The 288,358-nt window shown below is 38.5% G+C and overlaps 4 protein-coding genes, 1 non-coding gene and 2 pseudogenes across 23 annotated transcripts; 3 read left to right on the top strand and 4 right to left on the bottom strand.

Moving 5' to 3' along the window:
* Positions 1–1,398: 1,398 nt before the first annotated feature.
* Hectd1 (HECT domain E3 ubiquitin protein ligase 1) lies at positions 1,399–86,132 on the top strand. Of its 6 annotated transcripts, none has more exons than XM_020169740.2 (43): positions 1,399–1,535; positions 2,914–3,075; positions 27,060–27,294; positions 29,085–29,312; positions 31,122–31,403; positions 31,507–31,777; positions 32,524–32,600; positions 32,686–32,784; positions 34,074–34,188; positions 35,523–35,697; positions 37,374–37,512; positions 37,706–37,876; positions 41,847–42,069; positions 43,155–43,418; positions 43,524–43,600; positions 47,409–47,543; positions 48,367–48,513; positions 49,641–49,735; positions 51,373–51,478; positions 54,040–54,174; positions 54,988–55,127; positions 55,687–56,010; positions 57,317–57,483; positions 57,566–57,742; positions 62,087–62,923; positions 63,676–63,897; positions 68,546–68,679; positions 69,774–69,896; positions 71,184–71,340; positions 72,022–72,244; positions 75,186–75,240; positions 75,465–75,647; positions 76,224–76,431; positions 76,511–76,596; positions 76,796–76,923; positions 79,332–79,533; positions 80,725–80,862; positions 81,164–81,771; positions 82,751–82,829; positions 82,946–83,039; positions 83,727–83,877; positions 84,934–85,078; positions 85,177–86,132. In XM_020169740.2, the coding sequence occupies exons 2-43, from the start codon at positions 2,936–2,938 to the stop codon at positions 85,312–85,314; spliced, it is 7,833 nt and encodes a 2,610-aa protein (XP_020025329.1). In that variant the 5' UTR covers positions 1,399–1,535; positions 2,914–2,935; the 3' UTR covers positions 85,315–86,132. The 6 variants fall into 6 exon arrangements, with proteins under 6 accessions (XP_020025329.1, XP_020025338.1, XP_020025345.1 ...); XM_020169749.2 differs by having other exon boundaries at positions 68,546–68,673; XM_020169756.2 differs by having other exon boundaries at positions 62,228–62,923.
* On the bottom strand, positions 46,331–46,462 carry LOC141422276 (small nucleolar RNA SNORA51). The gene has a single exon (XR_012446870.1). It is a non-coding gene; the product is annotated as a small nucleolar RNA SNORA51 (small nucleolar RNA).
* Ap4s1 (adaptor related protein complex 4 subunit sigma 1) lies at positions 81,770–132,693 on the bottom strand. Of its 10 annotated transcripts, none has more exons than XM_074068218.1 (7): positions 132,375–132,562; positions 131,922–132,159; positions 111,450–111,655; positions 108,115–108,201; positions 106,753–106,821; positions 100,895–100,967; positions 81,770–83,273 (listed from the first exon to the last, which is right to left on the bottom strand). In XM_074068218.1, exons 3-6 carry the CDS (start codon positions 111,585–111,587, stop codon positions 100,905–100,907), a joined length of 357 nt encoding a protein of 118 aa, XP_073924319.1. In that variant the 5' UTR covers positions 111,588–111,655; positions 131,922–132,159; positions 132,375–132,562; the 3' UTR covers positions 81,770–83,273; positions 100,895–100,904. The 10 variants fall into 10 exon arrangements, with proteins under 10 accessions (XP_073924319.1, XP_073924322.1, XP_020025423.2 ...); XM_020169834.2 differs by lacking the exons at positions 81,770–83,273; positions 132,375–132,562 and adding exons at positions 92,118–92,750; positions 132,571–132,693 and having other exon boundaries at positions 100,956–100,967; XM_020169826.2 differs by lacking the exon at positions 81,770–83,273 and adding an exon at positions 92,118–92,750 and having other exon boundaries at positions 100,956–100,967; positions 132,375–132,560.
* LOC141422081 (U6 spliceosomal RNA) lies at positions 119,926–120,022 on the top strand (annotated as a pseudogene).
* Positions 131,261–221,336, top strand: Strn3 (striatin 3). Of its 4 annotated transcripts, XM_020169786.2 has the most exons (18): positions 131,261–131,800; positions 163,779–163,882; positions 164,335–164,408; positions 169,104–169,185; positions 173,574–173,747; positions 183,311–183,440; positions 184,999–185,140; positions 189,961–190,071; positions 197,512–197,652; positions 201,721–201,854; positions 203,154–203,329; positions 203,516–203,563; positions 204,124–204,245; positions 208,188–208,355; positions 209,785–209,925; positions 212,070–212,177; positions 220,444–220,530; positions 220,612–221,336. In XM_020169786.2, the coding sequence occupies exons 1-18, from the start codon at positions 131,519–131,521 to the stop codon at positions 220,779–220,781; spliced, it is 2,394 nt and encodes a 797-aa protein (XP_020025375.1). In that variant the 5' UTR covers positions 131,261–131,518; the 3' UTR covers positions 220,782–221,336. The 4 variants fall into 4 exon arrangements, with proteins under 4 accessions (XP_020025375.1, XP_073924313.1, XP_020025386.1 ...); XM_074068212.1 differs by lacking the exon at positions 197,512–197,652 and having other exon boundaries at positions 131,262–131,800; XM_020169797.2 differs by lacking the exon at positions 189,961–190,071 and having other exon boundaries at positions 131,262–131,800.
* On the bottom strand, positions 137,489–137,648 carry LOC141421960 (small nucleolar RNA U3; annotated as a pseudogene).
* Positions 221,337–221,809: 473 nt separating the features above from the next.
* On the bottom strand, positions 221,810–238,142 carry Coch (cochlin). Of its 2 annotated transcripts, XM_074068214.1 has the most exons (12): positions 238,069–238,142; positions 237,711–237,765; positions 237,580–237,627; positions 235,558–235,714; positions 234,743–234,876; positions 234,198–234,260; positions 233,341–233,385; positions 233,112–233,259; positions 230,377–230,480; positions 229,351–229,577; positions 228,699–229,215; positions 221,810–226,004 (listed from the first exon to the last, which is right to left on the bottom strand). In XM_074068214.1, the coding sequence occupies exons 2-12, from the start codon at positions 237,742–237,744 to the stop codon at positions 225,829–225,831; spliced, it is 1,653 nt and encodes a 550-aa protein (XP_073924315.1). In that variant the 5' UTR covers positions 237,745–237,765; positions 238,069–238,142; the 3' UTR covers positions 221,810–225,828. The 2 variants fall into 2 exon arrangements, with proteins under 2 accessions (XP_073924315.1, XP_073924314.1); XM_074068213.1 differs by having other exon boundaries at positions 237,711–238,104.
* Between the last annotated feature and the right edge of the window lie 50,216 nt (positions 238,143–288,358).

Here is a 288,358-nt window from a genome sequence, read left to right on the forward strand (position 1 = left end):
GTTACTTAGTCTGACTTCTGCATCCTTCTCAAGGCCCTTCATACTATAGCCCAAACTTTTTCTCTCTCCTGTTGTTTGGGCTGGTTCTTTGCTGGGGGCACAGGTTCTTTTCTTCTGCTTTCCCCTCCTTTTCAGTGTCCACACTGTACCCACTCTTCAAGGTCCAGAAGAATGCATGCCAGTTCCTCCTTTCAAGATTTTCCTGATAGTTCCAACTCAACACTCATAGCTTCTAATATTTCTTCTAACTTCTAATACTTGGGACTACATACTACTGATTTGTTAATAGGCGTTCTAGGGTCCTGTGATAGCGGGACACGTGCCGAAAGCTACTTGGTGCAAATTCATAATTTCCAAAATACTGGTTTTTTTACAGCCTGCACCGCAGTTCCTCTGATTGTTTACGGGATCATGTCTCAAACACTACTCATTTTTTGTTCAAAGGTGACAGTAGGAGCAGTAGGAGCCTGGGGCATAGCTCTACTTACCTCGCAAACCAAGGGAATTGGTATCCGGATTTAAAGAAAAGCTATCTTCAGTTAATTACATGCTAAAACATCTCCCAGGATGTCGTACAGGCAGGCCTATTTATTTTTGTGAAACAAAAGGGTGAAGGCTGCAAGGCACAGACCCAGGCACGAGACCCGAGCGTCCACCCCGCTGCTGCTCGGGGTCGCTTTCCCCGAGCCTCAGTTTCCTCACCTGCGCAACGCAGCTGGCTTAGCGCAGCACCCATTTCCCGGGCTGCGGTGAGAGGCTCTTTCTGGAGAGACCTGCGGGGTGCGCGCTTCCCAGGGCCAAAGGGAAGCGCTTTCCCCACCCCACCCCGCGACGCCCTCGGGACAGCAGGGAGACCGGCGGGGCAGGGGTCGCGGCGGCGGCGGCGGCGGCGCCAGGTCGCGGGCGCGGGGCGGTGCAGCTCGCCCCGTGCCAGGCCCGGGCCCAGCCAGCCGAACGTGCGCGCACGGTGTGCGCGGTGCCGGGGGCGCGCTCCGGGTGACAGCGCGGCGAGAAGGACGCCGGGGCGGGCGGCCGAGCGAGCCCCAGGCCGCGGGCCCAAAGCGCCGGGCCGCCCGCTGGGGTCCGCCGTCTCCGCAGCGCCCCAGGTGGCCACCCGTGGGGTCGCCGCCGGGAGCGCGGACTCGCCCCGCCTCCGCCGGGCCGCGCTGCCCTCGGCTGCTTCCCCGCCCGGCGCTCGCTCGGCCCTCCTCCCTTCCCCCTCCTGGATCGCGATGGACGCGGCCTGTCCCCGCCGCCGCCGGCAGCACCGTGCGGGCCTCCGTCTGAACTGCAGGGCCTGAGGAGCCGCGTGCGGGGGGACGGGACCTGCGCCGCTCAGGGGAACCTCTCGCTTCCTTGTCACCAGGTCTCTGCGGAGGAAGGGGAGGAACGAGACAGGGCTTTTCCTGTGTCGCCTGCCCGGCTCGACCTGCGCGGCCTGCGGCTTCCTGGGAACTCGAGGGCCGCGGCCGGGCCTGGCTCTGCCCGCGGCCTGCTTGGAGCTGGACCGGAGCGGCTTGGGACGCCGAGCCCGGGTAAGAGCCGTACGGGAAGGGGCGGCGGGAGCGTTTCGGGCCGTCTGAAGGGTCGGGAACCCCAGGGGCCCGGGATCCGCGACGCCCAGCCATGGGCGGGGGAGCGAGACCTCGGCGCGGGTGAGGTCGGCCGGGTGCTGCCGACTCCCGGCCCGGCCCCTTTGTTCCCTTCCCGGGGCCTTGCCGGCCGCGGGTCCCGCGCCGGAGCCCACATCCCGCTACGCTTGCCCTTGAGAAGGGTCCGGCGCTGTTCCGCCGGGCCTCCGAGTTCCGGGCGCCGTGCTCGGGAGATCCGCCGCCTTGTCCGGCCCGACCCGGCTCGGCTCGACTCGGCTCGGCTCGGCCCTGCTCGGCGGCCTCCTCCCGAGCACGCAGGGCTGCTGCAGCTCCTGCATAGATAGCTTCCCCTCCTCCTGGGCACAGGTAGCTCCCTTGCCGGGGTCGCTGCCCGCGCCTCCCAGCCGGCCGTGCGGGGTGCGGGGTCCTCCCGAGGCCGCCGCCGTTGGGTGCCCACGGGGACCCGACGCCTGGTTCCCACACCTGCAGCTGGGGGGGACATGGGACCCAGAGCCGCCCTGCTCGGCGCTCACCGCGAGCTGTTGTGATGACTCGCCTCTTGGGGCTGCTTCTCATTTTTTCTCCCTTAACCAACTGCCCCATCCTATGGGGACGGAGAAAGGAGGTAGATCCATGGCCTGTATTCTGATTCTTAACCTGTTAGTCCATTGCATTTACTTTTAGCATTTCTTTTTAAAGTTTTAAGAACAGTTGCCCGGACTGCCAAAATTCCGAGCCCATTTTTTTAAATTCATAGACCGAATTGTATATCTGGTTATCTTAAATAGAAGTAAATAAATTTGAGAATAGAGTAGAATTTGTGCTCTTTGGAGGGGGATTGGATCAGAGTGCTTAACGTCTCCTTTAAAACACTGGATCTGACCATATCCGAAGACCAGTTTTGGGGTTAGAGAAGGGGAAAGAAGTTTGCTGGAAAAAAAAAAAGAAGCAGCAGCAGCTTTCTGTAGGTGTTGTTTGCCGTTTTGCACAGATGTTAGTGATAGCAGTAGTGGGACTCAGAGCTTGTTTGACTGTCTTTGACAACGACAGCTCTAGTTTCTGCTTAAGCAGCAACTTAATCAGCTTATGCTCTGTGCAAAACTGGTTTTTGTTTAGTATATCTGAACATGAAACCTGGTGAATAAGGGAAAATTAAACTGCATTAAGTACTCTATCCAAACATACTTAGGAGTTTTTTAATTCCTAAGGGAACATCATGAAAATTTGGTGCTAGCAGATGTCAAAGAAAAAAAAATTAAACTTAAGTTGATTAGTCCAGGGCATTTGAAGGACTGTTTTTTTCCTCTTTACTAAATTTAAGCAAAGCGGCCTTTAAAAAAAACATGGCAGATGTGGATCCTGATACGTTGCTGGAATGGCTACAGATGGGACAGGGAGATGAAAGGGACATGCAACTAATAGCCCTTGAACAGCTATGCATGCTGCTTTTGATGTCTGACAACGTGGATCGTTGTTTTGAAACGTAAGTACATTCCTTCTTCATCTTCCTTTAGGGTTGCTGTAGTAACATCTGTTTTCAACCATGTGCTGACTTCACTTTGTATAAAGACTTCTATAGAGAGTTTTAAAACATCCTTTTAAAATTTTCTGTAGTTTTGTTTTTACACTTTTCTGAGAAATAAAAATGGTAGGTGAAGTAGCACTAATGATAATTATGATTACACAAATGCATATTTGTTGAATGAGTGGGAATTAAGGAATACTATTAACCCATAGTTTGGTTGAATCACTTTTAAAATATGTCACAAATTGGGAAGAATACAAATATTTATCTTCTTTAAAGCTATTTCTGTGCCATAAAACTGGTTTAGAGAATTAGAGAAATGATAGTGAACATATGTTCTCAACTGTAAATTTTTCATTGGTGTTCAATGATATTGTACTTTTGTTAAAGCAAATCTCTGGTTTTCATTGGTTTCTTTTATATTGGGAAGGTAAAAATGGATGTTACACATATAGCATATCTTTTGGAATAGTAGAAACATTGAAGTTTGGAGAGTTTAAGCAATTTTATTCAGAGGTTACAATAGAGAATTTGTGCAAAAATATAAGAGCAGTCATCACTAGATCACTAGATAAGCTGTTAAAGCTGTTTTCTCTCTTATGTAAGTGATGTTAACCATTCTTCCAAGTGCTGAACTTGCTTGTTTTTTACAGTTTATTTTATATTTACAGTTCTGAATTCCTTTAATATGTAATCAGAAACTCTATTTTAAGGTAATTGGTAGAAAATGTTTGAGACATTGACCTAAAATTTGGGATTAGTATTTTATTTATTTATTTATTTATTTGCAGTACTGGGGCTTGAATTCAGGGCCTACACCTTGAGCTACTCTACCAGCCCTTTTTGTGATGCCTATTTTCGAGATAGGGTCTCACAAACTATTTGCCCAGGCTGGCCGTGAACCACTATCCTCCTGATCTCTGCTTCCTGCGTAGCTTGTTTAAAGGCGTAAGCCATCGGTGCCTGGCTTTTATTTTAATATTTTTGAGGTGGAAATAAAGGCTGTTTTACTCACTAAATTGGCAAAGTATTTTTAATTGTTTCTCTTTTTATTTTTAAATAATTGTTTAAATCTTGTTAAAACAGTAAATTTTGATAAAAGTCATTATAAACAAAGGTTCCAAATTACAGTTAGCTATCCATTTGTTGTACATAGGTGTTTAGTTTGTTTGTTTTTGGCAGTTCTGGAGTTTGAAATCAGAGCTTAGTGCTTGCTAGGCAGGTGCTCTTCTGCTTGAGCCACACCTCCATCCCCTTTTGTTCTTGTTATTTTGGAGATAGGGTCTCGCTTTTTGCCCAGGCTTACCTGGAACTTCGATCCTCCTGATCTCGGCCTCCATGTGTAGCTTAGAATTACAGGTATACAGCATCCACTGGTTGAGATGGGGGCTAGTGAACTGTTTGCCCAGGCTGGCTTTGAACCATGATCCTCCCAATCTAAGCCTCCCAAGTAATTAGGATTGTAGGTGTGAACCACCAGCACTGAGCTGCTATCAGCTGACTATTGGGGACATAATAATTTAACATCTCCATTGATGCCTGTTTTATAGCAAGATTTAAAGAGAAGTAGAGTTTTGAGTATTTTCTTAAGAGACTCGTCATTAACAGAGTTACTTTTGGCATTTTAAAAAGTCATACTTGGGACTGAGGATGTAGCTTTGTGGTAGAGTGCTTGCCTAGCATGCACGAGGTCCTGTATTTGATCCTCAGCATCACACATAAAAAAGTCATACTCAGCAGTCATATGAATATCTTCTATTGAGTACTCACATACAGTAGAGGTATTTGTAATGGCTTTTTTAAAAAGCTGTTAACCATATTAAAACAATTTAAAGGATTTTTTTTTTTCTTTTTGTGGACTGGGGCTTGAACTCAGGGCCTTCACCTTGAGCCACTCCAACAGTCCTATTTTTGTGAAGGGTTTTTTGAGATAGAGTCTGGTGGGAACTGTTTGCCCGGGCTGGCTTCGAACCACCATCCTCCTGAGTAGCTAGGATTACAGGTGTGAGCTACTGGCACCCGGCTAAAGGAAAACTTTTGAAAAAAAATTTTCTGATGTAAAAAAATCACTTATAAAAAATTCTCCCATGTAAATATAACTGTGTTACTTTTTCCACTTCACTTTCCAAGCCTTTATTCACATTTAGTGTAATGTAATTTTGAGAAAGATGAGATCAAAGTTAACTCAGATGTGAAAGTACAAAATTATTTCAAATTAGAATGGTTAGCACTGTTTCATGTAACATCAGTTACGTCCAAATAGATTTTGATTAAATTTTGTGACAGTTTTGATTTAAACTTTAGTTTGCATTCATCATTCAGCTAGATTTTCTTGTTATCACAAGAAAACCTTATCTTAGTTCTTTCTTTAAATTGGAGAAGCAGCATAGTGAGATGGGAAGAATTGACTGTGGCACCATAGACTTGGGTTCAGATTCTTAGTTAGCTTGTGTTACTTAGACTCTTGAGAGCTTTACTTTCTTTCTTGGTAAAATGGCAGTAATCTTAGGGGCATGGCTCAAGTGGTAGAGTGCCTAGCAAACGTTCAAACCCCAGTACTGGCCAAAAAAAAAAAGGTCATTAATCTTATTTCTATGGATTTCTTCTGAGGAATAAAAGAGAGAATGTATATGAAAAGTGTTTTGAGTAAAACGGGCTACCCACTGATAGGATTAATACCTGATTTTAAAATTTGACACTTGTATTTTTTTTGAAAGAATAATTAATTTTAGAGAGTCTTGGAAATCTTTTAAGTAGTCAACAAATAAGGCAGGTGAAAAGCAAGATGATGTGTATATGTATTTTGGACATTGGAGAAAATCTTCCACACTAATTTGATGTCATAAGGCTTATAGACCTCAGTTATGTCTAATAAAACAAAGGATTCCCATACATTAGGTACATTTTTGCCTGGTTAGCTTGTATTAATAAGTATGCAGGAAAGACAGATAGTATATTAGCCTTTGGAATGGGGTGTACCTCAGGTGGTAGGGCACCTACTTAGCAAGCACAAGATCCTGAATTTAAACCTCAGTACCACAAAACAAAAACCAAAAAACTGATAGACCTGGGTTCAGATGCCTGTCTTTACCACTAAATAGTTGTATGAGCCTTCCAAGCTTGTTTCCTCATCCTTGCAGGGTTTTTTGAATATTAAGTGGGATAATACATATGAAATACGTAGGAAAAGCTTTTCACATGATAGTTAAGTGATTTTTCCCCCTTAACTTAGTAGTATTCGTAGCTGTCCATTTTTTTTGCAGCTATTTTGACTTTGTTTTTTTCTCTTCTTTTTTTTTGGGAGTACTATGCTCTACCACTTTAGCCACCACTCTGCCAGTCCTTTTTTGTATTGGGTATTTTTGAAATAGGATCTTGTAAGCTAATTGTTCTAGGCTGGCTGCAAACCACGATCCTCCAGATCTCTGCCTCCTGAGTAGCTAACATTACAGATTGAGCCACCAGTGCCCAGCTATTGACCCTGTCTTTTTGAAGTTAAAGAATATAACTTTCTGTGATATTGCAGTGCTTCTTGTTAATGCCTGAACTTACTGAAGTAATGCTTCAGAAATTGCTTTCATTTGTGATGTATCATTGAGTTCTGAAATATCATGAGTTATTAGTAATAAGGACTTCTATATTCACATCAAAATAGGTGTTGATCATCGGTATTAGTGTTATATGTAAATAAAAACTGGGCACTTGTATAATTTGTATATATCAATGCTGTAAGTAAATAAGTCCTGGAATGAATCTTCAGGTAACACAATATTAAAAGTATGTCTTCTGAGAATTCAAGAACTCAGAATATCTAGAAAGTGGAATATTAGGGATAGTGCTTTTAGGTATTAGAAGTCTCTCTCTCTCTCTCTCTCATCTCTCTGGCACTATTGGTGTTTAAACTCAGGGCTTTGTTCTTACTGCTCTTCTGTTTGAGCTACACCTCCAGCTGAAGTCTCTATTTAAAAAAAAAATAATTTTACTTAATTTTGAGGACACAAAGGAAATAGGGTAAAAAGCCAGTCTTTTACCCTTTCCTGTCTTCTGGTCATTCAGTTCCCCTTGACAGAGGAACCTGCCATTCATTTTTAGTGTATCTTTTGAGAGAGATCCCAGGAAAGGCTGTCCTGAATCTGGATTCCAAAGCTGTTGAACATAGTGGTAAAAATCTGTGTGTACTAATACTAAAAGTTAAAAACATCTGTGACAGTATTTTAGCCTTTTAATTGTCTTCCTACTTTATGTCAGATGTTAGAGATACACTGACCAAAACAAACCCTGCCCTTATGCTGTCTAATGTCATGAAGGCAGATTTTATTTATTTATTTAGGTGGTACTGAGGTTCGAATCAGGGCCTCACACTTGCATGGCAGGTGCTCTATCATTTACTTGAGCCACTCCACTCAGCCCTTTTTTGTGTTGGGTATTTTTGAAATAGGATCTCATTTTTGTTGCCTAGGCTCACCTGGAACCAAGATCCTCCTGACCTCTGCTTCCCGAGAAGCTAGTATTATAGGCATGAGCTTGTGATACCCTGCCATTTATTTATTGAGACAGGGTCTAGCTGTATAGTCCAGGTTGGTCTTAAATTTGTGATCCTCCTTCTGGGATTACAGCATGCACCACGATTTTAAATAACTGTAGAAATAAAATTGTGGTCACAAGCTATGATCAATGTCACGAAGGAAAAGGAAAAGTCAAGGGTGCTGTGATAGCATGTAGCAGGGATAAGACTTGGGGTAGTCAGAGTGGTCCTTGAAAAGGTAGTTTTTCCTAGAGATCTGGAAGGATGAGTAAGGAGATAAGAAAGATGATTGAGGCACCCATCCTAAAAGAGTAAGAGCAAAGTCCTGAGTCTTGTGTACTATGTAAAGCTTTTGATTTTGGACTTGTTTATTTTTTTGGTGGGACTGGGATTTGAATTCAGGGTTTCTTGCTTACAAAGCAGGCACTCTATCGCTTGAGCCACACCTCCAGTCCATTTTGCTCTGGTTATTCTGGAGATGGGGGTCTTGTAATCTATTTTCCTGGGGTGACCTGGAGCCTTGATTCTTCTGATCTCAGCCTCTCAGGTAGCTAGGATTACATATGTGAGCCACCAGCACCCTGTCGTACAACTCTTTTGTTCTTTCTTTTTGGCAGTACTGGGATTTGAACTGAGGGCCTCACATTTGCTAGGCAGGTGCTGTACCACTTGAGCCACTCCACCAGTCCATTGCAAAACTCTTTAAAGTCTGCCTTAGTAGAAGATATTTGGGTTGTCATATTTGCTTCTGCAGTTAGTCTGTGGTTTTTTTTGTTTTGCTTTTTAAATTCTGCTGGTTTTGTTTTTGAGACTGAATCTTACTATGTAACCCTGGCTGATCTTGAACTCTCCATCCTTACTGGTATGTGCCACTATTCCTGCCATATTTGAAGTAGATGAAAAGAAGTCATCCTCTACAGATACATTTGTAAAACTATAATAGTTTTTTTTTCTTTTTTTTGTGGTACGGGGGTTCCAACCCTGGGCCTCACGCTTGCTAGGCAGGTGCTCTACCACTTGAGCCACTTCATCAGTCCACTATAATAGTTTTTAAAAATAATTACAGATATTCTTCTTTGATGCCACTCCAAAAATATAAGTAGTAGTTTCTGAAGATTTAGTTACAGTGTGGGTTATGATATCATATCAATGATCTTTTTGTGCTGTTGGCTTGGGGTCTAGAAGCATGGCTTAAGTGGTAGTGCGTCTGCCTAGCAAGTGTTGAGGGCCTGAGTTCAAACCCCAGTACTAAAAAGGGGCTGGTGGAGTGGCTTAAATGGTAAGAGTGCCTGCCTAGCAAGCCTAGCAAGTAGCAGGCCCTGAGTTCAAACCCCAGTACCACAAAAAAAAAAAAAAAAAAATCAAACCCCAGTACTGCAAAACAAACAAACAAAAACAAAACTGTTGGTTTGTTTTTTTATAAAAATGTTTTGTTGGGGGTTTTTTGTTTTTGTTTTTCTTTTCGTTGGGACTGGGGTTTGAACTCAGAGCTTCGTGTTTGCAAAGCAGGTACTTTTACTGCTTGAGCCACACCTCCAGTCCGATAAAAACATTTTGTAGGGCTGGTGGAGTGACTCATGGTAAGAATACCTGCCTATCAAGCCTGAGACCCTGAGTTCAAACCCCAATGCCATAGGAAAAAAAAAACAAAAAAACAAAAACATTTTGTAAGATCTTGCATTGGCTGTGAGGAAAATATTGTTCCACTGAGTCACACATATGTTGATGTAGGTCAGTCTACAGAGTCAAAAACCTTACACTTGTTAATATGACTGCTGATTTAATCAGAAAAGTCTTTATTGGGATGCTGTCAAGCTCTTGTTGGTAAATACATTTCCCAAAATTGTAATTTTTTGCTTGAAATCTTGAATGTTATCATTGGCAACAAAAAATGTCAGTTGTTTTACTTGAAGTGAAAAGCATTACTGCGTTAATTTTTGAGAAAATGTTTGCCAGATATCTAAGTCTGCATAATCATGGTTTGTTTGATGTTCTTTCAAGTAAAAATGGTGTTGCAAGAAAATAGCTAGTTAGCTCTTAAACTGTTGTACATTCTTTGGTAGAACCATCATTCTTTGGTAAGCAGAAGTGCTTTACACTTATTTTCTCATTTCCTTAAGTAGAATACTAAACAAATTTATATTCAAGGATTGAGATTTAGTAACAATTTTTTTTTTTTTGCTTCATCAAGGTTATTCTTTGGTGATCCTGCCTTTTATTTTCATGCTAGTTCTTGGCAGTGAAGAACACAATTACTAGTCGTACAGCTTAGTGCTATTGCCTTGATCTGTGCTAACACACAGCAGTTTTGTGCACCATTGCTTTTACATCATTAGGGCACATGTCAACACAGGGGGAAAAAAGTGATTCAGAGTCTGGCGACAGTGGTTCACTCTTGTAGTCTTAGCTACTCAGGAGGCAGAGATGGATCGAGGTTCGAGGCCAACCTGGACAAATAGTTTGTGAGACTCTATTTTGAAAACACACATCACAAAAAAGTGCTGGCAAAGTGTTTCAAGAAGAGAAAAGGCTTAACTGGCTCTGGTGGCTCACGCCTGTAATCCTAGCTACTTTTGAAGCAGAGATTGGGAGTATTGCAGTTCATAGCCAGTCTGGACAAATAGTTCGTGAAACACTATGTTGAAAATACCCAAAAAGGGACTGGTGAAGTGGCTCAAATGGTAGAGTGCCTGTCTAGCAAGTACTGGGTGGGCCCCAGGTTCAAGCCCCAGCCCTGCAAAAACAAGCAAGGAAATAAACAAAATAAAAAATGAAGAGGAGAAAGGACAGCTGTGTTAAATACTAGCGAGAGGCAAAGTAGAAGGAAGATTGAAAGATGTCCTTTGGATTTTAGTAACATTCTCAAGGTCACTGGTCTTTTTTTTTTTTTGGTGGTGGTAATGGGGTTTGAACTGAGGGCCTCACACTTGCTAGGTAGGTGCTCTACCACTTGAGCTACTCCACCAGCCCAAGGTTATTGATGTTAATGAGAGTCAAATAAGTTGGTAGTGAGGGGCAGATTCGAATGGGTTGAAAGTGAGTAGGACGTGAAGAAATGGAGATAAGACTTGTAGAAAACTTCAAAACAGCTGTATTGAAAAAGGAGGGTGGGACTTTTAAAGGTCAAAGAGCTAAGATAGAGAATGAATAATCCATAGTGTAAGGAAATTGAAAAAATGAAATTGACTTTTGTCTAGAGAGCAGCATTTCCTCCTTTTTTTCCCCTCTTGTGTTACTGGAGTTTGAACCCAGGGCTTTGTGCATGCTAGGCAAGTGTCTTTCTACTGAGGTACACTGCATAATGAGAATCACCCGGAGCTCTTGTTAAAACACGTATTCTGATTCAGTTAGCTTGATAATTCCTGATACACTCTTAGATAATACAAAAGCAGTTTGTTAACAAATCCTACGATAGCAAAGCTCCAATCTGTTGGTAGAGGGATTGATTTTGACAGAAAGGAAGTGTCCCTTCTTTGATGAGAGAAAGGGAACAGGTTAGTTTTGATGGTAAAAAGCTAAAGGAATTTCAGTCTGAAAACCTGTATTCTCTCCCTGAAGTAGGGTGAGGAAATGAGTATGACCATACAGTGCTAGTGGCTTCATAGCAGATATCCCTTCCTGTAAACTAATCATAACTAGACTTACAGTCTTAGCATACTAATTTGATTGTACTCCTCTCCTTTAAAAATATCTTCTGGGTTCTGTACTTAATGTGTCAAATTTAAATGCCTTCCAAAGTCACTCTACATTTTCACCCATACACATGAGCACTACTTTACTATCCTTTCAGTTCTTCACTGGACTATGACCTCATCTGTTTTTCCTCATTGCTAGCATGGTACCTGGTACACAAATAGCTAGGTGCAAATAATGAATGATTGAAGAAATTCTTTTTACTGAACCTGTTTTCACTTATGCCTGAAATTCCTGTACAGAGTGTTTTTGATGTCATGAGTGTGCAGGAAGAAGAGTGCTGGATTCTTTTCTGTAGCAATGCAGTAATGCTATCAATATATACTTTCCTTACCTGTTTGCTTTAACCTATCTGCCTTTCCATATTGATTCCGACTTGCTTCTACCCAGTGGCAGAGTAATAGGGAATGACATAACTTTCCCTCATTAGCCCTGCCAACTGATCCTTTTCTGGGTAAGGAATGTTCATTAGTAAATCAAATATATTTAATTTTTATAAACAGACAGCAACTGTGTTTTTTGCTTTTAAAGGGCAGCAGAGAGAAGTGCTGGAGTAAGAAATGTTCTCATGGGGTTCTCTTTCTTTTGGCCTTACTGGGATTTGAACCTCAGGGCTTTGTGCTTTTGAGGTAGATACTGCTTGAGCCATGTCTCTAGCCTTTGTCAGTGTTCTTAATCTGGAGCTCTAGGAAGCAGGCCCACAGGTGAGAAACACAATGGAGCTTGTCAAGACTACCAAAGTGTCTGTCACTTAAAAAATTTGAAAAACAAAACACTGTTCTAGTCTTAACAGAAACAATAAAATGAGAATTTATAGAGATAGGTTTTTCAATCCTGGTGTGTTTTTCTATACATATTACATTGTGTTTTAGAGGAATTGGTATGTATACTTTGCCTATATCATAGATCTTTGAGTTCCTCAAAGTCCAACACTGTCTTACTCATCTTTTGTCCTGTCCCCAACACCTAGCACAGTATTCGACACAAAATTCAATGGATATGTGTTGAATGAATTACAGTCAAGTTTGCAAGTATCTTTTAATTGAAGAAAAGTAAGTTTTACATACTGGAATTGGACTTGTTTCTCTTTGAGAAGGAAAATTCAACTTCTAAACTGGGAGTTATTTTTATTTCATCAGTGTAAAGAAAGCCAAGTCTGAGAGCAGAGGCAAAATGGAATATATAATTTATTATCTTCAAAAAAACAGATTCAGTCACTTTTTTTTTAAGTAGTACTGGGATTTGAACTCAGTACTTCACAGTTGGTAGGCAAGCTCTACCATTTGAACCATTCACCAGCCCTTTTTTGTGTTGGATATTTTCGAGATAGGACACTGACTGGCTTTGAACTGCTATTCTCCTGATTTCTTCCTCCTGTGTAATCACACATAGGATTACATGTGTGAGCCACTGGTGCCTGGCCTCATTCTTTTTTTTTTCAGCTAAAGTGTTTTCAGTTTTTTTTGTTTAATAAAGGAAGTGCCCAAGTATTAGTACAGAAAGTATTAACAGTGCAGGGAAATTCTTTCTCTTTGGAACCTCACGAAACTTTTGGTTCTTTTGTTTTTGTTCTTGTTTTAAGGTACTTATCTGTCCTTTGATTAAGTAAAGATTCTAAATATGTCATTGCAGATGGCATTTTGGAAAATAATGCCTAAATTTGTAGTCATCTGAAGTTAATCTCATTTATGTGTTTGACTAGACTGTGAGGAGTTCCATGTATACTGAGTAAACCTGAAGTTTCCTAATCAGATAACTTTGAGTCTATAAATTGGTATTAATAGTGTTGTATACAAATAATTTCTACCTATAATGTAAAAGGGAAATATTTAGTGTGCTTAAAAAATTTTGAATAACTGATACATAAAATTCTGTGCCACAGATGTATAACTGTAACATTTAGGGAGGGTTGTCATTATTCTAGGCATGATATTTAGATTTTTTTCTTACATTTGTTTAAATTACATATGGCAGAGTTTGTTTTTTATTAAAGTATTTTTTGTTTCTTTGTTTCTTTGTTTGTTTGTTTTTAATTTGAGACAGGGTTCCACTGTGTAGCCCAGGCTAGTCTTAAACTCCAGATCCTCTTGTTTCAGCCTCCAGAGTACTGGGATTACAGGCATATATCACCATGCTTGGTCAGTTTTTTTTTTTTTTTTTTTGATGGTACTAGGGCCTTGGGCTTGCTAGGTAAACACTAATACTTGAGGCACACCCCCAGTCTTTTTTTTTTTTTCTTGAGACAGAATCTTACTAGCCCAGGTTGGGCACAAACTTGCAACCCTACTATCCTAGCCTCCCAAGTGCTAGGAATGTGCTACAAAGCCTGGCTATTACATAGTTCTATAATTTGTATAACCAGGGGCTTAACTGAAGTCCAGAGCATTTTCATCATCTCTAAATATTCTTTAGTGCTGTTCCTTTGAAGTCAAACCATGCTGCCATGGCAGGGCCTACCAACAAATGATCTCTTCTCTGTTGTTATAGTTTTGACTTTTCATGTAAATAGAATCATACAGATAGTGTATAACCTTTTAAGTCTGTTTTTTTTTTCCACTTAGCATAATTGGATTTGAATTTTACCTGCATTGCTTGTGTGTTTAAATGGTTCTTTCCCTTTAGTTACCCATTTTGTGGATGTACTGTAGTTGATTAATTTACTCATCTGTTGAAGGATATTTGAATTTTTCCAGTTCGGGTGATTATGATCAAAGCTAACATGAACATTGGCATACAGATTTTTTTCTTTTTCTTTTTCTTTTTTTTCCTCGGTGCTGGTGTTTGAACTCAGGGCCCTCACCTTGAGCCACTCCACCAGCATTTTTTTTTGTGTGTGTGTGTGGTGGGTTTTTTCAAGATAGGGTCTCTGGAACTATTTGCCTGGGCTGGCTTCAAACTGAGATCCTCCTAATCTCTGCCTCCTGAGTGGCTCTAATTACAGGCATAAGCTACCAGTGCCCGGCTGGCATACAGATTTTTGTGTGAACGTGTGTGTTCGTTTGTTCTGAGATGCTCAGAGATAAATTTACAGGAGGTAGAACAAATACTTTCTTTTTCTTTTTTGTGGGGCTAGGGATCAAACGCAGTGCCTTGCCCATGGTAGGCAAATGCTCTACCACATCCCCAGCCTTCAGGATGTTCAAATTGAAAATTAATTTCAAAATTCTTAGGGAAATGCAAAGGCTCTATACTAGCCAAAACAACTTTGATAAAGAACAAAGTTGGCAACCTGAGCAGAGAGACCCTGTATAAAAAAAAAAATCAAAGGCAAAAGATGTAGCTCAGTGGTACAGTGCTTGCCTAGCATGTGTGCAAAGCCCTGGGTTTGATTCCCCAGCACTGCAAAAAGAAAGAAAAAAAAAATCTGAAAACTGGGTGTGGTGGTGTGCACCTGTGATCCCAGCACTGGGGAGGCTGAAGCAGGAAGATCTTGAGTTTGAGAGTAGCCTGAGCAGCTCTCTCAACAAGGGCTGAGGGTGTGGCTCAAGTGGTAGTATATCTACCTAGCAAGTACAAAGCCCGGGGTTCAAACTCCAGTACTTCCAGAAAAAGAGAAAAACCAACAAACCCTCATTCCCCTCAAAGTTGGAAGACTAGCACTAATGTATTTCAGTGCTTTTCATACAGGTAAGTGTAGTTACTTATCTAAGTCCAGCTGAGTAATCATAATAGTATTATATTGCTGAAAGACAGATAGATCAAAGGAAGAATAAGGTTTAGAAATAAACTCATACATATACATAAAACTTATTTTGGCAAATGTGTGATGGCAGTCCACCCCCTAACCCTGCCCCCTGCCTTCCAGGGCCTCACACATGCTAGGCAACCACTGTATCACTGAGATATAACCTCTACCCCAAGGATGGCTTTTTTCATGGTTCTGGGACAATTTGGTGTATACAAATTTTTTTTTTAATCCATATCTCATGCCATATACAAAAATTGTAGACATAAAAGTAAAACCTCAAACTGTAAAACTCTAAAAGAAAATGTAAGAGAATATTTTTGTGACCTTGGAATAGGCAAATATTCATTTTAAACACCAAAAGCACAATCCATAAGAGAATATATTAATATGCTTAAAGTTTTTGCTATCAATTCAGTTTCTGAAATAAATATAGGACTAGTCAGGCTATCTAATTTTTTTTTTTTTAATGCAGTACTGGGGATTGAGTTTAGGGCCTTAAGCCTGCTAGGCAGGTGCTTTACTACTTGAGCCATACTTTACCCTGCCTCTGCCCTCCCCCAGCCCTTTCTGCTATTTTTAAATAGTGTCTTGCTTTCTGCCCAGGCTGGCCTAGACCCTGATCTTCCTGTGTGTCCCACATAACTACAGTGACAGGCACCATCATGCCAGCTTTTATTGGTTGATGGGGGTCTTGGGAGCTTTTTGTCCCAGTTGTCCTCTCGAGTTGGGTAGGATTGTAGTCATGAGTTACCATGCCAACCTAGACTATCTAGTTCTTTTCCAGTGAGTTTTGCTAGAATGTCTTTTAAGGAACTTATTTATGGGCATAGATTGGGTCCTACAAGGACATACCCTATGTCCTTGTAGGGTCTATAATGGTAAATGTCCTTCTCATTCTGTTACTTGTCTCTTATGGTGCTGAGAATTGAATCCAGGGCCTGCTAGGCAAGGGCTGTACCACAGAGCTACATTATCTCTCTCCCCCTTTTCTGGGGGGAGTCCACCTAGGACTTTCCAGTTTTATTGTTTTTAATTTCAAGAACAAGCTTTTGGCTTCATTTATGTTCTCTTGTTTTCCACTTTGATGTTTTATTGATTTTCATTCTGTATTATTTCCTTCTGCTTTGGTTTTGGGTTTAATTTGCTTTTTTTTCTCCTGGTTTTATTAGGTGGAAGTTGAGGTTGCTGATGTATGAACTTAAGCATTTGATACCATAAATTTCTGTCTACATACTACTTTGTCTCTTAAAGATTTTGATGTTGTATATTCATTTTCATTTAGTTCATAATTTAAAATTTTCCTGACACTTTGATTTTTAAAAGTGTGTTGCTTATCTTACACTGTTGGTGGGAATGTAAACTAGTACAACCACTCTGGAAAAAAATTTGGAGGCTACTTAAAAAGCTAGACATTGATCTACCATTTGATCCAGCAATACCACTCTTGGGGATATACCCAACAGACTGTGACACAGGTTACTCCAGAGGCACCTGCACACCCATGTTTATTGCGGCACTATTCACAATAGCCAAGTTATGGAAACAGCCAAGATGCCCCACCACTGACGAATGGATTAAGAAAATGTGGTATCTATACACAATGGAATTTTATGCAGCCATGAAGAAGAATGAAATGTTATCGTTTGCTGGTAAATGGATGGAATTGGAGAACATCATTCTGAGTGAGGTTAGCCTGGCCCAAAAGACCAAAAATCGTATGTTCTCCCTCATATGTGGACATTAGATCAAGGGCAAACACAACAATGGCATTGGACTTTGAGCACATGATAAAAGCGAGAGCACACAAGGGAGGGGTGAGGATAGGTAAGACACCTAAAAAATTAGCTAACATTTGTTGCCCTTAACACAGAGAAACTAAAGCAGATACCTTAAAAGCAACTGAGGCCAATAGGAGAAGGGGACCAGGAACTAGAGAAAAGGTGAGATCAAAAAGAATTAACCTAGAAGGTAACACACACGCACAGGAAATTAATGTGAGTCAATGCCCTGTATAGCTATCCTTATCTCAACCAGCAAAAACCCTTGTTCCTTCCTATTATTGCTTATACTCTCTCTACAACAAAATTAGAAATAAGGGCAAAATAGTTTCTGCTGGGTATTGAGGGGGTGAGGGGGAGAGGGAGGGGGTGGAGTGGTTGGTAAGGGAGGGGGTGGGGGTAGGGGGGAGAAATGACCCAAGCCTTGTATGCACATATGAATAATAAAAGAAAAAAAATAAATAAATGTGTGTTGCTTAATTTTCAAATATTTGGGAACTTTCCATGTGCTTTTCTTTTACTCATGATAGTTTAATTCCATATAGTCAGAGAATATATTTATATTTCATTTAAAGTTTGTTAAGGTTCATTTTATGGCTTAGGATATATGAATGCTTTACATACACTTGAGAAGATTGTGTACTCACTGTTTTTGAGTGGAATTTTCTACAAGGGTCACCTTGTATCAATTTGATGGATAATGTTCAAGTTGGAATTCTTGTTGAATTCCTGTTCTGAGTTACTGAAAGAGGAGTTTTGAAGTCTCCCAAGTATTAGTGTAGGTTTGTCTATTTCTCTTTACTGTTCTCTGTATATTTTGAAACAGTTAGGTGTGTTTAGGATTGTTATGTCTTCTTGCTGGGATTGACCATATTATTATGTGATACCCATCTTTTTTTTTTTTTTGGTGGTGGTGGTGGGATTGACTCAGGTCCTCATGCATGCTAACGTACTTGCTTGACCATTGAACTACATTCCCACCTTGTAATGTCCTTCTTTTTATGCCTGGTAATTTTCCTTGCTTTGAAGTTTACTGTGTATAATATAAATATAAACACTCTTTGTTTTGATAGTGTTTGCCTGGCACCTGTTTGTCCATCCATTTATTTATTTTTATTTTTTGGTGGGACTGGGATTCGAGCCCACGGCTTCTTGCTTGTAAAGCAGGCACTGTTGCTGGGTGCTGGTGTCTCATGCCTGTAATCCTAGCTACTCAGAAGGCAGAGATCAGGAGGATGGTGGTTTGAAGCCAGTCTGGGCAAATAATTCACAAGACCCTATCTCGAAAATGTCATTAAAAGGGCTGGTGGACTGGCTCAAGGTGAAGGCCCTGAGCTTAGGCCCCAGTACCACAAAAAAAAAAAAAAAAAAAAAAGACTCCCCAGCAGGTGCTATGCCACTTGAGCCACACCTCCAGCCCTGATAACCCCTTTTTAGTTTGGTGAGTTTAGACCATTTACATTTAATGTAATTTTCGGTATGTACAGATGTATCTCTACCATTTTCTTATTTGTGGGTTTTTCCCTGTTTCTCTTTTTGTTCTGCCTACCCTTTCCTGCCTTTTTCATTACTTGTCTATTTTGTAGTCTTCTACTTTAATTTAACTATTGGTTTTTGGGCTATATTTCTTTGTATTATTTAGAGGTTGCTGTAGGGATTACATTTGACTTAGTTTATACCATATAGATCCCTTTACCATCTTCATTTTTTTTTTTTCTTTTTTCTTTTTTGGTGGTAACTGGAGTTTGAAGTCAGGGCCTCACATTTGCTGGGCTGATGCTGTACCACTTGAACCATACCCTCAATTTTCTTTCTTTTTTCTGGTGGTAGTGAACTCAGAGCTTTTCTGCACACTAGGCAGGTACTCTGTTGCTTGAGCCATGCTCTAACTCTTCTTGCCCTGGTTATTTTATTTATTTTTTGGGGGGTGGGATTGGGATTTGAACTCAGCACTTCATGCTTGCAACAGCAGGTGCTCTACCACTTGAGCCACACCTCCAGCCCATTTTGCTCTGGTTATTCTGGAGATGAGGTCTTATGAACTGTTTACGTGGGCTGTTCTTGAGCTTTGATCTTCCTGACCTCAGCCTCCCAAATAGCTCGAATTACAGGCATAGGATCTCACTTTTTGCCTTCCTGACCTGGACTTTGTTCCTCCTATTTATACTTCCTGCCATAGCTGGGATGACAGGCATGTGCTACCATGTCCAGCCTTTTTTTCTGTTGTTTTGGGGTCTTAAGAACTTTTTGCCTGAGCTGGCCATGAACCAAAACCCTCCTGATCTAACCTACCAAGTAGCTAGGAGTACAGATGTGAGCCACTGTGACTGGCTGTCCTTTTCTTTCTTTCTTTCTTTCTTTTTTTTAATTTTTTTTATTCATATGTGCATACAATGTTTGGGTCATTTCTCCCCCCCTTCCCCTGCCCCCTCCCTTCCCCACCCCCTCCCTCTCCCCACCACCCCCTCCCTCTCCCCACCACCCCCTCGCTACCAGGCAGAAACTATTTTGCCCTTATCTCTAATTTTGTTGAAGAGAGCAAAGCAATATAAGCAATAATAGGAAGGACCAAGGGTTTTTGCTAGTTGAGATAAGGATAGCTATACAGGGAGTTGACTCACATTGCTTTCCTGTGCGTGTGTGTTACCTTCTAGATTAATTCTTCTTGATCTAACCTTTTCTCTAGTTCCTGGTCCCCTTCTTCTATTGACCTCTGTCGCTTTAAAGTTTCTGCATTAGTTCCTTTGCATTGTGTCCTTTTCTTTCTTTATGCTTTAGTTGTCCTATGTTTTAAGATGTTTTTTGATAATACCATGATAACACTATTATAATTTTTGGTATCAACAAATAAAAGAAAAATTGCTTATTGTATTTACTCAGATCTCAATTCTTTCTCTCTCCTCACTTCCCCTCCCTTTCCCTCTCATTTCTTCCTCTTCCCTCCTTTCCCCTCCTGTGCTCGCCTCTCCTTTCTTTGGTGTTAGAGGTTGAACCCAGGGCCTTGTGAATTCTAGACAAATTCTCTATGACTAAGCTACACCCACAGGCCTTATGGATTTTATGATTTTATTTTATTTTTGAGATGGGGGTCTCAATATCTTTTTCCTGGGCTGGATTCAGACTCATGATCCCCCTGCCTATGCTTCCCAATTAGCTGGGATTATAGATGTATACCACCACATCTAGCCCCTTCTTTCTTTCCTTTCCTCTTTTCTTTCCCTTTTTATTTTTCATTGCAAAATGTTATACTTTCATTTGGTCCAAGGCTTGGGATAGGGCTTCTGGGTAATTAAAAAGCTGATGGAGTGGCTCAAGTAGTAGAACACCTGCCTAGCAAGTATGAGGCTCTCCAGTCTTTTTCTCGGGTTATTTATTTATTTATTTATTTATTTTTGTGGTATTAGAGTTTGAACTCAGAGCCTCATGCTTGCTAGGCATGTGCTCTACCACGTGAACTTTTCCACCAAACCCTGTTTTGTGTTGGGTATTTTCTCCATAGGTCTCGCAAACTATTAACCCTGGGCTGGCTTTGAACCATGAGCCTCTTGCTCTCTGCCTCCTGAGTAGTTAGAATTGTAGGTGTGAGCCACTGGTACCTAGCTCTTTGGTTATTTTGGAGATAGGGTCTCATTTTTTCCCCAGGCTGGCCTTGACCGTGATCCTCCTGTTTTATGCTTCCCATGATCCACTGGGATGACAGGCACACACCACCACACCCAGCTTTTTTCTTTGAGGTAGGGTCTCACAAACTTTTTTACCTAGGCTGGCCTGGAAGCATAATCCTCTTGATCTCAGCCTCCTACATAGCTTGGGATGCTGCCACACCCTGCCCAACTATTAGTTGAGATGTGGTCTTGAGCTGCAATCCTCCCCATCTCAGCCTCCCAGGTAGCTAGGATCACTGGCATGAGCCACCAACACCTGGCCTGAAGAACTTTCTTTAGCATTCTTTATAGGGGATGTCTGCTGGTAATGAATTCCCTTAGTTTCCCTTTATCTGGGAATGTCTTATTTTGATGTCATGTTGTAAAGATAGCTTTGCTAGATGTACAATTCTGGGGTGACAGTTCTCTGGCATTTTAAAGACATTGTTCCACTGTTTTCTAGCCTTTATGCTTTCTGATGAGAAATATTCACTCATTTGAACTTGTTTCTTGTATGTGTTTTTCCTGTCTGCTTTCAAGATTCTTTTCTTCACTGTAGTGTTTTGTAGTTTATGATGCATGGCTGTTGTTGAGTTTGTCTTATATGGGGTTTGATGAGCTTTTTGAATCTGTGTCTATGTCTTTTGCCAAATTTAGGGCATTTCTTCTTTGAATATATTTTGCATACCAATTTTTTTTTCTCCTTCTGAGACTCTTCCAGTGGCATATGTGAGACCTTTATTTTCCTTTTGGTCCCGATACTGTTTCTATCCCCACTCCCCCAATCTTTTTTCTCTGTGTTGGTGTGTGTGCGCTTCTGCATGTAAGTGTGTGTGTGTGTGTGTGTGTGTGTGTGTGTGTGAGAGAGAGAGAGAAAGAGAGAGAGAGAGACAGACAGAGAGACAGAGAGACAGAGAGGGACAGAGAGAGACAGAGGGAGAGAGAGAGAATATGAATTTCATTACAGAGCCCAGACTGGCCTCAAACTTGATCTTCCTGCCTCTGCCTCTGCCTCTGAAGTGCTGGGGTTGTAGGCATGTACCATCACACACCTGACTCTCTGTTCTTAAATTTGGATAATTGTTACTAGTCTGTCTTCAAGTTCACTGACTCATCTCTCATCTTTTTTCTTTTTCTTCTTTTTTTTGGTGGTAGTAGGTTTGAACTTGGGCCCACATGCTTGCTAAGCAGGAGTTCTTTCCATCCTTTTTTTTGTGATGGGCTTTTTTCTAGATAGGGTCTCTGGAACTATTTGCCTGGGGCTGACTTCAAATCCCAATCCTCCTGATCTCTGCCTCCTGAGTATCTACAATTACAGGTGTGAGCCACAAGCGCCAGCTCAGCTCTCAGCTTAATTCTGCTCTTGAGACCAGCCATTGAGGTTCCCCAGTGTCCTCTCCCCCAGATTGTATTTTTCATTTCTTTTTTTGTGGTGCTGTGAATTGAACCTAGGGCCTTGTGCATGTGAAGCAAGTGTTCTATCACTGAGCTACATCTCCATTTCTCACATTTTCTCAATTCTCAATTTTTTGTTTGATTATTTTTCATACTTTCTATTTTTTTGTTGAAAACTTATTTCATGAATGTTCACATTTAGTTCACAGAGCACAATTCACAGTCTTATCTGATAATTATATTTGATCATCTGAATTGTCTTTGGCTTACATCTGTTGACCATCACTGTCTCTCTCTTTGATGGTTGTTTTATTTTTCTTTTTGAGACAGAATCTCACTATGTAGCTCTTGCTAGTCTCAAACTTGAGAACCTCCTGCCTCAGTCCCTAGTGCTGGGATTATAGGTATGTACGACCATGCCTGGATTCCTACATTTCAAGTAATTTTACATTTTATCCTAGACATTTGTAATATTATATTATGAGACTCTGGCTTTTAGAAAAATCATCTGGAATGTTTTATTTTAGTACATAGAGAATCCAGATAGATTTAGACTGCTAGATCTCTCTGGTCCTTTGTGGGTAGTGGTACCAATGTCATTTCAGCCTTTGCTGTGCTGTTGCAGTCTGTTCAATGCATGTCACTCATGATTTAGTTTGGGACTTGGGTGGTAGTTCTGTTTTCAAAAACTGAGAATTGTTCTTTGTTAGCCCATCCTCCCTAAGTGCTGCTTGGACAGGAACTTGGGGCTTGTATTAGGGATTCCTTTTCTAGTTCTTTTCTTTTCAAATCCTGCCCTCTCCACCCCTGCCCCCTGCCTCCATTTAATTAGTTTTCTGATTAGAAAGCAGACTCTGTTGAGGTTTAGCCACATTGCCTCATCCTCCATTCTGTCTCCTCCCTTTGTTCTGTCATATAATTTCTGAGTCTTGGACTGCCCTCAAGGTGAAAGTAGTGAGAGAAAAGAGAGGAAAAAAAAATACTAAAACAGAATTGTCCTTATGCTCCTTGGACTACAGAATTCCCTTTGCTGAATTCCCCTGGGTTCTGAGGCCCATGCTATCATCATGGGGATGTGCCACTCTGGGTTTACTGAGCTGTGAGCCTATGTCCAGCCTTGGGACCAGGTTAGGAGGAGAAACACCTAGGAATTTCTCTCCATACTCTTTGGCTTATAGTAAAGCCCTTTTTCTTGGTTCTCCCAGTTTGTTATGCTTGCTATATAGTTTTGGGATTTGGCCAATCTGGGAGTGTGTTAGTTTTCTATCACTTTGACAAAATATCTGAGAAAAACAACTTACAAGGAGGAAAGGCTTCTTTTTTTTTTTTTTTTTTTTTTTGGTGGCATTGCAGTTTAAACTCAGGGCCTCATGCTTGCTAGGCAGGCAGTCTTGCAGCTTGAGGCACTCCACCAGCCCTTTTTTGTGGTGAAATTTTTTTTGTTTGTTTGTTTGAGGTAGCCTCTTTGCCCAGGCTGGCTTTGAACCATGATCCTCCTGATCTCTGCCTCCTGAGTGGCTAGGATAACAGGCTTGAGCCACTGTTACCCGACTGGAAAGACTTGTTTTGGTTCATAGTTTCAGAGGATTCAGTCCATGGTCTGTTAACTCAGGGCCTTTGGCAAGCAGAACATCATGGTGGCAGGGGTGCAGGGGTGGGGGGTGGGGGTGGGGGAGTGGGAGTGTGGGGGAATGGGGGGGTATGGTGGAGCAAAGCTGCTCTCATGTGGTCAGGAAGGAGAGAGAGAGAGAGAAAGAAAGAGAAAGATGGATGATAGAGATTGAGAGAGACTGACTGTATCCCAATATCCTCCTGAAGAGTCTACTCCCAGAGACCAACTTCCTTTCACAGGGCTGTACCTCCCAAAGACTCTACCACCTTTCAGCAATGTCAAGCCTTGAACACAAGAGCCCTTGGGAGACATTCCAAAGCTAATCCATAGCAAGGGATCAAAGTGAAGAGAAAAGATGAAAGGGAAAAAAGCAAAACAAAACAAAAACCCTTGGAACTCACTTCCATCATGGGTGGGTATTTAAGTTTGAACTTTCTTCCCAGTCCATCTGCTCTTGGCTGCTCTTTAGAGTCCTCAGTTAGTTTGTTTTTGTGGTTTATCCAAGGGCTTTGGTTGTAATAATCAGGTGTGATAGACTATAATAAACTTAGGCCATGTTCATTGGCCGCAGTTTAAATTTTATTTATTCATTTGCTTATTTATTTTACTTTATTTATTTATTTAGCAATCTGGGGTTTGAGCTCTGGGCCTTGACTTGCTAGGCAGGCGCTCTCTTGCTTGAGCCACACCTTCAGCCCTTTACTTACTTATTTAATTAATTTAGTTTTAGCTTTCATTTATGTCTTTTGTTAGCTTTGAACTTAAGTTTATTTTTGTGTGTGAATAACTACAGGGTCTATGACTTAAGATGGAGTTCCAGCTCAGTAAGTCTGTTGTTGATACATCGTAGCAATACAGTATGCTGCAGAACATGGGCTGTTGACTGTGGTTGCGTTTTAGACCGGGAGCTGTGGTGGCTTGCTGCTTCTGCCCTGATCATGTGACAGTATGGAACTGCATATCACTAGTCCATGAAAAGTTCAAAATTAAAAGTTATGGTTTCTGTTGAATATGTATTATTTTTACACCATTGTTAAGTCAAAATCATCTGTTGAACTTTTTTTGTGTTTTTTTTTAATGGTACTGGGAGTTGATCGCACGGCCTCATGCATGCTAGGCAGGCACTCTACCACTTGAGCCACACCCTTTTGCTTTTATGTTGTTTTTGAGACAGGGTCTCTATAACTTTGCTGTCAAACCGATGCTCCTGCCTCTACTTTGTGAGTTAACTGAAATTACAGGTGTGCACCACCATGCCCAGCCCATATGTTGAACTACTGTAAACTGAAGATCATTTGTGTATGTGTATATATTTTTTTCCTTTTGCTACTTGGACTTGAACTCAGGACTTTGTGCCTCCAGCCCATTTTGCTCTTGTTATTTTGGAGATAGGGTCTTGCTTTTTGCCAGACCAGCCTAGACCACAGACCTCCTATTTTATGCCTATTGTTAGCTGGAATGACAGGCATGTATCTCCATGTCCTGCTTTTTTTCCATTGAGATAGGGTCTGGCAAACTTTTTTGCCTGGGCTGGCCTGAAACTTTCCATCTCAGCCTCCCACGTTGTTTGGGACGACAGGTGTGTACCACTGTGCCCAGCAATTCGTTGAGATGGGTGGCCTCAAACTATGATCTTCCCAATCTCAGCCTCCCAAGTAGCTAGGATTACAAGTGTGAGTCACCAGCGCCCAACCTGTATGTTTATTTTTCTTTCTCTGTGTATTGAAAATTATGAGTTTCATTTAAGGTTGATAATCATAAATTTATAGTGAGATTAGCTTTCCTGAGTATTCAGATATTTTTCCTTAGTCAGTTCTTACTGACATAGATTCAGCTGGTGGAGTGGCGTAAGTGGGTAGAGTGCCTGCCTAGTAAACGTGAGGCCCTGAGTTCAAACCCCAGTCCCATGAGACATAGATAGATTCAGACCCAATGAAGATGAATGATTGTGGTTGTGACCAGGAAATAGGGCAAGAGATTTGAGAAGCTTGTTAATAGAAGGTAGTCAAGTGCTAACAGTAACCATGATGCTCAAGTTGAATTCAGAGACAAAGGTGAATTAACTGTCAACTCAGGGTCCTTTTGAAAATGATGGTAAGAAATTCTCTAACCAATAACTGAAGAGTCAGGTTTAATGCATTGTATGTTTTTATATTTTTGTTTGTTTTTGTGGTACTGGAGTTTGAACTCAGGGCCTACACCTTGAACTATTCCACCAGCCCTTTTTGTGATTTTTTTTTTTTTTTTTGAGATAGGGTCTCATGAACTATTAACCCAGGGCTGGCTTCCAACTGCGATCCTTCTGATTTCTGCCTTCTGAGTAGCTAGGAGTATAGGCATGAGCCACTGATGCCTGGTTGCATTCTCTCCTTAGCATGAAGCCAGCACTTGTTATTGCTTTGCTTCAAGTGCCAGTTGCCATTGACGATCATTTTTCTATTCACTTGGGAGAGAACACAAGTTTAAAAATTTAAAAAGGAATAATAATAATAATAATAAAAGAACAGTTGGAAATGCTTGATATTCATAATAGGTTTATTTTTAGGTTGCTAAAGGTTTGGGAGGTGCTCACTTGCACACTAAAAGTTTGAAGAAAAACAATTGCACAATTGTTGCAATAATCTTGACTGACAATAATGTATAACCTTTTGTTTTATCTGTAGCAATAGTGTAGTCTATGAAGAGAAGTTAGAATAATGTATTTAATGTCACCTAACTGAGATTTCTACTAAATGTAAGTTGTGATCTTTTATATTTTATGTATTGATAAAATACAGGGAGTCTCATTGCTACCTCAAGCTGGGAATAGTTTAAGAAACAGATTCTGTTTTTGATAAAACTCACTCAGGTGTATTCAAAGGAGGGTAGGGGAGCTATAGTTATTTAGATTGAGACGGGTCAGGTACTGAGCTAAGTGTTTAATGTTTATGGTTTAATTTAAGTTTCATAACGACCACGTAAGGTAGGTATTGTTTATGTATTATCGTTGCTGTAGAGATGAGGAAACAGGCTCAGGTGCTGGTCTCAGCATTACCCTGGTCTTTTCTTTATTTATTGGGCAGTACAGGGATTTCTTGGGAGGAGGGCTGCACTCTTTGGGTCTTGTGCTTGCTAGGCAGGCACACTACCACTTGAACCAGGCCCCTAATCCTACCCTGGTCTTTTAGACCCCAAACCAGTGCTTGTGAGTTGAACAATGTGCCTAGCCAGGAGACTCTTATCAGTAAGGAATAAAGTGATACAGTAAGCAGTGTGTGCATTGCTTTTCTGAGCTTTTAGAAGCATGAGTAACACTTCATTATTTGGGGAGATTAGGGAAGGTTTTAAGAACAGTAGCTGCTAAAGCTGAATTTTAAATAAGACTTTTTTTTGAATCCAGTTTCAAGTTAATGCTGCTACTTTAAACTGTTCCCACCTTGGTGTTTCAGCAATGAAATTTTCATGTGAGTATTGTAATGGAAGTATTGTAATGTAATTGAAAAATATTGCCTAGTAAACATTGAGATAGAGTACTGAATGTAATATATGCTATAGCTTTTTATTATCTCTTATTTTGTTAATATTTTGTTTAGTGATCCTAGGTGTAATGTAATTTCTTTTATTACAGATGTCCTCCTCGCACTTTCTTACCAGCCCTCTGCAAAATTTTTCTTGATGAAAGTGCTCCAGACAATGTGTTAGAGGTGACAGCCCGTGCCATAACATACTATCTGGATGTATCTGCAGAATGCACCCGAAGGATTGTTGGGGTAGATGGAGCTATAAAAGCACTTTGTAATCGTTTGGTTGTAGTTGAACTTAACAACAGGACTAGCAGAGACTTAGCTGAACAATGTGTAAAAGTAAGTATTACTTATTGGCCTATCTGAAAATCACTTAGAGGAAAAAAAATACTTAACAGTTCTTTCTGTCATCAGTCTTACTTTATTGAGGATGATGAACATTCATAACCCTGTGGCACCAAAGTAGGTCCCAAGGATTTGGAGGAAAAAATCTTAATGTGTGAATGAAAGTTTTTGGTCACTGATAAGCTCTTTTGTACTACTTCAGTGCTCTTCAGTTCTGGTAGTCATCAACCCTGAGTTATCCACAGATAAATTAACACATGGTCATCCATGTTCTTACCCAAAGTTACTTTGTATGAAAATAGTATGAGTCCTCCCCAATAACCAGCTACCAGTGCCCAGGCATAATCTGAGGCACTTTTAACTCATTTAATCATCATGACAGCTCTCTGTGAGGTAGGTGTCATTAATATCATATCTGTTTTATAGATGAAAAAATTCAAGTATATGAGAATAAGTAACTTGCTTGGAGGTTAATGTGAGTGGCATAGCTGAGACTTGAAGATTAGAACATCTGGTTCCAGGACCCATGGATTTAACCTTCTTACTTTTACTCTCTTTAGAGTAAGCTGTTTTATTCCTTATGAGACTTAACTGTAGATTTCATGCAACTCTAAAAGCATTAGTATTGTGTGTTCATTTTTATTTTTATTTTTTTGGCGGGACTGGAGTTTGAACTCGGCTTCATGCTTGCAAAGCAGGCGCTCTACCCAATTGAGCCACATTTCCAGTTCATTTTGGTCTGGTTATTTTGGAGATGCATGGTCTCATGAACTATTTCACGGGCTGGCCTCGAACCATGATCCTCCCGATTTCAGCCTCCCAAGTAGCTAGGATTATTAGTTCTGAGTCACCAGTGCCCAGTTGGTTAGTAATTTATTGGCAATACTTGGTGAACACATATAGATTGTTTTGTTTTGTTTTGTTTTTGAAGCAGAGTCTTGCTATGTTGTCCAGGTTGATTGAACTCTTGGGCTCAAGTGATCTTCCTGCTAATTGCTGGTACTACAGGCACGCACTTGGCCATGGTTCATTCATATTTTCTCTGTCTCCCCCCTCTCCCTCCCTCTCTCTCTCTCTCTCTCCCTTTTTTTTTGACAATACTTGAGTTTGAACTCAGAGCCTTGTACTTGCTTGGCAGGCACTCTAGTCTCAATTGGCTATGAATTCTAAGTCACAGTCAATCTCCTAGAAAGAATAGTAAGAGGTTTATACTTTCAGCCCACTAAAATCAGATTTGTGCTTTTTTTTTTTTTGTAATCTCCTGTAACTATGAGGAAAAGGTCATCAGTGATATTTGTGTTACCAAACTTTGTGTACTCTTTGCAGCCCTTACTTTACCGCATCCTGGTGGTATTTGATACTATTGACCATTTCATTCTTTCTGAAACCTTATCCTTTAGATTCTGTTCTGACTGTGTGCCTGTGCTCGCTCTCTCTCTCCCTCTCTCTGTCTTGCTGTCTCGCTCTCTGGCTCTATTTCCTCTTTCTTTAGTTCAGTTTTTTTATGCTGCTAGAATTTGAACTCAGTACCTTGTGCTCATTATGTGTTGCACTGGTATATTGAATGTATTTACTTAAATTAAAATCTTAATTTCATGTTTCACATTACTGATTTTATTTTACTTTTTTGCCTTTTTAAATAATTTATTTTTATTTTATCATTTTTACATTTCACATTACTGATTTTAATGTGGATACTAGTTGGAGGACATGTTATGTCTTCTGTGATTCTAAATAATTAAAATTATACTTGTATTCTTTGTTAATTTTGTTTTCTGTTGCAGGTATTAGAACTGATATGCACTCGTGAGTCAGGAGCAGTCTTTGAGGCTGGTGGTTTGAATTGTGTACTTACCTTCATTCGTGACAGTGGACATCTGGTTCACAAAGATACCTTGCATTCTGCAATGGCTGTGGTATCAAGACTCTGTGGCAAAATGGAACCTCAAGATTCTTCTTTAGAAATTTGTGTAGAGTCTCTGTCTAGTTTATTAAAACATGAAGATCATCAGGTAAGTAAATTGCTTTTGTATACTTTCTTTTTTGAACTCAGGGTTTCACACTTGCTAGGCAGGCACTCTACCACTTGAGCCACTCCACCAACCCTACTTTCAGTTTTAAAAAAATGATTTTTATTATGTTCCCTATTTAAAACTGCAATATGCTGTAATTTGAACTTTTTAGTTAATGAAACAGAGGTAAACCCATCGTTTCTTTTTTTTTTTCCTCCCATCTTTTCTTTATATCTCTTCATGCTAATCCTTTTTTGGCAATTAAAAAAATTTTTTTCTGTCTTTTTTTTTTTTTTTTTTTTTTGTGGTTACTGAGATTAATCTCAGTCATGGTTGGAAGGAGCCCTATCGCTTAAACCATGACCCCAGTCCTTTTTGCTCTAGTTATTTTGGAGATAGAGTCTCGCCTTTTTCCTCAGCTAGCCTGGACAGTGATTCCCCTACCTTTTCTGGGATGACAGGCATGAGCCACATGCTCAGCTAGCTATTGGTTGAGATGGGGTCTCTCAATCATTGCTCTGTATAGTCTGATCCTCCATATCTCAACCTCCCAAATAGCTAGGATTACAGGCATTATCTGGCACATTTTTTTTAAAGAAAAAATTTGCATTGTCTACTTTCACCAGTCTGTTCTGGTATTCTTCTAGTGGTATCAGTATTCCCTGATACCACCCAGCCACCCAGCCAGTGTGTGTACTCTGTAGTGTTTTCCACATGGTATGCCCAATCAGTATCATTACCACTCTCGTGATGGGCGGCACTTTTGGCCACCATTGTATAGTCTTCTATTTCAGACTTCCTTAACCTTGGGTGTTTGCTGGCAAGAATGACCAATTTTGCTTTGCCCTGGTCATCTTCAACATCTGCTTGTACCCCTGCATGTATTTTCAACTTTCATAGCAAGTTGGAGTCTAGAGTTGATTAACTCCAGAGACTTTTTCTTTCCCTTTCTTTGGTGAGACTGGAATTTGAACTAAGGGCTTTATGCTTACAAAGTGGTACTCTACTCCTTGAGCTATGCCTCCAGTCTCTAGACTTTTTGATCTTCTTTGTAGCCACCATCTTTCTGCCTTTAGGTGTGGGACAGCCCTCAACCAATAGCAGCCATCTGCAAAAATATTTTTTAATTATGAAATAGATATGTGTTTATTAAAATTTAACTTATGAACTTGATGTGCTTATTAAAATGTAAATATTGTAGAAATAATCATTTTTACAGCTGTACTTGCACTCTGTAATTTTGTTGACTCAGTGCAATTTTGTAGACTGAAAATAAGATAGCAGTGTTTATAATCATAAACTTTTGTTGAATTATCATACTTTAGAAAATAAAACTAGCCAGGTGGCGGTGGCTCACGCCTGTAATCCTAACTACTCAGGAGGCAGAGATCAGGAGGATCTCTTCAGAGCCATCCTGGGCAAATAGTTCTTGAGACCCTATTTTGAAAAACCCATCACAAAAAAAACCAGGGGGCTGGTGAGGTAGCTCAAGGTGTAGGCCCTAATCTTGGCAAAGTTGTATATAGAAATAGTATTTTTTGAGTTTTTACTGTCCATCTACATTTTTTATATGTGTATGTCAGTTAAGCTGACATAATGAGATACAGGTACCATTATTATTCTTGTTTATATGTGAGGGGACTGAGGCCTTTAGCATGTAAGTAATGGTTAGCAGAGTATGAAGCCACAGTTCAAATCTAAATGTACTTCCTTACTTTGCTGCAGCTGCCTTTCTTATAGTAACAGTACTGAAATGATTGGTATGAGCCCTTTTGAGGTGAAGTTTATCCATAATCTTTAAATCATTAGGTTTCTGATGGAGCTCTGCGATGTTTTGCATCACTGGCTGACCGATTTACCCGTCGTGGTGTTGACCCAGCTCCATTAGCCAAGCATGGATTAACTGAGGAGCTGTTATCTAGAATGGCTGCTGCTGGTGGTACTGTATCAGGACCCTCATCAGCATGCAAACCAGGTCGCAGCACCACAGGAGCTCCTTCCACAGCTGCAGATTCCAAGTTGAGTAACCAAGTGTCAACAATTGTAAGTCTGCTCTCAACACTTTGCAGAGGCTCTCCAGTAGTAACACACGTAAGAATGTTTTTGGAGTCTTTTTTAATCTTTCAGAAAAAAAATGATTTTTTTGTATAATGCAAATATATAAAAAAATTTTTCTCTTCCATTCTCTTTCTAGGATCTCCTGAGGTCAGAGCTTCCAGATTCAATTGAAAGTGCATTACAGGGTGATGAAAGATGTGTGCTTGATACCATGCGGTTGGTTGACCTTCTCTTGGTGCTATTATTTGAAGGACGAAAGGCTTTGCCTAAGTCTAGTGCTGGATCTACAGGGAGAATCCCAGGACTCCGGAGATTGGATAGTTCTGGGGAGCGTTCACACCGGCAGCTTATAGACTGTATTCGAAGTAAAGATACTGATGCACTTATAGATGCAATTGACACAGGAGGTCAGAATTTTTTTTTTAAGTATAAAAACTGTTGAAATATGGAATTACAGGCAATTTCTAGTTTGTAGTTTTTGGACAGTATTCTTAGCAATTGTGCTATGCTGAGGCCAACTCCTTCAATATTCTCTCCTTTCCATATGTATAGATGTATAATTATCAGCCTGATGCATGGTGAGACTTGAATAAATGCTTGTTGAATGAGTAACTTCTACAAAATTGGGCATTTATCTATTTTGTCACCTGAAGGAGATTCTGCGAATACTAAGGTGGATTGCAGATTAATTTAGGGCTGTTTCATCAAAATTGATGGAAACTGACAAGAGTAAATTATAATAATATATGGTATTTTTTTAGACTACAGCATGAGGTGATGAGCAAATAAAATTTGTGAAAGATACTTCTGGGTCGTCACACTTGTTCTTTGGATTATAGATGAGGATTAGCTTTTGCACAGTTTTGTTATGATGGAGTTAGTACCCTGTTGATCTGTGTCATACTTTAATTTTTCCTTCTTTACTTCATGTTTACTTTTAACCTGTAAAGGCCTTGTGAACCCTCAGAAGTTTAAAATTTTTACATGCTTTCTTTCAGCTAGTCTTAGGGTTGCTGATTATTTACTACTTTATAGTTGACTTCAATAATCTCTTAGTAGATTATTCGTAACAATCTTTAAATTGGTCATACTTCAGAAAAGTTCAGTATTTTATTAGCTTTAAAAATAAATTTTTTTTCTTTCATACTTTCAGCTTTTGAAGTAAATTTTATGGATGATGTGGGTCAGACTCTATTAAACTGGGCCTCTGCTTTTGGAACTCAGGAAATGGTAAGACAGTGTACAAGAACTAGTATTTTAAAATCAAAGATAAAATATGAGTAAAGCAACTTTATGATTCTTTATCATTTTACAGGTAGAATTTCTTTGTGAGAGAGGTGCTGATGTCAATAGGGGTCAAAGGTCATCATCATTACATTATGCTGCATGTTTTGGAAGGCCTCAAGTAGCAAAGGTAAAATCCAGGTTTTTTTGAAGGGGGCTTATGTTTTCACTGTTTCTTAACATAGTAAAACAACTATGATGTCCTCTACTTTGGAGATTTCTTTTTATAATTTGAGAAGGTGAGACTCAGAGAGGTCAAATGAAAGAGGTTGAATCAATGTTATGATCTAGGACTTTAGAATCTGTCTATTGTGAAATAATTTGGCACAGTGAAAGTTAGTTCACTTTGAAATCAGACATACCTGGATTAAGTTTCAGCTCATGCACAAAAAATGCTGTGTAATTTTTGGCAGGTTTTTAAGGTGTAACTTAAAGTTTGTGTATGAAATAGATACAGATTCCTGGCAAAATTATGTGAGAATTAGAAAAACTACATGTACAGCACTTACTGTAGAGTTAACACAAGTTAGATGCTCAAATGATAGCTGCTGTTGTCACCTTAACAATATGGTAACAGCTGCCTTTTTTGGTGGTAATGTAGTAGCTTTCTAACTTGAAAAAGGTGGGTTCTTTAAGCTCAAATTCTGTCAGTTAGAACTAGTTAGTTTTTAAAGAGAGTGACGCTTCTATGGGTGATTAAGTATTCACCTTGCTGGTGCTGGGGATGAAACCCAAGGCTTCATACATACTAAACAAGTACTCTGTGATTTAAAACTACAGCCCCAGCTCAAGAGTTTTTAGAGTTAGCCAGTTCATAAAGGTTTTAATTGAGTAGTCTCAGCTTGTGGTTATGAAAGGTTTAGGGTGATGTCAGTGGGACTTTTTTCCTTTTTTTTTTTTTTTTTGGCAGTACTGGATTTTGAACTCAGGGCCTGCACCTTGAGCCACTCCACCAGCCCTTTTATGTGATGTATTTCTTTTTGACATAGGGTCTCACAAACTATTTGTCTGGGCTGGCTTCAAACCTCCATCTTTCTGATCTCTGCCCTCCTGGCTAGATAATGACTTGATAACTTGATTACTTCTTGGTTAGAGAATTAACATGATAACTGACGTGACATAGATAATGGTGAAGTTGATTGCCAGGTCACAGACTGAATAATATTTCTGTGAAAGTAAAGAAATCAGGAGGAGAAATTTGTTGGAGAAGTGACAGGTTCAGATTGGAGCATAACTTGAGGGATAATAAATAACCAAGTGAGAGTAATCTATAGTTTTTCAAGATAAGAATAGCTGTTTTTAAGGTGATAATTACAAAGGCAAATGTTTGGGTTAGTGCCTTTATAATTAATTCCAAAAAGTTGAATGTCAAAGAAACAAGATATTGTTATATTCATGTTAAATGCTTTTCTTCTTAAGACTCTGTTACGGCATGGTGCAAATCCAGATCTAAGAGATGAAGATGGGAAAACTCCATTAGATAAAGCTCGAGAAAGGGGCCATAGTGAAGTAGTAGCTATTCTTCAATCTCCAGGTGAGTTGTACATTCTTTTTTTTTTTTTTTTTTAAGGTATTGTTATTCAGCTTTGTTGCCAAAGATGTAGCTTTTTGTAGACATGTTAACATTAAATAAATGAACTATTCTTATACAGTCAAATAATTATATACCTATATCCTTCCTTATGTTCATTAAACCTTTAAGAGCTTACTGTTCTGTGTTCTTAAGACTCACTGCATGATTCCAGAATGACTAAAATCTAAAATTCAAGGGACTTGGGAATATCAGGTAAAAAAAGAATTGGATATTATATAGATGAAGTAATTTGACCAAACTTTTAAGTTCTTACAGAGTCGATAAATGCAGACATAGCCTCTGTGAAATAATTTTTGGAATCACATGTGATACCAAAATTATTTCCTTGGATGGGCACTGTGGCTCACGCCTATCATCCCAGTTACTTGAGAGGCAGAGATTGAGAGGATTGTTGTTCAAGGCCAGCCTGGGCAAAAAGTTAATGAGACCCCATCACAGTCAATAAGGCAGGGTTGGTGGCATATACCTGTGATCCCAGCCATGCAGAAGGCTATAGATAAAAGGATTGCAGTCTGAGGCTGGCCCCATGCAAAAAATCAAGACCCTACCTGGAAAAAAAATGAATGAAGCAAAAAGATCTGATAGTGTGGCTCAAGTGGTGGAGTCCTTGCCTGGTAAGTGTAAAGCCTGATACAGAACCCTAATACAGAAAAAAAAATCTTGTTACTCATTTCATTGAGTGTATTAATAGTTACAATCTAATTTAAATATATTTATTATTAATTAGATATGATTATAGTTTTGTTTTTGTATTTTAACATTTTTTAGTGGTACTGGGATTTGATCTCAGGGCCTTGCACTTGCTAAACAAGTGCTCTGCCATTTGAGATAATCCCCCCATCCTTGAAGTGATATATATATATATATATATATATATTTTTTTTTTTTTTTTTTTTTTTTTTTTTTGGTGGAACTGGGTCTTGAATTCAGGGCCTACAACTTGAACCACACCACCAGCCCTTTTTTGTGTTGGGTTTTTTCGAGATAGGGTCTCACGAACCATTTGCCTGGGCTGGCTTGGAACTGCGATCCTTCTGATCTCTGCCTCCTGAGTAGCTAGGATTACAGGCATGAGCCACCGGTGCCTGGCTAAGGTGGGTATAGCTTAAGATTTTTTTTTCTTGGACTGGAGGCGTGACTCAAATGGTACAGCACTTGCCTTGGAAAACATGAACTCCTGAGTTCAAGCCACAATACCACTAAAAACAATTATATTTTTCTTGAAAGAAAATGTTTACAAAAAAATATTTCTTTGGATAATACTTTGTTTTCAGGTGATTGGATGTGTCCAGTTAATAAAGGAGATGATAAGAAGAAGAAAGATACAAACAAAGATGAAGAAGAATGTAATGAGCCCAAAGGAGATCCAGAAATGGCACCGATATACTTGAAAAGGTTATTGCCAGTGTTTGCACAAACATTTCAGCAAACTATGCTGCCTTCAATAAGGTAGTTATTCATAATATTTGTATCTGCTGGTTAAGTTATTCCAGTTATATGGTTTACTTATCTCTTTTCCAGAAGGATTTGAGGTTTATTTTAACATTTAAATGGTACTGTAAGAGTACAAATTAAGATGGAATAGGGAAAGTCATCTTTTCTTGTGATGATCTGTTTCAAAGAGAAAGTGTTTGAAAAATCCAGAGGATTAGATCCTTAACACACTTTTGTAGTTTTTAGAATATCAACTCACTGGAGAAGTCTTGTTACGTATAACAGATATACTTACTGAGCTCTAGAGATCTATTGATAGTTAGGGCCAGTGTGAGATGGTGACTAGAGGAATTGCAAATGAGACATGGCTTTTGCTTGCTGTGTCCTTACAGCCTTGTGAGGAAATGTGTAACTATCCAGAGTAGAGACGGCAGCTGAGGTGTATAAACAGCTCTTTGGGAATATAGATGATTTAACAAGCACTTGGTCTGAGCAAACTGGAGATTTTATGCAGAGGTTAGATTTAAGTTGTGGTTTAAGGCTACTTAACTGTTTTCCTAGGCGAACAGATTTGGAAGCATACATGGAGAATGGTGTGTGCTAGGACATGGAGACATGGATCAATTATCAGCAACTCCTGGTGGCCATTTCTGCCCATCTTTTGCCAATACTGTGGTCCAAGTTATCAGAGATTGTAGTTTGACTACTATAGTAGCCTTTTAGCTAGTCTTTCTGCTCTTCTTTTGGACCCCTCTATAATTCATATTAGACCAAATTATATTTTTAAGTTATAGTTATATTACATCACTCTCCTGTTTGAACCCTCCATAGTTTGATTGGCCATAAGTAAAACTCACCTCCTTAATTCTCAGGCTTTCAAGGTTTTACACAATCCCCAGCCAGCTCTCTGACCTCAATTAGTACTATCTGACCCCTGATCTATTGAACTTATAGTATACTAGCCTTCTTTCTGTTTTTGGAATACTTCAAGTACATCTCTCCCTTAAGACTTTTGTACTTGTTTCCATATGCTTAAAACTTTCTGTCCTCCAACTTTTGAATGGGTAGTTGCATCCAGTCATTTAGATTTCAGTTCAAATGTTACATCCACCAAAGTTTGTCTACCTAGTTTAAATTTACCTATAGGACACCTTTTATATCAGTTATGTTTTACTGTCTGCACAGTTTACACTCTGAAATTTTGCTTTTTTGTTTGTTTCCTCCCCTCTGAAATAAATATCATAAGTGGTGCTTTTGAGTATAGCTCTATTTCTATAAAACCAAGGAGGTGAAGAATAGGGTCTGAACATGTTTATACTGAATGAATGAGTGTTTTGTTAGCTATTGCAGGTGTTTTGATATCAGTAGAAAATATTTTATGTTTAGAAAGCTCAGTGAATAATGGTAAGAAGGTACCACCATGCTGGTCAAATGTAAAATTGAAAAGCACATTTAAGAAATTGTAACAATAACATCAGTTTTAAGTAGCCCAGCACGTTAACAGAAAATAAAACTATCTCAAAAATAAACATATATTGCTAGGACTGAGGATTAATTTTTTGTATTCTTTTATTAAGCATACTTTTTTTAGCACAGTGTTGGGTAATTTAGTTTTCATTAATGCATAGTTGGTTTTGGCTAGTTTTAGCTTCTTAACTTGCCTTCATAAAATTCTGTTTTTACTTCTCAAGGAAAGCAAGTCTTGCTCTAATCCGAAAAATGATTCATTTTTGCTCTGAAGCTCTGTTAAAAGAAGTTTGTGATTCTGATGTTGGTCACAATTTGCCTACAATACTAGTGGAAATCACTGCAGCTGTTCTTGATCAAGAGGTCAGTTTCCCATCCTTTCTGAACCTCCTGTAGCTTTAATTTCTTTAGATAGTAGTCAGTCAGATAGAAATTTTGTTCTAATTTCAGTAAGTAGATTGTACAGATTACTGTATTTGCCTGTCTAGCAACTAAACTTATTTTTAACATTTTCCCTTAATTTCCATGTTATCACATGCTCCTTTTTTCCCCCCAGGATGATGATGATGGCCACTTGCTTGCTTTGCAGATCATAAGGGATTTAGTAGATAAAGGTGGTGATATTTTTTTGGATCAGCTAGCCAGACTTGGTGTAATTAGCAAAGTGTCAACTTTGGCAGGTCCATCTTCTGATGATGAGAACGAAGAGGAGTCAAAACCAGAAAAAGTGAGTGGTCTTAATTGTAGTAGTGTCAGGAATAGGATTTTTTTTGAGGAATTATATTTTTAATTTATGATGGTTTTTGGCAAAACAATGCCAATCTTAAATAGCATCATATGTTTTTTAAATTGGTCCATTTTCTTTTTAAAATTTTTACTGATGTAATTTTAAATGTAAAGAAAAGTTGCAAAAATAGTTAAGTAGTATCAGAATCCCTCTTTCCACATTCACTAGTTATTAACATTTTGCCCTGTTTGCTTTATCATTTTCACAGGTGTGTATGTGTATGTGAGTGTGTGTGTGTGTGTGTGTGTGTGTGTGTGTGTACATTTTGAGAATATTACTTGAGGGTAAACTGGATATAGCATATCTCTTTTTATACCTAAATACTCCACCAAAAAAACACAGCACATTCTCATTTAGTCCCAGTTGGGCTTGAGATATACCTCAGTGGTATAATGCTTGCCTAATATGTATGAGGCCCTGGGTTTGATCCCCAGCACTGTGAGAAAAGAAAAAAAAAATCAGTTGTTTATATAAAAGTAGTATTTAATGCAAAGACTGCTCAAATTTTGCCATCGTCCTTAATGTCCTTTATAGTGTGTGGTTTTTTTTTTTTCAGTCCAGAATTCAGTCTGGAGCACATACTAACTACATTTAGTTATGTTCCTGAGAACTTTACAACAGTTTGTCAGCTTTTTTTTTTTTTTAATCTTTTATAGTCTTGTTGCTTTTGAAGGGGCAGACCAGTTTATTTGGACATTATTGATTTTTGATTGAATACTAGACATTATAATTTTATGGGTTTTCTTTTGTTTTTCTTTTGGTTGAGGGGGCAGAACTGGGGTTTGACCTGAGAGTCTCATGCTTGCAAGGCAAGTGGTCTACCCCTTAAGCCATGCCTGCCAACCTTAGACTGTCATCCTCCTACTTATGCTACCACAGCCAGCTAATTTGTTGAGATGGAGTCTCAATTAACTTACTGTTCAGGCTGTCCTCAAACTGTGATCCTTCTTAACTCTGCCTTCCAAGTTTCTGGGAGTATAGGTATTGCCTGGTATTTTTCTTTTCTTCTTTTTTTGTGTGGCGACTGGGGTTTTGAACTTGGCTTTGTGCTGGCAAAGCGGGGGCTCTACTGCTTGAGCGATGCCTCCAGTCCATTTTGCTGTAGTTATTTTGGAGATGTGTCTCTCATACTTTTTGCCTGGGATGGCTTGGAATCTTGATCCTCCTGATCTCAGCTTCCCACCTAAGGTTACAGGCATGAGCCACTGGCATCCAGCTCTTTTGGGTGGGTGGGTGGGTGGGTGGGTGGGTGGGTGTGTGTGTGTGTGTGTGTGTGTGTGTGTGTGTGTGTTACTGGAGTTTGAACTCAGGGCCTTGAGCTCAAAGTGGTAGGCAAGCACTCTACCACTTGAGCCACACCTCCAGCCCCAGCTAAAGAATGTTCAGTTGGCAGAGTAGCTCAATTGGTGGAGTATCTGCCTAGTTAAGTGAGGGGTCCTGAGTTCAACTCCCTATACCACCCCCCCCCCACCCAAGAAAAGAAGGAATGTTGAGGGCAAGCTGTTGCCTTTAGAAACAAATGAAATTCCTAATAGGCTTGTTTTAAAGCCTTACTTGAGTGGCTATAGAATAGCTTTCACTGTAAGGAAGTTTGCCCTATGATCCCTAATGCAGATTCCTTTGTGATTTTCACCAGCTACCCTGGTGAAACTTTTGATTTTAGCTGTTTAGAAAGCCCCCAGTATCCAGTCACCTTTACATGATCTCTGGGAATTGTTCACCCTGCAGCTTTCCAGTCATTCTTTACCCAGTCTTGTAGAGTTTCACTCTAGTACTCAATAGAAACCACTGCAGATCTTTTGCCTCTTAGCTCCCTAACTCTTCACTAAGCGTCTGTAGAGTCTATTGCTTTAACCACCTCAAATTCTGACCTCTATAACCCTAACCCGAAATTGTCTCCTTGTTTAAGGGCTCATTTTGTTTCCATTTTCTGAGGGTCACTTGAGGTCTTGTGTTGCCTGTTGTCCCATATTGGAACATACTTTATTCATATACTTTGTTAGTTTTTACATGTTCACTCTGGATATGAAAAGCTCTTGGTTCATTGTGCCTTAGAACAGAAATTCTTTTTTTTTTTTTCCCAGTACTGGGGATTGAATCCAGGGCTTCACCCCTGCTAGGCAAACACTGTATCATTTGAGTTACTTTCCTAGCCCTTTTGTTTGTTCTTGTTCTCTCTCTCTCTCTGCCTTGTTCTCTCCCTCCCTCCCTCCCCTTCTTGACTAACTGCCTGGACTGACCTTAAACCTCAATTCTTTCACCTTCTAAGTAGCTAGGATTACAGGTGTATACCACCACACATGACTGGAAATTCATTTGTTTAGAGAAATTCATAATGCTCATTTTTTGGTGAATACTCTCAATTTTTTTTTTTTTTCCACTGCTGGGGATTGAACTCAGGACCTTGCTTTCACATGCTAGGCAAGCACTGTATCACTGAGCTGTATTTCCAGCCCTTGCTTTTATGACACAGGGTCTTTCTGTGTAGCCCAGCAACTCATGATCCTCCCACTTCTGCCTCCTGAGTACTGGCGTTACAGGTATGCATGACTATGCACACCAATACTCTCAGTCTTTAAAAATGTTAATAAAACTTAGATCCTAGTCTGGGGTTTAAAATGTTCATAGGTTGATTTTGTTTATTTTTAATTGACACAATAATTATACACATGCAGTGTGATCATTTGATTTGTGTACACAATGTGTTATGGTAAATCAGGGTAATTAGCATTTTCATCATCTTAAGCATTTATCATTTCATTGTGTTGGGAATCCTTCAAACTCTTTAACTGGTTCAGTGAATTGTTGTAGACTATAGTCATCCTACTGTGCTGTAGAACATTAGAACTTGTTCTTCCTGACTAACTATTTTGATGCATGTTATTCAACTCCCCTTCTCCTTTCTAATTCTAAGCACCACTATGGTACTCTCTTTTTCCATGAGATAGCTACCTTTTTTTTTGGGGGGGGGGGCAGGGTTGGTGATACTAGGGTTTGAACTTAGGGCTTCACACTTGCAAAGCAGGTGCTTTACCACTTGAGCCACATCTCCAGTCCATTTTACTCTGGTTATGTGTAGATGGGGTCTTATGAACTGTTTACCTGGGCTGGCTTTGAACCAAAATCCTCCTGATCTCAGCCTCCCAAATAACTAGGATTAACAGACATAAGCCACTGGTGCCCAGTAGAGATAACTATTTTTGATACCACAGTGAGCAATGTGGTGTTTGTCTTTCTTCCCTGGCTTATTTCTCTTAATGTTCTGTGGCTCATGATGTGACAGGTGACAGGATTTCATAATACTACATTGTGTACATAGAGCAAATTTTATTTTTTTTGCAGTACTGGGGTTTGCACTCAGGGCCTCACACTTAGGCAAGTACTCTACCACTTGAGCCAGTTCATCAGCCCTTTTTTGTGTGGAGTATTTTTGAGGTAGAATCTTACCCACTTTTTGCGCAGTCTGGCCTCAAACCATGGTTACAGGGGTGAGCCACTGGCAGCTAGCAGTAATTTTTTTTTAAAAAGCTTCTTTGGCAATTCTGTTGCACTACATGATTTGAATACCATTGATTCTTTGTAGAAATCATAGCTAGGCTCAGAGATGTAATGGCTTACCAAGGTCTTAAGAGCATTAGCTAGATGTGTATAGAGCTCTAATCCATTGATCTTTACCACTATGTCTGAACACAACATAATTTAGGTCATTTATGTGATTTTTTTCTTAACAGTTTTAGAATTTACTTCTAATATTTAGCTATAGGTAATTAGTGGATCACAATGCATATTAAAGTATATATTGTGTTCAGGATGTTTAAATTCTAAGTTTGTTTCATAATCATGTTCTGTACTCATGAGTAATTGAAATAAAAATTATTTTCCACATTTCATTGAAAATTGTACACATTAGGAGGATGAACCTCAGGAAGATGCTAAAGAATTGCAACAAGGTAAACCCTATCATTGGAGAGACTGGTCAGTCATCAGGGGCAGGGACTGCTTATATATTTGGAGTGATGCAGCAGCCTTGGAATTATCTAACGGCAGTAATGGATGGTTCAGATTTATCTTGGATGGAAAGCTTGCCACCATGTATTCAAGTGGTAGTCCTGAAGGTGGATCGGATAGTTCAGGTAATATTTTCTTTCAATTAAAATACTTTCTTAGCTTTTACAGTTTGCTTATATTTTTGCTGCTGTTTTCATGGAAGTTACACATTTCATAAATATCTTTTTATTGTATGAGTCAAGGAATAGCACTGTAGCCACTTTTATCTCTCTAACGTTTTAGATAGAAGTGTTGCCTGTTTTCCACAGAATAGTAAATAGCATGGGTATGTTGCTGTCACAAGATACATCTTTTCTCAGAAGCTTTGCTTTTTTTTTTGCAAAAATTAGTCTGTAAAATTGCTTTTATGCCTGAACTTAAATAGATCAGACTAGTGACAAGCTACTAAGGAATAAAACTCTACTAATACTCATTTTATAGAATCTAGATTGTATAATGTAGTTTCTTTTTTTTTTTTTTTTTTAAACCCCGTTGTGGTACTGGGGATCAAATCCAGGCCTTACAAATGCTAGGCAAGCACTCTGCCATTGAGCTACATCCCCAGCCCCTATTAGGTAGATTCTGGTTTTTTTATTTGTGTGTGTGTGTGTGTGTGTGGTATTAGGGTTTGAACTCAGGGCCTCACACTTGCTATGCCGGTGCTCTACCACTTGAGCCACTCCTCCTGTTCTTTTTTGTGTTGGATGTTTTCTTTAAAAAAAATTTTTTTTTATTATCATATTATTGTTGTGCTGGGGGTGCATGGTGACATTTACCAAAGTTCTTAAATATATCATAATTTAATTCACCCCTTCCATCATTCTTCTTTATCTTCCTTTCCCCCATTGCTGGAATAGTTTCAGCAGGTCTCATTTTTCCATTGTCATACATGAGTAGGTAATATTCCACCACATTCACCCTCCTATGCCCTTTTCCTTATATCCGCCCCCTTTCTGCTGGTACCAACTGCCAGACTGTGTTGGGTATTTTGGAGTTAGGGTCTTGCAAACTGTTTGCCCAGGGTTGATTTCAAATGTCAGTCTTCCTGATTTCTGCCTTCTGAGTAGCTAGGATTACAGACATGAGTCAATGGCACCTGGCAATTTCTCTTTTTCAAATATGGAATACTTGAAAGAATTGTTGTTTTAAAACAAGTGTTTTGTCTTTATAGAAAGCAGAAGTGAGTTCTTAGAGAAGCTGCAAAGAGCTCGAGGGCAAGTGAAGCCATCTACTTCAAGTCAACCTCTACTCTCTGCACCGGGTCCCACTAAACTCACTGTAGGGAACTGGTCACTCACATGTTTGAAAGAAGGAGAAATTGCTATTCATAACTCTGATGGTCAGCAAGCTACAATATTGAAAGAAGATTTACCTGGTTTTGTTTTTGAATCTAATAGAGGAACCAAACATTCATTTACTGCAGAAACTTCTCTGGGTAAGTATGTGGCTATATAAGTTTAGCAGGTAAGAATAAATGAGTATGTTAAATTGTGTGCTGAAGTATATTCTGTGAAATGTTCTTTTGTTATCCATGCCCCAGGTTCAGAATTTGTGACTGGCTGGACTGGCAAACGAGGCAGAAAACTGAAATCCAAGTTGGAAAAAACAAAACAAAAGGTATATTTATGGGATGTGCTTTTTTCCCTCTTTTTTACACTGACTTGGTAAATTTCCAATGGTGGATTATAAGCATTGAAAAAATTGAGCGTATAACATAAGATTTCCAAATACGGCGTATTTTTTCCTTTGTTCATTATGTTTGTTGTGTGTATGTGTATGTCCTAAATACCAACATTAAAACCAAAGAAAAATAGAAATTAATAAGAAAAAGAATGAAATTTAAATTGTTTTAATTTTATCATTATTGTAAAGCCTTTAAACTCATACTGAGATTAATGGTAATTTTTTACTACAATGGGATTGAGAATGATCATTTTATTTTATAATCCAGATTTAATACTTTGCAGTAGTGCAATTTATAGTGCAATTTAACTGCTTGGTTCTGGATTCAAATCATTTTGATGCTTTGTTTAGTGGCCACCTTAGATTAAGTAACTCATTTAGAAATACTCAGTGACTGAGTGCTTGCCTAGCCATGCTCATGGCCCCGGGTTCCATCCGTACCACTCACTGCAAAGTAAGTGAATGTATGAACACATGAACCAGTACAGGGAGCAAATGCATTATTGGCTCTTGAAATTACATCATTGAGTTCATCATAATAATAGTTTTTTATTTTTGTTCATCATGTATCTACTGCTCTTTTAAATATGGCCTATATAAGTCCACTGTTATGTCAGTTGCTCTTGCATTTTTTCATATTTAAGCAAGAAGTTAAAGTCTCATAGTAGATTCAACATTTTCTAGTGATAGAAATGTTTATTTAACCTATAATGGTAATATGAAATTGTTTTTAAATATAGGATACTTGTAGGGATAAGATGAAGTGCTTGTAATTGATAATGGGTTTTATTTGCAGCCAGGTGTTTTGCTTTTGTTTTTTAATAAATGTATAAAGATGCTCATGTCTTCAGTTCTGTTGTGAGTGTGCTGTGATATCTAAAGGTATTTCTTGATGCTAGATTTTGAAAGAACTCAGCTTCAGTTTTTAAAACTGAATGTATGTTTTGTTCTATAGCTGTGTAAGTTGTTGGAGTGTGTAAGGCTAGAGAGATTCTTTCCAATTCAGAACATACTGAAAATATTTGAGAAATGTCTCATGCAGTTGAAGATAGCTGAAAGGAATTTGAGCTAAATATAGTTTTCATTATTCACAAAGTTTTGTCAGTTGTTATACATATAAAACTCATAACTTTCAAGATAACCTTATTCAGTGTATGTTGTTGAACTGTTAAATTGAAATGGCCAGTTGCACTGGCATGCCTGAACAAAACTGAAGTTCTTTTAGCACAAACATTGTTCCTGCACTGTATATCATAGTCTTTTTACCCTTAGAAAGTACACAGGCTTCAGCACTATGTTTGGAGGTATCTTTTTTTTTTTTTTTTTTTTTTTGCAGTATTGAGGTTTGAACTCAGGGCCTACACCTTGAGCCACCTCTTTTTTGTGATGGGTTTTTTTCGAGACGGGGTCTTGCTAACTTGCTAACCCAACTGTTTGAGGAATATCTTAAAATAGTGAAATTACCCAAAATAGTACAAAAATGTGTCACCTTTTTTGAACTGAGCTGGAAACGTGCATTTTGGACAACACAAATATTTCGTTGAGCTATGCATATCCACATGGGGCCATGAAAATGCTAGAAATACTGATTTTGAGGCTATAATTTTTATCAGACCATCATATTTGTAAATATGGAATCCTTGAATAATGATGAGCAACTGTAATTCCTTATAAAGCTGACTGCCACTCACCTATCTTAGGAGTTTCTTGGAATACCAAATACACATGAAGTATCTCTTAACTCATGCTTGAAACCAAACATGTTGCCAATTTCAGATTTTTCTAAATTTGCATGCTTATAATGAGATATCTTGTGGATGCTACTCAAGTCTAAACACAAAATTCATTTGTGGGTTGGACATGGATTCAATGGATGAGCATTTATGAGATCCCTGGGATCCATCCCCAGTACAGAAAAAAAAACAAAAAACAAAAGCCTCTATTTATATTTCATATACACCTTTTACATGTGGCCTGAAGGTAATTTTATGCAATATTTTAAATAAATAATTCTGTGCATGAAACAAAAGTTTCATGGTACACAATTTTCTGCTTGTGGCGTCATGTTGGTGCTTAAAAAGTTTCAGGTTTTGGGGCATTTTGTGTTTTAGGATCAGGGATACTTAACCTCTATGTTGTATAGACTAACCACATCTAGATTAATAAGACCTAAAATTTCATAATGCAAATGTAAAATCAATGAGAACGTTGTCTGAATCCTGTGTTTTTGTTTTCTTAAAAAAAAAGCACTTTTTTTGGCAGAGCTGAGGTTCAAACCCTGGGCCTTTTACACACTTAGGCAGCACTCTATCATCAAGTACATCCCCAGTCCTCAATTTACTTTGACTTAAAATTAGTAGTAAGTCAGTGATGGGTTGACTATCACTATACTGTTTATAGTATACTTTAGGTAAATTTTTTTTTATTTGTTTGTTTTGGTGGTACTTGGGCTTGTACTCAGGGCTTTCATGCTTGCAAAGTATGTGCTGTACAGCTGAGCTACACTTCCAGTCCTAAGTAAAAATAATTTCAGTGATTAGGGTTTTTGGCTCATTTTTGGCAGTACTGGATTTTGAACTCAGATTCTCACTCATGCTTCATCACTTGAGCCATGCCCCCAACCCTTTAGCTATTAGTTTGTTTGTTTGTTTTTTCTTCCCTACCCTGTATCTTCCTGTTTATAATATATACCAGGCACAGGGCCTTGGCTGAGGTGTATATGGGGTAAATTTACTTTTCCCCCTCTTTCTGTACAGTCAGTATAAGAACACAGCCTGTGGTAAGCACCAGGAGACCCCTTTAACTATTTGGTTTTTTGTTTGTTTATTTATTTTTGCGGTACTGGAGTTGGAACTCAAGGCCTATACCTTGAGCCACTCCACCAGCCCTTTTTCGTGAAGGGCTTTTTAAGAGATATGGTCTTGTGAACTATCTGTCTGGGCTGACATTGAACTGCGATACCCTGATCTCTGCCTCCTGAGTAGCTAGAATTATAGGTGTGAGCCACCAGCACTTGGCTAACTATTAGTTTTAACTTCAGCTTTATTAATTAATGCTGTTTCTCAGAAGTTGTCTGCTATCTTTAATTCTGAAGGACATAACAAAATAGAAGAAGAAGTTAATCTTTTGTAGATTTTATAAGTTTATTTTAAAGGAGATAAGTACTTATTTGGCATATAAGTATAAAGTTTAAATAACCAAAAACTAAAATTGTCATTTTAATAAATACTTAAAGTCTACTAGCATATCTTTTAAACCATTAGAACCTATAATATATATAAATAAGAGTAGGAACTTTTTTTGGAAGTTGTTATGGCACAAACACCTTTTTTTGTTTGTTTGTTGTGGTACTGGGAATTAAACCTAGGGCCTCGCACATGCTAGGCAGTCTCCCACTGAGCTATTTCCCTAGTTCCAAAAACCTTTCTTTTTTTCTGATGGGACTGTGGTTTGAACTCAGGGCTTCACGCTTACAAAGCAGGCACTCTACCACATGAGCCACACCTCCAGTCTGTTTTGCTCTGGTTATTTTGGAGATGGAGTCTCATAAACTTTTTGCCCAGATTGGCCATGAATCTCAATCCTACAGATCTCAGCCTCTGAAATAGGTAGAATTATAGTCATGAGCCACCGCACCTGTCAAAAATATTTCTTAATGGTGTGTACATGCACATATAAGGGAAGAATTGGCCTAATTGTTAATTGTAGTGAATATTAACATTTTCTTTGTCTGTTTTGATAGGTACGAACGATGGCTCGAGATTTGTATGATGACCACTTTAAAGCTGTTGAAAGCATGCCTCGTGGAGTAGTGGTAACACTCAGAAACATAGCAACTCAGTTAGAGTCATCTTGGGAACTTCATACAAATAGACAAGTATGTCAAGCGCTTTCTCACTCTCTTTCTCTCTCTTTGGAGATTGGGTCTTTAACTAAGTAGTCAGGCTAACTCGAAACTTAGAATTTTCTTCCTTGGCTTCCCTGGTGCTGGGCTTACAGATGGGTTCCACCGTGGCTGGCTGATGTTTTATTATGGTGACTTTTGACTGTTTGGTTTTGTGAGGCACACTGAATTTTAGTTTAGTTCCCTGGTGTTCTTTATGTTCTGGGTTTTGAGTAGAGGGTCAGCAAATTATGAATCACAAACCAAATGTGGTCTGCCACCAGCTTTTTATAGCTTTGTGAGACAAGAATAGTTTTTGTATTTTAAAATGATTGAGGAATCAGAAGAGTATTTCATGGCACATGAAAATCCTTGTCATAAAAAATTCATTGAACATGCACTTGCTTATTCATTTTTGGATTTTCTGTGACTGCTTTTGTGTTACAGCAGCAGGTTTCAGAAACTGTATGTCCTGTAAATCGTAAAGTATTTATAGTGGACCCTTTACAAAAAACTTTATTGGACTATGTTAGAGTTAATTTGCTTAAATAATTTAAACTTTCAATTTTGTTTAATATTTTCTTTTCTTTTTTGGTGGTACTGGAGTTTGAATTCAGAGCCTCACACTTACACTTCCCACTCTGCCAGCCTAAGCTGGTTCTGCATCTTTATCCTCCTGATCTCTGCCCACTGACTGGCTTGGATTAAGTATAAGTGTGAGGCACTGGTGCCTGGCTTTAAGTTATTTTCATGATAATCAGTGTTCTGATAAGCTATTTTAATGGCTGTGTTCTTTTTTTTTTTAATTGTCTTTTAGTGTATTGAAGGTGAGAACACTTGGCGAGATTTAATGAAGACAGCTTTAGAAAACCTAATTGTACTTTTGAAGGATGAAAATACAATTTCACCATATGAAATGTGCAGTAGTGGTTTAGTCCAAGCACTTCTTACTGTTTTAAACAATGTAAGTTTTAAAATACTAGAGAACAAAAGTATAATATAGTTTTAAAAGTTGTTCGTGGCTACCCTTTTGATAGAGTGATTTTTAATTTGTTTTGAAAATGAATATTTAAAAACTGACTAAATGGGTTTTTTTTGAGGTACTGTGGTTTAGACTCAGGGCCCACACTTTGAGCCACTCCACCAGACCTTTTTTGTGTTAGGTATTTTTGAGATAGGGTCTTGCGGAATTAATTGCCCGGGGCTGGCTTCGAACTGCGATCCTCCTGATCTCTGCCTCCTGAGTAGCAAGGATTACAGGCGTGAGCCACCAGTGCCTGGCTCTAACTAAATGTTAATATTTCTAATTTCTCTGTCCTTTAAGCAATTGAATCAAATAATTAATTAAATAACTTAATTTCGCTGTTCTATTTCCTCATAAGTTACATAAAATAGAATAAGTTTTAAGTACCTAAGTTATATACATGAAATTAATTTTTGAACAACGAAAGTTTAGGAAGTTCATGTGAATATTTGGCAAGTATAGCCTTATTTTTTAATTATAATTAATCTACCTTAAATATATCTTTTTTGTAGTAAAAAATGTTTTCCTTTATTTTAATGGAGAAATGTTTTTTCCTGTTTCAGTTGTTACTGTTTTAATTTGTTGATATAAATATTTGTATGTGGTGATTAACTTTACTGAGTCTTTTAATTTATTTTTCAAGAATTTTACTATTTGCATTTATTCCCATTTACAAAAGTCACAGTGCTGTGTGACATTGGATTACTCATTAATATCTATGAAATCTTGGTGTAGATCTATCAGTTTTTTTTTTTCTCATACTCAATGAAGTAAATAGTACTGTACAAATGGACAGTGTTCATTTTCATATAACATGAAATCATTTGCATACTTTGGGAAACACTGATGGAACAGCACACTTGCTTGAAGAAGGAAGAAAACCTGTTAGCTTTGCCTAGTAACTGCACAGTAACAAAGAATTTTGATTGAAAGATGAAGTGATTAATGATTTTACTTAAATTGTATTGATTATTTTCAATCTATTAATACTTATGTTTCATGAGTTTCTGATAAATTTCAGTAAGATCTATAAAAACTTGTTTTTTCTACTACTTGTTTTTCTTTAGAGCATGGATTTGGATATGAAGCAAGATTGTAGTCAACTGGTAGAAAGAATAAATGTCTTCAAAACAGCCTTTAGTGAAAATGAAGATGATGAAAGGTAAAACCCAAAGGCTGGGCGTATATACTGATGTATTTAGTATATGCAAGGTCTTTGGTTCAATACTCAGCACCCAAACCCAAACACAGCACAAACCCTATATATAGATATATATATATATTTTTTTTAATTTGATGTTTGTAATATTTGCTCTGGTTGTGTACTTCCTTAAAATAGTCTGAACACAAAAAAAACTTATTCAATGAAAATGTCGCTTATTATATAAATGTATAAGGGGAAATTTTGACATATTTTATTAATCTGTTAGAATAAAAGAGAATGATTTAAATTTTACACGTTTGAAGAATACAGCTAATCAAGTAGTTTGAAGTACATGCCTATTTAACATAGAGTTAAGCTTCATAGCAAGTGTGAGGCCAGCTCATATACCTGAGCTGTATTAACAAGACCTGTTTCAAAAACAATTTTAAAAAGTTGAAAATGAATGTAGTTCAACACTGGCTAAATTTAATTTGATGATATTAAATAATAATTACTCCTTTTTAGAGACACATGGTTAGACAGTTTCTGGATGAAATGATGTGCTTTTCTATCATTTTCTTCAAAATGTATGGGAAGGAGAGTCCTGTCCAACAGATTGGTCACTGAGACTGAATTGCTGAAACTAGGTCTTTAGTTGGTGAGGGTACATCACTATACTGTTTTACCAACTTTTGAATGTGATGGATTTTTAAATAATAAAGGAAATTTGACCAGTTTGATTTCTAATAACTATGAATACTTATTGTATCTTTTTTGTTGGTACTAAGGATTGTACCCAGGGCCTCACATATGCTCTGCCTCTTGAGTAACACCCAAAACCGCACCCCCCTCCTTTTTTTTTTTTTTTGGTATTTTGTTTCTGGGATAGTGTCTTGCTGACATTGCTTGGGTTGGCTTCGAACTTGTAGTCCTCCTGCTCCACCTCTCAAGTAACTGAGATTATAAGTATGAGCCATCACACCCAGCCTATTGTGTTTTTAAGTGGTATTACTGTATTAAGTATTATGGATGACTTTTTAAAGTTTTGGTTTTTTTTTTTTTGGTGATACTGGGGCTTGAACTCAGGGCCTACGCCTTGAGCTACTTCACCAGCTCTTATTTGTGATGGAGTTTTTTTTGAGATAGGGTCTCATGAACTATTTGTCCAGGCTGGCTTTGAATCATGATCCTCCTGATCTCTGTCTCCTTACTAGTGAGGATTAAGGGATGAGCCACCAGTGTCTGGCTTTTTTAAAGGTTCTTGATCATATCTTCCAGTTATTTTTCGAAAGATGTTACTTGAGTTTGTACCTTTATAATGTGTGATACCCCTGCCACTAAATATTTTCATTTTCCAGACTTTGCCACTTTATGTTATTTTTATGTAACAAATATAATAAAATTGTTTAAATGTTAAAAGATTAAAAATTATATCCACTTTGGATGCAATTGCTAATTTTATTATGAAAATCAAATACTATATTCTTAAGTGGAGATTGAGTTATGAGAGTATCTCTGACTGCTCAGAAATATACGAAATTAAATGTCTTTGCATGCAAGAAGAAAGCAGAGGACAATGTGAGGTTGGTTGCAATTTCTGCATGAACATGTACATGCAATTATACAAAAGTTGTTAATTATTTTTCTCTTTACAGTCGACCAGCAGTTGCATTAATTCGAAAGTTAATAGCTGTGCTAGAATCAATTGAGCGACTACCTCTTCACTTGTATGATACACCAGGATCTACATACAACCTTCAGGTAACCATGAAAAATGTAGCTAGTATAGATGAAGGCTCCAGGGAACAGTGATATACTTTTCTTTAAAAAACAAAAAAGGCACCCAAATCTTTCCTTTTACACTGGATTAAAATAAGAATATTCCTGCTTTATATCTATATCTGTATCTTTTTTTTTTTTTTTTTGCAGTACTGAGTTTTGGACTCAGGGCCTTGTTCTTGCTGGGCAGGTTCTCTACTACTTGAGCCATACCCCCCCACACACCCCTTTTGTGCTTGTTTTTTAAAATTATTTATTTAGTTATTATTATTTTTAATAGGTAGGGTCTTACATTTTCACCAAGGGCTGGCCTTAGACTTCCTTTCTCCTACCTATGACCTCCTGCAACCTGGGAGTGTGATACCGTATCTGGCTTACTCGTTGAGAGGAGAGCCTTGATAACTTTTTGCCCAGGCTAGCTTTGAACTACAGTCCTCCCAGTTTCTACCTCCTGAATAGCTAGCATTGCAGGAGTGAGCCAGTTAATTCTGCTTAATCTTTAAGTTAAGATGTTAGTTTAAATACTATTTGATTGATTTTTTTAATGACTCTTAACGGTACTGGTATTTCAGATCTATATTACTTGATCACTGGCACAAATGAAATTTATTCTTGTAATAAGTATTAGAAGTAATAAGTCATATTTGATAGATCATAAGGAGGAAACGATATTTTGTCAGTGGAAAAATCAGACAAAAGATTTCCTGTTGTGGAACTGTGACTTGAGTCCTGTCCTAGTCTAACTGGTCTGCTATAACAAAATACTTACAGATTTATAAACACCATAAATTTAGTGCCTTCAGTACTGGAGACTCCAAAGTCCTAGCCAAGGAGCCAACAGATTTGGTATCTGGTGTGGGCCTATTCCTAACTGTGCTCCTACATGCTAGAAAGGGATGAACAAGCATCTTCAGGTTTCTTTTATAAGGGCACAATACCATTGCTGAGGTTTTCACCTTTGTGACCCAGTCACCTCCCAATGTCCGCAGATCCCCATTCCACTGCGTTGGATGTTAGGTTACAGTATATATCAATGGGATGGGGGTACAGACATTCTATAACAAGGCCCTTGTGTGTGTGTGTCAAAACATGAAGAATGTGAAAATATTTTAAACAGGTTTTTTTCATGTCTTTGTCATTGTTTAGAGCCATATGACCTAAGCCTGTGCTATTTCTATTGATCACATGGTTTTGTAGCCTGTTTTCTCCTCATTTTGTATATATATAGAGAGAAAGAGATATATAAATATACCTAGATATATATATATATATATATCTTCCTTTATGTATTCTTACTTGTTACATTGTTATTTTATTTATTTATTTATTTTTTGCTAATACCTAGGATCTAGATGTGAATAAACAAAACAAACTTTTTGCTGCTAATATTCTAGCCCACATCTTTACCATATCTTCTGTGGGTTACTTCATTATTTCCTAGCAGGCTCTTCTGCTTTGATGGCACTGGGGTTTGAACTCAGGGTCTCAGGCTTGCTAGGCATGTGCTCTACAAGTTGAGCTACTCCACCAGCCCCTTTTGAATCTTATCTTTATTCAACTTATTCTATATTCCATGTATGGAATAGCTTCTCTTAAATATATTCTTTAATAAGTCACTAAGGATTTATATTTGCCAAAACCATACCTACTGAAAGCAAGCAAAACTTGCTATAACCCTGAGAACCCAAACAGTGTTACCAAAGCCACTAGACTCCCAAAACTGCAGAGCTTATCCAGGAAGTTGCAGTGCAGTTGATATACCTCACATGGCATAAAATATTTTAAAAGATGAAGAAGGCTACTTTGTGTTTTGTTCAAACAGAATAAGGAGCAAGACTGGTGTATCCTTTTTAGGCTTTATCCTTGGTAAGTGAATGAGTTGGAGAATAGTCTCAAAGACTGGAAATTGATTTACTTATATAGTTCTAGGGTGCCAACATCTTTTATTGTGCACTTTTTATTTCAGGAGATTGTATAAGATCCAAAGACAGGAAGGCCAGGAATATGCCCTCTGATGATTTTGCAGTTTAAAATGATACCAAAATGCACATATAAATATTTGATAATGTTAGCCAGGCACCAGTGGCTCTCTAATTCAAGAGGCAATGATCAGGGGTTTGATGTTCAAGACCAGATCCCCCCTACCCCAGAAAAAGACCTTATCTCAAAAACACTTAACACAAAAAGGGACTTGGAGAGTGCCGCCTAGCAAGTGTGAGATCCTGAGCTGAAACCTCAGTACCACCACCACAAAAAAATTTAACCCGGAAAATGATGTTATATATTTAATACTGCTGAAGTGTTTTACAATGGTTTTATTTACATTATGCATATTTTAAGTCATTTAGAAATTCTAGCAAGTTAAGAGAGAGGCACTGTCACTTACTCAAGTGGACCTTTTTACAAAAACATTTATTAACATTGATCATTCCATTATGATGATACTTTGTAAATCTTGTGATCATGGATATAATTTGTGACATATTTGCAGTCTTTAAGAAAAAATATGGTATTCCTGAAGAATTTTGATCATTTCTGTCTAGATACTCACAAGAAGATTACGATTTCGGTTGGAACGTGCACCTGGTGAAACTGCATTGATAGATCGAACCGGCAGAATGTTGAAGATGGAACCCTTAGCTACTGTTGAATCTCTGGAGCAGTATCTCTTGAAAATGGTGAGCTTTTGTCTGGAAAGGCATGATGAAATAAGCATTCTCTGCTGTGGGTTAGCCCTTTAAAATAGTAGTTTGGGAAGTGTGTATCCAGAGTACAATAATATTCCATTCTTAGGACTGTTATTATCATATACACTTCAGATATCTTCTATATAAAGATGTTTGTAGTTATTTGTAATATTGAAATACTAAAGAATACCTTAGTTCTGATCAATAAAGGAATACATAAAGGAGTGAGTAATTTAATTTTAATAAAATTTAAATATTTTAATGAACAGATGATAATTACGTCTATTAATTTGAATACTATAGGTATTAAAATTTATAAACCCATGAAAACAGAAAAATGTACACTATGATCAGGTATTTATTGTATGATCAAGGCTTTGTCCATTGAAATGATAAACTAAAGAAATAATCTGGGAATGTGGCTCAGTGATGGAGTAGTTGCCTAGGAGATAGATATCAGGCTGTGGGACTGATCCCCAGCATGGCACGCGCGCGCACACACACACACACACACACACACACACACAAAAAAACAATAAAAATTAATAGTGAATGCTTTGGTTGTGGGACTTTTATTTTTTTATATAGTTGTTTTTTTGTGCTTTGGAGAAGGGATCCTTTTGCAGGTATTTCTAGGCAGGTGCTCTACCACTTAAGCCACTCTTCCAGCCCTTTTTCAAGTATTTCTAAATGAGAATTTGTTGTAGTAACACAATTGACCTTAAAAAGATAGGGAATAAGTGGCTAATGTGCTTGAAAGTAGTATTATTAATGTGAATGTCTTCCATATTGACTTTGGTTTAGGTAGCAAAGCAGTGGTATGATTTTGACCGATCCTCATTTGTTTTTGTTCGAAAATTAAGAGAAGGCCAAAATTTTATATTTCGGCACCAGCATGATTTTGATGAAAATGGAATCATTTACTGGATTGGGACAAATGCAAAGTAAGTCATTCTAAATAGAATAGAGTGACAGTGTTCATCTGGAAAAGAAATCTGTGTAGTCTAGAGTTTAAGGAATTTGTCTTATGGGTTAAATTTAATATAATTCAAATTACTTTTCTTTCTTTTTTTTTTTATTTTTTATTTTTCTTTTATTATTCATATGTGCATACAAGGCTTGGTTCATTTCTCCCCACTGCCCCCACCCCCTCCCTTACCACCCACTCTGCCCCCTCCCTCTCCCCCCCCCAATACCCAGCAGAAACTATTTTGCCCTTATTTCTAATTTTGTTGTAGAGAGAGTATAAGCAATAATAGGAAGGAACAAGAATTTTTGCTGGTTGAGATAAGGATAGCTATACAGGGCATTGACTCACATTGATTTCCTGCGCGTGGGTGTTACCTTCTAGGTTAATCAAATTACTTTTCATGATAAAAAAATGCCGTTAAGTTGCTAATTGTAGAATTTTATTTAAATTCACATAATTTTATATTTAAAAACTAATATGAACAAATTAAATTGCTTTAACATAGTTAATTTCTAATTTTTATTTTTGTATAGAACTGCATATGAATGGGTAAATCCTGCTGCTTATGGACTTGTAGTAGTAACATCATCAGAAGGAAGAAATCTACCATACGGTCGCTTAGAAGACATACTAAGTCGTGATAATTCAGCTTTAAATTGTCATAGCAATGATGATAAGAACGCCTGGTTTGCCATTGATTTGGGTCTCTGGGTGATACCCTCAGCATATACACTTCGTCATGCTCGTGGTTATGGAAGGTCTGCACTGAGAAATTGGGTTTTCCAGGTATCCAAAGATGGACAGAACTGGACTTCTTTGTATACCCATGTTGATGACTGCAGTCTCAACGAACCAGGGTTAGTTGAGGAATCTTTGCAAATTGAAAAACTCATAAAAGAGCTTTGTTTATTTTTATAATTGTATACTGTAGAGTTCTCGTCTCTTTGTGAAATACTGAAACAAGTTACTCCTTCTTAAATCACTTGGTCTGTAGTTTAGGCACTGACACTTTGAAATACTTGCTTTACTGAAATTTTGTCAGAAAGTTTAAGTTAAATAATAAATAGAAAGCTGATCATAGTTATTTTTAAAATATTTGGGTGTGTATATAGCACACAAATGGAAACAAAAAATAGAATTAGTTTTTTTATAAACATATAGTCACATAATACATGTGAATGTTTAATAAATTAACACTGAGTGGCTATTGCTGTTTATAGAATTATGACTGGCTTAAAATTTTAGTGGGACTGGAGTTTGAATTCAGGGCTTTGCACTTTCAAAGCAGGCATTCTACTGGTTGAGCTACATACGCCTCCAGCTGATTTTGCTGTGGTTATTTTGGATATGGGATCTCTTGAACTATTTGCCTGAGCTGTCTTAGAACAGAGATCCTCCTGATCTCAGCCTCCCAAGTAGGATGACAGGCATGAGCCGCCAGTACCTGGCTAAATTTTCTTTCCCTTTCTTTTTTAATCTCTTCCTATTTTTTTTTTTATTTGTTGTCGTTCTCATAATTCTACCATACGTCTTGCACACAGTGGGCAAGCACTCTGCAACTAAAGCTAAACCACAGCCTACATCATATATTATTCAATAATGATATTCCTTAAAAAATAGTTTTTTTTTTTTATTTGGTGGGGAGAGAAGTACTGTTGCTGGACCTTGGGACCTTGCACTTTCTAGACAAGTGCTCTTCCATTTGAGCCATGCCTCCAGCACTTTATGTGGTATGTTTCAAGGGGCAGAATAAAGAGCTAAATGGCTTCCTGCATTTGATATATTATGAACAGAGCTTCCTATCATTGGGATTAATAGGTAATACTCTAGCTTTTTAAGCTTTAAAGTTAAAAAATTTTAATTCATCATTTAAAACTTTGCAAGAATTTAAAACTTTTTTTCTTAAAAGAGTATTTCCCTTGCAAATTTTATCAGTATTAATTAAATCATTTAGTATTATGAATCAAATTAATATATATTTAAACATTTCATTTTTAACGTTTTCATGTTTTTTTCTTTAATTGGTTTCTTGATTCTTAAATTGTTGAGTGTATATGAAAGTTAGTTTATTTTTCCTAAGTTCTCTATTTCAGAATTCTTTTCCACTTTGAACATCTTTTTCATCTGTTTTAAAACTTTTTTTTTTTGCAAACACTTTTATAGGTCAACTGCAACCTGGCCTCTTGATCCACCAAAGGATGAAAAACAAGGGTGGCGACACGTGAGAATTAAACAGATGGGGAAGAATGCTAGTGGTCAAACACACTACCTCTCACTATCTGGATTTGAACTTTATGGCACTGTAAATGGAGTATGTGAAGATCAGCTAGGTAAGGACAGAATATGCTTATTTCCTAACTTACATTTCTAAAATGGGATTTTGTTTATATTTCTCTATTTACTATCATACAGGAAAAGCAGCTAAGGAAGCAGAAGCTAATCTTAGAAGACAGAGACGTCTAGTACGCTCACAAGTTCTGAAATACATGGTTCCAGGAGCACGTGTTATCAGAGGCCTTGATTGGAAATGGCGAGACCAGGATGGCAGCCCACAGGGAGAAGGCACTGTAACAGGAGAACTACACAATGGTGAGTAGGTGCTTAGCACTTGTAATGTGGAAACCAAGAACTTAAGTGATAAAAGGTTTTTCTTTTATCTAGGGATAAATTACAAATTACATGAATAAGTCATAACTATGGAGAAGAATTGCTAATAATTTTATATTAAAACTGAGAAAAAAACTTTTAAAAATAAGGGAAATTTTTTAATTCTTAGATTTTGACTACAAACTTTTTGTATATCTATCTATCTATATTTGTTTTGTTTAGTTTTTTGGTACTGAGTGAACCCAGGGACTCTTCTATGCTAGGCAAATGCTCTACCACTTGAGCCGTGCCCCAACCTTTTTTGTCTGTATTTTGTTTTTAAGGTAGGTTGCTAACTTTTCCCAATAGGCATGTATCACGTTCTGGCCTTTTATTTTTTGGTGGCATGGGGTTTGAACTCAGGGCCTCACACTTGCTAGGCTGGTGCTCTTACTGCTTGAGCCACTCTGCCAGCCCATTACTGGGGTTTTAATTCAGGACCTTGCCCTTGCCAGGCAGATATTATACCAAGTGAGCCATACCTACAGCCCTTTTTGCTTTTAAGTATTTTTTGAATAGTTACATTTATACTTGGGATGACATAGACCACAATTCTCCTGTATCTGCTTCTGGAATCACTGGAATGACATGTACACCAGCATACCCATCTTTTATTGGTTGAGATGGGGTCTCAATAATGTTTCGCTGGGCTGGCCTTAAATTGTGATCCTCCTGATCTTTACCTCCCAAGTAGTTAGGATTACAGGCAGGAGCCACCATGCCTTTTTGGATTTTTTGGTTTTTTGGTGGTGGTACTGGGATTTGAACTTGGGGCTTCCTGCTTACCAGGCATAATTTCTGCTGCTTGAGCAATTCTTCTGGCTACCTTTTTGGATTTTAAGACAGGGTCTCAGCCTGTGTTGCCTAGGCTGTCCTTAAACTAACATCCTCCTGCCTGAACCTTCCAAGTGCTAGGATTACAGGCAAGCCTATCACACTCAGCTAATTTTAGGGATTTTTTTTTTTCTTTTTGTGATGGAACTGGGGTTTGAATTCATAGCTTTGTGCTTACAAAGCAGGTATGCTACTGTTCAAGCCACATCTCCAGTCCATTTTGTTCTGGTTATTTTGGAGATAGGGTCTCAAAATTATTTGTGTGGCTTGGCCTCTAACTGTGATCCTCCCAATCTCAGCCTTCCAAGTAGCTAGGATTACAGGTGTGAGGTGCCCCACCTACTTTTAATTTCTTATAGTTTATTTTGTTAATCTGTTTTTAATCAGGCAATAATTTTTACTGTATTTAAAACATATACAAAAAATGGATTGTTTGCACTTACTTTTCAGTGAAGCATAGAACAAGAGACATGGCCTCTATCTTTTAGTAGATAACAATTATTTTACAGTGTTTCTTAGTCTACGAGTTTTTTTTTGAGGAAGTTTAAACTTCATGCTTAATAAGACTTGGTGTGTAAATCATGGTCTTTTTTAACCTTTGATGCTATAGGTTTTAGCAAAATTCTTAAGTAATACCCACTTAATTTTTATTTATTTTTTTGTAGTGGTCTAGTGCTTGAATTCAGGGCCCTGCACTTGCTAGGCAAGTGCTCTACCACTGGAGCCACGCCTCCATTCCCTCCAAGTTAATAAATTGCTATTAATTCCCAAAGCAATGATAGTGACTGATTTTTTTCCTTATCACTAAAAAGCTGATTTATTATTGAAGGATTTGCCTCAACAGCAATGGGTTCATTCCTATCAATGCTAGCATTAAAAAAAAGCAAAATGGTTATATTTTCAACTTAGATTAAATATTAATGAGCTATAATAATAGTGACAGTGCTAAAATAATTTGTGTTTAATTTTGTAATATATTTATGTTTTATTTGAGAAAGGCATTTATTTATCTAAATAACCCTATGATTTATTGCTTTTAAGATTGTATTCCTTGCATTAATTACCACATTAGTGAATTTATTTATGTAGCATTGAACTCTAATTAAATTGCTGACAATCAAAGCTGGTTTACAGTGAGGTAAAATTTATAAATACCAATGACAGTTGAGATGATAATAGTACCATTCAACTTAAAAGTTTATTTTTTATTTATTTATTTTTTTTTTTTTCATTTTTCTTTTATTATTCATATGTGCATACAAGGCTTGGTTTATTTCTCCCCCCTGCCCCCACCCCTTAAAAGTTTAAAATGTTCCTATTTTAGGCCTTTGCTATTTTTATTGAGTTAATATTCTGTCTCTCAAACTGTTTTGACCTTGAGGCATATGACTATGAGTAGGAGAGTTAGGGATATGTGAATACAGGTTACTTTTCTCTGGATGGAGTCAACCTAAGATTATTGACTTCATCTCCGAATTTAGCATTCAAGAAAAGCCTGTTTTTGTTATTCTTACAAATGTAGAGATTCAGTTTTGGCTTTTATGTTAGAGAAGATTCTTTTCTTTCAAATATAGAAAGATATGTAGGCCAACCGTATCTAACAATGGCTAATCTTTACTAACTCTGTCTTTTTTTAACTATCCTTTGGACACTAGAGAAGTTGAGAGTTCTACAACTATACACTTGGGGATACTTTGTATTTATTCTTTCTTATTTCTGATACCAATTTAAATACATTCTCAACCCTTATACGTTTTTTAGTATTTTTCCCATGTTGCATCAAGTATATTACCTTTCTGAAGAATCTGTGTGTTGGTAGACAATTCATGTATTTATTTATTCCACCAATATGTCAAGGTATTTTATTAAAAATCAGATATTCAGTGGTCAAGAAAACCCTTGGTCCCCTGTCTTCTTAGTGAAACAAATAAACATGCAATTACAAATTTTGATAAGTGCTGTGGAATAAATTACCGTTATAGTTTTGGGCCAATTATTGCAATATAAAACTCAGTTTTATTTGGGATTGGGATATGTTTTTGAACCTTTTGCTTTTTTCACACTTTTCTTTGTAGCAAAAGCGATAGTAAAATACTGGTTATTTCTGCATACAGAATAAATTGAAGCAATTGAAGTCACATCTAAGCTTCTTATGTAGATTTGGGGCAGTCAGTTTTCCTTTCAAAGAACTCATATGCAGATAATCCCTACAGGTAATTCAGTGTTACTTACACATTCTGAACTACATCATGAACATATATGAATTTGGTGGAAGGGTGGTTATAAATCTGAGTATACCAGTGTGTGTGTTTGCTGGAGCTTGCATCCTGTGCATGTGTGGTGAAGTACTTTTAAACTTTATAAAAAGCTTGTTATACTTCAAAAAAATAATTTTTTATGTTTTGTGTTTTTTCCATGAAGTAGTTAACTTACAGCCCTAAAATAAGATTGTGAAACTTTTATTAATTTATTTTCTAATGGGAAATTTATTTTTTACTTTTGGCATTTTATTACCTTTTTTTAAAAAAATAGCATTTTCCAAGTATAAGTAAATATAGATTGAATATCATTATGCTCATTTGTTCTTTATGTTATTAGTTTTAGTCTAATAAAAGACCTCAGTGTGCTTTTGAAAGTTTGTTTTAAAATTTTTCTGTGCTTATTCAGTTTTATTAAGCTTAATCATAAGAGAATCAATTAACCACTGAACTTTGAGAACACAACCGAAATGCTAACTTAGTATTTTATTTGAGCTAGTAACCTAAAATTTCTACAAGTGATGTAAGAATATTTTATCTGTTATTTAGAGAGTTTACTTCAACCTTAGAAATTAATGATAAGCCAGCACTTTTTTTCTACAAAGAACATTTGACCACATAGTCATAATTAGCAGTTTTAAAAAGCCTTTCATTAAATTGTTGCAGCTGGATAAGTATTTTTAAATTTTTAAAAAATTCAGTGTCTGGGGATGTAGCTCAATGATACAGTGTTTGCATACCATGTGCATGGCTCTGCATTTGATTCCTAGCACCTTGAGAAAAAAAAAAACCCAAAAAACAAAACTTCCTTTTAAAATGTAGCTTAAGATGCAACATGACCCTTACATTGTGTTTAGAAATCTTGAATCTTAAACAGATCAGAAATTAGTGAAATAAAGGGAAGAATTTTAAAGGTTTCCTAGAAACCTGTGTATAATACATACTTCTTTTCCTTAATATAATTTTATCATGAGTTCAAAAATACAGACCTTCAGATAGGTAGACTAATCAGAGATTTGGACTGATTTTGATGAATCAGTCCAAAATTTACATTTTAGTTGGCGGAAATTAAATGACGGTAGAAATTCAGAGAGGTACAGCACTGTTGCAAAGCTGATCCCATATTGTGGAGCTACTGTCTGACACGCTCCTATCTGCTTTCTGCTGGGTCTCACAAACTCCTGTCCCTTTCCAGGCTGGATTGATGTCACCTGGGATGCTGGTGGCTCAAACTCTTACCGTATGGGCGCAGAAGGAAAATTTGACCTCAAGCTTGCACCAGGGTACGACCCTGATACAGTGGCATCACCCAAACCTGTTTCATCCACTGTTTCAGGCACAACGCAATCATGGAGCAGCTTGGTGAAAAACAACTGTCCAGACAAGACATCTGCTGCTGCAGGCTCCTCAAGTAGAAAAGGAAGCAGCAGTTCTGTGTGTAGCGTGGCCAGTAGCAGCGACATCAGCTTGGGTTCGACCAAAACGGATCGGAGATCAGAAATTGTAATGGAACACAGTATAGTTTCAGGAGCTGATGTCCATGAACCAATTGTTGTTCTTTCATCTGCTGAAAACGTCCCTCAAACAGAAGTAGGGTCATCTTCCAGTGCAAGCACCAGCACCTTAACAGCGGAAACGGGAAGTGAAAGTGCTGAGAGGAAGTTAGGCCCCGATAGTTCTGCTCGTACTCCTGGGGAGTCTAGTGCAATATCCATGGGAATTGTTAGTGTTAGCTCTCCTGATGTTAGTTCAGTATCTGAATTAACTAATAAAGAAGCAGCTTCCCAGCGGCCCCTTAGCTCTTCAGCAAGTAACAGACTATCAGTGAGTTCTTTGTTGGCTGCTGGGGCCCCTATGAGCACTAGTGCAAGTGTACCTAACTTGTCCTCAAGAGAAACATCTAGCTTGGAGAGTTTTGTAAGGAGAGTGGCAAACATAGCACGGACTAATGCCACGAACAACATGAATCTAAGCCGAAGCAGCAGTGATAACAACACTAATACTTTGGGCAGGAATGTGATGAGCACAGCAAGTAAGTGAGCTTTTCCTTATGGGACCCAATGCTTTTTCCACTCTGAGGGGTGCAGAATCGGGTCTCGTGTTCACTGTGTTCTGGCTGTAGCCTTTAACCAGATGGTTAACCATGTCAGATACAACTACATCAAATTTAGCACTTGAGGAATATGAAGTTAAGTTCTATAGAATCTTAATACTTTAAGAATTCAGATCATTTGTTAACATTGTCAAAATTCTGATGCATTCTTTAGTATTAAAAATATGGAATTTAAAAAAGAATTCAGATCATCTATGATTTTAAAAAAATCTCTTGTTCTAAAAGGATAAAACAATGACACTTCTGTTTTCACTCCTGTATAACAAATGGTTAAGCAAAGTTGCATGAAGAAATAGATGACTATTAAGCAGTATAGTCAAATCAAAGCTTTGCCCTGGTGTAGCTTCTGCTTAGCCCCAAGCTTCTGAAAATTATTAATTTTAATTTAAGATACTAATGGGTCCAAGTAATTCCCTTGGAAAAATACATTAGGAATTATTTCTATTGTTTCTTTCACTTTTTAAAAATGCTAGGCTTAATACTTTGAAACATAATAGTGCTATTAAAAACAAGAATTTTTAGTTGGATTTCAGTTGGGTTCCCAAAGTTGTTGCTTTTCAACCTTTACATTATTAGTGTTTCATGACCTCTTAAAAAATATGTATCTTGGTTTTTTGAAGGTTCCTACAATCTGACCTATTTATACTGATTTGCTTCATTTTTATCTTTAGCCTCTCCTCTTATGGGTGCTCAGAGTTTCCCTAATTTGACCACACCGGGTACAACATCAACAGTGACTATGTCAACATCCAGTGTCACTAGCAGCAGCAATGTAGCTACAGCAACGACAGTTTTATCAGTGGGTCAGTCACTAAGTAATACTTTAACCACCAGCCTTACATCAACCTCCAGTGAGAGTGACACAGGTCAAGAAGCAGAATATTCCTTATATGGTAAGTTATAGTTTAAAGTAAAAATATTCACATATTTATATAACAATGCTTTTATTATGTTTTCTCCTTTAAACTCTTGGTTAAAAAGAATTATTATTCTTACAAATATGGTGTCTTCATATAAGATGAAGAAACTCATGAGAATCCTAAAAATTACCTAATTATAAAGAAGCTGACACTAGCAACTTTCATTTGTCATCCTTTTTGGTCTTTTGTCAGTAGTGAAGTATTTCATGTTTTTTTGTTTTGTTTTTTTATAGTGCTGGGATCAAATCAAACCCAGGGCCTTGTGAATCATCTTTTTTTTTCTTTTTGCGATACTGGGGTTTGAATTCAGGAGCTCATGCTTGCTAGGCAGGTGCTCTACCACCGGAGCCATCCCACCAGCTCTTTTTTGTGTTGGGTATTTTTAAGATAGGGTCTTACTTTTGTTGCTTGGGCTTACCCTGATCCTCCTGATCTCTGCCTCCACAATAGCTAGGAAAACAGGTATGGGCCACCAACTCTCTGCTAAGCAAGCACTCTTGTCACTAAGCTACATCCCCAGCCCTTTTTTGTCCTTTTTTTTTTTTTTTGTGGTACTGTGGTTTGAACTCACATTCTCACGCTTGCTAGGTAGGTGCTGTACCACTTGAGCCATACGCACAGCCATTTTGTTTGTTTTTTTGATACAGTATCATTATGTAGCCCAAGCTGGCCTCAAACTTAAAATTGTTCTGCCTCAGACTACCAAGTGCTGGGATTACAGATCTACACCACCATGCCCAGCTACTTGATGAAGTTTTAATAAAGAACCATAACAACAAAGATACTTGATTGATTTGGCGGTACTGGGGCTTGAACTTGGGGGTTTCATGCTTGCTAGGCAGGCACTCTACTACTTGAGCCACTCTGCCAGTCCTTTTTTGTTTTTTTTTTTTTTGAGATGGAGGTCTCACAAACTATTTGCCCCAGAGCTGGCTTCGAACTACAATCCTCCTCATGTCTGCCTCCCAAGTAGCTAAGATTACAGGTGTGAGCCACCAGTGCCTAGCTTAACACTTTTATTAATAAAACTAGTATAATAAATAAGCTTTGTAAAGTGATACTACTTTTATATTATTATCAAGGTCTTTGAGAAATTATACCATAATTAGGTAGCATTTGAATTTTTCAAATTTACTAAATTTTGTCTAGAAAGTTTTATAGTTATACCATCATGGCTTCCATGCTATAGTGAGAGGTATAATTATTTGATTTAATTAAAAAACATGTCTATCTTACTAGAAAAGGAGGGTGTTTTTATAGAAAACACAGAAGAAAATTAAAATCATTTAGTCTCCACTTTACAAATCTGATTAGATGTATTTCATTATGTTGGGTAGGCTTCTACAACATTGGAATGACTTTCTGATATTCTTGTTTGGTCTTTTCCTTCCCTTCCCTTCTCTCCCTCCCTCCCTCCTTCCCCCCACTCCCTTCCTCCCTCCCTCCCGTCTCCCTCCCACCATGCCTTCTTTCCTCCCTCTCTTTTCCCCCTCTCCCTCCCTCCTTCCCTCCCTTCCTTCTTTCCTTTCTTTCTTCTCTCTCTCTCTTTCTTGTTTTGTTTGGTGGTACTGGGGTTTGATCTCAGGATCTCTAGCTTGGTATGTGGGTGCTCTACCATTTGAGCCATGCCCACAGCCCTTTTTTTGCTTAGTTATTTTTTAGGTAGGATCTCAGTTTTTTGCCTGGGCCCACCTAGACCAAAATTCTCTTACCTCTGGCCTTCCTTGTACCTGGACTTACCACCGTACCCAGCTTGTTATTGGTTGAGATGGGGTCTTGCTAACTTATTTGCCCTGTCTGGCTTGAAACTGTGGAATTAACAGGCATGAGCCAACACTACCAGCTGTTTTACCATTATTTAATGTTACCCATCCTATATTTATAAGTTACAGCTTTTTGTTACTATAAAACATTATGAATGTGCAGGGTAGAATTGTATTTTTGTATATTTCCTCAGGATAAATTACTAAAAGAGAAGTTACTAACTTGTCTTCTATGAAGTTGTGCTCCTGTCATGATTGTTTCAGATACCCTTTACCATATATCCTTAATCACGTTGACTGTTCTTCTTTCTTTCTTTTTGTGTGGGGGAAAAGGGGTAATGCAGGGATTGGACCCAGGGCGAGTATTCTACCATATCTCTCTATTCTTATTTATCTACTTACGTATGTATGTGCCTGGGTTTGAACTCAGGGCTTCGGATGTGCCAAGCTGTACCACTTGAGCCACATTTCTGATCCATTTTGCTCTGGTTATTTTAGGAGATGAGGGTCTCATCAAGTATTTGCCCAGGCTGGCCTCTCACCAAGATCCTCCCGATCTCAGCCTCCCAAGTGGTTAAGGATTACAGGCGTGAGCTACCAGTGCCTGGTTCTATTCTTTTTTAAAAATTTATTTTGGCAACTTCAAAGATAAGAAAGTTATTTTGTTTGTTTTTTTTTTGTGGTAGTGGGACTTGAACTCAAGGCCTACACCTTGAGCCACTCTGCCAGGCATTTTTGTAATGGTTTTTTTGAGATAGGGTCTCACAAACTATTTGCCCATGCTGGCTTTGAACCTCGATCCTCCTGATTTCTGCCTACTGAGTAGTGAGCGTGGCTGTGAAGATATGTTTTTAAGTACCATTTTGTGTTTATCGCATTTGGGTAGGTCTTTTACTTTTTTCTCACAGTGGCCTTCTGCCCCTTCCTTCCTTCTTAATATGTTAATGTCAGTTCTTGATTGTGTGAATCTAAGAAGGGCTACCAGTCAGCTTTTAAAAATTATTAGTAGGTGAGGAAATTTTTCTTTTTCTTTTCTTTTCTTTTTTTGACAATTCTAGGGTTTGAACTGAGGGCCCCACCCTTGCTAGGCAGTCGCTTTTGTGGCTTGAACCACTCTGCCAGCCCCTTTTTGTAATGAGTTTTTTCGAGATAGAGTCTTGAGAACTGCAGCACCCGGCTGAAATTCCCCTTCTCTGTGCTCCTAAGCTCAGGGAGTCTTTAACATGAAACACCAGTCTTTATAATACCTCAATTCAATGCAAACTGGATGCCAGACAGACATTTACATCGCTCCATTCTGAGAGGCATGACTTGATTCTATGAAGTGTTCAAATCTATGAAATTTAGAGCTTGCTTTGTTTGTTTGAAACAAAGTCTCACCATGTGGTCCAGGTTGGCTTTGAACTCAGCAGTCTTCCTGCCTCAGCTTCCTGAATTTGGGGATTGCAGACATTTGCCTCCATGCCCAGCTCTTGGAGCTTTTCTGTGTTCTTAAATACTACTGTTTTGGGTTTTTTTTTTTTTTTTTGAAGAGAAAAATGATAAAAACTAACATCAGTAAATGTAACATGTCAGAGATAAAATTTCAGTACATGAAATTAGATTATATGTTCCTACAAAAGGTAAAACAAAAGTAGATTAGGTTCATTTCACACTATTTTTTTTAATGTCACTAAAGCTAAAATACCACTTTAGCTTGAACTTGCCAATGATTGTAAGACACATTCTGACTTTAGAACATTAAGTATTAGAACATGTGTACCTTAGAAACTCATTAAATATTTTGTCAGGCCTCTTTCTTCTACTGGCCACCCAGTAAACAGCACTAAATATTTAGTCCTATTTAATTACTACACTAAAAATCATTTCGCTCAAACGTCTGTAGGTGAAAGTTTCCAAATAATTATAATTAAGCTGAATGTCCTTTAGGAATGTAGAAGATCTCCTTTGTTCAATTCTGATATTATAATCGGAGTTTTAATTCTCCTTACAGATCCAATACAAGCTTTTCCTGCTTTAGTCTCATTAGACCTCTTTTTGTTTTCACTTCTTACGAAAAGCAGCTTGCAAGCATCTCTGTTTATATGGGACAATGTAAATTTGACCTAGTTCTTATTGGGAGAGAGATCCTAAGAAGGAAGGAGATAAAAAGGGATTTAAGGTTATTGAATTTCTGTATGCAGCAGATAATGGGGGTAGTATGAACGATGCCATATATCTTATTCCTTAGCAGCTAGGCATTATTTTTAAGTAGTCATTGTCATTTAGTAGCTTGCCAGACCTAAGCCTAGGTCTCAGTGACTGGCTTAAATTCTGTTTTCCTTCATAACAGCTTTTATAGCTTATAGCTATATGTCAGTTTGGTTACTTATCAAATTGCTCAGTGCTCTGTAGGTTTCTTAGAGACTCAGACCATGTCAGTTTTGTTTGCAATGAATGATATGTTTTTGGTCACCAACACAGTTCTCAGCCCATGGTATATGCTCAATAAATATTTGTAGGTAGAATGAATGACTCTCATTGGTTTTCTTTCCACCATGTTGTGATTCTGTGAGATTCAGAGAATGATGATAAGATTGTTTTTTTTTTAAACATAGCCAACATCCCAGATCTTTTATATTATCATTTTGTATATTCAGATATAGATTATGGTTATCCATTATGTTGGGCTGTTTTCTGCCATGTTTGTGACAATTTTTCATTATCAGTCATGTGGTGGTGGAAGATAGGTGCATCATTAAATGGCATTTATACTTGAACCTTCTCAACCATTGTTTGATACAGCCCAAAAATGCAAAGTTACCTTGAATGCTTTCTTAATTGTATTGACAGTAAAGTTGTTGGGTTTTTTTCTCTAGATTTTCTTGACAGCTGCCGTGCCAGTACTCTGTTAGCCGAGCTAGATGATGATGAAGATTTGCCTGAGCCTGATGAGGAAGATGATGAGAATGAAGATGACAATCAGGAGGACCAAGAATACGAGGAGGTTATGGTAGAGAAAGTTCCCCATTCTCTTCACTAAGATAGGATGTTAATTAAGGAGAAGGGGTTGAGGGTGTAGCTCACTGCTAGAGCTGAGGGCATGGAGCCCTGGGTTCCGTCCTGCACTACAAAAAAAACCAGCTAAGTCATAATTTCGTTGAAGGAAGTATATATAGCACCATAGACAAACTGGTTAAGAAAAGCACTTTTCATCTGAGTCCCTTTATATTTGATAAATATCACAATTTCTTTCTTATAGTGATATTTTAATAGGTATAAAGGTATGTGAAATTAAACAGATGGGGTAATCTCAATGACTCTTAATTCTCAAGGTTCTTCAGTCATAAAAATGTAGGACTTTTTTAGTACCTACTTTTTAATAAGCATTGTCTGTGTATCTTCTCATTTGTCCTAACACGGAGGAATGAGATAGAGGCATAGAGAAATAATTTGTCTGTATTTCAGAGTTAAGTAGACATGATTCAGAACTTTTAATATTTCATCACTATGATTGTCTTCTAACTAAAAGTTGTGCCTCCAAATATCCTTTATTTTAACTTCCTATGTATTTAAAATTTCTCTTTATAAAATGTTATATATAAAAAAATTGGTAATTTGAGTTTTAACGGTGTGAATAAATTCAAAAAATATTTTTACTACATGTTTCTTAGCAGACAAATTAGCAGCTGGGCATGATGGCACGTGCCTGTAATCCCAGCTACTCTGGAGGCTGAGGCAGGAATATCACTAATTCACGACCAGCCTGGACAATTTTTATTGTATTTATAAAAATGCAATTTTTATAAAAAAAAAAAAAAAGGGGCTAGAAATGTACCTCAGTGGTAGAGCACTTGCCAACATATATGAGTCTCTGGGTTCAATCCCAATATCATAAAAAAAAAAAAAAATCCCAAACAAAAAATTAAACCCAATAACACTTGAGTATAAAATTCATAATGAATTTCACACATTGAATTTATAACTTCTGAAGATGACTAATGAAGAGAAAGTTTTTTAAACGATGCTTTTGTTGGACAAGGATGAATGGTAGGAATACATATGAATCAGATAATTAGACGTGTCTCTTGCCATTTTTTACTTCAGATTCTGAGACGTCCATCCTTGCAACGTCGAGCTGGCTCCCGCTCTGATGTAACACACCATGCTGTCACCTCACAGCTACCACAGGTCCCTGCTGGAGCAGGGAGCCGACCTATTGGGGAGCAGGTAATACCATTGTGTGCACTTTCCTTACATTATCTTTTATTTTCACAGGAAAGCACCAAACAGAATGCCTGAATGCCTAAACTAATGTGCAGGGCCAAGGGAGGGGAAGAGGAGACAGTTACAGTTACAGAAGGAAACTTCTGCTACTTAGGTTCCATACTTCAAATAGAATCCATGACTGTTCTGGCAAAACCCTTTATCTCGGTAACAGCCTAGACCCCGACTCTCTGATTTTATGATTCTCACTGAGGCTGGGATGAGAGGTATGAACCACCAGAGCCCGGTTATTGGTTGAGATGGGGTCTCGTGAACTATTTGCTGGGGCTGGCCTTGTACCTCGATCTTCCCTGTGTCCCAAGCAGTTAGTATGATAGGTGTGAGCCCTTGGTGTTCAGCTCTTATTTAATCTTTTTAACAACCTTTTGAGTGTCATCCTTAGCTTCTAAAAGTTATCCAAGATGCAAACTCAGACATTCTGGACTCTACAGTATCAAATGTCAGTTTGAGCTGTTGTACATAAAATTAATCCCAGTTAAGTGCTCAAACTGTTAGGGTGTGTGTATGTTTGACTTTAACAGTTACCAGCTCTTCATCTGTTTTTCTATGGTAATTTTAAGCAAATCCCAGGCATTCTACTTTGTATGTCAGTTATTCAGTGTGACATGGAATTTACATTAAAAAAAACCCAACTGACTTTAAAATAATAGTAGATTCATAGGAGGTTGTAAAAATACTACAAAAAAGCCATGTGCCTGTGGTTCACACCTGTAATCCTAGCTACTCATGAGGCAGAGATCAGGAGGATTGCGGTTCAAAGCCAGCTCAGACAAATAGTTCTCAAGACCCTATCTCGAAAATACCCAACACAAAAAAGGGCTGGTGGAGTGATTCAATCAGGAGAGCTAGTCCCTGAGTTCAAACCCCTGTGCTACCAAAAAAGAAAATACTATAAAAAGTTCTTTTGTGCCTTTTGTCTAATTTCTCCAAATGGTTAGTTTATATTGCCAAATTACAGTATAATATCAGAGCCAGGAAACTAACACTGGTACAGTGTGGGTATGCTTCTTTTGTCATGTTACCACATGTGTAGATTTGTATAACCACCAATGATGTAACTTACATTATGTTATCATTCTGTGCTTTAATATGGGAAATAAGGATGTACAACAGCTGCAAAAAACTACTTAACATGGGTCTTATTTTGTAAGTAGTACATTGCCTTTTGAATAATAAGGGTTTCATTTCAAAATGTTTAACTCTAAGTGGAATTTTATTTTATTTTAATAGGAAGAAGAAGAATATGAAACTAAAGGAGGACGCCGGAGAACATGGGATGATGATTATGTGCTAAAACGGCAATTTTCTGCTTTGGTTCCTGCTTTTGATCCTAGGCCTGGTCGTACTAATGTCCAACAGACAACTGACCTAGAAATTCCACCCCCAGGTACAGTATATTTTAGATTAATGATTTAATTTTATGGGCAGCAAGTAAGATAGGGATTTATTTTATTTTATTTATTTATTTTTATTTGAATTCAGGTTTTGTGCTTGCAAAGCAGGCACTCTGACTTGAGCCATGCCTCCAGTCCATTTTGCTCTGGTTACTTATGGGATCTTGTGAACTATCTGCCCAGGCTGGCTTTGAACCATGATCCTCTGATCTCAGCCCCTTGAGTAGTTAGGATTACAGGTGTGAGTCACTAGAAGGTGCAATTATTTCTATAAAAAGATAAAACAGCCAGGTGCTGATGGCTCACGCCTATAATCCTGGATGCTTAGGAGGCAGAGATCATAGGATCGTTGTTTGAGGCCAATCAGGGTAGAAATTGAGAGCCTATCTCAAAAATACACAGCACACATGAAAAAAGTGCTGGCAGAGTGGCTCAACTGTTAGATAACCTGCCTAGCAAGTGTGAGGTACTGAGTTCAAACCCAAGAACCATCAAAAGGTTAAAAAACAGATAAAACCGAAATCTTGAAGCCAGCAAAGTCTTACATAGTTATGATTTACCTAATGTGTGACAAAAGGATTTGGATTTCATATAGCCTGGTCTCCTAGTTCAGTGTTCATTCTGAAATGTTGCTTTTAGTATGATAGTGTTTTACATGTCTTCTAAATTTTTAGGTACACCTCAATCAGAGCTCTTGGAAGAAGTTGAATGTACTCCATCACCTCGATTAGCCCTCACTTTGAAAGTAACGGGTCTTGGAACAACTCGTGAAGTTGAATTACCACTCACCAATTTCAGATCAACCATCTTTTATTATGTACAAAAATTGCTTCAACTGTCCTGTAATGGCAATGTGAAATCAGATAAACTTAGGCGTATTTGGGAACCAACATACACGTAAGAGATTTTAACTTAGTTTAAGTAAATGTCACCAAATATGAGCCAAGAAGCATTGTGTTTCTATGTTTTAGATTGTAGGAACAGAAAATGTTTGTTGCAGTTAGGACTCCAGATGAAGAATGTCAATGTCTTGGAATAATCTTTAGAAATAATGTAGACTAACTCTATATAATGATTGTTCAAAAGAGGTCATTTGAACTTTTGTTGGGAGTTATGTATGAAGTACTAAATATTTTCCACTTGTCCTTTCCTTTGGGATGTGTCAGTTAAGCCTACTGCTTTCTTTTGTTCATTCGTTCTATAAATATCAATGACCCGGGGCAGATTTAACTACTTTGGGGGCAATCTTTGGGCTAGAATTCAGGTTTTGTGCTTGCAAAGTGGGCACTCTAGCACCTGAGCCACACCTCCAGTCCATTTTGCTCTGGTTATTTTTGGAGATGGGCTCTCATGAACTTCTTGTCTGGGCTAGCCTGAAACTACAATCCTCCCAGTCTCAACTTCCCAAGTAGCGAGGATAACAGGATTACAGCGTCTGGCAAATATAACATTTTTTTGTCTCGCTTTTGAAATCTGTAAAATGAGTGTAGTTGTGAGGAATCAATGAATTAACATACACAAATTGTTCTCAGTATTTTTTTTAGGATGTAGCAAGTGCTCAATGAATATTTTCTATAAAATAATTACTATTTTGTAATATAAACAATTATTATATTGTCATTCTTATTGTAACTTCACTTTATTAATGTTTTCTTATGTTATCATTGATAATCTCATATAATGTCTAGTAAAAGTAATGTAGATCCTTTGGGATAGAATAGTGGTAATAACGGTATTAATTCATATATGCATACAAGGCTTAGGTCATTTCTCCCCCCTGCCCCCACCCCCTCCCTTACCACCCACTCCACCCCCTCCCTCTCCCCCCAACCCCCTCAATACCCAGCAGAAACTATTTTGCCCTTATTTCTAATTTTGTTGTAGAGAGAGTATAAGCAATAATAGGAAGGAACAAGGGTTTTTGCTGGTTGAGATAAGGATAACTATACAGGGCATTGACTCACATTGATTTCCTGTGCGTGGGTGTTACCTTCTAGGTTAATTCTTTTTGATCTCACCTTTTCTCTAGTTCCTGGTCCCCTTTTCCTATTGGTCTCAGTTGCTTTTAAGGTATCTGCTTTAGTTTCTCTGTGTTAAGGGCAACAAACGTTAGCTAATTTTTTAGGTGTCTTACCTATCCTCACCCCTCCCTTGTGTGCTCTCACTTTTATCATGTGCTCAAAGTCCAATCCCATTGTTGTGTTTGTCCTTGATCTAATGTTGTGTTGGGCATTTTCAAGATAAGGTCTCGAAAACTATTTGCTTGGGTTTGGCTTTGTACCTCGCTCCTCCTGATCTCTGCCTCCTGAGTAGCTAGGATTACAGGTGTGAACCACCTGCGCCTGGCTCAGTTTAATTTATATTAAGAGTTTAAAAATTGATTTCAGTGCCTTCTATGAACATAAGCACTCCTGATCATTGTAATTCCTAGTGTCCTTTCCATGTAGACACAGAAAAACGATTTCTTACCCATTTTATTTTTACCATAACGTATGAATTTCAAAACACTTGGCATAGAGCATTTATATCTTTAAAAGCCCTGTAGTTTGGGTCTGGGGCCATGGCGCAAGTGGTAGAGAACCTAGCAAGCATGAGGCCCTGAGTTCAAACCCCAGTGCCACAAAAAAACAAAACAAAAAAACTATATTTGCTTCTGTTCCCTTTTTTTTTTGTTTGTTTTTTTGTTTTTGGTGGTACTGGGATTTAAGTTAGGGCCTTGTGCTTGCCAGGTTAAATGCTCACCAGTTGATCCACACCCCTAGCCCTTAAAATCTCTATATTTGATATGTGCTTTCTTTGTAAGAATGCTAAGTTTGTAAGTCACAACTCTCAAGAATATAGTTTCTGTCACTTTCCCTTTATGTTTAACAAAAAAAGTTTTATTGGTAGTACTATGGTATGCTTGCTAGGCAGGCACTCCATCACTTGAGCAATGCCCCCAGCTTTTTTGCCTTTAGGTTATATTTTAGATAGGGTCTCACTTTTTGCCCAGGTTGGCCTGGAAACACCCCACCATGCCTAGCTTTTCGGTTGAGTTGGGGGGGGGGTCTCACTAACTTCTTGCCGGAGGTCCTGAGATTCTTCTACCTATGCCTCTTAAATAGTTGGAATTACAGGTATGAGCCGCAGCACATGGCCCAAATTAATATATGTACTTTTTCTTATGAATTCTCCTTGGCCTGGCACCAGTGGCTCCTGCCTATAATCCTAGCTATTCAGGAGGCAAGAGATTGGGAGGATCGAAGTTCAGAGCCAGCCTGGGCAAATTGTTTGAGACGCTATCTTTAAAATACCCAACACAAAACACAGCTGGCAGAGTGGCTTAAGTATTAGAGTGCCTGCTTAGCAAGCATGAGGCCCTGAGTTCAAACCCCAGTACCAAAAAAAAAAAATTCTCCTTGGTAGGCTTGAGGTGTACCTCAAATGTTACAGTGCTTGCTTAGTAAGCATGAGGCCCTGAGTTCAAACCCCAGTTCTCCAATAAATAAATAAATAAAATATCTCCTTGAGTTGGGCTTGGTGGTAACACCTATAATCCTCGCACTTGGGAGACTCAGGCAGGAGGATCACAAATTTGAGGCCAGCCTGAACTAACTAGGTAGATCTTGTCTCAAAAGAAAAACAGGACTGGGGATATAGCCCGGTGGTATAATGTTTACTCTGGGTAATATTTACCACAGCAATACAAAAAACAAAAACAAAACAAGTTCAATGTTTAACTTAAGCATATGTCTAGTGAATGAGATCATTCACATATTTTTTAAGAATTGGAGTCTTATTGGAAATAACCACAGATGTTTGATTTAAGAATTAACTTGAATAATATCTTCATGTTTAGAATTATGTACAGAGAAATGAAGGATTCTGACAAAGAAAAGGAAAATGGAAAAATGGTAAGTTGCTTTTAAAATCATAGATCTTATTCTTGGCTATTTAGTTTGAAAAAGAAGAAAAAGAAAAATTAATAAGACTGTACTGCAGTTGAGCTTTTGAGAGAAAACTTACTAATGTGGGATATAGATTAAGTGCATGATCCTAAAGTCACCTCCTGTAATGCGTGTGAAGTATCACAGATGTGTGACTGGGAGAGGCCAACACTTCGTTTTTCCTGTTGTAGGGCTGCTGGTCTGTAGAGCATGTGGAACAGTACCTTGGCACTGACGAATTACCAAAGAATGACTTGATAACCTACCTGCAGAAGAATGCAGACGCCGCTTTCCTGCGCCACTGGAAATTAACTGGCACTAATAAAAGTATTAGGAAAAACAGAAATTGTTCCCAGCTCATAGCTGCATATAAGGTATATACTGGCATCAAAACACTATTTTGATTGGTAATGGCTTTGTGCGTTGTTTTGCAGCTTTGAAAGCTTCTTAAGGGCCTAAGGGTGTAGTTCAGTGGTAGAGCACTTGCCTAGCATGAGTAAGGTCCTGGGTTCGATCCCCCCAGCACTGCAAAAAATAAATTCAAAAAGCTTAAGGAAGGCAGGTTCATGGGGGCATTGAAAAACAAAGTTTGAATTAATATTATTAGTGTGCCAGTGCTAAAATTTCGATTTTGGTTTGTGGCAGTGAATATGAGTAGACTTTCAGGGTGGGGAGGTATTACCTGGGGTTGAACTCAGGTCCTTGCCCTTGCAGGCAGGTGTTCTACAAACTCTTGAGTCAGACCCCCAGCCCTGGGTCTGAGTAGACTTTTAACTAGGGCTGTGGTGATGATATATTAATGGTTTAGAATGGATTGTGTGGTAGTGCTTTTATTTCAGAAGAAGGCAGTTCTTTGAAAAATTTCAACCTTTTCAAAGTAATACTAACAATGCTATATTGCTTTTCTTAAAAATTGTGATTAATGGCTAGTTTTGCTAATATTTCTTCAGGATTTTTGCGAACATGGAACAAAGTCTGGATTAAACCAAGGGGCCATTTCTACTCTTCAAAGTAGTGATATTCTTCATTTGACAAAAGAACAACCTCAGGCCAAAGCAGGCAATGGACAGAGCTCTTGTGGAGTAGAAGATGTCCTTCAGCTTTTGCGTATACTCTATACAGTTGCAAGTGACCCTTACTCAAGAGTATCCCAAGAAGGTCTGTAGAAGCCTTCCTTATTTCTATAGCATTGTAAAAGCAAGCTAGTTTATATTTATTAATTATGGTAATTTTACAGATGGTGATGAGCAGCCTCCATTTACTTTTCCTCCAGATGAATTTACTAGCAAAAAAATCACAACAAAAATCTTGCAGCAGATTGAGGTAATACAGTCATGTGGACGAACTCTTTAACTGTTGGGCTTTTCATAATATGCCTTTTCCTTGCTTTTCTGCCTTTCACCATCTCTCCCTTCACCCCTACTCAGTAACTTAGGCCACGTGGTCTTTGGCATTCATTACTAATTACATTTAGAAATTGAGGTTGACTTTTTGCATTAAGACATTGCTTGTTCATCTTCAGGAGCCATTGGCCTTGGCGAGCGGGGCTCTGCCAGACTGGTGTGAGCAGTTAACCAGCAAGTGTCCTTTCCTGATACCTTTTGAAACTAGACAGCTTTATTTCACATGTACAGCATTTGGTGCATCGAGGTAGGACTGCATCTCTTTATGTTTTTAGCATAAAGACATTTTGATATTAATGTAAGTTTTCAAAATGTAAGGGAGTTTTGTGTATTTTTACTTAGTAAAGGAAGCAGTAATTTTTCTAGTAATAATATACTGTTAAGACTGATGTATTGAATATTTTACCTTGTGTTCTTATAAAGAGTTGCTCAGCATTTTAGAGTTTTCCATTTCTAGTTGGAGATATACTTTGTTGGAATATATGGACTGAATCAATTTTTTTTGTCAGCTAACATTTACTGAGCAGTTCTTTAGTAATTTTATAAATCTAAAGTGTTAGCTGTTAAATTTTAAGCAATACCAAACTTGAATGCTTGCAAATAGCTTATTTTATTTTTTCTTGCAGTGCTGGGGATTTAGTAGGGCCAAGTACTACTTGAAGTACATACTAGCCAAGTACTCTACCATTGAGCTGTATTCTCAGCTTTTGCAAATGGCTTTGATCATATTTAAATATTTATTCCTCTGATCATCTTTTTTTTCTTTACCACCTTCTAATACACGCATATTTTACTTAATTTTTCATCTGTTTCCGTCCACTAGATCAGAGTTTCATGAGGGCAGGGATTTCTGTCTACTTTGTTCACTGGCTCTTGGGAAAGTACTTAAAGTGGTGCATAGCACATTGTAGGTGTTCAGTAGATGATTGTGTACATTGATTACTCTGTTTAAGTGTACAATTTAAAATGTAGCAATGTAATTGTTTGCTTCACTAAGTTATATTTTTCTACCCTTTCTTTTGTTTGTTTGTTTTGCAGTACTGTAGTTTGGACTCAGGGCCTACACCTTGAGCCACACTCCACCAGTCCTTTTTTGTTTTTTTTTTTTTTTTTTTTTTTTTTCTTTTATTATTCATATGTGCATACAAGGCTTGGTTCATTTCTCCCCCCTGCCCCCACCCCCTCCCTTACCACCCACTCCGCCCCCTCCCGCTCCCCCCCTCAATACCCAGCAGAAACTATTTTGCCCTTATCTCTAATTTTGTTGTAGAGAGAGTATAAGCAATAATAGGAAGGAACAAGGGGTTTTGCTGGTTGAGATAAGGATAGCTATACAGGGCATTGACTCACATTGATTTCCTGTGTGTGGGTGTTACCTTCTAGGTTAATTCTTTTTGATCTAACCTTTCCTCTAGTTCCTGGTCCCCTTTTCCTATTGGCCTCAGTTGCTTTAAGGTATCTGCTTTAGTTTCTCTGCGTTAAGGGCAACAAATGCTAGCTAGTTTTTTAGGTGTCTTACCTATCCTCACCCCTCCCTTGTGTGCTCTCGCTTTTATCATGTGCTCATAGTCCAATCCCCTTGTTGTGTTTGCCCTTGATCTAATGTCCACATATGAGGGAGAACATACGATTTTTGGTCTTTTGAGCCAGGCTAACCTCACTCAGAATGATGTTCTCCAATTCCATCCATTTACCAGCGAATGATAACATTTCGTTCTTCTTCATCACCAGTCCTTTTTTGTGATGGGTTTTTTTTTTTGAGATAAGGTCTTGAGTACTATTTGCCTAGGGCTGGCTTCAAACCGGGATCTTCCTGATCTCTCCTGAGTAGCTAGGATTACAGGTGTGAGCCACTGGCACCTGGCTATATTTTTCTTCCTTTTAATACTATTTGCAAAGCATTTGTATGCATGGAACCATAGGCCTGTTGTTACAAATGGTATTAGTTACGGTTTCTGTTTTACAGAAAAGGAAATTGATTCTTAAAGTACTTTGCTTGATTTGCCTGAAGTTATCAAAATGGTTATACCTGTGAGAATAGAATCTTCATCTTCTTAGAAGTTCTTTTCCTCACCAGTCATGTATTAGCTGTATTGTCTAAAAGAAAATGTTTAAAAATTATAAAAACCATTTTGATGGTGGTTTTCAGTTTTATTCAGTGTACACTAAAGATAGTATAACTACTTTTTTAGTTTCTTCAGTAGGAAGTGTTTGTCTGTTTTATGTGGTGCTTGGACATTTATTTGTTTGCTGAAATAAAGAAGGAAAACACAGACCCAGTACTTTCTCAGTTTGTTTAAGGCACCTTAATTTAAAAGGAATTTTATGTACTTTTATTTAATAAAGGAAGTAGTAATTTGTGCCATAAAAATTAGTGTTTAAAAAAATTAACCCAACTAAACACTATCTCCTTACAAATTCCAGCTGGGTGTGGTGGTACATGCTTATAATCCCAACATGGTTGGTGGGAGGTGGAGGATTGAGAGTTTGAGACCAGCTTGGGCTATGAACCCTGACTCAATAAAACCAAACCAAAACAAACAACAAAAAAATTTTTAAATAAGATTTCTTAAATGTTTGTATTTGTTGATGATTAAGTTGTACATTCATCTGTGAAAGTATGGTTAGCTGCATAGGTAATTATCTCTATTGCAGAGCAATAGTGTGGTTACAAAACCGGCGTGAAGCCACTGTAGAACGAACAAGGACCACAAGCAGTGTAAGGCGAGATGATCCTGGAGAATTTAGAGTTGGTCGTCTCAAGCATGAAAGAGTAAAAGTTCCTCGTGGTGAATCACTGATGGAGTGGGCTGAGAATGTCATGCAAATTCATGCAGATCGGAAATCAGTTCTTGAGGTAAGCTTACAGGAAATAAGATACTTTTAGGGAAAAGGAACAATAGGGAACCAGCCACTCTGTATCTTCCACTGCATAAAAACTATGTCAGATAAATGTGAAGCAGGATTTCTCTGTTATCTGTGCAGGGGCCTTATTTTCTCACAGAGCATCTGTTGTAAGGGAATGCTGGCCTGCCTTCTCAGGGGTCAGGATCTTCTCTTCATGAGCACTGGAGGAGCGGTTTTTCTTAACAGAGTTGGACTGAATAATAACACTCAGAAAGAGCACGGGTGGCTCATGCCGATCATCCTAGCTACCTGGGAGGCTGAGATTGGGAGGATCACTGGGCAAATAGTTTGCAGGACCCTATCTCCAAAAGCTCATCACAAAAAGGGCTGGCGGAGTGGCTCAAGTAGTAAGATTGCCTGCCTGCCATGCAAGTGAGGCCCTAAGTTTAAAACTGCAGTGCCACCAAACAAGGAAAAAAGAAAGGATTGTTTCTGGTAGTCTAAAATTTAACCTATGTGTATTAACCTGTGTTATTGAACAGTCTGCATTTTTGGAGCACATAGTTTTGTAATACTGTTTCACCTAAATTGTGCTTGGTGCTTTATCACTGGTCTATATTAAGAGATGTTATCACAAATAGCAATATGAAATTTTTGCTGTAGAGATGCTATTGTGGACACTGTTGATTTTTTTCACCACTTACACAGTGTTCCGTACTTGAGAAAATGGGGAAATACCTCTCCGATCACAGATCTAAACAAGCTGATTTGATCTTTTGGATCACAAACTGATTGCAACAGATAATTTCAATACATGTCTAGAAGATGTATAATGCTTTTTGACTTTCACTTTGTTTTTCTCTTCTAGATAATTCCCCATTGTTTTTTTTCTGTTTGGTTTTTTGTTTTTACCGTGTGGTGTAAGTTTTTCTTTTTTGGTGGTACTAGGGATTGAACTCGGTTTTGCACTTGCTAGGCAGGCATTCAGCTACTGAACAGTGCTCAGCACAGTGCTTATATATAAGAAATGACATTCTTTTCTTTAGAAAAACTATAATATAATTCTTGTGTTGCTTGTAATACACTACACTGTTGTGAATCAGATGTGACACATTTTGGCAAGAATTGAATCATTTAAAAAAAATCAACAGAAACACTTTTAAGTTCATTTTTCTCCATCATTTATCTGTTATTATTTTAGGTTGAATTTTTAGGAGAAGAAGGAACAGGCTTGGGACCCACATTAGAGTTTTATGCTCTTGTGGCAGCAGAATTCCAGAGGACTGACTTGGGAGCTTGGCTTTGTGACGATAACTTTCCAGATGACGAATCTCGCCATGTGAGCCTTCTTTCCTATTTTGTGATTTGAGTTGTGACTTTGCCTTTTGAGTGTTTAAAAAAAAATGGTGCTTTCATGACATAAACCAGGTTTTCTGACTCTGCTTTTACTATTGAATACTTTGGCATTATTAAAATACTTCTGAAGGATAAAATTTGTCACCAAAAGCTATTTAATGTGTATAATACCTTTAGTTATCTAAATTCATTAAGATTGTTACTATTTAAGGATTTCTTCTTAGATGTTAAAGATAAGCCGTTAGGTTTTAATTTTATTTTCATTTCCCTTTCTAAAAACTTAGGTTGATCTTGGAGGTGGATTGAAACCTCCTGGATACTATGTGCAGAGATCATGTGGACTGTTCACAGCACCATTTCCACAAGATAGTGACGAGCTTGAAAGGATCACAAAACTCTTTCATTTCCTTGGAATTTTCCTGGCCAAATGTATTCAAGACAATAGACTTGTGGACTTACCTATTTCTAAACCCTTCTTTAAACTTATGTGTATGGGTGACATTAAAAGCAATATGAGTAAACTGATTTATGAGTCACGAGGTGATAGAGACTTACACTGTACTGAAAGTCAGTCTGAAGCTTCTACAGAAGAAGGTCATGATTCACTTTCGGTAGGAAGCTTTGAAGAGGATTCAAAATCAGAATTTATTCTTGATCCCCCGAAGCCCAAACCCCCAGCTTGGTTTAATGGAATTTTAACTTGGGAAGACTTTGAACTAGTAAACCCACACAGAGCCAGATTTTTAAAAGAAATTAAAGACCTTGCTATCAAGAGGCGCCAGATTCTAAGCAACAAAGGTCTTTCTGAAGATGAGAAGAACACAAAATTACAGGAACTAGTGCTGAAGAATCCATCAGGTTCTGGGCCTCCACTTAGCATAGAGGATTTAGGGTAAGTTTTGGGTCTCCATTCTTCACCCTAATGAATGAACACATTTGAAAGCTTCTCTTTCTCTGTCCCCACTGATTTATAGTAGAAGAGTAAATAGTGTGTCAAAAACAGTAATATACTACAGGAAATACTGATTATCAGTTTGAACCTTTGGGTTATTAATATTATTAAGAGTACTAGATTATAGTTTATGAATCACCAAAACTCTGGAAGATTATCTGGATTTTCGGATTTCAGGTGTAAAAAGTCCAGAACCAACAACACACACACATCCCTACACCCCTCTTTCTTGGCAAAGCTTAAAAGTAGTTTTGTTGGTTTGTAAGCCTTTATATCCCTACTGGCTGTATCAGCTAACTCAGATGCTACAGATGTGAGTTAAAATTCTATTAATTTATGTATATGTTTACCATATCTTCATGTACATTCTCCTGTATTTTGGGTTACAAGGATTCTCCTGTATCCTTGGCTACAAGGATTTCATTTTCTTTTTAATGTTTGCTGATAGTATTGGAAAGTTGTGTTTACAGTCATGTGTTTCGTAACAGTGCTTCAGTCAACAACTGACTGCATAGAAAAATGGTCCCATACTGCAGTTAAAAAATTCTGTCACCTAGTATTTTCACTCTACCTTTTTTATGTTTGTATGTGTTTAGGTACACAAATAGTTACCATTGTGTTACAGTTGCCTATAGTAATCGGTGCAATTAACATGCTGTACAGGTTTGTAGCCTGGAACAATAGGCCATACCTTATAGGTATGTAGTAAGCTGTACCACCTATGTGTGTATAAGTACATTCTATGTTTGCACAAGAAAATACTGACTAATGATATATTTTTAGGAATGAATACCATCATTAAATGGTATACTGATTTTATCAATAGAGGATGGGGATATTCATGGTTTTGACAGCAATACAAAAATTAAACATCAATAATTGCTGAATGTCAGTTAATTTTATCTTTTTTTGTCTGCAGTTTAAATTTCCAGTTTTGCCCATCCTCAAGAATATATGGTTTTACAGCTGTGGATCTCAAACCAAGTGGTGAAGATGAGGTACAAATTTTGCTCTTAATACAGTTGTTAAGCTTTGAAACAATACTGGGGTTGTATCAGTGCTTCTGAAGTAGTCCTAGATGTTAACAGTAATGCTCGCACATTTTCCTTTGCAGATGATAACAATGGATAACGCAGAAGAGTATGTGGATTTGATGTTTGACTTTTGTATGCACACAGGCATTCAGAAACAGATGGAGGCGTTTAGAGGTAAATTTAAAAGATAATCCCTTTCCTTTTACTTTGAGACAGTTGAAGCTAAGGTTAAGACTTATCGTTAATCACTAAACTTGTCCTCCAAGTGGTTAGGTCCTACAAAGTTCTCAGAACAGGCTAGAACACTCTTAAGCTGTAATATAGCTTCAGCTTGCTCCTCTGAGTAATGGGGACCCACTTTTGGCCTTCATTTCTTCATTTGTTAAGTGAATACAGGTTGAACACACTCTGCAAAATAAGAATGAATTAAACCATGAAAGTTCTTTAGATAAAGATGGGAGAAAAATTTTAGACTGTAAATCACTTTTTAAAACATGAACACAACTTGGCTGTTGACCATAGTGACCAAACATTCTCTCAGCTCACATTTGGGCTAAGCAGAAATTTTCTTTTTATTTCTCATGGTTCAGGGAATTGAACTTACATCCTTGCACAAGCTGGGCAAGCACTCTACACAGAGCTGTATCTCCAGCCCTTAAACAGAGGTTTATGTACTTAAAAAATCCTAACACTGTTTCTTAAGCTATTTTAATTTGTATTTGTTTATTTAAACATTTGTTTTTTTCATCTTATGTCCATTTAGTTGATAATGGATAGTTGGAATTAGCTTAGAAATTGAGTTGTATGCTGTTTTTTGTTTTTTTGTTTTTTTTTTTAATTTTTGCTATATGTGTTATGTAGATGGGTTTAATAAAGTTTTTCCAATGGAGAAATTAAGTTCCTTCAGCCATGAAGAAGTCCAGATGATTCTTTGTGGAAACCAGTCACCATCCTGGGCAGCTGAGGATATTATCAATTACACTGAACCTAAGCTGGGTTATACACGTGACAGGTATGTGTTGATAATTTCCAACATTTACAAAAGTGTTTATACCCCCAAAACAAATGACAGGTTCTCTATGTAACTTGGTAATTTACATTCATAAAATAAATGAGAAAGCAGATAAGATGACATTATGCATGTCTAGTTATAAGGCTCTATGGGTGCATACACAAAAATAGAACAGAATCACAGCTGATGTTAAAGTTCTTTTTCTTATTGTATGTAAGTTTCTCATTATAAACCTTTAGGCTAGCTAGGTGCCAGTGGCTCAGACCTGTACTCCTAACTATTTGGGAGTGTGAGATCGGGAGGATCACTATTCGAGGCCAGCCCAGGCAAATAGTTAGTGAGACCCCTATCTCCAAAAATAACCAGAGCAAAATGGACTGGAGGTGTGGTTCAAGAAGTAGAGTACCTGCTTTCAAACTCCTATTCAACCAAAATAAGAAAAAAAAAAGCCTTTGGGTACATTGCATATATGTTTATTTTATTCAAGTAAAACAGAAGTACAGCAAACATACATATAGCTCAGAGGATTTTCACAAAACGAGCAAATGAGCACACCTGTATAATTGGTACCCAGAATAAAGTACCCTTTCCTACCATGTTCTTTTCTGGTAATTAAATCACTATTAATTTTGCTTGCTTTTGTATTTTTCTTTTTTCTTTTTTTGTGCAGCACTGTGGTTTGAATTCAGGGCCTCATGCTTGGTAGGCAGATCTCTACTACTTGAGCCCTTTCTTGCACTGGATATTTTTGAGATAGGGTTTTGCTGGGCTGGCCTTGAACTACAGTCTTCCTGATTTCTGCGTCCCGAGTAACTAGGATTAGAGGTGGTAGCCATCCACACCCAGCCGCTTTTGAACTTCAATAAGTAGCTTGCATCAGCCCATTTCCTACTGACCAGTAGTATCTAGGACAGTCTTGTTCTTCTGATTAGTGGATATTGTTATTTGGGATTTGGGAGATTTTGGGATGTGTGTGTGTAGTTATTCTGACTTCATGCTAGTGTTTTTCATTTATATCTGCTGTCAAATCACCTACCTATGCTTTTGTTCCTTTAGCCCTGGTTTCCTAAGGTTCGTGAGGGTTTTATGTGGTATGTCTTCAGATGAAAGAAAAGCATTCCTGCAGTTTACCACTGGTTGTTCAACTCTACCCCCGGGCGGACTGGCTAACCTTCATCCCAGACTCACAGTTGTACGCAAGGTATAAACTAGTAGTGGAGAATCCAAATGGAATTTATTTTTGGAAAAGGAAGAAAAATATTTAAACTCATGGTCTTCTGTTATTTTCACTTTATGTAGGTTGATGCTACTGATGCAAGCTATCCATCAGTCAATACATGTGTGCATTATCTTAAGTTGCCTGAATATTCTTCTGAGGAGATCATGAGAGAACGCTTGCTAGCTGCTACAATGGAGAAAGGCTTTCATCTCAATTGATTTTTGAAGTGCAATGGGAGAGACAGCAGAGACTTTTAAAATACTAGTGAAGCATCTTGTGTTTGTGTGCAGAGAAGTGTATGATCTTCCACGCTAATGACACTTGCCTTCTTTTCCAACATTAAGGCTTTAAGAACATGTGGAATAAGTTTGTTAGCTGCTAATGACAAAACAAATCCTTTAACTACCCAGCCAGCAGGTATATAGTACAGGACACTGTTGCTTTACAAGGGCTTATGTGACTGGAAAAGGTGGTCCTACTTGACTGTTCCAAAGAGCAGCTTCTCAGACCTTCAGTGTTCACTGGTAAATTTCTAACAGTGTATTTGTGTAAAGTTTGTCATTTCATACTCCATACACTACAGTTGCCATCACTGATCCCCCATTTTGCTGGCTTTTAAGCTACTTCTTCAAAAATCCTGCTTCCTTAAAACATAGAGAGTTAATGAGCATCTCAAGCTTTTTCTTTTCCTTTTTAATGATGCCTGCACTATCAGAGTATTCTAGTGTTCTCTCTTTTGTTTGGCATATAATCATGCACAACCTTTTTATTTCTTTGAGGTGGGAGTATATTTTATTTCCTAAATGCCATACTATAAAGATCAAATTCTAAGTGTGTTTGTGCAGCTCAAAAATAAAGATATATTAAGGGATGGGAAAACACTGGTCTAGGTGCAAGGCACACTTAAAGCAAGTTTTATGTTTGGTTGTATTTTCTTTGTATATTATAAACATTTATTTAACTTGTTGCAGTTTGAAGTAAATTTCCAAAATGTATGCTCAACAATAATCATTAAAATGTTTGCAGCGTACAAAAACTGTGTCATGTGTCTATGTGACTATTTCACTGCAGACATCAGACCTCAGAGTTGAACCAGGTACTTTTTATTTTGAATTAATCGAATTTTGTTTTCTGAAATTACTACACGAGGAAATGAAATTTTCAACAGTAAATACACTGAATCAAATTGAGGACTAGAAGAAATATATATATGTATATATATATATTCCCCCATACTTGTAAATAGTCAAAGTATTCTTTAGCTAGAAATGGCCAGTTAATTTGTATTAACTTTTTAAATGGCAGGTCTGTTACCATTATATCTGCAGGAATGTGGAAGTCTGAGATCAAAAATGATTTTTATTGGGTTTTTTTGGTGGTACTGGGGTTTTGAACTTAGGGCCTCGAACCTGCTAGGCAGGTGCTCTACCACATGAGCCACTCCACCAGCCCAAGAATGATTTTTATATGTTAGTGTGAAAAGAAGCCACCAGGATATTGTTACTTCCTGATTTTAAAGAAGGGGCTGTCTTTCCATTTTCTAAACTCCTGTTGTTACCACAGTTGTGCATTTATCAGTATGCCTTATTTTTCTAGATGGCTTTTTAAAGCACGTTTGGAATTGCCCAATAAGTTACCTGTTAAAAAGGTACATTATCTTTCTACATATAGAAGAGATGGCTACCACTACAGTCAGTGACGAAATAAAAGGGCATCATATTTACATGTAACCTATCCACATCCTCCTATGTACTTGAAGTCATCTCTGCACTACTCATAATTAATACATAGTTGTTACTGATGACAAAAGGTCTGCATATGTTCCACCTGGACACCCTCCCCCAAATACTGTCATTCCACAGACAACAGAACCCGTGGACATGAAGGACCAACTATATTTTTATTTATAAGCTGCATGAAAATGTGATTGTGTATTCAGAAGCAGTATTTAAGTGTATGACGTATGTTTCAGTCCAAAAAGTAGTGGGGTTTTTCTAATGAAGTCCACTGATGCTAGAATTGAAATCCACCTTGTACATGTAGTATTGCCATTACTGAAGTCAAACCTGTAAAATGACTATCAATAACTCTTACAGAGGCTACTCTGGCAAAGTGGTCAGCAAACTGTGGTCTGCTGCCTGTTTGTATATGGCCCATAAACTAAAAATAAGAATAGGATTTTACTTTATTTTTGGGGATACTGGGGTTTGAACTCAGGTCCTTATGCTTGCTAGGCAGGCATTCTACCACTTGAGCCACTCTGCCAGCCCAAGAAGAGGATTTTATGTAGGAAAACTGCATGACATTCAAATTTCAATATCCATAAAGTTTTGTTTTGTTTTTCGGTGGGAACTTAGGACTTTGCAATTGCAAAGCAGGCACTCTACCATTTGAGCCACACCTTTAGTCCATTTTGCTTTGTTATTTTTGAGATGGGGAGGGGGTTTTGCAAACAATTTGCCCAGGCTGGCTTCGAACCTCTATCCTCCAGATCTTAGCCTCCCAATTAGCTAGAATTACAGGTGTGAGCCACTGGCACCCAGCTTTTTCTTTTTTTTTCAATGGTACTGGGGATTGAACTGTACTGTACTACTTGAGCCATACCCCAGCTCTTTTGTTTGTTTTGTTTTTGAGATAAGAGTTTCACTAGATTGGCCTCCAACTTGTGATGCTCCTGCTTCCATCTCCTAAGCAGCTGGGATTTCAGGCATGTGCCACCACACCCAGCTCAATATTCATAGAGCTTTATTAGAACACCATCATGATTGTTCATTTATGGACTATATACACAATGGAGTTTTACCAGCCATAAGGAATAATGGCAACATGTGATTTGAAAGGAAATGGATGCAATTGGAGGGCATCATGTTAAGTAAGCCAGGCTCAGAAAGACAAAGGCCACGTTTTCTCAGACATAGAAGATAGATCCAAAGACAAACACACTGAAACAAACATGATCATAAACAAACTTACACGTAGAACAGTTTGTAATAGTGGAACCACTCTGGAACTTGGGGAAGGAAAAGAGAATGATAGAGCATCAACAGTATCGTAAAACATAACATCTCTGCAGGTAGAGGACGTAGGATATGTTTTGAAAGCTGTTGAAAAACGGGGAGGGGACGAATAGCCAAGGCAATACTCAGTCAAAAGAACAATGCTGGAGGTATCACAATACCTGACTTCAAACTATATTACAAAGCAATAACAATAAAAACAGCATGGTACTGGCACAAAAACAGACATGAAGACCAGTGGAACAGAATAGAGGATCCAGATATGAAGCCACACAACTATAAGCAACTTATCTTTGACAAAGGAGCTAAAAATATACGATGGAGAAATAGCAGCCTCTTCAACAAAAACTGCTGGGAAAACTGGTTAGCAGTCTGCAAAAAACTGAAACTAGATCCATGTTTATCACCCTATACCAAGATTAACTCAAAATGGATCAAGGATCTTAATATCAGACCCCAAACTCTTAAGTTGATACAAGAAAGAGTAGGAAATACTCTGGAGTTAGTAGGTATAGGTAAGAACTTTCTCAATGAAATCCCAGCAGCACAGCAACTAAGAGATAGTATAGATAAATGGGACCTCATAAAACTAAAAAGCTTCTGTTCATCAAAAGAAATGGTCTCTAAACTGAAGAGAACACCCACAGAGTGGGAGAAAATATTTGCCAACTATACATCAGACAAAGGACTGATAACCAGAATATACAGGGAACTTAAAAAACTAAATTCTCCCATCACTAATGAACCAATAAAGAAATGGGCACGTGAACTAAACAGAACTTTCTCAAAAGAAGAAATTCAAATGGCCAAAAAACACATGAAAAAATGCTCACCATCTCTAGCAATAAAGGAAATGCAAATTAAAACCACGCTAAGATTCCACCTCACGCCTGTTAGAATAGCCATCATCAGCAACACCACCAACAACAGGTGTTGGCGAGGATGCGGGGAAAAAGGAACCCTCTTACACTGTTGGTGGGAATGTAGACTAGTACAACCACTCTGGAAAAAAATTTGGAGGCTACTTAAAAAGCTGGACATCGATCTACCATTTGATCCAGCAATACCACTCTTGGGGATATACCCAAAAGACTGTGACACAGGTTACTCCAGAGGCACCTGCACACCCATGTTTATTGCGGCACTATTCACAATAGCCAAGTTATGGAAACAGCCAAGATGCCCCACCACTGACGAATGGATTAAGAAAATGTGGTATCTATACACAATGGAATTTTATGCAGCCATGAAGAAGAACGAAATGTTATCATTCGCTGGTAAATGGATGGAATTGGAGAACACCATTCTGAGTGAGGTTAGCCTGGCTCAAAAAACCAAAAATCGTATGTTCTCCCTCATATGTGGACATTAGATCAAGGGCAAACACAACAAGGGGATTGGACTATGAGCACATGATAAAAGTGAGAGCACACAAGGGAGGGGTGAGGATAGGTAAGACACCTAAAAAACTAGCTAGCATTTGTTGCCCTCAACACAGAGAAACTAAAGCAGATACCTTAAAGCAACTGAGGCCAATAGGAAAAGGGGAACAGGTACTAGAGAAAAGGTTAGATCAAAAAGAATTAACCTAGAAGGTAACACCCACGCACAGGAAATCAATGTGAGTCAATGCCCTGTATAGCTATCCTTATCTCAACCAGCAAAACCCCTTGGTCCTTCCTATTATTGCTTATATTCTCTCTACAACAAAATTAGAAATAAGGGCAAAATAGTTTCTGCTGGGTATTGAGGGAGGGGGAGAGGGAGGGGGCGGAGTGGGTGGTAAGGGAGGGGGTGGGGGCAGGGGGGAGAAATGAACCAAGCCTTGTATGCACATATGAATAATAAAAATGAAAAAAAAAACAGGGAGGGGGGCTGGGAGGTAAAGGGGTAAAGGAGAGTAATGGAAGGGGTTGAACTGACCAAAAGTAAAGTATACTCACAGCAGGGATACACTGAGAAACCCTTTTGAACATCAATTTAGGTATTAATAACTAAAGATAGGGCTGTAAAATAGGTGCAGTGCTGGGAGTGGGGTAACGGAATGGGACTGGTAAACGAAGGAGATTAAGGTGAAGGAATATGGTTAATGGAGTTCATATACAAAATAGAACAAATAAACTTCTTGTAATAATTTTAGGTGGGCGAGGGGGGAGAGATGGTGGGGATGATCTAACCAAGGTGCAATATAAGCCTATATGGAAATGTCACAATGAATTCCCCCCGTACAACAAACATATTCTAACTTAAAAAGAAATAGCAAGAATTGGGTAGATAGCAGAGACAGTATGTCTCACAAAGTCTAAAATATTTACTATCTGGCCCTTTACAGGAAAAGTTTGCCAAGCCCTAGTTTAGTAAGTTGCTATAGCAGGTAACTTGATGATGAGTCTTAGAAAATCAGTACCTTTTGCTAAGTATTTTATGAGTGAAAACCACTGAAAGCATCTGACTTAGTAAGTGAAATGACTTCATAGACTTCAGTACCGTCACAGCACAGTTCACTTCAAATGCTTTGAGTGCTATGAGAAATCTATTAGGGTCTCAAAGTACATGATATGTTGAGTATTTTTTCCTGTTTTATCTACCAATGTTTTTTTAAACTCTTAACTATTCTCTGAAGGTAGTGAAATCTGTGCCAAGATGTAATTCACCTATTTTAGTGTGACCCCAAAATTAATTGTGTTCACTCCCTAGCTACTTCTGGTGCACCAGTTTGAGCAGTTACCTGAATGTGCTACTGATTAAGCGCTTGCTAACTGGGACAGTGTTTCCCAACACTGGGTCTCAGAAAGACCTCCAAAACACTTTGATGGAGATGGGGCTTTCCCTAGACCTAGACTACTTAACGCAAAGCTGGATCCGTGTACACGTACCACTCATTCCCATGAGTACAGCGCCGTCCCTCTGGCTGGTAGAGTGGCTCAAGTGGGAGAGCATCTGCCTAGCAAGGGTGGGGCCTGGAGTTCAGGCCCCAATGCCACACACACACACACACACACACACACACACACACACACACACACACACATGAAACAAAAGCCTGCCCTCTGCCTTCCTCATTGAGTTCAGAAAACTCAGGTTTTCTTTTGGAGTCCAGCATGAGTAGTTTTCTGGGTCTTTATAGATAAAAACTTTGAAATAGAAAGTAGAGTTTTAGAAAAGGATAAAGAACCTCAACCCTCCTCACCCACCCCATACATTTACAGAGAGAAAACAGCAGTGCTGACCGAATACTCAGTCCCTAGAATATTCATTTATGGCTTCTTGGAGGATTGACTGTTGTAGATGAAAGACCTTGGGACATGGGATGGCACAGTATCTTAGTGTAGTTCTACTTCTTCCATTGTTCCTGTCCTCCCCTCCTATGTGCATGCATACATGCTTTGTGTGTGTGCGTGTGATACTGGGGCTTGAACTCAGGTCCTATGCCTCAAGCCAATCCACCAGCCTTTTTTTTTTTTTGAAGCTAGGGACTCAAACTATTTGCCTGGAGCTGGCTTTGAACCATGATCCTCCTGATCTCTGCCTCTGTGTAGATAAGATTACAGCTGTGAGCCACCAGCACCTGGCTCTTGCGTTTTTTTTTTGTTTTTAACTGAAGTAAATTTCATTAGCAAACTTTTAATTAAGCCAAACTCTTTAAAATGTGGCATAAATGAAAGTTGTAAAGGACTCTCAATAGCTAACTGTTCATTATGATAGCAATGTCATAAACTTACACGATGGTAAGTGCCCTTAAAATGAGTGTCAAGGGCTTTTAGAAACTGGCAAATCAAATCCAACTCTGCAGCCTCCTGTAGGTACAGTTTGTAATAAAGTTAAGTTTTATGTAGCCCATGCTGGCCTTGAACTCAAGATCTTGCCTCAGCCTCCTGAGTGCTGGGATTACAGACACGTACCACCATGCCTGACTTGCATTAAAGTTTTTCAAAATTAAGTTTTTCTTAGACTTTGTAAGAAAAAAGATAACACACGAAAAAAACTGTACTGAAAGTGCCCTATTTAAGTCAACTTAAAATTTTTATTGGCTGATAGACATCTGCCACGTATCTTTCTGTCATCATCCTGCATTCTTGCCATCCAAGTACTAAACCCAAACCAACCCTGTTTATGGCTTCCAAGAGCGGACGATTGCGGGGGGAGGGGAGAGGGTTCTGGGTGGTATGGCTTGTAGACCATCCATCCTGCTATTCCTGAGTTTAATTTGCAACAGGAAGCAGAGACCAAAAAGTATTCCTTAGGTTCTCAACAAAACTTAAAGACATGGGGAAAATATGCTTACAGAGAAAATAAAACTTGTTTCTTAGTGAAGAGAGGTTTTCTTGTACATATTTCAAAATAGCTTTGTTTTCCATTTAAGAACTGTGGGAAACACCTGTTTACAGAGTTTGGGAGGATACCCCTTCTTGCCACGTATGGTCTTCCAGGTTCTTTTGGGCCCAGCCGCTGAGATGCCCTCCAGGGTCCTTGCTCTGTAAATCTGTGCTGACTGGCAGGGTCTTCCCTCAGCTTTCCGACATCTTATCAAGGGTCAGCAGCGGGGCAAGAATTCTTGCCCGGTTAGTTTCCACAATGCAGCCATTTAACACCATCTCATCCAGAATGATGTGTACTTTATCCAAATTAAACATTATCTAGAGCCCTATTAAGGAAATTAGCTTTACAAGTATGAGAAATATGAAGGTTTCAGTAGATAACTTACGGCTTAGCCTGGAATTTTTCCAGTGTAAATAAGCCTAAGCATGAGAAGGGCTTGTTTGTTTGTTTTTCCTTATTTTTATTAGGATACATTCACTGTACAGGGGGAGTTTATTGTGCCAATTCCCAATACATTGGTTAGCTCCTCCCCTTCCCCTTCTCCCTCCCCCCCACTTAAAGCAACTGCAAGAGGTTCCATCTATTTCATGTATGTATATGAAGCCCACCAACCATATTCCCTCACCCTCATCTCCTCTGTTCACCCTCCCATACGTACCCCCACACATACACTATACCTGTTTTATAGTCCTGTCTTTTCATTTTTAATGAGAATTTTTTTGTAGGGAATTCCTAAAATGAAAATTGTATTTGTATTAGACATTATTACTTCCATGTACACATCCACATGTACTTTCACTGTGGTTAACTAACAGAATAGCAGCTTTGTTTTAAAACCACACAGCACTGGGATCAAACCTAGAGCCATGCAAGTACTGGGCAAGTGCAAAACAGTCACCATTTTTTAGTCAAAGTGAGAGTCTAATAAAGGAAGAGAACGAAGCAAGTGACATTTTGGCAAGACTGGTCAGGGAACAGGGAACAATGTTGTCTTCCATATAAGAACAGTAACAACAATAGATTTGAATACTTACTATCTTTCAGGTGAGTACTGAGTGCTTGCCATGTGTAATTCAGTCTTTTACAACTGTCTGATGTACATGTTACTTTTTGGGGGCTGGGGGGCAGTACTGGGGTTTGAACTCGGTCTTGTGCTTGCTGGGCAGGCACTCTACCAGTTGAGCCACAGTACCAGTGCTACATGTTACATATCACTTAACCCAGGAGGAAACAGCTTAAAGCCACAGGCCAAAGTCACAGGACTAGGAAATGCCAGAGCTGGAGTTTAAGCCCCAAAATTTGGGTTTGAGGGCTTTGCTTGGCCATGCTTTTAAAAGGAGCCTGAGGCTGCTCCCAAAACTAAGCCTTTCCTTCCAAAGCTAAGCCTTTCAGCTCTCTTCTCTGTCAAACTGAAGGAAAAATATTCATGAGGAGAAATGAATACAGAAGGCAATGACTGCTCGTTAAACTCCCAAGATCAAAGCTCTGAATTTCTCTTATAAATGGGAGAGTTCTCAGCAATTCTTTGTGAATTACACAGCCACTTTCTCTTACTAGTGTTGTTATTGGGAAAGGCAGTCCTGTGCATAGGGGAAGAAGAAACTAACAGATAATAATAGCTAGCAAATTAGAAAGAGCCAAATTCTCCCCTCAAGAACCCCTTAATTTGAGTACCTCAGTTTTCCTTTGTGAAAGGAGAAGAGGGGAACCGGAATGAGATGGTGGCAATGACTGAACATTTCTGAGTTTTACACTTTAAGATCTGAAGTTTCTATCTCTAAAGAGGTCTGTTTAAAAAAAAAAACAAACAAACAACAGTTTGTTTCCAATAGACAAATTTCATTCAGCAAATAGGTGGTTAAATCCACCAAGGGAGTTCATAATTAATCTTTGTAAAGCAAATTATTACCACCTGACTTTCAATAATTCCTGGTGTTCAAAGACTATATTGTATTTGTTCAGCGAAGTACATTTATAGAGAATAGGACAACCTGTGAATGGCTTGTAAGCTTCCATTAGACTCTGTGTTACCATCTCATTAAGCTCTGTGCAAACAGAGCTTAATAAACTGTTTTTTTCAGGAGCCAATGGGAACTGACCTTAAATGAACCCCCCCAAAAAAAAAGAGCTTTCCTCTGATACACCTATTAATGTCTTCCAATTATATAGATGATTGCCTTGTCCCATGGCCAAACTGGGACTGGAATGAATGCTAGGCCCTGACTCAAAGCCAGAACTCACAGACTGAGACAAGGTAGGGATGACAGCCAGGTGACTAGGAAGGCAAAGCTGAGTGGAATAGGTGGCTCTGTGAAGACAAGCTTACAGAAGGCCTGCTGTACCCTGTACTCACCAACGGCAATGAGGCCTATACATTAGCCTGTGAAAATGTCCACTTCACCAAGGTTTTCTCTGCAGTAGAAGGAATTCTTAATTTCAATCTATTGAATTCCTTCAAGGATCAGGCTGCTCTGTGGACTGTTCCTCTCTGGCAGGCATATGACATGCAGTTCAGATGTTCTCTGACCTGAGCAACCGCCCAATTGTTTTGAAATTCAGATCAGAATTTACTGCTGAATCACACCAACCACTGACATCCTCACACTGCCAGGACAAGGTCCTTCAGCAAGTATGAATTTCCCAACATCCTAGAAACATGAGATAGTTACTCTGTGAGGTCACTCTGTACTGTGGGCATGTGACTGCCTGACCATCTGTGTATCTGGCACTGTATGGGGAAACCACAGACCAATGCCAGTAAGAGGCAAAGGCCTGAAAGCTGATTTCCCCCTGGAATCATGTGACTCCTTTAAAATAAGAATCCAGCTGTTGTTCATATCTTGATTTGGTTTATGAGCAACTTGTACACCCTGGTGAAGGCAAGATTAATGATATCTGGGCCAAATTCCAGGTGAGCAGGGACCAAAAAAATACCCTATATGCCAAGCCCCATGGCAATAAACAGGCAAACAGATGTGACATTTAGAGTAGGAGGAAGCAAGAAAGAACTAGGCTGTGGGTCTCCTAATGTTGTCAGCTGAGAATGAGTACTGAAAGAACTTAACCTTAAGTCCATATGTAACGTGATTGACCTTAAAGACCCTTAAAGGAACTTGTTTCCTTCATGGGCCTCAAGAAGCTGACAAGAACTACAAATAACTTCCCAAGGAGCAGGTTTACTCAAGTCCCTCCTTCTCTCAACCTTGACATCTGCAAACCTCTCTGAATTTCTATGTGCTGTAGAGTGGAGAACATAGGCTCCTATGAGGCTCATGCCCCTAGAAATCAATTTGCTAATTTAAAAGTGATTGAAATGTCTATGGGCCCTACACTGGAATATTGACCTCTGGATCATAAAACACTCTTCCAGCATGGTACTTTGACACCAATGTGGTGAGCTAGTTTTTACTAAGTGAGAAAACTGAGCAGCACAGATTCAAAAGGAACCTTGAAAGCAATTGCAGGGCAGAGCCCAGCCTAGAAAGTAAAATTGCTGACTCTAGACATTGCTCTCTGCTCCCTGGATTTCTTACTTGATTTTATTTTTAAAGACTCAAGCTACACAAAGTTACTTAATACAATAACTAGGTGGGAAAAAGTTGTCTCTCAGTATTTATACTTTTGATTCAATTTCCCAAGAAATTAGAAAAGCTGGGTTCACATTTCCCGCAAAGCATGGAATGGTGCACAGGCCCCGACACTCATGTTTGGGCTTCCTGTTTTCTCATCAATGAGGCCATTGAAAGTGTATCTTTTTTATTTTTTATTCATTTATTCACATGTGTGTACACTGTTTGGATCGTTTCTCCCTAAAGTGTATCTTTTTTTAAAGGTATGTTTTCCTTAAGACCCATTCATCTTCTGAGAACAACAGGCCACCCAAATGTCATTTTGCTTAAAGTTTACATAAAATTAAAAAAGTCAGCACTGAGTCAAATGAGCCTGCTGTCACTATTTTTATTCACTGATTCACTTATATGGGGGATCAAATCTAGGGCCTCACACATGTTAAACAGGACGTTCTACCACTTGAGCCACACCCCCAGCCTTTTTTGCTCTAGATATTTTTCAGATAGGGTCTCGAATTTATGCCCGACCATGATCCTCCTATTTACGCTTTCTGAAACGCTGGAAGGACAAGAGTGTCCAGCTTTTTATTGGTTGAAATAGGTCTTGCAAACCAAGATCCTCCTGATCTCCACCTCTTTGTTAGCTAGGATTATAGGTGTCAACCATTGTGCCGTTATTTTTTTTCAATTTTTTGAGACAGGGTCTTACTACTGGTAGTAACTACCAGTAGTAACTACCAGAACTGGTAGTTCTACCAGGCTGAACTTGAACTCTCAATCTTCCTGCCTCAGCCTCCTGAATGTGTATGTTACAGCCATGTATCAACATTCCTAGCTCTCTAAAGAGGTTTAGGCCTACTGTGTATTTGTGTGGGAGAGGACACAGAGCATCTGTAATTCGGGGGAGGGGGCGGCTAGCCAGCTCCCTGCTTCTCTTCCCCTATGTGCATGTGACACATCGCAGCTACCCTCCTTGCCTACCTATTTACTACTTCTCCCCTAGGCCTGGGTATGGGTGGAGGAAGGCCTCCACAGGCCCTACCAACAGACTCTGGGATGTCTGGGCACCCTGTAAATTCTGGGGGTCCAGGACACTAGAGGATGTCAAGAAGCAGATTGGGAGGACTGCAGGCTCTGAGTAGGCGTCCTTGCCCCACAGAGAAGGGAGATGCTGAAACAGTGGCAGCATGAGGTCCTCTAAAAGTGCAGGACCCAAGAAAGAGACCCTGGGTGTCAAGATCTGAAGGCAGCACCACTGCATTCTGTTTGTGCCAAGGTAAGTTGGTCTTTCAGCCTATTTATTTATGTGTTTGCTTATTTTTGTGGTACTGGGGTTTAAACTCAGGGCCTCACACTTGCTAGGCAGGCACTCTTGTCATTTGAGCCAATCCACCAGTCTTTTTTGGGTACTTTCAACATAAAGTCTTGTGAACTCTTTGCCCAGCTGGCTTCGAACCATTATCCTCTTGAGTAGGTAAGGATTACAGATGTGTGCTACCAGCGCCTGGCTTTTCAGCCTCTTTAAAGTTAAAAAATACCACAAAGGCTGTTGGGGTCCACTGATTTGAAGAGGACTTGGTCCTTGCCTCCCACGACTTAGCAGATGGGGCTGGAGACAGCTTCTTTGAATTTTGAGTTGTCTGGAGAACAGTAAGCCCTCTGAAACCCCAAAGCTAGGCACATTTGGGGAAGCACATCAATTGGTTCCCTAAAAACAATTTTAGTTCACGGAATTTGAAGTCTTAACTAAGTCTACCAAGCTATGTGATGGGGCAAACTTTCCCTACAGAAACAGGCCTCGTGAGTCCTTAGGCACCAGTTCAGCCCAGCAGGGGGAGGGGGACAAGAAATGTGCACAGAGCTTACTTTTAGCAGGTGAATGATTTAGGTCACCAATGTGCTTGGTCCCAAAGGGACAGCCCGCCCCTTCTGTCACCACTGCACCAGAGGGTTCCACTTACTGCAATGGAAGGGATTCAACAAGCCAGAATTTCTGTCCTGATTTCTTGTGCTTAGGTCATTTCATTTTAAATCCCATCTGTCTTGCTCTGTAATGTAAATCTTACTAGAAGTAGAACAAGCCCATACGAGGGAGAAATATAAATGGTGCACGTCCTTCCTCAAAGTCTAAATCTGCCGGCTCTGAAGAACTTCTCCATCCTCGAAAGGCACCAGAGTAGAAAGCTGCTGGAGAAAAGGACTCTAGCTGGGGGCTTCTTGGGAATTTCATGAAGTTTTAAATTCCCTTTCAGGTTGCTGTATCCAAACCAAGCCTTTAATCATGTCCACTCCCTGGGAGCTGAAGCCTGAGCAAACACAGACTATGTGCTCAGTGTTGGCAGAAGCAGCTCCGGGGTGCAATTGTGGTAGCTGCTATCTCCAACCTCTCGAGCCTAAGGACACTATCTTGGCAGTGCAGACCTCCAGAGTTGTGGCTGCTCCAGCAGGTCTTGGCTCCATGCCGCAGGACGGTGAGACAGTGTGTGGCCCTGCCCAGAGGAGCAGGAGACAGCAACTAGGCCTCTAAAGGACCCCCACCTCACTGCTCCGTAACTGGTCTGCAGAGGTCTTCCTGGACAGGGGCAGAACTATGTATGAGCAAGAGGAGGATCATGGGTTTTGAATTCGTTTTGTTTCTTTTCTTGGTAGCTACGGTTATATCTTAAGATATCTTAAGATTATCTTAAGATAATCTCTTAAGAGCATCAGTAGAAGAGAGGTACCCCATAATAGTAAACATGTGAGTTGGTCTGAAAGCAGGTAAAATGAAGGGAAAAGGTACAAATTGTGTGTCTTGCTATGGAGATTAAGTTGAAACCAAAATGCTGGCAATCATAACATAGACCTACGCTACCTGAAGAGGGGTGCAAAGTCACACACATCCTTTCTACTTCCAACACGTAAATAAATAAATGAATAAATAAATGTGTCAACACAGGACACATCAACCACACAACTAATTTGCACCCTCTTCATCTGATTCACATGAATTCTCTGGCTATTTGGATTTGTGAGACTCTCTTCCTGCTGTCGATGCAGGGTTGCTCAGCTCAGTTCCCTGGAGTTCTGGCAAGATCCCACATTCAGGCTGTGAGAGCATTAAAGAGGTCCTGGTCTAAATCTCTCGCTCGGAAACAAGGACTTCATGGGCTCTGTGCAATAGACACAGCCAGTCAGGGGCAAGCCCAAAAGTGAACCTTCAATTTCGGTGCTCCCAGCAAAGCGCCTATTGTACAAGGAGGAATAAAGATTTATTTGGAATTTCTTACAATGGCTAAATTAAGCTGGGCGCCAGTGGCTCACACCTAAATTAAGCTGGGCGCCAGTGGCTCACACCTGGAATCCCAGCTTCTTGGGAGGCAGATATCAGGAGGATTGCATTCAAAGCCAGTCTGGGTAAATAGTTTTTGAGACCCTATCTTGAAAATACCCAACACAAAAAAGGGCTGGCAAGTGGCTCAAGTGGTACAGCAATCGTGAGGCCCCGAGTTCAAAACTCCAGTACTGACAAAAAAGAAAAAAAAAGGCCACGTTAAGATAGAATGTTACATGCTGAATAAAAATACCAGATTGTTATGCTGCCTGGTTTTAGGTGTCTTAGGTCAAAGGGACCACAGATGCAGGACACAAACCACTAGAGGGTGCTCACTTTCCCCAGTTAACGTAAAGAGGCTTCTAAACCCTGGCCTGCAAATGAGTTTGATCAAGATGAAAGTGATTTCCTTCAGCAGTAACAGTGACTGGCCATTCCTCCAGAACAGTAAGGTGATGTAAATATACTGGCTCTTGGTATAGATGTTTAATTAATACACACACCATATACATACAAAGATATGTATGCACTAGAAATAAACACATTTGTTATAATTCATGTGTGTGACATGCAAAATACATATAAATAAACATTTGTCATAGTTAATGTAACTATTTTACATTCAAGCCTGAGGTGTTCTCAAAAGATTTATCACTTTTAAGGGGTAGGCAGATTTTTGAAGTAAAAAATTAACTTACAAGTCAATGTGCCCCGAGCACTTGCACAATGCTCGTGGGCTCCGGTGAAACCTGCAGGCAGACTGTGCTTCTTGTTGGGGTCCTCAGGCACTCTTGATGCTAAACAGTGCTGGCGACTGAGCCTAGGGCCCCAAACATGCTATGCACGGGCTCTACCACTTCAGCTATGTTCCCAGTCCAGCACTCTTGATTTAAAAGAGAGAAAGAAAAGAACTTTCTCTGTTGCAAAAGAAAACAAATACAAGCCAGGCCTTCTTCTACTCATGAGAGGGATTTCTGGAGATTTATACCTAGATCTCTGGAAATCCAATCTCTCTGAGAAGAACACTTTGTGGCTGTTAAATAAATTTTATACCAATTTTAAACAAGCCGATTTCAAATACCTAAAAGAAATTAAGCTGGTGGAGGGGCTCAAATGGCAGAGCGTCTGCCTAGCAAGTGCAAGACCCTGAGTTCAAACCCCAGTACTGCCAAGAAAAAAATAAGTGGCCCGGTGCCAGTGGCTCATGCCTGTAATCCAAGACTTAGGAGGCAGAGATCAGAAAGATCAAGGTTCAAAGCCAGACCTGGCAAATAGTTCATGAGACCCTATCTTGAAAAAACCCCAACATAAAACCGGGCTGAAGAAATGGCTCAAGCCATAGAAAACCTGCCTAGCAAGTGTGAGGCCCTGAGTTCAAACCCTAGTACTGCTTAAAAAAAAGGCTAGATTAATATAACCATATAGTTATTACTAACTACAATCTGGAAGAAAGCCAATCTTAAAAAGAATTGTCTCTATAAGCGCTGGTGGGGAGGCTTGGTGAAAGTGCACTCTGACTACCTTAGCTGCAAATAAACAGTAGGACTGCCAAGTTGTTTTCCTGCCCCAGGGCACTTACCTGATTAGAACTAGAGAGTGCTTTGCCACATACTGTGGAAAACAATACTGAAAAAGGATACATCAAGTTCACTCTGGAAAAGAGAAAAAGAATGCACAGGTGAGGAGATCCTTGCACAGGACGACACTCAGACACTCAGCATAGACAGTGACCACTCTGCTTCCAGAAGCCCCAGTATAGGAAGCCCTGACCTGGGGACTGTGATTAAAAAAAAAAAAATACTGTAACTACAGGAATTTTAGAGGCCAGAAAATAGAGGGAATAATTAATAAACTCAACTTTTACTCATAGACGGTAGGCAATTTGAAAGGTGTATCAGAAACCTGAGCAACGTGCCTTAATGCTTGATTTTACATCACAAGCTTATCCTAAGGAAATAACCAGACAATGGTGTGATGTAAAAGGATACTGAGGACGAGGATGTTTATAACAACAAATCACTGATAATAACTGAAGTATCTGTCAAGGGGGAGTTGGCCAAGTAAATTATAGCACATCAGCAAATGACGATATAGAGAAGTGCTGACATACTGCTGTATAAGCAAGTTAAAAATGGCATAAGGTTGACCCTCTGTATCTACAGGTTCCACGTCCATGAATTTAACCAACTGCAGTGTAAGACACTTGGGAGGGAGCTGTGGCTCAAGCAGTAGAGTGCTTGCTTTGCAAGCATGAAGCCCTGAGTTCTAGCCCCAGTCCCACCAATAAATAAGTAAATATTTAGGAAAAACTGTAGCTGAACTAAATATGTACACTTTTTGACCCTGTCAGTATTCCCTGAACAACAGAGCATAACAACTATTCACAGGGCATTTACGTTGTACATCATATTATGCATGATCTAGAGATGACATGAAGTATACAGGAGGATGTGCACAGGTCACGTGCAAATATACACCATCTTATACCAGGGACTTCAGCATGCAGGGGTTTTGGTGTCCATGAGGGTGTGGGTCCTGGAACCAATCTCGCAGATATCGAGGTGTGACTGTGGACAGCATTACTCTGTGTACATATGTACACAGAGGTAGAGGTGTATAGTTACGTAGATAGGTGACATACACAGCTGAAGGACGTGTACTCAGCAGTAGCCATCACTTATTCCTGGTCCTTCCTCTACCTTAAAAACACGCTGAATTTCTAAAAGTACACTTTTGAGTTCACAGCAAAACTGAAAGGAAGTACAGAGATGGATCTCGTCTTCCCTTCCCCACCCGTGCACAGCTTCACATCAGCACAGAAGGACAGCTGTTACAACTGGTGGGCCTACATGGACCCTACTGTCACACCATGCACAGTTTACACTGGGGTCCACTCTGGTGTTGGGACAGTCTGGAGCCTAGATAATGACATGTATCCAGCATCTCTTTTCTTTCTTTTTATACGCACTTACAGTTTTTTTCAGTGAAGACAGATACTTAGGTCATGAAAAAGCCACAAAGAGAGAATGGTAAACAGAAACACGCTCCCATGCGAGAGCATGTCAGGTTTGTCTGAGGTGGCACAGGGCACCCTGCTTCCCTTCCACCACAGCAACAGCCTCACCTCTTGCCAAACTGCCTGAAGCTCACTGGTTTGGCTTTTGGTTTTGAAAATGGGAAGGAAGCTGAGATACTTCTCTTGGCCTAGTCAGCATGAAATTCATCTATAAATTTAAGATTTGGAAACCCTCTAAGTAAGATAAAAAATAACCCAGAAACAATGGTTAAGACTCACAAACCTAAAAATAAATCTTAGATGACAGGGGACTCTTGGTGAGAGGAACAGAGCCTATTTCCATCCCCACACCCTTCCTCCTTCCTCCTTGTCTTTTTGCTACAATGTGATCCGAAACCAGGTCATCCCAGTACAGTCATTCCTGTGTAATCATCTGGTTTAAATTAAATTCTAATCTTTATTTGTGTGGTTTATGTGGTCACTGACTCTTTCCCTAAAATTATAGCTATAATTCAGCAATGTGCTATTTATTTGCAGTTACTGAATAGAATAATATTTAAAAAAAAATTTTAGCAACAGTGTTTATACCCTCTTTTTACTCTCCCAGGTTTAAAACACTGGTATTTTGGGAAGTCACATTCTTCTTGGCGGGTGTTACCTTAAAGTGGTTAATCATGGTCATTCCGAAGCATAGACTCTGACTTGCAACCAGTCTTTCTGTGTTTTCTTTTGTTTTGCGGTACCGGGGTTTGAACTCAGGGCTTCGTGCTTGCTGGGCAGGCGCTCTACCACTTAAGCCACAACTTCAGCCCGCAACCAGTCTTTCTTAACATGAGCGTGGTCACCACAAGATAAGCAGGAACTAGAGCTCTGCTGTTCAATATGGTAACCACCAACCCAGTGATTTAAATTTAAATTAGTTACAATTAAATTAAATTTAAATTCCTCAGGCTCACTAACCGCACTTCATGTGCTCAAGAGCCACACGTAGCTAGCAATCAACATACATAGACTTTTAAAGCCACTTTCCAGGCCCTCTGTCCCCGCAAGGCCAGTTTCTGTAATGGCCTGACCTCTTGACCCCTTCCAGCTTTGAAGGGCACCAATCCTTTCCTAGACAGATGACCTATCACATTGCAGGCCAGCAGTCATCTTCCCAGCTCCCACTCCTCAATTTGGAAATTGCTGACAGGAAGCCTCATGCATGCTTGAGAATCATCACCTGGAAACTTGGAAAGCTGGTTTTGTTTTATTTTGTTTTGTTTGTGGAGGCCTGAGGTTTGAACTCAAGGCCTCGCACTTGCTAGGCTAGTGTTCTATTTACCACTTACTTGAGCCATTCCTCCAGCCCTTGGAAAGGTTGTTAAGACATAAATTGATGGGCTTCAAACTAGAGTTTCTCATTGAGTGGTCTTGCGGCCCCTCTAGGAACCAGACTTTAAGAACTATACTACAACAATGGAGACAGGCTAGTTGACTGTCCTGTGAAGAGATTGCCAAAATTCATTTCTGGCATTAGTAGTTGGGTGGATGACTTCTGGACATAAGTGCTGGCCTTCTCAGGTTTTATTATTACAGATTCCACTCACTGCCTCAGAGAGAAGCAGCTTGGAAATGCGTCCTTCCTAATTCTTTTATGCAAGAGCAGAATAAACAAAGCTTTGAAAAATAGTTGACTCATGTCACCACTGCTTCTCAAGAATGTCTACCCAAGGCTCAGAAAGGCAAACGGTAGGAGAGCAAGCCATCGTCATCGATTCTTTTAGAAGACAGTTGGGCTTCCAGCTTACTCAAAGCTACAGAATCAAGAAAGCGTGGCAGTGGCATAAGGACAAACATACAAATCAATGGGACAGAACTGCGAATCCAGAGATAAATCCCTACATTGTGGTCAACTGTCATACAACAAGGGTGCCATGGCAATTCACTGGCGGGAAAGCAGAGGACATTCAACAAGTGGTGCTGGGACAGTTAGGTGTCTACATGCAAAAAAGAATGACTCACGATATACACAAAGGTAATTCAAAATGAATCAAAGACCTACATTTAGGAGCTAGACTAGAAAACTCTACAAAGAAATGCAGGAGCTAAGCTAAAAGGCCTTTTCAGGCATCAGGCCTAAAACATCAGCAAGAGAAAGCATAGATAAATTGGCTTTCACCAAGGTGAAAAAATATTGTCCTTCAAACAACATCATCAAGAAACCGAAAAGAAAATCACAGAATGGGAGAAAATTCTTCCTAATCATATATCTGATAAGAGACATTATTCAGAATATATAAAGAACTCTTGCAACTTAACAATAAAAAGACTAGTCAGGCAGTGGTGACTCATGCCTGTAATCCTAGCTCTTTGGGAGGCTGAGATGGGAAGGATTGTGGTTTGAGGTCATTCCAAACAAAAACTTTCCAAGACCCCATCTCAACAAATATCTGGGTGTGATAACATGTACCTGTAATTCCAGAGATGGTGGAAAATGTTAAATAGGAGATCGTGGTCCAGGCCACTCTGGGAAAAAAGGAAGACTCCATCTCCAAAGTAACCAGAGCAAAAAGAACTAAAGATGTGGATCAAGGGGTACAGCACCTATCTAGCAAGCACAAAGCCCTGAGTTTAAATCCTAGTACTGCCAAAAATAAGAAAAGAAATGGGCAAAGAATTAAGCAGACATTTTTCCAAATAAGATATATGAATAGCCATGCCAGGTGCTGGTGGCTCATGCCTGTAATCCTAGCTACTAGGAGGCAGAGATCAGGAGGATCATGGTTTGAACGCCTATGGTTTGTGAGACCCTATGCTGAAAAAACCCTTTACAAAAAAGGGCTGGTGGAGTGGCTCAAGGTGTAGGCCCTGAGTTCAAACTCCAGTATGGCAAAAAAAAAAAAAGATATATGAATATCCAATAATTACGTGACAAGATACTCAACATCTATGCATTAGTGAAATGAAATCAAAACGACAATCTAACCGCCTCTACTTACTTCACACCACTAGGAAGGCTGTAATCAAAAAGATAATAAATCGTATTGAGGATGTGGAGAAATTAGAACACTCGCACACTGATGGTGGGAATTTAAATAAGGCAGACACTGAAAAAGTTTGGCAGTTCACCAAAACGTTGAATGTGGAGCCAGTGTAATGACCCAGCAATTCTACTCCTATGTATACACCCAAGAGAACGGAAAAATAAATGGTTCTGACAAAGACGTGGACGAATATGTTCATAGCAGTATTACGCGTGACAGTCAGAAAGTGGAAGTAACTCAAATGCCCACCACCTGATCTGTGGATACAGAACACGGAATACCAGTTAGCAGCAAGGAAGTACTGAAACACGCTATAACATGGATCTTGAAAACATGCTACGTGAAAGACACAAGCCAGAAAGACCACACATTGTACAATTCGATTTAGCTGAGATGTCTACAACAAAGCCATCCATAGAGACGAGGTAGATTAGTGGTTACCTAGGGTCTGGAGCAGGCAGAGGGGTACAACTCGGGGACGTGCTAACAGATAATGATGTTTGTCAGGTAACACAACTTCCTTAAATTGATTATGGTGATGGTTGCATGACTGTAAATACTAGAAACCATGTACTTCAAATGGCTTGTCTGGCGTGAGGATTATATTTCAATAGCTATTAAAATAAAAAAAGGTTGGTAGGAAAGAAACACACATATTCCCAAAGTGGAGCTGATTTTTGACTTTCAAAGCAAAGATTTGCAGGGTATGGAGGTGGACACCTGTAATTCCAGCTATTCAGGCAGGAGAGCAGGAGGATCAAGAGTTGGAGGCCACTGGTGGAGTGGCTCAACTGGTAAAAAGTGCCTGCCTAAATGGAAATAATTCTTTTTTTGTTTTTGTTTTTGGCAGCACTGGGGTGTGAATTCAGGGCCTCTTGCTTGCTAAGTAGGCACTCTGCCAGCATTTTTTATAGGTTTGTAATACTTTCGATCAGCAGCAAGGAAAGATAAAGAAAATCTGTAGTGATTTGAATTTGAACTTTTACATATTAAAGCTCCAGAATGAGCCACGATCTTTTACTTATTTTATTTTATTTTGTTTTGCAGTACTGGGGTTTGAACTCAGGACCTCATGCTTGCTAGACAGGCACTCTACCACCTTGAGTCACTCCACCACCCCCTTTATTTTTTTTGAGACAGGGTTCTGTGAACTATTTGCCTCCTGAGTTAGGATTACAGCTGTGAGGCACTGGTATTGGGTATTTTTGAGATAGGGTCTAACTTTTGTTGCCCAAGCTGGCCTCAAACTGTGATCCTCCTGATCTCTGCCACCAGAGTATATGGGATTACAGGAGTGAGCATCAGTGCTCAGCTTGACACATGATCTTGAGATACACTCAAAATGACCTAATTTCTGGACTAAGGAAGAAAACTGTTTTCAGCTATTAGACTTACCACTCGACCGAAGTATTCATCTAAAACTTCCACAAAATTGTGGATGAATTCGTAAATAGCCATCTCATTCTGCAAAAGAATAGGAAGGGTACAATTAATTTTAGTGTGGCTCTCATGTAAGCGAGACAGAATGCCCAATAGCTCCCAGGGGTAAGAGCACGTGGCTCAGTGACACAGTTAGTGGTAGATGACACGAGCAACGCAGCTTTGGCTTTGCACAGATGAACACTCAGAACAGGACCACTGCTCACTTTTTTACAGCAGCTTGATACTGCATGCAATGTAGAAAACCTTAACTTCTGAGTCGTTTTGTTTTGTTTGTTTTTTTAGTCCATGATGAATCTGGCCAAACTGAAACCTCAGAATCTAGTGTGTAGAGTTCTGAGCTTTACTCCTTGACTTCATCACCAGCTGGCTTAAGCAATTTTTGAGGTTCTTCCCCCACCCCTTAGTTATTTTTAAAATAGGGTCTCACTTCATAACTGGGCTAGCCTGACTGCAATCCTCGTATTTGCACTTCCCACATAGCTGGGGTGACAGGCATGCACCACCATGCCCAGCTGTTGGTTAAGAAGGGGTTCCACTTTTTGCCCAGGCTGGCCTTGAACTGTGATCCTCCTGATCTCAGCCTCCTGAGGAGCCAAGATTACAGGTTCTTTAACATCATCATTTTACTATGTGCGCAGATGGGGAAACCACTTGAAAGTGGTTCAAGGATAAAACCAGCCCGCTGAGATTTCAGAGACTTTAGATCTGAAATATCTTTTCAGGGATTGCTTGGCTACGTGTGCTGTTGGGCAGAGACTGACCTTTCTGCAGAGGTGAACTACATCTGAGGGGATGTAAACAAAACACAACCACATGTACAGTTTTCTCTGACTTTTGCTATGTCAGCCCATGCTCACTGTCATGCCTGACCAGCCTCTATGCTCCTCTGACCTGCCCCTCCATGTGACAGAACAATGGCAGGCACTCTCACTTCTTAGGATGAAGGAAGGCATTCTAATGGGTGTGGTGGCACTAGAAGCATCCTAGATAGTTCTCTTCCATTTGGCTTTCCAAGTCTTGATTAAAAACTGAGACCCCACCGGGTGCCAGTGGCTCACACTTGTAATCTTAGCTACTTGGGAGGCTGAGGTCAGAAGGATCTTGGTTTGAGGCCAGCCCAAGGAAACAATTTACAAGACCCCCATTTCCAAAACAACCAGAGCAAAATGGACTGGAGGTGTGGCTAAAGTAGTAGAACACTTGCCTAGTAAGTGCAAAGCCTTGAGTTCAAGCCCCATGCTGCAAAAAAAGAAAAAGAAAAACAGACCATTACCCCTAGTTATCTGTGTCATCCAGGGGCTGTTCTAATCTCACCTCTGTGTCATTAACTCCAACCACGATGAAGAGAGCTGCATACTGTCGACAGATCAGCTTGAAATCCTTGTACTCAATGAAAGAGCACTAGGCAAAACAAAATTCGACGTTAATGTCTTTGGTGGACAGACGCTTCTTCAAAATGGCATGCATAATTTCTAGGTTCTGGTTAAGCAGCTGCAAACACACTCCTAGAAACAGAGCGTGAACATGTTACACGACCTTTGTTGGCCTGGCAATTTCTGGGGGACTAGGCGGAAGCATGTCTGGGGCCTGGATAGTAGCTTTGGAAAGTCTTGGTGAGCAAATGGGTTGGTTCCCACTCCTTTTATTCCCTTTCTCGGCTCTGTGAGGAGCTCAGCAAGCAAAGTGAATGAGTAATGAGTGCTTTAAACTGCTTCAATGTGCAAATACAAACTCAATAAAGATTTTCTTCTTTCTACCTCCTCAAGGATTCTTGGGAAGTAATTAGATATCCTCAGTTTTGTACTGTTTCATAGTCATTGAGGAGCCTAATACAAGTAGCATACCATCTATTTATCTATCTATCACTGTGTGTACAAATATAATTATAAATACAATATATATACATATATGTATTTCTTTTTTCTAAGTGAAAACAATCAATGTAGATTTTTGTTTTTGAGACAGGGTGTCACTAGGTAGCCCAGGCTGGCCTTGAATTCTCATCCTCCTGCCTCGAATTCAGGGCATGCACCCCCATGTCAGGCTCATGTAGATTGTCTTATAAATTATTTACAGATGGCTTTTTTTGTGGCAGATGCTAGACAAAATCTCCCATTGTAAATATCGCTTCACATGAATTAATAAGTAGCTCACCACCACTGTCTCAGGGATAAAACAACTCCCTTCTCATTCATCTCTCTCCTAAAGCCACTGTACAAAGGGCCGTGGGAAGGCGGGAATTACAACAGGTGGTTGAAGGACCAGTGTGACTCCTTTGGATGTCAGGATATGTGTGACTGAGCGTGAACTTTATGGATTCTTTTGTTTTTGTTATTTTGGGGTACTGGGGTTTGAACCCAGGGCCCACATGTTGAACACTCCACCAGCCCTTTTTAGCAGTGGTTTTTTTTCAAGATAGGGTCTTATGAACGATTTGCCCTAGGCTGGCTTCAAACCTGATTCTTCTGATCTCTGCCTTCTGAGTAGCTAGGATTATAGGCGTCAGCCACGGGTTCCAGCAATGACTTTTTTTTTTAAATTAGCTTATACTAATAGTCCCAGGGTGGTCCACTGTGATAATTTCACAGGTGCAGACAGTGCACTTTGAACAAGTTCACATCTGCTATTATATTCTTTTAGCCCTCTTCCCCCTCCCTACTTTTTCAAACAGTTTATGATTTTTTGCAGTGGTACACGTGGCTCTTGGGTGCCTGGATACACACCTGGGAATGAAGCTGCAAGTTCTAATTATGGAAATTCTTCTACAGTGAAACCACTTGGCAGTCTGTAATAGAGGGCTTGAGGGCTTCTATTCTTTTTTCTTTTTTTTAACAGTACTGGGGTTTGAACTCAGGGCTTTGTACTTGCTAGGCAAGCACTCTACTGCTTGAGCCCCCAGACTCACCCATCCCTTTTTTTTTTGAGGACCATTCTACAGCTTTTGGCTCACTGGAGGGCCAGTGTGACTTCTGCCCAGTTGGATCATTCAAGGAAATACAACCTACTTGAAGGAACTGAGCAAAGTTTTTAGTCTCTCAGGAGTTTCTGATATTTTTTTAAAAGCATTGAGGTACTTTTGTGGATGAAATTAAAACTAAGCTGATAATATGATACTTTGGTACCTGATTATGCCAGAAGCCCAGTAGGTTCCTTTAAAACTCTACAGTAATTTAGAATGTCTCAAAAATATCTACCAATACGTGGGCGCCTGTGGCTCACACCTGTTGAGGCAGAGACCAGAGGATTGTGGTTTGAAGCCAGCCTGGGCAAATATTTCCCGAGGCCCTATCTCGAAAAAGCCCATCACAAAAAAAGGGCTGGTGGAGTGACTCAAGCGGTAAGAGCACCTGCCTAGCAAGTGTGAGGCCCTGAGTTCAAACCCCAGTACCGCCAAAAAAACCAAACCAAACCAAACCAAAAACCCAAAAAACTACAAGTATATTTATTCTAAAGCTTGTATTTCAAAGGATAAACTGTCAGTGAAAAAGATGCTTGAAATTGAGGAAGGAATGTGCGTTCTGTAGAAAGATTCAAACAGGCATGTTTTATGTGCTTTTTTTTTTTTACTTAAAGCATGTAGCTATTAACACAGCCCTGTGAAGCAGGGTACCAGGCCACATGAGTAATTCAAAGAGGAACTCTGAGATAGTCCAACTGGAAAATCAATGTAGTGTAGAGGCTAAGGGAAACACGTCTGTAGCATGTAACTTCTGAGCTCAGCTATAGTTGTATTTTACGATTCAGCAGGGGTTCCCACAGGGAGCCTTTGACACATGCAGTGAAGTGGAGAGCTGGGCTGAGGAAATGAGTGGACAATTTCAACAAGCTTTCGATTTTACTTTTGTTGATTGACTTCCAGTGGACTTGAGATTTAGGACCTGGATTAAATCATTCTCCAAATAAAGTTTTTTGTATAAATGGACTAGTTAAAAAACTTACATTTATGGGCGGGAGTGTAGCTTAGTGAGATAGCATGTGCTTAGTGTGTCCCCGCCCCACCAAAAGATTCCTACCTATTATCTAATGATTTGATTTTAGCCTCCAAATTTTGGCAGGATAGATAGATTTGTTGTTTTATGTGAATTTGCAACTTCTGTTTCCCCTATCTAAGTAATAAAAATAAAGAAAGTTCAAATCATTTGTTTTGTTTTTCAATCACTTGTTATCATACTATGTTGGTGGTTACTTTTATAAAAAAAATATGAAAAGCTGCTTCCTGAATGAGAATTATTATTATCCGCTGGCACAAAATGGGTCTTGGGTATTCATTCACCTCTATGCCAGTCATCTGACCTTCATTTTTTGGCTTACCAGAAGGCCACCTGCTCCAGCACTGCTAGGCATTCCAAGGCTGAATTCATATGAACAAAAAAAGAAGATTATATCTGCTAGCAGGATTAAATTTAGCTGCTGCTTCTATGGTGTACTGAGCCCTAAATAAGAACCCAGGACTTCCCCTGGTTTTTCTTGCTTTTATTCTCTTAGGGGAGATGTTAGGAGAGCCATGCTTCCTTTGGCATCCATTTCACATCATTGCTTATTTTCCTTAATAACTGTTAAAGGAATACAGCTCAGAGAAGAGGATGGTCCCTGAGACTCAGTAATAACAGATCTGGCAGGGCTGAGTTGACTGCAGAGATGAAACTTACTTGTTCATTGGATCGAGAAAGGCAGCTCTTTATGACCTCTGTTTCCAGAAGTGTGCGCTTATTAATCTCCACGTGTTCATAGTACTTAGAAAGTCGGGTCTGCCCTTGCTTGTTCACCATAAGGAAAAATTTTATCATTTTTTTCTGGCCAGTGTTTTTCCAAATGTAACTCAAAAGTTATGGCAAGGGATGGCTTTAACTGGAACCTGCAGGGTAAAAGAACACAAGAAAGGCAAGATTAAATGTCTCCAAGAATCGTATTAAGTCTGTTCTGTAGATTAACCAGAAGTAAAGAAAATATCATCTGATAACGTTGGTCTTCAATCCTATGAACAAAATGAAGTGTTGCTGTTGTTGTTTTGTTTGTTTCTTTTGACAGTATTGGGGTTTGAACTCAGGCCCTCGTGCTCTACCATTTGAACCAGCCTCCAGCCCCATAATGAGGTTTTAACAAATAATAACCAAACATAAACTTTCAGTAGCTATCATTCAAAACAATTTTGAGCATTCACAGTACTTCTATTCAACTTATTCACCAATTTTGCTGGGCACCAACTACGTGTCTAGCATCAGAAGAATACAGAGATAAACGTGGTAATCTGCCGGGCGCCATGGCTTATTTCTGTAACCAGCTACTCAGGAGGTGGAGATCAGGAAGATCACGGCTCACATTCAGCCTAGGCAAATAGTTTGTGAGACCGTATCTCCATAAACCCATCATAAAAAAGAGCTGGTGGAGTGGCTCAATGTGTAGCCCTGAATTCAAATCCCTGCACAGGGAAAAAAATGTGGTAATTTTTGATCTCTGGTTTTCATGCCTAGCAAAGGTACTAAAGAGAAAAACAAGTAACAGCAGTACAAGGTGACAAATTACATCTGGGACAGGTGTACATCCACGCGTGCCCAGAGAGAGGAACAGGGACCACCACAGGAGAGTTAGGAAGGCTTTCCAGAGAAGAAGAAGTCTAGCAACATCTTCAAGAGTGATCTAGGAGAGGTGCTAAGGCAGAAAAGACAGGATATGAAGGCTCTGGAAAGTTCACTATGGCTACAGTTCAGGGGGTAGCAAGAATGGCTGTTAGGAAATGTGATAAAACCAGTTTTAGACTGCGCTAAGGAACCTGAGCTTTAGCTTCTGGGAAATGGAGATGAGATCTATAAGGAGGATCTTTTCTTTCCTTAGTGGTAAAAAACAGTAGTAGTAATATGAACTAATATCAAATTCCTCTAACAAGTCTTAGGCTAAGCAGTCTATAAATATTATTTAATTCTCACAATGCTTTTTTTTTTGGTGGTACTGGAGTTTAAACTCAGAACTTCATGCTAGCTAGGCAGGCACTCTTACCACTTGAGCTACTCCACCAGCCCCTTTTTGTGATGAGTTTTTTTTAGAGAGTCTCCCAAACTATTTGCCCAACCTGGCTTCAACTCTCCGTCCTTCTGATCTCTGCCGCCTGAGTAGCTAGGATTATAGGCATGAGCCACTAGTGCCGGCTAATTCTCACAATTCTTTAAGGCAGGTTCTTCTGATGTTGTTATTTCAAAAGTAAGCAAAGTGAAATTTAGGGATGTCTAGACACCCAAAGTCACTGAATTACTTTGTGTGAGAGTGGGCTGTCCCTCAGAGGTAAGTATACTAACTCATCCTCATCATTCAGGACTTCAGGCTTGTGATTTCATTTCTACTTGGCTGTACTGGATCTCAGGCTTGTTCCTCTTGCACTCAATACAAATTTTGAAGTAATAAATGCAAATGACCACCACACTGATCAATGGCTGGCCCTTCATTCAACATGAGTATGAGATGGTTTATTAGCTCATCCCGAGTATCACATCATACTTTGTATCAACTGTGAAAGTCAGGGCAGAAGACTGGGGTTAACATAGTTTTTATGGAAGGGATGAATTCAAATATGATATATTTGATACATTGTAAGAACCACTGTAACTGCTACAATGTACCCCCACCTAGCATAACAATAATAAAAATAAATAAAATTAAATTAAAAATAGTTTTTAAATGAGGCTTTAAAATTTGGAATACTTTTATTACAGTTAGAGAAAAATTGCAAAGACAGCCACTGCTAGCGCCTCACTCACATTATCGTGATATGTTTGCCAAAACTAAGAAACTAATACTGGTGCATTATTACTAACTCAACTCCACACTATATTTTCCCAATAATGTCCTCTTTTTGTGCCAGCATCCCACAGTACAGTTACAGTACACAGTACAGTTAACTGTCATGTCTCTTTTGTTTCTTCTGGTCTGTAACAGTTTCTCAGTCTTTGCTTTTCATGACCTTGACAGTCTTAAGCATATTGGCCAAGTGTCCTGTAGAATGTCCAACCTACGTGAGTCTGATGCTTTTCTTTTCTTTTTTTTAATTTTTCTTTTGGCAGTACTGGGGTTTGAACTCAGGACCCTGTACTTGTGAGGTAGAAGCTCTACCACTTGAGCCATGCCTCCATCACTGATGTTTTTCTTATGAATACTCTTTTGAAAAAAATACCACAGAAGTGAAGTGACCTCCTCCCATCATATCAGAGGGTTCATGATAGCCACTGACATCACTGGTGATATTAAAGGTAATAATACTTGAGTTATCTTCCTTAAGAACATTAGATAGCCTTAATACTCATGCTTGCCTTGCCACACAGAAAACAGGCTGAACTTTTTTTTACTTATGTTAAATATTGTAAACACTAATATTTATTTATTACATAAATCCCTAGTGAAGTCTTACTGTGTGCTGTCAAGCAATCCATGAAATCTATTGTCTTCCTAAATAATATAAATGCATTAAAGACTAGGGTGTGGCTCAAGCAGTCAAGCCCTCAGCCTAGCAAGTATGAGGCCCTGAGTTCAAAGTCCGTATTAGGACAAAATATAAACCCCTAGAAGAACATAAAGAAAGCTAATGAACCTTTTCCAAAAAAATGTGCAAATAGGTACATACTTAAATGTTGTAAAACCCACCTCAGGAAATCTTTAGATTATCCTGAGGTTCAAGTGGAGAACCCTGAGCAGGATAGGATTTTTTATAAGTTTCCTTAAAAATTAACCGACTTCCAGGATTTTTTTTTTTTTGTATTATGTCTTTTCAATCACTTTATCACTACAAAGGCATACTGTATTTCTATGCAGAATAAATGACTGAAATGGTATAGAATGAAACTAGCCTACAGATCAATCTGAATTCCTTGTGAAAATCCGATTTTGATGTATACTTAGTATTTGTCCACAAATACTGTCACCTTTAGCAGCTGCAATTACAGGGCTCAGTTTCCCAATCTGCTGCCTAGGAGATGACAAAGAAGGAAGATCACTGCAGGGCATGGTTCCCTCGAGGTCACAGCAATCCCTGCAACAGCTGGTTGGAAGGTGTGTATTAAGAGTCAATTTGCGGAGGGGGGGGGGTAAAGGGGAGAGGGAGGGGGTGGAGTGGGTGGCAAGGGAGGGGGTGAGGGCAGGGGGGAGAAATGACCCAAGCCTTGTATGCACATATGAATGAAAAAAAAAAAAAGAGAGTCAATTTGCAACACTCAGCTGTCAGACACCAGGCTGAGGGTGACTTATCATGGTTTGATCTAGTTTTGGTCTATTTGAGCCTAAAACATTATCTGTTTTGATGAGGCACCCCTGTCTGTTCAACAGTGGAGTTAAAGGGCTGTGGTGTGGCTCAGGTGGTAAAGTGCCTGATTAGCATGTGTGAGTTCAAGCCCTAGTACCACCCCCACCCCCCCCAAAAAAAAAAACCAAGAAACAAAACCCAGAGTGGAGGTAAGACTCCATGGTAAGATAAGCCCTAAGGAAAAAAGTGGACTGCGTGGAAGAACAGTGCCTGTGGTGAGTGAGCAGTTCTTGAGACTAATTAGGAGCTGGTAAAGTACAAAGGCTGAGGTACACTGTCATAGAGAGTAGGTCTGGTTAGCTGCAGGCTACACAAAGTAGCTAAGTCAAGCTGGACACGAACGAGTCAAGTATTTCTCTCGTGGGGGATTTTGTTTGCTTGAGAAGATAGGAGAATGTGTCACCTAAAAACTTGAACTTGCAAAAGACAGACCTGGCTCCAGTCTTGGCTTTGCCCCACACCTGCCACGTAACTCCAAGTTGCTTGGTCTTTCTGAACCCTAGTCACACAGCTATCAATGAGGTATGAGAGCCAGAGGAAGTCAGCAAATGTTCTGGTCACTTAGCATAAGCCAAGTATTCATGCTACAGCTGAGCTGTTATCATGACTTCCTTGATGTAACTAGAAATAATATTATGGGTTAATACTTGGACCAAGTTTTGTATTAATATTTTTTGTTTCCCAGTTCATCTCTTATTTCTCAAGCGCTATCAGACAGGTGGTTACCTCACAATTCCAAACACTATACTATAAAGAGCCAGGCCAAGTGTGACAAGCCCTGGGGTTGCAGCGGTCACTCACTGTGCAGAACAAGATGTTATCTAGACCATCCCAGCCAGGGATAGGACAGCTGGGCTGTGGGGGTAGCCTGTGGTCACTCATTCCATCTTCCAGGAAGATAACCTCACTGCTGTGGGTGGAATTGCAACACACTCTGTGGTGTTTAATCATCTCATATTAAGTATTACTTTTATTCTCTTTATAAATTATTGCCAGTAAATTACAGCAGATGACCAAAAAATTAAAATTGTTATCCTGTCTTTTTTTTTTCCCTTTTGACAAAGTTGTTTTAAAACCAAGTTTATGACAGTTAGAAATGACAATCTTGTAACTTGGATTTCAACTGTCACCAAAAAAAGAAGGAAAAATACTGTTTCAAAAGTTTCCAGGTCTAAGTTTTTGCTTTTAAATGCCCTGGTTGCAGTAAGTGGTAAAGTGAGATGTAAAAAGGTCCCACTAAGATGTCATATCAAGGGATCGAGTTGGTTTCCACCTTACGGGCACAGCATTCCTTCTTACTGACTTCACCAGCAAGAGTGATAAACAAGGACTTGTATGTCGGGGCAGCTGTCATCCTACCTACTCAGGAGGCAGAGATCAGGAGGATCGTGGTTCAAAGCCAGCCTGGGGCAAATAGTGCACAAGACCCTATCTCAAAAAAACCTATCACAAAAAAGGGCTGGTGGAGTGGCTCAAGCGGTAAAAATGCCTGTGGCCCTGAGTTCAAATCCCAGTGCTGCCAAAAAAACCAAATAAACCCAAAATAAAACAAAAACAAGGACATTGACTGATACTCAGTAGGATGCAGATTTTCAAAAGAATAACTCAAGGCATCTGAAGACTTGAGTACATCTTTCTTTTCTTTCACACTCAGAAACAATTACACAATTTACAATTGTAGGATTACACAGTATAATAAACTGTAATCTATTCCTATATTAAAATACACAATGCCAAAATAAACAACGTGCAGATGCAAGACAAGGACTCGTTTGAAAACTAAAGAAAGATGCTGTAAGCACCTACCCTGCTTAGTAATCATCAGGGAGGAGGGAGATCAAATAATTATGAGACTGAGGTAAGACAATAAAAAGGAATTTGTGTAGACAAATGCTGGCAGTAGGGAGCCACCTTGACCTCCTATTCATGAACTCTTTGTTTTCAACATATATAAGGCTGGGGAAGATGCTGTAATGGCAAGGATAGGAGGATATCCTGTGCTCAAAAGCTTGTGTGAAGTGTGTGAAAACCAAGGAAGAACAAGGAAAGGAAGCGTCACTGCAGAAGACACTAAACAGGGGTTGCTAGGACGCCCTAGCAGGTTGGCTAGACAATCCCAAGAGGAAAGAAAGCAAATGGAACATGAATTTCCTTTGGGTTAGCATGGACATGCTTGGAAGGCCAAGACTTGTGAGAATGGTGGATTCACAGGATATAAACACATGTATGTCCTAGGATCCTGAATAATACAAACTTAACACCCAGAGAGCAGAGACAGAAAAGATATTAAATTGGACACTTTCTGTGTTTATAGTGGTGTATTTCTGGGAGTTAGAACGGGAAGAGTCACAGACTGTCACAACCAACATGGTCAATAGGTTTCAAACTGAGTGCTGACTAACTGCACTAGCTGCTTAAGGAAGAATTCTGGAGCTGCGTCCAGGTTCAAACTGTATGAATGGTTGTCAATGGAGGGTGAGAAGCAGGGCATGGCTACACATGCACCTCCTATTTGTCATGCCTGATGTGCATGCACTCCCTTCATTTTGCAGATGGGAAAACTGAAAATCAGAGATGCAGAGCAAAATCCTGAATTTCTGGTCTCCTGACTCATAATACCTTGCTTCTTTCCTTTTTCCCTCCCTTCCTCCCTTCCTTTTTTCCCCTACAGTACTATGGATGGAACCCAGGGCCTCATGCAGCTAGGCAGCTGTTCTGTTTGTTTTCAATGTAGGGTCTTGCTAAATTTGCCATGCCTGCCTCAAACTTGTGATCCTCCTGTCTCTGCCTTCCAAGTAGCTGGGATTACAGGCATGTACCACCATGCCTGGCAATCATGCTCTTTTTAATTTATCCTATTGTCTCTACCCCACTCAGTGTATTAGTGTCATTAAATGTTCATTTAAGCTTAATAAGCATCAACTCCAGGTGGCTTTGGTTACAATCATGTCAATATTCTCTATTTGACATATAAAGAATATAGTCAAATAGAAAGAATATATGTCAAACCTCATTGAACTCAGGGCCTACACCTTAAGCCAGTCTATCAGCCCTTTTTTTGTGATGGGTTTTTTTGAGAGAGAGTCTCATGAACTACTTGCCCTGGTTGACTTTGAACCTTGATCCTCCTGATCTCTGCCTCCTCAATAGCTAGGATTAGAGGGGTTAGCCTCCCCTCTTTTCAGTTATAAAGAGCTGATTTATCCTGTCTATAACCTAGGTAATCACTGTTTGATTACATGTTGAAGTGAGTTAGGTTTCTTTTTTTTTTTTGTGCAGTGTTGGGATAGAACCCAGGGCCTTGCTCGTGTTGGGCAAGTGCTCTACCAATGAGCTACATCCCCAGGCCTGGACTTTTCTTTTTATGACTGTAAGAGACTTTACATTGTGATTCAGTAATACAGGGACATGTATACCTGAAACACAAGTTCACAAAACAATGTTTATCCATGCTAATGCATTTCAGTGACTTTTTTTTTTTTTAAATGAATGACATTTCATTTGGAAAAAAAAAATGCAGCTGTGAGGTACTTGTATTACCTAGGTGTATGGATAGGTCAAAATTCAGCAAACACATATTAATGTATTTAAATATACGTAAATATTATACCAAATGAAAACAAACAAATTCTCTAGTTAGTGATATACAGGTTGATGTATTTAGGGGCAGGGCATTGATACCTATAATTTACTGTGAAAAACTCTTTAAAAAAAAAAGACAAGTTAATGGAAGGCTAAAAAGATGGATAGATAGCTAGGCAAATAATAAGGCGAGTGCAGAGGAATGTTAATGGTAGAATCGAGGTAGCAAATACGTGGGAAGTCACAGACTTTCTTACTTTCCACCTGCTGTCCTCTGTAGCAGGTTCATTTTTCATAGTTTCCTTGTTTTGACAACCTTGGCAATTTTGAAGATTATTGGTTAAGTATTTTATGGGATAGCTCCCTACTGGAACTTTTCTGATGTTACTGTCGTAACTAGACTGGGGTTATAGTTTTTTGGGAAGAGGAGCACAGAAATAAAAGGCCATTTTCATCACCTCACCTCAAGGGTACATGCTACCAATGTGACCTAGCACTGCTGGCATCTTCCACGTTCACCTGGTTGAGCCAGCATTGGTCAGGTTTCCCCAGTGTACAGTTCTTCCTTTCCTTCCTCTTACACACTACACTCCTGAGTGAGTGGCCCTCACTCAGGGAGACACAGCTACGTCCCATCTCCTGTTGGAGGAAGACTACCTACATATGTTATTTGCATTTCTTCTGCACTGATCTAGTTTCCCATTATTTATATATATTCAAGTGTTCATTTATATCAGTATGGGCTTATGGATATTTTATTTTTTGAGTTAAATTTAAATTCAGACCCCACTAAAAGATTGTGACCCAAAGTTTGAAAACACCACACTAGAGTATTAACTTGTAAATAGGATTAATAGCTTACTTCATAATGCCTCATGTATAGTACGCATCTACTAAATGTTTGTTGAGTGAATGAAAGGTTTTTTTCCTTGCTTCCAGCAGGAAAAGAATTCAAGCAAGATGCAAAAGATGTAGTAAAAAATAATAGTAAAGTTTATTAGGAAAGAATTTACTATAACAGGATAAAAGTGGGGAGAAGTGAAAAAAAGAGAAAAACATTTCCACCCCATGAAGGAAATGAGAATAGAGACTCCATGAATGAAACACTTTTTGTTTGTTGTTTTGTTTTGGTAGGACTGGGGTTTGAACTCAGGGCTTTGTGTTTGCAAAGCAGGTGCTCTACTACTTGAACCACACCTGTAGTCCTGAAAGATATTTTTTTAGCAACAAGTTTTCCTTAAAAAAAAAAATCACTTAAAGTGTTTGCTTCAGCAGCACATAAAACTAAAATTAGAATGATTACCATGGCCCCTGCAAAAGGATGACATGCAAATTTGTGAGGCACTCCAAATTAAAAAAAAAAATCATGTAAGGAGTCAGGCGTGGTGGCACACACTTGTAATCCCTGTACTTGGGGAGGCTTGGGCAGGAGGATTATGAGTTGGATGCCAGTCTGGGCTATGCAGTGAGTTCTAGGCCAGCACAGGCAAACAGTGAGACCCTGTGTCCAAAAATGAACAAACAAACAAAAAATCACATAGTATTCAAATAAAGCAGAAGTATAAAGTATCCTGATACCCCAACTCCTGCCCTTGACTCAATCTCTCTTTCTCAAGGTACAACCATTGTTTTTGTTTAGTATACATCCTTCCAGCCTTTCTCTATAGACATTTACATGTAAGCATTCATGCCTGTGTAGCAAGTCTGCTTTTTAGACATAAATGTGATTATGAATTACAAAATGTCAAGCCACTAGCCTGGTGTCTTTTCTCTTCCGGCACCTTTTCGGTTCTTTTGGAGGTACTGGGGTTTGAACTCAGGGCTCGCACTTGCTAAACAAGTGTTCTACCACTTGAATCACTCCTGTAGCTCAACTTCTGGGAACTTTAAGTAAGTTTGTTCCTCTCACCAAGTCTTGGCTAGATCCCATGAAAGGACACTAGAGCTCTGTCTTTGGAAGGGAGGAATCTAATCAAGGTACATTGCAAACACATAGGCAAATGTTACAATGAACCCCCTGTGCAACTAATGTATGCTAATAAAATGTAAAAAAAAAGAGAGAGAGAGAGATGTGTTTTGGAATTCACATGGGACCTCCCATTTCCCCAGTGCAGCTCAGGCTTTCCTGGGTTTCTGCTCATTTGATCAGGTGTTGTGGTTCCCATTCCTTCTCCCAGCTCTGATTTGGGCAATATTCCAGACTTGACCCGTGGCCATAACCCCTGGGGCCTCTGACAGCAACCCTTCATTATCTAGCTGCCTGACAGAACAGTGACAAAGATTAAATGACATCATTCTTGTAAAATATTTAGCATGCTAACTTCTTCCTATTGAAGGTTTTTTTTTTAATAGTACTGTGGTTTGAACCCAGGGCAGGCACTCTACCACTTGAGCCCCTCCTCCAGCCCCTTTTTTTTGTGTGGGTGTTGGGTAGGGTCTTGAGAACTATTTGCCCAGGGCTGGTCTCAAATGGCAATCCTCTGATCTCTGCCTCTGGAGTAGCTAGGATTACAGGTGTGAGCCACCAATACCTAGCTGTAGTTTTGGTTTCTGAGTCAGGGTCTGGCCTCCAACTCTCCATCCTCTGAGTGCCAGGAGTACAGGCATGCATCCCCACGCCTGGGAATGCTGACTTCTTTTGCATCTTTCCTTTATGTGTATTAAATTAGGAAAAAAAAATTCTGAGAAGGTAAAGGGGACATAGTATAAGTATATTACATAGACAATTTTTAGTCTTTTAAATTCTTCCAGTTTTCTGCAGTATGATCTGGTAGAATGCAACAACAAAAAATACAAATGATTATAACTTCTAAATCAAGTTAGAAGTATTCCATACATGAGAATTTATACTAAGGTGCAATTAAAAACGTGCACAAAATGTTTACAACAACATTGTCATAGTGAAACATGGAACGAGCCCAGCTACTACAAACTGCAAATTGTTCAGTGTCTAGTGAACACCTACTTCATGCCTTTTACCATAAAAAGAATATGCAGACAATGCAGAAACATTAGAAAATGCATATAAAATAATGAGCCACAAAATCTGAATACCAAATTCTATATTCATATAGGTTACAACTATGTAAAAGAAGCATATGAATGGATAAACATAAAAAAACAGGTCAATGAATCTTGAAAACATTTTGCTAAGTGAAAAGTCATGAAGAATGACTTTTTAATTTTTTTTTTTTTGTGGTACTAGGGTTGAACTCAGGGCCTACACCTTGAGCCACTCCACCAGCCCTTTTTTTGTGAAGGGTTTTTTTTGAGATAGGGTCTCACAAACTATTTGCTCAGGCTGGTTCCTGATTTCTGCCTCCTGAGTAGCTGGGATTACAGCCGTGAGCCACCAGCGCCCAGCGAGGATGATATATTGTATAATTCCACCTTTGTGAAATATCCAGAGTAGGCAAATCTAAAGAGATAGCAAGGGTGTTCAGGGAACAAGGGTTTAGAAGGCGATGCCTCAGAAGTAAGACACTGTAAGGATAGTTACATACATATATTAGCATAGGAAAAGTCAATGAATTGTACCCTTTAAGTGAGTGAATTGTATAATATGTGAATTATAGCCAAATAAAACTGTTATAAAGGGACATAGATAAGGGGCTTGCACAGTGGTTCAAGTGGAAGAGCACCTATCTAGCAAGCATGAGGCCATGAGTTCAGTTTCAGTGCTGCCAAAAAGAAAAAAACAAAAAGAGGTACAGAAAGGGACAATATGGAAAAGTCCCCAACGGCCAAAGCTGGAACAATTTGAACACACTACTGTATTATAACCCAAAATATAAAATAAGTATATGTGACTACATAGTGATATAAAGACATGATTGTAGAAATAAATCAACAGGCCAGAAGACTCCCAAATGTTGAGGAATGTGCTAATATATTAGAACAACTTGCCAACTCAGGAGGAGAGTAGCTGGCATGTGTTATTTTCATTCTTTCAGTGCTCCTAACAGCTCTCTGTGTTAGAGACTTTTATTTCCACCTTATAGACCTAGAAACATACCTGCCAAAAGTCACTCAGTGATTCACATCAATCTGGTGGCAGGGTCTGTGCCCTCCCTAATACTCATTATCTCTGAGTTTGCCTCAAGACTAGGAATTCAGTGATGGCTCCAAAAGGGGCACAATTTCATACCCCATCCACTGGTGTAAATCCAGCTCTGGCTGGCTGTACTCCACAAAGCTTTTACTGGCTAATGTGTATATCTGACAGTTTCTGTCTTAATCTGAGGCATATCATAAAGGGCACAATTCTAACAGATAGTTCACTTTTCCTTGATATCAACATGGAACCTAAAATGCCAAAGAAGTAGTTTACTTATATAATGTGAACATTTAGAATAAAGCTCAAACTGCTACATTCCCTACAGTCTTATTAGATATAATACTTCCCAAATGTTTAAGTCTGATTTGTTTTTTTAAAAGAGTTGAGCTACTCTTCCTATTTCTAAAACAACCTTCCAGGTAAATGCTGACCAAGCAAGTGTTCAAATACTTAGCACTATTCTATTGTTTTTCAGATCAGACATTAGGGTTACCAGGCCATACAGGTAGCCTGCTTGGCTGCCTTTTGCCCAGAAGTACTTTGAATGCCATAATAAAATGAAGCAACAAGTGATAGCTCCTGCTGAAAATGTAAATGGGAAATTAAAGTTGTCAAATAAGAGCCTGCCTGTGTCGCCCAAAGGATATTCATATTTAAATTTACACTCACTTATGTCTCCCAATTTTGAATAGCAAATAAATCTCAAAATCAGCTCTCTCAAATCATCCCATATGAAACACATGACGTGGCGTCACCATGGGATGGACACTCTGTTAATGGACTATACTTTGTAACTGTGCAACCCGAGAACATCTAAAGATCACCCTTTGAGAGAAAAGAGAGGACATCACACACTATATTCTATGACACTAGATTACTCATATGAACAGAAACGTGTGATATTTGTCTTTCTGAGCATGACTTATCTCCCTTAACATGATGATCCCCAGTGCCTTCCATTTTCCTGTGAAGGACATAATTTCAGTCTTCTTGATGGCTGAAAAATACTCCATTGTATATATGTACCACATGTCTTTACCCAGTAAACATGGGTGCTATCCTAATACAAGCTGGAAGGCAGGAGCTCTGTGGCTCCTTCCACTTCAGCCTGTTGATAGCAACTGCCTCTACCAAGTGGGGCTTTCAGCAGGGGCTTGCCCCTGCTGAGGACTCTGGTTCCAGCCCGTGGATGGAATGTCTACAGTGGATGGAGTACCCTACACTTCTCTACCTGACATCCTCCTTTCCCACCCTTCATGAAAAGTAACGTCAAACCTACTGAGAAATAGTTTATGTACAATACAAGGTACAAGGAATGTTTAGATTGTTGAATTTTTAATAAATGTATCCACTTCTGTAAAAAAATGCCAAAATTACTTGAATAGTGAACAAATAAGAATAGTTTAATAGGGCTATAAAATATGACCTTAGAGAGCAGGCAATTTAAAATTTAGAAACACAGGCTGGTGGAGTGGCTCATGTGGTAGAGAATCTGCTTAGCAAGTATGAAGTACTGAGTTCAAGCCCCAGTACCGTCCCCCCCCAAAAATTAAATTAAATTAAAAAAAAAATTAAAAACACAAGAATGAGAAGTAAGGTAGTGGTGAGTAGAGTGGATTCCCTCACACACTGAGAACAAATCAGAGAGCAAAAGAAAATACCTGTCAGCAACTCACATGTGCAGGCCACAAAAACCCAGGTGAAAAATGTCCTGAGTGAAGAACCAGACTAAAGTAGTAAAAATAAAGGGGGGAGGGAGGAAGCAGGAGGTGTGAAGAGGGTGGGGAGAAGGGAAGAGAGAAGAAAAGAGGAGAGGGAGAGGAAGAGAGCGAGAGCAGGTATTGGCAGAAGTGGAGATTAGAAAGCAATGATTTGTGAAGGTCGAAAGAAGTCACTAAGTCACCAAGACATCACCCAAAAGAAGGAGTCGTCTGGAAGTGAGTGAGACTAAACACAACAGTGGGAACTAGAAAGAGCCTGGTAGGGCCCCTTCTGTAGTAAATGCAAGGAAAAGTCTCATCCAGGACACCAATGCTCTCAGAAACAGCCAGTGGATACTCCTTAGCAGAAGGGCAGACTCTGCACTCAGCAGGTAGAGCACCAAGTGTTTTAACAACTAGCTATATAAGGCCAACAATAGTTAGATCAGGCCAATCAAGTTCAGTAACATTACATACTGAGATAACAGACATTATGTACCACCTGGTGTGACGCAATAGGAAGTACACTGCATCCTCAGTGGGGAAGTATTTTTGCCAAAAAGGAAAAACAAAAACAAAACTAGAATCAAACTATAACTTCTTCTTTACAGAAAGTATGGTATAGAGGGGAAATGAATATGATAAATGATACCATATGAATGTAATTAGCCAAATGTGGGAATTCAACAAATAAATGCCATGGTGATAGGGAGTGAGGGGAATGCAAATTGAAAAAAAGACCTAAAGACAATAACCAAATATAAGGTGTGGATTATATTTGGGTACTAATTTGAAATCACCAACTGTTAAGATTCTTAGAGGGCTGGAGAGTATAGTTCAAAGGTGTAGTGCTTGCCTAGAATGTGCAAGGCCATGAGTTCAATCCCCAGTACTCCCCACCCTCCAAAAAAGGCTGGTAATCCCTGCTATGTGGGAGGAAAAGGTAGAATTATGGCATCTGAAGATGCCCTGGCAAAAGCATAAGAACCTATCTGAAAAGATAACTAAAGAAAAAGGACTGCAGGTGTGCTTCAAGTAAGTGCAAGTCCCTGAGTTCAAACTCCAGTACTGTCCAAAAAAAGCCAACCAAACAACAACAAAACAAAACACCCAGCCAGGCACCAGTGGCTTATGCCTGTAATCCTAGCTATTGGGGAGGCAGAGATCAGGAGGATCGTGGTTTGAAGCCAGCCCAGGCAAAAAGTTTGAGAGACCCTATCTTGAAAAAACCTCATCACAGAAAAATAAAGGGTTGGTAGAGTGGCTCAAGGTATAGGTTCTGAGTTCAAACCCCAGTTAACGCAAAGGAAAAAAAAAACCCAAATCCTCCCCCAAAAGAGTCTATATACAACACAACTTAAAATATCCAATTGCTATACTAAAATTAACACAAAACAAAAGAATCAAAGTGCAATAGGAATTATTTAAAAATGCCTCTAAAGAAATTTTAAATCTTTTTTTTTGGTATAATTGTCATGTACTTTAGGTTGGACTATTAATAGACAAAACTTAAGGTTACCACCATTTAAAATATGTTGCTATAAAAAATGTTTTTGTGCAATTTTGCCCATTTAAAACATTCTCTAGGTGATAGTATGACTCAGTGGTAGAGTGTGTGCCTAGCATACATGAGGCCCTGGGTTTGATCCCCAGCACCAGAAAAAAACAACAAAACAACAACAGAAAACCTTCTCTAAAGAGAATACTGTCTTTAGCATAGAATTCCCTGAAAGGGCATCCATGTCTGGTATTACTCTTTTGAACTTTCTCCCCTGCTGCTCCAATGGGAGACAAACCATGTTTCCAAGCTTGTTAAATGATTACCTTGCAGGGTTTTTGTGTGTGTCAGTTTCCCATTCAGTCACATTTTCCAGTTATTTTGCTTTGTTTACAGACCTGGTTGTTCACTCACAGCCAGTGTCCAGGAGGGACTTGACTTCAGGCAATCTTTTTTTTTTTTTTTTCAATTTTGACATCTCTCTGATTTAGCTATTATGCAATATCATCACAGCCTACTTTTTTTCTGACTAATTATTACCCAGGAGACAATTCTGGAATGAACTTGGACTAGAATTTTATATAGCATCCTGAGTTTCTTATGTCGATTTTTCTATGATCAGTGAAGGTCTTTTTCCTTTTTCTTTAGCATACAGTACGTTATTTGAATGACTTGAGTGCCCTGTATGTATTTCTATACTTTTCATAGCCATGGGCAATTGCTATAATGAGAAGTAGATAACTGATCTCATTTGGCAGGTTAAACCTTGGAGCAGGTCAAATCTGTCTCTTCCTTTTCTGTTCTATCCACATTAGTTTGCTCCTTTGCTTTTAAATTTATATAAGCTCTTTTTTTTTGCTTTGTCCAGGCTGGCCTTAAAGTCTTGATCTTCTTGCATCAGCCTCCTGAGTGCTGGGATTACAGTTATGCAACACTATGTCTGGCTCATGTCAGTCCTTATCAAAGGTCTTCTCCTAGGGTAAGCTGGGTGCTGGTGGCTCACACCTGTAATCCTAGTTACTCAGGAGACAGAGATCAGGGAAGTTGTGGTTTGAAGATAGCCCAGGCAAATAGTTCTGCGAGACCTTATCTTGGAAAAAACCCATCAGAAAAAGAGGACTGGTGGAGTGGCTCAAGGTGCAGGCCCTGATTTCAAATCTTAGTACTGAAGGAAAAAAAAATTAAAGGTCTTCTCCTAGGCTTTAATATTTGTTTGTTCTATTTATAAAGATATAAATACCCTGTTATTTTCTTCAGTGACTAAATCACCTCAAAACCACCTAAAATAATTTCAAACTTGCAAATGTGTCAGGAATTGAAGACAGTAATATCAAGCCCATTGATAGGACAGTACAAGGTAAAATTGTGAAGGGAGACTTGATTTCTGGCCTCCAAATTACTCATACATACTCACTGATATGACAGCATGGGAACCACTTTCTATTCTACTAAAGGGACATGCTGAAGTTGTGAGAGGTACTAAACAGTTTCTGCTGAAAAGCATTGATTCTTTGAGCCTACAAATTAAGGAGCAAATGTTGTCATTTCTGCTTCCTGTTGTCTTTGCTCTGAACTACTGTCTTCTGCAGTCACCTTGGAATCAAGAAAGGACAGGATGATTGGTAACATCTTTATGACAAGGGACTGAAACCACCCCCAAGGAACATAAGGAATAGCAGAGGAGGCTGTAGACCCTGGCCCCTGCCTAAATGAGGACAGTTATCTATAATGACAAGGCTATGTCCTAGAGCAGGATAATTATCCCACGGGAGCCAGATTGCTCCCCTCAAGTGATGACAGCAATAACAACTTCTCCAGGAACCTTGAAGGAGGACTGAGATAAATGGTCTACCAGGCCCCACCCTGAGACAATTTGCTGCTTGACCACCTGCCTGCTGCTACCTCTGACCACTGGATCACATCTATAACTGGAACTGTTTATGCATACTTTATGTCCCCTGCCCCTAGTTCTTTTGTCTACTTAAACCTATAGCTCATGCCTGTTCTTCAAAGATGGCTGAAGATAGGCTGCGTGCTTACTCTGCCTTTTGCCACAGCATGTCCCCAACCATGTAATAAATCTCCTTTCTCTGCCCTTTGCCATGTCTTTTTATTTTACATATAGGGGTGAGAGGCCAGAACTGACATGTGGAATCCCAGGAGTTTGGGCCTAGGTCCAAAACTGGTTTCAAAGTGATCAAAGATTCTTTACACTGGCTTTGTCTCCCAGCCACGGAGATAAGAAAATTTGTTACAACCTTTGCAGATGATTCAAAAACAATGGCTCAACTCGTGTTTATGAAAACTAGTGTTTTGGTAGAAGTATGGCAGATACATGGTCAGGAAGATATAAAATTATGTCCAGGTGAGTAATTACGAAGGACTATTTGGTTCTCAAAGGCAAAGAACTTTGTATATCAGGTATTGGAATAATTGGTAAGAGGTGTCTGAGCTGGGCATGGTGGCTTATGGCTGTAATCCTTGCTACTTGGGAGGCTAAGACTGGGAATATCGTGGTTTGAGGCAAGCCTGGGCAAAAAGTTTGAGAGGCCCCCATTTCAAGCAATAAAAGTGGGGTGTGGTGGCATGCACCTGTTATTTCAGCTAGGCAGGAAGCATAAATAGGATGCTTGTGGTCCAGGCTGCACCAGGAATAAAGAGACCCTTAAAAACATGGTTTCTCTGTGTTATGTATTCTCAACTTACTTGAAAGCCTGGAAGTTCCTAATATACCTCTGCTGCCATAATAAATGTAAATGAGATTATGACAAGTCTCTCTGGTCAAAAATAGAATAAGCATACAGGTTCAAAGATTAGCTATGGGAAAGAAAAGAAAAAGCACCCTGAAATTCTAACTTCTTCAAAGATAGAACTAGGCACTCTTGAAGACCATCATGAGACTGGGGGACTCTGTGGGCAGGGAGGAGGAATGAATGGAATGATGAAACAACAGAACAAATAGGAAGTTTCAAAGGTGAGACTCAAAAGAGGAAATGACTCAGTCACAGATTAATGGGAGGGAATTCCAGTTAGGTGACTTGTAGGTGACAAAGCGATTTGGGAGAGCTAGAGAGGACAGATGAGTGCAGCATCCTCTGAGGTCATGGGCAGAAAGCACAGCATGAATAGTCTACAAAACATTATTCCACCAGAAAATTTTGCCGTTCTGAGCTTTTAATACTTAGTCCAGTTCCAGTCATTGAATTTTTTTTTTTCTTCTTCTTCTTCTTTTGGGCAGCACTGCAGTTTGAACATAGGGACTCATGCTTGCTTGCTAGGCTGTCGCTCTACCCCCTTGAGCCACTTCACCAGCCCTTTTTTGTTTTGGCTGTTTTCTTGATAGGGTCTCACAAACTATTTGCCTGGGGTTGGTTTCAAACTGGGATCCTTCTGACCTTTACCTCCTGAGTAGCTGGGATGACAGGCATGAGAAACTGGCACCCAGCTAAAGGATGGATCTCTTTATGCTTTCTAAAGTTTGGACTTTGTTCTAAATTTGGAGATTTCTGAAATATTTTAAGCAGAAAATAACAATCAAATTGCTCTTGAGAAGACCGCTGAGGTAGCAGGGATCTTGGGAGGTGGGCTAAGAATAGAGGGGGAAAGGTTTAAACTAAGGCATAAATGGAGACAAAAGGATAGAAATTTCTGAGTAAGACTAGATGTGAGGGTTCAGTAAAAGGGACCATAATGATAGCTAGGCTTGGATATACTGATAGTAGAAGAATAGGGGGGATTTTTTTGTTTTGTTTTTTGAGAGTAGGTAGAGAGAAAAAAAACCTGTCTTTCCTTGACCAGAAGTTACCAGTGAGAAGTATCAATGTGCATTTTCCTCTTCTTTTGATGCTATCATCATGCAAGTCAACCACACCCTCTTTTTCTAGTGTGTTATGTATATGGGTCTTGAGGTTGCATGTATTGTATTTCTGAATTTCTATGAGCTATAAGTCCCTCTCCAAGGAACAGAATTGAACAAGTAGGTTGTACACTGTTCACTAATAATGGAGAAATAATACTTTAATAATATAAAGAAATACTGTTCTGGTTTTTCTAGTGGTACTACGGATGGAACGCATGTATACTTGGCAAATGCTCTACCACCTGAGCTGAGCCTCTAGCTCTTTTTTATTTTGTTTTTGAGACAGGGTCTTGCTAACTTTCCCTGTTCTGGCCTTGAACTCATGACCCTCTTGTTTCTGCCTCCAGAGTAGCTGGGATTACAGTCTTGCACCACCACACCCAGCTAAGAAATAATTAATATGTGATCTAAGACCTCATTTCATACATAAATAATACAGTAAAGGCAACAAATCCAATCTGTTCCTCGCTAACTGCAACAGTAAAGCAGACATGATAAAATAAGATGTACTATTTTATCTCTTTGAAATTACATTCTGAGATACACACTACATTTAAAAAATTAACCTTGTCTTTTATGTGCACATTATTTCACTCAAAAACCAGAGATAGGAAAACATTCTTAGCTGTCTATCTAGGATTTTAACATCCTTAGCTCTTCATCTAGGATTTTAAGCTGTATTTACAACACGTTTGCTTTCTATTTTGATCAAAATATTCTGTCATTAATGACAATATTTGTGAGTTCATTAAGTCTCCTTCAAAGTTATCTTTTTCCCTCCATCCGTAATTCTCAAAATCTACAGGATATCATTATCTCTTCTCCCAAGAAAAAAAAAGAAACAATCGTTCAACCCCCCCCACCCCCACCCCAAACACAGCCGTCTCAGAACAGGAAAGAGCGGAGGCGAAAGTTATGACAGGCGGCGCGATGCACAGGAATGGGGCCGAGGTGGCAGTCACCAGGCCCGGAAGGTTAGGGGACTCGCCAAAGGAGAACGTCCCCAGAGCTGGGACCCGACTGGTGCTCAGAAACCAGAGACAAGGCGAGTGAGGCAGACAGAAGCTCGACCCTTTGGGACAGCCTGAAACACGCAAGGAATGCAGGAGATGCGTCAGGAATGCAGGGCGGACACCCAGCCCCTAAGGCTGAGGCCGTCGGGCGGGAAACGGCGCCTGACGCAGCCTGCCCGCCTGCCTGCGCGAGGAAACCGGAAGCCAGAGGCCGACTGTCTCCCAAAAGCAAGAGTCGCTGCCCCAGGGTCCGTAACCACAGCCACACAACCTAGCCGGCTTGGGGGTGGGGCGAAGGGCTGGGCCAGAACTTTTTCCCCGCCCCCTAACAGCGATCGACTGCGTCCTCAGTGCGCCTGCGTAGGGTGAGGCCGGACTCTATTTGGTTATTAAGCGTGCGGCGGCAGCGGCGTTGCTTACCCGGCATGCTGTGCGGCCGCGGCGGCCTTACGTCTTTCCCTTTCCCAACCCTGCCCCCTCTCTCCCTCCCGCCGCGGCCCCCCCCTTTCCCTAAAGTGAGTGAGTGAGACGGGCAGATGGAGGAGGGACTGTAATGGCGGCGGCCGGCAGCTCCCTGCTCTGACCCACGGCAAACACATAGCAAGGACCCCCTGCCCGCCCCTCTCCCGGCCGGCCTCCGCCCCGCCATCGCGGGCCACCCGCTCCGGCCCTTCCCCCAGCTGTCGGTGTCTCGCCCTGCGCCCCGGCGGGGGCCCCCACACACAATGGACGAGCTCGCCGGAGGCGGTGGTGGCGGCCCGGGGATGGCGGCCCCTCCCCGGCAGCAGCAGGGACCTGGGGGGAACCTGAGCCTTTCGCCGGGGGGGAATGGAGTGGCGGGCGGCGGAGGTCCTCCGGCCTCCGAGGGAGCGGGTCCCCCGGCAGGCCCCGAGCTGTCCCGGCCTCAGCAGTACACTATCCCGGGGATACTGCACTACATCCAGCACGAGTGGGCTCGGTTCGAGATGGAGCGAGCGCACTGGGAGGTGGAGCGCGCCGAACTGCAGGTACCTCGCTGGGGTCGGTGTGCGGGACGGTGGCCGCGGCGGGGTTCCTGGTGTGGGGGGGGTGGGGCCGGGGCTCCCTTCTGCCGGAGCCCGCGCCTAGGGGAGGCCGAGAGGAACCTACCTGTGCGGCTCGGCGGTGATGGTCCCGGCGACGGCTGGCCTCGGGGCCCCCTCCCCCTTTCCCACCGAAGCTCGTTCCCCAACCTTCACTGGCTACGCGGTGCGGGCTTCCTCGGGGCAGCCATTTTGGCTTTTAGTATGGCGTCTGCGGGGGCGCCTCCGGGGCTTGGGGCCCAGCTGCTCTCTGCTAGGGTCCGGCGTGGGGCTGCTGGGCACAGAGTTTGCTCTTGCTTGTTTTCCTGGAGATGGAGAGCGGGTCTTGGGATGAGCGTCTTCCCATCTCCCCCCCACCTTCCGATTTGGCCTGTCTGGCCCCCCTCCCGCGCGACTTGGTGCGCAGTTGCCCCCTGACAGCCACGCTTCGGTGTCGGGCCGCTCACTACCAGGCACAGTGACCGACCCGCGAACTTTTCGTTCCCCCTCAACCCCCGCCAGCCCTTAAGTGCCTGCTTACCTAGATTGCTGCTGTACTCACTCGGATTCCCTTTTAGTTCTCCCTGGTGATTCAACTGAATTTTCCTTTGCCAGTACCCTTCACTAGACCTTCCTCAGTCCCTCTCTTTACCCATCCAAAGCCAACCCAGACTTTCCTTGTTATGTTTACGAGACGACTGAGAACAGAATTGGTATTAGTTTCAAGTAAAACGTACTTGTGTCGCGATACTTCTGAAGCAAAGTTAAATTGAGTTCCTGATTCGTTCCTCCTAACCATGGATGGACTGCATTACCTAACTTTTGAAAGATGTTGGTGGTTTAGGGCTCATGTCCTGGATTTCAGAATTGCAGCAACCTTTTGGAAGGATTTGTTTTTAAATCCGTTTGCAGAGCAAATTTAGGCTTTGAAGAAAAAAAACCACTCATCTAAATAATGTTGCACCTGTTCCTCTTACTGTCATATTTAGGAAGCAAGCAGTGTTGTCAGATATGCCTACAGTGAAGGTTAATTAGGGACAAGATGAAGAAGGAAGATTGGGTTGATGTAGGAGGGATGTCCTCAAATAAACATGAATCGCTTCAGTTTGATTTGGAACTAGTAAACTTTCATTTGACTCTACAATGTCGGTGAAGTTAAATTTCTGTTGTTTTTGGTTTGAGACAGCCCTGGCTGGCCTGTAACTAAGAATTCTTCTGACTCAACCTTCTAGTTCTAGGATTACAGGCATGTACCACACCTGGCTCTAAACTTCTAACAAGTAAAAAGACTTACATATTTTGTTATTTTTGGTCAAGTCACTATTTCAGAATTGTGTTTTCCTATACTTTTGGGTTTAAAAATACAACTTTCAAAAACTTTGCATCAAAATTGTCTGGAGTTTCCTTGTGTACAGTCTGTTTTAAAATACTGGGAATTTATAGAATTTCTTGGTATATACCTTTCTAGTACAATATGCTATAAACGGTGTGTGTACGTGTGAATAGAATGACATTAAAGCATTTATTTCAGAAAATTTCATTGAGGCTTGGAATCACTAAATAAAACCAGCAGTCCTGTTTTCAGTTTTGACCTTTGTACTGTAGCACATAAGTTTTGATTTTAATGCTTTTCAAATTAGCAATTGCATTTGTCACCCATCTGCTTCATTAATATGTGACTAAGAAAATATCTTTTTCGTATGTAAATTAATAAGACCTTTACATTGTAGAAGCCTGTGTTGTCTCTCATCTCCCTTGTTCTGTTTCTCCTGCTTACTTGTTTTCAGTTGATCCCCTGTTGGTATAATTATGATAGAACCATTCTAGTTTTCTGTTGGTTTTTTTGTTTTGTTTTGTTTTTGTGGCACTGCAGTTTGAATTTAGCCTCTGTTTCTGCTTGAGCCACCCTGCCAGCCCTTTTTTGTGGTGGGTTTTTTTTCCAGTTAGGGTTTGGAGAACAATTTGCCTGGGTTAGCCTTGAACTTCGATCCTCCTGATCTCTGGGATCTCTGCCTTGTGAGTAGCTAAGATCACAGGCATGAGCCACCTGTTTCTGGCTTGTTTGTTTTGCAGAATTGTTAATAGGGTATTTTTAGACTCTCAGTATTTCCAGGAGTTTTCACATTTCATACTGATTCTTTTGTAAGAAAATGTTTATGATTGTGTTGTGTTTTTTTTTTTTTTTATGTGCACCATGTCATATTCGACATGTTTTATTGGGTTACTTAGTAGGGTTTCAGGTTTGTCTATCTAGAATATTGAATTAGCTTTAGGTACCTTCATTCTTGAGTAAGATTGCTTGTGAGAAGCATATTTAAAAATATGTGTTGAATACTTATGTAAAAATGTGTGTGTTCTGGTTTTAGTTGAAACATCAGTGGATATAAGCTTTGGATTTAAATCGTAAGCTTAAAGACAGCATAGGAATAAGACACTTTCATATCATTATTATATAAAGTCCTGGGTGCAGCAGTCATGTGCACATAATATTTTTTGAGATGGTATCTTGACTTGAACTTCTGAGTACAAGTGATCTCCCTCCCTCAGCCTCCCAAATAGGGACTACAGATGTGCTCTACTATGCCCAGCTCATCAACACTTTTTTTTTGGAGGTGCTGAGGATTGAATGCTTGGCAACTGCACTACCACTGATGTATAGCCTCTAGTTCTACTCATGTTTTCTCTCTCTCTTTTTTTTTTATTGGGATTTATTCATTGTACAAGGAGCATTCATTGTGACAGTTCCCCTACTCATGGATTTAGTGTCCATTACTGAAACTTCCATAATGAACACGAAAAGGTTAAGTTATACTTGATGTTAATGTAAAAGTTTTATATGAAATCATATTTCCTTAGCTTTGGAAAAGATACTAAAATGGAACTTTGCAGTATGATTCTGTTCTTCATAAAGAATTTGGGGAAAGAAGTATGTCTTAGTAACTTTGAAGTAAACTAACAGATGAAGTCTTTTTTTTTTTTCTTTTTTCTTTTTTGCAGTACTGGGGTTTGAACTCAGGGCTGCTCGCTAAGCAGGCATTCTGCCTCTGAAGCCACACCTAGCCCTTTTTTGAGTTGGGTATTTTTCGAGATGAGTTTCACTAACTACCTGCCTGGACTGGCTTCCAACTGCGATTTCCTGATCTCTGCCTCCTTAATAGCTAGAATTATAGGCATGAGCCACCAGTGCCTGGCCAGATCATGTCGTAAAGCTTTTTTTACTTCTGTGGTGCTTCCTTACCTATGGACTCAGCTAAAGCATTGTTAGAAGGGCTCTAGAACAATGGCTCTTAAACAGGAGTTCCAGTTGTGGAACTTGTAAAAATATGCAGGCCTCTGCCTTTTCCTCTAGAAATTTGGATTGATTTGGTCTAGAGCTTGAAAAAACATGGAACTATTTGTGAGTGTGGCAATTCATGTTGTATAAAAGATTATGTGTCAAGCTGAGCATTGTCATTCTGCCTCTTAAGCCACTCCACTAGCCCTTTTTTGAGTTGGGTATTTTTCGAGATATGGTCTCACTAACCCCTGCTGTTGTATAAAAAATGATAATTGCCATTTCATCAGCATTAAAACCTTATGAGGTGGGTATTACTCCTATTTTAAGTTGAGACAAATTTAAATAGGTTACATAACTTCCCTGAGGTCTTCCAGCTATAAAGTATTGCAACTGAGGTTTGAAACCACGTTTGTCTAGTTGCAAAGATTAAAATCGATTGCTACTCTTTTTCAGTGCTGGGTGTTGAACCCAGGGACTTACTTGGGTATGTTAGGCAAGTGCTCTACCATTGATCAACCCACTGAATCACTGCCTGTCCTGTAGCTTTTTTTTTTTTTTTTTTTTTAAAGTAAGTGGAATCCAGGCAGGCATGGTGGCTCATGCCTATAATCCTAGCTAATCCTTTTTCAGGAGTTGGAGATCAGGAAAATCCCAGTTCAGGGCCAGCTCAGGTAAAAAGTTCTTGAGACCCTATCTCCACCAATAGCTGGACAGGGTGGCAGGCATCTGTCATCCTAGCTATAGGGGGAATGCACAAGTATGTGAATTATAGTCCATGCTGGCCTGGGGCATGAGTCAAGACCCTATGTCAAAAATAATCAACTCAGAAGCTGGGAGGGCCAGTAATCCTAGCTACTTGAGAGGCTGAGACTGGGAGGCTATCCATTTGGGGCTGGCCTGGGCAACTAGTTCCTGAGACCCCCATCTCCACAATAAGCAGAGCAAAGTGGGTTGGGAGTATGACACAAGTGGTAGAGCGCCTGCTTTGCATGCATGAATCTGAGTTCAAGCCTCAGTACTGCCAAAAGTAAAAAATACTAACTCAGAAAGGGTGGAGGGCATAATTCAGGTGGTACAGCTGCTTAGAAAGGCCTTGAGTTCAATCCCCAGTACCACTAAAAAAAGAGAAAGAAATAGAACCTGACTTGTAATTCTGGGTCTACCATTATGTGGCACATACTGAATACATTTCAACAAACTTTTATTGAGCCCTCATTGTCTGCCATGCATATTGTTAATTGTTAATAATGTTATATAAAATGTTATAAGCACATTGTTAATATGTGCTTATATTTTCCTCTGTAATTTGTGTGTAGTAAATGTATTTTTGGTATATACAAAATGTGTGGTGGCAACAAGTAGATATATAACAGATTATAAAACTATGAATAAAGATATGATACAACCAATACGTAGAAAATCGCAGTACAGTAGGTAATATTTTAAAACTAATTCTTGAGCAAATACAAAAATTAATTTGTGTTTGCATATTTTGACATACAGATTGCTCATAAGATGATAGAAGTTGCTGCCTAAAGATCCTTAATAGGAGATATTTTGCTTAGACATAACTTGATTTCTTCATTTTTTAAGGTGTGGTGGGGAGGGAGAGACTTTAACTGTTTGTCTCTAAGTTGTCCAGGCTGTCATGAGCCCAGGATCTTCTTGCCTCAGTCTCCCAAATAACAGATTACAGGAAAGTCCCACAATGCCCAGTTTACTCTTTTCCTTTTATTGTCAGGGTTTGCAGATGCTGGTCTACAGTAATACACAAATCCTACTGCCTTTTCCATGACAGGATTTTTTATGAGTCTACTGTGAAATTTCAGAAAAAAAGAGTAATGATTTTTCATAAAAGCATTCCTTTTAGATTGAGAGTTTATTTATTTTTATTTTGGTTATTTTTTGAGACAGGGTCTCTTCTGAGCTTCTGGTGTGCTGAGATTACAAGCCTGTACCACCATGTCCAGCTTAGTTAAAAATTTTAAGGCTTCATAATTTTTTTGCTGTTCAAATGATGGTGACAGTAGAGATATACTAAAGTTAAACTTAAAAAAAAAAACATTAAGAGGGTTAGGGGCGTGGCTCAAGTGATAAGAGTGCTTGCCTAGCAAGTGTGCCGTCCTAAGTTCTAACTCCAGTATCACCAAAAAATAATAATAGCAGTAATAATATATTATAAGCCACCAAAAATAATAATAGCAATAGTAATATAATTAAGATTCCACAAACTTAGGTCTGTCTTCCTGTTTCTGTTGGAAGTCCTGGAAAAAAATTGAAGGACCAGTGACAATTTTCTTTATTCTTTTCCACTTACCCATTTACTTCACTCTATAGTCTTACCCCACCCATCCCCCCCTTTTTTTTTTTAAAGGAAGACCACTCTCTCCCTCTTCCTCTTGAAAGAGGGAAAGAATGATCAATGGCAAATGGCAGTTAGAATAAAGCAACACCAAGCACTGGCTTCATGCTCAGAAGAGAGAACTGTACCTCCTTGTGGTTTCCAATTAAGTCATACCTTCAACTCCTTTTTCTTTAGTTGTTTTTCTGATAGGGCATTGTGTTTTTGCCCAGGCTGGCCTCGGACTGCAATCATCCTACATATGCCTCCCAAGTAGCTGGGGTTGCAGGTGGGTTCTCCCATGCCTTGTCCCTTTTTTTCTTTTTCTCACTGAAATATTGAAGCCCAGAAGTTATGTGATCTGCCCAAGATCATGCAGCTAGAGGCAGCAGAAGCAGAACTGGAATTTAAAACTGAACAGGCTACCTCTAGAGGCCATGTTTGTAGCCAGCCCTTTAGGTTTTTGGACATGCGGATGTTCAAGACATATTTGTCAACTTCCTGTTAAACTTTTGAACTTCAAATTCATTTCATCCATTCTGTTGATCCTTAAGTGCTTACCTTGCTCTCCACCCCAACACACTTAACTTGCTCATTCTCCTTTATTTCCTTCATCATTAATGTTGTCGCTATCCTCCCCACCACTGAATACTAGAGAGGTAGCTAGTCAGTAGATACTTTCCTGTATACGTTTCAGTCTGAGTTTTACTGGAAATTGCTAAAGTTTATTGAGCAGTTTCTATGTGCTGGTCATTATTTGAAGTTCTGTAATAAATATTGTGTCTCATTTAATTCTTACAACACCCCTAAAAGTATATTTTATATTTGAAGCATAAGAAATGGCTAATATAAATAACATTCTCCTTGGAAGCAAACAGCATCAGCAGAAATTCTAAAGTAGGAAAGAACTTTGTCGAAAGCATATGAACTAGACTATAGTGATTTCGAAGGCCATGTAATATAGCCTCATTACCCTAACATAGACTCTAATTCAGTGATGATTTTTTTTTTCTCGGCTGTACTAAGGTTTGAACTTGGCCTCCTGCTTACAGGTAGACAATCTATCCCTTGAGCTACGCACTCAGTCCTAATTCAGTGATTCTTAATTTTGGGACATTCTAGCCCCTTTGCAAGTACAGTGAGAGCTGTGGAGCCTTTTCTACTTTAAAATATATTTTAAAAAAAAAAGAGAGAGAGAAAGAAAAGAAAAAAGAGAATAAAGAAATTTGCCTGGAGTGTCCATGAAACTTGACCACAACTTTAGAATATAACCCTGATTGTCTTAGGTCAGGGTGCTGTACCAGCCTGTGTTCTCTAGGGATACTCTCATAAGTTTCCTTCCATCCACTGTTCCTCTTTTAAGTTTATCTTCTATATTGTAAAAACAATTGTATTATGTGTAGCCTTGCTTTAATATTTTATTATTGGAGAGTTTCAGATATATACATAAATCGTACACTATTGTGACTTTGCATAATCCTGTCCCTCAACTTAAACAGTAATTGTAATCAGTCTTGTTTTACCTATATTTCTGTCCACTCCTCCCCTTCTCAAATTATTTATTTTTTTTTTGCATGCACTGGGGTTTGAATGCATGGCTTTGTGTTTGTGAGGCAGGCGTCCAACCCTCAAATTACTTTGAAGCAAATCTCAGTTATATAATTTTATCCATAAATATTTTGGTATTTCTAAAAGAATGGCTGTAATAGGCAACTCCGGTATTGTTATTGTAATTGTAAACAAATTAAGACAGATTAACAATCCCTTAATAATAACAAATATCCAGAGTTTACATTTCCAGTTTACTTGGTTATCTTTGAACAGTTTGTTTTGAATGAGGATTCAAATAACACATTTTGGTTGGGACCCTCTCCATCTTTTCATTGTTGTTTTTTGTTGAAGAAATTGAGTCTTTTTTTTTTTTTTTTTTTTTAAGGTTCCTGTAGTGGGTTTTACTGAGCACTTCCCTTTGGTATAGTTTTAACATGTTTGTTTTGTCTAAAACTTGGTTTGTTGGACCTAGGAGCATGATCAAAATTGGTTTATTTCCTCCTCTCTTTTGGGGGGAGAGATAGGGAGGTCAAGATGACTTTCTAGATGAAGGCACACAGTAGTTTGTCTGTGATGTTAGCAGCTGTTTGATGTTAGTGCTTAGGAAGTTATTCATTAGGACCACCTGTGGTTTTAAAAAATCTTTACAAATTGCTGGAGGCATAGTTCATGGTAGGCCCTGAGTTAAAACTCCAGTACGGGGAGGGGGGGGAATTAGTTATGAAATTGCAATAATTCACATAACATAAGATTCAGCCTTTAAAAGATACCTTCATGTGGTTTGTAGCATGCTTTCTGTGTTCTGCAGTCCTCACTGTCTAATTTCTGAACATTTTCATCATCCCCAAAGGGAACCTTGCACCTGTTAATAGTTTGTCCTATTTCTCTCCTTTTGGTAACCGCTAATTTCTTTTCTATTTGTGGATTTGCCTATTTTTAACATTTGAAATGGAATAGTATGATATGTGGCTTTTTCCTTCACTTAGCATGATGTTTTCAAGGTTCATCCATGTTGCAACGTGTAACAAGACTGAGTAATATTTTGTGTGGATATATCTTATTTACCCGTGATGGACATTCAGATTTTTTTCACTTATTGGCTATTATGAGTAATACTATTATGAGCATTTATGTAGGTTTTTGTTTTGAGGATGTATGTTTTCAGTTCTGAGTATATATTTTGGGTTGAACTGCTGGGTCGTGTTTATTTTTTTGGTGGTTCTGGGGTTTGAACCTAGGGCTTCACACTTGCAAAGCAGGCACTCTACCGCTCAAGCCACACCTCTTGTCCATTGTGCTTTGGTTATTTTGGGGATGGAATCTCAAGAACTACTTGCCTGGGTTGGCCTTGAACCGAGATCCTCCTAATCTTAGCCTCCCAAGTAGGTAGGATTACAGGCATAAGCCACTGATTCCTGGATTTGTTTAATTTTTTGAGGAGCTGCCAAACTGTTTTCCAAAGTGGCTATACCATTTTACATTACTACTAGTAATGTAGGAGGGTTCCGGGACCATACTCCTTTTTTAAAAATTTCCAATTATATTGTTACTAAAGTTGCAAAATACTTTTTCTGTAAATTTAATTTTTATTTCAAATTTATCTTCTTCTTGTCTTGGATACAGGAACTCTCCTTCCCTCTCTGTACCCTCATAGAACAGTTTTAGGTTTACGCAGTATTGATTAGTTTGCACATAAACCATCATCTATCAGCCTTCTCCATCAGCAAACACCCCCCTCCTTTATGGTATATTTGTTACAACTGATAAACCAACAATGCCACTTTACCATCATCCCAGGGTCTTAGTTTACATTATGTTCACTTTGTCTCATGCATCCTATGGGTTTTGACAAATGTATAATGACATTTTTCTGTATCTGTATCTTTATCTGTATCTGTAGTATACAGAATAGTTCTACCGCCCTAAAAGTCATCTGTGCTTCACCTGTTTCTCCCTTTCTCCTCCCAGACCCCTGGCACTGCTTTTTTTATTGTTTTCTGCCTCCATAGTTTAGTTTTGCCTTCTCTAGAGTGTCATATACTCAGAATCATGATAGTATATAGCCTTTTCACTTAGTAATATGCATTTAAAGGTTCATCTGTGTCTTTCACAGCATTTCATTTCAGTGCTGAATAATTTCCATTGTGTGGATAGACTGCAGTTGATCCATTTACTTTATGAAGAGCAATTGGGTTGCTTGCAAGTTTTGGCAGTTGGTATACAAAGGTGCTATAAATATCTGTGTGCAGGTTTTTGTGTGGACATAAGTTTTCAAGTAAGTTGGTTAAATACCAGGGAGCATTGTTGCTCGATCATGGTAGGAGTATGTTTAGTTTCGTATGAAATACAAACTGCCAAATAGTCTTTAAAATGGCTGTACCATTTTGTATTCCCACTAGCAACAAATGAGAGCTCCTTTAGCTCCACTCTGGCATTTAGAGTTGTTTTTAGTGTTTTGGATTTTACCCATTCTGATAGATGGTTAGTGGTATTTTCATCATATTTTTGATACACGGTCTCACTGTGTAGCAGAGGCTGGCCTCAAACAATGATCCTTCTGCCTCAGCCTCCTGAGTGCTGGGATTGTAGGCATATGTCACCAGGGCTGGTTTCATTGTTGTTTTAATTTGCATTTCCTTAATGAAATACAATGTGGAATAGCTTTTTCCATATTTACATGTTTACATGGCTCAGTGAAGGATCTGTTCAGAACTTTTGCATGTTGTAAAATTGTATTCTCTGTATTTTTCTCCTTACATTTACTTTGGTTTTGGATGGGATGATGCTGGGTGTTGTTTCCAATCATTTATAAGTAATTATTCAGTAAATGGCAGCCAGCATTTACTTGTTACTACTTTTAATACATTTATATATCTACTTTTAAAATGCTCTTTAATGGCTTAATTTAAAGGAATGACTAATTATAATAGCATCTTGTCTTTAGCTCTTCTTCCAGTGGAGCTACCAAAGGCAGTGATTAAATTGATTCAGAGGTATTTGTAAAGTTTCTAATTCTAAATACGAGTCTTGTGCTGGCTCCCAAACCTCATAAGTCATCATAGTCAAGTAAGATGCTTTAAAAATACAGATTCTCAAGTTCCATCTTTGATGATTGTGATTCAACAGTCTGAGCTGGAATCCGTGTTTTTAAAATGTATACCTGGTAGTTGTGGTTATTAACAGGTTATTAACAGGTATATAAACTAGTACGTTGCATGGTTAGAGTCTTTTAATGATGTTGTGATCCAGCCTGAGCAAATGGTTTAAGAAATGCCCCCATCTCCAAAATAACCAGAGCACTTTGAACTAGAGGTGTGGCTCAAGAGGTAGAGCACCTGCTTTGCAAGTTTGAAGCCCTGAGTTCAAGCCCCATCACATCAAAATAATAATAATAACAACAATAACCATGAAAAATGAGCTGATGAAATGGCTCAAGTGGTAGGAACCTAGGGGACCTGTCTAGTAAGCACCAAGCTCTAAGTTAAACCCCTAGTACTGTCTACACCGCCCCCCCCAAAAAAAAAAGTACAAATTAAAATGTTGGGATTATTGGCAACCCTTTTCCTTCTTTAAAAAAATGACCCAGCAAGCATTATAAAGTAGATACTTACTTTTTCAGAATGAATTGTTTGTTTCTAATCTTGATTTTTTTTTTTTTTTTGCTCATGATCCTCCTGCCTCAGCCTCCTGAATACTGGGATTATAGGCATGTACCACCACACCTAGCTTGTTTTTTTATGCCAGTAAAAAAGTACTTTGTCATAAAACAGTAGACAATGTACCAGATTTATTTATTTACTTTTTTTTTGCCCATACTCCGGTTTGAATTTAGGGCTGTGGCACTTCCTAGACAGTTGCTCTACCATCTGAGCCACACCTCCAAGTCCTAGAAATGTTTTCATTGTTGTTGCTGTTGTTTTGTGGTGCTGGGGATCAAACCCAGGGCCATGTATACTAGGCAAGCATTCTACCAGTGAGCCTCATCTCCAGCTTCTTAACACTTTTTTTTTTTTGCGGACTGGAGTTTGAACTCAGGGCCTGTACACCTTAAGCCACTCCACCAGCCCTTTTTTGTGATGGTTTTTTTCAAGATAAGCAAACTGTTTGCCCCAGCTGGCTTTGAACCTCGATCCTGCTATCAACTAGGATCACAGGCATGAACCACCAGCAGCCAGCTAACATTTTTAATGAATATGTATTAGTATGTCTTTTCCTTTTCTATTGGTTTCTTTAAAAACTGCTATATACTCTGTTACTTAAGATTTTCTTTTATGGTTTATTTGTGATTTTATTTGGTCACATTTATTTTGTAAGTTTCTGTTCTTAATGTTTTGTTAAAATAATAGATTTATATGAAAATTAAGGTACAGAAATACAAAATCATTAAAAAGTAGTAAATAGTTTTTTTGTAATCTAGACAACTACTGCTGTCTTCTGGGTGTATATCTTCAGAAATTTTTCTGTGCACTTAAAACAGTGATTCTAAACTGGGGCACTTTTGCTCCTGTGAGACATTTTGTAAGATATGGAGACAGCTTTGGTTATCACAAAATTATATGGACGGGGCCACATTTAAGTTCATAGAGACCAGGAATGCCTCTACGTGTTCACACAATTCCCTACTCCCCCATATGGAAAAAATAGCCCAGAATGTTAATAGCGCTGAAATTGAGAAACACAGCTTGTGTGTGTGTGTGTACAGACATTGTCTTACATCCTTTACTGTCCAGTGCCTAGAAAAATATCTGATAGTAATACACTTATTATAGTAAGTAACTGAGTGATTATATTGATAGAAATTCATTATAGTTAATTTGTTTTGAATATTTCATTTCTAGATTCATAGATAACCCTCTGTGTTTTTGGCCATATTGGGGCTTGAGTTTAGGGCCTCACACTTGCTGTACTACTTGAGCCACTCTACCAGCCCTTTTTTTTGTGATGGGTTTTTTTGAGCTGGGGTCTTGTGGTTGGGGCTGGCTTTGATCCCTGCCTCCTGAGTAGCAAGGATTACAGCTGTGAGCCACAGGTACCCAGCTTAATTTTTAATTAATTAATTAATTAATTTTGGTGACAGGTTCTTGTCACTACCTTTGTCCTGGCTGGCCTCAAACTTGACATCCTCCAGCCTCCCATCACCTGAGTAGCTGGGATTACAGGTGTGCACCATTATATTTGACTAGTAATACAATTTTATTGGTTTAATTTCAGTCTACAAGATTGACTCACAAACTACCCCAGCACATTGTCCATGCAGTAGATGGACTTCCAGCTGTCTTGGTAACCGGATAAGAAAGACACAGAAAAACTGTGGAATGGATGATCTCGGGGAGGCTTGCCACTTGTTGTCTCCCTTATCACAGATGGCAGGTTTTACTTTATTATGACCATGTCAGAAGTAATTCTTAATACACTGTGATTACTTGGCCTTTTTGTACATTTTTAAGTTTTCTTGGTGGTGTTTCCTTTTTCAATTTTGCTTAGTTTTCTTATGCATGTAAATACCATATTTCCCAAAAAGGTCTTACAACTCAGGGTTTTCAAGCTCTCCAAGCACATTAAATTGTTTGCTAGTTTTGCCTCTTGTGTGTATGTATAGAGGGGGAGGGGACAACTTGCCTTCCCAAGTCTTTGATCCTGTTCCTCTGATCCAGACATCTTGAGATTTGTTGGTGTTACTATTCTGAAGCTAATGTCTGCTCTCCTGCTGCGAGAGAGTCATTTTTTTACTGGATCCTTTCTTGGTTTATTTCTTTCATTTTGCCAGAATATGTTATATAATCATTCGTTGAGAAAAGTTACATAGGCAATAAATTTTAGATACTTGCATCCTTTAAAAATGTCAGGAGAAATTTCTATGGTCACTTTCTCCCTTTTATTCTTACATTGGATGGTAGTTTAGAAATAAGTTTCCATTAACATTAACATGTTGCTTTTGAAGAGTTTGTTGGTGTCTTTGTTTTTTTGGGGGGGCTGGGGGGGTTGTTGGGTACTCAGGGCTTTGTGCTTGTGAGGTAAGTGCTCTACTGCTTGAGCCATGCCTCCAGCCCTGGTGTCCCGATTCTTGACTTTTTGTTTTGTTTTGGTTTGGTTTGTAGCTTCTGTTTATCCTGGTGTTCTGAAATGTGAGAATGAATAGTATATCAGGTACTGAGAGAATATTTAGTATTTCTCAATAACAGGGGTACTTTAGATATTTAAGTGGAACCATTTTTGTGTTAGACTGTTGTGTTTGCAGGGCTTCTGAAAAAACCCTGGCTCCCAGGCACTGAAGGACAGTACAGCTGTCCTCAGACATTTCCAAATACCTCTTTATAGGGAGCAGTACTCAGGGGAGGGCCTGTGTTCTTAGGGTTCTTTTATTCAGAAGGTGTTGAACTTCCTGCTGTTTTCTATCCTGGTCCCCCCCACCTTTGGGTCTGTTTTCTGAGATATTTTTCTCCAAATTTACTTAATAAGTCTATTTAAATTTAAGGAATGATGGGGATGTAGTAGGGTTTGAATTCAGGGCCTTGAGCTTGTAGGCAGGCACTCTGCATTTAAGTCACACTCCCAGCCCAATATTCTGTTTTTATTTAATGAGATTTTTTGAGCATAGTGAAATTTTTATTTTTGAAATTGTCTTTCACTGAATTGTTAGCTTTCTCAGTTTCTTTTCTTTTTCTTATCATTTGTTTTCCTTAAGTACCATTGGTGACCATTGATGTTTGGTGACCCTTTATCAATGAGGGCAGACGATAGCTGTGAGTTTTTCTCTTTCCTTAAATATTCTAAATATTCAAACTTATTTTCATTTCCATTCTTCAGATGACTTTTTTTTTTTTTTGTACTGGAGTTTGAACTGAGGGCCTTGAGCCACTCCACCAGCTCTTTTTTTGTAGTAGGTTTTTGAGATAGGGTCTCCCAAACTATTTGCCCAGGCTGGCTTATCAGGTGTGAACCATTGGTGCCTGGCAATTTTTAAAAAAAAGATCGGTGATAGTCTACTTTAGTATTTAGTATTTAGATTTGTTTTCTTAAATCTTTTGTTGTTTACAGTTGGTCCTCTGAGCTTTTCTGATAACTTTTTTTGTATACTTCCCTTAATCTCAGATGTCGATGTGATGGCATTTTGTTTAGAGCCTATTCCCAGGATAATATTCTAACTGCTGAATTTTTTAGAGTTGGGTTTCTTTAAAACTCTTATGAATGACTGAATCTTTCCAGAATTCCCTCCTTCTCTTCCTTTCTTTCCTTTCTCCTTCGCTTCTCCCCACTCCTTTCTTTGTCAGTGTTGGAACTTGAACTCAGGGCCTCATGCTTGGTAGGCAGGTAGTCTGTAACTTGAGCCACATCTCCAGCCCCTGAATTCTCTTTCTTATATCTCCCTAATATATATGTGGTCATTTCCTCCCTTAGATTAGTTTTTTAAATGTAATATAGTTCAGTTTTTTAGATTGTGGTTTTTATGTCTTGTACAAGACTACTTCTCCCTTTCCTACAAGTTTTTCTTATGTAATAGCCTTATGGTTCTAGATTTTTTTCATTAAGGTTTGTGATCCAGCTTGAATTATTTTTTCCTTCAATTTTTGTTCATTTGTTTATTTGGCGTTTTGAGACAGGGTCTTACTGTGCAACTTAGGCTGGATTAGAACTGACTATGTAGCCCAGGATGGCCTTGAACTTGTGATTCTCCTGTCTCAGCCTCCTGAGTGCTGGGATTGCAAGTGTGTGCCACCATACCCAGCTCTCTGATTTTTTATAGTGATAAAATTATGCATAATACATAATTGACTACTAACCATTTTTATGGGTACACTTTAGTGGTATTTAGTAAATTCCTATTTTTGTACAGTTTTTATCACCATACATCTCCAGAATTGTTCATCTTGCAAAACTGAAATTTACCCATGACCACTAATTTCCTACCTCCTCAAACCTCCCCGCCCCCTGCAGCTCCTGGCATCCATCATTCTATTTCTGTCTTTATGATTTTGACTTCTGGATGCCTCATATACATAGGCTCCTTAATAGTATTTGTCCTTTTGCAACTAGCTTTTTCACTTAGCATAATATTCTTAAAGTTCATGCATATCGTATCTAACTTTTTTGTGGCTGAATAATACCCCATCATATCTACATACCACATTTTATCTGTTCATTTGTTAGTGGACTTTGGATTGTTTCTGCATTTTAACTATTGTAAATAATGTGCTGCAAACATGGATGTTCATACATCTCTTGAAACCCAGCTTTTAATTCTTTTGGTATAACTGACTCTTACTTGGTAATGAAATTGATAAAGATCAGTGCTTAAAGAAAACTCTTTCTCTTTTTGTTTGGTATGGTGTTCTTCTCAAAATAGTTGAGGTCATTCAGGATTTTTTGTTATGTTTTTTTCAGTACTGGGGTTTGAACTCAGGGCCTACACCTTGAGCCACCCCACCATTCCTTTTTGTGTTAGGTTTTTTCAAGATAGAGTCTCAAGAACTATTTGCCCAGGCTGGCTTTGAACTTCGATCCTCCTGAGTAGCTAGGATTACAGGTGTGAGCCACCGGTGCCTGGCCATTGAGTTCTTTTCAGTCTTCTGAATTTTAACACTGATTTATTTTTTTTTCCCTAATACCAAATTCCTTTTTTTGTTTGTTTTTATTGTTGAACTGGGGTACATTGTGAGACACTTACTTTTTTTTTTTAATGATAAGAATGCTCTTTTTTTTTTTTGAGTCAGAGTCTCATTACATTTATGTAGTCCAAACTGGCCTCAAATTTATAATCCTCCTGCCTTGGCCTCTTGAGTGCTAGGATTACAGGCATGCCGCACCACACTCAGCAGTGGGAGATCACTTGATTACTAATTTAAGCTTACAGTGCTCAGTCAAATATATAGAAGAATTTGAATGTGATGCAGACATTAATTCAGCACAAATATCCAAGATAGCTAGATATTCTGTAAACTTTGAACCCCTACCATCTCTGCCTTTTTTTTTTTCCCCCCCTTTGGGTGTGTGGCACTGGGGTTTTGAACTCAGGGACTTAACTTGCTAGGCAGGTACTCGTACCTCTTGAGCTACTCTGCCAGCCCCCACATCTGCTTCAGCAGATGACTTTGCCTCCTATTTAACAGAAAAAGTAGAATCCCATCAGATGGGAACTTCTTTATATTTTTGTTACTAAGTCTACAAATCTTACCATGTGCACTTCTTATTTTTCCCCTAGTGCCCTCTTAAAATTGAAAAGACATTTCAGTTCTTTTTTTTTTTTTTTTCTTTTGGTGGGGCTGAGGCTTGAACTCAAGGCTTTGTGCTTTCAAAGCATATGCTGTACCACTTGACTCACACATGCCTCCTGTCCATTTTTGTTCTGGTTATTTTGGGGATGGGGTCTTACAAACTTATTTGCCTAGGCTGGCCTCGAACCAATATCCTCCGAATCTCAGTCTCCTAAGTAGTTAGGATTACAGACTTCAGTCACCTTCACCAGGCATTGAGTTATTTTCTTATTGGTTGCCCTGAGAATTGCAACTAACATTTTAATTTACAACAATCTAGTTAGGATTAATGACAATTTAATTACAGTTGTATATAAAAGTTTTGCTTCTATAAAGCTTCATTCCCATGTGTGTTTTATTACTGTTCTACAGTTGTATCTAGCCATATACCCAACCAACATATTTCTAATTACTTAGTGCAATTGTCATTAAATCAGTAAGAAAAATACATTTGTGCTGTTTTTTATAATTAGCTTATGAAGTTATCTGTACTGATGTTTGTCATTTTTTCATGTGTACTTGAATTACTATCTAGTGTCCTTTCATTTCAGCCTGAAAGACTTCCTTTAGTATTTCTTTTAGAGCAGGTCTACTAGCATACAAGTATTTTTCAATTTTCTGGGAATGTCTTGATTTCGCTTTTTTTGAGTTAGGGTTTCCCTGTGTAGCCAGCACTGGCCTCAAACTCACTGTGTAGCACAGGCTAGCCTCAAAATTGAGATCCTCCTGCCTCAGCCTTTCAGGTGCTGAGATTACAGGCATGTGACACTATGCCTGGCTTTCTCCTTCACTTGTGTGGGATGTAGGAAGTCTTTTTTTTTTTTTTTTTCCTCCCCAGTACTTTGAATTTGCTGTTCCACTCCCTTCATGATTTCTGATGGGGATTTACCATTTACCTTGGGAAGATGCTTTGATCACTCCTTTCTTGATATTTTCAAATTTTTTCTTATCATTGACTTTTGACAGTTTGATAATGGTGTGCCTTGATGTGAATCTCTGAGTTTATCCTACCTGTAATTCACTGAGCTTCTTGAATGTGTAGACTAAATGATTTTCATCAAATTTGGGAAATTTTGACCATTTTTTTCCTGTCATATATTTTTCTGTCTTTTTCTCTCCCTCTTCTTTATTCCCCATTTGCATCTATTGAGATACAGGTTTCTCAAACCCTACAGGTACCCTACAGGTTTCTGAGGCTTGTTTATTTTTCTTTACTTTGTTGTTTCTGTTTCTCAGACTATATAATCTCAATTGACCTATCTTGAAGTTGGCTGATTCTTCTGCCTACTTGTATCTGCTGTTGAGCCAGTCTATTGATTTTTTTCATTTTGCTTCTCAATTCTACAGTTTCTGTTTGGTCTTTTTTTATAATTCAAGTCTTGGTCTGAAGTTCAATGTCTGGGCTTTCTTAGGGACAGTTTACATCTTTATCTTATCTATATCTTTCCCCTGTGTACATGCCATTCTTTTTTTTTTTTCTCTGCATATCTAGTAAAGATTTTTGTTGAAAAAAAAATTTTTTTTTTTTTTTTTTTTTTTTGCAGTCCTGGGGATTGAACCCACGGCCTTGAGTATGCTAGGCAGGCACTTCACCACTGAGCCCTAGCACTACTATATATATATATATATATTTTTTTTTTTTTTTGGTACATTTAAAATAATAAAGCATTGTAGTTCGGCAACTCTGAAAACAGACTCTTCCCCTCCCCCCAATTATTATTTTCTGAACTAATTTTGTATTTTTTTTTGTCATGCATGATTACTGGATTCTCTGCATAGTTTGGCTTAGTGGTTAGCTGGGCAGAGGAGCTGATTGAGTAAGCAGAAATTTCCTTGGATGCCTGGAACATGTAAGTCTTCCAGTCTCGGTCAAGGGATTCTTATGTATGTGTTTGGGACATGTGTTGCCTTAGCTTTTACTTCCTGTTTGTGCAGAGCTTCAAAGTTAGTCAGGGGAGAGAATCTTTCCTGAACAAGTGCAGAGTGATGTATGTGAGCATAGCCTTCTAGAATCCCAGACTATGTTCAAGCTTTGTAAAACCTCTTACAAACATCTCGTTTCTCAGTTTTTCCTTCTAAGCTTTTTATTTAATCTTTTGTTTGTCCCAAATACTGCTTATTACCTCAGGCAGCCAAGATGTTAGACAGTTGCCTCTGTTTTTGGTCAAAGGTGCCCATGAAAAAACTTGTTTGCATTCAGTGAGTTCAGCATTAGTCACTTTTGCTAATATATAGTCTTCCAGGGAACCACCAGACATGTAATATAATGACAAGTCTTTGGCAATGGGATTATTTATTTATTTATTTATTTATGGTACTGGGTATTAAAGTCAGGGACTCCTTCTTGCTAGTTAAGTACTGTACCACTAGAGTTTTTTTGATTTGTTTTTGTTTTTGGAGACAGTCTCACTGTGTAGCCCAGGCAGGTCTTGAACTTATGTTCCTCCTGCTTCAGCCTCTGGGGTTTTGTGAGTACTGGGTTTACAGGCACACACCACCATGCTTGGCTTTGGGAATGGACTTTAAAGGGGCTCCAGGCCTCTTCTGCCCATTCCAGTGGCTACTGGTTTTCACTGTGAGTGTAGAATAGTGATTTTCATAGCTTCCATGGAACAAGGAAGGGATGAAATGGGAATAGCAAATTAAAGTGTCACAAGCTTGCTCTGTTTACCAAGATACAGCCATTTGTGTTGCATAAACACTCCTCAGATTGATTTAGCCCTTTGGTTAATTTCCACAGTTCTAGAATAAAACTTTTGCCAGTGTTCTTGTTTTATGGAGGAGTGAATTTCAGAGGTCTTTACTCTGCCATTTTTGTTGACAGTACCCTTTCTGTGTTATTGTAAAGCAAGGAGCAGGAGTAACACTGTCCCTAATAAGGATGTGTGAATTCCTTCTCTAAGCTAAGAGGGCTCAAAAGAAGCTGGGTATTTTGTATTCTTTTATGGAATGATTGACAAGATTGTAAGAGGAAACACAGGAGAGGCTCAGAAAAACAGTTTATTTTGCTGTAAGGTCCTGCAGACAGGAGGTATACAACTTGATTTGCAAGGCTCTCCAGGGTGGTCAAGAGGCAGAAGACAGGAGCAGAGAGGAAAGTTTAGGCCAGAGTCTTTTTGAAGGTTTCTATAAGAAAGGCAAGGCAGGGCTTGTGGTGTGGTCCAACTAGTAAAGCACTTGCTTAGCAGCATGGAGGCCCTGAGTTCAGTCACGAATACCACTAAAAGAAAAAAAAAAGCAAAACAGGTGTCAGATAAATAGTTCAGGATTGGCTAGTTTGAATAGTTTGGAGAACTCTATGCTATAGGGATGGTTCCTACTTGTCTGTACCTGGATCTAGGATGGTTAAGGCAGAGGAATATTGCCTCCTGATGTGTGCAGGCCTGATAGATGGAGTGTGGCTCTGGGTTGGTTACTTTGTCTATCAAAGTGAAGGCTCCCTGCTGAGCCCTTGCTATCTTTTAAGAACTGGCTAGTGTTGGGAGGGGCAGTCTCCCTAGCCAGAAAGGTTTTTTAACAAGTCAAGACACAATACATAGCCAGCACTGGTGACTCAAATCTGTAATTCTGGCTACTAGGGAGGCCAAGATTGGGAGGATCTCAGTTTGAGGCCAGCCTGGCAAATAGTTTTAGAGATTCCCCCCTCCCCACTAATCTCCAAAAATAACCAGAGCAAAATGGACTGGAGATGTGGCCTACTTTGTAGCCTTGAGTTCAAACACCAGTCTCCACCCCCCCACCCCCGCAAAAAGAAAAAACAGGAAAAAATATATACATGCACACAGAACACTTGGGATTGAAGATGATCAAGTTAATCAGCCCATGTTTCCATGCCATTATTTTTAGGGTCCCAGTTATTTCCCTTTTCCCACTTGAGCCTTACTTGGCATAATAGATGTGTCCAGACAGAGAGAATTTTGACTTTCGTTGGAGTTCTGCCTCTCACGATTGCACCCTGATCCTTAGCCTTTTGTGGCCTCTTGCTGCTGGAGGTGACTTGTCTGTTTATACTACCAAAGAATCTTGTGGTATTCTTTCATTTCTCACCCTGCTCCCTCTTCGAGACAGGGTCTCACTGTGTAGTTCAGGCTCACCTGAAACTCATTATCCTTCTGCCTGTTCCTCTCAAATGCTGGGATTACAGATGTGTACCATCATCATTTCCTGTTTGTTTTTTTGGTACTGGGGGTTTGCCTCAGGGCCTCACTAGGCAGGCACTCTACCATTTCATTATATTCTTGTTATATTTTTCCAAGGGTCAGTTACCTTTAGCAACAACAACATAATTGCATGGTCTTTTATGCTTGCTCTTTTCCTCATATTTCAAAAATGCCTGCTCTATTGTACTGAAAAGATTGCCAAATATTGCTTACAGGCCAAATCAGCCCAAACCTTGTGTTTTTATGTGGCCTATTTTTAAAGAGTTGTGAATCAAAGAAAAACGATTAAAAAAAGACTATGAAATGGCACAAAACCCAAGTAAGATATTTTACTATGTGTCCCTTTATAGAAAAAATTTGCCTACTTTGCATTCCCTTCCACTGGAAAACTACTTGGTTTACCACAAGTGAAAGTTTTATTAATTGCAGTGCCACTTTGTGCTAGAGGCTCTGTGTTCTAACCACCAGTGATGGGGGGAGGTTTTCATTGGTAGCTGAGTGGCTAGGTGGATGATGACCTAATTCCACAACTTCATTTTAAAACCTTATTTTTTTTGTAGTAAAAGAAATAGTAAAGTTTAATAGAAAGGGAATGTAGCATAGCAGAATAAAAATCAGAAAAAAAGGGAGAAACATTCATTGTTCCTCATGCAAGAAATGGAGTAGACACTCCTAAAACCTGCTTTTTTTATACCATCCTGTCACCGTGGTTACAAGTTGGGACTTTTAGGAAGTTAACTGAGGCAGCAGTTAGTACGTAGGAAGTCTACTAAGGAATGAGCTTAGAATCTGTATCTGTGAAAGGAAGCAAAGCAGAAGGTATAAATTGGGCTGCAATGCAGTACGGACAGAGTGCTCAGTTGACCCCATTTGGGAACTCTGCAGCTGGCATAGTTGTCATAGTTGTCCTAAGTTGGGGGATGGGGTAGGCCGTTATGGCCCTGGTTTTGACCAGTCATTGGATGAGGGCCACTTGGGAAGGCAACTCAGTTTAGCTGAGGCAATTCCTAAAGAGAGTGGACAGCTGAGGGCTGTTTTCCAGTAGCACTCAGCAGCTGGACAATAAATCTGTCACTTCAGGAGGGAGATGTGGACAGTACATCTCAGTATCTGTGACATGTAGCCTCCTGTGATTTCTAATTATGATTTACTTTAAAAAAATTGTGGTGATCTTTTTTTAATGAATTAGTTTTTCTCATGAGAAAACTAAAACAATTCTCAACTTCTGTACATTTTTACTAATAAGATAAATAACTTAAGGCATTTTTAAAAAACAGGTTTTGTTTTGATGTGTGTAAATAATTAGTTAACCATTTTAGTACTTGAAATGCCATCATAGAGTCCTAAAAATCATAACAATAGGGATTGAAACTTATAGCTAGCAAATCTTAAAAAGACACCTAATTCAGCCCTCATTTGACAACTGAGGAAGCTGAGAACAAGACAGAAGGATTATAAAGTTAGTGACAAGTAAAGTTTAGAATATATATCTCAGCATCCAAGCTTGTGTCCTTTTATCAATATCTTATTCTTTAATTTCCTGTAATTCCTAAGAAGAGAGTGTTAGAGTTCTGAAATTGAAGAATTGAGGGATTTTTTTGTTTTTTTTTTTTCTTTTAATGACCTTTATAAATAATCTTACTGCTCTTTAGAGCAATGTTAAAATGCAGTTGCTTCAGTAACGGTAAGCCGTCGTAGTCAGCTTCTGGAGTTACATCATTTTGGACAGAAGAATTTGATTTATTTTTGACCTTCCTGGAAGATGATTCCATAGTTAACTTTGAAAACTTTTCCAAATGACTGTTGTGATTTGCTGGTTAATAGAAACTTTACTGTTTGCAGACAGAATCATACAATAAGTGAGATTTTAGAATGAGGTCTACAAGTGTTCTAGAATTTAAAGAAAATAGTATTGTGGTGTCAGTGGTAGATTATTTTAAATATATTGTAGATTATCTGTGTCATAACTGTTACTTTACTCTGGGATGAGAATTTGCATTTATATTCAAGTAGTACTTTTTTTTCTTTGTGATACTGAGAGATGGACCCAGGACCTCTTGCATGCTAGGCAAATGCTCTACCTCTTGAGCCATGGCACCAGCCCTTTTGTTTATATTTTGTTTTTGAGATAGGTTCTTGATAACTTTGCCTGGATTGGCTTTGAGCTCAGATCCTCCCACTTCTGCCTCCTGAATGCTGAGATTACAGGTGTGTGCCACTCCGAACTGCTTTATTATAGTTTTGATTTGTATTTTCCTGATTAGTGATGTTGAGCATCTTTTTGTAAGCTTGTTAGTCATTTGCATATTATTGGAAAAATATCTGTTCAAGTTCATTGGCATTTTTAAATTGCGGTATTTGGGGATTTTTTTGTTAGTTTTAGCATACACTGTTACCTCTACTGTTATGTTTGAGAATGTCCAAAAGGATTCTCCATTAACATTTTAAATGGCCATATGTGGACTGAAAACTAAAATAGAGATTTTTAATTGATATTTATTATAATGGCGATCCTGGGGTTTGAACTCAGTCTCATTGCTTGCTAGGCAGGCGCTCTCTACCTGTTGATCCATGCCCCTAGTCCTTTCTGTTTTACTGTTTGGATAGGGTCTGGTGTTTTTGCCTGGGCCTGGCATGGGATCCTGATCCTTCTACCTTTGTGAGCTATCATGCCTAGCTTATTTGTTGTTATAGTATCTCTCTTAACTTTTTTGACCAGATTGGTCTTGAACCATGATCCTCCTGATCACTTCCTGGGTGGCTGGGATTACAGTTATGCACCACCATACCTTGCTGATATATTCTTGTAATTTTTTTTATTATTACTTTTTTTTCATTTATTCATATGCGCATACATTGTTTGGGCCATTTCTCCCCCCTTCCCCCTCCCCCTCTCTCCCACCCCGCCTCGCTTCCAGGCAGAACCTGTTCTGCCCTTTTCTCCAATTTTGTTGAACCTGCTTATATTTTATATTAAGGCATTTTATGATCTAGCTTCTGCTAACCTTCCAGTTACATCTCCTTTCTATCTTTTCTCTCCCTGCAAAGCTCTCTCTCACTGAAGTTGTAGCCATTCGTTTAGTTAGAGGTTTAGTGTAACCCTTTCTTTTCCCGTTTGATCTGACTTCTACTCTTCAGATCAAAGTTTAGCTATTATTTCCTTTGGGAGACATCTTGGAGCCTACAAGTATAAATTAGCTATTCCTACTATGTGGTAAACATCCTTTATTATAATGTTTATTAAGATACATGGCATATCTATTTATTGTCTCTATTCAGTAGGCTACAATTGCTGTAAGAGTAGGGATTGTCTTGGCTTTGTGTATTGTTGTATATCATTGTATCCCCAGAGTCTTGGTCATAGGAGGCACTCAGTAAATAATTGTTGAAAGAATAAATGTCATTACTGATATTTAACCAAACTTGCATTTCTAGCATACATAGGGAGGGACCTCTGGGTGTTATCAAGTTGAACACAGTTCTTTTATTCAGGTAGTTTAAAATCTAATAGAGGAGGAGACTTTCTCTTATTTTGTCCTATTCTGCATCAACTCCTAACTAATGAGAATGTTAGGTTAAATGATACACTCATACCTGGTCAACAGAAGTTGAAAATAGAACCCAGGAATATTTCCAGCCTACCACTGAAATAGCTGATGACTAGGTTGTATCTTCTCTTTTTTTATATCAGTATGAGGTAAACTAAGTCATAATTATCTTAATACTATGTTCTGCTTACTTCCTTTTCTAGTAATGTTACAGATGGAACATTACTAGATGTTACAGATGGAGTCTGGTCACATTTTCTGTCACCCTTTATATACACTGTAAGTCCTAGGAGCCCCCCCCCACCCCAGTCTTTGAATATCAAATCTGTGCTGTCTCTTAAAAGTCATAGTGCCTACCCTAGACAGACTCAGCTATAGAACAACTAACACTCCACTCAGGTGTGCTGATATTTCTCTTCATGTGATAAAACTTCATTTATTGTATTTATTAAGAACCATGGTATTTTACAGGATTTTCTTTAAAACAAAATATGTATATAAACTCTCTCTTGAGTTTATATAGCCTTTTGTCCTATCCCAGATCCATATCTCAGAATTGGATGACATAGTTGTTCATGTTCTGTGAGCTTTATTTCTGTTTCTTAGTGTGGCTTGAAAATTAGCATTAATACCATCATTTCCAGTTTACAGGTGAGGAAACTAAGGTAGTTTGCCCAAAGTCATACAATTCTAAGCATTAGAATTGAAGTTATGAGTTGGAATCTACCATCTAGCTACAAATTCTGTGTGGGTTTTTTTTTTCTTTTTTTGTAGTACTGGGATTTGAACTCAGGGCCTACACCTTGAGTCACTCTACCAGCCCTTTTCTGTGATAGGTTTTACGAGATAGGGTCTCATGAACTATTTTCCCTGCCTAGATTAGAGCTGTGATCCTCCTGATCTGCCTCCTGAGTAGGTAGGATTACAGGTGTGAGCCACTGGTATTTGGCCACTCCCAATTTCTTATACAACCCTCAAGGTCCTTCATGGCCGTGCAGGGGGATGACATCCTAAATTTGTGTTGACAAAGTACCACAGTTCACTACTGAAAAAGAAAAATGTCATTACCTTCAAGTTAGGAGTGGGGCTACAGTACATCAAAGTAGGTATGAGTCAGAATGAACTGTACTTTTTTCTGTTTATTTCCTAGATTTAGGGAAACATTTATTCAACAGATATTTAGTGGGCATGTACACTAAGCAAGATGCAAAATTATTTTACAAGAACTAGGTAAAAGGTTTATTGTCTTTTTTAGGTTAGGTCAAGTACTTCTTGCTTGCGAATTTATCTAGCTACTATCTAGGTATTTCCAGCTACTATCTAGGTACTTTCTAGGTATTTCCTTAGAAATGCTTGGGTTCCTGAAAATATTTCAGTCAAATGTACATAATTCTGAAGTAAAACTAGATCTATCCTGGTGAGCGGGCTAGATAATGTAAATAAAAGTATTGTTCTTCTTAATTTTCTTTTGATCCTAGAGCAGTCTAGAGGTACTCAGCAGTGTTTTTCTTCTTCCTCTGGATCTGCTCTGTTGCTGCTGTTGCTGCTGTTGCTGCTGTTGCTGCTGCTGCTGCTGCTGCTGCTGCTGCTGCTGCTGCAGTACTGGGGTTTGAGCTCAGGGCTTTGAGCTTGCTAGGCTGGTGCTATATTATCTCCATTGAGCCATACCACTAGCCCAGCCCTGGTTATTGTTAGTATTTTAGAAGCACACTTATCTCTCCATGGATCTGTCCCGTGAAGCCTTATGCATGAGATTTTTAAAAATGTGTTGTTATTGTTTGTTTGTTGTTGGTACTGGAGTTGAATCCAGGGCCTTGCACATTCTAAGCAAACACACTGCCATTTGAGCTATGTCCCCAACTCTCCCTGCCCTACTTTTTGTGCTACCTTTTCCTGGGCTGGCCTGGAACTTGGGATTCTCCTGCCTTCACTTCCAGAGTAGCTGGGATTATGGCTGGACTCTTAACGCTGCGTGTTTTTTTTAAAGGAAGGTAAAAGGGAAGAAAAGGAAAGTTTTTGGCTTTTTTTTTGGCAACATTGGGGTTTGAACTCAAGGCCTCATGATTGCTAGGCAGACATTCTACCACTTGAGTCATTCCGCTAGCCCTTTTTTCACGATGGTGTTTTTCCCAGATGCGATCTTACAAACTGTTGCCTGGGGTGGCTTTGAACCTTGATCCTCCTGCTCTCTGCCTCCTGAGTAGCTAGGATTACAAGTGTGAGCTACCATCACCAGCTTGGTTTTGTTTTTTTTTTTTTTGGTATGAGGGTTTGAACACAGGGCCTTGAGCTTTTTATGTGTTCTTGAGCCACACTCCAGCCCATGGAAAAGGGGTCTTATGCCTTCTACCTTTTCTTAGAAAGATGATTTTTTTTCTTTCCCTAGGTTTCCCATTTGGTGGTTAGAACTGAGAATTCTTGAGAGGTTGCTTATGGTAGAGAGCTTGGAGAGGGGTTGGAGGGCTATCTGAAGACGCTTTAATGAAATGAAATTTTAAGAGCTAGGTCTTTAAAATAGGTAGGATTTAGCTGGGCACAATGGCTCATGCATGTAATCTCAGCTACTCAGGAGGTGAAGTTTGGGAGGATCACAGTTCAAAGTCAATTGGGGCAAAAAGTTAGTGAGACTCCATCTTAAGCACCAACCCAGGTGTGGTGGTACACATCTGAAATCCCAGCTCCTTGAGAGGTTGAGGCAGGAGGATCTCAGATTGAAGACCAGCCTAGGCAATTGAGGGAGGATCTATTTTAAAAATAAAGTGAAAAAAGAAGGCTATAATGTAGGACAGTGGTAGAGTGCTTGCCTAGCATGCATCAGGAATTTTCTAGATGCCTGTTGCTCTCATCTTTTCTGATCATTAAATGTCCATTACTTCTAAAGGGGTGCAAAACTGAAGCTGTTAAAATTTCCTAGTGTCAAAATTGTGGGAGCTACAATTGTGGGACTTGTTAACAGCTAAGTTTTAAACTCTTAACTGAGAATGTTTCATGAAAAGGAGTACATTTAAGCTTTCTATAGGGTTTTTTTGTTGTTGTTTTTGGTGGAACTTCGTGCTTGCAAAGCAAGTGCTTTACCGCTTGAGCTACATCCTCAGTCCATTTTGTTCTGGTTAGTTTTTTTTTGCCGGCGGGGGCGGGGGGGGGGGGGCGGTCTCGTGAACTGTTTACCTGGCCCGGCCTCGAACCTCAATCCTCAGCCTTCCAAGTAGTTAGGATTACATGCATGGAGCCACAGCTGTCCGCCTTTATAGGCCATTTTTGTGGGAAGAGATCATGGAATTTCCTGAGAGTGAAAGCTTAGGATATCTTGAAACACCTTTGCTGGTTTGGGGTCAAATCAGAGACACTATTTTTCAGAATGGCTTATTATGAGCTTACATTCTGGTGACATTTGTCTTAATTTAACTAATGGCAAAATGAGGACTACTGGTTTGGCTTAATAATCCAATTTTCTTAGAAATTGAGCTGGCAAATAATTTTCACTATGCTTTTTTAATTCAGATAGTTTTGTTATGCTGCCTAGAGGCTGGTTTGTTAATTCAGAAGTGAAGTTACATGGCTTCACTTCTGAATTAAAGCCAGTATGTCTTCACACCTAAAGACATACTGGCTTTAGGTGTGGGAGTAATAGGAAAAATCATGAAATTGTCAACTCCTGTATGTCTGCCCTTGCTTTCTAGCTGATTTTCTCTTCCCATTCTTGAGAGCAATAGAGTGCACTCCAGAGTAATGTTACTTGGATTCATATCTTAGTGCCTCCCATGCTCTTGTGAAAAGAAAGAAAGGTTACTTTGTAGGGAAAATACCAACTCATAGGATTGTGAGGCTTGAGTCAGTAAGCTTAAATACTTAGTGTTTGACTTGCAAACATACTTGACAAATACTTGATAGTTGTTACTCATTCCTCTTTTCAATCCTGAAATACAAAAATTTCTGAAAATTAAAAGATTTCTGTGAAGCATTGAGTGTCGGAAACCTTAACCTGAAGTGACAAGATTATAATATTCTTTATTTAGCACACGTATTAAAAACATACAAATTTTTGGCTAAATATGAATGCGTTTGTGTTACTGCCCCAATTCGCATTAAATGAGATGTTACATAATACTGTATGTGGTATATACAGTATAGTTATGATTTCTAGAATAAAAGCTGGTCTCAAGGTCCTTGGAAAAGGAATATGACCTGTACAAGTAAAAACCACACACACCACATTGCTGAATGTCTTTTTTCTAATACTAACAGTAATAATTTTTAGGTAGTTTACTTGCTAAGTAATTGCCTTAATTGTTGATTCTAACTATACTTTTGAGAAAGAATGAATGAATCCAAGCTTTTTAAAAACTTTCTTATATAATTGGTTTTTGTAATCTTATTTTATTTTTTTCCCTGCCACCCGCCTCCTCACTGTGCCTCACCTTCTGTAATCTTATTTTTATTATAAAATTTGAAGTATCTTTTGGGGTTAAAAAAGATTTTAAGAGGCTGGACTTGGTGGCTCAAGCCTGTAATTGTAGCCATTTGGGAGGCAGAGATCAGGAGCTTCACAGTTTGAAGTCAGCTTGGGCAAAAAGTTTGTAAGACCCCCATCTCAACCAATGGCTGAGTGCGGTGGCATGTACCTCATCTCAGCTACTGGGGAAGCACAAATGCTAGGTTCCTGGTCCTGGCTGCCAGACATAAAGCAAGATCCTCTCAAAAATACCCAATGCAAAAGGGGCTAGAGACATGGCTCAAGTGGTAGAGTGCCTGCCTAACAAGTATGAGTTCCTGAGTTCAACCCCCAGTTTCCAAGAAACAGTTTTAAGGCTATGTCTGCCTTCTTCAAGAACTTTTTTCCTTCTGATCCTAAAGTTCTGTGAAGGGGCTCGTGGTGTGGCTCAAGTGGTAGAGTGCCTGACTAGCATGCATGAAGCCATGAGTTCAAACCCCATTACTGCTAAAACAAAGTCTAAAGTGCTGTGGAAACTGTTATTGATATGATAGTGATGTTTAATTTAGTCAACATTTTCATCATTAGCTTCACCCCAAAGAATCAGTAAAAACAAAACAAATATTGAAAAGTGAGAGCATTTAAAAATTTTATACTTTACTGTAGTCTAAAAATAATTTCATTCTTGGCCTGGAGGCCTGGCTCAAGTGGTAGAGCACCTGCCTAGCAAGTGTAAAGCCCTGAGTTCAAACCCCAGTATGATCCCTGCCCCAAAAGAATTTCATTCTCTTTTCAGAAGTGTACAAACAGGTAGTGGAGTCCATTTATGCTTAGTTTAGGCATAATTTGGATTTCCAGCTTTCTGCAAAAATGATTAGGGGGAATAGGGAAGTGTATTGTCCATGCCTCAATAGTGTGGATAACAAATCTAAAGAGAGCAGGAAAACTTAAAATTGGTAGACTGTTGTAATAAGTGTGGACTTTTGATAGGCACAGTGGTTCTGTGCAGCATAGAGTGTAGTTCCATCATTTTGCAGATTCTGAATTAGTGCCGTAGTACCATGCTCCTGGCTTTTGCAGTATTTCATCATTCTTAAGAACTTGTATATAATGCTTATATAGATTTAAAAGATGAAGAATGTCAGGAAATGTGTTTTTAGAGAACATCATTAAAAATGGCTTATTTCATACCTTAAAGGAGTGTACTTGCTATATTTATGGAAAATAGGCTTATCTGTGGCTTAATGCCTTCAAGTGCCAGATGAATGAGAATTTACTGAATACAGAGTTGCAAGTTAAAAAAATTGAAATTCAGTAGGCCATGGAGGTGAGTTTCTGCAGTCCTAACACTCAAGAAGCCAAGGTGGGAGGATCTGTAGTTTGAGTGCAACTGTATCTGAAAAAAAAGAAAAGAAAAAAGAGAAAATTCTGTATGCTTTAAACCAATTATTGCCATGTACAATGATACTGGGATTTTAGGAAGTAGTGATAGCATTTTCATAATTTATTAACCCTTGTTTTAAGGCTGTGTTATAAATACAAGGAGTAAAAATAAGATACAAATTTTATTTGCTCTGGATACTGTAGTATATTGTTAGTGTTTATCTTTTCCCTAGAATTCTTCCCATCGGTAGGAAGATACTATTTAAAGAAAAATTTTACAAGCTAGTCTAAGCAAGCTTTTTGTTTATCTTCCTTGAAAAGACAAGAATTTGAGTGTGCTTCCTGATCAGTTGGGGACTTGACTGTATTACTAGATGATTAATTACGCAAAGGTTTATGTGTTCTGCTTCAACACACTGAATTATGGGGTATGTGTGTATTTAAGAAAAAAATTGTAAGCTCCCTGGTGAACCTGATAGTTAAGCTTTGAGTCCTTTGTGTAATACCATTTTGGGGAGTATTGTTTGCATTGTATAAAATGTCAGTGTTTCACCTTACTCTCTTAAAATTATTTATTTGTTTAAGCAGCACTGGGGTTTGAATTCAGGACTATCAAGCTTGCGAGGCAGGCACTCTACTACTTGAGTCATTTCAACAGCTCTTTTTTTGTGTTGGGTTTTTTCCGAGATAAGGTCTCGTGCTGGCTTCAAACTGAGATTGCTCCTGATTGCTGCCTCCTGAGTAGCTAGGATTACAGGCATGAGCCACCGGCACCCAACTCTTTAAAATTATTTACACCTCAATCTTGCTTAACTTCCAGTATTTAGGTTCTTCCATTGACATGTATAATTTTATTTGACCACTGAGGGAAGGAAGATACTGACATTGCTTGAGAACCTTTGAGAACCATTGCTTAGAATCATTAATTTACCATTAATTGCTGTAATCTGTGTTTTCTTTTAAGTTGCTTCCAAACCTAAAGTATTTAAGAATTTTTTTTAAATTCTGAAATGTTAACTCCTTAATGATGTTTCTAAGTATTTCTTAGTTCTTCAGTAAGTGCTAACGACTGTTTTTAAATCATTAAAAACAACCTACTTATGTTTAATGTTAGCCTTTGGTTAAATAGTTTGGTTAAGGTAAAAGAAAATCTTGTAATAATATACATTTAGTAAAGTGATTTATTTCTTTGTTGTATCCAAGATGTTATTTTAGAAAGGGAAATGTGAATCAAGTTTAGGCTGATCCTGGTTGAATCAGTGCTGAAAGTTTTGTGCTGGTGACCTCTAGTGGTCTTGCAGTTGAAGTATTTGCCACCAAATGTCAACAAATATCAAGTAATTCTCATAGGATAATCATGTGCTTACTATTGAATAAATTCAGGTGATATATGAAATGAGCAGGAAAAAGATATCTTGAAGATCAACAGTAAGGTTTATTGCCCTGAATTATCAACTGCAATTGGATAGATAAAAATGTTTATAAGTTAGTTTTTTGCTTTTATAATATGTTTTCAGCTGTTTGCAACTACTGTAGTATTATTGTTTTTAAGAATTGGAACATAATTTGGAGTGAGGTAGTAGAATGGAAAATATATTCCTAAGTAGTTCAGGGAAGATGCTTTTAAGATAATGTTGCTATTTTTTGAAATAACTAATATCTCATTTTTGTGAAATATATTTTGTGAATATAATCTCAGTTCCTTCTGACTGTTGTGTTAGACATTAAGTATAACTTTTGTGTATACAATTTCCTTTAATGGTATGAGAAGATTAAATACTAATATTATTAGGGACCCTAAATGGTGATAAGCAAATAGCTGATTTATAGTTACCTTTATTTTTGGAGTGGCTCTGTTGCCCAACAGAAAGTCTGGTTGAGCATTTCTGTGAATTTTAAATCTTGTTGGATAAAAATGAAGCAGTTTGCATTTATTGCTTTCCCTTTTTTAGTTCCCTATGTCGTTAAGAAAAAAATGAAATGTATCTTTTATTTTTCTAAGGCACGGATAGCATTTTTACAAGGAGAAAGAAAAGGTCAAGAGAATTTGAAGAAAGATTTAGTAAGAAGAATAAAGATGTTAGAGTATGCATTAAAACAAGAAAGGTATGTATATCTCATTTCTTTGTATGAATAAAATAGAACAGTGTTACCATTTTACTATTGTACAGTTTATTTGAAAGCTTTATGAAAAGCATAAAACTTTCCCCAAATGAAAGATACTTTTGTTTGATTCATATATAGGAAAAGAAAATAAAAGGAGATTAAAATAGTTAATCTGTTTTAAATTGAAATAATGTATTTTGTTATAGAATCTTAAGTTTTGGATGCTTTTTTTCTCTTAAACACCAGGGAAAATTTATCTTCACTGAATGTATTTGTTACTTGGGTAGTTTGCTATTTTTTTTTCTTTTACAACATTATGTTCTTCATTGCTTTTAGCAAATGAACTTTAAAGAAGACATTCATGGTTTTTTTTTTATTTGGAGTAATGTATAGCAGTAGTCACATAACTGTAGAAAAGGAAATAATTCTTTTACTAATTTATTAATTTTTAGAGCAAAATATCATAAATTAAAGTATGGCACAGAACTGAACCAAGGTGAATTGAAAATGCCAACCTTTGAATCAGGTAACTTGATTCTTCTGTTACTTTTGTTTTTAACCTCATTTTCATGTAATAGACATGTTCTCTTTATCTTCATTTTGCTTTGAGGTAGTGTTAGATGATTTACTATAATCAACTGTCTAGAATTTGGGGAAAACAGTAAACAAATAAAAATAAATAATTTCACCTATGTAAATTCCGAGGTTACTACTCCTGTTTTCCTTGATTGAAATCTGTATAAAACTATGGGTACATTTTTGGTCATAATTAGAACTGGAACGTACTGAAATAATTAGTTTTCTGCCTGTAAGCAGTTTTCATCCCTTTTATAAGTTTATTTTTTTATTTTCTAAAAAGTCCTTTTTAGGGCTGGCTGAGTGGCTTAAGTGGTAGACCACTGCATGAGCAAGCGTGAAGCAGAGTTCAAACTTCAGTACCACCAAAAAAAAAAAAAAAATCCTATATCTAGAGTTCTAATTACCTCATTTTAGTACTAAAATATTGGGAATTTGACTAAATTTGTGTAGAAGCAGCCGAATAAGGGTCAGAGAAGAGGTAAAAATTATCTCCAGTTGCCTTTTATGAGAATTGTTCTAATCAGTAATTAGGCAGCTAAGAGAGAGGAGTGGATATAGGAAAGAGCTAACAGTTTAATGTTAATTGTAGGACTCCATGTGGTTTCAGTTTGAAGAGTCTAAAAGGGCAAAGAATATTTTCATTTCTGTTATGCAGGATTTAGGAATATTACTAGCAGTTTCTTATTTCTTAGGTGTATCTAGAATTTAGTTACATATATTTTTGATACTGTAGTCAGAGCCTATGCTGTTCTTGGATACTGGCTACTAAGGAAGAAAAAAATGAGCTCTTTATTTGGGTATGCAAGTTTTGTTCTGTAGTTTTTCTTCCCTACTTAATAAAGTCAAAGCATGTATAGTAGGAAAATAAAGCGTATGGATTTGTTTAGAGAGTTATTACAGTTCATTTAAAAAATCGATTTAGTTTTTGCTGCAGTACTAAGTGCTGAAGACTTGCCAGAAACATACCATATATACACGTAAAGTTGATTTGTTGTTTTGATCTTCTCCACTTTTACTTTTAGCAGCAGAACCTTTTTTTTTTTTTGGGTAGGGGCTAGAGTTTGAACTCCAGGCTTTGTACTTTGCAGAGCATGCACAAAGCCAGTGCTTGAGCCACACCTCCAGCCCAGAACCATTTATTATATCTTCCAGTTGTCATGTTATGAAATCAAGAGATTTAAGGTTGGGGGGAGCGGGATGGGGGTGTGTTCTTTGGCTTTTCACTGGTTATAAATGTTCATTCTGATTCTGGAAAACAATACTATATTTTGCTCCCTGGAAAAGAAAGAATAAATGATAGAAAAATGGAAGGGCTATATATTTTGAGGCATGTTTACTATAGTAGTCCTTTTGTATTTGGAGATAGTAGTGTCTTCACCAGGAAAAACTTACTAGATTCAGAGATCTTTCTTTGACTCGTTTTCTTTCCAGTATAGCTAGAATATTCAGAAAATAGAACACTTTCGGGACCTAGAGGGTTTATTCCCTAAATTTGTTCATTGTTTTTGTAGTCAAGGCTAAGCCATTCAGAATTGGTCAGCTGGGCTCAGTGGAACTGTTTGTATAAAGCAAGATCATTAACAGATAAATATCTGCTACCCAGTTGGCTTTATATTTAAGGCTTAGCTTGAAGCCCTGAGTTCAAACCCCAGTCCCACCAAAAAAAAAAAAAAAGAAAAGAAAAGAAACTTTGGTTGAATAACCATGTATTTATAGGAGACACAATAACAACAAAGTAAAATGTTTTTACTGATGTAGAAAACTATTCAGGATGGTTAGTAGAAAACAAATCAAAAGGATGGGCAAAAATTACACCATGCACAGTTGATTAAAATTTATAGCAAAGTATATTTGAAGGTAAATATGAAATGAGATAATGTTGCCTTTATATATTCCTTCAAATCAATGTAAAAAAATGTGCAAAATATTGATTTGACAAAAGTACAAGATAGGCAAGTGTTTGTGCCTCTGTAAATAGTTTGTGTACATATATCCTAAACTATCCTTATGAAAAGAGATTGTATTCAAATTATAGCTCCCTTTCCTCCACATCTAGAAAATAGACAATCCAATAGAAAAATGAAGAAAAGGCACCTAATAAAAGAGGGCATCTTAATGGCCATTAAAAGTGTAATGATGTATAAGTTTTATTAGTTATTGAGGAAATACGAGCTATAACTACAGTAGAATACAATTAGACACTTACCAGAATGGCTTAAAAAAAAAAAAGTATTAAGTGCTGACAAGGCTAAGTGACCAGAATTTGTAGACACTGATGTTGGGATTATAAATTGATAAAGTTGCTCTAAATGTGTTTTAGCAGTATTATTAATGGGGACATACCTTGTGCTATGATTTGGTAATTCTGCTTTAAACTGTGAACCTTTTTTTTGTTTTTTTCTTTTACAGTAGGAGATTGAACTCAAGGCCTCAAATGCTAGGCCTACGTACATGTTCACCATAACTCTTGTATTAGAATGTCCATAGTATTGGTTCAAGGGTGTTGCTCAAATGGTAGAGTGCCTACTACCAAGCAAACGTGAGGTCCCGAGTTCAAATTCCACTACTGCCACACAAAAAACATCCATAGTATCATTATTTATAGTGACAACCTGGAAACAACTATACTGTCCTTCAGCATTAAAATGGAGAAATGTGTTGTGATAAAATAGGGTAGCAATGCTATTTAGCAGTAAAATTGAGCAAACTACAACTAAACTTGGCAATATGAATGCCTCACAAAATGGAAAATAGAAAATATTTATATCACATTCAAAAATTAAGTTTTAGGGTTAGAGGTGTGGCTCAAGTGGTAAAGCACCTTCCTAGCAAGAGTGAGGTCCTGAGTTCAAACCCCAGTAGCAACCCCCCCAAAAAACTTCTTTTTAAGAAATCAAGGTAATGTCAGTATCCTTTTTGGCTTTTTTTTTTTTTAGCAGTACTAGGATTTGAACTCATAGCCTTGTGCTTGTGAAGCAGACACTCTACCACTTGAGCCACATCTCCGGCCCCAATACCCTTTTTGGAATGGCCAGTGACTGGAAGAGGGGACAAGGAAAGCTTTTAGGGTTACTGATGATGTTTTTCATCTAGTTGCTGATTACCTGGGCATATTAAAAAATCTGTTACACTACATACGTAGGCTATATTATACACTTAAGCTATATTAAGTGATTCCAGGAATCTAGGAACCTAATAACAACCATTCAGTTTTTTTGTGGTACTGAGATAAAAACCCAGGTCCTCAGAGATGCTAATCAAGTGCTTTCCCACTTGAGCTACTTCCTCATTGTTAACAGCTTTTAACATTGTATGGTGGTTTATGTAAAGCCCCTCTCTTCTTTATAGTGTCTTTATTTTAATAATGAGAATTCATGAGAAAATATTACAATACTATTAGTGCCAAAAGTAGTTTTAAATTTTACTGTAGGAATATTTGTTGAGAGTTTAACTCACCTGGGTTTTTGGTTGTACTGGGATTTGAACTCAGGTCCTCAAGCTTGCTAGGCAGGTGCTCTGCCACTTGAGCCACACACTCATCCCTTTCTCCTTTAGTTTTTTTTTTTTGAATTGGGTCCTGCTTTTATGCCCAGCCAGTCTAAACCAGCATCCTCCTATTTATGCATCCCACATAGCTGGGGTCAGGCATGTGCCTTTGTGCCTACCTACTTATTGGTTGAGATGGGGATCTTGCTAACTTTTTGCTCTGGTTGTTCTCAAACCATGGTCCTCTCGAGCTCCGCTTCCTGGTAGCTGGTAATGCGGCGTGAGCCATAGATGCCCGACTGAAATTATACTTTATTAAACATTTTTAATTCATTGTTGGGGATGGAACATAGGGCCTTGCACATGTTAAGCATGCTTTTCTACTTAAAATCTTTTATTTTTAATTTTTAAATGCGTACACTTGGTTATCTGAGAATAAAATATGTCTTTTTACCTATTATAAAAACTATTTTCTGAGCCAGATGTGGTTCCTGTAATCCTAGCACTCAGGATTGTAAATTGAAGGCCAGTTAGGTTACATAGGTGAGACCCTGTCATAAATAAACAGAACTATTTTCTGGCTTAACTTTTGTTTTAACAATGAACTTTGTGGGCTGGAGGAATGGCTCAAGTGGTAGAGTGCTCAGGCCCTGAGTTCCAGTTCCAGTACCACAGTAATAAGTAAGTAAGTAAATAAATAAAAGGAATGAAATTAATAAGAAAAAGGCTTCTGTTGTAGATTTAAGGCCTACTGATACAGATTTAAAATTAAGTTACTCAATATTGCCATATGTACCCAACATCTAACTATGGAATTCGAATAGTTTGTATGATATCAATTGTCAATTTCAAAAGCATTTGATAATATAGAATTCAAGTATCCAAAAAAAAAATTCAATAACATTTCATTTCATTGCGTGATTTTTTAATCCTTCATAGTAATAATGTACATTTCCATTTCCCCAGTTTTAAAATGGGCTGGGGAAGTACCTAAGTGATTGAGTTACTGGGAAAATTTAAAAATGAGCAACCCATAGTAAATTTTTTCTGTTCTGTATAAAATTTTTAGTTTTTTTTTGAGTTTACCCCTAAGAAAACTTGGTAATATTTTCAAGAATTGAAATAATGTATGTAAAACTTTCTTCTTAATTTTTAGAAGAAACCAAAGACACAGAGGCTCCCACAGCACCTCAGAATAGCCAGTTAACGTGGAAGCAGGGCAGACAGCTGTTAAGACAGTGAGTAATGGTTTATTTTCAGCTTCCTTAAGAAACTAGTTATAAAAGTACTAGTCAATTTACAAGAAAAAAAAATAATTTAATTCTAGGGGACAGGGTATATGCTCTTCATATTGCTGCTTTTCTGCTCTATAGATGCTCGGACCTTTTTAAAGCAGTTCATTTGAGCTTTAGAGGGTGATGTTTTTTCTAAAGTATTTTATTGTGGGGTAGAATATGTAAAAGACAGATGCCTTGAAGGCCAGAACAGAAACAATATAGAGTTCATACTTCTAGACTCTTCCAACCCCTGTCACTATAAAATTCACAATTTGGTTTCTCTTTTAAGTCAGGATGTGACTGGTTTCTAGAAGGAATTTATCTGATTATCTGAAACTTCCTAAGTAGCTCGCCAAATCCTTCTTTTAGTTGAATTTTTGTGGAACCTTTTTGATATTTGAGTTCATTGCTGTGTTGAAAGTACTTCCATGGCTAATCCTATTTATTTTTTACCTAGTTTTCTAAAATTCCTTATAGTTTGAAAATTTTGGTACTCATGTCCTTTTACCCTGGGCAATATCCAGTTAATCAACATCTCATCGCTGGATAGCTTCATGCTTCTAACGCCATGAAGTATGGTCAGACACTTGATCTTAATACCCAGAACTACTCTACCTCAGATTCCATAGCTTGAGCAGTTGGCATGTATTCCACCTGTCTCTCTTCAGTTGTCATGTTATTTGTCCTCTGATCATACCTTGATCTTTAGGTCCTTGACTGCTTCATTTTCCTCTTTATCTCCTCTGTCTGTTATCACTTACTTCTGTTTCCTCAGCTCTATATTAGACCCAATAATGCATCACCCTTTTCTACTATCACTGTTGCCCATTGGTCACTTTTTCCCCCACTGGTCATTTTACTGTACCTACCTATAAAACCCCAGCTTTAGTTCAGTTTTATTATCTGTTCTTCTACTTCTAATTAACTTGGAGAAAAATTACAGAATTAACCTGTTCATGGTTTCCTATCCAGACATTGCAGAAAGCCTTTCCCCATAACCCATTGTCCTCAGTGGATATTTTAAATTTGTGCCACATCTCTGCCCATTCTCCCTTACTTTCATAGCACCTCAGGTTCTCCTTCACTGAAAATGTGAACACTGTGAGGTGAGAACTCCCTTAATTTTTACTTTTCTTTTTGTAAATGTACTTAAACTTTTTATTCATTACCTTAGTTTCTAGACTATTAGATGTGACTAAAACATGAACAGAAGAACAGATGTTTTTTATTGTAAAGGTATTAGAGTAACAGAAAATGCTTAATAACCAAGTGTCAGAAAGTCAGGTAGCTAAGAGGACCTTTCATGAGTGAAAACACTCATGAAACTTGTTCTCTGGTTGTCTACTCTTTCATGTTAGCTTTATTTTGTTCTCCCAAAAAGTAGTTTCCACATGGCAGCCCATACCCTGCCCCAAACAGTTTCTGAGAAAAATTAGAATTGCCCTGACTTGATCAGATAACTGCCCATGAGTCTTTACCTGGGTTATAGAAGACTATTCAAACCAAAGGTTAGAGACTGAGGGGAAGTGTTTCCTCTGGCTGAAGTTTGCCTTATTAAGAAGATTGAGGACAACTGTAGAGAAATCATTTGTACAGTATTTCTCTCATACATGCCTTATGCATTGCCTGGATTGTATGTTTTCTTTCTCTACTAACCTTTTTCTTTGACTTCATAGCCTTTTTTTCCTTTTCCTTTTTTTTTCTTCTTTGCGATAGTGGGGTTTAATCAGGGCCTCGCACTTGCTAGGCTTATGTCCTACCACTTGAGCCACGTCTCCATTGCACCCTCCTTTTCTCCTTTCGAACTGGGATTTGAACTCAGGGCTTGGCACTTGTAAAGCAGGCCACTTGAGCAACACTTCCAATCCATTTTGTTCTGGTTATTTTGGAGATGGGGGTCTCATGAACTATTTGCCTACACTGACCCTAAACCTTGATCCTGCCAGTTTCAGCCTGCCAAGTAATTAGGATTACAGGCATGAGCCACTAGCACCCAGCTGTCCCTCCTCCTTCTTTTTGTGGTACTGTGGCTTGAATTCAGGGCCTGCACCTTGAGCCACTCCACCAGCCCTTTTTTGTGAAAGGTTTTTTCAAGATAGGGTCTCGCAGAACTATTTGCCTGGGCTGGCTTCAAACCATGATCCTCCTGATCTCTGCCTCCTGAGTAGCTAGGATTACAGGCATGAGCCACTGGCGCCCAGCCCCTCCCCCCCAACTTCTTAAAGGTAGTTTATCTCTGTCGTCTTCCTTCTTGTTCATTTCTTTACTATTTGTCTGTTTTCCATTTTGATGTTTCTTTCAAGTTGATATCATAGCATGTTCCAGATACCTTTTTTTAATTCATACTTGATATCTTGGAAGTATTTGCCATTTGTTACTCCTTTCTAAAACTTTTATTTTTAGACTGAGGATGTGGCATAAGTAGTAGAGCATCTGCCTGGTGAGCTCGAGGTCCTGAGTTTAAACAAAAAAAAAAAAAAGCAAACAAGAAACCTTTAATTTTGCTTCCATGACATCACTCACTGCTACCTCCCCCCCCGCCCCCCATTTTTGAAGTGCTTTTATATTCTTTGCGTTTTTCTTACTCTTCTAGCCCTTTAAATTTTGGTGTTTGCACATTTTCTTTTATGCTTGTTCTGTGAGTGACCACATGTAAATCCATGGTTTCAAACACTACTGTGTGTGTTACTTTTGTTTAGCTATGACTAAAATACCTGAGAGAAACAACAAAAAGGAGAAAAGATTTATTTTAGCTCAGGGTTTCTGAGGGTTCAGTCTCTGGTCACTTGGATACATGTTGTGGGCCTGTTGTGAGGAAGAATGTCATGACAATTAGGAGCATGTGGATGAGGAAACTGCTTGCCTCATGGCTAATAAGAAGCAGAGAGAGCAGCAGGAAGGACCAGGGACAGGATAATCCCCAAGGACCATCTGCCAGTGACCCACTTCCTCTATCTTGATTCCACCTCCTAAAATTTCTAGAACCTCCCAAAATAGCACTTTACCAGATGAGAACCAAGCCCCCAGGATAAGAGCCTTTGTGGGGGGGGGGGCACTTCATAAGCAAGTCATTACAACCACCAAGGACTAATGATCCAAATATGTATATCCAATCCAATCTCTGAGCCTTTTATTATCCTTAATGCACCCAAAGCCTCAGATAGTCTGCAGAGCTTTTGACCTATTGTATTCATGTGTCTACTAAACACTGTCACTTGGTTTTTCTCCATAGACACCCCATAATTGTATAAAATCAATTCTGACTTTTTTTTTTTTTGAGGTACAGTACTGGGGTTTGAACTCAGGACTTTAGGCAAGCCCATTACCACTAGAGCCACATTCCTATTTCTAATATTAGCTTTAGTTACTTTTCAGAAAGGATCTTGTGTTTTTTAGCTGGAATGTCAGGTGTGGACCACTATACCCAGCTTTTTATTTTGTTGAGATGAGGTCTCACTTTTTTTTCCCCTGCCTGGGCTTGCCTCTTAACTGTTCTCCTTCTCATCTCTACCTCCCAAGTAGCTGAGATTGCAACATGAGCCAGCATGCTGAGCCTTTATTCTCTGTTTCATTGAATGGAACAATCATCCAGATGTCCAAGCTAGAAACCTGAAAATTCTCCAGAATTTTTATATCATTTTTCATTTTAATGCCATATTTATTTGTACATGTAATTACAAAGACTATACCTTGCTTCTTTTCTCTTGTTTATTTACTTCTCCATGTTTAGCTCATACTTTGTTAGTGTTCTAACCAGTTTCCTTATCTTTAGCATCCTTCACTAGCTTCTAAAATGCTTTAATTTGTCACATATAATCATTCAAAACTCATTTGATGATCTGATCCCTTTTTTCTACCTAATCCCATCTTGTACCCTGAGTTAAGTATCCTGGTTTAGATAAACAGAAAATTTGAAGACCACAGAACTAGAGATCCTAGAAAAATTAGCCTGCCCATCAGTCCAGGGTTAAGAACTTAGCATGTTACTGTTTTAAGGTTCAGCTCTACTTACTCGCTACTACTCCTTGAACGAATATATATGCATACACACACTCAAATACCTGTACATACATACTTATGTATCACCTTTGGAGATTTTTAAGGCACTAGAGATTAAGGTTTTGAGATAATTACTGTATTCATTATTAGTCATCCTATATGGTTTCTTACTTAAATTTTGTTTGTTATTGGTGCTGTTCTCTTTCAACTGGAATTAGACTGTAGAGAAGAAAGATGTTAAAACAAAGGGTATAATTTGTAGGATTATGGGCTTTTCTAAAAATCTTTTGATGAAATTTTAAGTCTGACAGGTGTATGTAGAATATAATGTGTTTAATTTTCTCTTACAGGTATCTTCAGGAAGTAGGTTATACAGATACAATATTAGATGTCCGGTCTCAGCGGGTAAGGTCATTACTTGGACTGTCTAATTCAGAACCAAATGGATCAGTAGAATCAAAGAATTTAGAACAGATCCTGAATGGTGGTGAATCTCCTAAGCATAAAGGACAAGAAATCAAAAGGTATGACCTTCTTGTAGGTTAATACTGTTTAAATAATGGACATTATAAATTTCTTTAACTCCTTAGTACTGTTAACAGTTTTTAAAGCAAGTAGAGTTCAGTTTTAAAGACACCCCCCTAACTCACCCACCCATCCAAATGACACTATGGGCAAATACACTTATTACTTGGGTGCTTTTTAAAATTTGTCTCTGTTAAGTTTTGTGCCAAGAGAGAGGCTCTAGTTTTGAAATAGGTGCAGAATTACAATGCAGATTTGAGATTGATTTCATGTAGTTCAGAACTATTTCAACATCCTGATTTTTAAGTTTCTGCTAGAGTATTTTAAGTTTTAATGCTTCTCTGTTACTAGAATGGTTATTTAGACAGCACACTGAAAGAAACAAGATTTTGTGTGGTGTCTGGGCTCAGAAAGCTACCAGCTATACTTTTTTTAAAAAACATCTTTATTGAGGTTTAATTGACATACCATAAAATTTACGCACTGAAGGAATACAGTTTATTGGTTTATAGACTATTCAGTTGTTCTGCCATCACCACAGTTTTAAGTTTAGAACATTTTCATCACCCTAAAGAGAAACCTTACACCTGTTAACTGCCACTCTCCTTTCTCCCATATCCTCCACCTCTGGGCAGCCATAGGTCTACTTTCTGTCTCTTCAAATTGAGGTATTCTGAATATTTCATATAAGTGGTTATTTATAAATGGCTTTTTTTTTTTTCTTTTTGACAGTGCTGGGGTTTGAACTCATGGCCTAGTGCTTGCTAGGCAAGCATTCCACCACTTTAGCCATACCCTCAGCCCTATAAATGGCTTCTTTTAACATAATGTTTTCAAGATTCATCCATCCTTTTTTTATTGCCAAACAATATTGTATTCTATGAATGATATGCCACATTTTGTTTATGTATCCACCCCTCCCCTCACCCCCCTGTTGGGGATCAAATCCAGGCCTTGCATATATATGCTAAGTTTGTGTATTTCTTACCAATATTTGGGAATATTTAATAAGTTTGAGGAACTACCAAACTCTTTTCCTCATTAGCATTAGTGTGAGGGTTTCTCTTTCTCCACATCCTTGTCAACAACTATTAGTCTACTTTCATGGAGGGGGGATTGGAGATTGGAGCTATGCCAGTACTCCGAGGTATATATTTTTATCTGTCTGTCTGTCTGTCTATCTGCCATCTGTCCATAGTACTGAGGTTTGAACTCAGAGCCTTGCCACTTGCTTGACAGATGCTATAACTCTTGAGTCACTCCCCTAGAACCTAGATATACTTTTAATTGATACAAACTTGGTGATTGCAAGGAGTCAAACAAGCAGGTAGATCTTTATTCATTTTACTGTAAGATGTTACCTTGAGAAAGATAGAAGTACAAAGAAAACAGAGAATGGAAAATACCGAGTTGATTTAGAGCTTCAAAAATTAATATGTGCAGTTTATGAACTAGCATTACTCATACTTTAAGCATTTTTTATAACATGTTCTTATAAAATATGATGTGTAAACTTCTGACCTATATTTCAATCCAAAAGTACAAACATGATGACATAACTAAACTCTATGCTGGTTTTAGAATTGAAATCTAGCCCATGTGTATAGTATTGCCATCATTTAAATCTCTAACTCTGACACAGGTTAGCCTGCCAAAGCAGTTGGCCATCTGTGGGTTTTAAACTTTTTAAATAAGTAATTTTATGTATGAATATGATATAAAATTTGAATTTCAATATTCGTAAAGGTTTGTGTGTGTGTTTTTTGCAGTACTGAGGATTGAAGTCAGGGTCTTGCTCATGCTAAGCACGTACTCTACCACTTGAACACACCCATGGCCCTTTTATGTCTTGTAATTTTGTTTGTGAGATAAGGTCTGTCATTAACTTTGCCCAAGCTTTCCTTGAACTCAAGATCCTCATTTCTCTACCTCCCAAGTAGCTGGGATTACAGATGTTTATCACCATGCCTGGCTGAAATAGTGTCTTTAATAGAATCAGTTTGACATCACATAGAGCCTTTTATTTTCTTCTCTGATTCAGGAAGCATAGAATATTATGCAGCATAAACAAAAAATAAACTATTGTCATGGGTTTTTAACCTGACTGGTCAACTAACCAGACTATAACTGTTCAGAGGATTTACACATATTTTAGAGTAATGCAGTTTGATGTAGCACAGCTGAATCTGAAGTATGAATTACAAGTTCATGGCAAACCATATCTTCTCCTTGTGAAGCTTCTTGCTTTTCCAAAATTATGATTTATTTACTTCTTTGTTTTTGTTTTTTTGCTTCAGCAAAAGAAACACGAACACTACTTTCTTAAACTTTTAATTGCACAAGGAAGCATCACTAACTATAAGTACAATATCATAGAGCAGATCTTGAGAACTTTTTCATCTTGTATAACTGAAACTATAGCCATTGAACAACAACTCACCATTTCCCCTACCCTCCAGCCATCATTCTATTTTCTGTTTCTGAGTTTGGCTCTGTCAAACACCTCCTGTAAGTCAAATCATCTAGTATCTGTTCTTTGACTGGTTTATTTCACATAGTATCATGTCCTAAAAAGTTCATTCATGTTGCCACGTACAATAGGATTTCCTCCTTTTTCATGACTGAATAATATGGCCCTGCCCCTCCCTCTCTTCTGCTCCGTGTGTGTGTGTGTGTGTGTGTGTGTGTGTGTGTGTGTGTTGTGGGACTGGAGTTTGAACTCAGGGCCTCTCACTTGTCAGGCAAGCGCTCTGCCACTTGAGCCATCCAGCCCTTATGCTCATGAACATGCCACATTTTCCTGATCCATTCATTGGTGGATACTTAGGTAGTTGTTTTAACTAAGGCTATTTCTCTTCTTAGTGAAAATAGTGAATATTTCTCTTCTTAGTGAATATTCTGTACTAATATAGGTATGTTATAGTTGAGCCTTTATTAGATCTATTTGGAAACACCTAGGAATAAGAAAATGATCTGACATTAATAGATTTCAGCAAAACTTCCTTATTATTATAGGAAAATATTAGACGCAGACTTACTGTTTAGTTGTAGAGGAATGGTAAGTTTTAGACTGGATTTGAAAAGTGGGGATCGCAAAGATGATTTGAGGAAGAAATGAATTAATATGAAACAGTGCCTGGCATCTTACAAGTGCTAGTGTTTGCTGTCTTGGAGTATTGTGTAGCCAGTTGAAATTGACCTCGCAAAGAACAGTGTTAGTAAGATTGCTCAGTGGATGTCACTGTTGTATGTACATATAATCTTCTGCTTGAGCAGGTATTTTGCCCTGGTTATTTTGGAAATGGGGGTCTCATGAACTATTTACCCAGTCTGGCCCTGATTCTCCTGACCTCAGCCTCTGAAGTAGCTAGGATTGCAGGCATGAGCCACCAGCCAATACTGTTGAATTTATTTATGGTAGCAGAGGTTTGTGGATGAGTAGTGTATCCCAAAGGATGTACTTAAGGAATGCTTACTAAGAGTTCTCTTAGATTTGTAGCTGGGAAAAGCTGTGCTGCTGCTTAATAATGTTCTGATTTACCTGTGAACAAAGAGTTTTCACTCCTTTTGCTGTTTGGAATCTCAGGGCCAAGTTTGTGACCATCCTGTAGAAAATTTTTTTTTTTTTTTTTTGTCTTACTTTCCAACTTTATCTTTGGCTTCATTTTGCTTTCCCTTCATCTGAATTTTTTTTTTTTTTTTTCTTTTGGAAACGGAGTCTATATAGGTTTGGCTGGCCTGGAAAAACGATCCTCTTGCCTCAAGTGCTGGGATTAAAGATGTGCACCACCACACCTGGCTTAAGTTTTTCATTCTACTGTTTGCCTTTTTAGAATGAGGAAGAGCAGTAAATAAATAGTTGGCAAAGAAAAAAATTATGGATATAGACAGTCTTCCACTTAAACATGGCTGTGTGCCTTCCAGAAACTGCTAAAATGAATGTGAAGTGCTTAAGATGCATTAACTTAAAAGGACCACAATTCATGGGGCAGAGGGAAAAAATATACTGACTGTGAGATATGTGGAATTTAACAGTGTTGGAAGCCAGGAAGAAAATGGAGGAATGGCAACTAATTTAGTGGTACCAAGAGAGCTTAAATATAAGTTCACTGAGAACAATAAGATGAAGAAAAGGAGCAAACCAGTTCTCCTGAAATTTACTAAATTTCAGAGTTTTAGTAAAGCCACAAAAGATAGGGAATTGGAAGTATCTGTCAAATTTGGAGTTATTGGCTTAGATGGGCTTGTGTGTAGAATATTGGTTTAGTTTATTTAAGAAGCTGAATCTCAAGGTGGATGTTGTGGTGTGGTTTGGAGGCTGAGGCAGGAGGATCCTGAGTTTGAGATTGTGGATTATGTAGCCAGATCCTGTCTAAGAGAGAGAGAGAGAGAGAGAATGAAAACAAGAGAACCTCACATCCCTTCTTTCATCTTTTGTAGCTGGTTGACCACCTCTCTCTGATCCAAAGAATGGAGGTGTGTTTTCTAGTAAAGTTGAATGAACCAGTGACTTCTGATTTTTTAAGTAATAAAACAACTGAAAATAGACTTAGGCATGTGGATGGCTGAACATTGAGATTCCCTATTTTCTTTTACTTAGCTTCCAGTGTGTTGGCAGCTGATCGTACATCCTTTCCAGAAGTGTTGTTAAAATTTATCACATTAATAGAAAAGACTTAGTTATACTGACAGTTGGAAGGCTGGGTCTCCTTTTTGCTTTATAAAAATGAAGCCAGCTGCTTAAGAAGACTCACATCCATTTTCTTAGTCTTTTGGGGACTGTAGCTTACTTCTCACCATTTTGGATGTTGGGAAGTGTAAGATTAAGCTGCTAGTATGGGTGGGTTCTGGCAGGCCCTTTTCAGCTTGTAGAGTGCTGACTTCACTGTCCTCACTTGGTGGAGAGGGTACACAAGTTCCTTCAGGCCTCTTTTATGAGGGATCCTAATTACCTCCAAGAGGCACATTGGGAATTGCATGTCAGCATATGAATTTTGGAAGGACACAAGCATTTAGACCGTGGTACCCATATGCATGGTGCATTCAGTTAGTTTTAAGTGTGAATATTAGAAATAAAACGAATCAAAAAAGGAACTCACAGAAAATAGGAAACAGAAGACTTTCAAAACTATAATTACTTAACTGTTCTTGTAAGGACTGAGAGAAGACAATAATCTATTATAAAACAAATTGAATGGTATTTTTAAAATATGTAATCAGATTTCAAAATATGAGCCCATAGAAATAAAAAGTGTGATAGAAATAATTTCCTTGAAGATAAGGTTGAAGGAGTCTCTTAGAAAAGAGAGAAAAATTGGACTGAAAAGAGGAAAATTTAAGGATCAATCCAGTAGGGTCAGTGTCTGACTAGTAGTTTTATCAGAAAGAAGAAGGGGAAGGGAGGAACTAGGTAAAATGGTGTTGAAAAGATTCTTAAAGAAGTAACATGAGAAAGCTTCCCAGAATGTATTTACAAATATGTTTGCTTCCAGATTGAAAGGATTTTTCTCAGGTATTCTAGAAAATTAGTTTAAAAAAGATATATGCAGTTTAAAAATTAATAGGAAATTCTAAAATCTGTTTTTTTGAGTGGTATCACAGTTTGACCTCATGGCTTACACCCTGAGCCACTCCACCAGCCCTTTTTTCGTGATTGCTTTTTTGAGATAGGGTCTTGAGAACTATTTGCCGAGGCTGTCTCTGAACCACGATCTTCCTGATTTCTGCCTCCTGAGTAGCTAGGATTGATTACAGGTGTGAGCCACCGGTGCCCCACTTCTGAAATCTTTTAGATAGGAAAATTAGACCACATTGAAAAGATTGGGAATTAGGCCTTAAATTAACATTCAAAGCTAGAAAGTAGAATCTTGTCTTCAAGATTCTCAGGGAAATAAAGGGAACCCCTTTAGATTTGTATGCTAAGTCAGATTAGTATATTTTTTGTCAAAGTAAAATAATGACATATTTCTTCACAAAGTCTCAAATTTATTTATAATCTTTTTTTAGGAAGCTGTTGGAGGTTATGCCTTGGCAGTCTGAGAGAATAAACCAAAATGGAAAATGCAGGATGTAAGAAAATGGAGATTTGACATAGAAGAGAGGCGAAGAACTTTCAGAAACTGAGTGGAAGGAAGAAAAAGGGCAGAATACTACAAGCAAAGTCTCTTAGAAAAATATGTAGTAATAGCCTGATGTGAAGAGTTTGAAAGGAGATATGTAGTACTGCTAGAAAATTTGAGGGAAGAATATGTGATATCATTCTTGGAAAAGTACTTATTTTAGGAAGTCCATATGTGAAGGAAAGGAAGTAGGTAGAATGCCTCCTAGCCCTGAGTTCAAACCCCAGTACTGCCAAAAAAAAAAAGAAGTAGAATTGTTACTTGTAATGTCTCTTGAACGGACATACTTGAATAATTGTAATGTAACCATAGAATATTTAGCCAAGAGAAATTGATATAACTGTGTTACTGTTGGAAGAAGTCTTAGTGGAAACTATAAGGGAACTAAAGCTTCAAGAAATAACAGTATTATTTAGAAACATAAATAAAAATAACATCGGAAATTTCTAAAAGTTTAAAAATGTTGGTTCTTTTGTGTGAGAATCAAAGGTGAAGGCAAGTTGGACAAGGGACTCTCACTCATAAGCCTGGCAAAATTAATTTAAAACTGTGCCTTTTCACTCAAGAATTAACAACAATAAAAAAAAATCTTGACCATGCTTTTGACCCTCAAATTATTCTTAGATGACCTCAGTAGAGTCCTAAAAATTATCTGATAATTAATTTCTTCTTTCATTCTTCAGTCTTGCAGTTCTTCATATCCATTTCTGTGCTCATAACTTATCAACTTTATTCCAAACTTCATTTCTTAATTTTAGCCATTCTCATTGGTGTATAGCAGATCCTTATTCTTGTCGTAAGTATTCATGTCTACATGCATGTGTGTATTTAGGAAGCAGTTATCCATAAATCTCATGTCTCTGAGCATCTTGTAAGCAGTGACACTGCCCTTTATTCTGGACTGTCTATTTAAGCATGTTTATATAACAACCTTGAAAGCTAAAAACAATCTTCTAAGCAGTTATGTTTGCTGACCAGTATGAAAGATTCAAGTCTGGAGACTCGGAGTATCTTAGTTATGATTCATGTCAATTTCATGTGCAGCAGCATCTGATCCTTTTCTTGCCAACCTTGTGGGAATTTATCAGCAAGAGGAACTAAGCAAACATGTTGCTCCTGCTATTTATTTTTTAATTTTATTTATTGTGCTCCTGGGTAACAGAATTTTTGTCTGTGACTGAATCTTATGACTTCAAGTATTCATGAAACAGCAGTAGGCTAGATTGTTGGTGTTTGTTGAGATTTAAGTGTTATTTATATATTCTGGACACAAATACTTCATATATGACTTGCAGATAATTTCTTCAACTCAAACTTCTCTTTACATAGTTTCTCTCTCTTTTTTTTTTTGGTTGTACTGAGGTTTGAATTCACAGCCTCATGCTTTCTAGGCAGGTATTCTACTGCATGAGCCACTCTTCGAGCCCTTTCTTGTGTTATATATTTTTGAGATAGGGTCTCAAGAACTATTTGCTAGTGCTGACTTTGTATTGCAATCCTCCTGATCTCTGCTTCCTGAGTAGCTAGGATTACAGGCGTGAGCCACTGGTGCCCAGCTCTTTACATTTTCTTAAGTGTCTCTCGAAGAGCAGAAGTTTATAATTTTGGTGAAATCTGATTCAGCAGTTCTTTCTTTTATGGATTGTGCTCTAATCGACTTTTCAATTTATGCTCATGTATTCCTGTATTAAATAAAATTTTTAAAATCTGGAAACGGGTTCTTATTTTAGAGAATCTTAGGAACAACAGCATGTAATTTGTCAAGGTTCAAAACAAGAATTTCATATCTAACAAAAACTTACAGTTTTTGTTTTATCATTGGTATGCCAAATTTTCACATATATTCTTTGCCTTTAATTTAATTCCCAATATCAAGATATAGTATAAATGTTGAGCTTGGATATAGCTTACATGGTAGATGACTTGTCTAGCAAAGTGTAAGACTCTTGGTTTAATTTCTAGTATTTTCTCCAAAAAGGATACATTAAAAATATACAACTGAGAAGTATGTTTTGTTATACACATCTTACTAATGTGCATTCATTTACTAGTTCATTTTCTAATTCTGCGTTCTTTACACGTTGCATTTAGACATATTTCTTTCTGGATTGGGTGGGGTGCAGTAGACGTATTGAAAACACTGTGCTGTTAAACAGTTTCAATTGTCTTATGTCCTCAATTTGGACTTATGGAGGGAACAACTTGGGGTAGGGAGAGGAACCCTGAATTTAGATTATTTTTCTTTTTATTATGCTTATGCACATATAAGCCCATATGAGATTTTGAAGCTCAACACCCACAATTTACAGCTAAAGAAATTGAAGCCAAAAGGTTTACATGAGAAGGCCAAATTCAAGCAGCTAATTAGTGGCAGAGCAGACTTTACTGTGAGGATACTGTTTTCAGCTAAATTTTCTACTAGTCTGTTTCTGCCTTTGTTGTTAGACATTCATTTTATTTATTTTATTTTTGGCGGTATTGGGGTTTGAACTTGGGGCCTATTGCTAGGCAGGCACTATACCACTTGAACCACTCTGCCAGCCCAGTTTTGTGAAGGGTATTTTCCAGATAAGGTCTTTAGAACTATTTGCCTGAGGCTGGCTTCAAACTATATTCCTCCTGATCTCTGCCTCCTAAGTAGCTAGGATACAGGTGTGAGCCACTGGCACCTGGCTGTTAGACATTTTAAATAATTATATGGAACCTTTTTTATACGTAGAGGAACTCAAATTAGTTTTAGTCAGATGACTTAGGAAGTAGAGGAAAAAAAACATTTATTGCTGTTACTATAAAATGAGTGGTTCTGAAACATTTGAAGATATTTTTTAACAGGTTAAGAAACAGGCTTTTTCTAGGTAAGAAAAGTATAAAGTAGATTGGGATGTTCTCCAGAATGTTGTGTTTGATCTATAACTCTGAGCAGCCCAATAAAGTAAACTTTGTGTTTACTGTTTTATCCCTTTAATAATTGACCTAAATTGTAAGAGATTATATTTACAAGAAACTTAAGTTACTTGCTTATGATGATGATTTTGAGAAATAATAGTATGTTTGGGCATCTAGTACTATCAGATTTTATTTTGTCATGGTAGTTACCTGAAATATTTAGGACAATAAATTTTGTAGAAATTCATTCAGTAGAGAACAATCACTTTTACTTTAGTTATAGAACATAAACAGTCTTTCAAAACATTCTTTTTTGGGTAAAATCTTTAGGCAATACATTGTAGGTAGGTTGTCTTTTTGAATATCTCTAGCTATCAGGTAGCTAAAATAGGAGCCATGGGGTTGTGGGTATTGTGTAGTAAGTAGAACACTTGCCTAGCATATATGAGGCCCTGGGTTTGATTCCTGGCACCACAGACAAGAAAAGGGTTAAAGCAGAAAGAACTATTAGAATCAATTATTGGAATAGTTGGATTCATCTTTCTCTCTTCCTACAGGCCCTCTGGTGATGTTCTTGAAACATTCAATTTCTTAGAAAATGCTGATGACAGTGATGAAGAAGAGGAAAATGACATGATTGAAGGCATCCCAGAAGGAAAAGATAAACATCGAATGAATAAACACAAAGTAGGAAGTTGATTTTTTGTGTGTGTTTTTATTAGCTGAATACTCATGTATTTGAATAGTAAATTTTGAGATGTCATTAGTTCCATTAGAAGTGACTAATCATTTTTATTTTCTGTCACTTGAGAATTTTATATTGTCAGCTCATACTGAATTATATACATTAGTAGGAATTATTATTTGCTATTTTGTTCACTAAGTGGTCAAGAAAGGGTCTGTTTTTATAGAACTAGTTCAGTGGTTATGAAATTTTGGAAAAAGTGGCACCGCTTTCATGGCCACAATAGAGTCACTGCTGAGTCTGTCTCTTCAGGTATAGTACATAGGTGGCAAATGATCTGAAGCTACAGTGGGGTGGGGATGTCTCCGCACATAGACTAGGTGATAGTCTACAGACTATAAATACATGTCCTCATTCTCTGGTAAGGATTAGTTTTAAAAAAATTATTCTTGCTTATAACCTAAAAAAATGAATTTACCTGTTTTAGGTGTTAAGGGAGTTGTATATACAGAGGCACTAGAGTAGGTCATCCATTTGTGAATTATCAGTAGTAGTCAGTGTTTCAACTGTGTTAAAAGAGTGAGTAAATTAAGTTTTACAGTAATGTGAAAAAATGATAGTTTTCCTTAAGAGTTCCAGTCTACAAAAGCAGTTTTCAACTTTTCCCCTACATTCCATACGTGTAAATAGATTTTTATTCTTTCCTACTTTTTGGTTCTGGGAGGTAGGCCACTCTTAGAATTTATTGCACCTTTGAACTTACATTAATCACGATGCTATGTTCCCATGAGTGATGAACCAAGTATGCAGTTCTCTGTGTACGATTAATTCAAGATAAGCTATCAAAATGCAAGTGAATGAAAGATTCCTTAATGAATACTGGTTGTGGATCTACCATTAAAGAAGCTAACTTTGGGGAGGGACAGTACTGGGGCCTGCGCTTGTTTGACACATGCTCTACTACTTGAGCCATACCCCCTTTTTACTTTAGGCTGTTTTCCAGATAGGGTCTTGTTCTTTTTGCCTGGAGTATCATACTGCTGTCCTCCTACCAGAATTACATGCATGAACCACAATGCCTGCTTATTTGTTGAAAATGGATATCTTGTTAATTTTTTTTTTTGCCCTGGCTGACCTTGAACCTTGATCTTCTTGATTTCCGCCTCCCAAATATCTGGGATTGCAGGAGTGAGCTACTGTGCCCAGCCTAAGGAAGTTTTTTTTTTTTTTTTTTTTTTTTGTGGCAGTGCTAGGGTTTGAACTCGGGCCTCACACTTGCTAGACAGGCACTCTACCACTTCCTGGAAATTAACACTTGAGAAATATCATTTCAGCCATTTTAGTACCATGTTGCTTGAATCACATCTTACAAATGGTTTTGGCACAGCCCTGTTAAACCACGTAGGGTATAATTTGAGATGTATGAATAATTTGGGAAAAATTAAAATTTTGGGTCCAGTAATTTAAAAATGGATGCATAAATGTAGCTATATATGTAAACATTAATGTACCCCTTTACAATTTAGCATAAAAATGATTATTTTTCTGTTGTATTCACAGATAGGTAATGAAGGTTTAGCTGCTGACCTAACTGATGATCCCGATACTGAGGAAGCACTGAAAGAATTTGATTTTTTAGTGACTGCAGAGGATGGCGAAGGAGCTGGAGAAGCACGGAGTTCAGGGGATGGCACGGAATGGGGTAAGGTGGTAAAGAAATTTGGGGTGGGAGGAAATCTAGCTTTTCAAGGTGAATTATTGTTAAAATTGATGCAGGATATGTGTATCTGAGTGCATGGCAGCAGGTAAACTGTGAACAAGGAGAAACGGCATTGAGTAATTTCAGGGTATTTTGTCCGGTTTATTTAGATTTGGTTTTGATTTTTGAAATTGATCTTTATTAAAAGTTGCAATGTTTAGTTGATTTAGAAAGCATTCCTTTCTCCTTAGCACATTTCTTTTTAATAAGAATTACTCATTTTTATGCAGTCCCATTATTTAATTCAGTAATCTAGTATTCAAGAGAATTTTAATACTCAGTATGACTAGGGATAAAGTTGTTAATACTGATTGATAGGTCTGTATTGACCAAGATTTAATGAGGATATTAAAATTTATTATATATATTATTTAGTGTGCAAATATTACAGTCTGTGTTCTGGAAGTGACACTTAATGCTGATAATAGTCCAGCCATAACCAAAACTAAAAGAGTTCTATCCATGTTAAAAACCCCACTAGAAAGCAAAATAAAAGTTCAAAAAACATTTTAAGACCATAGCTAATGTCCTGTATGCTTTTTTCTGTTAAATATGTCATTTAATCATTGTTGAATATCATGTTATCTAGTGGGTTTATTGGAAAAGGTTCGTTTAATACAGCCAAGTTTTTGCTTAATTATTAGCAAGAGGATTTATTACTAGATTTTTAAAAAACTGCTTTGGTGCCAGGAAACACATGGATTTCAAAAGTGCCTCTTTTGTGTATTGAAACCAAATATTGCTAGTAACAGAAGACACAAGCCTAATGAATAATATGTTTTTTGACTGTCTTGATACAAAAATGAATCAATTACTTAAGTGATTTGCATTTTATTACCAGTGTTCTCATCATTTATAATTTCCAAATATTGTTTCAGATCTTCACTTCTCTCTTCTTTTAAATGGAAATAGAAGAGTCTTATAATTCTTTTTTTCCTTTTGGGCACGTTAATTGAAAACATTAACATAGTTACTTTTTTAATTCATACATGTTTGCATTTATTTGAAAATGGCTGTATTTTAGAAGTTTGTTCTGGGTCAAGAGAAACAATAAAAAATTTTAAGTATTTACTTTAGGTTCTGTGTGCAAACTATTAAATGTTGGAAAGATCCTTTTTCCAGTAACTTTGAAATTACTATTTATTTTTCCTGGATATTTTGATTACATAAATGAACATATAATTATTAAGTAAATGTGGGAAAGAAAATTAGAAATCACCTACGATGGTACTTTGTAGAGAGAATCCTACTTAACATTTATTTAAGTACATGATTATATAGAATTTATTTAACAGTTTTTCAAGCATCTATTTAGCTAAATCTGGGCACACATCCATTCCTATTGCTTTCATCTAAAGTTGCTAGAACTTTAAATCAAAAGAATAAACAAAATTTTCAGAGTTCAGTTTATATGCAGTGGCATTATTTCCTTAGTTATGTGCTGTTCCTCTCAATTGTGTAAAGCAGGGTTTTAAGAGAACTTCTTATTGAATAACAATTATTACTACTTTATTTACTTTTTTACTATCATTGTTTGAGTGATCTGTTTCTCGTTGTGTAAATGGAAATAACCAACAAAGGCTCTTACTTCTGTATGATACCAAAACATAGAGCATTTTAAGTTCTGGATGGAGAAAGAACTCTTAAGTACAAAATAGTTCACATAGTTTCTTTACATAAGAAAAAACTGTCAAGGGATCTGTGAAGAGTTCCTAAAGTTCATGATTTTTATCTGACGGGTGCCCTATTTTTTTCTGAACAAAGAGGATGGATGTATAAAGACTCGTTTTGTATTTATTTAATTCATTTGCTAAAATTTTTAATATAATGGGAAAGTAATAATTTTCTAATTGAAATTATTGAATAAAGAATGCAGATTTTTAAAAAAAGTTTTAAACATCCAGTTTAATTACATAATCTGGATATCCCCATTAGATAATTTAATTTTTATTTTGTTATAGTAGCATCTGCACAGTTTTTTTTCTAATTTTGAATCATTGTATTTTCAAAAGAAACCATTTCTTTTTTAGAAAGCTTTTAATCCTCTTTTTTGTTATCTACGTTAGATATTTAATGTTTAATGTTAGTAATTTTAAGTTCTCATAATAAAAAATAATTAGTTGACATGGCATTGGTTTTGTTTTTTCTTTTCCTCATGGAAACTAGGCATTTTAAGGATGGTTACTTATTTTTCTCCTACTCTTTGGAACTGTGATCTCTAGAAATTTATATGATTACAAAATATGTACCTGAATGTTTGTATTTAAATTCAGGAGATAAAGTAAATATTTGAAATGGAGTTAGTTACAAATTTATGCTATAATTAGTGGAGTAGATGTGTGTAATTCCTCTGCTTTGGTAGTCAGAATTACCATAATAGAATTTCTTATTTTTATGGTTTTTAAGTTTTAGGAGTCAATTTTTTTTGTGCATGCTTGCATTTTCTTTTAGACAAAAGTTCCCTTAATTGATTCAACTTCATTCTTGATATTTCCCTCCTCCCTAGATTTTTTTTAAAACAAGATTAATATGTAGAAGATTATGCTGCTTCTTCCCTTTTGTTCTTACCTATTTCTTATAAGTAATACCAGATCAACTGTTACTCACCAGGCAAGTTTCAGGATATTGTTTGTGCACATACGCATTCACCAAACCTGTTCTTTGCACTGCCTTAGTTTATCTTTGTTTTCTAGATTTCAAATTATCCCTGTTCTTTGCACTGCCTTAGTTTACCTTTGTTTTCTAGATTTGAAATTATCTTGCAAACAGTATGTTTTTTTTTTCTTCAGCTTATCTTTTTTAAAATTTTCTTTGCTCTTTAATTCCACTTTTTTGTTACTAAGAACTATTCAAAGCTTCATTCTTGCTACAAAGGACTACACTATTTGGCTGCCATAATTAAATTTTTCTTCCCTGGTTTCTTTATAAGGTTTTGTACCATTTAAGTGGTTTTTTGATTTAGGAAATGTTAAAAAATATTTCCTCAAAATCTGTCATTTGTCTTTCTTTAAATAGTGTCAGTAAGAATTGTTAGCTTTGTTAAGGTAAATGCATGAGCCAGTGTGATGAGTCACATCTGTAATCCCAGCACTCAAGAGGCTGAGGCAGGAGTATGTTCGAGACTGGTCTCAGAGTACATTGGGAAACCCTGATTGAAAAGAAAAAAAGATGCAAATGAGATTGCGTTATTCTTGGGGTATTCAGTAAATTGACACAGGATTCCTGATAAAGCCTAGTGAATGTTTTCAGGAAACTTCATAATTAGAGTATATGAGAAATTAATTTCCTCTTTAAGTCAGTATTACAACTATATTACAAGCAGTATTGTCTTTTCAGATTTGACAATTTTACATGTAAATTTCATTCTTGAGTAACTTATTTTGAAATAATTCAAGTTAGCAAATTAACTTACTGAAAGTGTTGGTTTTAGCTTTTCACATACTGACTACCTATCATTGGAGATCTAACCATTAAGGGAAAAGTGATGACAGTTGTAGGAAAGACTCAAGGTATAGTAAACATTTTGAGTTTTTGAGAATTTCTTGTTTGCTACATATAGCAATATGTAAGAGAAAAAGACTTTAATGTCTACATCATAGATTAAGCCACGGAGGCATAGGAAGCTTATAAGATTTATCAGCTAGAATATACTGAGTTACCAAAATTTAAAAGGTATGTTTCCACCAAAATCTTACTATTCAGTGTAATCGATTAACAGCCTAGATATTTTGGTTTAATTTTTATTTAATATCAGTTGCATAAACTCCTAGTTGTTAATCTGTAACAGTGTTGTTCCTTAATTACATGCCTGCTTTCAAACTAAATGAAGTAAAATCCTCAGCACTTAAAATAATTCTGTAAGAATGAACTATTTTCACAATGCTGTTTTTCCTTTAGTTTCCTGGGAGTAAATTTTTTTTTTTTTTTTTTAGGCACAAGTATTTACTTACATACAGTCATTCAGCTCAAGTTTCTGTTTTAGAAGAGGCAGTACATACTTTTGTTTCTCTGTGCTTTTATCTGTCACTGTTTTATCATACCCTGAAAAAAAATCAACTCTTAAGGAAATTGTTTAGTGGAATTTGAGTTTTGTTTTGTTTTTTGTTTTTTATTTTTGTTTTTGCTTTAGCGCTAATCGTAGCAATAGACAAATGAAAGAAGGTAATAAGATGTTGAACTAATTAGTGGGGATAAAGGTAGGAATCTTTGAATGCTTTATGTGAATTATTTTAGACATTGTATTCTGGAACTATGTGTCTGTGTATTATATTCTAGTAGAATGCCTCTCCATTAATACAGTTATCATGTGCATGCCGAACTAATGTGACAGAAGGTGCATGAATATTTTCATCAATGAAATGGCACTGACCTTTCCAGCTTGCACTTTTATGATTAATTCGCATGTAATTCATTCATTTGCTTATGATGCCGGCTGAGTAATTTTTATAAAGATGCAGTGATCTATTTTTATAACATTAGATTTCTAATGTCAGTCCATTGAAATAATAACAAACCTCAAATTTGTGATACATAAAAAGGATGCATCATTTAATTGTTATTGATAATAAATGCTTAGAAACTTCCGAAATGGGCATTTAATTGGAGTTATGAGTACCAAAACTGAGGCTGCACCTTTAAAGTATTTTGAGTAGATGCTATTAAACTACTTTCATTATGATTGTGTAAAGCTATAACATTTTACTGCCAACAGCTTGCATTGCCAACTGCTGATTTTTTTTCTTTTAATAATATGCTGCATGTAGATAAAGATGACCTCTCCCCAACTGCTGAGGTTTGGGATGTAGACCAGGGACTAATAAGTAAACTGAAGGAACAGTACAAGAAGGAGCGAAAGGGGAAGAAAGGGGTGAAGAGTAAGTTCAGATTCTGACTATTATTTTTGTATACCAATATTTGAGAAAAAAGATTCTTCAGTTCTGTTATTTTTTGTGTAATTTTATTTTTTGTTTCATAAAGGGGGCAACTAACTTTAAACTTTGTCTGTTGTATAATTGAAACTTACTTAGAAATAATTTAGAATAAGTTCATTGGTCAAGTGGAAAATCACTTGGATGTGTGGATAAGGGCGAAGAGAGGATTTTGAGGCTTTTTTTAACCTTGTAAAAGTTGGCCAAATTATAAGGAATACTGACATTGGAATTAAAAATAATAGAAATTTTTTCAAATGGGAGAAAATACACATTTCTCTATTTTTAATACATATGTATTAAAGCTACTTAGCTTGGCCATTCTTAAATACATTGAGTAGGAAAATTCTTTCCATAAACCGAGTGCCATTGGCTCATGCCTGTAATCCTACCTACTTAGGAGTCTTAAGATCGAGAGGATCACAATTCAAGGCCAGCCTGGAGAAATAAGACCCCATCTTCAAAATAATCAGAGCAAAATGGACTGGAGGTGTGTCTCAAACAGTAGAACACCTGCTTTGCAAGCTCCAAGCCCCAAGTTCAAATCCCAGTTCCTCCAAAAAAAAAAAAAAACAAACCCAGCTTTCTTTAGTTTTTGCTTTCTGATCACACAGTCTGAACTCAAATCACAACTACAAAAAAAAAAAAAAAATCTCCTGGCTATTCTAGTAGGGAGGGGAAGGTCATGGCATGAGGGTAGTGGTGATAGTAAGGTTTATTTGGTCAACAGCTGGATAACTTCTGGTGCCTGGGTGAGTTTCTACTGTGTTGTATTTTGATTAGTGTACCATAAAAGTATAAGTGCAGCCACAGACCCTCTCTAACTGTATTAAGGAGAAAGAAGTGCATGATAAAGACAAAAAAGAAGTGGAGGCATTAATTCACATTCCGTTCTCTAGTGACAAATACATTAGTTTATAAAATGGTAAGTGCAGTAGAAATATGTGAGTTTCCTTCAATAAAGCATTTATTGGGGGATTTAATTTGTGGAGTTTTGAGAATTTTATCTCTTATACAATTTCTTTTTACAGGTTTATGCTAGTTGACATTATTGCTTGTATATAAAAGCAGAAACTGTTCTTTATCAGACTGTATCATGAACTGCTCATTATATTTGGAAACATTTAGTACTGGCCAGGGCTTTGTTCAGCTTTAACATCACTTACTTATAATGAGTGCATGTTCAGTATGAATGTGCATGATTGAGTTAATATAGGTAAAAGGGCATTTGAATTTTAGCATTTAGGTTTTTTTTTTAAGAAATGAAGTCATTTTAATATTGGATTATTTTATATTATATGTTATATACTGACTTAATCTACTGAAGGTTTCTTTGGAAAAATGTTAGATATGTTGCTTATAATTTACAACAGATATTCCACTTATTTTTTCCTTATAGATTATAACTTGACTTAGATTTATTTGGTGTCACTGGGATTTGAACTTAGGGCTTTGGTTTGCTAGGCAGGCACTCTACTGCTTGAACTCCACCCTGATTTTAGATGTTTTCAAGGTTTAGAAATAAAATATAAGTGGACTCAAGGTCTTTTTTAGTTGTAGGTTAAAATTTTAGGAAAAAATTTTAAGTGCCTGTTCAAGAAATAATAAAAACAGATGAACTAAAATTATAATTTTAAATCTTTACAAAAAAATGTGGATTTATTATTTTGGGTTTTTTTCCCCACCAGCCTGAATTTATTGTTTTTTTTTTTTTAATAAGCCCATACTACAGTTTTAAATTTGCCTAGTTTGCTAACAGTTAATAGAAGATTATCACTTTATGCCAACAGTATTCTTCTTTATATGTTTTCACTTCTTTTTTTTTTTTTTAAAAGCTGCCCTGTTGTCAGGAAATATTGGAGAACCCAATGTACGAAATGGGTGAAAGGAAGCTGTGGTTAAATCAGGATCTGAAGTCTCTAGGCTTTTTTGTCTCATAATATAGTATTATCTAAATAATAAAATACTGGTCCATTTAACTTTGACTTTATGTCTTCTTAAAAATTAACTTCGTATAATTATAAAAAGCTACGTATGCTTCTTGTTCAGACAATATAAAAAGAATATAGGAATACAAAGCTAAAGGTAAAACTTGCCTCCAAAAAAATTAACTACATCTAGTGTTTGGCATATATCCATCTATCTTTTCATAAAGTCTTGGGAAAAGCTTTATACATAAATGTTCCTTTCATATTTTTCAACAAAAATCTATTTTTAAAATTCATTGTTTCTTAATGTTTCTAAAATGTAAAATTTTGGTGGTTATGTAGTATTTCATTTTGTTTATTTAATCTGGACTCCATTATTAAGCTTTCAGATTGTTTCTGATTTTTAAAAATACTTTTACAAACACCATTGTCTTTAATGTTATACATATAAGTAGATACAAAGATGAAGTTTTAATAGAGTGTTTCAGGAAGAGTAAGGAATAATGTTGGATTTTTGCATTTCCTTTACACAATTCTGTAATTATTATTATTTTTTTTTCTTTCAGTACTGGGACTTGAACTCAGTCAGGGCCTCATGCTTGCTAGCCAGGCACTCTACCTCTTGAGCTACTCTGCCCGCCCTTTTATGTTGGGTATTTTTGAGATAGGGTCTTGAGAACTATTTGAGTGGCTTTGAACTGTGTGATCCTCCTGATCTCTGCCTCCTGAGTAGCTAGAATTACAGGCATGAGCCACTGGCACCAAGCCAACTTTTGCTTTTAAATACAGTTAGTTTTGAAAATGTTGGCTCTGACATGATAAAAGCGAGAGAGCACAAGGGAGGTGTGAGGATAGGTAAGACATCTAAAATATTAGCTAGCATTTGTTGCCCTTAACGCAGAGAAACTAAAGCAGATACCTTAAAAGCAACTGAGGCCAATAGGAAAAGGGGACCAGGAGCTAGAGAAAAGGTTAGATTAAAAAGAATTAACCTAGAAGGTAACACACATGCACAGGAAATTAATGTGAGTCAACTCCCTATATAGCTATCCTTATCTCAACTGGCAAAAACCCTTGTTCCTTCCTATTATTGCTTATACTCTCTCTTCAACAAAATTAGAGATAAGGGCAAAATAGTTTCTGCCGGGTATTGAGGGGGTAGGGGGCAGAGGGGATGGGGGCAGGGGGGAGAAATGACTCAAGCATTGTATGCACATATGAATAATGAAACAATAAAAAAAAAAAAGAAAATGTTGGCTCTGAATCCATCATGCAGCTGAAACAAAGAAATACAGTAGTGTCCTCTTACCTGCCAAAACCTCGTATATATTGTAAGTACATACCTATGGTGTTAGTCAGCTTTCCGTTGCTGGGACAAAATACTTGAGATAAACAGTTAAAAAGGAGGAAAGGGCTGGGGTTAAAAGGATTACAGGGTGACATACACCTATAATTCCAGCATCAGAAGGCTGAGGCAGGAGGACTGCAAATTTGAGGTCAGCTTGTGCTGCACCATGAGATCCTATCTCAAAGAAAAAAAAAAAAGGAGAAAAGATTTATTTTGGCTCCCGGTTTCAGAGGTTTCTGCCCATGGTTAGTTGACCCATCATTTTGAGCCTGTGGTGAGAGAATATCATGGTAGGGAGAATGTGATAGAACAAAGCTGCTTCTGACTTCGTGGTGATCAGAAAGAGGGGAAGAGAGTGAGAGTGAGAAAACCCTCAATGGCCCACCCTCAATAACCTACTAACTCCTCGTGGGCCTCAGACTCCTAAAGTTTCCACCACCTCCCAACAGCACCATCAGGTGGGGACCAAGCCTTCAACACATGAGCTGGCACTTGAGCTAACATTAGCTTTGTCCTTTTCTTTCTGTAAATATATATATACTTGAACATCAGAAAGGTGAAGACTTTATTTAGAATATGAGAAGGGCTAAAAATCTTTTTTAAGATTTCCTTTGTTATTTGTTTGTGTTTATGAGCATGGAAAGCTCCAACTGAGTATTTTAATAATCAATTTTTCTTTCATAGGTGCCCTTGTTCTTATAGCCTGTTGTTATTCCTATGCCACATATTATTTGGACTGATCAGTAAGATTAGGTTATCTTCTTTCTTCAAAAGATTTTTCGCCTTTCTCCATTTCAGACATCCACATTTTGAGAATATGTGTGTTTGTGATCTTGGTTCTTAATACAAGATAATACTAATCTCATTTATCCTAACTTTTCTGTACATAGAATATGATTTTTTTGTGTGTGTATGGTACTAGGGTTTGAACTCAGAGCCTACACCTTGAACTCAGTGGGGAATGTTATTTTCAACGAAGGGATGAAGTTGTTTTGTGTTTCTGGCTTTTGTTTCACACTTTTAAAAATGACCCATTCAGTTCTTTACCTCAGGTTTCTCCTTTCTTTTCTCCCTCCCTTCATTCTTCTTGTCTTGCCTTACTTTGTGTTCCTCCCCGCTTTCCTTCCTTCACTCTTCCTCTTCCATTCTTCCTGGAAACATTTGAGGCATTTTTTGCCCAGGATCAGAAACATACTCTTTCAATCAATGAACTCTTTTAAACCACAGAATCATTTTGCAGCTCAAGTTACTGTTCCTTAAAATTGCATTGTTATAATTTATTTAAGATAAAAATTGAAATTATGATGATAGAAAATGGAACAGATTGTAAAATAAACTTACATTGTCTGGATTGTTTGGCTGTTAACAGTTGGTTTCACTTCAGATTGAAAGGTTGATTATCAAAGGCCAGGCATATTTGAGAAAGGGAAAATGTTAAATTCATAAAAAGTCCTACTTTACTTACAGTAATGAAATACTTAGGAAGACGGATTTTCCTGTGTAATGAGTGTGCATGTATGTTTGCATGAATTTAAAAACACTGACATAGCACTAATCAGTCTATAGGTATGGTGTAATTAGCGTTTTCATTGTGCTACAATCAACTTAGAAAGTTGGACATTTATATAGGATTATATTATGATTTGTCATTTAAAAAAACCTTTTTGTTAGGCTGACGAAGTGACTCAAGTGGTAGAGCGCCTGTTTAGCAAGCATGAGGCCTGAGTTCAAACCCCAGTACTGAAATAAAACAACTTTAAAAAAATTTTTCTAGCTATAAGAATTAGAAAAGGTATTTCTCCTATAAATTTCAGCAGTAATTAAGAACTGCTTTTTAATTAATATGTAATGTGTCTTCACATATGCCTTTAAATGTATATTAATATTATGTATAACATTGTTACACCAATACCATTATAACGTTCTTACTGCTCTTCAGATTTCACAATTTTATTTGAAATTAGTTTGTTGGATTTGTTATATTTAGAATATTAAATAGGTTTAGAAAGGAAATGAGAAGATATTAAATTTGCACTGAGGAGCTAGGCATAGCTCCATGGTAGAATGCTTACCTAGCATGCATGAGTCCTTGGGTTTAATCTGCAACCAACAAACAAAAGTAATTTGGCAGTTTAAAGATGCTCTGCAGAGTATAGCGAAGACTGATTTCTGGTTATGAAGTCTGTTTTCATCTTTTGATAGCTTTTGAGAAACTAGGATTAGAGCAGGGAACTTCTATCTTTTCCTAAACTTGGCACTATACTACACATAGACTTAATGTTTAGTTGTAAATATGCAAATAATAATAATTACAAAAATTGGGATCCTAAATTTGAACAATAACTTTCATATTTCTCTTACTTTCCCTCCCTTCTGTATCTCCAAATTCATATGTATAGGAAAATTATTCCTTCACATTATCTATAATAAAATAAGTGTTATGTTTCACATTACATATCACAATAAAATTATTTAAAAGTTAATATTTAATAAAGTCAAACTTTAAGGTGCACACAATACAATAAGAGTATTAGGGAAAGATGAGAACATACTTTATAGAGGAAAGAAGATAGAATTGGTTTGGAGGAATGATTAGAATTTGGATAAGTGGCAGTACATGTCAGAAGATAGTAGTTTTTTTGTGTGCTTATAGGAATTACTCTCACCCTTCTGAGTAATAAGTGAAGGCAGATATGACAAAATGTGGCAGAAAATCCTTGCTGTTCTTGATATTTTGTGAAAGTTGCTTTGACTGGAAAATTAAAGGCATTTGTATTATAGATTGTTAAAAGTAAAGGTTGGATAGAAAAAATATCAGATTATGAACCACTTGCAAGCTTAAGTCCAAGATTTTAGTTAACTTTGATCCAACCAGTATTGGATTTTGTGGTTTCTAAGCAAGGGATGATACAGTAAGTGTGATAATTTTGAAAGGTTAATTTAACTTGCTATTCAATTTGATAGAAGCCAAGAAGTAGAATTTGGAAATGGTTTTAAAAAAAGAATCTATTACAGGTCTGGGGGCATAGCTCAAATGGTAGAGCACCTGCTTAGCAACTGCAAGGCCCTGAGTTCAAACCCCAGTACCAACAACAACAAAAAGTCTTACTACCAAAATTCATAAGAATGAAAACCTTTATTAGAAATAAAGTCAGTAGAAAAAGAATCTGAAGAATTCTCTTTTCTGACTTTTTTGGGGGGTAGGTAGTTTGAACTCAGGGTTTCACGCTTGCTAAGCAGATGTTCTAGTGCTTGAGCCATGCCTCCTGCACGTTTTTCTGACTTTAAGACTAAGTTTTCTTTCAGAATACATGGTTCAAAACAAATGATTTTTGCCATTTTTTTTAAGGTTCAGTGTTAGACTAAAGACTATTCCACAATACTGCAGAAGCTTCTGAGTTTGCATATTTTGACCTGGATTATCCAGGCAATAGCTGAAGTTCTTTTAAATTTATGATCTGTGACATTTTATTGACTTTTCATATCATTGTAAGAAATCAGAGCACTCATAAATCCTCAGGTTTGGAAAGGCACAAAACCATTTTGAGACAAATTTTAACAAATTGGGGCTAATTTGTTAATGACAAGTTTGTGCTAATGTGGCAGGAAAATATTCATGAAAACACCAGGGAAAGTTAATTGTTTGTTGCACCCTCATATATATCATTTGTATTTATTTAACTTTTTAAAATAATGAATTGAATTGAAAAGGCCATGTTTTATTCTTTACACTAGTAAACATTAACCTTAAACACCAACATTTTCTTTTGTTTTAATAGTATGTTCTGTGTCTGTGAACTTACAGAACTTGAATTGAGTAACAGAAGTTTCTTCCTCCCTCCCCATTCTTTCTCACCTCCCTCCCTCTCTATCTCCCTCCCTCCTCTGTATGTTTAAAATCTCTTTAAGATACACAGATATCCAGAGACTAATAAATATTTTAAATATTTAAACTCTTTATGTTTTGGGGAGGTGGTATAGAAAATGGTATTTTAATAACTTGGACTTTTTCTTAATAGTTTGTTTTGTTAGTAAATTGGTTTACTAAGGCTGCTAGCAAGTCAAGCGGTAGCCATTAAATGAACCTCTACTGCTGACGTTAATTTACAGGGGTCAACAGGACAAAACTCTGCGACATGATAGCTGATCTGGGAGATGATGAGCTGCCCCACATCCCTTCAGGAATCATTAATCAGTCTAGGTCAGCCTCTACTAGAATGACTGATCATGAAGGTGCAAGAGCAGAGGAAGGTACAAAATTTAGCTACCGTGTTTTTGTTACATTGCAGAAGACCTTAACTCCAAATTACATTTTAATATTGCACATTTGCTGCTGTGTAAAATGCTGAAGATCACTTTATCTGATCTTCAGAGAAGGTATTGGGCAAGCTCTTTGTGTAATTGTCTTTGGGACTTTGAAACTTTTGCCTTCTAGTTCTTTCTTCCTCCCCTCCCCTCCCCTCCCCTTCCCTTTCCCCCTTTCCTCTCCTCTCTCCTCTCCTTTCCTTGCTCCTCTCCTTTCCTTTTTTTATTGTTAGGAGGAGTTGTTTCCATCATAGGTCAATTCAGAATACCTTCCTTAAGTCTAATTTAGCTTATAGATCTAGGAGCAAAAAACCAACAGTTTACAAATAAACTTTAATTAATACATAGAAGAAAAACTAATGTTTGTCATATGGCTTAAATTTAGTAACTACTACTACCACTTACTAGAAAACAACCAAGTGTTAGGCATAATGCTTGAAACTTTACATATATGTTACTTCTAAAAATATATGTAAGTGTTGCCTAATTTAATTGTCTTAGAATTAGAAACATTATTCTTTAACTTGGTAACAAGTATTCATAACTTAGTAATTTTCTAAGATTTGTCTAAACCAGAAATGTATGGTCAATGAAAGTATTACTTCAGCTAAAATCAGTTTCAGAAAAAAAACTTAAGATGCATAGATATACTTGACTAATTTATAATTTCAGGTCTAGACATTTACAGTTCTAAGCAGTGAATCTGAATTTTTAACCAAATATTATTTTAATATATATGATAATTTACTAATATGGCATAGATTTAATTTCATTGATGTTTCTGCTTTTGCTGTGTAAGAGGTTTTGTTCAACAGTCAAAAATATTTTACTACATTTTGTTTTCCTTCAAGTTTTCTGTAGTGACATGTTTTTATTACAGCTAAAGTTAGATAATTTAGCATTGTTCCTCACCTTAGTTTATTTCTTTTATCTTTACCTTTTCTATCTATAGAATAGTTTGAAGAAAGACAAAAATCTCCAATAAACCAATGCAGAAGGAATGAAAAGTAAAATAGCCTGATTTTTCTGGATATCATTTCTACCATTGACCTATTTTCCTGTTTTCCTCTAGAAAATATTTTCTAAATGCATACAGGACTCTATTATATTTTTTCATTTTGTGCACTAAGCAATTTAGCTTCTTTAGCTTTTATTTACCAAATAATGTGTAGTATAGTTTAGTAAAAATTTTTGTAGTTTACATTTTAAATGGCAGATTTTGCAGTTTTAAGACAAAGCCATATCAGCAATATGGAGCTTTCTAAATGTTTCATACCAACTTGTAGAAGAAGCTAGTCAAGGCTCACTCTAAATAAAAACCAATCTTTAGGGCTCTTTCTATAAGCTTATGTTTGTTTTAAAGAAAAAATACAAGCCACCGATGTCTTTCATAATGGGGAGAGGAGGGTAAGTGGGGAGATTTTATAAGCATGAACTTAATTATACTTTTCAAAAGATGAATCCTTCAAAAAATTTGTTATTTAAAGAGACTTGAGTTTGAACTTAAATTGAGTTCATAATCTAATTTCAGTGGGAACTGAAATTGTTGAGCTTTTTGAAGATTCATGTTATACCTCAGTTTATAAAGAACAAGAAAGGAAGTTTGATATGTGAGCTACAGATTTCCTTGGTCAAAGGGTCCATTAAAAGGATTAGTTATAAACTGTGACAAGGACCTTGTTACAAGATCCCATTTAGTAGACTGTAAGATTTCCATAAAAGAAAATGCTAATATAATTACAGTATTTTCTGAGTTACTTAATGAAATCTCTTAGGATACCTACAAAAAGTGTTATAATTTCTATCATTAAATTTAAAACTACTTTTTTAGTAATGTTATTTTTTTTTGTATTATTAATGACATCTTTATACTTATGTACTACAGGAAATTGGTTAAACATTTATGAAAATGAACTTGTAGGATAGATATTAATTCCAGTGGAAGGGAAACGCGTGAAAACAAATTATTTACTGTGATTACTGTATGCCAGAGGGATGGCTAGTACAGAAAGTAATAATAGCTTAAGAATTTTTTGCATATATATGTACATGAATACCAAATAAACAGAAGAACTGGCTGTATATAAAAATAGGATCTGTCTCTATAGAGAAAGGGTCAGGAACGTAGTTACGTGATTATGGCTAAGTTATTACGCTAATTTTTTGTCATGTGTAATTATTCTAAAATTCCAGTAAAACTAGCTCATGATTGCTAAGGTATTTCATGTGCCCCTAAGTATGACCAACTGTTGATCAGAAATAATCCTGCAAAAAGAATTTGTAACATAGGAAATTAATTAATATGGTAAAGTTATCTTACTGGGTTTTTAGATTTATGTGAGTGGATATTTGTATAGTTGTGAGTGGAAGGAATTGTAGCTTTTTTTTAAAAACTTGTTTTAGAAACAAATTACAAGCTTAAAAAATAATTCTTTGTATTAGTAAAAAATGCTTTTGAGTAAATTTTACTTAATGACTTTCATGTACTTGTCCTTAGAATTTTAAACTATTGATTTTATAGTTATTGGCTGTTTCTGGTGTTACCAATAACTTATGTATTCCATATTGGTAGGAAAGATCAGTAAGAATCATTGAGAGATTAATTAAAGTAGTGTTTAATTTAGCATCCCTGTATATTTTTTTCTATCACGTTTTCAGATAACTTTAGATTTCTGAATCACAACTTCATTTTAGAACTCTATATGAGTCCAGTTATATGGCTTACTTTGATAGGATAAAACAATAAACTATTCTAAGAAAGATGAATTTTACTTTTGCCATAGTATATATGAATTATATTTTCCAAGAATTATTTGTAACTTATAGTGATAACTGTCTATTATATATATTTCCTGAAGTGAGTTAAATTTATATCATTTTTCATAAATTTTCAAGTTATCATCTTGAGTTTTTTAATGTTTTCTTAAACTTAAAAACTTTAAATGTCTTTTGATATGTTGTTTTATATTATAATGACAAATATTTTTCTCTTGCCATCTTTAATATTAACCTTTTGCTTTCAAAGCATACTGTTTGAGATAATGTTGAAAATTACTACTTACACTACACCTGGTACAGCAAAATATTTTTAGATAATGGTATATAGTCTGTCATTCAGATTATGACAGTTTAATTGGTTGATAATATCTATAGAGACAAGAACACTTTAATTGGAACTGCTAATATCAACATGGAAAGTTGTAATAAAGCACATGATACAGGTGAAGTAAGTTAAGTAAAATGAAGTTTTCCTTTGAGTTTTGTTTGAAAATGAAGTAGTAATTCTGATCTGAAACACAAAGTTCTATACATAATATAAACTAACTGCTTCATAAGTGTCATAGTAGATGAAAGGACATTAAAATTAAAATCCTCTAACCAAAACTCCAAAGCTGGAAGGCATTCTGAAGAACACACAGATTAATCTTTTAGGAAAATGCATTAATGGTGGCCTTTTCCCTAGACCTTTGTTACTACTAGCTGATACAAAGTATAGCAGACTGTTTGGAAACCATTAACATTGACTGTTTATATTTTTATCGGGGACTAGAATACCTAGCACTTTTTTAGAAAGCAAAAGGACTTAGCAGCAGCCTATTGAGTTTTTAAAAAATACTTTATGCACTACTTTGACATTGATAGTAGAGGTTGTTCTCCATTAATAACTGAAATCTAATAATTTAGCTCCTTGTTTCTTATTTAACAAGTAAACAGTAGTTACAATTTACTGAGGTAATAAGGGATTTAAGTAGACACAGTTTTTGTGCCTAACCTACCACCCTGAATCAATAATACATGTAGCCCATATTTCCTTTGTGGAAGGTAACTGTATTTGTAGTTTTAACACACTTACTACTATTACTCAGTAATAGAATTTTTTTTGAGTGGAAGTTGAAAAATAGAAATTTATTATATTACTGAACTTTGTAACTGTTTAGTGATTAAATTTCCCCACAATATTGTCTTGTACTGTGTGATTTTTCAGCATTTAAGAAGAGGTTTTGTTCTTTATAGCTGAACCAATAACGTTTCCATCTGGAGGAGGCAAGTCATTTATTATGGGTTCTGATGATGTTTTGTTAAGTGTACTGGGCCTTGGAGACCTTGCAGACTTGACGGTAACAAATGATGCAGACTATAGTTATGATGTAAGTGCAGTTTTATTTTTAATTTTTTAATGCTTTAATAGAAGGCTCCTTATTTTTTGGAATCACTTATAAAACAATTAATATCAAGGTGCATGGAAAAGATAAGTTTAAGTGTGTCAATGTGTTGATTTGAAGTGCCGTGTAGCTTTTCTTTTATAACTTTCTTTGGTGTTTACATTTTTCTTAGATATTTTCATGGATTAGCTAGAAGTTTGGGTGATTCACCTTAAAATATTGGCCAGTAAAACACATCTTGAGTAGTCAACTCTCAGTTATCTATTAAAAGTAAACCATATTTTGGTGTTGACAAGAAATAGATAATCTGAATCAGTTATTTGTCCTCAGGATATTTCTTAAAAAGCATGTTTTAGTTTTGAGCTTTTCTTAACAGTAATGCTAAAGTTAGTTTGCATCCTGATTAATTTCTTGAATAATTAACTCCATTTGAGGGCAACAGAAAGGCAGTGGGAAGAACAGTGTTAGAGGTAAAATCAGTCTTAGATTCAGTAATTTCTAGACACCTAACATCCAGTTGAGAGTTAACTATACTTGTTTAAATTGAACGAATTGCAGTTTTTCAGCAATTTCTTTTCTTCCTTAACATTTCTTTTTTTCTTTATTTTATACTTACGTAAACATGCTTTTTAGAGACATCAGCCTTGGTGGGCTGGATTATTCTCCTTAATATTTTTAAAGTATACATGCAACTAAATTCTAGTAAACTTTTCGCTGCTTTATAAGTGACAGCTTATCTTTATCAATGGAGAGATGAATGTTAAAATGATTCACCTATCAATATCAAGAATTAGGAAAGCAGTATGAAAATATTTTTAAAAGGTCTTATTTCAGACTTAGAAAATACCTTTGAAAACTCTACATGCTAATAAATTTCCTAAAGGACAACTGTACTGCTTAGTACTATACCTTTGGATATCTGGTAATATATGTGTATTTGTTTTGTTTTATTTCATTGTAAAGTATTGCAACAATAATAGATATTTTGTCCTCATCTGACATTTAATAGGAACTTTGGGTTTAGTGTGATGGCTAGCTAAAAATAAATTAAGAAACTCTTCACTTAACCTAGGTATTTGAAAAGCTAATGAAATTATTCTTCTTAATTCTTATTAAATGGTAAAGACTTGTAAAGTTTTAAGGTATGTTAAATTTCCACTGGACATTTTAGCAGAACAGTTTTAAATATATATTTTAAACACACCAAAAAGAAACAAAAACTCCACATGCCTAACAGTTTATTGATTTTTTTAATCAATAAATAGTGTGCATTTTCTTTTTTAGTTGCCTGCGAATAAAGATGCCTTCCGAAAGACATGGAATCCCAAGTATACACTACGTAGCCATTTTGATGGAGTACGGGCATTAGCTTTTCATCCCATAGAACCTGTGCTGGTTACTGCCTCTGAGGACCATACCCTGAAACTTTGGAACTTGCAAAAAACAGTTCCTGCCAAAAAGTAAGTATTTTAATATTAGCTTATCTTTTCTTTCTGATTTTGCTTATTTGAGTAATTCTTCTTCTTTTCTGTCCAGTATCTTTTGTATGCACATTTGATCTCCCTAATGCCTCTCTAATATACATCAGTGATCTATGGTTACTTAATTGCCTTTCTTCCCCCATTCTTTTTTTTCCCCTCTTTTAGGAGTGCCTCTTTAGATGTGGAGCCTGTCTACACATTTAGGGCCCACATGTAAGTTTTATTGAATTAGTACTTACTTAGCAATCATGATTATTGTTAATAACTATAACCTACCAATCCTCAAACCTTGAAATTTTTTCAATGTTTGTATAATGTTAGAAAATACATACTAGTTGAACAGTGTTTCTTTTCTTGGGGGTGGGGTAGGGTCTTGAACTCAGAGCCTCATAATTGATAGGCAGGCACTCTACCACTTGAACCACTCCACATACCCACCATGTCTCATTTTATTGATTACTTTAGTATATAAATTACAACAGTACTGTTGAAATGTACATGTTTACCTAAAGTTTCCTGCAGGTCTGTGCAAGCGCATGTACAAGTGTGTGTAACTGCGGTTTGAACTGAGGGCTTCGTGCTTACTAGCCAAGCATGACTTCCAGCCCCTCACATAGTTTTCATTTTTTTTATTTATTTATTTTTATTCGTATTTGCATACAGTGTCGTAACATAGTTTTTAGATACAACATAAATTTGGAGATTGGGGAAAAGGGGATTTGAATTTCTTCTTAGAGTTTCTAAGTAATTTTCCCTCTCTCTTTTTGTAATAGTGGCCCTGTTCTGTCATTAGCAATTAGTTCTAATGGAGAGCAGTGTTTTAGTGGTGGTATTGATGCAACCATTCAGTGGTGGAATATGCCTAGTCCTAATGTGGATCCATATGATACATATGGTAAGTAAAAGGGTCAAAGTGTGTATTTTAACTAAATAGAGCTGACAAAAAGTAATGCTTAAAATATTATTAGAGTTGTTTAAATATATATATTATTGTTTTCATTTAGTTCTTCCATTTGCTACTAGGTTACTTTATTGACGAGAAAAACTAAGAAATGTCATGTCATGAGTATTTAAGCCTTCACATAGGTACACTATGGTGTCTAAAAAGATCTACATTATTACGTTAATTAAAATGTTAATCTCAGTAACTGATAACAAAAAGGAGAGGGGAAAAATCTTTTTTGTGGCACTAGGTTTTGAAGTCAGGACTTTGCACTTGCAAGGCAGACACTCTACCACTTGAACCACACCTGCAACCCTAGTCTTAAAATTTTAAAGTAAAGAAATAGTGGATGTAGTTTTGTATTTGTTGGTTTTATTTTTGTTTATTCATTTATTTATTTATTTATTTTGACAATACTGGGGCTTGAACTCAAGGCCTGTGCTTGCCCTGTAGCATTTAAATATTAAGTGAAAGACAATGGAAACACTTACAGAGTATAAGTCAGTGCAAACTTTTTAGAGGGCCCAAAATTCTTCAGTTTCAAAATGGAAAAAGAAAGAAATATAAGCTTTGAATAACATAAATGATACTTTTCTGTTCTACAGAAAAACCTTCACACATATTTGAATATATTTACATAGCATTTTTTACAATTTCAGAAAATATAAGATAAAATATTTGAGCTCCTTGTTCTTTTTATTGAGCACATATTTATTGCCTACAGGTAAACACTTTGTAAAAGACAAGATTTACTCTAATGAAAAAGATGGGCATTAAACAAACGAGGGTCAGGGAATCTATGTTTAAAATTTGTTGTAACTTACAAGAAAATAAAGTATTATGGGAGAGATGAATAGGTGGAACCTGTTTTTGATGAGAAGTCAGTGAGTTAGCTATAATAGTGATACTCAGTCCAAAAGCTAAAGGATAAGAGGGAAGTTTCAGTAAGTTTTAAGCCCAAAAGAGTTTAAAAAGTTGCTGGGCACCTAAGTAGCTGTACTAGCTACTTAGGTGGAGATGGGGAAGATTAGTTTGGAGCCAACCCTGGGCAAAATGTTTGCAAGACTTTCTCCTTCCTCCATCTCAACCAGTGGCTGGATGTAGTGGCCTGTGTCTGTCATCCCCAGCTACACTGGGAAGCACAAATGGGTATAGGCTACTCTGAGCATAAAGTGAGACCTGAACTCAAAAATAACCAACACAGGGCTGTCAGAATGGCTTAAGTAGAAGAACACCTGCCTAGCAAGCATAGGCCCTGACTTCAAACCCCAGTACTGCCAAAAAATAAAAATAAAAAAATAATCACCACAAAAGGGGCTGGCGAAAGTGGCTTATGTGGTAGCGTGCCTGCCTAGCAAGTGGGAAGCCCCAAGTTCAACCCCAATACTGCCCCCACCCCCAAAAAAATACAGCAGGAGAAAGTTGATTCTGTTCCCCAGGCATGGTGGCCCATGCCTGTAATACCAGCTCCTCCGGGTGGAGATGAGGAAGATTGAGATGTAAGGCCTGCCTGGGCAAGAAGCTTACAAGACTCCATCTCAACCAATAAGCCAGGTGTTGTGGCAGACACTTATATCCACAGCTACATGGAAGGCCATAGGTAGGAGGATTGTGGCCAGAGGCTAGGCCCAGACAAAAACTTGAGACCCTACCTAATAAATAAAGCAAAAAGGGCTAAGGGCATGGATCAAGTGGTAGAATGCCTGCCTAGGAAGCGTGAGTTCCAACCCCAGTACTGCAAACAAACATAAATAAAGTGACTGTGACTCTTGTGGAGAGAGGAAGCTGGAGAACAGGAAGAATGGAGATAGGAATTATGTAAGGAGGCATTGTAATTAGGGGTCTAAGTGGAGGGATGCTGCTGCTAAATGAGGGCAGTGAGGACACTAAGATGTAAACCAAGTGGTAGGAGGAGGTTCAGGAGAGTGTGGAATCATAGAAGCACATCCAAAGGGGAAACTATTTTGAGAAGAAATAAACAACATACATGTTCAGATGTTGCTGGGAGACCTATGTTTAGGAGGATTGAAAGGTTCTTTTTATAAGTGACATACAGGTCACTCAGAGCTTGGTCAGGTACTTGGAGATTGGATCCTAAACTGACAGAGGGGAAGGAACCTCTTGATAACCTCTTAAGCCAACATTTTATGGATGGAAGGGCTGGTGGAGTGGCTCGAGAGATAAAGTGCTTGCCTAGCAAGCCTAGCAAGTGTGAGGCCCAGAGTTCAAGTGCCAGTACCGATTTAAAAAAAGAAAAGAAAAGAAAAAAGATTATGTGGATGAAAAGCAGTGTAGAGCAAATATTTCATCAAAGAAAAAAATGTTTATTAAATTTGGTAGGTTAGAGGTCATCATTGGTGATTTTAGCAAGGGTTGTTTTGGTGTAGTTACGGTATCAGGAACCACATTGGAGTGATCTGAAGAGGTGAAAAGTGTATCCCTATGTTCCTCTACTGTTCAGTGGTAAAGTTAATGGGGTTTTGTTCAGGTTGAAAGAATATATGTAGAACATAACTTTTTTTTTTTTTTTGGCAAGACTAGAGCTTGAACTCAGGGCTTTGCACTTGCAAAGTTGGTGCTCTACCACCTGAGCCACACCTCCAGTCCATTTTGATGTGGTTATTTTGGAGATAGAGTGTTGTAAACTGTTTGTCTGGACTGGCCTCCAACAGTGCCTTTCGACCTCAGAGCCCCAAGTAGCTAGGATTACAGGCGTGAGCCGCCGGCACTTGGCTGGAATATACTTTTAAATATTGTTACTTACTTATTTATTTTTACCATGATAATGATCCAAAGAAGGAGTTTGTGTACTAGAGAGAAAACATAAAAGTAAGTTAGGGAGTTGACTGGAGTCCAGGGTACACCTGATAGGCATCACCTTTGACAAGAAGGAGGACAGTTTTGTACTTGTATCTGGAAGCAAGAAGATGATTTAGACACTGGTAGGTTATAGACTGAGTGGGAGGTGAGGTATGGGGAAGGTCTTCCTATTTGAAGGCTATATTTTCTTGGTGAAGTTTAAGACATAATCACAATGAAGAGAAGTTGGGAACCACGAGGATAAATATTCATGAGAGGGCCTACTAGGAAAAAAAAACAGGATTATCGTATATTATGCTGAATGAGATTAACTCTCAAGTGTCTGTCAGTTTATGAATGGACAAATAAGATGTGGCAGTATTGACACTCTTAGAATATTATTTGGCAATAAAAAGAAATGAAGTGATGATATATAATATGAATGATCTTGAAGCATGGTCAGTGAAAGAAGCCAGGCACAAAAGGATAACTACTGTATGATATGAATAATATAAAATGTTCAGAACAGATATTTCTGTAGAGACCAGGTAGACTAGTAGTTACGTGGAGCTGCACAAACAGAGGAGGAATTAGGGGAAAGTGGCTAATAAGTAACAAAAAAATATCCTAAAATCAACAGTGGTGGTAGTTGTACACTCTAAACATACTAAAAGCCATTGGTGTACACTTTAGTGAGTGAGTTATATGTAATTTATATCTCAATAAAGTTGTTTTTTAAAATGTTTCTTATATAGAAAACTGAAAACATGATATAGTAATGTAGTATTGTTGGGAGAAGTAGTAATAAAAACAACCCATAACTTACTTCATTCATTTTGTCTTGTGGTTTTTTTGTTTTGCTTTGTGGTACTGGGATTTGAAATTAGGGTCTTGCACTTGCTAGGCAGGTGCTCTGCCACTTGAGTACTGTCCCTGGTAGTTAACTGCCAGGCTGACCCTGAACTCATGATCTGCCACCTCTCCCTCCCAAGTGTGAGATTATAGGCAGGTGCCACCATACTCAGCCATGTGTATCTTTAGACTTAATTATATGGTAAGTTAACTTCTTTCAGCTGTATTTTTCTTTCTTCACAGAGTCAAATGTTCTAGCTGGCACTTTAGTTGCTCACACAGATGCAGTCTGGGGTCTTGCCTATAGTGGCATAAAAAATCAGTTACTATCTTGTTCAGCAGATGGCACTGTTAGGTTATGGAATCCACAAGAAAAATTGCCATGTATTTGCACTTACAATGGAGACAAGGGTAAGTAAATTTTGCTTCTATGAGAAAAGCTAATTTTTTAAAAAAAAATTGGAAGATAAAAATAACGAAACAATTGATTTATTACTCTTTTCTTCTCCAAAGAGATATGTTAAAAGTAATCTTGCTTGCTTTTTACTTGAAGTGCTTTTAAATATATACTGTGTAGCTCAGTACTTTCTCATCTTTCTCAGATCATGTATCATTTAAAAAGTAAAAATACCTGTATATAACTCTGGAATAGACAAATGATGCTACTTTCAGGGCTAACAGGAGGCACTCCACCTGCTACAGATGACTGTCCACAAAGAGTGAAGGTATAGCAACCTCAGGCATACCTACAAACTGTGTGCCATGACCTGGAGCCACACGTTGGGGAGGTCAGAATAATTAGTAAAACAGCACTTTAAACTGAACAACAAATTGTAATTTTCATGATTCTATTAAAGAAGGCTTTAATCACAAGGCTTTTACCTTTTTAAAACATTTATTTATACAGGCATATATATAGTTTTGTTGGTCTTAATTAGAATCTTAAAAAACTTTTTTAAAATCAAACCTGATATTTGTATTTAGATATATTGTTTTAAAACATCTTAGGTGAGTAGTATTAGTTCTGTGTATCTTTTTATAGGTTAATGATTCTGTTAAGTTTTCAGTCACTCAGGTTTTATACATAAAGATATAGATATTTGTGTCTTGCTTTATCCAGATAATTCACTGGTGAACTTCATAGTTTACCTAATTGTGCAATGGACCTGGCTAGTTGAATTTAACATGTCAAAGAGGGAAATTGCTGTTTGGGCCACTTGAGCATACTAGTTCATCAGTGGATTCCACAGTCCAAGCTTTTATTTTTCTAAATCCAAAAATTTGGTCTTGAGATGTGGCTCTGAAGTGGTAGAGTGTGCTTTGTATGAAACTGTTTTGATAAGGCTTGCAGATTTGACAAATAATGATGTGAAAATGCCAATTTTTCATTTTATCCTAAGAAAATTAGCAATTGGACCAAAAGATTCACTCAGAATTCTTACTTCACATAAAAGAAAATGTATAGAAGGAACACATTTATTTTGTAGTTGTTTTATTTTTTTGGATGTTTGGAGACAGGTCTCTCAATATGTAGCCTCAGGTGCCTGGAAATCCCTTTTACTTCAGCCTCCCAAATGCTGGGATTACAGACATGAGCTACCACACCCAGCCAGTGATTCTGGGGTTTAAACTCAGGGCCTCATGCTTGCTAAACAGGTACTCAACACTTGAGCCACTCTGTCAGCCCTGAAAAGTTGCTTCTTATCTTACCATCCTAACACAGTTGCTTCCTTTATCACTATTGACCTTATTTCAAGGATATTTAAATTTCTTTTTCTTATTTAAAAAAGAAATTTGAAAATTACTATGTTTACACTGTATTTGTTTGGACCTCTTTCAGAGCATGGAATACCGACATCGGTTGACTTTATAGGCTGTGATCCAGCTCATATGGTGGCCTCTTTCAACACTGGTAGTGCAGTGATTTATGATTTAGAAACATCTCAGTCATTGGTGATGTTTTCATCACAGGTAGATTCTGGTAAGTTTTCATGAGTCACTCTGAAATTTCTTTGAAAGGATTACAGAGCTTCTTTTCATGTTGACTATGAATTAAAGGTGGACAAGTAGTTTCACTATGTTAGTTATACTTACATTATCTTTGCTAATTAAGTTATACTTAAAAAGTTTGAGTGGGTACAGAGGACTGAATAGAGTAATGTAAAGATGAAAGGAAATAATTTTGAACTTGATCATTATATAACATCATATAACATAACATAACGAACCTGATATATTCATCATCCAGTTTCAGTAGTTTTCTTTAGGCCGCCAGTATTATAAGTGTGGTACAAAGTATGTGTTACGTGGTTTCTTTAAATAGGGATCCAAAGAAGGCTTATGCATTGTGATAGGTTGATATGTCTCTCAGGTCTCAGGCTCTATGTCTGTTTTATTATCCTTGTTTTTTCCTTAAATTGAGGAAATTGATTAGTTTCACACGTTTCCCACAGTTTGAATTTTGCTGCTTATATCCCTTGTTAACATTTAACGTGCTACTCTATTTTATTTACTGTAAATTGTGATAGATCCAGAGTCTTATTCAAATCCAGATTTGATGTTTTTCTTTCTTAAGTTTTAAATGTTTTTGGCAAGACTTTCATAGGTAAATTGTGAACTTTTGTTAGAGTTACATATTATTTGGTTTTTTGTTTTGTTTTGTTTTTTGGTCTTCATCATTGTCTTTGTCCATTTACTCATTAATTGTTGAAAATGGCTGTCATTCCTTCTCGGTATTTATTAGTTAGAATACTTACATAGAAAGGAACATTTCATCATCAATAATTTGGTTGGAGTTACTGATTAAAAGAAGGCAAGATATAATTGATTTTTTTTCCCCCTTTTATTTGCTAGTTTCAAATAATGAAGTGGTCTTGTTTTGGTATCCTTATACTGTCTCATAGATGAAAATGTATTTAATACACTTCAGCTTACTGCGGACACTCTTTAATGTTCAGATTGTGTCGTTTTGGCCAATGGGAGCTTATATAGGTTGCTCCTAATCATTCTTGACATAACCCTGATAGTTGTTGATCCTTCTGATCTCTGCCCCCTGAGTAGCTGGGATTATAGGCATGAGCCACCAGTTACCTGGCTGTTTTGTTTTTGAGACAAGGTCTCACTGTCCAGTCCAAGCTGGCCTTGAACTCACAATCCTCCTATCTCAACCACTCAAGTGCTAGGATTATAGGCTCAAACCAAATTATGTCCAAAGTGTCTTTCCTAGTGTTTCCTCAATACTATTTTCTTTTCCCCTCTCTATTGGTAAAATTCATGTGTTTAGTCTCTTGAGACTTTTTTTGTGGGGAGAGATACTGGGATTTGAACTCAGGCCCTACTTTTGCTACTTTTTCTTCTACTTGCCACATCCACAGCATTTTATCCTTAAAATTTTCAGGTAAAGTCTTGTGTTTTTTTGCCTGTTTGCAGCCTTCCGTATTGCTGGGATCACAGATGCACCAGGTCTGGCTTACTGGTTGAGATGAGGTCTCATAAACTTTTTGCCTGGGCTAGCCTCCAGTTTTGATCCTTCCAGTCTTTGCCTCCTAAATAGCAGGGACTTACAGATGTGAACTACCTCATCTAGCTGAAAGTTCTTATCAAGCAAAGTGATTGATATTCATTCCTTCATTCATTCGATTATTAGCAGTACTGGGACTTGCACTTGGGGCTTCATGCTTGCTAGGAAGATGCCCTACTGCATGAGCCTTTCCAGTTTTTGAATGATTTTTTAAAGTCTAACTTTGGTAATATTAAAAAGGCCATCATCCAACTTCGGGTTTAAGTTTTGAATTTTATTTACTTATTATTATTTTGGTGGTACTGGGGCTTGAACTCAGGGCTTTGTTCTTTCTCTGGTTATATTGGAAATAGGGTCTCACTTTTTGAGGTGGACCTGGAGTGCGATCATCTTACTTTATGCTTCCCATCATTGCTGGATGACAGTGTGTGCCACTACACCCAGCTTTTTTCTGTTGAGAAGGGAGTCTCACAAACGTTTTTGCTTAGGCTGACCTCAAACCCTGATCCTCCTGATTTCAGCCTCCCACATAGCTACGATTATAGGCATGAACTGTCAGCCTAGATGGTTTGAATTTTGAAGTATTGTCTTCTGTTATTTTTCAGGTTTACAATCAAGTAATCACATTAACAGAGTAGTAAGTCATCCCACACTTCCTGTTACAATAACTGCTCACGAAGATAGACACATCAAATTTTTTGACAATAAAACGGGTAAGCAAGTTATCATATTAGTAATACTATAAATTGGAGATCATTGAAAATGCTGTTGAATGTATGTTGAGATTTAGGCTGTGAAATTGCCTTTTTCTGTGTATGTGTGGTACTGGGGTTTGAACTCGGGGCCTTGCACTTGCCAGACAGGCACTACCACTTGCACCACACCACCAGTCCTTTTGCTTTATTTACTTTGCATATAGGAGGGCCTCAGGCTTTTGCCTGGGGCTGACTTTGGACCTCAGGTGTCCTACTGTGCCTCCTGTATAACTGGGCTTACAGGTGTGTACCACCACATCCATTTGTTGGTTGAGATGGGGTCTTTCTTTCTACTCTGCCTCCAAAGAAGCTGAGATTACAGATGTGAGGTGCTGTGCCCAGCTGAGAATTCTTACATATAAGCAGAATGACTGACTTTTAAGCCTAGTAATCATTTTGGTAAGACTAAAAAAAAGGCAATCATCCAACTTCTAGTTGAAGGTTTGAATTTTTATTTTAATTCAGTTTTTGGCAGTGTTGGGAATTGATCTTCAGGATCTTGCCTCCCAAGAGACTGGGATTACAGGCATAAGTCACCATGCCCTGCCTGGCACAAAACTATTTTTTAACTCTTGATTTTTGCTTTTCTTACTGCAGCACACTTAAGTGTAAGTTTTATCTTTTAATATATTTAACCTTGTCTACCTATAATGATTTCTTCATGTCATTTTAGTTAAATATAAATTCTTCCATTTGAAGTTACTTTCCTCAAAAATCTGTTTCAGTTAATATAGCAGAAGACTTTCTTTTGTTTGGCATTTCAAATGTGTTCTTCAGACTTTTTAGTAGTTCAAAAATGATGATGGATATATACTGGTTTATTGTCGTCCTCACTGTATATCTTTTGTAAGGAAACAACAATTTTATTGATGTCAAATCAAATTTTAATGTCATAGGGTGGTTTGTGTGTGTGTGTGTGTGTGTGTGCGTGCGTGTGCGTGTATTTTTTAGGAACCTCTTTTCATCTCTTATTACCTAGAATGTACATGAAATACTGCTTAATCTCTTTCAAGAAAGGTCTGGAAGCTGAAGAAGGCTACTTTGAGGAGAAGCTAGAACAGGTTATTAAAGGACTTCCAGACAAGAAACTTTATTGTTAATTGCAACATTATTACAGGACAATAAATACAAAGCTAAGCAGCAAGCTAGAATTTCATTTTTCTCTTTCAAGGTTATATAAGACAGGACAATAAGTTTCCATCTTTATTGACTTACATAATATCCTTTTTTTCAAATAATACTTTCTGTTCAAATAACAGATTCCTTTTAACTTAGTAGGTTAAAAACAGAACGAATATTCACAGGTCTACATTTTACACAGGAAATCAAATTCACATTGATGTGGAAGTTCTCAATAACCTTATGAATTCTTTGAACTATTTTTATGAGGCATAGATGGCTTCCTTTGCTGTAAGAGCAGAAGAGTAACTTCTTTTTTATTTCTAAAAAGATTCCTAATTTTTTGAGCTTGGGTTTCTCTGTGTTCAGGATAACCTCCAACTCCTGGTCTTAAGTCATCCTCCCTGTCAGCCTGAGTACCTGGAACTACAGTCATGTGCCATTATTTCCTCTATTACATTTGTAAGGGAAAGTTCAGGAATTTTAGTAATTTTATGAAGAGCAAAAGATGAGTCTCCCAGGCTCTTCGTAGAAATCAAGAAAGTAATCCATAAAATTCTGTACCATTAAAAAAAAAAATCAAGGAACAATGTAGTCTTCTAAATTGTTTCCAAACTCTACCAATTAATTGTTAGTGTAGTACCTTATCTGTAGTGTGGTTTTAATTGAAGCAGTAAGTTCCAATGAAAAAAATCTTTCTAAATTGACCTCCCCCACATTATACACCACATACACACGTGCACATTGATTTACATTCAACAATAAATTAATCTTCAAATATTGTGTTCTCAATTTTCTTTGAAAATTGGTAAGTCATTTAAATAGGGTCAGCTAGCCTACCTACCCTATAACTGGTGCTTCTGACTATCTAGGTTTTTATTTATTAAATGAATAGTAAATCTGAATTTTATATCTGAAATATGATGGAAGTTGATACCATAAATGGGTTCAATAAATAGATGAATAAGTTATTTTAATATTAAAACTAATAATTTGAATCAAAATGTTCCGAGCATTTTGTATTCTGTACTGCGCTGGTCCTGTTGTGTGTAAGATGTGATTGCTGGTTTCTGGGGGCTTTGTTTTCTAGGGAAATAGGCCTGTATCTGTGTGTGCACACGTGTGCCTGCACAGGATGAGTCCTGCAGATGAAGAATCCCCTATATAGAGGGTGGGAATTTGAGCTCTGCTTTAGGAATGGGGATTTTTTTGTTTGTTTGTTTTTAAGTGAAAATAGGAAGTGATTCCATAGGAAAGGGACATTTTGAATAGCTTAGTGGTAGAAATGTGAGGTGAAATGAAGTTTCTTACGGGCAAAGTCAAAGGGATAAGCTTGAGGAAGGAAAATAGAACTGATGGAGGACTTTTTAGAGCCAGGTTGTTAGATTTTTGTGTATTCTGTGTGTTGTGGGAACCACTAAAGTTGCTAAACCCTTGGGAATTTGGTTTAGAAAAACCAATCATCTGGGTGCAGTGGCTCACACCTATAATCCTAGTCATTTAGAAGATGGAGATCAGGAAGATAGCATTTGGAGATCAGTTCAGGCAAAAAAGTTTTTGAGACCCTATCTAAACCAATAAAAGCTGGTTGTGATGGTACAGGCCATCATCCCAGCGATGCAGAAAGCATAAATAGGATCATGGTCCATGCCAGCCCTGGCATAAAAAGCCTATTCAAAAATTAATTAACGCAAAAAAGGGCTAGGGATGTAGCTCAAGTGGTATCGCGCCTGCCTAGCAAGTATAAGGTCCTGAGTTCAAATGTCAGTATTGTCAGAAGAAAGAAAGTAGAAGATGATCAAGTTGCATTTTGTAGTATATGACAGATTCTTGACCTAAAAGATTTAAATTTTTCAAACTGTACTGTTTATTCTGGAAATATCTTCAAAGTCTGTGGTTTTAAAATTTTTGGCACAAACTTTAGTTGACTATTCTGTGCTTGAAAGACTTTAGTAGTGAGGGATTCTGGGAGGAAAGAAGTGTATGGGTGAAGGATGCAGAAAAGTCAGAAGTAGTAGTTCCTAAATTGGTGTGGACTCATTCCTCCAGCAACGTTTACTTAGTATATGTTACACTCTTGGTATTGTCTTTGATCCATGCTGAACAAAACAAAAAGGTCCTATCCTCTTTAGATTTTGTTGTTGCTTTTGTTTGTTTTGTGTTGCTGGGGTTTGAACTCAAGGCCTCATACTTGCTAGGCAGGTGCTCTACCACTTGAGCCACTCCACCAGCCCAAGTCCTATCCCCTTGAAGCTTACAGACTAGCGGTGCATTGCTTAGTCTGTGTGAGACATTGTTCTATTTGCAAATATGAACTCATTTTGCTCTTCTAATGTCTAATTTTGTTGATTTTTTTTCTCTACTCTTTAAAAGTAGATAATAGTATTATTATTACCCTCATTTCACATGTGAGGTTAAAAGACTTAAAGAAGTTAAGTGATTTGTACATTTACATAACAGATGAAAGTCACAGCATTAGGAGTTGAACTCATGAGGTTTGTTTTCATAGTTTATATTTTTTCTATTGGTCTGTATTTCCTCTCTGTTTCATAGAGGCTCACAGTATTGACTAGCCAGTTAGGGTATCACAGAAAAAGAATGAGTGACTGCACTTCTACTCTTAATTTCTTCAGTCATTTTTCTTTTTTTGGTGGGGGTGGGGTGCTGGGGATTGAACAGAGTCTTGCACATGATAGACAAGCATGCTACAGCTTACATCCCTGACTACAGGAAGAGGTATGGGGCCAAAATAAAATTGTTTAAATGTGAGAAACTGCAGATATATGTTGGTGGAGAAGGGGTCCTATTTATGGAGAGATGTCCAAAGCTTTATGTAGTCGCCAGTAGAAACCCAGCATCCAGTCTGGTCTAGCATTGTGCATTTCTATACATGGCCCATCTGGTGGGATTTTACTCAGATCTTGAAGTAACTATGTGGAGAAGAAGAGTTAGCTCTGAATTAAGATATCAGAGTGGGTGTTAGTTTAGTACATAGGCAGGAGGGTTGGAATTAAACTTGGAAAATAATAGTCCCCTTTAAGAAATACATAGATCTACTGCTTAGCAAGTATGAGGCCCTGAGTTCAAACCCCATTACCGCCAAGAAAAAAAAAAAAGAAAAGAACATGTATAGATCTAATGTTAGATGAAAGAAGTCTTTGGTTTAAGACATGTTAAATTTAGGAGGTAAATTCTCAGGAAAGAAGTTAGAACTAAGTAAATTAAGAGTTACACTGTCATAAATGTAACTTTTTACATTCTTTATATCTGTTAGTTGGATATTTCCATTCATGCATACAATGTACCTTGATCAGATTTGCCCCCTTTATCCCCACCCCCTTCATGCCTCCTTACCTCCTTCTTAAAACAATTTCAGCAGGTTTCATTGTTCTATTTTCATACAAGTATATAAAGTGCTTTGACTATATTCACCCTCTCCTACTATTGTTGCCCTCCTGCTGCTACCCACCTCCAACCCTCCCCCTGGTACTCACCCCCAAACAGAACTTGTTTTACTTTTATTTCATTCATTTTTTTAAGGACTAGATTCCACAGTCTGGCTTATGTTGTTTAACATAGTTCTCTCCAGTGCCATCCATTTCATTCTTCTCAAGGGCTAAATAATATTCAGTATGTATGTGCATGTTTTCTTTGTTGATTCATCAGTTGATGGGAATCTAGGCTGATTTCCTTATTTTGGCTGTTGTGATTAGTGCTGCAGTAAACATGGGGATGCGGGTATCTTGATTGTATGTTGACTTACATTCCTTTGTGCCCAGGAGTGGGATAGCTGAATCATATGGTAGTTGTACTTTTAATTTTTTAAGGAACTTCCATACTGATATCAATAGTGGTACACTAACTTAAATTACCACATAAGCCCCTGCCTCCATCCCCCTGTAGCTTTACCCTCAATTTGTCTTGTTTTTTTTTATTTTAGCCATTCTGACTAGGGTAAGGAATCTCAGTATTTCCATTTGCACTTCCTTCATGACTAAGGATATCGAACATTTCTTCATGTATTTATTAGCCATTTGTACTACTTTAGAAAACTGTTCAATTCATTTGCCCATTTATTAATTGGATTATTTATTCTTTGGGTGTTTTAATTTTTGGAGCTCTGTTCTAGAGATTAGTCCTTTATCTAATGAGTAGCTGGCAAAGATTTTTCTCCCATTCTATAGGTTTTCTTTTGAGTCTATTAATTGTTTCCTTTTCTGTGCAGAAGCTTTTTAATTTGATGCAATCCTGTTTTTCAATTATTGTCATTTTCTGAGAGTTCTATTCAGAAAAGGGTTACCTATGCCTGTATCTTCAAGGTTTTTCCCTGTGTTTTCCTGTAGCCGTTTCAAAGATTCAGGTCTTACATTTAAGGTCTTTGAGCCATTTGGAATTGATTTTTGTACAAGTAAAAAGGGGTCCAGATACCCAGTTTTTCCAACACCATTTGTTGAAGAGACTGTTTTATCCAATGTAGGTTTTTGGCATCTTTGTCAAATTATCAGATGACTGTGTGGGTTTATTTCTGAATCTTCTATACCATTGATCTACATGTCTGTTTGTGTGTCAGTATCATGCTGTTTTGTTATTATGGCTCTGTAGTATAATTTGAAGTTGTGTATTGCGATAATCTCCAGCATTGCTCTTTTTACTCAGGATTGCTTTGGCTATTCGAGATCTTTCATGCTTCCAGGTGAATTTTAGGATTGATGTTTCTGTTCTGAGAATGACATTGAAATTTCGATGGGGATTGCATTGAATGAGTAGATTGATTTTGGTAGTATAGCCATTTTCACAATGTTAATTCTACCAACCCATGAACATGGGAAGTTTTTTTTTTTTTATCTTCTAGTGTCTTTCTCCGTATCTTTCTTTAACAGTTTTATAGTTTTCTTTGTAGAGGTCCTTCACCTCCTTTTAATTAGTTTCATTCCTAGGTATTTAATTTTTTTGAGGCTATTGTGAATAGTATTTTCTGATCTTTTTTCTCGTCTGTTCATCATGGGTATATAGAAAACCTGCCAATTTTTTTATGTTGATTTTTGTATCCTGTTACTTGCTGTAAGTGTTTATCAGGTCTAAGAATTTTTTGGTGGAATCTGTAGGATCCTTTAAATATAGGATCATATCATCTGCAAATAGGTGTAATTTGACTTCTTGCCTTATTACTCTGGATAAGGGAATTTGAAGAGAACCTAATGATGTTTAGTATTTGTAATATTTTGATATTATTGTCCTGGAAGATAATCATTCTATACTCTGGGTTCTTTTATTACTTGTATTAGGAAAAGTGGACTCTAGGACTGATGGATGGATTATGTGGACTAATAGTGATACTGTGCTAAGTAAGTTTTCAGGCTAGCAGAACTTCTAAAATTATTCTGTTAATCTTAGCATTAATGAGAAACAAACCCTGTGGTTTAATATGACCAGAAACTTCTTTAATCTCACCTGATAACTGCTTGGTATTGCCATAATGTGACTTTTTATGGGGTTGGGGAATATTTTCCATATTTGATTATGGTATGGTTTTTTATTTAGGTCAACAGTTACTTGCTCAAGTAGACCTCTTTCATGTCCTTTACACTTTTCAGTGTAAAGTGTCTTAAGAGACCAGCAGCATGGCAAATGATTACAACTAGAATTTTACAATGGCTTCCCATTTTCATTAGGAATAATATCCCAGTTACTTGAGTAATAGACTTATTGCTGAAAGGGAATAAATTTTAAAATTATCAGTATTTGATGCTTTATTTCCTTTTGGATGAATCAGTGCATGACCTTGCTTTCTGTCCATCAAAAGCATATATTACGGGCGGGGGGCATGGTTCAGGCAGTGAAGTAGCACCTGCCTAGCAAGCATGAAGACCTGCATTCAAACCCTAGTACCATAAAAAAAAAGAGAGAGAGAGAGAGAAATCATATATTGCCAGCGCCAAATGCCTTTGCCCCAAAGTCTTTTTGCAGTACAACTTTGTATTCACAACTTGTTTCTAATTTCAACTTACTGTTGAATACCATTTTTATTTAATTTTCATGTTTTTTATTCTGTTTAAAACTAGTCCACATGCTACATACCTGACTACAAAGCTGTGAAGCTGGCTTTAGTATCACTCTTGCTCCTTTTACAACTACCAGTTCCGGTGTTCAGGTCCAATGAGAACGAACCCAAGGGCTTGAATCCCATTTGTTTGCCACATCTTCAGTGACAAATTACATTTTATGTCACACAGCCTTCTCTTTTTCTTTTTTCTGGTGCTGGGAATTGAACCCAGGATCTTAAACATAATAGGCAAGTGCTCTTCCTCTTGAGCTATGTCCCTAGCCCTTTTGTTTAGTATTTTGTTGCTGAGATTGGGGTCTTGCTAACTTTGCTTGGGTCTTTTTAATTTAAAGAGTTAACTATATTGGCATCCCGGCATGGTAGTGTACGCCTCAGCCCAGCACTCAAGAGGTGGAAGCAGGCAGGTTGCAAGTTCCGGGCCATCCTGTACTACTCAGTGAGACCCTGTCTCAAGGTGGGGATGGAGAGACAAAAAACTGTATGAGAAAGTTCTGCTGTAGAAGTAAATTAAAATTCTCTTGAAAATATTACCATAGTAAGGCTGGTGGAGTGGCTCAAGTGGTAAGAGCACCTGTCTAGCAAGCATGAAGCCCTGAGTTCAAACCCCAGTGCTGCCCAAAAAAAAAAATATTGCTGTAGTAGATACACCTTTAAAACATCATACTAAGTGAAAGAAGTCAGACACACGGTGCCACATATTCCACTTACATGAAGCATCCAGAAGAGGACAATGTCTAGAGAGAAATTAGTGTTTCCAGAGGTTGGGGCAAGGAACGAACAAGAGTGGTTGCTTAACGCATGCAGGGGTTTCTTTATGAAAAGGATCTAGATTAGATAGTGGCGATGGCTGCACATTATGAATGTTCTAAAGGCCACTTAATTGAATGTTCTCAAATGGTTAAAATGTCAAATTTTGTGTTGTGTATATTTCACCACAACTGAAAAAATACAGTAGTTGTCTTCTCTGTCAATGATGTAGCGTTTCTAAGTCTCACGTTAGTGTTTTGGTAAACTTAATCATCTCTGTTATGTTTTATTTAGGTAAAATGATCCATTCTATGGTAGCTCATTTGGATGCTGTTACAAGCCTAGCAGTAGATCCTAACGGGATCTATTTGATGTCTGGAAGTAAGTCTGAATTTATGTAACTACCCACAAACTTTGTAAAGTATTGTTACTCAGTAACAAGCCTTGTTTGTTCTTTTACAGGCCATGACTGCTCAATTAGATTATGGAATTTAGACAGCAAGACGTGTGTGCAAGAAATAACAGCTCATAGGAAAAAATTGGATGAGTCAATTTATGATGTTGCTTTCCACCCATCAAAAGCATATATTGCCAGTGCAGGAGCTGATGCCCTTGCCAAAGTGTTTGTGTGAATCAACAAAAGCTCACATCATGAAAAAAAGATTTGCTTGGACAGAGAGAGGGTCTGCATCACTGCCATCAAAAAGGTTATTGATAAAACACTACATGTGATCTGCCTGGTGAGGGCTATTTGGGGCAGTCATAAATTGGTGGAAATCACATCTTAATGTCAGGCTTATTAATTTAACTGTAATTACCTTTTTTTGTGGGACATAAAGAAAAAGGACTCCAGTATTTGTGGCCTGTACTGGATATGAACTGAGCATATGTCTTCTTTTTTTAATGTGTCTTTAAGCCAATGTGGAGTCTGATCTTACAAAAAAAACTCTTCCCCCCACCCCCTTCCTGGTTTTTTGTTTTGTTTCTGTTTTTGTTTTGACTCTGTGTGCTGCCTTAGGGTTAGGAATGTGGTGCTCTTGTGGGGGAAGTGAGCTCCAAAAGTAGTGCTTGTTCATCTCTAGTGATCTTATGTTTATCAGTTGAATGCCACAGATTCCCTTTTAAACTTATTTTGCTTTAAAAAAAAAAAAAAGAAAAGAAATTTAACTTAAAATATTTTAGCATTAGTTGCACAAAATGTTTGGATAAAATTCTAGTTTTTATAAGTCTTTTTATATATTTAGCCTGTCACAACAGTGCTCAAGATTGTATTGAAGTTTTTCTGCATTATACAACCCTAAAACACAGAGATCTCACTGTCCTGCCACCTGTAACCACTTTCTTTCCTTCTTTTGCCTAATACAGCTCAGCTAAGTCCTTCCATAAAGATGCTAAATCATCTTCATCATCACATACATGTCTTCATGAACCAAGGACTATTAAATGTATTAAAATGAAACAGTGGAGTTTAGTACTCCAAATGAACTCTTTAAAAAACTAATCTTGGCATCCTATCACTATGTGATATTTTGTACATCTGACTGTATTTACAAGTTTATTTATCAAGGATTATCCATCTTGCTAATGGCCTATTATTTATTTCACTTTTTGTTGGTCTTTATATCCTTTTATTAATGTGCTAAAGGAACCTGTATATCTATTTTGGGACTCTTTGTATAGTCTAAAATAGACTAAAAATGGAATATTTTATAGTTTAAGTTACAAACCCAGGTGTTCCCCCCACACACACCCCCAGCACAAGATCTATATCTTGGTGTACCATGATTCCAAACAAAACTATCTTGTTTAAAAATATTTGAAGCAAAATTTTATTTGCATTACAAATAAATGGGATACAAAAGTAGTTGAATCAGGATACAGAAATCTGTGTTTGGACTAATTTTCCCCATTTTATTTTTTTTAGATGTGCTTAATTTTATGGTGTAACTAAAGATTTTGTTTGTGTAATGCATGATGAAGACAATAAAGTATTTTTTCTAGTCTTCCAAAAACCTTTTCTGATCAGTTTGCGAGTTTTGATGAGTTTTGTAAGGTTTTTGTTTTACAAACTATAAATCAACAAATTTTTAAGATTGTACCACAAAGCAAACGTACAGCTGTTGAAAAAAACTGTATATAAAATGCATATAATAAATATTAAATTGTGTAACCTGTATGTTACTGTTGGCTTAACGTCATTTTGTGTTGAATAATAAAGGGCAGTGCTCTCTATACAACTAAACTAGGAAACAGAGATGATTTTTTTTTAATACTTTATACTGCTTATTAATACTCTAAAAGAACAGTAACACTATCAAGAATATGTTTCAAAGTATTTATTCATATTTGGGGATTTTTTTTTTCCTATTAAAATATGTTAGGCCATCCAAAGTAACTTTAAAAAGTACAGAGATGGAATTTAAAGTAATTTGCTTAACCATCCTATTAACTTTATTAAATCTGAGTTTTACTCAGATGGTTTTGACCTAGTTAGCCATATTTGTTTTCAAAAAATTGTATAGCCAAGAATAAACTGCATTCTTTGTTAAAAGTTGTCCTCATAAATAAGGGTAAATATTAATATCTTGAATTTTTTTCATTCAACTAGGTAATATCCTTTTTCTTTGAAGGGAATTGCAAATGGAATTAGAAGAGGACATTAGAGAACTCACATGCAAAGTTCTATTTAAATGCCTGTTGCAAAAAAGTTACATTGTGTGTACAAAGAACTGCAAATGATGATTTCAGTTATTGTTGATGAAACACTTAAGACATTTCAGAACTTAAAAAAATTTTGGTGTTTTCTAAACTGAGCATTCAAGTAGTGAACAAAGTCAAACTAAACAGGGTATCGGGACACGTTTCTCTCTTTCTTAAAAATGACTGAAGAATAAGTTTTTCCAAAGCTAATATTGTTTGTAGCAGCTATCCTAACCCTTTGCATTACTGTTTAATGTGGTTCTTATCATTGCAATGCATAAACATTTACCTCTTTTAGAATATATCAAAACTGAAATGAGTAAAAATTAGTGTATATGTTTACTTTTTTCTTACCTACTTTGTATTTTTCTTTACAGTATTAAACATTTGGAACAGACTAAAGAAATGCAAAAGGAATGTCTTATTTTCATTTTGTGTGCTTCTGTTTGTAACTAACTCATGGAAAATAACATTAATTTGACTATTAAGCAGGACTTTGTAAATGAGGTTTAAGGATTTTTGTATACAAATTAATATGATGGGGTTTTCTCAGTATTTAATCATTCTACCTCTCATTACTTTTCTCATGATTTCAAATTGTTATCCACCAAAAAAATAACATTTAATGCATTAAAAGTTAGAAATGAGCTGGCATATTTGAAATTTAGACATGCCTGCTGAAGCTGAGTTGTAATACATTTTTGTAAAAAAATCTTTTTTAAGCTGGGCATGATCGTGCATGCTGGTTTTCCCAACAATGTGGAACCTGAGGCAGGACCTGCCTGGGCTAGGGTACATAATAGTCCAAGGCCAGTCTGGGCTAATAGTGAGACCCTGTCTCAAAACAACAAAATGCCAGGTGTGATGGCCTACATTTACAATTCCAGCTACTCAGGGTAGTGGTAGGATTAAGCATTCACGGTCAGGGCAGGCAAAAGTTAACAAGATCCTTTTAGATAGAATCTTGTTCTAGTTCTGTATTTGAAGTAGAACGGTGTGCTGGCATATTTGAGGCCTTGGGTTCAATCCCCAGTATCACCAAATAATAATAGAATAATAGAATTTTATTCTGTCTCCTCTTAGTTGTCAGCCATTTATCCTGATTATATTTACATACAGAAATTATTGGTAGTAGCTTTAAGTTATTTCTGCTCTTAAAAGTATGAGTGTCCCCAATTATCCCAGATGCCTCAAAATTTGTCCTTTACAACAATTCAAGAAGACCTAATGACTGAAGCTGGGTTATTAAGGAGTGGTACTCCTAGGTGAGAATTTGTGATCTATGTTGGGAGAAAAAAGGTTAATAAAACCCATTTTTGATGGTTAGTTAAAATTCTTTTATCCCCTCCTTTGGTGGGACTGGCGTTTGAATTCAGGGCTTCACCCTTGCAAAGAAGATGTTCACAAAGGAGGTGCTCTACCACTTGAGCCCACATCCAGTGTGCAGCTTTTTATAAACAGGAGGGACCTTACTGTTCTCAAACTCTAGGGTTTTTGTTTTTTGTTTTTATTTTTGGAAGTACTGGGGTTTGAACTCTGGACCTCCTGCTTGATAGCAGATGTTGTACCACTTGAGCCACTCCCCAGCCCTTTTTTTACGAGTTTTTTTGAGATGGGGGTCTCTAAAACTTTGCCCAGGCAAGCTTCAAACTGAAATCCTTGATCTCTGCCTCCAGAGTAGTTAAGATTACAGGTGTGAGCCACTGATACCCAGCCAATTTTTTTAAATATAGTTTTGAAGGTAATTCAAGTTCTGCTTCTCCTTACATAGTTCTTTTTTTCCCCCTGTTTGCATGAGCTATAAAATTGTTAGATATAATTTATTGGACTATATTCTAGCTAGGTAACACCTTTTTTATATCACCTGGGTGTGAACAGTTCAGATAGAGCCAGTGTATTTGAAGAGGGGATAGGATGCACAAGTAGTTAAGGAGAGGGACAGAACTGTTTAGAGAAGTCAGCAGTATGGGGTGACAGAGCATGTCTCTGTGGGGTGAGGCCCTGGTGAGCTAATCCATACTAAGGTTCTCCTTAGGCATCAACTCAAAAACATGGTTAAGTAAAAATAACACTAGAAGATGTTTTTGTTGAAGTACATACTCACAAGCATGTCACAATAGTTAATCAGGTAGTAGTGCCTGTGTATAATGCCTAAAACTATAGGCATCCAGCAACTAAATTGAAAAAAATACACTTAGTATTGCATTAGTCTTTCCACATAAATTAGTAAATGGTGAAATTTTACCATCTCCTAGGGAGAAACACTTAGAATAATAAAAGGCACCTTAGTTTAAATCACTAGCAGTTTTATTCAGATATCCAAACTACAATATTTTTTCCTCCAGTTTTGAAACTTGAAATGCTTTTCTTTCAAAAAATTTACTAACAATTTCTCAGTCCTTACATGTTTAAAATTAAGGATATAAATAGAAAAATACCAGTCAATCCCACTCTGTTGTGATATTTTCAGTCATAACCTATGAAAATACACTACAAAAGAAGGTTGATAACATGATTACTTTCCACATAATCCACCATTACACATTGTTGGTTGGTTTTAAGACATCATCTTGGGTCAAAATATTTATACTCAAACTTTGTTAAAAACTGTTTTCCCAAATTTTTCTTTCACTTTCCTTATATAATTAATACAGAATTATCAGGAGAAGGAATGTTGCTTTTGATCTAAGTATCAGATCCTTTTATTGATCTATGGTTTTGCATATCTAAACATCTAATAGGCAAAACTTTGAATCCATGTCTTTCCTGAGTTTCTAAGGGCCATAATTATGAAGCCTCAACCAAGTGTTTTGAATAATTGAAGTCTAAATTGTAATCAGAAGGTAGTAGCTCTAAATGAATACTTATTTGCCTTATATAGCTGTTGCCATTAGTATGCTATATAGTATTTCAGTATTGTGAGGATACATTTATACATTAGATTCCTTTGCACTCTTTTCAGTTGTCACAATATCACCATTATTGCTGAGATTCTAAGAAATCTCTACAAATGCCTCTAATGACATCAGAAACAATTGGTTCTAGTCCTGTGAACTCTCTTGTGAAGAAAGCATGAGACTCCTTCGGTTTGGAGGCCATATCTTTCAGGTCATCCAGAGGTGCCCAAGCCACACCAACAGAGAAGATGGTGATACCTATAATGGAAATATTTCAAAATCAAAAACAGGTCCCCTTATATATAAATGATCCATGTGTATGTATTCCATACATTAATATATAGTTGCAGAGAAAACTAACAATTTCTGAAGAACTAAAATCTATGCTAACTGTTCAGTTGTCACAGCCATTACAATGAGTGGCTTAACAATTTGGTTAGAACCAGAAGCTGTGCTACCAGTTTAATTTCATTAACATGATCATGATACAGAAAAATACCCAAGTTCAGTATCCACTCAACAATGCACTTTGTAAAGTAGGAATAGGAGAAAACTTTAAGTTGTTACACTGTATCTTTTCTTTTTAAATCCCAGGTTAAATGGTGAAAAATTCCCCTCTGAGGTTGGCATGAGAAAGGACTGCCTGCTGTCATAACCTCAGTTGGACACTACATTGGAGTCCCAGCCAGTCCATTACAGCAAGAATGGCACAAAAGCAGATGGTGAACATTTTCAAAGGCTATGTTCAGAATGGTCAATAGTCCTCGGTATAAATTTTCTCCTCCATTTCAATCCCTGTAGTTAATACTGGCAAACTGTCTAATAATAAGAAATTGCCAGTGTTTAATCCTAAAGCAAAAAGCTGGTGTTAAAAAATACCAAAGAGAGTTCTATGAAGCTAAAATTACTTCCATTTCTTTAACAGATTTTATTTTCATAGGCTTAATCAGATTTTTGTTTTATTTTGGGTTTCTTTGGCAGTCTGGGGTTGAAACTCAGGGCCTTGCAATTGCTAGGCAGGTGCCCTACTACTTGAGCCCTGCCCTCAGCCCTTTTTTGCATTTTTCAGACGTTTCTTGTTTTTGCCCAGGTTGGCCTCAGACCTAACTGTGGCCTCCTGTACACCTGAGGTGACAGTAGCCACCATGCCTGACTTAGGGATTGATATGGGGTCTCATCTCCCCTACCCTCACACAACCCTGCTGACTCCAACCTTTCCTCCTGATCTCCACCTCCTAAGTAGATGGGAAAACAGACATGAGCCACTGTGCCTGATCCTACTTTTGCAGGTTCTTAGTGGAGACTACCAGCTATCTTCTGCTTAGGTAAAATTCCCCATGACGTTTTGAGTACCTGAAATAGTTACTCTATTCAAGGTTTCATTCCCTTTCTAGTTCTGTACTCAGAATTGGGAAGATGCTATCTATAAACCAGATTTAGATAACGCAAAAGGTACGTGAAACAATTTCTAATGTACCACTAGCCAATCCCTTCCCACTACCACCCCTTGGCCAATTAAAAAAAAAAGCAAAATTATTCTTCCTCCTTAGTTTCTCCTCACTTAAGTTCTACTATGTAGTTTAGACTGTTTAACTCTGGCTCAGTAGTCTCTGAAGTTCAGAGAAAGAAAAAACTAGTGACTTAACCCTAAAACCCTCTTGTTTTCTGGTTTTTGTGGTTTCCACTTCATTATCATAGGGAACAATTTTCATGAAATTTTTTCAGCGTAGTCCAACCTCCTGAAGTTTAAGCACAGGGAAAATATATTTGGAAGTAGTTCACTTTAGACTAAGTAATAACCCTGCTAACCTTAAGTTAAGATGAGCTAAGTTTGAGGAGTGACGGCAGACAGGAAGGTCTTCAACAGTATAGTGCTGATGGGTAAAAGATACTTTTTATAAGCCAAATGCACAGCTAAAATTGCATTTATTGTCTCCTCACTAGGACAGGTCCTTATGTATAGAAAGGAAAAAGGTTAAGTCATTAGGGACTAAGAGAAAACTAGGTGCAGAATAATGTAGCAAATACAAGGCATTTCAAGTCAGTCTCCTCCCAGGTCAGTCAGTTATATTCCAAAGGGGATATAATTGACCTATTTGACCTCAGCAACAATGCTGATGAGGAACTAGACCTTTTCCAAAATTTACTAAGGTTGGGGTGAGGGAGAAAGAAACCCTTCTCACACCCTTTTAAAATTCCAGAGTGTGTGTTCATTATCTCAAGGAAAAAAATGGGAAAGACAGGTTTTAGATAAGATAGGATTAAACTCTATTGGAGACCTATCACACCAGAGGGAAACTTTACTAAATGAAAAGTCAGGATGAATGAGCTGCGCCAGTGGCTCAAGCCTGTAATTCTAGCTAATCGGGAGGCAGAGATCAGGAGGATCATGGTTCAAAGCCAGTCCAGGGAAATAGTTCATGAGACCTTATTTCAAAAACACCCAACACAAAAAAGGCTAGCAGAGTGACTCAAGTGGTACAGTACAGTGCCTGCCTAGCAAGCATGAGGTCCTGAGTTCAAACCCTAGTACCACCTAAAAATAAAAGATTAAGTGGTAGGTAAGCTGTGGTCATTTGGGGGGATGTAGCGCAAGCTTAAGCCAAACATGGGCCCCTGTAATTCATGTCCTTAACATATGACAGAGTTCTCAAGGCAACTCCCAACAATCCAGTGGTCAGGAGTGTGGCCTCAAGCCAGAATTTGTGGACTTCAATCCTTGCTTTGCCAATTGCTAACGAATACCGGGGAAGTTTGTCTCCTTCTGCAGAATGAGATTAGCAGACTTGCTTGGACAGTTTAATTAGCTAATATTGGGTGAAGCTCTTCAAATAATGATTGCCACATGGCAGGTGTTTGTTCAATAAAACAAATGCTTAAGTTTTCATTGACTGGTAAAGTTCACAGAATCCCTCCTCTGTCCCCTTCCCAAACAAAGGACAAGGACCTTACCTGCATCGTGTGCAGCCGCAGCGGGGCCTCGGACGTCGTCATAGGACTGCCCATCGGTTATGATTACTAGGAAGTTCTTGTTGGGGCTGTCCCTCACGGGACCAAACACATTTCTGACAGTGAAGGAAATGGCATCACCAGTGGCTGTGCCTCCACTCATATAGCGAATGTTTCCGATGACAGCTAGGACATTTTCTTTGGTGCTATAGTCAGTGAAACTGAACTCTGTGCGCTGATCATAAGTGAACTGTACGGCAGCAATCTTGGCCCCAATGTCTGAGATTTCAAAAGTCTTGGCTATGTTGGAAACAAAGTCCAGCATGAGGCGGAAATTGTTGTCTCCCACACTGCTGGAGCCGTCGATGAGGAAGGCGATGTTCACAGAGTTGTAACAGGTCTTACTGCACATCATTTGCTCGTGAGTGCACAGCTTCTGCACTAGAGGCTTTACATATTTTGTGGTACCAAACCAGTTGGGGATGTGGTAAGAGAAGAAGCCATTATTCCTACAGACAGCCTAATGAGGGGATACAAATCAAAGGTATCCAAAAGGATCAAAAGTCGTTTCTTCTTAAAAATGTGAACATTAAATCTTGAGGCCCCCAAACTGAGTCACTACCATCAAAACAGAAGACACCCCTTGCCACCTTACCTTATCAACAAATGCAGCATCCTGAACCATCCCCAGTTCCTCAGGAATTGGCTTGGCCACAGAAACTATAAATACATTGACCCCAAACTCTCTGGCCACAATGCCTGCTTCCTCGATGTCATCAGAAGGCCAGCCATCAATAAACACCACCACCACTTTGGGGATCCCTTTTCTCACCCCGGTGTCTGCTGTGAAGAATTTCTGGGCAGTATGTTTCAGAGCTTTCCCTAGGTTTGAAAAAGAAGCAAACAAGCACCGTTTACCGTGGCTCAAGTGACATCTCTAATTCCTGGTAACAATGTGATGCTATTAAGCGTAAGAAGTTAACTTACGTGGGACACAGTTCTAGAATAGATCCTTCAGGTAGGAAAGTTTAATAATCCTCTAGGCCTCTTGTTTTTTTTTTTACTTCACAACCCACATTCCTTCCCCCTCTACCTCCCAGAAGCCTAGCATTCCCTTACTTCGATCACTAGTCAGAAACACAAACTCCTACTTCCGTCATGTGCTCTTTTGCTCCCTGGTGACACTAAGGAACAAGGAGTCTCTTCAGAGGCTGTATTCATTAGATAAATGGGTTATCTTTGATTATAGGGTATCTAAAGTGATATCCAATATGAGGATTCTAAAATCACAGTGCTTTAGTTTTTTTAAAATAAAAACTATCAACCTCTAGGTACATTTTCCATTGGCCAAAACTGCTTATGAGTTGATGGGGGAAAATAATAGCATAATGCCAGCCAGGTGCTGGTGGCTCACACCTGTAATCCTAGCTACTTGAGAGGCTGAGATCGGGAGGATCAAAGTTCAAGGCCAGCTTGAGCAAACAGTCTGTGAGACCCCCATCTCCAAAATAACCAGAGCAAAATGGACCGGAGGTGTGGCTCAAGTGGCAGAGTACCTACTTTGTAAGTGCAAAGCCCTGAGTTCACATCTCAGCCCCACCAGAAAAAAAAAAATGCCATTTTCCATGTCTGATTACTAATAACCTTCTACCACATTACATCCCAAGGTGACACTACTCACCTGTATTGGAATTACCTCCTCGGAAACCTACTTCCTTTATGGCAAACAAAACATCTTTGGCTGACGTAAAGTTTTTCAAGTAAAATTCTATTTTGGGATGCTCACTATGATTTAAGAAAAAAAAAAAGTTACCCAGGAGCATTAGAAAAGCAAAATAAATAAGCAACGTTAGATACTTTAAAAAAAGTTTTAGCTGGGTGCCAGTGGCTCACACCTGTAATCCCAGCTATTCAGGAGACAGGTATCAGAAGGATCATGGTTCAAAGCCAGCCAGGGAATATAGTTCATGAGACCTATCTCGAAAAAACCTATCGTGGACTGGTGGAGTAGCTCAAGGTATAGGCCCTGAGTTCAAACCCCAGTATTTGAAAAAAGTAAAAAAGGTTTTAATGGGTGGCTCTTGCCTGTAATTACAACTATTTGGGACGCAGATGTAGGAGGATCAAGATTGGCAAAAAGTGAGACCCTATCTCAAAAAAAGAGAAAGAAGGGAGGGAGAGAGGGAAGGAGAGAAGGAGGGAAAGAGGGAGGGAGGGAAGGAAGGAAGGAAGGAAAACAGAAGAAATGAAAGAAGGAAGGAAAAGCTGGGCGTGGCATCCCATAGCTATGAGTAATGAGGTAATCCCAGCTGTGAGTGAAGTGGAGTTAGGACTGCAGTTCAAGGCCAGCCCAGGCAAAAATAAGAGACAATATCTGAAAAATTAACTAAAGGAAAAAGGGCTGCTGAAAGTGTGGCTCAGGTGTTAGGCTCTGAGTTCAAAGTTTAGTACTGAAAACAAAACAAAACAAAAAAAACTAGAGTTTGAATTTAGGGCCTCATGTTTACTAGGCAGGCACTCTACCACTTGAGCCATGCCCTAGACCTTTTTGCTTTAGTTTTTTTTTGGATAGGGTCTCATTTTTGCCTGGGCTAGCCTTATTTTCCCAGTCTCTGCCTCCCAAGTATGTGGGATTACAGGTACGAGTCAACACACCTGCTGTTCATCAGTGATCCAAATTATGACTTATGGAATAAGCTTTTTTTTTTTTTTCATCTTTAATGATGTGAGGGTCATTGTGTTCTTCTACTTAAATATAAGTTCTTGACGTAGTTTATTCTAATGTTCTTCCTAAAGTAGGAAAACTATAAGCCTGGAAGTTTGTAAGAAGCTAGTATGAGTACATGTAATACAGCTTTCACCTTTCGAAGCATTGAGTCAAATTAGCCCCCCCACCCCAAAAGTATAAGAAGCAAAGGGGAATGGTATCCTGAGATGTCAAAATGTACCATAAAGTTATGGTAATCAGAACTGTAGAAAAGATGTAGGGATTAGCATATGAATCAAAGTTGTGTACACAAATGATACTATAAGCAAATCAATGAAAGGAGCTCAGTTTTTTTTTTTTTGAAAGAGACAAATGGTTAAATTATGTAAAAAACAACAGTTTTCACAAAAAAAAATTCCATCTAAACTAAGCAGAGACAACTGTAAAACTAACAAATGAAACAAATTCGTATTTGTAGTAGTATGTGACATCTATGCTGATAGTAGTTTAAACTAGCTTAACTGTCTAGAAAGCAGTTTAGCTATTTATATCAGATGCCTTAAAAATGTCATAACCTCATGTCCAGGAACTTAGTCAAATGAAATAATCAGAGATGAGCATAAAGATGACATAAGGATGGTCATCACAGTGGATTATGTAATGGTGAGAAAAACAATACAACAGTTTAGTACCATACCACCCTGAGCGCATTCGACCTCGTCTGATCTCATAAACTAAGCAGGGTTGGGCCTTGTTAGTACTTGGATGGGAGAAAACAATATAACGGTTAAATAATCATACAAAGGAATACTACGAAGCATCATTTTTGGTGAATATTTGTGATGAGAAAATGCTCAGAATACTAAGGGGTGAAAAAACAGGATCCAAGACATTTTTATAGAGTGAACTTTTGAAAAAGAAATACATATGTACAGTCAAATGTTTTCATTTTTTTTTTTTTTGGTGGCACTGGGGTTTGAATTCAGGGTCTCAAGCTTGCTAGACAGGTGCTCTACCACTTGAGCCACTCCGCCAACCCAAATACTTTCTTAAAACACTGAAAGGAAATAAAACTTTTTTATAAAGATTATCCTGGGGGACATGGTTTGAAAATTTTGCTTGTTTGTGTTCTACATATATTTCAAGTTTTCCATAATGAGAATATTGTAATTCTAAAAGCCATCAATAAATATCATTTTTAAATCAATGGAAAAAAGGATCATGCTCAGATCTCACGACAAGGGAAAATGGAAAGAGCTAGAAGAAAAATGGGAGAGTAGGAAAGAGGAGTAGACTTGTCACTGCTTCTTCCTTCAGAAAGGAGAACTGGGGAATTAAGCAAAGTAGATTGACAGGTGATCTGTGAGCACCAGCACCTGTCACTCTACTTCCTGGTTCTCATATGGATGGCATACACATCTCTACGTCCTTTTATTCCAAAATCAAGGCACTTAGACCTACTCAGACTGCCCAGGCAGTCTTTTTTGCTTTTGGGGTTTGTTTTTTTCTTTTCAGCACTGAGATCAAACCCAGGGCCTCACACATACTAGCCAAGTGTTTGCTCAGGCAGTCTTAAATTCTGAATTTATAGTCTGGGAATGCAACCTGTCCAACGTGTAACATGTTTACATCAAACTGAAATGAATGCACCACATTAAGTGGTCCTCATTGCATACACCAGTCACCTCCCACATGAATGAAGTTGGTACCTGGCTTGAACAAGGCCCACGTGTGGTCCTTCTGTTCCAATTCCCAGCATTAGAGCCACTTTCCCAACAAAATTCTTCTGTAAATTAAATCGGCGCTGCCCAATGTTAAAGCTGCCATCGATCAGAAAAGCAATGTCGGCTTTACATTCTGTGGATACCCAAACAAGTCCTTTGTTAGCTGTCTCAAAAGAAGGCAGGGCAAATGCTATTTTCTCAACGCACAGCTTACCTTTATTGCCACTTTTCTTCTCTGGTGTTTTCTTTAGTCGTTTACCTGAAGTGAAGGAAACATTTGGCATTAGCAAAAAAATGACAGTTTCATAGCGAGAAGCCCCCATAGGGGAAAAAACTCATGACAAGGAGTGTCAAAGTCTTTCTTGAAAAGACTTTTTTTTTAAAGTCAGCTTCCTCATGACTTTCTGGATTGGGGGAGCAATGCCCCAGCAAAGAACGAGATGAGGATTAGAGCTGGCGCACATATCTGATGTGCCTTTGATAGTCTAGAGCCACACGTGAGGCAGGACTGCCAACTCAGAGCCTTGTGTTCTTAATTCCTTTGACTTTAAAATGGCCATGATCCTAGGAAAGGGAATTCCTGGCTATTTCCTGCAGTAAACACACACTAATTCCTTTTATTTACATGATAGTACAGTACGTAAAGGAATTTAGTTAAGCAAGTTGAACTAGAAAGAAGTTTATGACATGGTACTTTGGCTAGTTCCTCAGCATGGTCTATTAAATCAGGGCAGAATCTTACAATTTCCAAAGAGTGATTGGTAGCAGGGTTTATAATAAAAAATATAAGGAGAAGGAAAGTGAAATATAAAATTGAGTGGTTTTGTTTGTGATGTATCAGTCAATGTAAGATATTTACTTGATTTCTCTTTAAAAATGATAATTTTTTTAGTGGTACTGGGATTTGAACTCAGTGCTTCATGCTTGCTAAGCAAGCACTCTACCATTTGAGCCACTCTGCCAGCCTCACCCTTTAATATCAATTTTTAAAGGAAAGGTTGTATCAGCAACACATTTATAACTTCCAAATGCTGTACCAGGCAAGTAGGAGACAGGTTCCATGTTTCATACCTGTTGGTGGATGTGCTGTGGACACTGATCGTCCCGTGGCTTCCTGGGTATTACTTTTGCCTTCTGTTAAAATAGAGAAGTCTGTTGTTTCTCCTTCTCCATTATCAAATCATTATCAATCTAATTTAGGGTTCTACAGAATGATAAGTGTAATAGAGCAATGCCTGTGTAAATGTCCTGCGCCTGTTAGCTTCAGAGAACCTCAGTGGATTCTTAGGTAAGAATAGGAATAGGTCCTTTCTGTTTGGAAGGACCAGTGAATGCACTCACACAGTTTAGTGTTAGTTTGTTAAGTCCCTGGGCATTCTGACTGCAGACGACTCAGGTTTCTACTTCCGTTGTCTGACAGCCAGATCATTCTTCTCCCGTTCACCCAAGTCTGGCTTGAGCAGTAGCCGGCCCCTCCATCCTCCTAACTCGATCCCACAACTCACTCTTGACCATCAGAATCAAAGAGGTTGGGCTAAGAAAAGCAGGAAACTTTGGGAGGAGGTAGAGTGGGGACCGTATTTCTACACAATTGAGAACAGTGAAATTATACCTACTAGTCACTGTGAAGGAGGCAGACCATCTGGAAAGCGTTTGAGACTGGACACCATTGGCATCCACTGAGGAATAATTTTCCCGACCAGGTAGACTATAAACTCGAACAGGCCCTCCTGAGATGTCGATCACTCCCCTGTGACGCAAGCATAGCGGCTGAGAGACTAGCCACACTCTTTCAGGGCATCCGACTGACTTAGCACACCATGCTGTTTCTGTTGCTCTGATTACTCAAGAATACAGTTCAGCAGGGAAGTCATCAAAAGATGCTTGCTGCCAGCTTTTTAAAAACTTGCTTACTCAGAAACAAAAGATGTCTGAGGAAATGGTTTTGTGCTCTCAAACTTTGTAAGTGTTGCTAAAAGTATACTTGTAGTGCCCTGTTTCCTACCGCTCAGGGATTCAACGTTCTTAAAGGGGTGCCCGCCAATTTTCCTAAAATAATTTAACTACATGCTCTTGGATTGAACTTGCTAACAACAGTGCCCTTGGGCAAGATACCTGACCACTGTCTGGGTTCAGTTTCTTCATCTGTAAAATGGGATAAAACCATGCCTACCTTAAGAATTGTGATGGAAATTAAAACAGTGGCTGGCACACAGTAAAAACTCCAGAATATGTGACATGAACAGGAATGTTTTAGAATCACAGGAAGTAATGCAGTCTGTTCCCTGGGGAACCTTAAAAATGTGTTCATCTTCTATAACCAAAATTGACACCAAAAGAAAGGGAGCAGGGAGGAAGGAGGTCCAGACGGCTAGAGTGGGAAAGGAAATAATCACACTTGCATTTCTCCCCGCCTGTCATTGGGGCTTACCTGTGCACAGCGGCCCCACATATGCTGGATACAGAAGCATAAACTATGTTTCCAAACACAGAGAATTCCTCCAGAGGGCAGCCCCCTGGGCAGAGGACATCTACTTTCTCTTTCCTGATGTCCAGGCCTCTGGTAAAGCATGTGATCGCAATGGGAACTGAAGAAAAAGAAGGGAAGGCAGGGAGCACTCAGGACATTTTAGGAAGTAGTTGTAGGGAATGCAGGAATGAGATTTAAGTGTTACCGCCCCCCTAATTTCTTCACCTTTAGTGAGAATGATGATTTACGTAGGTGGAATTGCACACTTTTCTGGATTTTAGCAAATCAAAAATTGGCTTTCCAATTTAATCTAGTTCCCAGTCACTATGGAAGTCTAATGTGACACCTTTTTCTCAGTTCTTAATCAGATTGGAAATACTTCAGAACTAGAAAATAACATTAGTCATCAAACATTTATTCACTCTAGAAATATAAAAAAATCTTAACTCTGATGAAACTGTGAACCTAGTTGTCTGAGATGAAGACAGTAAATCTGGATTGAACCTTTGTGGAACACTTTCACAGACACGTGGGAAAATCTCCCTGAACTGTCCTTTCTTCAAGACCATTTAGACTAGTTATCCTACAAAGGCAGAACCTTAAGATCATATGTTCACTCAGGCCAACCAGTAAAAGGATGCTTAGATTCACAGAATGTTATTTAGCTAACTCGTTCATTTTACAGAAGAGGAAATTAAAACCAGTGGGTTCATTTGCCAAGGAACATTCTACAACTCCCAAAAGGCAGGACACTGGGAAGTTAGTCCCGTAAAAATGGAGCATTTTTATCTTAATTGAGCCTGATTATTTTTGCTCCAAATCTATCCAAAGGTGATGTCAGGCAGGGAATATATTTTTAGAAAGTATTGTTAATATGCTCAAGTTTTATATAGTTAACCTAATAACCGTAAAGATTTTACTACAAAAGACACAAGCCCTTAGCAACATAAGACAAAATATTAATTTATCAATTTACTGTTGAAATTAAATTGAGATTAACGTTATTAAATGCCACTTTCCAAACATAGGAAAATGTTTTTCTCCAAAGGTTTTGGAAACAGATGTTTCAAAAAGCAACTTTTTTTCCCCCCAAGACAGGGGAATACTGTTTGATCACATTGCCCAGCTGAGTAGGTTGCCTCTGACAAGGACCCTTCTCCTGCCCTTTCTGTCGAGCTCCATGTGGACAGGACAAGTGCACAGACAGTAAGGGAGAATGCCAGGCACAGTGCCCATTCCTTCTTAGTTAAAATCCTGACTCCAAACGGGAGCCTCATTGCTATAAACGAACAGCCGCAATCCTCCCGTTTGAACTTGGTGCAGACCATCTTTAGTTGCTAACACTGACTTACTTTACTTTATGGAGGAATGGGGGGAGGAGGAAGACTGCAAGAAAATGCAATACTTACCCTCATTTCTACTTTCAAGAAAAACAATACACTGAACCACACACCCATACTCGGAAGTCTACACATGGTACAAACTCTTTTTAGACTTCCTGGCATGCGAATGGAGCCGCAAATGCTGCTTTTTAAAGGGGGTTACACCTAGAAACACAGCTGGGGGGGGGTCAAACAAGTGGGACAACGTAAACCCCGACCCCCACCCCACCCCAGCTGTGACAGTCTGAAGGTTTCTTTCTTTCCAATCCCAAAGGCAGCGGAACCTCCAGGGGCTCGACCTTAGCTGCCAGGGCTTTGCTGGTACCGGCGCTCTGGTGGGGTGGTGGGCATGCGTTCTTCTCTGTGCTGGAGAACAGCACCCCTATCTGACCCCATCGCACCCCAGGGGACCCCCGCCCGGGAGAGACGTAAGCCAGCGCAGTTGCGGGAAGCGAGGAATGCGGGTGCGCCGGACGGCGGCTCCCAGTGACCAAGGTCCAGGGGCTCGATCTGAATGAACCTCACTTCTACCTCTGGTCCTCAGCCCCTCGGACCGCCGGGCCCGAGCCGTCCTTCCTCGAGCCCAGAGCCCACGACTCACCGGCGCCTTGGCTGGCCGCGGGCTTCGGCAGCAGCAGCCCCCAGACACCTGCGGAGAGAGGAAAGCGCGAGGGGTGGCTCAGCCGCGCCCGAGTCGGCGCGGGGAAGGGGCGGTGCGGGACGCGTACCCACCGAGGCAAAGAGCTGCGGTCCACGGTGCGGACATGGTGCTGAGGGACTTTCGGACCTGGCAGGGAGCAAGACTGTGAAGGGTGCTCCCGGGGGCGCACGGGACCCTCACGTCCCGGCACCTGGCGCCCCTGCTCAGATGAGATACAACCCTTTGCCACCCAGAGGCGGCTAAGCGAGGGGAGGAGAGGGACCCACGACTTGCTCCCGCGCCAGCGCCCCCGAACCAGAAATGATGTGCAACCCGACCCGGGTGGGAGAAGACCCAGACAGACGGACAAGCTGAGAGGGACAAAGGAGACACAGGGACAGACGAGCGTCAGGGACCCCGCGCGCCTGCCCGCCGCCCCGGGCGCTGCACCTGCGTGGGATCCGCCCGCTACGCCCGAGTGCGGAACGCGCGGCTCCCGCGGCCGCTATAAAGGCTGGCTGCGCGCATGAGCACTGCGCGGGGCGCGCGCGGGAGGAGCGCGGGAGTGGGATGGAGCGGGTCCCCCGGGACCGGGCGGCAGCCGGGAAGCTCCGCCCGCGCCCCCTGCCGGCCTCCGGCGAGGCGCCTCCCCCCGCCGCGCGGGCCCCGGCCACCTGGATGTGGCGTCGTCAGTCCCTGGGGGAGTGATCAGAGTCCCGGGGATCCCTGGGGACCCAGCGTCGGAGTAACTCTGGAACGAGCGCGCTGTGACCCTTGTGGCCAGGAAGGTAACCCGACGTGCGGCCGCCGGGGTCTCGCCGTCCCGCCTCCGTCGCCCCCACCCGGCTGGGGAGCCACGATCCCCACGCCTGTTCCCGACGGCGGGACTGGCGGCCCTCGCTGTCGGTATCGCGGCGCCGCAGGAGCTCAGGTGCCACGTGCCTGAACCCCTCGGCCTCTGCAGGGCTACCGGGTACCAGCAGGCCCAAGGAGAAAACTTCCCAAGTTCGTGCTCTCGTGCACCAGGTGCCCACTTCTAAAGGAAAACCAGCCTGGATTTGGAGAACGCAAACTCTCTGTTTGTTAGAAAACCTGGCAAGTGACTGGTCATTTTAGGGGGATTCGGCCTTCGGACTTCTTTTCTACTGGAGTCCCCACTGGGCGCATTTACTGTAACTGGTAGGGCCATGCTAAACTCCCGGACCCCCAGGCAGTAGTTACATTTGTCTTCTGTTCTAGATCAGGAAAGATTTAGACTCGATTGCCTTTCCAAATTCCCACACCTGATGTCTTGTGATCACACAGGATCTCACATTTGGGGATGACTACCACCTCAATTTTAGCAACTTTTCATAGGTGAGCATGGAGAAAGAGCAGAATTCCTAGAGAACGTTAGTCACACACAAAGCACACACATGGCAGCTGAGAAACCACCCCAGACCTGGGCAGCCACTAACTTACTTTCTGGTGTGATATCATTTTTTTTTTCCTAAACAGCTTAATTTAGTTATGGTTTATTTGCCACAGAATTCATTCATTTTGACGGTATATCTCAATGACTCTTAGTAAATTTACAGAGGTGTACAACCTTCACTGCAATACATTTTAGAACATTCCTGTCAACCTGAAAATGATCCCTCCTGGTAAATGGCAGTCAAACCCTTTCCTCATCCCCATTCCTGAACAATCACTAATCTCTCCTTATACACTTGCCTTTCATATCAATGAAATCACGCACTATGGAGTCTCTTACACTGAGTATGTTTTTGAGGTTCATCATGCTGGAGTATGTATGAGTACTTTCTTCCTTTGTATTGCTGAGCAGTATTCCCTTAGCATTTTATACTGAGAAACAAAAATACCAAGATCACATGGAAGCCAAATGATGTAGTACTCTTACAACCATTTTGACTGCAATGAATCAGTATTTTCACCAAGCAATTGGGATGTATTCTTTCATTCCTCTTACTACCTGAATGTCTTCTGCAGGGAAAGGGTCAAAATAACATTTGTGGGCTGGGAGAATTTTCATGCTCTTTTCATGGTTGCTTTAAAGATTTGGTCCCATCCATGGTACAGAGTTACTCTTTTCTTAGAAGTCTAGTAAACTGGCTACCACTCCTGATATTTTTCCTTGGAAGAAAATTCAAGCTTCAGGACAATTAAAGCTTTTTCCTTGTTGTTTATTGAGTGTCCTTGATCAGGGTTGGATAACCTTCTCCAATTAAGCTGGGCAAATTGTCATGATGCTATATAATTAGGAAGAGTTCATGCACTCGAAAAATGCTGCTACTTCATAGCTCAGCAGGCTGTGCCCAAATAGCCAAAGGGGTACCTATTATTCAGAACCCTGCAGGCAGGCACAGGCAGTCCTCCTGTGATGTAATTTCACTGAGTGATTTGGCAGGCAAAAGTATGCAGCTATTTCCATGATAGACCCTGAGTCTGTGACTATTAAAAAATAAAGGAAATAGCTCATTGAGTTTCATGGTTGTTTATTCAGAGTCATTTTAATTATTTTGTTTTGAAACATTTAAGGGAAGTTAGTCTTTATTTATTTTTTCTTTTGGAAAGGCCAACTGAGGAGGGTGGAGGAGTGGGGATGAGATTTCTCTTCTCCAGTTAGTTACATTGAGGAAGAGTATCTGGATGTAAGAGGCAAGTGCCTCTACTTTGGAAATATTTGGAAAAGAGAGGAAAGTCAAATCTGGGTACATTTCACGGAAAAAGGCAAATTGTGAAGATGATAGAGTTTTGTATTCAATTGGGTGACATTTCAGGATATTGTACTCCTAGGATTCCTGGTTGATTTATCCTGCTCTAATGATGTGTATTTGATATTCAAAATTTAGACTCTCTATGGACCACTTGATTCCAACTGGGTCCAATGTGCGGGTGCTGGATAGCACCCCAGAGACTGCTGGAATTGGCCTGGGAAGGGGCCAGAGCTGTAGGATTTTCGTAAAGTTCTTTAGGTGATTCTAACATGCTGACCAGGGTAGTAATACTTAGCTCAATGTTAGATGTTAAGCTAATCATTTGAATTTTTCATTTGTCTTTCCTTATCTTTTCATTAAAATTCCACCTTCATCGTGCCTACTGTGCTCCCTCTGACAAAACATGGAGACATCTTCTGGCCTAAGGTTGTTTAAAAACAAACCAAACAGATGGAAAACTCAGGACCGGTGGTGTGTGACTCCGTGGTAGAACGCTTGCCTAGCATGTACAGGCCCTGGGTAATTTTCCCTGAGTGTGCTCTCTGGTTCTTTGGAACTTTGTACAGATCGAGCTGGCCTTGTTAAGGGAATGCAGTGCCTCTAAAATGAGAGCCTGGGTGCTGAAAACCCTATAAGAATTTCATAAGAATAGCACGGCTATCTGCTTATATTTGGCTCATTACTTAAATAAACAGGCAAGCTCTTAAAATTTATGTAGATTCCCTCTCTATTTGGTTTTTACTTAAGTGTGAATCTGGTGTTGCCCTGAAGTTTTTCCATTTTTGTTGTCGGTCTTTTCTTTTTAAAAGTCGTATCAGTCCCATCCCACCCCGTCTACCACTTAAGCTCTGCTCTAAACTGTTACTTACCTAGTGCAGAACATAATTGAGTTTCATTTATGATGGGCAGCCTTCAAGTAAAAGGAAATATATAGTGTTTACCCTGCAGTAATAAGTTTCTATAATTAATTATATAATTATAATAATTATATATTATATTAATTATATTCATCTGTTAGTGAATCCACATTGGTGTTTGCTCTTCGTCTAGCTTTTCCTGATTCTTCTCCTTTGTTGATATACATCTGGCCTTACAGTTTGTGGGGACGTCTAACAACAGAGGAGTGAAAATTAAGATGATGTCAGAGGCTGGGGGTGTAGCTGAAGGGTAAAGCACTTGCCTAGCATTCAGGAGGTCCCTGGGTTTGATCCCCAGCACTGGAAATAGAAAAAAGTTCAAAAAGTTGATTCCAAGATACCTGTGTGAACACTAGGCCTTAGTTTCTTGTCCTATGAAAAGGAATTAGACCAAGCAATCGAATGGGACTTTCCTTCAATACATTCTGTGACTGGGCACTCATGTGCCTAGCAGGCTCCAGTGACTGTCGTTTTCCAGGGGTTGGGAAGTATCAGTTTAGAAACCCTGGCTGTGCCAGTTGGACCCCACCCATCACTTCGTATGCAAAGTCTCTTCTTAGTCACTGCTCATTGCTAAGCTATGGCCTGGATCATGTTCGCCCCTTGCTTAACAAGAAGTAATGCGGCCACATTGTCACTGGAATACCACTAGGACATCCTTCCTAAGACAGGACACTGTGACAGGGAACATAAATTCTGCACACATTCTGCATGTGCTCCTCAAGGAAAGAGCTTTCTTCCTTTTTTCATTGTTGTCACTTTAGTCTCTGGAAAATTGTCAAGAAAGCATGTACAAGGCCCTGGGTTCAATCTCCAGCACACAGAAAACAAAAAACAGGTTACATTAGACATAAAATAGTTCCTTTGGGCTGGGGATATAGTTCAGTGGTAGAACACTTGCCTAGCCTACACAAGGCCCTGGGTTTGGTCCCTGTTAACATATTACATCAGTATGGGACAGTTGTCATAATTAATTAACCAGTACTGATACGTTACTATTAACTAAAGTCCGCGAATAAGTGATCGTGAATAAGTTTCACACTTTCTTCGTTCCTACCTTGTGTCCCTTCTCTGTCTCAGGATCCTGTCCAGGATACCATGCTGTATTTAGTCATCATGTCTCCTTAGCCTCCTCTTGGCTGTGATGCTTTCTCAGATTTTCCTTGTTTTTGATAACCTTGACAGCTTTAAAGAGCACTGGCTTGGTATTTTGTAGGATGCTTTTCAAATGGAATTTGCCTGTGCTTCTCAAAGACTGGGATTATTGTGTTTTGGGGAGGAAAGCAGCAGAGACAAGGTGACATTCTTCTCACATCAAGAGTGCATACTGTCAACATGACTTACCACTGTTGATGTTGACTTTGGTACCTGGCCTAGGTAGGGTGATCAGGTGTTTCAGCTGTATGGATAGTCCTTTTAATTCCTCTGTTCATTCTGTAGAAAGTCATTATGAGCATTTAAGGAGTGAGTGTTAGTAGGAAGGGGGAGGGTAAAAGGAAAGGGGGAAGAGGGAAAAAGAGATGGGTGTTCTCTATTGCCTCCTTGAGAATACAATATTTACATAAATTATTGAGAATTCTTCTGTATGAGAGACTTGTCTCTTCTTCCTATGTATTTATTTATTGTGTGTTTTCCTATTTGTGGCAATTCTTCTCTAAAAGTCTGTCAGCTCTTTGAAGGCAGAATCTATTCTGTGTGCTCCTTGTATATTCCCAATAATTTGCACAATGTTTTGGGCTATAGAGTACATACTCAATGTATTAGTCCATTTTTCATTACTGTAAAGAGCTATCTGAGGCAGGAGAACTTTATAAAGGAAAGAGGTTAGCCAGGCATCAGTGGTTCACACCTGTAATCCTAGCTATTCTGGAAGTAGAGATCAGGAGGATTGTGGTTTGAAGCCAGCCCCGGGGCAAATAGTTCTTGAGACTTTGTCTTGAAATACCCAACACAAAACATGGCTGGTGGAATGGCTCAAGTGGTCTAGCAAGCATGAAGTTCAGAGCTCAAACCCCAGTACCGCCAAAAGAAAAAAAAAGGGAAGATTTATTTAGCTCAGGGTTTTGGATGTTGAGCAAACATGATGTAAGCTCTTGTGGAGACCCTCGTTGGCCGTGTCACTTTATAGCAGAAGGCAAGGGGGTGGGGGAGAAGAGATCACATTACAGAACCAAAAGCCAGAGAGGGACTGGGGTCCTGCAATCCCTTCCAAGGACATACCCTCAGTGACCTAAGGACTTCTTACAAGGCTCTACCATCACCTCTCACATTGTCACTTTGTGGACCAGACTGCCAATACATGAGCCTTTGGGGCAGCACTCAAACTACATCCGAACCATAGCGCTCAGTTACTGATGGAGAAGCTGTTCCAGAACCTTTCAGCCCTGAGAGTTTTCTGCTGATGGCTTACTCTTCTTTCTTACTGCCGAAAGTTGCTTATTTGGTTCTTAAATCAAAATGCTAATAATAATAGTGATCCTGACACTGTGCCAATCTCTCTTTTCTGCTGCAGTGCTAAGGTTTGAACCCAGGACCTCCTGCATGCTAGACAAGTGGTCTATCACCAAGCCACACCTCTAGCCCTGTACCCAGCTCTTGATACATATTCTAATTGAATCTTTGTAACATATTTGTAAATTGGGCATCACTCAATTTTATAAATGAAGATATAATGCCTGGATTGATTAAGGGACTTGTCCCGAGTCACACCCCAAAAAGCAGAGCCAGGATTTATCTATACCTCTTAATCTCATGCCCTTAGCACAAAATTCCATATTGTGTTTTCCCTTGTAACAGTCAAAGTCACAAGGAAAAGTTCGAATAAATGCCAAAAGTTGATGAGAATAGAATGGCAAACACTGTAAGAATATGGGGTGAGGGGGAGTCTGAGAGTGGAAAGTGGCTGAGAAGAACTTTCAGGCATGAGTGGCCCTTGAGTTCTATGAAATTGGTGTGTCCTTGGGAGAAACACATAATTTACAGAAATATTATCATGTATTTCAAATACAAATGCTGCAGATTCTGCTTATATTCTTAACATTCAGCTCAAACAATAATTTCTAAAATAAATTCTAAGGAGCAAAGGCTTAATTGTGATTCAGTTGGCTTGCAAGGTAGGTGGAGATTAGTGCTGATTGCAAACCCTTTACTCTATGGGTCTACTCGAGAAATAATTTTTACAGTATTCAGACTGAGAATGTGCGTTGTTTGTTCCTCGAGAGAGGTAGGTGCTTTGTGGTGTGGGGTCGATAGCAGTGGTTCTTCGAGGTCATTGGTCCAATGACCCTTCTCACATTGAGCTCTTGGCATATGAAATAAAATAGTTTACATATGATTTTGCTAAAATGTAAAGCTCACATAACACCTCACATTTTCTATTGAAACAAAGAGTATAAGCAAGTAAAAAGATGTTCCCAAATTATTACATGTAGAAAAGGCCAATTCCTTCATTGCACGTTATTTTTTTAAGAGTTTGGACATGAGGAACAGGTGCTTGAAATTCAGTGTGTATGAAAATTGAATTGTTGAACAAGGATTAGTCCCATCACTAGTTTCATTGTACCCTTCTGCTGTAATGCTGTTTTCAAAATAATTATTGAAAACATTTTGGTATTTTATCAAGTCTTGTCTCCAATAAAATGTAAAATACATTATTTTGATGCAATTTTAAATAAGAAAAAAACGCTTTGGGAAAACTAAGCTGATGCACCCCAATTTCAGAGGTGTTAAAATGTGCATAAAATGTAAGTCTTAGAATCAACATGTTATTCCTGATTCTAAAAGGATACATTTTCATTATAAATGATGCAAAATTTAAAAATATTTAAAGCATATAAAAGGAAGGGGAAACATTAAAAAACAGTACTGGTTAAATTTAGCTTACCTGGACCCTACAGAGTAGCTAGGATTCAGGCATAAGCCACCGCGTTCAGCAAGATCAGCAGTTTTTTAATTGTAATAAAACTGGTTTTAAGCAGTAATAAAGGCTAGTGAAAATTATGCACTAAGCCAAACAGTTGTATTTTGGGTTTTAGTTTTGTTCCTTTTAAAAAAAAGTACAATAACATTGTGCTGTAGAAATTTTTTTAGCATAAGTAAAAAGTAGACCAAAATAGTATAGTGAGCTCAACTTGAATTGGTTACTTATGACCGTTTTTGTTTCTTCTGTGTCCTGATCCCTGATCATTTTAAAGAAATTCTGTAGATTATAGTCTTTAATCTTTAAGGAATTTTTCTCAAAGATAAGGATTTTTAAAAAATACAGGGGCTGGGTCTGGTGGTTCATGCCTATAATCCCAGCTACTCAGGAGGTAGAGATCAGGAGGATGGATCATGGTTTGAGACCCCATCTCAATGAATAGCTGGGAATGGTAGCACATGCTTGTCACTCCAGCTACATGGGAGGTGGTAAGTAGGAGAATCTTGGTCCAAGTTGGAGGAAAAAAAAAAAAAAAGACCCTATCTGAAAAACAGCTAAAGTAAATAGGGCTGGGGGAATAGCACAAGTGTAGAGTGACTGCCTAACAAGCACAAGGCCCTGAGTTTAAATGCCAGTACCAAAAAAAAAAAAAAAAAAAAAAAAAAATCCCCACTAGCTAAACTAGCTAAATAAAATAAAGATATATACATGCACATAGATAGGTACAAAATGTGACTGTGGATAATATTAAGTTTAAAGAAACTTAAGAAGACTAATAAATCTGTAGATGCATAAATTGATGTCAGCATGGCATTATTTCTGGGACTTGGGAGAACCATAAACTACTGTAAAAGATGAAGCGTCAAGAGAGTTGTTAAGTAAGCCCTTCTGATCTGGGGTTCCAGAGAGACAGATGCCTCTTTTCTATAATGGTACATGGCAAAAGCCATTCTGGGTGCAGAGGAGACAAAACAGTTCACAACCTACAGTAGGTGCCTTAAGGTATTGGAGCTGGGGGAATGGTTACTGAGAGCAGCTTCAGAATATTCTGGTGAATTTGAATCCCTTAGGCAGTAGTATAAGATTAAAAGGGCTTCTGATACACCATCTTGTTTTTATAAACGCTAAAGAAAGTTCTGATCTGTTCCTCTTTGTTTTTTGGAGCCATGTAATTTCCTTCTGTGTAAACATTTGTTTTCAGTCATGGCACTATTGAGATGACCGCTTCTGCACTTGGTAACGTCTGTGTGCTTGGACCTGGACCTGGTAGTAATCAAGTTTTAGAACTTGAGCTGTGCTGTGGTCTTCACGCATCACTGTATTTGACAGATGGCAATTTTGCTGATGGGTGTTTATATTTTTCTCATTGACTTCAGTCATTTTTGGTAATGAAGTTAGCTTTTTAATTTTAACTTTATTTATTTTAAAATTCTATTCTAGGTAGATTAAGAGAAGAGTCTTGGGCTGGTGGAATGGCCAAGCATGAGGCCCTGAGTTCAAATTCCAATATTGCAAAAAAATAAAAATAAATTTTAAAAAGAGACAGAGTCTTACTATATTGTTCAGGCTAGCTCCAAACTCTTGGGCTCAAGCGATCCTTCTGCCTCAGTTTCCGGAGTGACTGGAACTACAGGTGTGTGCCACCATGCCAGCTTAACTTTTATTTTTAAAAGTCACTTTGGTATTGCCACTTTTGCATCTTGGTAGTGAGAATGATGAAGATGGGACTTCAAAGATAAAAACATGTTGTGCTAGACACCGAATAAGACTCAATACAGCCTTTAAATGTACTCAAGAGTTGCTGAAAACACGGTAGTAAGAGATGTAAGAATATGTTTTCTTTTTTTTTTTTTGTGATACTGGAGTTTGAACTCAGGGCCTACATCTGGAGCCACTCCACCAGCACTTTTTGTATTAGGTTTTTTTGAGATAGGGTCTCTTGAACTATTTGCCCAGGCTGTCTTCAAACCACGATCCTTCTGATCTCTGCCCCTTGAGTAGCTAGGAGTACAGGCATGAGCCACTGGTGCCCAGCAAGAATATGTTCTTGCCTCCATCTTCCCTTTGACCTTTGGAAGACTCTGGTGTCCAGGAGTCCATGGAGTTATGAGACAAAAGCATTAAAAGAGCCACTAGTGTAATTCCTTCATTTCACAGTGAAGAAACAGATTGAGAGAGACTCCATGCAGTGCCAAAGACCAGGTGACCAGCTGTCAGCAGAGTCAGAACTCGCCCAAGCTTCCTGGGCTCTTTCCATTGTATGCCATGGCCTTCCAGTGGATGAAAAGCTCAGTCACTTTCCTGAACACAATATCAAGGACTACTATTTAGTTACAAACGTGGACACAGTCTTGTGAACTGATCAAGATACATAAAATAAATGCAGGAGGCTTTTGGTTGATTGGTGATGGGCTTTTTGTGTTAGGCTACTGTGTTTTCTGTTGCTGTGACAAAGTATCTGAGAAGAAAAAAGGAGGAAGGGTGTATTTTGACTCACAGTTTCAGGGGTTTAGTCTATGGTTGGGTGGCTTCATTGCTTTTAGGCCTGTGGCAAGACAAAAAAAAAAAAGAAAGAAAGAAAGACAGAAAGAAGGGAAAGGAAGGAAGGAAGGAAAGAAGGAGGAAAGGAAGAAAGGAAGGACCATCATGGTGGAGGAAAGCTGCTTTCCTTATGGCAGCCCTGGCTGCAGAGGGAGGAAGAAGAAGAAGAAGAAGAAGAAGTAGAAGTAGAGGAAGAGGGAGGAGGAGGAAGAAGAGAGAAGAGAAAAGAATGGTCTAGGAACATGACAAACCCTTTGAAGAGATGCCCCCAGTGACCTACTTCCTCCAACCAGGTCCCTCCTCCTCAGTTAGCACCCTCATTACCAATCACCTCTCACACTTGATCTTACCCAAAAAGCCAAGGAGTGATTAAGAAGGACTTGTTTTCTTCTTTTTCCTTTGGAACTGGAGTTTGAACTTGGGGCCTCACACTTGCTAAGCCTTTTGCTATGGCTCTACCACTTGAGCCATACCCTCAGCCCTTCCAGTCACCCCTCAGTAGTGCCACCAGCTGGAGACCAAGCCTTCCTCACATGAGTTTTTTTTTTCTGGGGGATGCTTCATATGCAAACCACAGCTACTCTAAAAGGACAACAATATGGAAGGACATTTGCAATTTGGGGAGCACCTCTAGGTCCATGAAAGCAGGGATGTTCTCACAGTTTGGATGTTTGGTTTTGAAAGAGAGAGAGGGGTAAATGAAATGTCCTCCTTCTGTGTGCTGCTGAGGAATGGATTTCTTGCTCAGAGAAAGGACAAGGATGGCTGTTGCTGCTTTCTCAGACTCTGACCACTCGTGTCCTCTACACTGTTAGCTGGGTGCCTTCAGGGGCAGGCGCCCTGCTGACTCTGGGGAAATAAAGATGAACACAACTGAAACCTGCTGTCAGAGTGTGTCCTCTGACGCATGGGAAGAGTAACAGAATACTTTTGTCAGTAGGAAATGCTTAGCCGCCCTCATTGCTAGGAATTTTTCTCCACATTTAATCCAGTTCCCTCACTTGTAGTCTGTTTCCATTCTCTTTGTCCTTAGTGGACAGAGAGTACATATGATTGCAGACCATCGTTAGCTGTTTCCTTGGAGGTGAACAAATTGCCTCTCTCTCTCATCTCCCCAGCTCAGGCTGGCCTTAACCTTAGGATCCTCCAGATCCTCCCGTTCCTCCTGCCTCAGCCTGTTGAGTGCTGGGATTATATGTGTGAACCGTCAGGCTCATTTTGCTGTTATATTTTATGTGTCTTCCTAGAACAATTAATCTATAATTCTTGAACTCAGCAAATATTTCCATAGAGACAGGTGTTGTCTAGTGTGTAAATATCATCATTTTAATGTTTGTCACTTATTGTCTCTTTATCTTTTCTATAATTCTATAAGATACAAGGACAAGTATGTTTATATTTACTTGCCAAATTTGAAAATATGGCACTGCTGGAGGAGTGGCTCAAGCGGTAGAGTGCCTGTCTTGCAAGCAAGAAGCCCTGAGTTCAAACTCAATACTGTCCCATCACCCCCCAAATAAAAGAAAAAGAAAAAGAAAAATGTGACACCAAGAAATCGTGCTGTATAAAGAACACATAAGAAGTCAGAAGGACCAAGCTGAGGGATTGTTTTTCTAACCCTAGTCCACAAACCTCTGCTGGTTTCTATTTCTGTGGTGTTTTTATGCCATCACTTAACACTGGCTGAACTTGACAGGAGAGGAAAGAACTGTCATGTCTAATGTAGACATTCTGTCATTTGATCTCACTCCCCTTCAGCAGACCCACCTAGCCTAACGACTGCCAACTGCAGCCATCACTGATTGGCTAGAGGATGAGCACCTGACCCTACTTGTAATCGTCAGACTCTTTCTCCTAAAAATTTGAAATTGAGTTGTATGAACTACTCAGTACTTGTTTGGCTGTTTAACAAGGACCATGTAAAGTCATGGCTGACCCATGTACAAATTTAGGAGGAAGTTGCGATGAAGAGAAGATTAAAGTAACTGGGTATTCAAGCAAACCCAGGTCCTCTAGAGGCCAACTGTACTTCCTTGCTGGTGAGATACTTGGTATCCATCCAATAAATTCCTTTTTTGATGAAGTACCTTTGGTGGATTTCAATCCTTTACAATCAAGTGGACCTCAAGCCCCAATCAAATGCCTTATTGAAGAACTCATCTTAGGATGGCTTATCCTGGCTCTTTTACTTTTTAAATAGAGACCCCATTTGTGTCAGTGTTTTCCTAGATTTTCAGTGGTACTAGTGGAGAGTTTTTGGATTTCCTTAGAAAAAATAGGGAGAGGAGTAGTCATCATTTAAAGTTTCCTCAGCATTGGGAAGTTTTTATCATGCTTCTCCATTTTTTTAAATTTATCTAAGAAGTTTAATCTTATATTCATTGGGGGCATAATTGCATATGATCCATCAAGAAAAATATGTAAAAGAAAAATTAGTGGGTAGCTATATTATAAAATAGTTTTAAAAGCATAATATTATCACAGAACAAGTCAGCTCAGTGAAACAGAAACTCTTGATAGGTATCATATATAAATCAGATACAAATAAATGATTAAAATGCCATGTCAATTTAGTGGGAAAGGAAAGATGTATTATATGATGCAACAAAATTGGTTTTGATCTGTAGGAATTGGTGGGAAAGACCATGACAGGATTCTCACCTTAGTACCTACAGACGTGTTCATCACAGAGCAGCCTTGACGATGGCAGTGCTTAAGCTCCAGGTGGACATCCCTCCTGGGCATAGTTACATTTTGGGATTTCTGTTGAGTAGTTCAGAGGGTCCCTGTCAGCCCCATTCACCACTTGTATACCCTGCCACCTAAGCTTATTAGTATCTTCAAAGCCTCAGAATTCAACATTTATTTATTGGTATTTTATTTCCTTAAAACAACAACAGAAAGCTTTGGAATTCATTGTCATCCACTAACCATGTGTTGTTCACCATGGTGGACATTGCGGTTGTCCTGGTGGCACTCATCACACCCTTCCCTGAGGTGTAAAGCCTCTCTAGTTAGTCTCTCCAGTTCTGTACCCAATGTATGGCACTTACCTGATCACAGTAGGTACTGCAAGTGTCTCCAAAGTTGAGGACCCTGTTCTCTGTGAGAAGTCACCTTCACTCTTCCCCAATGTAAAGGAGGAAGTGTGTAGCCCTGGTAGCTACTGCCAGCCATCTTGAAAAAATGAGAGAAATCAGCCTGATGGTGAGGAAGGATAGGGAATAGGGCAGAATGGAGAGAGGTGCAGGGAGGTGGCAATGGGGCAATGTCTGATACTCGTGCTACCTGTGAACATTTAAGTTAGAAGGATCAATGAATTCTACTATTATTTATGCCAATTTGAATTTAATTTTCTATTAGTTTCATTGTAAAGTATTTTATAGAAACAGAACTTTTAAACTAATTCACTTGTGGGCTAGTGGAGTGGCTCAAAGGATAAACCTCCTGCCTAGCAAGTGTGAGGGCCTGAGTTCAAACCTCAGTACTACAAAAAAAAAAATTGGTTCACTTTCAAATTTTGGGTCTCTGATTTCAGATTTAAGTATTTAGTACTTCTCACACGTTGCTTACCCTCGCAACAATCTTACAAGATAGAGGCCACTGCTACTGCATTTCTGTTTTTCAAATGAAGATTCTCAGATTCTCAGAGATTATGACATCGTAGAGACAAAACACTACGAGGAGTAGGAAAGCCTGAATTTGAGCCTATTGCAATTCCATATTGCTTCTGTTTCTTACAGAAAAGCTATTACAGCTCAGAATTCATCTTTGATAATGATAATTCATACGTTTGTTTCTTTAAAGCACATTTGAAACTATGTTACTGCCATGTTGTTAAGTGTCAGCAGTAGGTTCTGACTGAGATAGAGGTATGAGTCAAGGTGAATTTATCTCACGGATACAGACAGAAGAAAGTGCTACGAGGACACACAGTAGGGAGACAGAGTTCTCAATGACAACACAATGTGTAAGCCTCTGGGTCCCCCTGAAGGCTCCAGTATCGTCTATCATTGAGTCTGAGTGAGTGAGGATACATTGGACCTGTATTTGTTGAGCAGGTTGTGTGAGTTGGGCACGGTGCTAGTCCTGGAATATGGAGTTAAGAACAGAGCTTCTATAATGCTGAAGCTTGTAGTTTAGTGGGAAGGTAACTTTGAATGAGGAAACACAGTGAAATGTGCAATTACAAAACATAGAGGGAAGGAGAAGGAAAGAACTGAGGACTTTAAAGACCAGGAGACCAGATCAGATTTTGGATGGGGTATTGCTTTCCGAGGAGTAGCACTTATGCTAAGAACCTGAAGATGAGAAGAACCAGCCACGCACAGCAGGCATATGTTTTCTAAGCAAGAGAGGAAGAGGTTAGTTGTTCTGGTGAAGGAAGAACAGAATAGCAGGAGCTGGAGTGTGTGAGCGAGGATGGAGGGAGATAAATGGGGGAGTAGGTAGGTGATCGGCTGAGCTTTGGAATTTTAAGGTATCTCGGTTCAAATCTTGGCTTCTACTCGTTTATCAGCTTGGACATGCCCCTTAATTTTGGTGGAAATAAGTTTCCATTGCACTAAAGTCATCTGCTGTATAAACATTGCAGGTGAAGTTCAGTTAAGTGTCTGATTCACGGCAGGATGAGTTCCCTTCTCTCTCTCTCTCTTTGGCGCTGGGGATGAACCCAGGCCCCTGTACATTCTAGGCAGGCACACTACCACTCGAGCCATGCCTGCAGCCTGGCCCTGCACAACCGTGCCAGATACTAAGCTACAACCCAGCATCTCTTTGTACATTTTTATCCAGAGCTGTTGATGTGGTTTACTTGAATAGTTATTTACCTTTGGTTTTCTCTGCCCTCTGTCATTATTTTGGGTGGAAGTTGCTTACAAACCTAAATAATCAAAAGCTGAATAATCTAGAATTAACTATTATATAAGAAATTCCAGTTACAACATGACACTATTTGTATTAATTTATAATAGATGAATTTAGAATCAGTTTGGTCTCAACCTGACCTTCAGAGATACTCAAGTTCATGTTTGCTTAATGTTTTGTTTACAAAATAGCTGTGATTTTTTTAAAACTTGGAAGAGGCTTTTTGTTTTGATGCATAATATGAAAGCTGACTGTGTGACTTAGCAAATCAAAAATATTTATTCAGAAAATATTTCATTTCAGTAATCTGTCCTGGTGCAAAGGCAGCTTTTTTGTTTCAGTATAATCAACACAGCACACTGGTGTTTTAGTTTATCAGCTCTGTTGGATAAGAGTGGTTATATGAAAACACTTGGGCACCAATTCCCAAATATAACGTGCCCTGGATTCTCAAAACTTAGGAAGCTGTCACAGGATGTACCCATTCTTCCAAGGAAACAACTAGATCAAAGAGACCTTCTGCGTCTTTCTTCCCCAGCCTTATGATAGTGGAGCACGTTGTGAATGAACTTTCTGAAGTAGAAACCAGCTCTAATCTCTTCCGAAAACGCTTTCATGGGGAGTTTATGCTTCACAGCAGCTTCGTGGCCACCTGCATGAAGTGGGACTCCTCTCTTGGCATCTACGGACCTCAATGAAACACAGCACTCTTAAGTTTCCCACCAACCTCACAGGGCTGTCCTGGGGGCTAAGTGAGATGCCCGTTTATAGTGTAACTGAGAGTGGAGAGCATTCATTCCACAAATTCGCTGAGTGGAAAGAACTAGATTTCTTTCCCAGTCGGGTGTGTGTGTGTGTGCTCATAACAAAACAAAAGATGGAGCTCAGAACTGATCACGATCACTAGTCCTTGTCTCTTAAATGCTGTGTCTTTTCCTACCCAGCGTTCTTTTGGATCTGCAGTTTGGCTCAACACACTCAAGCTTCAGCACAATCTTCTTTGTAGTTTAAGCTTTTTTTTCTGGAAAATTGGTGTAGTCTGCCCATTACAGCCCCTCTGCTTCCTGTCATTACTGTTTTTCCTGGGCATACACAGAATTCTTGCCCTTCTTGTACTCTGTCACTTTGTGAGGCTGGTGCTTGCCATACTTTTTAAAGGAAGACTGGCAGGTTTTAGAAACGCTAACTGTGATTACAGGAGGGCTATTGGCTCTGAAAGCCAGGTATTTTATCTTATTTGATACTTATCACAACCCTGAGTAGATAGGACAGGTAACTGTAAGGTACTAGACAAATGGTAGCTGTCATGATGTGGTAATGATTTTTAAATCTTTTTTCTTGTGTTTTTCTGTGGGGTTGGAGATGGAATCCAGGGCGTTGCGCATGCTAGGCAAGAACTCTACCATTGAGCTACATCCCTAAGCCCTGGTGTTGATTCTTTTTTTGATTTTTATGCTTCTCCAGATAAACTACTCTATAAAACAATTGCTCTATAACACATTACTCTAGACAACCAGCTGCAGGCCCACTCACCCGCACTCTGCACTCTGGGCTGGGAGGTCCCTTTGCTGGGAGGTGGCACTCCTTTTGGCTCCTGATGGATGCGTTTCCCTTCTTGGACAGGGCAGGTCCCTGACAGCGCCGCGGTAGGTAAGCTCTGTCCAAGGGCCTTGCCTCCTTCCCCCGTTAACATCCATCCCATGTGTGATTCTGGGGAGAAGGGGAGCCAAGGCCGTAGGGTTGCTCTTGTTGACTCTGCAGCGTCTGCTGTTCCTGGCAGGGCTGTCAAGGGCATGCTGTTCTTGCTGGTGTCCTGTGTGCTAATCAGACTCCTCCTGTGGTGGCACAAAGGAGACCGCTCCATGGTTTGCTCTGCCACCAACACGACCAAGAAGAGAAAACCAAGGGACTGCCTACATCTGGCAAGGGGGAAGCAAAATCCAGTAAATGAAAGTCCCAAATCTCCCAGTGCCTTCAAGTAGGAGTCCATGGTGGAAATTCTCAGGAGCGCCCTGTAAATATTTTTGCCCTTAGTTGATTTTCCTTAGGGCTTTTGTTGTCAGGGAGGAGGACATAATTTGACAGATTGGATGTGCGTGGTGAAGAAAAGTTACCTGGGGGTAGGAGAAGATCGTAGAAAAGAGGAAAAAAAAAAAAAAAAAGAGCCAGGCATCAGTGGGTCACTCCTGTAATCCTCGCTACCCAGGAGGCAGAGAGCAGGAGGATCACTGTTCAAAGCCAGCCCAGGCAAATAGTTCATGAGACCTTACCTCAAAAAAAAACCTTCACAAAAAAGGGCTGGTGGAGTGTGAGCTCAAATTCCAGTACCACCAAAAAAAAAAAAAAAGAAAGAAAGAAGAAAGTTCAAAGACAACTCGACGAAACTGACTCTTAGAAGAAGACTATTTGGAAATATACATTAAACCTGCTGGGGAACCACTCGACTTTACTGAAGGTAGTGCACCAAAGTTTACCAACCCTACAGTGACTGGTATTTGAATAAAAAGCACATATAAATCACTTTACTGGACATGGCAAAAGAATGCTCAAAAATAAAATAAAATAAAAGATGCTATTTAATTTCAAGAATAAGTACAATAGAGTCCAAAGCTTTAAATTCTTTTTTTTTCATTTTTCTTTTATTATTCATATGTGCATACAGGCTTGGTTCATTTCTCCCCCCTGCCCCCACCCCCTCCCTTACCACCCACTCCCCCCTCTCCCGCTCCCCCCCAATACCCAGCAGAAACTATTTTGCCCTTATTTCTAATTTTGTTGTAGAGAGAGTATAAGCAATAAAAGGAAGGAACAAGGGTTTTTGCTGGTTGAGATAAGGACAGCTGTACAGGGCATTGACTCACTTTGATTTCCTGTGCGTGGGTGTTACCTTCTAGGTTAATTCTTTTTGATCTAACCTTTTCTCTAGCTCCTGGTCCCCTTTTCCTATTGGCCTCAGTTGCTTTAAGGTATCTGCTTTAGTTTCTCTGCATTAAGGGCAACAAATGCTAGCTAGTTTTTTAGGTGTCTTACCTATCCTCACCCCTTCCTTGTGTGCTCTCGCTTTTATCATGTGCTCATAGTCCAATCCCCTTGTTGTGTTTGCTCTTGATCTAATGTCCACATATGAGGGAGAACATACGATTTTTGGTCTTTTGGGCCAGGCTAACCTCACTCAGAATGATGTTCTCCAATTCCATCCATTTACCAGCGAATGATAACATTTCGTTCTTCATGGCTGCATAAAATTCCATTGTGTATAGATACCACATTTTCTTAATCCATTCATCAGTGCAAAGCTTTAAATTCTTGAAGAATAGAACTTGTTTTGCTTTTGACAAGTATAAATTTTTATGGATTCATGGTAGTGAAATACAAGTTTTGATTTTAAAACTGAAATACTATTTATTAAACTTAGTTTTTGAGAGAAAGTATGAAATACGAAACTTATCTCTAAAAATAAAGCTCTCAAACCTGAAACTTGAGAGCTACCCAGTTTTAATATGACTTTTGACAAGTGCTGCTTCCCTTGTGACAGATGTCTCTTTTTGGTTTGAGTTGTCTTTGCACATTTATGAAGTCTGACAATGCTGTTTTCACACAGCCTTAGATATTTGGGTCAAGGTGATGAGTGGGACATTGCAAAGGTGGAATAATTTGGCAGATTGGATGTGCGTGGTGAAGAAGGGTTACCTGGGGGTGGAAGAAGATTATAGAAAGAAGTGAGCGAAGGCATGAGGCACCAAAGACAAATTCACCACCTTTACCATTTTGTCTGCCTTTTGAGTTCTTAGTTACCAGAGCTGTTGAATCCAGTCCTTCATTCATTTTTTGTAATTAGCCTGGAAGGGACTTCCCTTGTAGCCAAGTCCAGGGCTCTGAGACTGAAGCCAATGTCTGTTTGATTTTAAGTTGTGTACTTCTCGACCAACTACATCATCGGTTCTCTTTTAGATAATAATGTAATGACATTTACCTGGAGGAGATAATTTCTTGATTTTGTTTGTTTGTTGTCAGTTTTTTGTTTTCTATTTTTATTTCCTGCACTTCTGGGGTCTGAGAGCTTATGGAAGCTCCTACAAAAGTGGGGAGGAAAAGAGAGTTCTCAGGGCTCTCGCAGGATGCATACTACTGGCAGCCTAAAGTACAGCAGCACCGGGAAGGCCACATCTGTAAATGCAATTAACGGCCTTTATATTTGCAAAAAAGCACAGATCTGTAAACGGCAATGACGTCTTTTTAAAATGTCTGCCATATTTGGGGGCAAAGGAATCATTAACAAGCAGGGTGGGATTGTGTTGAAGGCCAATGGGGATGTTTTGAATGTGCCATGGGATGGGGTGGAGCAGGGGAATGCTCAACTCTGCCATAAAATATTAAGGTCTGCTGGTGTTGTGGAACTTTTGTGGTTGCTTTTCTGGACTGTGCAACACCCCTGCCTTCTGTCCAGATCTGGACCCAGACTCTGGCCAGCTCCTGAGACCAGAGCTCTAAATGGTTCCATATGTCACCAGCACCCAGTTCTTAGAAAAATGAATAAATGGAGAATTTGTTAGCTTGCTATGTTCTTGAAATTTTTTGGTGTATTGTCTACCATGTTGCTTCTCACTGTACCTCTTCTTCATAATAATGACGATGGTTTCTTAGGATGCCTTTGGGCAGTGGTTCCCAAACTTTAACGTGCATCAGGATTACCTGGATACCTACCTTGTGAAATACAGATAGCTGGGCATTACTGGAGTAATTTCTGATCTAGATGCATGAGGTGGAGCTTGTAATTTGCATTTCTAGCATGAGCTCAGGTGAGACTATACTGCTGGCCTGGGAACACACTGAGAAAATTGCTTTAGATGCAAGTTTCTCAGACATCACTTCAAATGCTCCACCCTGATTTCTTTATTATTGCAGTCCTTAACATGCCTACTTTTGACAAGGTCTCTAAGCAGCACAATGCTATGTAGAGGAAGTCTTCTCAATTCACACACTGCCAGACCTCGGCCACATTCTGTTGGAAGAATGCTAGCTGACTGTGTCACGTGGCATCTTCTACACCTGGGGGAGGGGTTTGTCAGCATCCTGGAGAGAGCTGGAGTTGCCAGGTGAGAGATGTCAGAGCTCGGTGTCCCATCACACTCACAACTTTCGGGATTCCACAAGCTGGATCTCAAAATCTCAACTGCTATACTTAGTGAGAGGAGAGTTAGTGAGAGGGACCACTGTTTGGTGGTTTCTGTTGTTGAAAACTCTGTGGCGATGAGAAGCTTTTAGTGATTACTAAACAACAACCTTTGACTTTCTTTCTGTTTAAATAAAGAGGTGGTTAGAATGACTTTTATTTTCAGTGAAGCCATTCTCGTGTGGTCATTGCATACACTATGAGCACCCCAAATTTGCCTGGATTTTGAGTAAACAAATAAGTTAGGTGGTAAGCTTAAGCCTCTGTGTAATAGTTAGGTGAGGAAGGTCGACATTAGTACAGATGCCTGGATGCAAAGAGAAGGTCTGAGCTTGTCTGAGTATCCCAAGAGGTGACTGACTAAAATGGCCCCCTTTACCTGGCACAGGCTTTTCTATAGTACTTATTACATCAGGACTTATTACATATTGAACCATTTGTCACCATTACATGTACACTTGATTAGGGCAAGGACTTTTCTCCTGTTCCTACTGCATACCCAATGCCAGGTGGGTTCTGACATGTAATTGTTGCTTGATGAATAGCAGATAAATCAGTGAATGAATGAATGACTCCATCTTGTTCAACCCTTATCTCATCCCAAAATGATCAGCTCATCAACAGATCTTGCATTTCCTTTAAAGAAGCAGTTACCAGTCCGGTGCTGGTGGCATACGCCTGTAATCCTAGCTATTTGGGAGGCTGAGATTGGGAGGTCTGAGATTCAAGGCCAACTGGGGCAAAAAGTTCTTGGGAGTATGTCTCCAAAATAACCAGAGCAAAATGAACTGGAGGCGTGGAAGTATGGCTCAAGAGGGAGAGTGTCTGCCACTTGTGAGTGGGAAGCCCTGAGTTCAAACCCCAGGCCCACCAAAAAAAAAAAAAGCCATTAACATAAACATTGTAGGTATGCAGTACTGCTTTCTTCGCACACCATGTGGGACTAACATTGCTATTGGGAGTTGAGGCCGTGGGAGAGAATGGGGGAAAGGCAGCACACTGAATAATTCCCAAACTCCTTCTAACTATTCTTATGACTGTAATATTAGTGAAACATCTCACTCTATTTTTTAATAACTCTCCTTTACCCTATACAATTTCTCAAACTAGTGGTCTTATTTTTGGTGTTAAATCATATCAAATAATTGCCTTATGGCAGTGCTACTGCTACAAAACTTAAAATCTGTTAGCCGTGTTGTCAAGGCAAAACCCTACTGAACAATGAACAGACACTAAAACGATGAAGGGCAGGAATGTAAAACTTGTTGTGTTAGAGGAGGGTCATAGCAGGAGGGGGAGGGTAAACGAAGAGGGTGGAGGAGGGAGACTATGGCTGAGGAACATTGAAACCTGTCAAAGTCATTTTAAAAGGGGGAGCAGGGCAGGAGGGAGAATAATGGAGGTATAATGTATGTATTTATGGAAAAGTCACAATGAAACCTCCTGTATACTATCATATACTAATAAAAATGTTTTTAAAAAAGAATATAGAGCCCTTAGTGTGTTAAACAGAGTAGATACCCAAACCTAACTCACAAGATCTGTAAACACTGGAGGAAACCTAAAAGGTGACAGTGACCAAAGTCCAGTGATGTCCTTTCTTAGAGGCCAAAGTACAGTCTCCTCTGGGTCAAATATGGTCAACTTACTTTATATACTTGTATGAAAATAGAACAATGAAGTCTGCTGAAATTGTTTTAAAAACTGGGAGAAGGTTGGGGAGAATGATGGTGAGGGTGAACCTAGGCAAGGTGCTTTGTATGCTATGGGAATATACCAGTGAAACTCCTGCACAGCTCATACATGCTTTAAAACTGTTTAAAAAAAAAGACTTAAAACCCCTGGGGGTAAAAAGAACCATTTAGTTGAGGACCTCTTGTTATGATACCAGCTGGGTTGAAAGGCTCTGTGCCGTGCATTTGCTTGCACAGTGTCATCTGTGAGAATTTTTTTCTTTTTGGCAGTACTGGGGTTTAAACTAAGGACCTCATGCTCGCTAGTCAGGTGCTCTTGCCACTTGAGCCACTCTACCAGCTCTGATTTATGTTGGGTATTTTTTTTTCTTTTATTCATATATGCATACAATGTTTGGGTCATTTCTCCCCCCTTCCCCCTGAACACTCTCTTACCCTCCACCTCCTCCTTCTCTCCCCCACTCCCTCGCTACCAAGCAGAAACTATTTTGCCCTTACCTCTAATTTTGCTGAAGAGAGAGTATAAGCAATAATAGTAAGGAACAAAGGTTTTTGCTGGTTGAGATAAGGATAGCTATACAGGGAGTTGACTCACATTAATTTCCTGTGCGTGTGTGTTACCTTCTAGGTTAATTCTTTTTGATCTAACCTTTTCTCTAGTTCCTGGTCCCCTTTTCCTATTGGCCTCAGTTGCTTTAAAGTATCTGCATTAGTTTCTCTGCATTGAGGGCAACAAATGCTATCTAGTTTTTGGGTGTCTTACCTAAAGACACCTCCCTCGTGTGCTCTTGCTTTATCATTGATCAAAGTCCAATCCCCTTGTTGTGTTTGCCCTTGATCTAATGTCCGAATATGAGGGAGAACATGATTTTTGGTTTTTTGGGCCAGGCTAACCTCACTCAGAATGATGTTCTCCAATTCCATCCATTTACCAGCGAATAATAACATTTCATTCTTCTTCATGGCTGCATAAAATTCCATTGTGTATGGATACCACATTTTCTTAATCCATTCATCAGTGGTGGGGCATTTTGGCTGTTTCCATGGCTATTGTGAATAGTGCCGCAGTAAACATGGGTGTGCAGGTGCCTCTGGAGTAACCTGTGTCACAGTCTTTTGGGTATATCCCCAAGAGTGGTATTGCTGGATCATATGGTAGATCAATGTTTAGATTTTTAAGTAGCCTCCAAATTTTTTTCCAGAGTGGTTGTACTAGTTTGCATTCCCACCAGCAGTGTAAAAGGGTTCCTTTTTCCCTGCATCCTCGCCAACACCTGTTGTTGGTGGTGTTGCTGATGATGGCTATTCTAACAGGGATGAGGTGGAATCTTAGTGTGGTTTTGATTTGCATTTCCTTTATTGCTAGAGATGGTGAGCATTTTTTCATGTGTTTTTTGCCATTTGAATTTCTTCTTTTGAGAAATTTCTGTTTAGTTCACTTGCCCATTTCTTTATTGGTTCATTCATTTTGGGAGAATTTACTTTTTTGAGTTCCCTACATATTAGGTCATCAGTCCTTTGTCTGCTGTGTAGCTGGTAAATATTTTCTCCCACTCTGTGGGTGTTCTCTTCAGTTTAGAGACCATTTCTTTTGTTGAGCAGAACCTTTTTAGTTTTATGAAGTCCCATTTATCTATGCTATCTCTTAGTTGCTGAGCTGCTGGGGTTCCACTGGGAAAGTCTTTGCCTATACCTATTAGTCCCAAAGCATTTCCTATTCTTTCCTGTACCAACTTTAGAGTTTGTGGTCTGATATTAAGATCCTTGATCCATTTTGAGTTAATACTAGTATAGGGTGATAAACATGGATCTAGTTTCAGGTTTTTGCAGACTGCTAACCAGTTTTCCCAGTAGTTTTTGTTGAAGAGGCTGCTATTTCTCCATCGTATATTTTTAGCACCTTTGTCAAAGACAAGTTGATTATAGTTGTGTGGCTTCATAGCTGGGTCCTCTATTCTGCTCCACTGGTCTTCATGTCTGTTTTTGTGCCAGAACCATGCTGTTTTTATTGTTATTGCTTTGTAATATAGTTTGAAGTCAGGTATCGTGATACCTCCAGCATTGTTCTTTTGACTAAGTATTGCCTTGGCTATTCATGGCCTCTTGTGTTTCCATATAAATTTAATGGTAGATTTTTCAATCTCTTTGATGAATGTCAGTGGGATTTTGATGGGAATTGCATTAAACATGTAGATTACTTTTGGGAGTGTAGACATTTTTACTATGTTGATTCTACCAATCCATGAGCATGGAAGATCTCTCCACTTTCTATCGTCTTCCTCAATATCTTTCTTCAGAAGTTTATAGTTTCCTTGTAGAGGTCATTCACATCCTTTGTTAGGTTTACACCTAGGTATTTGATTTTTTTTTGAGGTTATTGTAAATGGAATTGTTTTCATATATTCTTTCTCAGTTCGTTCATTAATAGTGTATAGAAATGCTAATGATTTTTCTATGTTGATTTTATATCCTGCTACCTTGCTATAGCTATTGATGGTGTCGAGGAGCTTTTGAGTAGAGGTTTTTGGGTCTTTAAGGTATAGGATCATATCATCTGCAAATAGGGATATTTTGACAGTTTCTTTACCTATTTGTATTCCTTTTATTCCTTCTTCTTGCCTAATTGCTCTGGCTAGGAATTCCAGTACTATGTTGAATAGGAGTGGAGATAGTGGGCATCCTTGTCTAGCTCCTGATTTTAGAGGGAATGGTTTCAGTTTTTCACTGTTAAGTATAATGCTGGCTGTAGGTTTGTCATATATAGCTTTTATAATGTTGAGGTACTTTCCTTCTATTCCTAGTTTTCTTAGAGCTTTTATCATGAAATGGTGTTGGATCTTATCAAAGGTTTTTTCTGCATCTATTGAGATGATCAAGTGGTTTTTGTCTTTACTTCTGTTAATGTGGTTTATTATGTTTATTGATTTTCGTATGTTGAACCACCCCTGCATTCCTGGGATGACGTCTACTTGGCTGAGGTGAATGATCTTTTTGATGTGTTGTTGAATTTGGTTTGCCACTATTTTATTGTGTATTTTTGCATCAATGTTCATTAAGGAGATTAGACTATAGTTCTCCTTTTTGGAGGTGTCTTTGCCTGGTTTTGGGATAAGTGTAATACTGGCTTCATAAAGTGTGTTAGGCAGTTTTCCTTCCCTTTCAATTTCGTGGAAGAGTTTAAGGAGGGTTGGTATCAGTTCTTCTTTAAAGGTCTGATAGAATTCAGCAGAGAATCCATCAGGTCCTGGACTTTTCTTTTTGGGGAGACTCTTGATTGCTGTTTCAATTTCATTTTGTGTTATAGATCTATTCATGTGATTAATGACCTTGGGCTCAGTTTTGGATGATCATAAGTATCTAGAAATCTGTCCATTTTTTAAAGATTTTCAAATTTATTTGATATATGTTCTCAAAGTAGTCTCTGATGATTTCCTGGACTTCTGTGGTGTTTGTTGTTACCTCCCCTTTTGGATTTCTGATATTACTGATTTGGGTTTTTTCTCTCTTCATTTTAGTCAGGTTTGCCGGACATCTGTTGATCTTGTTTATTTTTTCAAAGAACCAACTTTTTGTTTCATTAATTCTTTGTATGTTTTTTTTGGTTTCTATTTCATTGATTTCAGCTCTTATTTTTATTATTTCTCTCCTTCTATTTGTTTTGGTATTTGCTTGTTCTTGTTTTTCTAGGAGTTTGAGATGTATTATTAAGTCATTGATTTAAGATCTTTCAGTCTTTTTAATATATGCAGTCATGGCTATAAACTTTCCTCTCAGGACTGCCTTTGCTGGGTCCCATAGGTTCTGGTAGGTTGTGTTTTCATTTTGATTGACTTCCAGGAACCTTTTAATGTCATCTTTTACTTCATCAGTGACCCATTGTTTACTAAGCAATGAGTTATTCAGTTTCCAGCTGTTTGCATGTTTTTTGTTTTTATTTTTGTTGTTGAGTTCTAGTTTTATTGTATTGTGATCAGATAGAATGCATGGTATAATTTCTATTTTCTTATATTTGCTGAGGTTTGCTTTGTGCCCTAGGATATGATCTGTTTTGGAGAAGGATCCATGAGCTGCTGAGAAGAATGTATATTGTGTAGAAGTTGGATGAAATGTTCTGTAGACATCAACTAGGTCCATTTGATCTATTGTATATCTTAGATCTAGGATTTCTTTATTGATATTTTGCTTGGATGACCTATCTATTGATGATAATGGGGTGTTAAAGTCTCCCACAACCACTGTGTTGGAGTTAATATACGCTTTTAGGTCTTTCAGGGTATGTTTGATGAAATTGGGTACATTGACATTGGGTGCATATTGGTTGATAATTGTTATTTCCTTTTGGTCTATTTCCCCTTTTATTAGTATGAAATGTCCTTCTTTATCTCGTTTGATCAATGTAGGTTTGAAGTCTACTTTGTCAGAGATCAGTATTGCTATTCCTGCCTGTTTTGGGGGGCCATTGGCTTAGTAAATCTTCTTCCAGACTTTCATCCTAAGCCTGTGCTTATTTCTATCAGTGACATGGGTCTCCTGTAACAACAAATTGTTGGATCTTCCTTTTTAATCCATTTCATCAAATGGTGTCTTTTGATGGGGGAATTAAGTCCATTAACATTAAGTGTTAGCACTGATAGGTATGTGGTGATTCCTGTCATTTAGTTGTCTTAGTTGTTTGAAGGTTTGATTGTGTGTAGCTAAACTGATGTTACTCTCTACTTTCTTGCATTTTCTTTTCTGAAGTTTGGTGCTGCCTGCCCTTTCAGTTATGTTGTGTTTCACTTTCTGTGTGTAGAGTCCCTTGAAGAGTCTTTTGTAGTGGTGGCTTTGTGGTCACATATTGTTTTAGTTTCTGGTTATTGTGGAAGACTTTTATTGCTCCATCTATTCTGAATGATAGTTTTGCTGGGTAGAGTATCCTGGGGTTGAAGTTATTTTCATTCAGTGCCCAGAAGATCTCACCCCAAGCTCTTCTTGCTTTTAATGTTTGTTGAGAAGTCTGCTGTGATTTTGATGAGTTTACCTTTGTATGTTATTTGTTTTTTCTCTCTTACAGCCTTCAATATTCTTTCTCTAGTCTCTGTACTTGTTGTTTTAGTGATAATATGTCATGGGCTAGTTCTATTTTGATCTGTTCTGTGGTATTCTAAAGGTTTCTGTACCTGTATGGGCATAGTTTTCTCTAGATTTGGGAATTTTTCTGTAATTGTTTTGTTGAATATGTTACACATTCCTTTTTCTTGCACCTCTTCTCCCTCTTCAATGCCCATGATTCTCAGGTTTGGTCTTTTGATGGTGTCAGTAAGTTCTTGCATTTTCTTTTCACAGAAATTGAGTTTTTGAACTAATAGTCCTTTGGTTTTTCCTTTAATTACCATTTCATCTTCGAGTTCTGAGATTCTGTCTTCTGTTTGTTTTATTCTGCTGGATTGGCCTTCCATTTTGTTTTGCAGTTCTGTTTCGTTCTTTTTTCTGAGGTTTTCCATATCCTGAGTCCCTTCCTCTTTAATGTTGTCTATTTTTGACCTGAGTTCATTTATCTCTTTATTAATCATGTTCTCTGTTTCACTTAGGTGTTTATACAGTGCTTCTATGGTTTCTTTTATTTGTTCTTGTGCTTTATCAAATTCTCTATTTTTGTTGTTTTGGAATTTCTTGAGTGTCTCCTGTATATTTTGGTTGACCATATCCAGTATCATCTCTATAAAATTCTCATTGAGTACTTGCAGGATTTCTTCTTTCAGAATGTTTTTGTGGGCTTCATTGGGTTCATTGGCATAGTTTATCTTCATTTTGTTGGAGTCTGGATCTGGGTATCTGATTTCTTCATTTCCCTCTGGTTCCTGTACTAATTTATTATTGGGGAAAAATGATTTCCCTCTTTTTTCCATCTTCCCATCATTGCCCTTGCTACTGTTACTGTCCCTGTACTGTGTAATTCAGTATTTTCTAGCTTGCAATAATAACAATGGTGATATCTAGAATGGAAAGGTGAGAGGAGAGAGAAAGCAAAGAATGTAAAGAAAAAGGGAAACAAACAAACAAACAAAAAGCCAAAAAAACCCCAACCAACCAAACAAACAAAAAAAAACAGAGCCAAAGAAATAAACAGGGAGAGATAGTGTACTAATCAACAGTAATCTAAACAGCCATTAGAGAGACAGAGAGAGGATAATGAAAAAAAAAAAAAAGACAAAAAAACCACAAGTTCAAATACAGTAAAGGTTCAATCTTAATAATTTTGGTGTTAGTCCTTCAGCCTACAGTCCTGAGGACTTCTCAGTATCTGTGAAGTAGTTCTGTCATTTTCTCATCAAAGGAGAAAAAACAAAAAAACCAAAAAACAAAAACAACAATAGCAGAAAAAATATCCCAAGTTCAAATGCAATACCGTTTCAGTTAGTCCTTCAGCATCTGGTGTTGTTGTCTCATCAAAGCAAGAGGAAAAAAAGGGGAGTCTGGAGACCACTTTGTGAATGTCTACCTGAGGCTGCGGCTCACTTGCCTCCTACTGTCAGCCATCTGCTGCTGCAGGCTTTGTTTATTTAGAGTTCTCCTGGACGCACGTCCCTTTTGTTTTCTCCACTGTACAGCCCTACCCGCCTTTTGCAATTGCCATCTTTTTTGCATGAGGAGTGGCCCTCCCCCTCTCTTTGGTGGCACTTTCCACAGGACAGCTGCAGTTACAAGCTTTCCTCTCTCCAAGGTTACTGGGCGGGTGCCACCACTCCTGCCTTCTCTGGCCAGCTTGTTTATTTACAGTTTGCCTGAAGGATTGCTCCGCCCCCACTCTCTGGGGCTCATGGCAGCCCGCCCTCTTTGCTGCATGTCTTTTTTTTTATTCAGCTGCTTATTCATTATTCAGTTTTTTTTTTCTCTTTTTTTTTTCCCCTCTGGGTGGGGGTCAGTCTGTCCAGGGGGCTATGCTGATCTGGCCCAGGGATGTCTCTGGGAGGACTGCGTGCTGCTTAGGTCACCCGGTGGTCTGCGCCTTCCCAAGAAGTCTGGGCGCTGGCGTCTGGTGGTGGTGCGGGAGCCCTCCTAGTTTCTCCATTTAACGTGAATTGGAGATGCTATGCGCAGGCTGGAGGTGTGGAGGAGTCAAAGTTTTGCCTCTTCTCAGTGGTTTTTCCTGTAAGGTGTATCTCCAGTGTCTCTCCAAGATTTTACTTTAGGAGGCTCGCTTTCTGTTTCCTCCCTCTAGCTGCCATCTTGGAATTCTCTGTGTTGGGTATTTTTGAGATAGGATCTTGCAAACTATTTGCTTTGGGCTGGCTTTGAACCACAATCCTCCTGATTTCTGCCTCTTGAGTAACTAGTACTGCTCAAGGTGTGAGTCACCAGTGCCCTGCTATCTTATTTTATTTTTTGGCAGTACTGGGGTTTAAACTCAGGGCCTCACACTTGCTATGTAGGCGCTCTAACTTCTGCCATTTATAGTTTAGTGCCCATGTATGCCTCTGTGGCTTTTTTGCGTATTTGTTTTGTTGGTAGCCCAGGCTGGTGTTAAACTTGTGCTCCTCCTGCCTCAGCTTCCCAAATGCTGGGATTACAGGCATGTGCCAGCATGTCCGACTGCCTCTGCATTAATGACCACTGTGTTAGGACCAGGCATTCATGAGAACTGCTGTGCATTTATGAGAAAAACAAAAACGAAAACAAGAACAGAGGCAGCTTGCCCTGTGACCACACACCTGTGTTGAGGGAAGATCAGAACACAGTGTGGAGACCCTCCATGTAGGAGCTGAGAGCTGGTCCTGTGGATCTCAATGTCAAACCTTTGAAGTAAGTCTGTTAAGGTAGAAACAGTGAAGATGGGGAGGGCAAGAACTTTTTATGACACTGAATCAATGTGAGTTGGTGCTGTCTCTTGGGGATGGAGGTTTAGGGTGGTGAGGGCTGGAGGAACTAGTCAAGGATGACCTCAGTTTTTCTCAAGACTGAGGAAGAAGAGATTTTTCCCCAAAGGAAAAAAGTTCTTGTGTTAACTTGAATTAATTATGTAATAGTGTTACTTAAATAAGTATAGACACAAAATTAGATATAGTTTTCTTTTTTTCATCTTACGAAACCAAAACATTTACAAGTTAAAAATAAACTATGAAACCAGTTCTAAATGAGCAACTTTAATCTAATATGACAAATGGTGCTGTTTTGGTAAAACTGAATCACTACTTACAAACCAAATATAGCAGAGATTGCTACAGTTCAGGGCACTATCAGTTAGATGGAGAGGAGTGGAGGAAGAAGAGTCAGTATGCAGTTCATGAACAACCCCAAAACTTTGAAAGCAGGGACCCTACTTTCCCCAAGCTTAGCAGGGTGTTTAAGTCTCACCTCAAGGATTGGCTTCATTTGAATTTCTGCTCTACAGACCTGGCTTGATTAGATGTCCCTCTTCTGGATCTGTGTGGAGTTCTCTCATTCATCTCGTGACATTGTGATTCATGTGTGTTTCTTTATCCTTGAAGGCAATTTGTAAAAATGTCCTCAGAGACTGGAACAGTGCCTAACATATGGCAGGGACACAGTAAAGTTTTGTGTGCTGAAAGAAAGCTTGATAAAGACATTTTCTGGGATTAAACTACATTAAAGACCTATGAGGGCATATTAGCCAGACTTTGGTCTGAAAACAAGACCCATTATGAGTGTTCCAGGGTAAGGAATTGCTGTAGAAATCAGACCTCACACAATTGAGAAGGAGCTGGGAAGCGAAGGTCCAGGAGGGGAGTCAGGTGACAAGAGAAGGTGTCACAATCCAGGATCTGAGAAACTACATCCAGTTACAGGGACCCTCAGGGGAAGGTCAGTAGGAAGCTGATTAGCTCCCACCTATGTGTCTAGTTGCAGGTATGGGGCTGCTCTGGCCAGTGGGTGGGAAGAAGAGGTGGACAGAGGACCTCTTGGAACATAGGAGAGTGAGGGCAAGCTGGAACTTGCTGGGAATCTTTGCATATTTCTGTTACCATGTCCGATGATAAACTTTCAGAGTAGTAGCTATTTTTTCATTTCTGCCTTCTAAATGTCACCCAAGTCCCTCTTAGCCAGTGAAACTCCCAACCATAGAAGGGAGAGGATTTGGAGAAACGGTTTTAGCTGAACCAAGTCAACGCAGGGCAAATGATCCTAGATTTCCACTTCCTGCAGTCCATCTCTCCAGGACAAACTCTCGGAGTCATCTCTTATGAGAGGTGGTAGAGGGCTCCAAAGACCCTTTCCCAAAAAGTACAACAACCAGGCTAGTGCGTAGGCAGTGAAAGCATGAGACATGAATTCTCTCAGAGATGTCAACAGGCTGCTACCAAAAGACTGAACCTTGGCTTGGTGGCTAGGTGAGGAAACCGAGTCTGGGATGTCCAGCAAGAGCTTAGACTGGGAAGAGGGCCTAATGTTCCAGGGCAGTTTTGCCCTTTGCTGCTGGCAAAAGCAAAAGCAAATTGTATCTGGAGGAATTTTGAACAAATCAGTTTGCAGGTTAAGCAATCATTTCACCATCAAAGGTTGCTATGCCCATTGGAAAGCAAGATCAAGTGAAATCATCTGAAAAAGATAAGTAACACATTTAGACTCTCCTGGACTTGTTTTTGGAATTGTCAGTTACAGAATGTAAGGAAGCCACGTTGAAAATATTTAGAGAAATAATGAATGCAGTTCCAAAGATGAGTAAGCCAAAAAACCATGAGGAATGAATAGCCCAAGTTGAAAATAAAAGGAAATTTCTGGAAGTGTAACATACAAGTTTTTAGAAATTTGAAAACTCAATACACGGGTGTAATAGCAGATTTAATGTGGTTAGAATAACCACAGGGAAGGGAGAGAAGGAACTGGAAAGTGTGAAAAAGTAGATATATAAGGAAATTGTATATCTATCTATCTATCTATATGTTACATATTTATATATATATTGGAGTCCCAGTAAGTGGGACTAGAGAGAGGGGGTTATGAAATATTTAAAAAGGATGGTTTTTCTGTTTTCTGTACAAAAGAAGCAAGATTGTAACAACCAAAGTTAATAACCATGCATCACAGTCTTGAAAATTGCCAAGGAGTAATTTTAAGTGTTTTTATCACAGAAAAATAATAAGTGTGTGAGGTAATGTATATGTTAATTTGTGGAGAGAGGATTATGAGAAACCTATGAGAACTGGACATAAGCAAGGTGAGATGCAGCTCAACAGCTTTTCCTAAAATGTTTATCTGTAGGCTGAGATTGGCACAGCTCTGGCCACAGAAGATGGAAATGCAGCACAGCTGCTTCTCCTAAGTTGTTTACATTCAGAGAAGCAGGAGCGCAGGTTTCTTCTCTTACAATGTCACTCCCCTCCCTGAGAATCTCTACTCCACCCTGTTTACCACTGGATATAAAAGACTTACTGAAGGAGGATGCCAGGCTTTTGCCTTTGCTTTGGGGCTTTTGCTTGAGGCTTTTGCTTTTGGCTTTTGGGCTTTTGACTTTTGGATGTGGGAGGCTTTTGGAAGGGAAAAGAATTGCTGAGGGGAAAAGATTGGAGGGGAAAAGATTGCTGAAGAGAAAAAGAATTGCTAAAGGGAAATTGCTACAGGGGAATTGCTAAAGAGGGGTTGATAGAAATTCTGCACCAAGAACTTTAACATAGACTTTAGGAAAAGCTAAGCTAAAGTAAGAACTTTAACATAGGCTTTGGAAGCAAGGTTTTAAAGACCTGCAAAGGAGTAAGGCCTTAAAGAATTTATTCTTTAGAGAAAAGAAGCAGAATAAATGAAGAGAAAAGCAATGAGGGCTGTGTGTCTCCACCTGAGCGCCCAACTCACCTGATCCCACTTTCTGTCTGTCTATCCTGTGTCTTTTCTGAATCTCAAGTCACCCCAGATAGCCCTAGTAAGGGCCCATAATAACCAAGAGTGAGAGAGAGATCACTCCAACAAGGGAGTGAGAAAAAAGCTTGCTCCATTAATTAGCTCAAGTTAGCTACTCCACAAAGTATACATACAGGATTTCAAAACATCGGGTACACAGTAAACACAGTTTTGTCTGTCAATTAAAATAAGTAAGTAAAGAAAAAAATTGAAAAGAAATAGGAAGACTGGAAGTACTAAAACTAAAAAGTACTAACAGTACTAAACTAAAACTATTTACTACCAAGTACTAAAGTGCTACAACTATTAAAGAAATCAAATTAGCAGTCAATATTTTTCCCATGAAGAAAACCCCAGGTCCAGGTTGTTTTCCAGGTTAATTCTACCACAGGTTCAGGAAACATATCATTTCAAACTTACACAGATCATTTCAGATCATTGAAAACTTGTTCTGTGAGGCCACTGCTTCCTTGATGCTAAATCCAGGCAAAATCATTGCAAGAAAGGACACAGCAGGTCAGCTTTCCCCAAACATACAGCCTGAACCCATGATGAGCACCAGAGGACCTGGCCCCAAACTCAGTGAAATGGCTGAAGAGAGACAGAAGCAGAGAACAGAATTCATCAGCAGCGAAGTCAGGTAACACTGCCACGCATATTCTGTGACTCCCGCTTGTGAGAGGACGCGCTCCAATGTAAGAAGCAATTTCCTGTTTCTTAGATTGCCAGGAAAGCAGGGTGTTTTTAAAATCTCATTTTGTATAAAACTTGGATACATGTTACATATATTTTTCAAAAGGGCTACAAGTATAACTCAGTGGTAGAATGCTTGCCCAGTATTTGCACTGCAAATACATATATTCTTTTTAATATATCAAGAGTTATGTATAGATAAAAGCGAGAGCACACAAGGGAGGGGTGAGGATAGGTAAGACACCTAAAAAAACTAGCTAGCATTTGTTGCCCTTAACGCAGGGAAACTAAAGCAGATACCTTAAAAGCAACTGAGGCCAATAGGGAAAGGGGACCAGGAGCTAGAGAAAAGGTGAGATCAAAAAGAATTAACCTAGAAGGTAACACTCACGCACAGGAAATCAATGTGAGTCAATGCCCTGTATAGCTATCCTTATCTCAACCAGCAAAAACCCTTGTTCCTTCCTATTATTGCTTATACTCTCTCTACAACAAAATTAGAAATAAGGGCAAAATAGTTTCCGCTGGGTATTGAGGGGTTGGGGGGAGAGGAAGGGGGCGGAGTGGGTGGTAAGGGAGGGGGTGGGGGCAGGGGGGAGAAATGACCCAAGCCTTGTGTGCACATATGAATAATAAAATAATTTAAAAAAATAAATTAAAAAAAAAGAGTTATGTGTAGATATTTGTATATGTATATATGTTCACGTATTTGTGTATGTGGATATAGAAAGGTAGGTGATGACATATAAGTTTCTAATGTAAGGAAGTGGCCAGGGTGAAGTAAATAGAACAAAACTTTATGGGCAAGCCAGCCTCAATGGCTCATGCCTATAATCCCAGCTACTTGGGAGGCTGAGATTGGGAGGATCTCAGTTTGAGGCCAGCCTGGGCAAATAGTTTGAGAGACCCCCATCTCAATCAATAGCTGAGCATTGTGGTGCATGTCTGTCATCCTACACGTGTGGGAGGCTAAGATCAGGCCAATTATAAGCCAGATGGGCAAAACACTTTGAAAGACCCCATCTCAGTGGGAAAAAGCTAGGCGTTGTGTTACACATTTGTCATTTTAGCAATGGCGGGAAGCATAAAGAAAGAAGATCACATCCAGTAGTGAGCCTTCTGCTGCTCCCTGCTGACCTGACAGTCTCCTCACCTTTGCTCAGGTTTGCTTTAGTGGGCAGAATGGGAGGACAGAGTCAACCTGCCTGTTATCTACATGAACTTGAGCAAGCCATTTGTATTTTCTCTCAGTATTGGTTTTTTGAGTGTAAAATGGGGAAACTGTTTTTTTTTTTTTTTCTTTTTCTGGTGGTTCTGGGGTTTGAACTCAGGACTTCATGCTTGCAAAGCAGGCACTTTACCACTTGAGCCACAGCTCCAGTCCATTTTGCTCTGGTTATTTTGGAGATGGGGTGGGGGGGTCCTGAACTATTTGCCTGGACTAGCCTCGAACTTCAGTCTTCCCGATCTCAGCCTCCCAAGTATCTAGGATTACAGGCGTGAGCCACTGCACCCAGCCTTCATAAACCCTTTTTATTACGTTTGTCATAATCAAATAAACATATGAAGGAAAACATTTGTTTATGGATTTGGGTTGTTTTGTATTTCAGCAATTGTTAGCACATGTGGTAAAGATGTGTTCACTAGACAACTTGGGTAAAGAGCTTGAATCCTGGTAATGACAGGAAATTAAGAAATCATTTTGATAAGTGATCTGGGAATTCCTGACTTAAGATTCTGAAATGGAACCGGGGGCCAGGCATCAGGACTGAAACTGACAGCCTGAATCTTGGTACCAGATGGCTGAACTTGCTTCTCTCAGGGGCCCTCTTTTCCAAAACTTCTCCTTTATTGTTTTGCTGAAACAGAGGCGCCAGTGTAATTGTTGCTTTCTCTTTCAAGAATTTAAAAGAATAGCAGAAGGGGACCCTCTCTTGGAACCCCCCAAACTCTGGGGGCCTGCTCACCCCCTTTACACTTTTCTATCTCAGTGAACTCTCCTGCTTTACACTTAAAAAAAAAAAAAAAAAAGAATGGCAGAAAAATCAAAGAAAGCTTTCTGAATTCAAATGTCCACTCTAATTTCTTGCAAATATTAGTCCTGGCCATGAAATTAATCAAATACAGAACCTAAAACAAACAAAACAAAAAGAATAGCAAAGGAAGCTAAGCCAAGGAAGATGTCTGACCCTCTACCTTCCCTTGAAGAGTTATTGAACCCAAAGTACGACGCTCACTTTGTCCTTCACGTGAAGTCAATTTATCTCCTGCAGTCTGGCCTCACTGATATTTTGGGTTTTTTAAATTGTGCCACCATATTTTTGAATAGTTAATATTATTGAAGTCACTGGAACAAAGTTATAGCTTTTTAGTCCCTAGAAATTAAACATTATAATTTGCCTACTAACGTACCCTTACTTTTTTTTCTATCAGCAGAGGTCACTGCAAAGTCATAAGACCCAGAAAAAAGAGACATCACAACAACTAACCCTTTTAAAAAGCAGTTTCCTTGAGAGTTTTTGTTTGACAGTGTACATTGCTAGGTTTTGGTTACAGATCCTCAGTGGTCACGCATGTGCCAGTTCTCTGTCCAGCTCTGCTCTGCCCTCAGAGGGCACGGACACCAAGGGACACACCTGCTTGTGTAAAAGGAACACTGCTGCTGTTGCTTTTTGACAATACACACTTGCTAGGCAGGCACTCTTACTGCTAGAACCAGTCCACCAGGCCTTTTTTTTGTGTGCGTGATGGTTTTTTAATTTTTGAGATAGGGTCTTTTGAACTATTTGGCTGGGCTGGCTTTGTCCTGATGTCTGCCTCCTGAGTAGCTAGGATTACAGGAGTGAGCCACTGGTGCCTGGCCAGTTTTTTTTTCTTTTCTTTTTTTGCTGGGCTAGGGTTTGAACCCAGGACTGTGTGTTTGCTAGGTAGTGATCTTCCACTTGAGCCACTTGACACAGTTCCCAGTCTGGCACAGTTCTTATCAGTCCACATTCCACTTTTGTCACATGTCCCACATGTGACAGCCCATTTCCACTTCTCTCCTTGGATCCAGGCTAGCATCACATGGCACATTTAGCTGTCGTGTGTCATTAGTCTCCTTCAGAGGAACATTTTAGAAGGCCCTCAGCCTTTCCTTGTCTTTCATAATCTTGACAATTTTGGAGGAAACAGGACAGTTATCTCAGAAAATATTCTTCTGTTAGGTTTGTCTATTATTTCCTCATGGTTAGATTGAGGTTGTTCTTTCCTAGTTGGAATGAAAATCTCTTCCTGTTGGAATAAAAATTAAATATTGAAATAATTATTAGCATACATTTTACTGCTCATCTTCATATTGGACAATACCAATATAAAATGCAAATCAAAGAGTGCTTAACTTGTGTGGCGTTCTCTAGAATTACAAAACTTGTATGTTTAGCTCATGCATGCCGAGACAGTTCTCTTACCAGAACACGGGCAGCACTGTCTACCAAGTATTTTTACTTTGTTTTTTTGACACGCTCAAGTTCTTCTAAATTGAAAGCAAAGGAGCTGTGGTTTGCCCTGTCTTTTGCTTGCCTTCCCTGTCACCATTTCCATTTAAGTAGGCTAACACAAAGAGTCACATGAATAAGAAAGGACAGGATAGATTTCCTTGGTTGTTCTTACTTTTAATTTATGTTTTATTCTGTTTTTTTTTTTTTCCTGGGGTGCTGGGGATCAACCCACGGCCTTGCATATGCTAGGCAAGTGCTCTGCCACTGAGTTACATTTTTTTAATTGATATATAATATGTATAATAAAAATTATACCTATCAATGGGACACCTTACACATGTATACATTGTGTAACATTTAAGTTCATCCTTTCAAACATCTAGCATTTTTTATTTTATTTATTTTTGCAGTACTGGGCCTTCACCTTGAGCCTCCACCAGCCCTATTGTTGTGAAGAGTTTTTCGAAGATAGGGTTTCGCCAACCAGGCTGGCTTGGAACCACAATCCTCCTGATCTCTGTCTCCTGCGTAGCTAAGATTATAGGTGTGAGCCGTCAGTGCCTGGCCTATCATTTCTTTATGGTGATCGTTTTCAAAAGCTTTTCTTGTAACTTTCTGAGACATACAGTAAGCCACTGTTGTTTCTCCGGTCACCCTGCTGTGGAGCAAAATGCTCCTGTGGAACTAACAGCACCATTGGTGAGTCTCCCCCTCTCCCTCCCTGCTGTGCTCCGCTGGGGTAGCTACCACTCTGCTCTTCACTGCTGTGTCATCAACTCTTAGATTCCACATTTGAGTGACTCGTTTTTAGAATGCCATTTCCTTCTGTGTCTGAAGTATTCTGATTCATACAAAAATGGGCATTTCGGGCTTGTCAGAACCCATCTTAGTGGTGGACATCACAACCTTGTACTGTTTTTGGTTGTTGTGCTAGGGGTTGAACTCATGGCCTTGTACTTGCTAGCCAGGCACTCTATCACTTGAGTCATGGCTCCAGCCCTTTTTGCTTTAGCTGTTTTTCAAATAAGGTCTTGCAGTTATCCCAGTGTTAACCTGGACTGTAATCCTCCTGCTTATGCTTCCTGGGTAGGGGAATTACCTGTGTGAACCACCATGTTCAGCTTTTATTGGTTGAAATGGGGTCTTTGGAACTTTTTGCCCAGCCTGGCCTCAAACCCTTATCCTCTCCATCTCTGGCTCCAGAATAGCTGGGATTACAGGAGTGAGCCACTGCACCTGGCAGCACTTTATCCAACAGGCATTTGCTGTGCAGACGCTGGGATTCTTTGGAACAAGTACAGGTGTATAAAATCCACTGGACCTGTCAGAGATTGCCATAGAGGCAACACCAGAATTCACCCCTCAAGGAAGGACAGAGTAACCCTGGAGAAGCAACTATGAGTGTTGTCCACCTTTTCCTTTGTCCTGCATGTAAGATCTACATCTTGCATGCCTTGTAGAACAGTGGCTTGTTCTTTGGTCACTACATCCTGTGGATTCTGGCTCAGAAACGCCTTTCTTCACCAAATCTCCGTCCCTCTTTTCCAAGAGGACCACAGCGCTATCTCCAGGTGCCCTTTCTGGTCCCCACTCAAATGCTCCCCCGTATATGCCTGTGGCATCCTTTTCCTTGGGCCTTGAGGCTCTCTGCTACTCTCATCCCCAACCTGGCTTCCACCACTAGCTCTGCCTGGCTTGCCTCAGCTGAGCCCCAGCCTGCATGCCCTCTGCAGTCACCCAGCAGCCACAATGTGCTGTCACCAGCTTCCTGACTCCCACTGAAGGGCAGAGCAGAAAGAAGATGGTTGTGAACACCTATGACTACGGCTCTGTGCTCAGGGGACATGGATGCTCCCTGTGCAAATGGAGTGGTAAGAAGTGACACACCCATTGTGCACATCTCTGTTACACTCATGCCACACTGACCCTTAGGACCTCAGTTCAAAAGACAAGTTCAAAGACACAATGATAAAGAATTTCAAGACAGCAGCAGCAAAGCATTAGACCACTCTTAGGGTCCTTTTGAGCAGGAAAAAGAGAACTGGCCTACCATCCAGAGAGAGTGACAACTCTCTCTGGGAAAGAGCCCCTCCTTCACTGACTACCTGCTAGTGTGGACTTATGGGTTTTGTGTTTTTTCAATGGGTTCCAATCCATGAATATATTTTGATAATCAAATATGTTTGTTTGATGGGGGTGTGTTCAAACCGATTCTTGTGTCCCTTCCAAAGGCTAACCCCCTCCACTCCACCCCCACCCCTTCTGAAACAAAAGATGATTCAGGCTAATCTTGTACCTTCTCTCCACCATTCCTGGAATCAGCCTTTTCTCCAAAGGACATTTCCTTTTTTTTTTTTTTTTTATTTATTATTTTTTTATTATTATTTTTTTTCATTTTTCTTTTATTATTCATATGTGCATACAAGGCTTGGGTCATTTCTCCCCCCTGCCCCCACCCCCTCCCTTACCACCCACTCCACTCCCTCCCGCTCCCCCCCTCAATACCCAGCAGAAACTATTTTGCCCTTATCTCTAATTTTGTTGTAGAGAGAGTATAAGCAATAATAGGAAGGAACAAGGGGTTTTGCTGGTTGAGATAAGGATAGCTATACAAGGCATTGACTCACATTGATTTCCTGTGCGTGGGTGTTACCTTCTAGGTTAATTCTTTTTGATCTAACCTTTTCTCTAGTTCCTGGTCCCCTTTTCCTATTGGCCTCAGTTGCTTTAAGGTATCTGCTTTAGTTTCTCTGCATTAAGGGCAACAAATGCTAGCTAGTTTTTTAGGTGTCTTACCTATCCTCACCCCTCCCTTGTGTGCTCTCGCTTTTATCATGTGCTCATAGTCCAATCCCATTGTTGTGTTTGCCCTTGATCTAATGTCCACATATGAGGGAGAACATACGATTTTTGGTCTTTTGAGCCAGGCTAACCTCACTCAGAATGATGTTCTCCAATTCCATCCATTTACCAGCAAATGATAACATTTCGTTCTTCTTCATGGCTGCATAAAATTCCATTGTGTATAGATACCACATTTTCTTAATCCATTCGTCAGTGGTGGGGCATCTTGGCTGTTTCCATAACTTGGCTATTGTGAATAGTGCTGCAATAAACATGGATGTGCAAGTGCCTCTGGAGTAACAGGCTTTTGGGTATATCCCCAAGAGTGGTATTGCTGGATCAAATGGTAGGTCGATGTCCAGCTTTTTAAGTAGCCTCCAAATTTTTTTCCAGAGTGGTTGTACTAGTCTACAATCCCATCAACAGTGTAAGAGGGTTCCTTTTTCCCCGCATCCTCGCCAACACCTGTTGTTGGTGGTGTTGCTGATGATGGCTATTCTAACAGGGGTGAGGTGGAATCTTAGTGTGGTTTTAATTTGCATTTCCTTTATTGCTAGAGATGGTGAGCATTTTTTCATGTGTTTTCTGGCCATTTGAATTTCTTCTTTTGAGAAAGTTCTGTTTAGTTCACATGCCCATTTCTTTATTGGTTCATTAGTTTTGGGAGAATTTAGTTTTTTAAGTTCCCTGTATATTCTGGTTATCAGTCCTTTGTCTGATGTATAATTGGCAAATATTTTCTCCCACTCTGTGGGTGTTCTCTTCAGTTTAGAGACCATTTCTTTTGATGAACAGAAGCTTTTTAGTTTTATGAGGTCCCATTTATCTATGCTATCTCTTAGTTGCTGTGCTGCTGGGGTTTCATTGAGAAAGTTCTTACCTATACCTACTAACTCCAGAGTATTTCCTACTCTTTCTTGTATCAACTTAAGAGTTTGGGGTCTGATATTAAGATCCTTGATCCATTTTGAGTTAATCTTGGTATAGGGTGATATACATGGATCTAGTTTCAGTTTTTTGCAGACTGCTAACCAGTTTTCCCAGCAGTTTTTGTTGAAGAGGCTGCTATTTCTCCATCATATATTTTTAGCTCCTTTGTCAAAGATAAGTTGCTCATAGTTGTGTGGCTTCATATCTGGATCCTCTATTCTGTTCCACTGGTCTTCATGTCTGTTTTTGTGCCAGTACCATGCTGTTTTTATTGTTATTGCTTTGTAATATAGTTTGAAGTCAGGTATTGTGATACCTCCTGCATTGTTCTTTTGACTGAGTATTGCCTTGGCTATTCGTGGCCTCTTGTGTTTCCATATAAATTTAACAGTAGATTTTTCAATCTCTTTAATGAATGTCATTGGAATTTTGATGGGAATTGGATTAAACATGTAGATTACTTTGGGGAGTATAGACATTTTTACTATGTTGATTCTACCAATCCATGAGCATGGGAGATCTCTCCACTTTCTATAGTCTTCCTCAATCTCTTTCTTCAGAAGTGTATAGTTTTCCTTGTAGAGGTCTTTCACATCTTTTGTTAGGTTTACACCTAGGTATTTGATTTTTTTTGAGGCTATTGTAAATGGAATTGTTTTCATACATTCTTTTTCCGTTTGCTCATTGTTAGTGTATAGAAATGCTAATGATTTTTCTATGTTGATTTTATATCCTGCTACTTTGCTATAGCTATTGATGATGTCTAGAAGCTTCTGAGTAGAGTTTTTTGGGTCTTTAAGGTATAGGATCATGTCATCTGCAAATAAGGATATTTTGACAGTTTCTTTACCTATTTGTATTCCTTTTATTCCTTCTTCTTGCCTAATTGCTCTGGCTAGGAATTCCAGTACTATGTTGAATAGGAGTGGAAATAGTGTGCATCCTTGTCTGGTTCCTGATTTTAGAGGGAATGGTTTTAATTTTTCTCCATTAAGTATAATGCTGGCTGTAGGTTTGTCATATATAGCTTTTATAATGTTGAGGAACTTTCCTTCTATTCCTAGTTTTCTTAGAGCTTTTATCATGAAATGATGTTGGATCTTATCAAAGGCTTTTTCTGCATCTATTGAGATGATCAAGTGGTTTTTGTCTTTGCTTCTGTTAATGTGGTTTATTACATTTATTGATTTTCATATGTTGAACCACCCCTGCATCCCTGGGATGAAGCCTACCTGGTTGTGGTGAATAATCTTTTTGATGTGTTGCTGAATTCGATTTGCCATTATTTTGTTGAGGATTTTTGCATCAATGTTCATTAAGGAGATTGGCCTATAGTTCTCCTTTTTGGAGGTGTCTTTGCCTGGTTTGGGGATAAGTGTAATACTGGCTTCATAAAATGTGTTTGGCAGTTTTCCTTCCCTTTCTATTTCATGGAACAGTTTAAGGAGGGTTGGTGTCAGTTCTTCTTTAAAGGTCTGATAGAATTCAGCAGAGAATCCATCAGGTCCTGGACTTTTCTTTTTGGGGAGACTCTTGATTGCTGCTTCAATTTCATTTTGTGTTATAGGTTTATTCAGGTGATTAATTTCCTCTTGGTTCAGTTTTGGATGATCATATGTATCTAGAAATCTGTCCATTTCTTTTAGATTTTCAAATTTATTTGAATATAGGTTCTCAAAGTAGTCTCTGATGATTTCCTGGACTTCCAGGGTGTTTGTTGTTATCTCCCCTTTTGCATTCCTGATTCTACTAATTTGGGTTTTTTCTCTCCTCATTTTAGTCAGGCTTGCCAGGGGTCTGTCGATCTTGTTTATTTTTCCAAAGAACCAACTTTTTGTTTCGTTAATTCTTTATATGGTTTTTTGGTTTCTATTTTGTTAATTTCAGCTCTTATTTTTATTATTTCTCTCCTTCTATTTGTTTTGGGGTTTGCTTGTTCTTGTTTTTCTAGGAGTTTGAGATGTATCATTAGGTCATTGATTTGGGATCTTTCAATCTTTTTAATATATGCACTCATGGCTATAAACTTTCCTCTCAAGACTGCCTTAGCTGTGTCCCATAGGTTCCGGTAGGTTGTGTTTTCATTTTCATTGACTTCTAGGAACTTTTTAATTTCCTCTTTTATTGCATCGATGATCCATTCTTCATTAAGTAATGAGTTATTTAGTTTCCAGCTGTTTGCATGTTTTTTGTCTTTACTTTTGTTGTTGAGTTCTACTTTTACTGCATTGTGGTCAGATAGTATGCACGGTATTATTTCTATTTTCTTATATTTGCTGAGGCTTGCTTTGTGCCCTAGGATATGATCTATTTTGGAGAAGGTTCCATGGGCTGCTGAGAAGAATGTATATTGTGTAGAGGTTGGATGAAATGTTCTGTAGACATCTACTAGGTCCACTTGATCTATTGCATATTTTAGATCTTGGATTTCTTTATTGAGTTTTTGTTTGGATGACCTATCTATTGATGATAATGGAGTGTTAAAGTCTCCCACAACCACTGTGTTGGCGTTTATATATGCTTTTACGTCTTTCAGGGTATGTTTGATGAAATTGGGTGCGTTGACATTGGGTGCATACAGATTGATGATTATTATTTCCTTTTGGTCTATTTCCCCTTTTATTAGTATGGCATGTCCTTCTTTATCTCGTTTGATCAATGTAGGTTTGAAGTCTACTTTGTCAGAGATAAGTATTGCTACTCCTGCTTGTTTTCGGGGGCCATTGGCTTGGTAAATCTTCTTCCAGCCTTTCATCCTAAGCATATGCTTATTTCTGTCAGTGAGATGAGTCTCCTGTAAGCAACAAATTGTTGGATCTTCTTTTTTAATCCATTTTGTCAAACGGTGTCTTTTGATGGGTGAATTAAGTCCATTAACATTAAGTGTTAGTACTGATAGGTATGTGGTGATTCCTGCCATTTAGTTATCTTAGTTGTTTGAAGGTTTGATTGTGTGTACCTAACTTGATGTTACTCTCTACTGTCTTGCTTTTTCTTATCCTGTGGTTTGGTGCTGCCTGCCTTTTCATGGTTAAGTTGGGTGTCACTTTCTGTGTGCAGGATCCCTTGCAGAATCTTTTGTAATGGTGGCTTTGTGGTCACATATTGTTTTAGTTTCTGCTTATCATGGAAGACTTTTATTGCTCCATCTATTTTGAATGATAGCTTTGCTGGGTAGAGTATCCTGGGGTTGAAGTTATTTTCATTCAGTGCCCAGAAGATCTCACCCCACGCTCTTCTTGCTTTTAATGTTTCTGTTGAGAAGTCTGCTGTGATTTTGATGGGTTTACCTTTGTATGTTACTTGTTTTTTCTCTCTTGCAGCCTTCAATATTCTTTCCTTAGTTTCTGAACTTGTTGTTTTAATGATGATATGTCGTGGAGTAGTTCTATTTTGATCTGGTCTGTTTGGTGTCCTGGAGGCCTCTTGCATTTGTATGGGAATATCTTTCTCTAGATTTGGGAAATTTTCCGTTATTATTTTGTTGAATATATTACGCATTCCCTTGGCTTGCACCTCTTCTCCTTCTTCGATGCCCATGATTCTCAAGTTTGGTCTTTTGATGGAGTCAGTGAGTTCTTGCATTTTCTTTTCACAGGTCTTGAGTTGTTTAATTAATAGTTCTTCAGTTTTTCCTTTAATTACCATTTCATCTTCAAGTTCTGAGATTCTGTCTTCTGTTTGTTCTATTCTGCTGGATTGGCCTTCCGTTTTGTTTTGCAGTTCTGTTTCGTTCTTTTTTCTGAGGTTTTCCATATCCTGGCTGTTTTCTTCTTTATTGTTGTCTATTTTTGTCCTGAGTTCATTTATCCATTTATTCATTGTGTTCTCTCTTTCACTTTGGTGTTTATACAGTGCTTCTATGGTTTCCTTTATTTCTTCTTTTGCTTTTTCAAATTCTCTATTTTTATTGTCTTGGAATTTCTTGAGTGTCTCCTGTACATTTTGGTTGACTCTATCCAGTATCATCTCTATAAAATTCTCATTGAGTACTTGTAGTATGTCTTCTTTTAAATTATTCTTGTAGGCTTCATTGGGTCCTTTGGCATAGTTTATCTTCATTTTGTTGGAGTCTGGATCTGAGTTTCTGTTCTCTTCATTCCCCTCTGGTTCCTGTACTAATTTTTTGCTGTGGGGAAACTGGTTTCCTTGTTTTTTCTGTCTTCCTGTCATTGTCCTTGGTGTTGTTACTGTCCCTGTACTGTGTGTAATTAAGTATTTTCTAGTTTGTAATAATAACAATGGTAATATTGAGAATGGAAGAGTGAGCTGAGATGGAAAGCAAGAAGTTAAAGAAAAGGGGAAAACAAATATACAGACAAGAGGGAGAAAGCAGAACAAGGTATCAGACAAGAGAGTTTCAAAGGTATAAACAGGGAGTGTTAGTGTACTAATCGACAGTAAGCTGAACAGACAATAGAGAGACAGAGAGAGGATTGAAAATCAAAGATAAAAAAATAAAAAATAAGTATATGAAAGTAATATCTATTTATAAAAGTGAATTAAAATAAAACGGAAAATAGAAAATTAAAAAAAAAAAACAAAAACCAAAAAACTTCCAAGTTTATATGCAATGCAATTTCAGTCTTAATAATTTGGATGTCCGTCTCAATCTCCAGTCCTGGAGTTGGTGCCTCAGATGTTGTTCTGTAGTTGTCTCATCAAAGGGGATGCATAAAGTAGAACAAAACTACACTCACACACACACAGAAGAAAAAAAAAAAAAGCCCCACCAAGTGTCCCCAGTTCAAATGCAATACAGTTTCAGTAAGTTTTTCGGCTTGCAGGTGTAATTCGGTTGTTCTCTCATCAAAGGTAGGGAGAAAAAGAAAAAAAAAGCGTCTGGAGGCAGTTCTGAGAGTGGTATCTGCAACTGTGGCTTGCCTGCCTGCTGCTCTCAGCCTGTAGCTGGCGGCGTTATTTATGCAGATCTCTGGGGTGAGCTTAGCACTCACCTGGTCACACAGGCTTTGTTTGCTCAGAGTTCTCCTGTGCGGGGGGAGGGGGGGCCTCTGCCACAGGCTTTCCCCTTTCCAAGCACTGGGAAAGGTGCCACTGCCCCGCGTTGTCAGGCCTGCGTGTTTATTTACAGTTCACGTGGGAAGTGGGTCTTCCCTCCTCTCACAAGCTTCCCGCTCCTGGTTGCTGGGCGCCCCGCTCCCGCCAGAGCCTCTCCGGCCCGCCCGGCTCGTTTATTTACAGTCCCGGGAAGGGTTCCCTTCCCCCAATCTTCAGCGCTCAGGGCGCCCCACCCTCTTTCCAGCGTGTCTTAACTGTTCTTATTGCTTAGTACTCAGTTTCTCTTTTTTTTTTTTTCCCGGGTGGAGGTCAGTCTGTCCAGGGGGCTATGCTGCTCTGGCCCAGGCTTGTCTGTGGGGGAACCGCGGTACCGCGAAGCTCACCTGGTCCGCGTCTTCCCAAGCCGTATGGGCGCTGGCCACTGGCGGCCCCGGGGGCCTCCTCGGTTCTCCGTTTAACGTGAAGTGGAGATTCTCTGCGCTGGCTGGAGATGTGGAGGAGTCAAAGTTATGCCTTTTCTCGGTGATTATGCCTGCAAAGTGTGTGGGGGACATTTCCTTTTAGTGGGGAAACGTTTGTGTTTAGAAACCATGGCCAGCGAGCATCTGGGTGTGTTTATTGTTATTGGGTTCCTTTACAAAAGGGAACTGGGGGGAAATCTATTTTTTTCATGTTGATGGTTCTAGTTCCCAACTCTCTTGTGTTTTTCTTTGCCTTTTTCCTCCTATATTTGTTTCTCTCTCTCTCTTTTTTTTTTTTTTTTGGCAGTACTTGGATTTGAACTCAGGGCCTACACCTTGAGCAACTCTGCTAGCCCTTTTTTGTGATGGGTTTTTTGAGATAGGGTCTTGTGAACTATTTGCCCAGGCTAGTTTTGAGCCATGATCTTTCTGATCTTTGGTTCCTGGGTAGATAGGAGGACAGGTGTGAGCCACCAGCACCTGGCTTTCAATTTTCACAGTAAGAACCCTAATTCCCAATGACACCACAACTGCCCATTTTTTCAATCCTACAGCCCCAAGAAATAACAAGCATTAGAGACTTGTTGGAGCTCACTTTTTCGGCTAGACTGAGAGTACAGAGTCAAGTACCGTAGTTGAAAGCTTTTGGATAACTGACCTTATTTATTATTCATATGTGTATACAATGTTTGGGTCATTTCTCCCCCCTTCACCCCACCCCCTCCCTTACACACACCCCATTCCTTCTCTAACCCCTCCTTTCCCCTCGCTACCCAGCAGAAACTATTTTGCCCTTATATCTAATTTTGTTGAAGAGAGAGTATAAGCAATAACAGGAAGGACCAAGGGTTTTTGCCAGTTGAGATAAGGATAGCTATACAGGGCATTGACTCACATTGATTTCCTGTGCGTGGGTGTTACCTTCTAGGTTAATTCTTCTTGAACTAACCTTTTCTCTAGTTCCTGGTCCCCTTCTCCTATTGGCCTCAGTTGATTTAAAGTATCTGCTTTAGTTTCTCTGTGTTGAGGGCAATAAATGCTATCTAGTTTTTTGGGTGTCTTACCTATCCTCATACCTCCCTTGTGTGCTCTCACTTTATCTTGTGATCAAAGTCCAATCCCCTTGTTGTGTTTGCCCTTGATCTAATGTCCACATATGAGGGAGAACATATGATTTTTGGTCTTTTGGGCCAGGCTAACCTCACTCAGAATGATGTTCTCCAATTCCATCCTTTACCTGTGAATGATAACATTTCATTCTTCTCCATGGCTGCATAAAATTCCATTGTGTATAGATACCACATTTTCTTAATCCATTTGTTAGTAGTGGGGCATCTTGGCTGTTTCCATAACTTGGCTATTGTGAATAGTGCCGCAATAAACATGGGTGTGCAGGTGCCTCTGGAGTAACCTGTGTCACAGTCTTTTGGGTATATCCCCAAGAGTGGTATTGCTGGATCAAATGGTAGATCAATGTCTAGCTTTTTAAGTAGCCTCCAAATTTTTTTCCAGAGTGGTTGTACTAGTCTACATTCCCACCAGCAGTGTAAGGGGGTTCCTTTTTCTGCGAATCCTCGCCAACACCTGTTGTTAGTGGTGTTGCTGATGATGGCTATTCTAACAGGGGTGAGGTGGAATCTTAGTGTGGTTTTAATTTGCATTTCCTTTATTGCATTTTTTCATGTGTTTTTTGGCCATTTGAATTTCTTCTTTTGAGAAATTTCTGTTTAGTTCACTTGCCCATTTCTTTATTGGTTCATTAATTTTGGGAGAATTTAGTTTTTTAAGTTCCCTATATATTCTGGTTATCAGTCCTTTGTCTGATGTGTAGCTGGCAAATATTTTCTCCCACTCTGTGGGTGTTCTCTTCAGTTTAGAGACCATTTCTTTTGATGAACAGAAGCTTTTTAGCTTTATGAGGTCCCATTTATCTATGCTATCTCTTAGTTGCTGTGCTGCTGGGGGTTCCATTGACAAAGTTTTTGCTTATACCTATTAATTCCAGAGTATTTCCTACTCTTTCCTGTACCAACTTTAGAGTTTGGGGTCTGATATTAAGATCCTTGATCCATTTTGAGTTAATATTGGTATAGGGTGATAAACATGGATCTAGTTTCAGTTTTTTGCAGACTGCTAACCAGTTTTTCCAGCAGTTTTTATTGAAGAGGCTGTCTTTTCTCCATCGTATATTTTTAGCGCCTTTGTCAAAGACAAGTTGATTATAGTTGTGTGGCTTCATATCTGGGTCCTGTATTCTGTTCCACTGGTCTTCATGTCTGTTTTTGTGCCAGTACCATGCTGTTTTTATTGTTATTGCTCTGTAATATAGTTTGAAGTCAGGTATTGTGATACCTCCTGCATTGTTCTTTTGACTGAGTATTGCCTTGGCTATTCGTGGCCTCTTGTGTTTCCATATAAATTTAACAGTAGATTTTTCAATCTCTTTAATGAATGTCATTGGAATTTTGATGGGAATTGGATTAAACATGTAGATTACTTTTGGGAGTATAGACATTTTTACTATGTTGATCTACCAATCCATGAGCATGGGAGATCGCTCCACTTTCTATAGTCTTCCTCAATCTCTTTCTTTAGAAATTTATAGTTTTCCTTGTAGAGGTCATTCACATCTTTTGTTAGGTTTACACCTAGGTATTTGATTTTTTTTGAGGCTATTGTAAATGGAATTGTTTTCATACATTCTTTTTCAGTTTGCTCATTGTTAGTGTATAGAAATGCTAATGATTTTTCTATGTTGATTTTATATCCTGCTATCTTGCTGTAGCTATTGATGATGTCTAGGAGCTTGTGAGTAGAGTTTTTTTTGGGTCTTTAAGGAATAGGACATGTCATCTGCAAATAAGGATATTTTGACAGTTTCTTTACCTATTTGTATTCCTTTTATTCCTTCTTCTTGCCTAATTGCTCTGGCTAGGAATTCCAGTACTATGTTGAATAGGAGTGGAGATAGTGTGCATCCTTGTCTGGTTCCTGATTTTACAGGAAATGGTTTCAGTTTTTCACTGTTAAGTATAATGCTGGCTGTAGGTTTGTCATATATAGCTTTTATAATGTTGAGGTACTTTCCTTCTATTCCTAGTTTTCTTAGAGCTTTTATCATGAAATGGTGTTGGATCTTATCAAAGGTTTTTTCTGCATCTATTGAGATGATCAAGTGGTTTTTGTCTTTACTTCTGTTAATGTGGTTTATTATGTTTATTGATTTTCGTATGTTGAACCACCCCTGCATTCCTGGGATGAAGCCTACTTGGCTGAGGTGAATGATCTTTTTGAGTGTTGTTGAATTCGGTTTGCCATTATTTTATTGAGGATTTTTGCATCAGTGTTTATTAAGGAGATTCGATTATAGTTCTCCTTTTTGGAGGTGTCTTTGCCTGGTTTTGGGATAAGTGTAATACTGGCTTCATAAAGTGTGTTAGGCAGTTTTCCTTCCCTTTCAATTTCGTGGAACAGTTTAAGGAGGGTTGATATTAGTTCTTCTTTAAAGGTCTGATAGAATTCAGCAGAGAATCCATCAGGTCCTGGACTTTTCTTTTTAGGGAGACTCTTGATTGCTGCTTCAATTTCATTTTGTGTTATAGGTTTATTCAGGTGATTAATTTCCTCTTGGTTCAGTTTAGGATGATCATAAGTATCTAGAAATCTGTCCATTTCTTTAAGATTTTCAAATTTATTTGAGTATAGGTTCTTGAAGTAGTCTTGATGATTTCCTGGACTTCCATGGCGTTTGTTGTTATCTCCACTTTTGCACTCTTGATTCTACTAATTTGGTTTTTTTCTCTCTTCATTTTAGTCATGTTTGCCAGGGGTCTGTCAATCTTGTTTATTATTTCAAAGAACCACCTTTTGCTTCATCAATTCTTTGCATGGTTTTTTTTTTGGTTTCTATTTCATTGATTTCAACTCTTATTTTTATTATTTCTCCCCTTCTATTTGTTTTGGGATTTGCTTGTTCTTGTTTTTCTGAGTTTGAGATGTATCATTAGGTCATTCATTTGAGATCTTTCAGTCTTTTTAATATATGCACTCATGGCTATAAACTTTCCTCTCAAGACTGCCTTTGCTGGGTCCCATAGGTTCTGGTAGGTTGTGTTTTCATTTTCATTGCCTTCCAGGATCTTTTTAATTTCCTCTTTTATTTCATCAATGACCCATTGTTTATTAAGCAATGAGTTATTCAGTTTCCAGTTGTTTGCATGTTTTTTGTTTTTATTTTTGTTGTTGAGTTCTAGTTTTATTGCATTGTGATGAGATAGAATGCATGGTATAATTTCTAATTTTCTTATATTTGCTGAGGCTTGCTTTGTGCCTAGGATATGATCTATTTTGGAGAAAGTTCCGTGGGCTGCTGAGAAGAATGTATGTTGTATAGAAGTTGGATGAAATGTTCTGTAGATATCAACTAGGTCCATTTGATCTATGTTGTATTTTAGATCTAGAATTTCTTTATTGATTTTTTTGTTTGGATAACTTATCTATTTATGATAATGGGGTGTTAAAGTCTCCTACGACCACTGTGTTGGAGTTAATATATGCTTTTAGTTCCTTCAGGGTATGTTTGATGAAATTGGGTGCATTGACATTAGGTGCATATAGGTTAACAATTGTTATTTCCTTTTGGTCTATTTCCCCT

Source organism: Castor canadensis, chromosome 3, assembly GCF_047511655.1.
Source record: "Castor canadensis chromosome 3, mCasCan1.hap1v2, whole genome shotgun sequence".
NCBI lineage: Eukaryota > Metazoa > Chordata > Mammalia > Rodentia > Castoridae > Castor > Castor canadensis.

Bases quoted from the DNA above. Each gene is read 5' to 3' on its own strand.
- Coch (XM_074068214.1), bottom strand. From the start codon at position 237,744: ATGTCCGCACCGTGGACCGCAGCTCTTTGCCTCG. The intron at 229,578-230,376 runs GTGAGTAGTGTC...TTTCAAACCTAG, and splicing joins AGGAGGTAATTCCAATACAG to GGAAAGCTCTGAAACATACT. The intron at 226,005-228,698 runs GTAAGGTCCTTG...TTTCCATTATAG, and splicing joins TGCGGCTGCACACGATGCAG to GTATCACCATCTTCTCTGTT.
- Ap4s1 (XM_020169834.2), bottom strand. From the start codon at position 111,587: ATGATAAAATTTTTCCTTATGGTGAACAAGCAAGGGCAGACCCGACTT. The intron at 108,202-111,449 runs GTAAGTTTCATC...TGTTTTGCCTAG, and splicing joins TTTCTCGATCCAATGAACAA to TGCTCTTTCATTGAGTACAA. The intron at 106,822-108,114 runs GTGAGATTAGAA...ATTCTTTTGCAG, and splicing joins TTGGAGTTAATGACACAGAG to AATGAGATGGCTATTTACGA.
- Strn3 (XM_020169786.2), top strand. From the start codon at position 131,519: ATGGACGAGCTCGCCGGAGGCGGTGGTGGCGGCCCGGGGATGGCGGCC. The intron at 201,855-203,153 runs GTAAGTGCAGTT...TTTCTTTTTTAG, and splicing joins ATGCAGACTATAGTTATGAT to TTGCCTGCGAATAAAGATGC. The intron at 209,926-212,069 runs GTAAGTTTTCAT...GTTATTTTTCAG, and splicing joins TTCATCACAGGTAGATTCTG to GTTTACAATCAAGTAATCAC.
- Hectd1 (XM_020169740.2), top strand. From the start codon at position 2,936: ATGGCAGATGTGGATCCTGATACGTTGCTGGAATGGCTACAGATGGGA. The intron at 37,513-37,705 runs GTCAGTTTCCCA...TTTTCCCCCCAG, and splicing joins CAGCTGTTCTTGATCAAGAG to GATGATGATGATGGCCACTT. The intron at 55,128-55,686 runs GTAAGTCATTCT...ATTTTTGTATAG, and splicing joins TGGATTGGGACAAATGCAAA to AACTGCATATGAATGGGTAA.